The 288,358-nt window shown below is 40.0% G+C and overlaps 6 protein-coding genes across 16 annotated transcripts; 3 read left to right on the top strand and 3 right to left on the bottom strand.

Moving 5' to 3' along the window:
• Positions 1–43,116: 43,116 nt before the first annotated feature.
• Positions 43,117–61,382, bottom strand: C5H12orf75 (chromosome 5 C12orf75 homolog). Its single transcript, XM_074871896.1, has 7 exons — positions 61,355–61,382; positions 54,165–54,189; positions 48,137–48,299; positions 47,874–47,909; positions 46,638–46,717; positions 45,800–45,840; positions 43,117–44,406 (listed from the first exon to the last, which is right to left on the bottom strand). Exons 2-6 carry the CDS (start codon positions 54,166–54,168, stop codon positions 45,836–45,838), a joined length of 288 nt encoding a protein of 95 aa, XP_074727997.1. The 5' UTR covers positions 54,169–54,189; positions 61,355–61,382; the 3' UTR covers positions 43,117–44,406; positions 45,800–45,835.
• A 16,394-nt stretch (positions 61,383–77,776) lies between these two features.
• On the top strand, positions 77,777–117,363 carry APPL2 (adaptor protein, phosphotyrosine interacting with PH domain and leucine zipper 2). Of its 2 annotated transcripts, XM_074871906.1 has the most exons (21): positions 77,778–77,985; positions 82,989–83,087; positions 93,323–93,382; positions 93,872–93,943; positions 95,820–95,907; positions 98,007–98,048; positions 98,166–98,224; positions 99,179–99,325; positions 101,562–101,644; positions 107,976–108,134; positions 109,245–109,433; positions 109,739–109,781; positions 109,859–109,915; positions 110,028–110,116; positions 111,699–111,851; positions 111,973–112,025; positions 113,555–113,729; positions 114,406–114,442; positions 114,578–114,718; positions 115,419–115,466; positions 116,266–117,363. In XM_074871906.1, exons 1-21 carry the CDS (start codon positions 77,932–77,934, stop codon positions 116,392–116,394), a joined length of 1,977 nt encoding a protein of 658 aa, XP_074728007.1. In that variant the 5' UTR covers positions 77,778–77,931; the 3' UTR covers positions 116,395–117,363. The 2 variants fall into 2 exon arrangements, with proteins under 2 accessions (XP_074728008.1, XP_074728007.1); XM_074871907.1 differs by lacking the exon at positions 107,976–108,134 and having other exon boundaries at positions 77,777–77,985.
• A 490-nt stretch (positions 117,364–117,853) lies between these two features.
• Positions 117,854–160,279, bottom strand: WASHC4 (WASH complex subunit 4). 7 transcript variants are annotated; one of them, XM_074871899.1, is made up of 34 exons: positions 160,173–160,279; positions 156,065–156,204; positions 154,967–155,020; positions 154,774–154,839; positions 154,555–154,600; positions 152,032–152,099; positions 149,193–149,275; positions 148,091–148,133; positions 147,461–147,564; positions 146,768–146,888; positions 145,131–145,254; positions 144,904–145,031; positions 144,071–144,231; positions 141,661–141,787; positions 140,212–140,337; positions 138,830–138,937; positions 136,905–137,051; positions 136,724–136,803; positions 135,687–135,792; positions 134,747–134,863; positions 133,625–133,793; positions 133,331–133,485; positions 131,726–131,800; positions 130,822–130,926; positions 129,238–129,372; positions 128,421–128,529; positions 127,646–127,712; positions 126,860–126,946; positions 126,161–126,308; positions 124,731–124,827; positions 124,047–124,243; positions 122,949–123,048; positions 121,047–121,122; positions 117,854–120,356 (listed from the first exon to the last, which is right to left on the bottom strand). In XM_074871899.1, exons 1-33 carry the CDS (start codon positions 160,231–160,233, stop codon positions 121,055–121,057), a joined length of 3,522 nt encoding a protein of 1,173 aa, XP_074728000.1. In that variant the 5' UTR covers positions 160,234–160,279; the 3' UTR covers positions 117,854–120,356; positions 121,047–121,054. The 7 variants fall into 7 exon arrangements, with proteins under 7 accessions (XP_074728000.1, XP_074727999.1, XP_074727998.1 ...); XM_074871898.1 differs by having other exon boundaries at positions 117,854–120,299; XM_074871897.1 differs by having other exon boundaries at positions 117,854–121,122.
• A 10,540-nt stretch (positions 160,280–170,819) lies between these two features.
• Positions 170,820–206,373, top strand: ALDH1L2 (aldehyde dehydrogenase 1 family member L2). Of its 3 annotated transcripts, XM_074871891.1 has the most exons (24): positions 170,820–170,876; positions 170,923–171,003; positions 176,624–176,765; positions 178,953–179,187; positions 182,728–182,893; positions 183,732–183,833; positions 185,443–185,532; positions 186,621–186,755; positions 187,150–187,275; positions 188,683–188,774; positions 189,644–189,791; positions 190,514–190,633; positions 191,784–191,911; positions 195,772–195,922; positions 196,653–196,723; positions 196,827–196,932; positions 197,284–197,371; positions 198,136–198,229; positions 198,480–198,576; positions 200,049–200,147; positions 200,862–201,027; positions 202,288–202,393; positions 203,519–203,718; positions 205,612–206,373. In XM_074871891.1, the coding sequence occupies exons 1-24, from the start codon at positions 170,820–170,822 to the stop codon at positions 205,665–205,667; spliced, it is 2,856 nt and encodes a 951-aa protein (XP_074727992.1). In that variant the 3' UTR covers positions 205,668–206,373. The 3 variants fall into 3 exon arrangements, with proteins under 3 accessions (XP_074727992.1, XP_074727991.1, XP_074727990.1); XM_074871889.1 differs by having other exon boundaries at positions 170,857–171,003; XM_074871890.1 differs by having other exon boundaries at positions 170,851–171,003; positions 179,090–179,187; positions 203,519–206,373.
• NOPCHAP1 (NOP protein chaperone 1) lies at positions 205,571–213,011 on the bottom strand. 2 transcript variants are annotated; one of them, XM_074871895.1, is made up of 5 exons: positions 212,894–213,011; positions 211,532–211,618; positions 209,730–209,866; positions 208,016–208,109; positions 205,571–205,759 (listed from the first exon to the last, which is right to left on the bottom strand). In XM_074871895.1, the coding sequence occupies exons 1-5, from the start codon at positions 212,961–212,963 to the stop codon at positions 205,740–205,742; spliced, it is 408 nt and encodes a 135-aa protein (XP_074727996.1). In that variant the 5' UTR covers positions 212,964–213,011; the 3' UTR covers positions 205,571–205,739. The 2 variants fall into 2 exon arrangements, with proteins under 2 accessions (XP_074727996.1, XP_074727995.1); XM_074871894.1 differs by lacking the exon at positions 205,571–205,759 and having other exon boundaries at positions 207,450–208,109.
• A 2,561-nt stretch (positions 213,012–215,572) lies between these two features.
• On the top strand, positions 215,573–276,244 carry SLC41A2 (solute carrier family 41 member 2). The gene is made up of 11 exons (XM_074871893.1): positions 215,573–215,651; positions 223,439–224,175; positions 226,832–226,939; positions 232,926–232,997; positions 233,850–233,994; positions 237,245–237,391; positions 246,729–246,876; positions 247,446–247,525; positions 261,818–261,949; positions 262,919–263,067; positions 274,268–276,244. Exons 2-11 carry the CDS (start codon positions 223,621–223,623, stop codon positions 274,451–274,453), a joined length of 1,722 nt encoding a protein of 573 aa, XP_074727994.1. The 5' UTR covers positions 215,573–215,651; positions 223,439–223,620; the 3' UTR covers positions 274,454–276,244.
• Positions 276,245–288,358: the final 12,114 nt, after the last annotated feature.

The following is a 288,358-nucleotide window of genomic DNA, read 5'->3' as shown; positions in this document are numbered from 1 at the left end:
TTCTTGTTCTTTTAGTCTGGTGGGGGTTTGCTTTCTTTGGTATAACACTGTCTTCTCTGTGGTATGTTATGCCTGGCGAGGGTGTGAATGATGGAACTGAGGCTTGGAGCACCTTCTCTCTTCACAGTGGGGAGGCCGAGTTACTGCTAAAAGGAAAGCCTTTATTCATTTATTAATGTATTTTTGTCAGCTATAGCCAACCGCAACTTGTTTCCTTAGACACGTACATGTGGAAATACTCCATGTTCTGAATATGCTTTCACATAACGTGTATGTAACCCTGCGCAAGTGCTAATAACCCAACTAGGAACCGGCTCCTACTTGCAGAAGGTCTCTTTAGAAGGCCATTTGCTGGCGTATGCTTTAATGTAATTTTCCCATTTGCCAAGGGTGTTAAATAGAAAACGAATGTGTTGTAGCACGGAAAAGCTCAAGCTTTGATTTTTATGGTCCATAAGGCAGCGGATGGATTTGAGAGAGCAAATTGGTTTCAGCCAATTTCTCCTTTGACTTCAGACAGCTTCCTTCCTTCTCAGTCCTTGTGTGTTAATATTGCAGATAATTAGTGAAGTTTTTTGATACCATAGCATTTATTGTCAGGGTTGGGGTCAGGTGTCAGGTCAAATGTCAGGGGTCAAACATTAAAGATCACAGATCAGGTAAAAGGATGGGCATAAGCATCAAAGCTAATGGATTGAAGTGAAAGGTTTTGCTCAAAAACAATGGCAAGTGTCATGAGTCAGGGTCAAATGTCGCTGTCCCAGAGAAAATCAAAGGGCAGGAGTTAGGGTCAAAGGTTGCTCTTTGGAGTCAAAGGACAAATGTTATGTGTTGGGGTCAAAGTTTGCTAATTGGTGTCAAAAATCATTGAGTCAGGTGTCAAAGATCATGGTTTAGGTTCAAAAAACCAAAGGTCAGGGATAAAGCTTATGATACATGGTCAAAGATTTACTTGTATCAAAGATGGTCAAAGACCATGTATTGGTCCAAAGTCAGGGGCTGGGGTCAAGTGTCAATGTGAATGGGCCAAAGGTCACTGGTTGGTTCAGAGTTTAGAAGATACAAGTCACGTGAAAGGATGGAGTTGGGTTGGGGTCACAATCTAGCTGGATCTTGGAGTCAAACGTCTTCAGCTGGGGTCAAAAGGAAAATGGTAACTGATAAGGGTTAAAGGTCACAGTTCGAGGTCAACAGCCATGTGTCAGGTTTAAGGTCAGAGCTCAGTGTCAAGAGTCAAAGGTCACAGGTCAGGGTCAGGTGTCAGGAGCCATGAATCAAGGCCTGGGGTCAGAGGTTGAGGATGAGATTTAGGCATCTGGTGTTAAATGTCACAGGTTGGGGTCAAAGTTCACAGGCCAGGAGCAAAGATCAGGGTCAGAGATCACAAATCAGGGCCACAGGTCATGGATCAGGGTCAAGGGTCAGGGTCAGTTGTCAGGGGTCAGGGTCAGAGGTCAGGGGTGAGAGTGGGGTTATGCCTTTGGGCAAGAGTTTAAAGACAAATTCTAATGGGTTTTCTGCTTGCCAAAACAGCGATCATTTTGTCCAAAGCTAGGTGATCCTAGCAAGATGCTTTCTACTCTGACCAAAAATGTTGTGTTATCAGAAGGTTAGATTCTCAAGTATCGTAAGCCAGCAAGGCTTTGCTGATATCACCAGGAGTTTGATTTACTCCAGGTGAGAATTTGGAGTAACAGCTGGGGGCTGGAAAATTTGGGGGCCTTTCAGGTTGAATGGGAGGAGTCTATTTGATGATCAGACATCCATTTCATTCGCTATCTGCTGGATTAAACAATCCAAAGAGAGTCTATTAGCCAGGAGTCTGACAGGAAGAGGTGGATGGATGAAAAGTCAACCAGAGATGGAGAGTAAGAAGGGTTTTGCTCATTGGGATTTCCAAAGAAAGATTTAAAAAGAAACGTGTCTTGGGAAACTGCTCAGTAGAAAGTTAAATACCTAGTGAACTACACCTGAGAGACATCTGCCACAGAGATGTAAAAGGTTGTAAACAAAAAGTGAGGGAAAGAGATTAGGCCTAGAGATTCATCCCAATTTCCATTTAAGCCAATGGAAAGACTCACATCAGCTTCACTGAGAGATGGCAAGAGCCCAAAGTGTTTAAACATGGCCAAGGGCTCTCAGCGGACAACCTTGGCTTTGGGACTGACTTCTTTGGCACGTCACTAACATCCCTCCTTTGGGATAGCCCTACCATGGTGCAGAGATCTCTTCTGCTGCACACACAGCGTGGGAGATCTGTTTCTTCCTCTCTCCCTCCGTGAACATGACCTTGTACTTTATGAGCACACGAGCGTTAGGGGCTCTGTTGTCACTGCAGTGAACATTTGTCCCTTGACTGCTCCTTTCTTATTCTCTTGACCTTTTACAGAGGGAGTTCCAGCTCCCTCCTGCCCCTTCACAGCAAGACTCTACAGCATTACAGGCTGATGATGGGAACACTTTGGTGGTCACTATCTTAGGAGGCCAAATTCACTGCCTGTTTCTGAAACGCTGCTGTAGCCAGTTTTAGAACCACACTTTTTTATCCCCCTTATTCACTCCATTCCCCAGTGATTAATCAAAAGGGACTCAGTCTTTCTCTTTGCCTGTGCCATAGCTCCAGACAAATGACTTGGAAAGTTCCATCCATCCGCACTTGGAAATAGTGGAAATTGCCACTTTTGAAAGGGGTTAATGAAATCTCAAACAGAGAGTCCAGCAGAACACTTGAAACTTGTGCCAAATCCTTGCAGGACGGCTGAAACACTAGCTGTCCCAGGGAAGCATTTTTACTGAATCTCTTCACGTCAAATAAAACACACCTCTGGGTAAGCTTGTGTTTCAGTATTTTTAATAAGAGAAGATATTATACCCCTGCTGAGGAAATAAGGATTTAGCGTTTTGGAACAGACTGCCAGAAAAAGGGGGGAGGCATTAATAGAATCCTCTTCAGGACAAAATGGGGAAAACTTCATCAGAGTGAGAATTCTGGCAAATCTGGAAAAAGGAACATCAGTCAGTAGCTTGGGTGGTAGGAGTAGCAATCTTAGCTTAGCAAATTCCCATGGGATTTGCCTGGAATGAAAAAATTAGACAAACATATTTAACTGGGCCTGAGAGATGGGGTTTTTTTTCCTGACTTGGTCATCCAGTTTCTCAAATGATTCTTGTCACCTTAACCAAAAACAGAGGAGAAGGGAGCGCCAGGAAAGCAAGGGCTGTGTCTTGGGACCTTTACATACAGAAAAGCCTGAAAGCCTTACATCAGTCATCTTTTATTTGTCCTCCTGAGATCTTCTGGGGACTTCAAGTAGACTAATCGAACTGGCCTTATTCCCAAACCAAAGTGGAGTCCCTGAAAAGATCTTGGATAAATTTGGATGCATTAATTCTCCCATTTCTCTTCCAGCCATGCCTCCTTTACCTGCATTAGAGTCCTCCATTCATCTTAAGGGTAGACCTCCATTTTGTAACTGCTTTTGGAGTTCCCCAGGCTGCGAAATTTGAAAGTAGAAATTGTCTGGTTTCAGCAGAACAAAGGAGACTAAAGAGCTACTAGATCCAGACATGCTTCAGGTGGTGTCTGCATGGGATGAGGGGAAAGAAGAGAACTGTGTGCAGGAAGATGTGGAAGGGCTGATGATGTGGGTCTGCATTCCCCAATCAGGGTGGTAGGTGCCATTCTGAACAAAGGGCTAGGTGTGAAAAGGGGAAAGCCACCCCAGTCTGGGATGAGAGTATAGTGTATGCAGAGCTGCTGGAATATGCTTGCAGGTTAGATTGAAGCAGTGAACCTGGATGAAATGCTACAGACCACTTGGCATCCTAAAAGGCTTGCCTGAAGACCTTCAAGTGGTCACCAGTTTTGCCTTCTCCCCAAGCTATGGATCCACTGGATTCAAGACACAAATAAGCACCAGCTCCTCAAGCTCAAATGCTGCCCCATGGTGTCGTGGAGACACTCGCTCACCCTCTGTCCGCCCTGGGAAATGGGGGAGAGGAAATGGAGGGCTAAGCATGAAGGAAAGGAGACTCATAGTTTGAGATAAAAGCAATTTAATAATTGAAAACAAATAAGAATTATAATTAGTAATAATAGCTATAAATAGTAATAATAGAAAACGCAAACGAGTAATGCACAATGTGATTTCCCACCACACACGGACCGATGCCCAGCCAATTCCTGGCTAGCAATCCCAGAGAAGAGAGAATCCTGAAACCACAATCCTGGAAGTGAGAGTGAGCTTCCCAGTTAACCCTCATCTATATACTGAGCATGATGAGATATAATATAGAATATTCCATTGGCCGGTTTGGGTCTGTTGCTTTGGCTATGCTCCCTCGCAACTGCTTGTGTACCTACGTACTAACAGGACATGGGAAGTTGGAAAGTCCTTGATTTCTTAGCAACAATTAAAAAGATCAGTACATTATCGACATTCTTCTCATATCAAATCCCATACTGAATCCAAACCACAGCATGATTCTAGCTACTAAGAAAAAAAAAAAAAAGCTCTATCCAGGCCGAAACCAGGACACATGGGGTGTGCAAACACATTGTGCAAAGAGACGATTTGCCCAACTGGTTCAGAAGATCCACTCTCTGAAGCTGGGCCTCTGGTTCTGAATAAGCTGCACTTCAGCTTTAGGGACAAAATGATGGTTCTTCCAAGGAAAAAGTGCCACGGGCCAGCAAGCCTCCTGGAGCATTTGAGACAAGTCTTAGGCATTCTTGGGACTGTGCCTAAAAGCTCGTGGTTTTGCAAAGCCGTTGTAGGAGCCAGATACCACCAGAACATGGAAGTGCACTGGCTGTGGCCCTGTTCCTCCAGGAATTCCTCCTGGTCCAGCCACCGTGGCGTAGGCCCAGTGCCAGCGGGTCCCTGGGAAGATGAACTAGCTTCGCCATGCAGAGAGCCTGTAAAATAAGGCAAAAGCATTGCCAGCCATGTCAGTTCCTTAGCAAGAGATTTCAAGTATTTTCCAGTTCTTTCTACAGTTTTTCACAATTGGAAACATTACAAATCTCCCTTTCAAATGCATTTTTCATGACTGTGTGAAAAAAACCCCAACTAGTTAATGTGGTTTACATTTTTTTACAGTAATGAGCATAGTATTAAAGTATGCGTGTCTCAGAAGAGCATAGTGATCATCAGGCTTATTATTCAGAGACAGACAATAGCAATATTAATGAGGCTCAGACATCTGTCAAATTAATCTGTAGTTTAAAGTTCAGGCAACAAAGGCAGGATTTAGTTTTTCTAACTGTGATTTCCCATTTCTGTCAAAATCTGAGTGGCTGTGAGCTGCTGAAAAGAGATTAATTTATATTTTTCCAGAGTTTATAGAACCATAATGATGAGGAACTTAGAAAAGTTGATGTGGAGGGTCTTCCGAGAAGACTCTCCCTGATCTTGCCCCTTGGGCACCTGAAATCCAGAGCGGTTCAGACAACGTAATCTTACAGCGGACATGGGGGAAGCTGATTGCATGGGCATGCACTGGTGTGTAGAAAAACTCACGTGCATTCAGATTCAAGGCATATTGCCTGTTCCTCTCCCAGAAGCAGGGATTCACGCTTGCCATTGTATTCGGGCTGTCACTCTGTCGTCTTGTCAGAGCTCAGAGGGTTGTGAGGGGAGAAGAACAGCCTGGGACTCCTTGCAAAGTGTAGAGTTGAAGGCAAAATCTGACTGTTGAGGATGAAGCAGGGCATTAGCATACTGGGGTCTTTTCTTTTCTGCCTCACCCATTCTCCAGGGTTTTCTTCTCTTCACCAATTCTATGTCACTCTCCATTCTGCATGGGGGAGGGTAAAGTCCATATGGCTGTAGAGTTTAGGATGAGCATCTCCAGGGCCAAGAGAGACTTCTGCCATACACGGTAGCATGTCCAGAGCAGCCGGGGGCTGCTGCAGCTGAGGGGATGCTCCTCCGATCCCACAGCAGTCTTCTCACAACCGTCTGGTGAACAGGCTGCCTGTGCAGTAAATGTATGCACTAGTCCCGCCCCACTTGAGAATTTAGGACAGACGAGTTGGAAATATGTTGTGCACGTAGAGCAGGCCCCGTGCTTCACTTGGAAGATTTGGGGCTGCCATTTGTTTGCCGTTTCCTCGGCAGGGTCTGCCAGGTGTAGAGAGAAGCATGGGTCACGCATCCCTTCTGTGAGGTGAAAGTTAATGGTGGGTGGGTTACAGGCAGCATGCCTGGTGTAAACAGTGTCCTGCTTTACCCAGCAAACACTAAGCTAAAGCTGCATGAGGTAATCCCTGTTGGGTTTGGAAAGCTATCTCTTCTGTCTGGGTGAAAATAACTGCTTTTCCTGAACCTCAAGGTGTTTAGAAAGGATGACGCCATGAACAGGTTAATGGGCATCATGAAAGATAAGAAAGTGACAGAGAGCTTCTCTTTGTACAAAAGGTGCCTCCTCTCCAACTCTTCTCTCATCCAACACTGTGTACCTGCAACAGCCGAGTGCAGTAAGTTAAGGAGCCTTTCAAAGCTCTCCCATTGTTGAGAGAAAAGTTTCCACCAGAGTACCCACCTCCACTACCACCAGTGAAATGCTGTCAGTTGGAGCTCTGCGTCCTCTCAGTCTATTACAAGGATTTATGGGATTTCTGCTCTTTGATGGCTGCTTTCATTCTCTGCTTTCACTGCGTGATGTACGTAACCTAGCTTTTTCATTTGTCTCCGATAAAAGTAAGTGAAATAACAAAGAGGTTCAGATGCAACAAGTCACAAAATCCTTGACACATTTCTTCAACAGTTGCATCCTTCACGGAGTGAAGAGTGTGGTCACCATGAGCGCTGTGGAAGAGTCTATGCAGACAGTGCAGATGCTCACAGGTATCACAGGCTTGACACGCCTTTGAGATCAATCTGCGGCCTGGCTAGGCTTAGGGCTTGTGGTCATGAGAACAGAGAATAGGTTCCCCCAGCACTACGTGCAGTGCTCTCCCTCCAGAATGGGCTGTGGGCTGAGAAGGCAGTGAGGCTTCTTGGAAAAAGGCACTAATGTTGGTCAGGTGGTTCTACACACATCTTGTAGATTTTTCCATTGACATAATGCAGGGAAATGACTCCCCATCTTGAGGAACACCGTTGCTTGTACCCAAGCCCCGGGTCTGCAAGTTGACAGGGAGTCACGGCTGCTTGTGCACATGTGCGATGTTGGCTTCTGAATTCAGTGCAGGATGTTTGTTGTTTGGGTGTATTGCCACGAGAATCCCTCAGACCACTTGAGGCCCTGAGGGAGAGCGGAGATCGCCCACTGGGGCCAGTCAGGCTGTAGCTGTGCTTCACGAGTGCCTCTCGCTGTGCTGCACAAGACAAGCTGCTGGGAGTTTTCTATCACGTATACTTGTGTCAGAAGATACAGGCTTCTTGAAACAGGCTTTTTCACAGGGAAAACCAGGAAAAGCAAAGTTCTTGTGGGGCTCGGGAATGAGTTTTTACTGAAAAATCATTGACATGTTTTGCGTGGATAATTAACTGTTACCTCTTAAAGAAGCCAGATTAACCTGCTCCACAGCAAAACGATTTTGATAAGTTGTGTCATCCATTTGGAAGAGTCTCAGAGGATTTTAAACTGCTCTTTACTTTTGTTAATCTCTGCTAGCAATGCTCTTCATGTTGGCCATTTGGTTGCTGCTTACCTTCATGGGTGCATTCTTTTAAGTAATATTCAGACCTTTGCCAGGATTATTTGAATAGATAGAAGAAGTTGTGATCAAGTTTTTAAGGAACATTTGATTCTCACACTTAAGTCTTCTGTTGTTTACATCTGGAGTATCTTTGAATTGACTTTGAGGCAAGATCCATTCAATCTACTTACAGATGTGGTTTCACCTGTGAAGAACTTCTGTGAAATCAAGTTTGAAGTACTGCTCCTCGTTCTGGAGTTCAGGCTTCTGGAAGTAAAGATAGCCCTTCTACTTCTCCTGGTATAGGAGGGTGACTGTGATGGACAAGTTTGGGTAGAAATACTCTGAGAAGTTCAGGTCCTGTGTCAAGTGAATGTGTGGGATTATCTGATAGTCCTGGTAATGAGCATGTTACTCTGACAGGCATTATTTTAGTGTTGTAAGCTCAAAGTACTCTGAGATCCCCTACTGAACCTTATGTTGAGCAGCAGTAAGACAGCTGTCAGAAAGGGTTGCCTGCTAGCTGCCGTCATCGGCTCAACACTAGCCACCTAGAAGAGGAGATATCTGTGCTCCACTACTCATCAGATCATTTTATGGGCCTTTTGTGGGTTTTTCAATTTTGTTGTGCAAGTGAATGAATAATAAAAAGTTTTGTCTAGCATTCTCATCACAGAAGTTGGCAGCCAAGACCCCCTGGGCTGTAGTCCCTCATCTGTCACCGAGTGCATTTCTGCTTGAACAAGTCCCTCAGTTTCTTTGTGTTATGATTTCTCTTTCTGTACAGCTCTGTGCATACACTGACTGGTTTATTAGTCATCTCATATGCATGTTGCGAGGATTAGACTCATTTAGAGAAGAAATAGCTGAGAGGGAAAAATGCCTTCCTACTGCTGAACTTGATTAAAACTTTATTATTCTATAGATTTTGTACAATTAGGAATATAGTATTCAGAAATACATACATTCTTTCTTCTATCTTCCTAAATTCTACAGGGAACCCCTGGAACCATAAGTAGCCACTTTTCTTGCTGAGCTGAAGAAGCCAGTGCATTTTTTGAACATTTCTAAACATTTTTGAATACATTCTGTCCTGCTTACCTTTGCTTATCATGGGAATATAACGGAAAAGAGCCAAGCTCATTGCTTATAATGTGGCAGACAAAGTGGCTTAGCAACATCCATCATATCTGAGATGTCATGGCAGTCCGGTGAAGCTCCCACTGGCCGGAAAAAGGGTGAAGGACAACCCCCATTTTTAAAAAGGGAAAAAAGGAAGACCTGGGGAACTACAGGCCAGTCAGTCTCACCTCTGTGCCCAGCAAGGTCATTGAGCAGATCCTCCTGGAAACTATGCTAGGACACATGGAAAATAAGGAGGTGATTGGTGACAGACAACATGGCTTCACTAAGGGCGTATCATAAGTGAAGGTTTTGGTGGCCTTCTATGACAGGGTTACAGTGTTGGTGGATAAGGGAAGAGAAGTTGCCCAGAGAAGGCTAGGTTGGACCTCCGGGACAACCTGAGCTTGTGGAAGGTGTCCCCCCTGCCCAAGGCAGGGGGGTTGGAACTAGATGATCTTTATGGTCCCTTTCAATCTAAACCATCCTATGATTCTAGGATAAATCATCAACTGTTTGTAAGTATTCCTAAGCACACATAGTATTGCTGATGGTGGGTCAGATTCTGAAAGGAATTACAGTGCCTAAGGTGCTGACAACCACTTAGTGCAGGACAAATAACTACACTGACTGGACCCCTAACTTACCTCAGAAGTGGATGGCTAATCAATCAAAAACTGGTGAGGACACTGCTTGTTTTGATAACCAGACATAAGGATGTCCACACAGGAACTTCTATTCCTGCACTCCACGTTCAGCACTGGAGGAGTCCACCTTGTGTGTGCTAATTCCTCCAGCTTGTACCAAAAACATCCTCAGCAATATTTGAAGAACAGTTTAACCTAAGGCCAGCTGTGGTGACTCTCCGTGCAGCAACTGCCTCTTTTTCAGCCCTGCTCCTGCTTTGGCTCATCTAGTAACGTCTATGGAGTACAGTAAATAACTCCAGGCCACTAGAGCATACTCTATAGATAAGGAGTTGTGTAAAAAATTGTCAAGTTAGTTCCAAACTAATTCAAAATGACATAAAAACAATCTAATATTTATAGGAGCTGGAGGACTGTGATATTTGCAATCAGATACAGTATCACCAATTAAAAATATATTCATTTCCTTTCTTAGCTTTTAGGTGCTCTTCTACACTGAGATCATCTGCCCTATTTCATCATGATTTACTGAAGACAGACGCCTCCTTTACACCTCTCCCAGCTCTAGAAACAGTTAAAACGTAATCCTCCTGACAAGCCAAAAGAGATAAAGATATCTCCTAGCTTGCTGAGCTGTTGCCAGCAATCGGTAGCTTGCCTCGACTTGGCAGCCAATGCAATTGTTACGTTAACCTCCTTTTTAGCACATCCCCAGCTCCAGCTCTACCCCGCTAATGACATTAAAAGGTTGCATGTTTACTGTATTTTGCTTCACAGAAATTATTTTTCAAAACACACTTGTAAGCAAATTTCACAACCAGGGCTGGGGGATCCATCCCTTCCATTGATTCTGTGATTCATTTACAAATCCAGCGAAAGAAAGAGCCGGTAAGTTAGCAGAGTACCAAGGGATCATCTTTAGAGCAACCTTTAAAAGACTGCCTTAGAATTTAAATCCTAGCTGTTTCCGAAAATTTTACCACAGAATAGGAGTCGTGCCCTGGATTCAGAACTTCAGAAAGCAGCATCTGGGTTCACACAACTTTCCTCATTTACTTTAGTGTCTCTTGAAAAATGAACTACATAAGCCTACTTGTCAGTAGAGGCATTTTCAGGAAAATTCAGAACAGGACAGCAGTGTATCTGCTCAGGTCAGTCTCTTCTGACAGGAATATTGCGAGATGTCTCTGAAATAATAAGGGAGTTTTTCCCCAGACAGTCTCTGAGGGCCTTAATGTTACTGTGGTTGGCATTTACAAAGACTTGCTTTTTAAAACAGTGCCACAAGTTATTATATGCTCTCCCAGGGCTGTGGGCTGGACTGAGCTAAAAAAAGGACCTACGCTAGTGATAAGGCAGTGACTGCATGTGCCAGTGGCTTAACCTTGTCGTTGCAAATGATACAGTCTTTTGTAAACTATTTAAAAGCAGCTGTGGGTTGGATGCTTCTCTAAAGTACATGGCAGCATTAGTCTGAAACTCAGAAAAAGAAGGACTAATCTCTCTCCCTGATGTGAGGTTGGGACTGCAGTCAGTCACATTTACTAGGTGCCTTTGGATTTCACTGATGCAAATCAAGATAAGAAAAAATCCTCTTTGTTTTGTTTTTTTTTTAAACTTCAGCAGAAAGTTTATGTCTTATCGAAGTCGTGCCCAGGGGCATTGTTATAACGTGTGCGAACATGCAGCTACGCTAAAGCCCCTGGGCTGGGGTGAGTATTGGTGGCCACCTGCATAGGGTGTCCAGACCAGCCTCCCTCTCCTGCGGGTATTTTGTATCAGAGTTTTCCACACAAGCTCCTTATTCTGTTGCTAGACTGATTGGTTTTTCTCCTACGACAAATGTGATCCTCGAGTGGAAGAAGGAGAGCTTCAAGATAGTTCAGCTCTTCCTGTGGAGGAGGTTGTAGCCATCAAGCGTGTTCCCGTGGAGAGACAACTGGACACAGTCTGGCTTGGTGTCCTTGTCACATGGAGGAAACTACAAGACATTGGTGGTTTGCTGTTAGATTAATTCCCAGCACACAGCTAGCCAGAAAAAAAGTTAGCAGAAGACAGTGTAGGACCACTGGCAACATGGCAACATAGATCCAAACACAGGACCAAAGTGAATTTAACTGCAAGGTGGGATGTTTTCCCAAGTCCATTCTCACCCTACCAGTTGAAATCAGCCACACAGTAAGGAGGAGGAAATAGCCAACAAGTATCTGCAATATCTGTTTTCAATGTACCGGCTCTAAGTCAACGACTGGCAGCGGCCATTTCAGAGAGGTGTTTTCCTACCCAGTATGGAAAAATCATGCCTGCTGGAGAACTTTCTATCCACAGGTGCTTACGAAAATGCCCAGAATAAGTCAAGAAATAATTCTGATGCTCATTTCGGACAGAGAAGGTGTACTGCATTTTAAGCCCACTTTCTTTTGTCAGGTTACCTGACATCCATGTGGGAATCTTGCTTCAGACACAGCGGATGTATTCATTTGGAACACTATTTTACCAGTGTGCTACTTTAAATAAAGTACAGAGATGGCCCCTATATTCTGAAAGATTTAAATATTTTGGTGTTGTGGCAACAATGTTGGAGCCAAGATGATCCAAGGATATAAATAAGGAAATGTTTGTAGGAAGTGACATTAGTAATTGGTATAAGAAAAGCTACCACCTCTCTCTGGGAACCTTGCTCTGTTGCAAGGCTTTCACTTTTGAGTTGTTCCCATCTAGACATTTTGGGCATGATCTGTCCTCAAAAAGAAGTCTGTAGAGCAGTCAAGTGACACAGCCAGGAGACTGCACTAATTTCCCTCTGACCTAAGCCATATTGTCTTCCACACCACTCTCAAAGGATCATCTGTGACTAGCTTTTTTTTCTGCTGTCAGTCTGTACCAAGAGGTTTAGAAAGTTGCACTGAAGTGCCAAGAGCCCTAAGGAAAATACTCCCAATGAAAGCAGCTCTGCAGATATTTTAAATGTCAGGCACACAGATGTGACCAAATTTCAAGTATAACATGCTTTGTTTTCTCCATCCATGTTACTTCATTTTAGCGGAAATCGGTTTGTTTCTTTCCCCCTCCCAGGACATCCAAGCTACTGCTAGTTGGCATCTACATGCCGCCTAGCTCTGTGGTACAACGCAAGAGCTTTCTTTAAGAGACCAAGATCATAATTCATCTCAGAGAGTTACCTGAGTACAACAAATCATCAGCCAAACACACCAGAGGAATTGGACACACAGAGCTATGCTGTACGGGGAATTCCTTGTTACCTGCACCACTAAGGCAGATTCAAGGGACTTCATCATCTGGCCACTTGAGAATCTGAGGATCAAAGGGGAAGACAGACTTTCCCAAACACATCTTTTTGTCCTCCTTTGTCCATTAGCTGAAAAATAGCCAGGGATCACAGTGCTTATGGACTTGCAATGAGGTTTGTGGCCTCGTGCCACTAAGGGGCAGATCCACACAGAAAATGCTGTAGTGAATCTTGTTCCCGGTGAGTTTTGATACATCTCCCCCTGCCTGTGTCCTTCAGTAACCCTTGGACACTTCAAAACTTAACTGGATCGTGATCTCTTTGGTATCATCTATCTCGCTAATTGCTGTGATGAGGTGTCCTCAACCTCACTCCCTGCTGTGACCCCACAGTTGCTTATTTTCTGCCCGACCTCCTCAGAGGCGTCCCACAATCCTCCGGGCTGATTCCCACGGTGCTTCAAAGTAAACATGCAGGAATGGGTACAGTGATTTATAGAGTGCTGCTGTGATTGGAGGAGGACTATTGGCAAGTGACTCAGCAAGCCTGTTTCAGTGGCAGACCAGAGACAGTAAAAGGGAATATGTTTATGACCCTCGGGCAATGTGTCATGACCTGTACTTTAAGACCTCCTGGCTTAAAATATCGCTGGAATGTACAAGGTCTTAGGAGGTATGTTAAGAGATAGAAGATAGTAACATGCTTGCAACAAGAAAAGCAGACATTATCTCATGCTGGAAAACACACTGAGAAGAGAGAATACAATGCCTACATGCACTCTAACTATTTTTGCTTCTTGAACCTGTCTTCAGGTTCCCGTTGCCCTTGGTGAGCTTTGGATCAGCTTCTTAGAGAAGGAGGCAAATCACCAGACCTCAAGCAGAAAGAAAAGGGAATATTAGGACACAGTGGCATTCTTAGAAGTTCAGATACTGAAAAAATAATTTAAATTCTGTCGGTAGTGATTGTACTGATAGCAAACAAGGTGAGGCTTTTCAAGAATGGCAACCACAATTCCTTATTTGTCTCTGCCTACCTGAACTTGGGCATTGTCCATGTCTAGCTTTGAACTGTACAAGCCGGGTGAATTTCCTCTTGAGGGGACCCAATGGTTACAGAAAATATATGTCCACTTTGTGCTGAAAGTGAGGAGTGGAACATATCTTCACTGAACTCATGTGGAGGATTGGAATCTGCATGGTGCCTCTGTGTGACAAGTGTATATCCAAGCAGCATTTAGCCTAAGCACATTGAGAGAATCCTGTGGGGTCGAGCTTTGACATTAAGGAGTATGATGGATCTTTTTCCTCCTTTACCTTCTACATTCCTGTGTCTTTAAAATGGGGAATTCAAGGGGAGAACGATCAGGGACCCACAGATGATCACAATCTCCCTGTGCTGGCTAAAGGAAGCTTTGCTCTTGCAACCAGCTGCAGTGGCCTCGAGCTTGCTTGATGTTGTGTCATGGAGTCAAACCAACCTCTGGCAAAACCTATCATCAGTAGAACAACCAGGGTGAAGATACATATGCTGCAAAGATCCATCATGCAGAAGCCTATCTGATCAGTACCATGGCACTGTGCTATAAATGCTGTAACATTCAGTGAAAACACGCTGCAAAACACAGCTGTGAAGAATTGGAGATCTTTCCACCATCCAACTGCTTCTCAGATCCCCTGACTTGCATGCAGTTAGGGGGACTAATTTATACAAGACTTTTTGACAAGCCTTTGCTTCACTGGAGAGAAAGGGGAAGGGTAATAAATGAGTGTCCTTTTAACCTTAATGCTTACATAGTATTTAAAGCCTTTCCATCTAGAAGAGAAGTCCAGAATATCTCCGCCAGAGGGAAGATACTGTTCCTCATGGCAATGTCTATGTTTCGAAAGGTATTTTCCTTCCTTTTGAAGTGAAAACAACTCTACAGTATTTTTGCAAAACAAGAAAGTGTATCTTCTGTCAATGCTTTATAGCTGCTGGGAGTAGCATAGAATGTAGGATGTGCAACCTCCCATCACCGTGGGGTCTAAAGCAGACCAGAGCTCAACAGCACGTGGGACGAGGACTGGCACCACTTCCCAGGGAAGTGCTGGAGCCTGGTACCCATCAGCAAGGTGTGTTTTGTTTCCTTTACTTGGCCTGGAGAATCCTCCTAGCAAAACAGAATAGCATTTTAATGGAAAAAAACTTTGGTGAAAATATTTTGACAGTTCTGCAAAAGATCCTTTGAACTTCCAGAGACGGTATTATAATTACATTGATCCCAGTTTGTATTTTGGGGTCTATCCTTTCATATTAGCATCATAGTAATTTGCTAGAAATGGGACAAAAGTTCCTTGGACTGTGAAAGACTGAATTAATCTTCTCTCTCTTTACCTCTTGACAGACTGTAACATCCATATTCAGTTGTGAAGTGTTAAAATGCTTTTGTGATTTGTTTGTAATTTAATTTTTGTTTTGCAATTCTTTTGTTGTAAATTATCTTCTGGCTCACAGAATTTGCATGCCAGCCATAGTTCTCTAGGCATGGCTAATAAGCCACCTCCAAAGAGTCATGAGAAAATCTGTGGAAATAAATGGGAGAAATGTACTCTGAATAACCAATTAAATTAACATTGATTAGACAGATTATATGATTATATTTTTTTTTTACAAGGGTCTTCTCTGCATAGTTTAGTGAGGATTTCTCTAGCATGTTTTAGTGCTTTTTGTATTTTCCATAGCACATAATTTTCCAGCCTCTTGCAAATTTAACAAAAATTGGATTTTAATACATATATGAATATATGGAAATTGAACTGAAGTAAGAATGCACAAATTAATTAAATTAAGGTTTCCACAGTCATGAAGAAAAGCTCTGATTAGAGTCTGTTCATGGAGATTAATTTAGAGTCACTCTTTCTTTAAACAGAGCATCTGCATTTGGAGTATACCCTAATTTGAAGCTCACGGAGACTGAGGAACAATTTCATTCACAAACATGGAGTTTGAAGCCTCCACAGTCTCTATTTTCCTATTCTCTACTACTCTTATGCTGGAGTTTCACACTGTGAAATTGCCATCTCTAGTGCCTCTAAAACAGTGTTGACTGAGTAAATTCCTTTAGCAAGTGGCAAGGTGCTCCAAATCCCTGCACAGATCAATTGTTAGTAGGCACAAATTCTGATTAGCTCTGCTCATCTTTCCAGACAGTTGAGCTTGGATCTTTTTATGCTCCATTCTGTCCAGCTGCTCACTGGTCATTTGTTTCAATGGTTACCTCTTCTGTTACTTTATTAAAGACTGTCCCTCTAGCTGAAGACTAGCCAATAGGTTCTTGCTTCCTACCATACACTTTCTCCCTCTGCTGGGGAAAAGATCCTGCAGTCTGAAAGAAAAGACAGGTTATCCTACCATAACCAGTCTCTGGTTTTTGACCTGATAGGAACAACCCATGCTGACCACACCGAAATCTGGTTTAAATTCATTTAGGTTGTTTTGAGAAAGGCCAAGGGACATGGCCATTTCTGATGCTACAGGAGACAGAGGAAATGACAAGAACGCCAAGGATGCAGTCTCTCCTCACATGCCTGATTGACGGGTCTATTTTATGCATTTCATACACTGTACAAACATGGTAGAAGACCTGGGACTTATTCTTGCACAGAAAAAGAATTATGAACACCATACTATTGGTGTAGATTTTAAAAGGCACAACTGGGACCCTATTAGCTTTACTAGATTTTCTTTATCTTTACTTGAATGTTCAGTAATTAAGTCTTAAAAATAGAGTGCAGAACAAACACAATCAAAAATGCTGATTCGAGTCAATCAAGTAGATGTCTAAGTCCATGGCAACTTCATTAGCTTGTTTTGACTGGAGAAAAACAGTGGGAAAACATTCTACTTTTTTTAGAAACCACATAGTGTGATTCTACTTCAAAACAATGTTTCATTGCTAAATTAACCATAATTTGACAAATGAATGTAAAAGAACCAAAAATGAAGAAAAAAATCCAAGTTTTTCTTGACCCATGGTAAGATTTTTTTAATCTGCTTTTTGGTTCAGGAAATGAAATAGTGTTCACCCCAGAACTCCACTCAAGCCTCCTCTGGCTGGGATACTTTGCAAGTCTTCATTATGCATTGTGGGAGAATGAATCATTGAGCATTTTGAGCTTTTACAGCCTGGATGGCTGCATAAGTCCCCACCAGGAATGACTCCATATGTCCCACCAAGGGGAGAGGCCACCCTCAACAGGATGTTCCGAACATCTCTTGTCCTACTTCATTCTGATCAATAGACATAGCAGAAATTGAACACTCCTGTGGCCCTCTGTCAATAACAACAACTAAGAATTCCCCAACCGCATAGAGGTTTGGAAACATCATATATATGTGAGGAAAACAGTCACTGAAACTGTAGTGGCACACTTGATGCTTCACCATAGGACTTATAGCTGAGCCTTTAAAGAAATGCCATCACATACCCATAAATGGAAGTGATCAGACAGAGCTAAAGCTCAAACATTTCCCAGCCCTGAACTTGTTGGTATTCTGATACACACTGCTCAAGCTGATCTCACAGCAACTTTCACCTGCAAGCACAGTGTATTTTTTGATCAATTCCTTTTCTTACTAGCCCTTACTAATCGCAGGTAAAAGCTGTGCTGTCCTTCTCAAAATTGGGTTGAGCGAAAGAGCATGTAAAAGGGGGTATTAATACTAGAAATATCTTCTAACATTAATTTAAAAAGTTGTTGCACCAAACAGACTTGCAAATGAACATCAGTAGTAATTACAGTTGCATGAAATAACAGGTAGCCAAGTAAAGAACAGCAGGCTGACACAATTGGATGTATTCACTGGTGGAGGGGAACAAGAATCCTGGGACGCATCCATCTGCGATAGCTTTGCTGCACATATCTTGAGCAGTTTGGCCACCCTTTAGCTACCCTAAGACTGCACTGCTATTTACATGAAGTCTTCTGGGCATGTCATTGGTCTTTTACTCAACATATTTAATAATTATACAATAGGATGAAAGACAGTTTTCTTATGAATCCCTTAGCAAGAGTACAATTTTCTTTCCTATGTAGACCGACTTGAAGTTAATAATTGCTCAAAAAATGCTGTGGTATTAAAAAACTTCACTAATTATCTGCAATATTAACACACAAGGACTGAGAAGGAAGGAAGCTGTCTGAAGTCAAAGGAGAAATTGGCTGAAACCAATTTGCTCTCTCAAATCCATCCGCTGCCTTATGGACCATAAAAATCAAAGCTTGAGCTTTTCCGTGCTACAACACATTCGTTTTCTATTTAACACCCTTGGCAAATGGGAAAATTACATTAAAGCATACGCCAGCAAATGGCCTTCTAAAGAGACCTTCTGCAAGTAGGAGCCGGTTCCTAGTTGGGTTATTAGCACTTGCGCAGGGTTACATACACGTTATGTGAAAGCATATTCAGAACATGGAGTATTTCCACATGTACGTGTCTAAGGAAACAAGTTGCGGTTGGCTATAGCTGACAAAAATACATTAATAAATGAATAAAGGCTTTCCTTTTAGCAGTAACTCGGCCTCCCCACTGTGAAGAGAGAAGGTGCTCCAAGCCTCAGTTCCATCATTCACACCCTCGCCAGGCATAACATACCACAGAGAAGACAGTGTTATACCAAAGAAAGCAAACCCCCACCAGACTAAAAGAACAAGAACAAAACCCCCGCTGCAGCTCACGCTTGTTTAGCCATAAGAGGAATCGTGAACTTTTGGCTTCAGATTCACAAGGTCACTGGACCCAGCACAGAGCTGCCTGTCACTGGGAAAGTTTTTAATGTTTTTAAGTTTACCAGCAAAAGATCTGCCACAGCAATCCCAGTTCCAGGCCCTGTCCCAGCTGCCTGTGGATGGGTGGCGTGGCACTGCACGGGGAAGTCAGGGACAGGTGAGGAAGATGGCCCGTGGTTGTGCCTCGCTGCAGCGCCTGGTTGCAGACGTGTGGGCAGTGCCCCATGCCCAGCTGCTCACCGCAAGAGCCAGCTGTGTAAGAGCACACCATCCCAGAGCCCACAAAGCAGCTGGTGATCTACCACTAGAATGGAGATACGTTCACTCACCTGCTGACAGAGAGTTGCAGCCACCAAAGCATTTCCCTTTCCACGGGATAGAAATTCCTTTCTGGATAGATTCTAAAGACCAACCACCAAACCCTGCCCCGGTGAAGTCAACAAGAGCTTTGCCATGAGCCTACAAGGTACGGGGTTCAGTCCTACAAGGGCTCTTCCCAAATCAGTTTGGAAAGTTTCCAGAGTAGTCCTTGAAAAAGAAGAAGAAGGGGAGGGGGCTTAAGGCCAATGCACCGCATTTATTTCCGGGCACTGGTTGCGATAACGTTAGCAAATACTTCTCTGCCCACTCCACCATTTTAAAGTTGGTTCTGCAAGGTGGTAAACAAGCAGGCCGTAGACCAACAGGACCCTTAAACATTAGCTCAGCTTTAAGGATACAAGTAAATCCCCTTGCATGCTCAATGTTGTGCTTCCCTGAACTAGAGCCAAAGTGCTCCGTCCCTTGCCAGCTCTTAAGGTTAGCATCAGACAAGCCTTTCCTGGTAATGCGAAATAAAGCCCTTCACACAAGTATGCAAATAGTTGCACCAACTATATATATTATCTCATTCTTCTACAGAGACATGAATGGGTCAGTTCAGGAGATTCTGTTTCAAGCTCCTTCTCTTTTATGCCTGCGCTTTATGACTTTGATCCAAGCCCTTCACTGCACAGAGAAGACAGGCATTCAAAATGAACAGCATTGAGGATTCATTACCCCTCGTAATAGTATTAACCCTGTAGCTATAGCATATTGGCTTTAACATGATCCCCATTGTGTTCTCCGGCTGGCATTTTCTCTGACATGTTTTGGTTTTCAGCCCTCCGTCAATTCTCTCATCCAACTGGAATAGCTTCCCTCATCCAACTGCAATACATGCCAAAATGACTTTGAAAACACTGCTCAGGTTCCGTATAATAAAGCAAACCACAGGAATGGTCTATTAACATTAAAATTACAGAATCATTGAAACACATTAAAGATAAACATGCCATCAGTGTGAGTCGAGCAAGCAGACCACTGCAACATCACTCTTTAATAGCCCGAGTGCGTACATCACATATAAACCTTTGATTACGTACACCATACAACGTGCCATACTATATTCCTGATTCAGTGCGGATCCCTTTTTTCACTTCTCCTTTATCCCTGAGGATACACGGCACATTCCAACAAGACAAAGCAATTCAAACCTCTATCCCCAGGCTAAAAGAAGAACCAATAGCTCTCTGTCTACTTCAATCTACCAAAACAGGAGAGTATTTCATTAATCCTCCAAGCTGGCACCACTGTGATTTCACCAATTAACCAGCCATTTCTTTTATTTTATAGGATTTCAGTCTCTGACTCAAGCAACCTTTCTAAACACATTTAATTCTTTGAGATCAAAGCCAAAATTCCATCGTTTTATAGGTTTCTAAGAGTGTCCAACAGCAATTGACAACGATCCAGTTGCTGATATTCCCCAGTGACTTTGAAGAATTACGTTGCCAGGTTCCTGTGTTCTTGACTGCCATCCAAGTGTCACGGCCAATACCACTAAAACTCAGAAATTCGAGTGCTCAAAAGCTGATGAACACACCCGCTACCTCCGTGTCCTCAAACTGTTGATGTGCCTACAGATCCAAAATAGGCTTGAGGGATCTATCTCAAGAGTATTTCTGTCCATGGGATCAAGATCTCTCTGCCCTGAGAAACAGCTTTTGTCTGTACCTCAGACGTCTCATGATATGTCCGGGAAGCTGGGCGAAGACACCGCAAAAAGGTCGATGCACCAGCTTGGAAGTTCAGGGGAAGAATCATAGCAGGCCTCAGATTCCATGACAAAGGGGATGCTATAAGTTTCATACAAGGTGCTTCTCAGGCAATGCCAGAGAAATTAGCTGGGAAGCAGCTTGTACAGGTCGTATGGATACAGAGCGAGATCTGCTGACATCAGTAACAACCTTTCCGGCTGTTACAGTGCAGTTTTGAATCACACCCGTGATGAAAGGGGAAACCATGCATGAAGGGGAGGGATGTTTTGGAGAAGATTATTTTTTGGCCATCAGCAGAGGTACTCTCAGATTTTGGTGTATTTCCTTCTGTTCCTCAGACCAGGCCATTCCTACGCTGCTGGCAGTCTGAGAAGAATTTCCCCTTGTTACATCAGATTTAGCATAGCTAACAGCAGATGTCACTTTTCCACATCAGGAGCAGCTGCAGTTTCTGCAGGGGAGTTGCAAATACTTGGTATTTGGCTACACGTTTTGCAATGTTTTGCATATTCAACACATCTGAAGATTTGGGCGGGGGAGCATCATCATACAAAGGTCAGCCTTACCCAGAAGAAAAAGTGACACTGATAATTGGAGCCTCTACAAGGTTTACCTAAACTTGTCTCAGTCCCCTCGGATCAACTCAGGCTCACTTGCTCGGAGACAGTTTGGCCTGTATTTCATCTGCAAAGGCCGCACTGCCAAAGCTGTCGAGAGTTCTGCCACAAAAAGAATGACATCCTTCAAGAGCCTTCTTGTTCTTGCTCTCTCTGTCCCCCTCGAAGAAATTAACTCCTTGACACAAATCTTTTTGTATCGGTGATACTATATATACTGTATGGCTGTGCCAGGCAGGGCACATGAGACAGAAGGGGATTTCCTTTCTCCTTTCCACAGTGGATAGCTTTTCAAAGCAAATGGGGGCATTCCCCAGAAAAGTCACACCTCTTACTCTTCTTTTAAAATGTATTAATAATTCCTTTTGAATAATTCAAATAATAATCATTCTTCAATTTGAACAACTCGTTTTATTTTTATGGATAAGTATGCAGAACAGCTAGCTAGATGATGAAGCCCTTTTTCTGTGCACAGCTTTAGTCCAAGTTTCACCAGTTCCACAGGATTTGCTCTGCACTTTGTCATCTGAGGGGACTGACGTGAGTCAGACAAACCAGACTTTCTTCTTCCTTTCTTGGAAAATGTTTATGGACAGGCAGCTCTGTCTTCTGACGGGAGAGACAGCTAGCAAGTAGATGTCATATAGACTATGGGGATAAGGAACCTTTTTTTCCAACGTAGAGATGTTTCAAGACTCATGGGGATGAGTGACTGCTGTCATCCACAACCCTGCAATTCCAGCACACACAGCTTTCCACATAGCTTTGCAGTGAAATCAAATACCGTCCGCTATTTGCAGCGAGACCGTAAGCACATGGGGTTGTTTGCCACTTAATCTGCTTTCCAGAAAGCCTTCCACAGAAGCATTAGCGCTAGAAGGAAACCTCTCTGCAGTTCTTTATTCCACACAACAGCCTGGTTACCCGTATTAAACCCAGACCAAACCTTACAGATGAGTATCTCCAATGATGGTGACGTCACCACCTTACTCAGCAGGCTGTCCCCGTGTCCAATGTTGGGTTTGGGGTTTTTTTTAAGTTATGCAATCACAGAAACATGCATGCACAAAGACACGTGTACAAGCCACCTTTCTCGTGCTCCAGCCAGGGCACTGCTTTCACCACATCTTACTGAAATGTAAAAATAAATGCAGGCAATTCATCAATCCAAGCTCCTGGAGGACAGCATTTCCAAAAATCTATACGCTAGTTAGCTTTGGGTTTAATGCTGGAGATGTCTATTAAAAGCATATGAGTGACAAACACTTCCTCTGTTAATGATGCCTTTGAAAGGGCAGCGGGCAGTTCGGACAGGTCCAGCTGACTTCCAGGTTGCTCATTCCTAGAAGATGAATCCAATGGAGTAAGAAAACACTGCTTTAGAAGCACAGCTAAACTCACAGTGCCTACAGCAGGAAAAAAGGAAGACAGGCAGGTATGTAGAGGCAGCAGTAGTAATTGAGCCACACTTTCCAGGACATGCATGATTCCAAAAGCAGATCTAGCCTACCCCTTTTGAAGCTGAATCCCTTGAAACACTTCAAAGCCCTCATGGAGAGCAACCTTCAATGCCGGCTGGCCAAGCTGCTCTGTCTCTATTGTTTCCCAAACCCAGCAAATCTCTGAGCTCATGCAGTGAAGCGTGCAGGAGCTGACTGAGTACCAAGCTACCTGAAAAGGGAGGAAAGCAGTGTGTGCATCACCTAACTTTCACCACTCAGCTCCGTGCTTAGCAAACCGGCTGCCACTTGCCCCTGCAGTAAGACAGGTTGCTCCGAGAGACTGATCCGGCAGCGGAGTCATTCAGGAGCTTCAGCTCTCCCTCTCTAGGGAGCCCTTTGCCCCTAACGTTCTAAGAGCCCAGAGGGATTAGCTTGCTCACTTCATGCTTAAAGGCAGGCAGTGTGTGCTTTTCTCTTACCAGCCCCAGGATCCACGGTCAACTGAAGGGTTGTAAAATTAGCATTATATTGATCCAGTCTTACTCTTTTTTCATAACTTTCCTTTACATATACATATATATATATTTACAGACACGTATGTCTTGCGTCCGGCTTCTTGTCAATAGGGGAAAACTCCTAGCTCTCTTTACCTCAAATCTACTGGTCTTAATTATGAAAGCCTTTATTATTTTTACTGCTGCCTTCTGCATTCTCTCACAGTTTGTCAGCTTTGCTTTCATAACATTTGTGGTTGCTGATGACCAGCATCACAGTAACAGCTGCTGGCAGTTTCTTTCCAGAAAGACTGGTCCAGAGGTCGGAACACGTTGAATGTACTGACACGTATCTGCTTGCCCGATGCCCAGCTTCAGGAAAGCCAAAGGTGTTGTGGACACATTGCCACAGCTACGTGGACCAACTGTTAAAAGACCAGTGCCATGTATGTGACAGTCTTTTGGGAAGCCTGCCAGTCTGACAGACTGAGGGGACCCATTTCAGAACAAACAACTAAGGGAAGACGTAGATGGGAATTAAAGGCTTTGAAGTAAAACCCATGCAGCAACCAATAGGTCACCCACCAGGTTTGTGAGCTATTTCACCTCTCAGTCCTTGACAGCAAGGGGACATACGTACATGCTCTAAGAATTCCTTAAGTCCTGGGAACCTGAAGACACAGGAGGAGCCTCAAAGTCAGATGAATACCACAGCTTTGAGAAAGAGGTAATGAATCCAAACATGGGTTAGATAAAGAAATCCTACAGTTACATTCCAGGTAGAGCTGAAAAGCTCTTGCGTGAAAACCCTTACGTTCTTGCCTGGAAAACGTGAAGAAAATTTGAAAGAGAAATGATCCCTTTATTGTGGCTATGGTGTTTCTAATATTCAGACAGGGAAATATTCAAATGGGAAGGTGGTGCCTGATTAGCTGAGCCACATCTTCAGGATGTATAGAAATAGAAGTATGCCTTCTCTGGGTCCCAACTCAGGTGTCTATCCATATCCCCAAACCTGTGATCCCTGAACAACACAGAAGAAAAACGGAGCCTCAGCGCTCTTTGCCTTCCTTTTGAGGCACCACATAGCCCTGATGTGCCTCTCCAGGAACCCGGGAGCATTAGCAAAGGTACCAGCAAGAATTAGCAAATCAACCGCTAGCGAGGTAAAGAGGAGAATCTGTAAGGATGAAAGAGGCAATTGGTGAGTTATGTGGCTGCAGACAAGAGTTCTGGGGAGGTATGCAGGTGTGGTTTTATTCTAGCCCTCTCTTCCTCCCCCTTCCTTCCAATTCTGGAAACCTCAGGCTACAGAAGAAAAATTTTGGCTTCTACTGGACTGCCTGCAATGCCAAACTTAGCAAGGGGAACAACAATGACTTTGTGATGCAGAGTGGTCCCTTTGGCTCCAGAACTTAAGGCAGAAAGCAACAGAGGTGTCCTCGGTAATTCCATGCCAAACTGGGCCTACAACGCTGTCTTCGTGGAACAGACATCTCTGTGCCATGCTGCTCAGCACAGCGGACCTGGGATTAACTTGTGCAGACCTGACCCAGAGGACTCAGCATTGCACTCCCTAGCTCTGGTGGTAGCTCACACCAGAGCAGCTGAAACAGTTCTGCTCCTGGGATGTAGCATACAAACTCTCAGGATGCCTCTGTCATTGTGCAGGTGGTTCAGAATAAGCAAGATATTTTCAGAGGTATGATGGGACTCTTCCTCCTGTGCTGTACGGGTCTCAAACAGTAAAATACTGGGGGTGACATTTCAGAGCACTGCTGTCTTGTCACAATGGACAAGCAAAGGTAGCAAGATTCCTAAGCCTTGAATATTGCTTAGGTATATGCATATGGCTAAGCCATTCACACGGTTACATTAATTGGAACCCAAATTCAAACACCTCTGGGGACCCATTAACATTTAACTTGTGTCAGAGCACAAAGAGCTGTGATGTTCTCTCTGTGGCATCAAATTAGGCCCATTAATTAGTCCCTGTTAAGACACAATCCCCGGGTGCCATTAGCACCTTTCTACTGACAATTTATTCACAGCAAAGGTTCACTCGTTCTAATTGCTCAGGTCATCTTTTTCAGAAACCTAACAGTTGCTTTTGGACAGAAACAGTAGTACAAAACCACAAGTGAATGACATAAGAAAATATACCATTGGCACAGATCGTGGAGTGTGATCAAAGGTCACGGAAGTCAATGAAACCACTGCAATTGTCTTCCATGGGCTTTGGATCAGGCTCCTGAAAAACAAGATTTTGCTACAGTTTCAGCCTTTTGGAGACTTTGCTCAGCTATTTCATGTCCACTCTAACTGAACGTTCATAGAGAGCAATTCTCCATCCCTTTCTTGCATGGAACAGCTCGGTCCCATTAATCTCACGAGCAAGTGCTCTTTCATACACAGGCTACATACCAAAGTCAGCAGTGTCTAAACAACAGTCCAGGAGGAGGGAAGAAGTAATTTCTAATACAGACACTTCCCCCTAAAGCTACAGCCAGTTAGACCACATTGGTGCCAGTATTTCATACTTTGTTGTCATCTGCATCTCACTCTTTATTCCAGCTCTTCTAGAACTGCTCCCTTCGCTTCAATTCCTTACAGGTGCCTGCAAGAACAAAGGGAGGAAGCGTGACCCTGACTTTTCCTTATTACGTTTCAGAACGTTTTACCCTTCAGAGATTAAATACTGAGAGCTCTGCCTACTAAGAGATCACGGTGGCAACACCCTCCCACGTACGGAGGAGAAGGAAGGTTTCTCAGATGTTCCTCTGGCTCAGTAGCACAGCAGCCTCAAAAACAGTTGGCTCTACAAGACAGAGAAGCAATGTCAGACTCAGCACAACTTTGCTGCCTTCTCCAAAGTAGCAGTTCATTTCATGAGCGCTGAATCTGGTCTGCAGATTGTAAAACGCTGCAGTAGCTTAATCTACAAAAGTCATGGTGAAGACCAGTCCGACTCAGAAAATAGGCAGCCAATGTAATAAGAATGATTGCACCTCCACAAACACAAGAGAATTATTCCACCCCCCCACCCCCTCCCAACCCCAAATAAGATGACGATGATTCAGAAAAAGGCTGGGCCTATTAATCAAGCCTTAATTTAATATCAGCAAAATTACATCACTCACTGGCATACTACTGAATTAATTTCCCAAGGTTTTATGCTACATGCTCTTTCATGACCCTGAATCTCTCCCATCCGGCATACTGCAGATTTTTAAAGACCTCTTCATAAAAGTACAACATATACTTGATGATTGAAAGACAGTGGGAGCACTTTCTTTACTGAAAGAATAGCACAACACTAGGCAGCAGCCAAGGAGCTCTTCAAAAGCCAAGATTTTATTCAAAGTTGTTATTGAAATTCAGGGTGGTCCTCCTTTACCAAATTTTTGGCATTTTTAGCTCCAGTCTCGTGGGCTCACAATATTCCGCAGATCAACACCAACACAGGAATGGCTATGCAAAGTCACACTGCTGCTTCAGCATCCCATCTCTGAAGGAGACGAGGACCACCTGCTTTCAGGAAATGGCATACAGCTTCTAGTGACTTGGCTTTATTTTAAGTGCATTTAGCACAAGTTTCAAACTAATTTAGAAGCCTACTTGTCAGTGACCCCGGAGAAGAGCACGCCAAAGCAGAACCGCTAAAGCCAGCACGGCTGAGGCTGAAGACCGTCCGTTTCCATCTGCAGCAGCTCCATCTCTCAGAAGCGTGGGCAACATCAGACTCCATCACCTCAAGGCTGGGGCTGGGCAACTTGTTCCACGGCAGCAGGGACCACAGCAGAGGGCAAAGGAACAGTGGAATGCAAAGTCAGGGGGACTGGAAGGAGCGAGGGCAAGGTCTGCTGCTGTGAAGGACCACCCGTCTCCTGGCCAAGCAGCGCTGCTCTACAGTCCCTTCCACCTCTGCCTTAGCATCAGGCTCAACTCTCCAGGAGTTTGGAATTAGCAAGTGAGGCCACAGGGCAACTTTTGCTCTTGGCAACTACCTTGCCTATCCATCAAGCTGAGCTGGGTTCTGCCACAAGCTGAAAGCCTCTCTCTCAGAGCTCAAACTTGGCACTCGTTCCTGAATTTTAGTGTAAAGCCCACATACCCATATAAAACTACATACCTATTTCACCAAAGGCAAACCAAGCCTGAGGTAGCTTGGATAATTTTGGATAAAGCTTCTTAAAATAATGATTGTTACTTTTTTTACTCACCTGCCATTTCACACCTTATCTTGCTCTTCAAGCAGTTATGATTAGCCTCTAGAATATTAGCCTGCCTTGTTTACCCAAGATTGCTTCCAAGTTTCACATTGAGCAAGAGCAATGTTGCCAAGGGCTTCAGCCAAACCTCGTGAAATCCATAAAAAAACCCCCTGCATCAGTTTTAATGGGCTTTGCAACAGGTCTCAGCTGTTTCAAGAGTAGAAGTGCTCCGTTCCTACAGTCACAGCATTGGCAGAAGGAGGACAGCAAGTTGGCCAAATGGCAGGAAGATGTAGGGACGTAGCCCGGGGTACGACCAGTGGATCTCAGCAGGAATTCCTAATTCCAGTGGTTAAAACTGAGCTACTGCTCTAGTGTACAGCCTGTCAGCAGAGGAATTAGCACTGTCATGACACCGGAGCTATTATCTCAATGAGATTTTAAAGAGTGGAGTAGCTTACATGGTACAGGCTCAGTCACTAAGCGCAAAACCTTTGTTATTTCCCTCAAGACTGTTGTAGAACAAACACATTTGATTTCCACATTTCTTTACTGGAGGGGAAAAAAAACAGCACCTTTTAAGCCTTAGAACCGGGTCTTTGGTGATCGTATCATAGGCTAGCAGAGGGGAAAGACCTATTTAATCCTTCTTCCCTGTTGTCCCTCTGAGGCTGTAGTAGAAGCCTACATTAGACAGTAGACATCTATGTGGGAGACAGCCATTACTAACGTCCCAGTCAGAAGAATAACTCCAAGCAGGTTTTTCTTCTTCTTAGAAAGTAAAAACCCATGGTAGCACAAACTCAGAGGAGACGTGGCATCCCCTGAACTACTCTGATCCCCAGAGAAACCAGCCGCTCCCGTGCACAGCAAATGCAGGCCCAGTTCACCTCACACTGTACTCAAGTAACTCAGGCATCATCCCGGCCATCACAACAGGACTGCCTGCGTGTGAAGCGAGTCTGAGAGTGTCCACACTTCAACAAATGGGAAATCACATTCTCCTCCCAGTCTTGGCCTTTAATGGGGCTTACCCCATTTCACCCACTCTTCCTCAAAAAAAGGACTGCTGGGTAACGTTGCCTAATGGTATCCATCCTGCATAGGTATACCCAATCAAAGGTATCTAAACATCCTCCAACATCACTGGGCAGCACAGCTAACGTCTGTTATTCTCCCTTTGTCTCAGCCCAGCAGGAGAACAGAGTCCATGGCATTTACCTCTGGCAGGGTTGTTTGTGTTGCACTTCTAGGTTTCTTGATGCATTGAAAAAAACACTCTTTAAGCCAAGCCCTGCACAGCATGACACTGAGGGAGTGATGTGAGTGAGTCACTGCAACTCTTTAAAGTGCCCTGGAAGGCAAAGCACTCAGTATGCATAAATCACTCCTAAGAGCAACTGGATTAAAGCCTGTGACTGGCAGTGCAGGATCCCAAAATGTATCTGAAATGCTTGGGAAGGCTTCGCAGTGACACAGCTCTCCCTGTACTGAAACACGGATGTTGAAGCCCGTTGAAGCTCTGTAAACCTGGTCATCCATTCCCTGCTACAGCTTTAACATAGACCACGACAAAGGATAGACTTTGCACTTACTCTGTGCTGATGCAGAGAGAATCATCTTCTGGAATTCTTTTTTCACTACTATGAACGTATCACCCCAAATATTTATGTTCATTCTTTTACTGTTTTGGAGTGTGGAATTCTCCTGCTGGCATATTTATTTTTCCTAAGACCATTAAATATATACAGAAAACCAGACTGAAATAACCCAGCTTCTTTGAGAGATTAGATGTCAGAGGTGATGGGAAGTGTCAGAAGGAAGAACGCTCCTTGGGCTACCAAGGAGAGCTGAGAGGGTCAGAGAGCCAAGGCTGACATTATTTTCTCTTCAAGATGCCATTTCAAACCTAGCCCAAATGAAGAATGAGCCTTAAGAAAGCGTCCATGAGAAATGAACTGGCCATGTATGTTAGCCAATAGCAGGGAGGTGTCTACAGCACCAAGCACACAACAGTTTACATTGATTTCTAACCTCTCGTATCTTCCAGCAGGCAAAAATTGGTCTGCTGCAAAAACACCGCGCTCATGAGCACATCTGGTTTTCTTGGTGCCCTGCTACCTTGTCGTGGGCCTGATTAATGAACCCTCCGGTTCTGGCATGCCAGGACATTTCCCAAGAAATGGCTACTACAAGGTAAGATGGAGCAACAAAACTTCTAGCTGCCATCCAGAACACTACAGCCGAACGCATCACTTGGTTGTACCAAGGACTGCAGAGCCCAGAAATGAAAGTTCCAACTTGCAGTAGCACCAGTTCCTAAGAGTGCTCAGGTCCACGCACAAGAAGAGGACAACATTATTTTATGCCTTCCCCATTGGCAGAAGGTTCACATTTCAACACGTATAATTGGCGGAGAGATTTCAGGCGGAAAAAAACAGGGAAACATCAGCAGAGATGCCCCAACAAGCCACTGGGGGACATGTGGTGCAGACACCAGCAGGACACAGGTGGGCCAGAAACAACACCCTGCTAGGGAGCCACGCAGGGCTGCCACAGGAGTGAGGATGAGCTGGGCATCAAGGGTGGCCCTATGCAGGCTGGTCCCTCACTGAGGGGTGCAGCCCCAAAGGGCTGAACGTGGGACGCAGGGCTGGTAAGAGGGTCCTTTGATGGCACCACAAGGGCAAGCCAGTACCAGGGGGCCCCGCCAGTAGCAGAGAGGGCCAGAGCCAGGGCTGCAACGTGGCACCAAGGGGGTCCAGCCAAGAGACAGGGCTGGAGACAGTCCCACCAACAAGCCAGTGCAGAAGCAGGCTGGGGCCCTGGGCTGGCCTGCAAGAGGCTCCCAAGCCCATGGTGTGGGTGGGGGGCCCAGGTCAAATCAGTCGGCGCCATTAAGACCCACTAGTGCCCTCAGGGGCCCCCTCAGGTCTTTTTGGTTGTTGCTTCTGACTACAGTGGGTAACTGGGCTCCAATGCCTGTCTCACCAACGGGCCATGCAGCAGGAACGCAGTTATACAGCCCTTCGGGCTGCCCACCCTCCGACAGTAGTGGGGCTGCTTCCAAGGGACCGGTCCTGCCCTAGGAGACAGTTCTTGCCTTGCTCTCTGCAGCAAAAAATCAACTCTGCCTGACATTTCAGCCCCTGGAGGAGAGGGAAACAGAGGCTGTAAAGGAAACATTGACTGCACACTGAACATACTTCACTGGCCCCTTGGGAAAAGTAACTTTGCCAGTTCACAGCATGGGGGATCAGCAGCTGACTTAAATCAGGTCCAGTTCAGACTCAGCCCTGACTAACCACATGGTCTCAAAGACTTTTGCTGGCCAGCCTTTGAAATAGAGCTCCCTTTTTTTGGGTTACCTGCATGAGGAGCCTTCATTGGAGACAGCCGATGATGCTAAGAGCAGCGGCCCAGACCCCGGCTGGGCTCAGTTACATTTGTAGGTGACCTGCACCTCTGACGGTCAGGCCAAAGTGCCTCGCATTAGGTGTTTTTCCTCCCCCAGCAGCCCCAGTGCCCCTTGAGCAAAGCAGCCCTGCAGAGCTGCAAGCACCAGGCAGCCAGGAACGCGAAGGCACCACTGACTGCTGGAGCAACGCTGCTCTCTGGTGGGGAACCAACGCTGTGCATGCGGCTGCCCTTGCAGCTTCGGCTGCATTTTCATAATCCCCTTTTCTATGTTTACCAAGCAAAGTAATGCTTGTGTTTAAGAGGCAGCCGGACACAGAGCAGTCATGTAAACACACATACAGGTACAATCGCCTTCCAACCATTGCATGCTCAGCAGGAGAGATCAGAAGCAGTTTTCGTGTAGAAATACTCACCCTTTAACATAGCTCCAATGTGCTCCTGGTTTGCCTCCCTTACATACACACACAGAGGAGACAAACGGTCCAGCCCTCCTTTCTTGCCCCAAGGGCTTTATTCACTTGTTTGCAGAGTCTTCATCCCCTCTTGGCTCCCCTCACAAGCAGGACCAGGTCTCTAAGTTCCTCCCAGCTGGATTTCTGCTCCACCTGGACAGCCTTTGGGCCACCTCCTCCAACAGCTCCCACCACCTATTTGGTTTTCAACCTTTTAGCACTTAAGTAGTGTCCTCAGGCAAGGCAGGGGCACCTAGACCTTTCTCACTCTGCTGCTCATCAGCCCTGAGCATCTACAATGGTCTTCAGGGGGCTCAACTTCACAGGTGCCCACCATTACTTGCTGTCAGTTATGTGGTAACAGTTGGATCTGGCCGCTGAATAAGATGTTTCCCTTTCAAGCACCTCAGGCCTTTCATGGTTTCTATACATCCTAGAAAAAGTATTCTGTTTTCCCCCAATTGCTGGTTTCAGGACATACCCCTGGAGATCTGAGTGTTTCCCATTTTTCTCAGCCATTCCCTGGATGAGGTACCGCACAGGCCAAGCCCAGGAGAAGGTAAGATTTCCATGTCTTCATGGAAAGAGTCTTGTGACTCTTGCTCTTACTCTCACTTCTGCTTTCACTGCACAGGAAACCTGCCTGCAGCCAGTCCCTGTGCAGTGAAGGGTTTTGCAGCACAAAGCCCCCACGTCCCTGTGTCTGGTTCCCTTTCCCTGGCCAGAAAGCCACTTTGTCACTGTATCCTCCGTCAAGCTGTCAGCCCTTAAATAAATCCCCTGCTCCATACACCTGAAATGTGTCCCCTGTAGAAAAAGAGTCCAGGATTTTGCTGATAATGGTCGATGTCAAAGGAAGAAGTTGCAGAGCCTGCATATATCCTGAGGTAACTGCTGCTTTAACTGTTTTTTTCTGCAGTGCCTGTCCCACACCCCTTCCCTGGCATCTGCACCTAACACCCTGCTACTGGTCTCTGGTCCCCTTTTACAAACTCAGATGACCACAGCATGCCCCTGATTGATTTTCCCATTTCTCCTCACAGGCCTTGAATTCAGCCACATACCTTTGAAACACTTGATGTTCTCTGGTGGTTTTTTGCCACATTTCTGCCTCCATGTGCTCTCTGCCTCCTCATGTGGTGCTTTTCTCCCACGTCACATCTTTCTAACTGGAGCTCCTCAGGAGAGGAGCAGTCAGGCTTTGTTCTCTTCAGTCTTCATGCTCGGTCACCTGCTGACCCAAACTCTCCAGTCTTTGGGGAATACCACAAGATCCTCCCCTTTAAAGTACCTTAGGAAAGGAAATCTTTTCAGGGAGTAATGGCATCACCAGGACTGGTCACCATGGGTGACTTCATGAAAACATCTTGGCTCCTACTGCTCAGCTGGTGTTCAGCAATCCATGGTCCCTCACTGGAGTCTGATGGGTCCCACAACACACTGTGGGAACGTGCTGGGATCTCTCCTATCTTTGTCACCTCTGTGAAATGACTTCTCCTGCCCAAGCCAGTTGCTGCAGGCAGTAGGGGAGTTAGGGCCCTGGAGAGAGGACTGCTCCCGGTGCGTGGGAAAAGACCAGCCCCACCATCTCATCAAACATCTTCAGGTCCCCCAGACAAGCAAGAGCTGGTGGCTCCCCTGCAGCAGTGCTACCTGCAATTTTATCAGCTGGTGGGTGTGAATGCAAGAAGAAAAACCTCTAATACTAAATTGAGGACCAAAGTGATCCTCAGCTGGACATAAGGGAAACACTGAAATACCTCTTACTTACCTCTACCATTGATCCTTTCCCTGGTCACAGAGGAGAGTAAACAAGGCTTTTGCCCAAATATAACCTTTTTTTTTCTGAACAGAAGTTGGTCACAAAATTCACATATTTTCTTGGGCAAAACAAGGTTAAATATAGATTTTTGTGACACTGGAGTTCTTTTCTCAGACTAGACTTCTGCAGAGCTGTCCGGTCTGTCCAAAGAGTTTGGGAGCAGTGACAAGTTTAACATATTGCCCTTAGAGGTAGGAGACACTCATAGGCTCAGGCACAGATATCACTGAGTACATCTAATATGGGAAAAGTGACACTCTCAAGCAAGATAAAAAATAGCTGTTTACTCAGTCAGATAACAGGGTGTGAAGAATTCACTCCAGGTCTTTGCAATGTTTGTATTTTTGCTAAAAGCCATAGAGAAAACACACAAACATGCTGCCAGGGTTTTCTGTACAGGTGCACTGGCAGCTGTTCAACCTGGAAAGCGGGCACCGTTGGAATTAATGCTGTCAAATGAAAAGAAACACAGACACAGACACACACACCCCCCCCAAGCCAAAAAAGTGTTGTCCACAACTCAGCGCTCCTGCACATGCAGAGCTGCGGGTCAGCTTGCACCATTTGCTGTGCCTGCTGCTCCAACCCCAATGGAGCTGTGAACGTATTGGGAGAAATCACAAGAGGATCCACACTGTTGCATTTGAGCAGAGAATGAAATCAGGGATTATTTGTTTTTCTTACTTAAAAAAAAAAATAACCTCATTTTCAAGCTATTACTGGAAACAGTAACAGGTTCTGAGGCTTTTAAAGAGAAAAAAAGACAGAACAAAAAGCTGGTTTGCTAACATGAGTAATGTTTTTCGGCATTTGTAATGAAGTTAAGCTACTCATTGTTTCTCCATCTAGAAAAGAGTAATTTCCACTGAAGAAGTGCAGGGAACCGCATTTCAACAAACAGCAATTCATCAACATCACTAACACTCTCTAGCTTTTCTGCTCACCTCCAAACCCCCCTCCTTTGCCTTCCTTTATCATACACATCAGAGGTGCTAAATCCTTGTTCTCCAGCTGATGTAAAACACATCGGGGCTGCGTTTCTCAGGCAGAGAAACTTCTGTGAGGTGGCAGAAAGGAGGGAGAGGGCAGCGAGGGAGATCCAGTCCCGTGCTAGACTGCCTGCTGGCAATGTGAGGGCTCCTCACCGCATCACCCAGCCTCAATGGTGGTCCCAAGAGCCTCAGAAACATTCTCACCACTACAAATTCCTCTCGGCTTTCCCTGGAGAAGGAGTACCGAGACATCATTAGAACAAAAGGCCTTTGCTTGAGCATTCAAGTCTAAAAACTGTTTTTGAAGGATTCCACCTAAGTGATTCAGCCAAGACTAACAAGCCTGTGGCATAAGGAAGGCTGGAGTTTCTGATTCCCAGATCCTCATGTCTATTTTTAGCTCTGAAATCAGATAAACAATAAAAATCAAAACCAACCAGACAAACACAGAACCTGCTGAAAAATAGCAGTTGTGGACTTTTGGCTTTCTTCCACAGGTAGCTAGCTTTAGGTAATAATAACAACAGCAAGAATAAAATTAAAAGTAACAGAGACAATAAATGATTGATTAACTGTTTTTACAGATTTGTCATCTGGGTGGTTAGGAAAACTTTACATTTTCACATCACGTTCCTGAAGAGTGACTGTCCACCTGAAGGCAGGTGCTGGGCTTTCTTTTCAGATGCCTCTTATACCTTGATGTACCTACACTAGTTTTCATGCAGCAGTAACGGTACCAGCCTGCTTGTTCTTTTTAAGTTTATTGTAACCCATTCAGCAGCATGATGAAAACTTGTGAGTTCCCAGTAAATTACAGTAAAGGCAAAACAAAATAATTTGAGATTCATCAAGCTGAAGACTTGACATTTTTATTCCGAATTTTAGACGGCAACTGATAGTCCTTAGCAGTTGTTGCCCTTGGTAAAAAGACCATTTTTGGGTAACCAGGAACCAGCTTTCAGTAGTTCAGAAATAAGAGGAAGAGAGAAAAAAATTACATTTTTATTGTTGAACTTGCACAGCAGTACAGGAAAGCATATTTCTGGGCCACAAATTGGCCCAAAGCAATGATAAACAATGATAAAATTAACAAAGAAATATTTGCACAATTTCAAGGGAAAATATACTTTTCCATACATATCTAATTAGGTTAGTCTATTTTAGCATGTATCCTGGGGAAAAAAAATTTGATCACATTGTCAAAAATGTGTCATAATACAAATGTATCAAGAAGCTTCATTTTGGCGTTCTTTAATTTTTAAATGTTTGATTATTTTAGGGTTTTGAGCATGAGAGAGTGAATCTTTTGATCTTATTTATAGTTTAGTAGTGCCCAAAGTGCATTGGAGGTCATAAAAACACAGCAAGATGCAAACATTTATTTTAAGCTAGCTTGCTTTTAAGACTTTACAGAGCACCCAGAAATGACTGGTTGCCTTTTTTCATTGCAGAAGAATAGTAGCATCTGTAGAGAGGCTAGAACAGAACTATAATGAATCACATTGAAACTGGACAACAGCATGGATTTCATTATAGAAAAGACCTCAAAGACATATTTTTACGGCTTAGAGGATGATCTGAAGTAGCCCAGAAACAATGTTTTTATAGACTCTATTAACTTTCAGACTTGACCTAAAAGGTCCATGAAAAGCAAAGTTATTTAAAATAATTTGATTTTTAAGTTATGTCCATATACTATAACTTTTGTCACAGGCAGCAGCAAAGTGACAAGTAGCAATGTTAGCACTGTCACTGCTAAATATTTCGTAAAATGAGATAACTCCTCATTTTAACACTAGCACTTGAGTCCATCTATTAAAACTAAACCGTAAAGAGGAAAAATAAATAACCACAAGCTTTGAAGTGACTGATTAATTAATTTGGGCAATTTCCTGGAAATCAGGATAACGGTCAGAGTAACTTTTTTCAAAATTTGAAATGTGTTTTGAAAAAAGGAAAATTTTTAACTACTGAAATAATATGTATAGATACTATGAAATCAAAACTTAAGACATTTGCAGCTTTTAAGGAGCAACTGATTGAATGTTACAGAAATGAGAGCAGCAGAATTGTATCAAGGCTCCTTACAAAGGATTCCTTACGCATTTTTAGAGTTTTTTAATCAGCCTTTGGGATACTCTCTCTTCAGAACATCTTTTCTCTTAAGCTCTGCCAGAGGGTTCAGGCTTCAGAGAACTGGCATTGCCATCTGGGTCTGTAGGATTCTTTCCCATGACAGACATTTGAAGAAAACGATTGCCAGCAATATCAAGAAATTTGCTCTCTCCGATCAAAGCTGTTTCTCGAGGCCGGGCATGGTTTGCTGACCTACTTTGGACAAGGATTTATTCCGACATCCCAGGCTACAGCCTGCCCCCTCTGAGGCTGCTGGGAGAGCCTGACGTGCAGTTGCCAATGGGACAGTGATTAATTTGATTGTCACCAGCACAGCTCTGAACATAAGGCTTGTTCAGGAGGCACATAAAAGGAAACTCAGTGCAGTCACTTGGGTTTTGCTGCTAAGAGAGCGAGGGAAGGAGAAAAACAAATCCCAGCACTATTTAAGTCTTCAGCCAGCCAAAGACAAGGCCAGCTTCTCCAGCACAGCAGTGTTATTTGTACTGGTCTGCTGTCACTGGGTGGCTACGGCATGGTACAACTGGCCTGGGGAGGATCACTGATCGTATATGGTTGGTCGCTCAGTGGGTGCGAAGCCACCATACCTCACCCAAAGCACCAAAAAGTCAGTGGGATCAACAGAGGGAGTATGTCATAGAGGTGCCCTTCTGCTCCACCAGTCAAGCATCTGGTTCTTCAAACCACTTTGACTGGTAGACCCTTACACTGGTAGACACCATGAAGGTGCACTGCAGAACCATGTGGCAAACCAGCAGGCTGCAAAGTGGGAGTTTTCAGATTATGAGCTACGCTCTGTGCACGTCAGCCCCACCCCATGGCCTAGGCAAGAAAACCTATGGGTCAAATGGTCAGCCACTGCCAACTGGAAGTATTTTCCTTTACTATCTACAGAGGTGTGCGGGTGAAATTATTACAAGACAGCAACTACTTTGAGGCAACTGCAATGACAGTGCAAAGGATACCGCTATAATTTGTAATGTCTAATACAGGCATTTATGACATTGAATCACAGGACCTGATTCCTTACTATCTCGCTCCTTTCGTTATCTTTTCAAGCTGCTCCAAAGAGACTGTGTAATGTTGCAAAATCATCTCTTCAACTAATTTACCAGTAATATTTACTCTTGTTTTGCACATCACTGCTCAAACTGGCATGTGATGGAGACACTTTAACATCATTTTGTGTCTTCCAACTTCATAGCACAAAGCTGCTTGACCACAGACATACCTGAAGGAGGTGTCATGCAGGAGGTAAGATGAGGTTTCAGGACCCTACACTGAGGAATAGAAGACTCCTATAACCATGCCAGTCCAGATCCCAAAATGATACATTCACCTGTGCAGTAAATGCTCCTCCTAGAGAACAATCAGGCAACATTATACATGTTTCAACTGAAGCTGAAAAAAACAGCTGAGTAGAAAGCATTCTGGATAAAGTGTTCTTCAGTGGCAACTATTTGGAGTGCTCACCTGAGCAAAGGTGTGAGCCTAGCCCTTTTGGGTAAAACCTCGCCTGTGGCAGAGTTTTATGCCAGAGGGTGTATTCGAGATAAAATTGGGAAATAGTACAAGAAGTTTTGACAATTATAATGAAGTACACATTCTTATAACAAATATAGAAGAAATATTTTTGCCAGGGATTATTTCGGCCAACAGGAAGAAAAGAAAGAATAATACCACATTTAAATAAAAATACCTGAAAGGAGGAAACATGAAACCTAGTCTAATCTAGTCTAATTTGTTAAAGATTGGGATTAATTTCAAGTCTATGGACATATATGTCCCCATGATAGAGCTAGTCAATATCACTTATCTTTTTTCCTGTACCTCTGAATAAGAATTGCCTGCAATTGTTTGCAGGTAAGGAGAGGTTGATTGTTTACCTTACAGGTTCAGATGAGAATTTGTCTTCCTCTTGGAATTCAAAGGGGAAAATATAATGCTGCTTTTGGCAAATTACTATCAGAAATCAAAAATTATTTTCCAAGTAGTGATTTTTAGGGTTCTTTTCATTGGAAATCTTGGGTTTCTCAAGAAGCAACTGTTACACAAGCAGTGATGTCTTGAACAAAGACACTTTAACAGTGCTGTGCAAATTCTGCAGCCATTATTCATTCTGTTAAAAAGAATTTGGAATTTATAGAAGCTACATCTCCCCTGGCTGGCACAGTTTCCTTATTACAAATTAATCCCCTGCCAAAAATGGTTTGTTTTTATCTCATGATCCAAAGCAGTTCCTTTGATAGAACAGTAAAAGAATCTAATCATTTATTTATTAAAGTAACCCAGAATTTGGAAGAGGAAAGAGGCAACTGGTTTCTTGTGAGACTTCAAAGATGAAGTACATTGTTATAATAACCAGATACTTGGAGTTTGCTCAAGTTGATACTATTTATACATCAAGATCTAATTAAAGCTTTTAATTTTAAAGAAAATTTATTGGCTGATTTCCCAAAAGCATGGAAGGCTCCTATGGACAATCCAGGTAGTGGGAATCTTTCCAAGTTTTTTCTTTACAGCAATATCGTTTTGGGAATGCAAACCTAGCTGTGGGAAAATATTCACAAGTCAAAGTTACGGTCAGTGTCCAGTAATATATAACCATAAATATGATATTAGATATAGGCTGAAAGGTGTGCATTACCTCCCTGATTTTATTTATTTATGCATGTGGTGTTATGTTTGTGTTCTGCCAAGTAGAGTTTGGTAGTGATGCAATGTGGACTCTGTCCAAAGTGTGAATACCTCCCTAACTCCAATAAACAGTCTTATATTTTCCTGCAGTCTGGCATCCCCCACAAACCAGCTATTGAATATGACCTGCCTCCAATTAACATGTCACTCTGAATCACAGCCTCACAGTAAGAATCCAGTGAGCTCAGCTTTCATGGAGCTGAAGCCATCCTGCAGACAACACCAAGATTTGGCCAACATAAAAAGTGGGCAATGAAGAGTAAGGGTGGAATTCAGCATTTCACATTACTGCCATCTCCAATAACATAGAAATCAAAGACCGTAAACAAAACTCCGTAGTGGACTGCTGAGTACCGATAAGGGTGCTGTGATCCAAACTAGTTAGTTGCACAGGGATCCATTAGTTATGAGAAATGTAAAATAGATGGCATAAGTAAATCAAAACCATGGTTCTGACTCTACTCTGTTTTTCAGATTAAGCTCTTGCTTCCTTTTCACATGTTCTATAATCTTTCCTTGTACGATGCCTGTTAATCATTTTTACATCTTGTATATTTTCTCAGTCTACTAAATTGTTTTTCAAGCATGATGCAAACTTCCAAAGTAATTAGAAGTTTCAGTATGCATAGAGAGACATAAACAAAGGGAACACCAACAGAAATTCTGAAAGAGAAGGCAGGATATTTACATGTCCTGGTAATACCCGAAAGGACATATAAGGTTCATGGGCTCATTACGCTGGGCATTAAGCAAATAAAAATGAGATGTTCCCCAAAATGTTTGCAATCTCAGACATCTGAGGGTTGGAATGAACCGATAAGCCAATCCCCATTTCTCTTCAGTCTTAAAACGATTTGGCAGTGGTCTACTTTTTGCTCTATTTCAAGAGATTAGAATCACAGAGAAATGGATCAGATACTTAACTAAACTATTTCCTGTTTTACGTCATTTTCAGTTCCTAACCTTGTTCTGCATCTGTCTTTACTGCATAATATTATAATCTTCATTCTCCTACGTATGTCCTCTTTTCTGGCACATGAAGTCCCTTTCATCCAGGCTCCATCCCATGGTATCTTTCTAATTCTTTCCTCAGTACAATTAAACTAATGAGAGTTTCACAGCACTTCATGGAATGATCTGTTTCACAAGCAGGGTCCTATCTTCAGCTATAGGTATTTTAACAATGACCAGGTAAGTGCCTACTACAGAGAAGTTCCCACAACGTGAGTGACAGCCATTCTAAGCACCCACAAGCAAGTTTCTGCTGTCTGGGAAATACTCCTATGTTTGAAAACCCTAGGGTTACAGTAAAAAATGTCACATCATGTAAAATTAAATTACTCCTATTACGATAAACCTAAGTTCTGTGCATGTTTGTTGTTAAAACAAAGGTTGAATTATTTAGCCCAGCCTCAAAAGATTTCCTGCAATACTGGCACACCATTGCTCCACGGAAAGTTCACGTGGTCTTTTTCTAAATACATTGCAAAACAAAAATACTCCACAAAACATCCTCCTCCAGCATGTTCTCCACAAAGCCAATTCAACTGAAGTGTTCAAATTGCTGTCAATAGAAAGCAATGACAATGTACTGCAAAACTCCAAGGAACTATAACAAGGTAAGAGCTTCTTTTAGTGGGCACACGCAACTGAGGAACTGTAGTAGCAGTCTGTAATAATTGTCACTTCTGATCACCATGGGAACCAAACAGAGGTCTACTTTTCAGAAAACAGATCAGCAGTGACTCACCGACTGCTTGGGAAGCATGATTATTGAGAATCACTAGACTTGTGTGGGTGACAGGGAACAATATGCTAGTGATGTTTCAACCATAGTCCGATACAGCAGAGACTCCTCTGCTAGACATGCAGGATGAATCCAAGCAAATTAGTACTTTGTCTTTGTGTTCATTAGAGACAAATTTCACCTTTATGTTTTTCTGCAGCTTCAGTCTCGTGTGGACTCTTTGCTATGAGAGGATTTCACTTCTAGTGAATGAAGTCCTAACTAAGCTTACACCAGGCTTTACCACATCTTCTGCAACCCTCTTAGTGACAGATTTAACCCTTGAGCAACACAGAAGTTTAAGGCTATGTCACATACTCTGAACTACACTGTGATGTGGATGACACACACGAAATTTCCCAGGGAGGTGGTGGAGTCCCCATCCCTCCCCATCCCTCCCCAGGGAGGTGTTTAAGAGTAGGGTTGACATAGCACTGAGGGATAGGGTGTAGCTGGGATCTGTCAGTGCTAGGTTAACGGTTGGACTGGATGATCTTCAAGGTCCTTTCCAACCTAGATGATTCTGTGATTCTGTGAAATGAGCAGTATCTCTGTCAGGACTACCCAGATACTGAGAAGTCGGGTCCTTACAACTAAGCTACAGGTTCTGCATTAAGAAGAAAGCAAAATAAATGCACTGTCTCATCAGTGTCATTCAAAGGAGCAGCTGACTTCGAGGTGAAATAGTTTGTACTACTAAACCAAAACTTGCAATCCAACAAGATATTTGCATTGTTTTTCAGCTAATCACAAACTGTAGTTTCAATCCTATGCTTTGGTACTCCAGAATTTTTCAAGATTCAATTGTCTGACTTACATGAATTCAAGCATAATATTTCTGGGCTGTCAAAGAATCTCAAATCAGAAAGCCTGAATCCGCTGTCTTTGCTAAATTGTTTTCACTGGTTCCTCAGCTCTGGCTGGAGAAATGAGTGACAACTGCAGAGGAAATGGTATTACAGCCCCAACATTTAAATGTGTCTTCTTTGCAAATGTAATTCAAGATGTTTTGACAAAACCAAAGTGTATTGCTTAATAATAACTCTGCCATTCAATGGCTACTTGTGTTCTGTTCTCAAGTCTCACATTGAACCATCACTTGAGTGCCTAAATATCCTCCAAGGATGCCATCAAATGCACAGCTGGCAGCTGGCACATAGGGTTTCTTTTGTGTTCCTCCTCCTAACAGAAATATGCATAGATTGTAAGTTTTGAAATAGCAGATATACTCATCTCTCCATGAAATGTCATGTGCTTTTATTAACAAAGGCTTAAGAAATGCTGTTCACCATAGAGGAATTTTGATGAGCAGAAAATCAGTTCCCTAAGTGGAATTCGCCCAAAACAGAATACAGTGTCCTGTCACCAGTTTCTAGATCTGTGGGTCCTTGGAAAACAAAAGACAAGTCTGCAAATCTAAGACAAGGGCATGTTCCTAGCTCTTCAGTTTGACAGGTACAGGACCACATGGCATAAATGAATGTATATCTCTTGCAGAGGCTCCAGTCCATGATACTGAAACATTTGTCAGTTGATCAGTAAGCTTTTGAGGTGAAAAGATGCAGAGGAACAAAAATATTAAGAAACCACCATACCTCCCACACATTCAGAGGATGAATCATTAAGAGGCCAATTCTGCAAAGTGCTCCACACTTCTCTGCAGGTCTGCCCAAGAAAAATTAAGCAATGACGTAAAACAAGAAAAGCACCCTTTGCAACTGTCCCACCACCAACTGCTAAGAGCTATTCATTAAAGATCACCTCTTTCTTTCCTCAGCCCACACATGGGGGTTTGGATGTCAGTAGCAGAAGTAATGTTCGAATTTAGCCCTGTCCACCTTTCTGATGATTCTTCCCAGCAACTTAAAGGATAGAAGTGGACAAATAACTGGGGAGATTACTGTCATCTGTTGTTGGCTTTTCAAGCCATAGGATGACTGGTGTTTTTTCTGCTTTGGGAGAGGCAATCGTGTTCAGGTCAGGCACGGGCCTAATTGCTGCATACTAAATAAACTTGTGCTGTGCAGACCATTTAGACCATTTGTGGAACATGTGATGTGGAAACTACACCCTTATGCTATGGTAAGCAGGTGGGAAGCAAACCTGCATGTTTATTACTCAGTGCTGTTGGAGTTCTTATCAGCTTGACTTGCAAGAACAAGACTATGCAGATGTAATCTACAGACATTCATTCATACTGAGATATTTCAACACCACCTCTTAATCTTCAAGCTTATTTCATCTCAGTTCAAGGTTGAAGGGGTCAAGAAAGAGATGCATATTTGTCTTCAGGAGCTGGAAGCCTGAAACTGTTGATAACCCAAGTAGCAGATTTCTAGAGAATAGCAGTAAATAATGTCACAAATACTTCAAAAGAGGACACGAAAGGAATATTTTAAAATACTTTTTTTACAGGCCTCACACCAAATAAACTACCACTTATTTTAAAGCCAGAGCTGCAAGTTACTGGAAATCATAGTCAATGGTTGTTCATTGGTCTTAATAGAGATCAGTGAAACAGGCAGGAATTTCATGGTTTACAATGTTTTACTTCATGTCCAAGTTTTCTGTGTTGCTTTTTTCTTTTAATTTTAAAAGTGGTCATTATTCTACAGTAATACATTAATATGATGTGGGTTGGGGGTTTTTTGTTTATTTGTTTAAAATGTATGGCATGTTGTGTCCTATTAAAAAGAGTTTGACTAAAGAATTATGCAAAAGGCTTTAATAATTTAAATACTTGTTCAGCCATATGGAAACATACAATCTGTTTTATGTTCTGTGGGAAACCTACAGTTGCTATAAACTAAATGAATTTTAAAACCTCGCATACGTTATTTAATACAACAATTTGTTAAAGTAATAGCACTCATTCTGTTACAATTTGCCCTATTGGAGATGCTTAGAGATGAGTCAGGGATAAAAAACTCTAATAGTGATCAAAAATCCTCTATAGTTCAGGAGGATACAGCACTGGAGTTTAGTCCTGCCATCTCTAAAAATACTATCACTTCATCGTTACACAAGGAAATGTCATTATAATATTACACAGAATGGAAGACATAACATAATAGTTTGGTTCATTAGTATTTTTTCCATGTAATGCTTTATAAAAGAAATAGAGCTGAAGAAAATAAAAACAGACATGTAATTATTACGATGAAGTACATTGTTCTTATTTAAATAAATTTCCTTGAGCAATATCTTCTTAAAAGGTGAAAATTAAACACTATTATTTGTCTCACTGTATAAAAGTGACAGTAGTAATTATAAAGAACCTGATGGTCTTATGCTTATTTCATCCTAAGTTTTCACAGCAAAAATATTAAAATTCGCAATATTACCAAAAAGATGCAAACCTGTCAAATATATTACTCTGAAGTAAATTAACAATTAATTTATAAGAACCTACCATAAGAACTATTAAGTGGACAGTAGTAATGGTTTTCTATATAAAATCTATCAAAAATTGTTGGAGAAAATATACGAAGCATAGCTGATAGCTGATGAAATCTGCAATATGGCCACACAGAAATAAGTTGCAGATCATCAAAATTAGCTCTTGTGCAGAAACATCCACAACGAGTTCATTAATTTCATTTTTCACTGGAGAACAGCAGGAGGTTTCCATAATGCAACCATCATAGGAAACTGATTCAACGCTGTACTTTAAGCTTTACCCGTAGTTGGAACTTGCAACAGTTTAGATTTTTTGGTGCTCTGGTCTCTCTTGCTCCCCAGAAGGCTACGTAAATATAAAAATCTTCAGCACAAAGACAGCTCTCTCTAAAGCACTGGCAACTGGTCTTAGTAGAAGACTGTTTGAAAAAAGAAAGGAACAGAGAGGTTTAGCTAAACTGGTAAAGAAATATTGGTAAAGTAACACAGTAACACTCTATACATAAATCAGAGAACTAGGTTGTCATTAGAAGCCGAGAGATTTGTAGTCTATGTCCTGCAGACACACATGCACGTATACTCATGGAGCTGAGAGGATCCTTCGCAGGTTTAAAGGTGCTCATCTTGGCCTGAGTCAGCAGCCAAGCCCTGATCTTGCACCAATGAAGAAGGCAAAGTGCACTTTCCACTATTCTGAATCACAAAATATGTCTCAGGCATTTAACTAAAGCACCTAGACAGGGACCTAATTAACCCAGGCTCTATTCATCAAAACGAATGGAAAGCCGCAATCTAAAGGTGCTTCAGTCTTGCCCAGGTCAAGGGTGACAGTGTTCCTAGCTTAGACATCTCAGACAGGTTACTAAATTTAGGTGTGATGACCAACTGAAGGTCTCCCTGTGTATGAGAGCTCCTAGCACAGTCCATGAGGCTTTAACCATTCACATGATTAAAGACAATCAGTGTATGTCTTTATATACTCCGGCATATACTACCATATATACTAGGCATGCGTTCAGCACCAGGGCCAGCCATAAATGTTTCTGGCTCTTCACCAAAATTAAGAAAGGGTTCTGCTTCCTATGGAAATTGTTGGCAGCTTTATAACTTCCCCCTCCCCACTGGCTAGACATCAAAAGAGTTCCCTTTCGAAATTTGTCAATGTTTATTTTGTTCAAATTCTGAATGGAAACTTAGCTTGTTTTACTTTTTCTTCAGACATGAACTTGTAAAGGACTTTTTTTTAGTTAGTTAGTTCAAACTCTAAAGTCAGGAATACAGCCTATAAATTTTCACTGCCCTGTTCTGGCCAGTGGAGAACAAAGCCCCCACAGATTCACCCATAGCGAGAGGAAAGCTCCAGTAGGTTACTTAGTGGGTGCCTCACTATGATCCTCAATGTCCTCCCCAAAATGGAGATGTTTTCTAACTGCAAACTACTCGTTCCTGGGAAAAGCTTTGTCTCTATAGAGGCTGGTCTACACACTGCTGGTGTGCCTCACCTCTCATGGGAGGTCCTAGTACCACTGAAGGATTAGCTGTGGTGTGGTTGAAGGTGAATACAAGGACATTTGATTATTCCCAAATGGAGTAATACAGAGCTTCCTTGCTTCTCACTTCTCACCAAGAAGGTGACTTTCTAATTTATGTCTGCACCACTGAGAACTGGCTCCTGGTCCAGCAGGAGAAGCAGCTGAAGAATTAACTGGGCAATGCCCAGACCACCCAAGAGCAGCATAGGGAGCACTGCCACCTTGTTTCTGTTCAACGAATACATGCCAAGCACATAACATTAATTAAGGCATACTGTACCTCCAGCTGTTTCCATCTTGATGTGTTTATTTCCTTCTAATCTTAATTAAAAAACAAAAGATAAAGACGGTTAAAACATTGTAACATCACTAATTTAGAACACCGTTTAAAAAAAACATGCAATAAAGATACTACTGTTCCAAATCCAGCTATTATTTTGGTTAATAGTATTATTTTTTCTTTGTTTTTTTTGTTTTGCAGCAAATTTTGGAAGCACCAGCTACTGACTAAACTCTGTGGTGTACATATGTGACAGCAGCATTTTGTTGTGTTAAATCTAAACAATATTACATGATTTCATCATTATATGTTTACGACTTGTCTATTAAGTACCTATAAACCTAATGCTTTTTCCCACTGTTCGAAAATATCACATGGAAAAGAAACAGTTTCCACTGAGTTTCATATAAGAACAGAAATAAACCTGAAAGCAAGCACTTACTAACTGTTATTACTGGAATTCACCACAATGCAAGTAAACACCTTCAAAACTAAAAATAGCACTGAGGCTCTGCAAGTGCATCTATCACAGTCTCTTAGTCCTAACAGGGTTTTGTTTTCTTTGAATTCACAGAGCACTCAGAGCATGGAGAAGCTGTTCAGAAGACAATGTACCACACTGTCAGCATCTGCTCTAGGATCCTTCTGCAAAAGTGTGTTAAAATTTAAATAAATGGGAACAATCACTTTAACAATTATAAATAGCCCCACTGCCTTAAGAGTCTCCAAGGCTAGCCAGTCTGTCTGAAATAATAATTGATTTTTAAAGGAAATACATCTTACTAGATAAAATTAAACTGAGAAAGAAGGAGGAGTGCAATACACAACTTTCCAATACCTTTCGGTGCAGCTTTTGTCTGACTGGAAACCATGGCAGCCGCATCCGACGGCAGGCCAACATACACACCACCATAGTTCCTGGTATAAAGAAACAATTAAAGAGACATCAGAGCTTTATTGTGACACTTCTCCCTATAACGTTGACATCATGCAGCAGCATTACAAAGACCACGGATGGTCAGAGAGGAGGGCACCTCTGCATGAGCATCCACAGAGACCCCTCATTTCCTGGGGCTATGGGAAAAGTGCGTATTAAGTGCCACATGCTTGCTAATACGGTGCCAGGCAAAAAAACCTTAAGGCTAGCTGTTGCTCTTGAGTGGGATACAAGCCTGTGAAAGGAGCTATTTTTCACTCAAATTCTTAATATTTTTCATTAAATCCCAACTCTCTTGTGACAATAAACCCCACCTGCTCAGCTTCTTCTAGACACAGAATATATCCAACTGAGGACAGAGCCAACCTGATAGCAATGTTTGACACTGGGACCACTGAAGCATCTCACTTCAAACAATGCACACCAATTAAACAGCACTTTGACCTCTCCCCATTAATAAATAGGACCTGTATCCTCCTGCTTAGGGCCACACTTGGAGAAAACTTAGCAGGAAGGAGCATGAGAATGTTATGTACTTCCATAGTCCAATTCTCTCCCCTTCATGGCCTTGCAAAGCATAATTTCTGGCTCCAAGGCCTGTATGAAAAGCAGAGACTGATGCAAGGAGGTGAAAAACTGGGTCCTTAAGAGCCTCTGCCATGCCTAGAGCTACTTGCAGACTCCCATTATGCTGCTCTACTCCGTTAGGTTCCAAATTAATCACACCTCCTCCAGCCCCCAGGGCTCTAGGTTGACTTCTGATTTGTTTGATGATAGAGTCATACTTCCTTTGACTTCCATCCCAGCAGAGATCTCCCACAAGTGCTAATACCATCTCCTGTGGCGGGGCTGGTGTGAAGGCAGAGGTCACTGGCCCTTATTGAGCACATCACCTACAGCTGTGAGATAATGTGCTCTTCTTGCTGCAAAGTTCCCCCCATCCCCAACTCACTAACAGGATGGGGGGGACTCATCAATACTGGGCTCTGTGTGAGATGTCCTCTCTTCTGCTTTTTCCTTTTTCTCTGCTTTGGTGGTGTTGGTGGGAATTAGGAAGATGGAAGGAAGGATGTACATCTGGCAGCAGAAATCACTGCAGCCTACTGCAAACAAAGCCAGCCCCGGCAGAGCACCTACCTCCTTTTGTCATCATCTGATACGGATTCTTCTGCTCTGTAACATCAAAAGATACAAAGCACATTAGCAGATTGTTTCTTTCAGATGCTCCATGACCATCTGGGTAGATTCAGGAGCAAGGGAAGAAGGGGATTATTACTAATCCCAGTTTAATTCAGGTCATCCACAATTCAATAAAGTACTTACACAGGCACAAAAAGAGTGACAATTTTCCAATCTAATATACAGAAGAAAGAAAAGGATTGAGAACAGATGCAGCTTACTTTTCATGAACGCCACCAGCGATTCCTGAAAGTAGATTTGTGAGCTGAAACTGGTAAACTAAGACATTTCCTGAGTGAGTCCTCACACCGCTCCACACATAACAGGAACAAGACTGGGCTGCTATTCCACCAGAAGAGTACTGGAAGGGACTGGGTGTCCATGCTGGCATGAGAATGACAATGAAGAAAGATAAACCTTCACAGCAGCTGTGCCAAAAGATGTTAGAGCCTCTCCATAAAATGAGGTACTGCAATTCCTGAAGTCAGAGTCGTTTGCAAACCAAGTAACTGTTACTAATCCTTTATAAATGGGCAATTGCTTCTCTTTTACCTTTAGGGTAAAAATCACAGGTCAGCCTGTAAATCGATAGAGAGTCACTGCTGTTTGACTCCCCCCACTGAAATACTGTCCAGTGTAGCTGAACTGGAGCAGGGGGGATATCAGCATCAATGTGAAGGCAAATTTAGTATGGAAAAGATAAAGATTTTATTCTTGCTCCCTGAGGGTATAGTGCTGCGCTGTAGTCTCAGTCTGTGCCCCAGTGCCAGTCTTCACACAAATTACTCACCCACCTTTGATTAAGTATTTGGACTTTGAGTTCTGCTTGCATGGCTGGGTATGGATCAGGGCAGCAGCTGCATTTTAGCTTGGTCTGCCACCTACCAACCTAGCAATAAAAATAGAGGCAAGATAGCTTGAGTGCTGTTAAATCCAAACATCATTCACTCCTTCCCTACAGCTGGGGGCAGCTGTGACAACTGCCCAAGAAGGAGTCCTGGAGCGCAGCTGCCCAGGGAGCCATGAGATATGGCCACAGCGGTGCCCTGGGAAGGCTACAAACAGCAAAGGGGGCTCTGCTGTGGAAATGCTCACGCACAGGCTGTTTACCCAGATATCCTCACCTGAATATTCCCATTGAAGGACCAATTGCCTGGACTATGGGGGCAATGCAGAGATACTCCCCACCATGAGCTGAGCCATGAATTTCTGATCTGCTACCCAGGCAATAAAACTGAGAGCTGGCCTTTATCCAGTGTTAGGGCTAAATCCATACTGTAGCCTTGAAAGGCATTTCTGAATCATGATCTTGAACAATAATACATGACATTTCTTACTGTAATTTTTTTATTATAAAAGGTAGATGTGCCTACTGTTTAACTGTCAGGGCTGTATGCCATCACTGACCCCTGAAGTCAATGGGATTTTGGCCTGAAGTGCAGAGAGCTTGTAGGAAGATGCAGCCTTAAATGCAAGAAAATGCCCCTTAAAGATCAGTCAGCACTCTCCTGGAAGGGTAGCAAATGCTTAAAAATACTGCTACAAGTGGGAAATTATCTTACACTTATCTTCTTTCTAAGTGGCAGAACATTACCAACTATCCTTTCTGTGTCACTACAGTGAATTAGGGTACACAGGTCCTTTTAATAGTAGAGGTTTGGGATAAATCTAAGTATGCTGCAGTTTTGCTAAATGACATTCATGCAGGGCATAGCACTGAGGGGGGTGAGCCTCCTCGTCTGCTGTCTTTGCCTATGTCTTACCACTCAGGAGAGTCTGAGCAATAAACTCCTCATTCTCTGGCCCTCCTGCCACTCCTCCCTGGAGGAGCTAGTGCTATTTCAGAAAACATTTCCCATCTCCTCTGACCCCATGTAGCCTAAGCCACCTTGCAGTCTTCACACATGCAGACAAAAATTCAGAGGCAATTTCCCTTGAAGACTGTGAAGCTGCTCTGTCCTAGTGTGGGCCAATTCCAGTTGAAGAAAGTGGAAAGCCTGTGTAATACATCAGTGGGTAGAAATGAGGACTGTATTTTTAGCAAAAAAAAAAAAAAAAAGACAACACTTTAAGAAAGGGACTTTGGGTGCCAAAAGATCAGTTGGTTCAACAGAAATGATTGCTTGTGAATGTGTCACAGGATTGATTTTCTCATACAATTGGAAACATTTTCTATAATCCAGATTAACCATTATCCAGAGAAAAGAATCCTTTAAAAGCACTGGCACTCTAAAATGAAGTTGTAAGAATAATAATCAATATTGTCCAACAGGAAATTAATGTCAATGTTTGAAAAAAAAGAGACTCTACTAGGCAACAGGGCTATTTTCTTCTGTTCTAGAAATGTTTTGTAATGGGGCATCACTGGACCATTACTGTCATTCACCAAAACAAATTATCTAGGCCTATGATTAAGTAGACTAGGTTTTTTTTAAACATTTTGCTTTCTTCCTTCCCTCTTAATAGCTACAAATCGAAGTCTAATTTTGCAATACCTTTTCCCCTAAATGCACAACAGCAAATATGATCTGGGATTGTACAGACCACAGCTCTTGGACTGGGTGATGACTGGGTGCAGTCTATTGTAGTCCTGCTAGGAAAGAGAAAGTAAGCAGAGGCAGGAGGAAAGTGGAAAAGTGAGAGGGAGAAGAAAGAAAAATTCTGGTCATGGCACTTAAGAAAGAAGCTATTTTCCATCCCTTTCTGAGGACTCCTTTCTAAGCAGAATGGGGAGGAATGATGTTACAGTTTATGCATTACACATATTCACACACTGCTGCCTTCACACACTGTAGCTTAAGGCCCCATTTTGAAAGGTGCCCACTAATTACGTATGTTCAAATGTCCAGGTGTCAGCTGTACTGCTTCTCTGCCCAGGCCGGGTGAACACGAGTGGCTCTGGGGAGCAGACTCAACCATGTGGAAATGAGAATGGAAAGAAGCTCCTTTGGTTTCAGCAGTGATCCATCCCATTGCCACATTTCCCAGACTCAGAGAGGGTATGGGGATACAGGAGTCCAGCACATCCTTTCTCTCTCCCTCTCTACTTCCAATGTGTCTCTAGCTTCTTGTCTGGTCAGGGATGAAGGAAGAACCTAACATAAAAAAATATCTTTAAATATCTGTATTTACAGAGTCCTCCAGGAAGAGCAAGCTAGGATAAGCTTTTCTGCACCAGGAATAGATGGCAAAAGGAACTTAGCAGTTCGATGTACTTTGTACTGATCTGCTGCTGTGTCACTGCATCTTCCCCCAGATGCTGTTGACATCTCCTCCAGAGGAACTGAGAGCATGTTTTTCAGCAGGTAGCACAGGTGAAGTCCTGTAGCCAGTAGGTGGATTTAACAGCAAATCCACATAACAGCATTCTATCTTGAGCTAGAAAAAATGTTTCTTTTGGTAAGGATTTGTCTATCCCAAGAGGTTTCCTGTCACCCTCCTAAGTCTGAAAAATATACTTGGTTCAATTGTCAGTTTTTACATCAATCAGTCCCATGTCCATTTGATGGTAAAAGAAGCTGTCATTTTTCACATAATATTTTAAATATCAAATGACAGGCATTCACATTAATTCATTCCATCCACATTTTTCTTACCTCAGCTTTTAGGACTCTGTTCGTGCTGAGCATTATACAGACTCTTTCTAGCCATGCTCAGTAGTCCCAGAAGAAATGATTCACTAAACTTTGCACAAGTGACAGACTACTTCTCCTCAGTTTCTCAGCATTTCTTGGGAACAGGGGCCTGTCATTTGTATTTGAAGGATTTCTTCCCAATATTTTGAAACAGGCTTGAATTGCTGTGTCCTTTCCTTATTACTGTTACTAATCTTCCTCTGAATTTAGCCACATTCTGAATATCACAGGCACTGCATTATTTTCTAGAATATACTTAACCCCTCCTATACCTAAGCTTTTCCAGTTAGCAGTGACATACCTCTCTTCATTAGTGGGGCAGGTGTGTTGGCTAAGTCTGGCCAACAGATTCACCGTTGATTTGAGGGTTGGAATACACAGGGAGAGATCACGTTCCCAGACCATACGACCTTCTTGTCACCACGTGGCCCTCAATCTCACAGCACTTTGCGTAGGAAGATCATATCATCATCCCTATCTTACTGGTGGAGAAACTCAAGGCCCAGAGGGCAAAGTAACTTCCCGCAGTCACCCCAAGAGGCTCAGAGCAGGATCCAGCCCTCCCTCCTTTCACTCAGTTGCTCACTCCAGGAGACGCTGGTGCCTTGGCAATGAGTTGCAGTCAAGAAATGAGAAATCTCTTGAGTTAGAATGACCAGATTCTGTATTGAAAAGTATGCTGTCAGTAAGGACACACCTGAATGCTTTTCTGGACCAGAACCAATATGACTGAAATTTGACAAAAAAAAAAAAAAAAAAGTGGGTTTTTTAAAGAGAATTTTTTAATCTTTAGCTGATAGAAGTGAGAAGGTATAAAATAAAAGCTTGTGTGGATCTATAATGTCAGTTAATATAAATCTTCTTTGTTCATTTCCATGAAACTAGAATAGTTTTTCTGGTATTTTACTTCCTTTGTAAAAATCTGCTGTAAAATATTAGGATGACTGATTTAGGACTTTTCAGGTCATCACTGCCATTCCTCATTAACAGATCTAGATCTGCATTTCTAATGTCTGACGAGAAGGCTCAAGCACGCTATTACTCACATAGGTTGTTCGGCTGGCTCCACTATACTTACCTGAATGAGTAATGGTTCCAGGATTGACCCTTTCACTTTCTTGAAGTCTGCACTAGTAATTAGTTTTTTCTAAGTTATCCCGATACTTTTTTGAAACATGACAGATGATCTAACACTAATAAGTAGGATGTTCCCAGTCCTCCTACAAATGCTTATACACACACAAATGCAGTTCTACATATACCCGTACCTTTAAGCATAGAAATGTGCCTACTAAATTCATAATTTAGCAGTGCTTGCAATTTTGAAATTTAAAACTACTGAAGAGCAAAAAGAGAGATGCAGTTCTAAATCAGACACTTAAATTATCTAAATTGAACAACAGAAAAAGGCCCTAATACAAACTAAAACCAGTGGTTTTGTATATATAGAAGTGCTGAGGGCATGGATGCTGTAGGCTGCATCAAGAAGAGGTTTCTCATAAACTTGCCTTCTGTAATTTATTTATGTCTGACACTGCAAACCCAGAAGACAGACTACATGGGTAACACAGATCTCAAGAGTATCTGTGACAACAGCATTCATCTGCCAAGTGAGACCTGTTGTTAGCTCTGAGCTGTGCTCTGTAATAGCAAGGACAAGCCTGTTGTTAAGCTCTTCTCTCCACTTGTTTATCTGACTTGACAGCCCTCATTTCTACAGCAGGATTCCTCCATCTAATTAGAGTAGTTATTCTAAATGAAGTAAATAAAACTGAAGAATGTTCCTATTGCATAACATTAAAATCCTCAGTCTCAAACTCTAGTGGCAAATACCAATAATATAGAATAGAAGAAAAGACCTCAGGAGGACTTCTTTAATGCTTCCTTTGACAGGAAAATAAATTTATGGCTGAATAAAGCTGTTCCTGCACACTTCTGCATCAGCAAATGAAAGATGGGCTGAGAAATGCTAATCTTTTGCTGGTGCTTTTCTGAAAACCAGAAGTTGGCAAGAGGCAGCAGGACAATAGAGGTTCAGACCTTACAGATTTAGAGAAAAACAGGATGGGTAGGGCTGCCCTCTGCTACTCAGTGTCAAATATAAGGGAAAGAGGAACAGATAGATACTATCTTCAATGCGGAGAACATCTAGAGAAGGTGGGTACTCTGAAAAGGAAGTCTGAATGGGTTACCAGGTCTCCCGCAAAGAGGAGAAATTTGCCTCAGTGACTCTTTACATCTCTCACAGGCCTTGGTGGAAATTTATGTGGTCGCTTCATACAATGACATGGCCTTTCGACAAAGGTGTACTGGTATGAGACAGGGAAGTGTAGTCTGAAGTAACATGACCACCTCTGGGAAACAACTCTTTCAACAGAAGCAGAGAAAAGACATTTTTGTTAGAGAAATAATGAGTGAAGGAATCTGTAGAAAAGTAAACAAGACATGAAGTTGTTTTGTGGATATGGAAGCTGTCACTAAAGACAATAAAAATCTGGTGGTGATTATATGTTAGGAGCCAGATGAATCATGTATGACTAAATCTAGTATAAGGCTAGTAGGACTGAAGATAAGTCCAGGCTTACGTATTTGAAAGAGTAGAGTAAGTACTTACACATCTTTAGTAGTCCCTGTGGCACCTAGAATGAAAAAAAGTGCATGTTTACAAGATAATGGTATAATCCTCTAAACCAACTGATAGTACATTTTTCTGCCTTTTCTGTCCTAAACAACACAGAAATTGCAACAGGAATGTTCTATTGTCAGTGAACAGGTTTCTCATAATTGTCTAGCTTATCCTTAATGATTATCTATATTATCCCTTAAGTCTATCATGCTTAGATTTAGGCTAGATTCTCAGTGGGTGAAAATTATTCTGCTGTGGACCAATGCCCAGGTGCAGTCACTCAGGATGAGAGCAACATAAGATAAAATTCATCTTTCTGAATTTTATATGCTTCACTTTGCTCAGTCTTCTGGTGGCTTTGTCTGTTACAAAGTCACTCCAACTAACCAAGAAGTTACTCCTGAACGCCTGTTTATTTTGCTGTTTGATTCAGTTGTAGATTTGACACTACATGTGTAAAATGCTGCTCCATTCTTCCTGCCACATAAACAAAGTTTTATAAAACAACTAGACAGAACTAATATAAATGTTGGGACACAATCCATCCAAAGTCCCAGACATCCAAAGAGATCGACCACCCCTTAATTCATCTTGCTATTTAACAAAAAGCAAAAAGACAAAAACTACCACCTGGCTGCGTGATCTCAGTGATTGATTTTTTTTTGGTGACTCAGATGCTTCTTGCGGGGAGAGGAACATTCACTCAAGTACAAGCTCTTTCCTGTTCCTCCCAAGTTATTAATGCCATGTTGCTATTGCTGGTATATCATTCAGCTGAGTAACCAGCAAATTATCCCTTCTATTAATTATACAAGCTAGGGTACACATTAGAAAACCTTTCACTTCTTTTCCTCTTCCTCTCAGTACTTAGCTGGAAGAGGTTATCTGAGCTCACTCTGAAGAAACTACAGTTGTCAATCCAAAAGATTTTATGGGTTTGGAGGTAGGTTGGGATTTTTTCCAGTCATGGCACTTCATTTCTTGAAAAACTTTATTTCTGCTGCTGAAAAATATCCATAAATAGCAAGTATCTTTTGTCTCACTCTGATGTGTAAGAATATGCCTTCCGCATCCTTATTTTAAACAGAGAGAGGAAGAAACAGTCCTGCAAGGCCTTCCAGCACTGTCCACCTGAATGGATGGCTCAGATGGCAGGAAACACCTCACTTTACAGCTAACTCTTGAACATAACATCACTCCCAATTCCAATGAATTGGCTATCCCTCCTTTCCCCAGCAACAACGTAGACTAGACTGTACACATTTCTTTTGTTACTACTGCTTCCAGAGTCAGCAAAATCTCAGTACAGCTATGTGTATCATCAGAAACTCTTAATTAAGCTGGAGGGAGTACCTCTATGCACAATAAGCTCAGGTCCTCACTATAAAACTTAATTCTGCCAGGCAGCTTTCTAAGACTTTTTGGCTTTATAGGCACATCTACATAGTACTACATATAAATCCTCCAAATTAATTGTGTCCAGGCGGAAGGTTGGCATTGCAGTGCTGCATACAAGCTCGATCTTGGCTGATGTAGGGAGATGTTTTCTGCTACCAAGGCGAGATCATCCAGAGTCAGCTCAGCTACACAACTTCAGGGCAACACCGTGCACATCTAGACAGAGCCTAGGCATCAGCAACACCTCAGACAACACGTTTTCAAAAGCCTAGCTCCACTGCTGCAGCTAGCAGGATTTTTTTTTTTCTCAGAGAAACTATTCCTGTGATATGCCTGTTCTGCACCAGAACCATAACATTCTCATTTTTTCAACCTAAACTCACTGCAAACAAACTCAGTTTCTCCAAAAAGAGATGAGAGGTCCTTTGTGAGGCCTTTGCCGAGCCTTTTCTGAGTTTGAGCTGAGGTCTCAGCGCTTTGGATCCTTGTTTGAAAAACTAATGCCTTCCTTGCAGCAAGTATACCAAAAGTAAAAAGCATTTAACACACAAACTGAAAGCTTAGCTGAGTGAGAACTATGTGCCTACAGTACGATTACATTTCCCAGTGGAGATGATACTCAAATTCCAGTCAATCACCAGGCACACTTCAATGCCACGTCCATGTTCAATGCTGAACCTGCCTTCAATGCATTACAGTACACATACATTCACACTTGGGGACAGGAGCAGTCTCTCAGACCCATCAGCTTGGCCTTCATGTAGCGCTATACAGCTATGGACCTGTGTTTGTGAACGCAGATGTGCCACTAGCATTCACACCTGGCAACACTTGTTTCCTTTGAATATTAGAGGGGGCGTCACTGCTGAAAAATTATTGCAGCATTTTGAAATGCACTTCACACAAAAACATGGAGAACTATGATAAAAACAAATTCACTTTTCAAGAGGCAATTTTTACTATTTCTAATAAATAAATACATATAATAAACAAACTGTTTACTACTGTTTTTATAAACACAAAGAACCGGTTATCCTCACTTCCGCTGATGGGATTCCATTGATTTCAGTGGTGTTATTTCTCATTTTCACTAGCAAAAGTGAAACAAGAGTTTGGTCCAAATTTACCTGAATACCACTAAAGTACCTGAATGTAGCTCTGAAAGTATTTCCAGTTCACAGTTTTCTTCCTGGAAGAGTTCTGAGCATGCAAGTGAACATCCCTTCAGGTAGGTGGCCCGTAAGTATCTCTATGTAACAACTCATAAGGTTTTCTTCCTTAGGCAGCCTGAACACTCTTTATACATAGATTTTATTTCTCAAGGAACCCAATAATATCTCAGTTTGTACAGACGTGTTTGTTTTTAAAGTCCAATCCATTCACCCTCACCCCTGTTACTTCACTGACATATTTCTCTAACTCCTCCATGTTTAGTGAGCGACACATTATTTTATAACTGCTCAAGTTCCTCCTGCCAGAAGTTCAGCCAAAGAATCTTATTTACCACCAATTTACAAACAGTGCATAGCTGTTCCAGAGCAGCAAGGCTTAGTGCTCTGGTAGCCATGATGTTTTAGATATGTGACTTGAGAAAAGCATCACACATTGCAAAGTTTGTCCATTTTTTCCCACTGTATCAGCTTGGCCTAAAAAAAGGCAGCACTTGACCTTACAAACCTTGTCTCAATAGGTTCATGTTGATTTGGTTTTCCAAATTCTGCCTAACCTCAGCAAGAGGCCGAGGGGAAGACAGGAAGCTGTATCTACAAAAAATAGGCAGTACTGAATTGTCCTGAACGGCCTCTCTGCTCACACCACCTACATAGTAGGACCATGGCTGCATTTTGGCATTTTCCAGCTGCAGGAGGAGAAGGAAGAGTACAGCCTGCAGAATAAACGAGGCCCACTCAGCCATACATCGCTCTGAGCCCGAGTGATTACAGAAGAAAAACGTTCTGTCTAGAGTAGTGGAGCTGTGATCTCTCAGAAAAAACCACAGCCTTTTAACAGCCACAAATGAAGGAGGACAAGAACATATTCCAAAGTATCTTCCATTCAGTGAGAGGGGGGTTTGCACTTTCAAAACAACAGCAGCTTGTTACTGACAAGCCTGCAGGATTTCAGTAAATGCAGGACAAACGCAAAAGATGGTTGAAAGAAATTGACAGCCACAGACAATATTCCTCTGTGCTGAGAAATGCATAATGAGTGAATGTGGAAGACAAAAACTTCAGAAAAACATAAAAAGGATGAGAGGCAACCACTTACATGCATAAAAACATGGATTCAAAAAATGCCAGTATCTGACTTCAGAGCAGATTATGAAACATTTTCCCACTAATTTTTAATGAACAACTTCCTACAATATTTTCTTGCAAATACTTCAAATTGTTACAAAAAGCAAATAAAAACATAAAAATTACACACACACGCATGCAACAGATTACAAATGAGTTTTCTATTGTAGGCTCCTTTCTGATTTTGCTCCAAAAGACAGCAATAAGGAACCAAGTCCTAACATCAATGAATTTATTCTATTTATACCCCAGTGTAACTGAGGACAGAATTATATCAGTTTACTTCAAATTGATTACTTCAACTCATCAGTGGCAGTTCTGTACATAGACGTGACCTGATTAAACATTAATTTTAAAAATTAGTTGGATTTTAAATAGAATGGCAGAATGGTTTCCTGGGCATTCCACCAAACTTGAAGTTAATAAATCTGTTTAAACTTGATGTGAGAGTTCTTAATCATAATTTGTTTGTATTTGAAATTCTCCACAGACTAACAGCTTCTCTGTATATTTAAATTAAGGCTAGACTGCCAGCCTCCACTGAGTACCATAATTTAAGGTGCTGTCATTGCTACTACAATTGATACAGCAAGGAAGAGGCAGTTAAAAACTGTTAGTGAAGCAAGACTAGAATGAAGGGAAATGCCTTAACTTGGAAAAAAAAGTAAATTAATGTTTAAGGACATATTTTTAAAAGCCCAAAACAGAAGAGCTATTTTGGAGCTTCTAAAACACCAGGAAATAACATGGAAGAAGGATACGTAGAGTGAGGTAACAAAACATCAGGAAAATAGCAATTTGTTAATAAAACTGTCTGTGGGTAATGGGAAATTTAAAAAATCAGTATAAACCATAGTTAACAAAATAGCTAGGTGATTTAAGAAGGATGTGTATAGATCAGTTTACCATCAGTTTTGCCATTTCTCAACTGAGGAGCCTTTTGCCAGTGTCTGATGCTCTGGAAGGAAAATTTAAGCTCTGTGAGTTACGCTGGTGTTCTGGAGTACTGCACCACAGACAGAAATGTTATTCTAGATCATGTCTATTAGTTTAGATCTCACAGACCATAGAGCTGATCGCTCCTCTGATGTCATTCTAGCCGTGCAACAGAAGATAATATCATTAGCTGAACTATCATTACATATACGTCTGCTAAGGAAAAATTGAGTTAGGCTACAATAGAAATTTTACCAGAGTAAGAAAATGGGGTCTAGCATAACATGTCTGATGTATTCTGTGAAGTATGCTACAATATTATCCTTAGTCATATAATATGACAGAGAGTGTTACAGGTTAATTATACATTATGTACCTCTAGCTTTGACACTACTGACTGTAGAATAGTCATAACTTTAGAACTAATGATGTAGTCATGCTGTGCAAGCCACAAGATTAATTTGTTTTTACACAGTATTCACGTCTTTCAGGAAAATACTCAGAGTTACACTTTCCTTAAGAGCTCTAGAATTCCAATTAAAAATGGTACATCTTCTCCTTCCCCTACATAAAATAATTTTATTTTTATTAGACACACTTTGCAAGGTATGCTAAATGGAAAAAAATAAATAGTAGACACCTGACTTCTTACTCTTATTAACACTTGTTGATTATTATAATACCATAGACTGCATAGTTATTCCTGACTGACAGTGGTGAAAGTGAGAAGAGAACTGGACCTTTCAAAGCTGTATTTGCTTTGGAAAGGTCTATCAGGGCAACAGTAATTATTCCATTTTATTAACTATATGTTTTACATGGCATTGTTTTTTACTGCACTAAGCCATTGGAGATCTGCGGACTATTCTAGAGAGTATGCAAAAGGCTGCCACAAAATGCAAGTTCAAATGTGTTATGAATAACAGTACAGGTAAGTTAAACTACTGAAGGGGCTGCACCTTCAGTAAAAATAATTTATGAATCTACAACCTAAAACCTGTTGAAATTAGCTGCCTTTATTGCAACAGTGGACACATTTATTTAAACAAATAAACTTTTAGTTCAACATAATTCACTAAATACTACCGCCGTCAGAGTTAGTCTGTCTGACATTTACCCGTTTGTGTCCTGGCACAAGTTCCACAGGGTGGCCAGATCAACATTAAACGAGAAGCTACAACAATGGGACTAATAGTCAACTCAAAATTTTCCTCTGAATTTCTCTGATACTTGCTCTAGTGCTTTTAGCCAGCAAACAGAAATGGGATGTGATCAAGCATCACTCCAGCAGTATGAAGCTACATTGGTCATAAACTGAAACAACTTGCAGTCACAGCAATGGAGGAATCAACTAATGGGAGAGAATTAATGTGTGCAAACGGGACAGCTCTAATGAGTGATGGAAGTTCAAGCAAATTCATACCGTGCATTCTTTATGGATGAGGGAGGCCTCTGATAGATAATACATGATACCTAAAACCTAATTTATAATCATTTAGCAGAAATCAGGTAAGCAATAATGGCAGAAAAGCCTCCCCTTCCCCTAGGGGTGAGAAGTGCAGGGCTTAGTGCGTAAACCATCAACACACCACACAAACATAGACACATACATACAACTTGGAGAAGGCATCATCATTCACACTCAGAGATGCCCAGTTCTTCAAACTGGGACTAACACCACCTGAGGCACCACTTCAGCTCTGCATAAAGTAAGTCAAAATGGTAAGAGATGGAGACCCAGTAATTCTAACTTGTCTGGCCGCTGTTTTGCTGTGTATTTCCAAGAGGTTACGAAGCTAACAAGTGCATCTGAAAGACTTAATACAGGTACTGAAACAGGTGGCAATGTTTGCCCAGTGCAGTTAGGATTAAAAATGATTGTGAAATGCTGCTATTTATAATTATATGGTGAAACTCCACTTTTCAATTTCCATATATATTTCAGGGGGCTGGGGGAAAGATGAGCACATCAGCACCATCTTCCCAGACCTTACCTCTTTTGAAAATAGCAATGAGCAAATAAGGCAGCCCGCTGGACACACCAGCCAGTGGCACACATTAACATGCAAGAAGCCTCAATCCTCCAACTTCTCCGGCAAGCATTGGAGAAGAAGTGGCACAAATTCATTTCAGAAGTGGCATTCGTGGCCTTATAGGGAAGCAAAGAGGATGGAGCTTACACCCCCGGCGGGATCCTTTCGTCCAGCTCCCGGCCTGGGCTCACCCTGCCTAGGACAGCTACTGTCGGAGGTGGTGACCCTAAGGACAACCCAGGCACCATAAAGCCTCCGGTGCCCACCCCACCCCCCCGGCGGACCACATCACCCCCTCTCCCCTGGGCAAGAGATTCAGCCTCGGGGACCAGAGATGCTCCTGCCGGAGCGCGGGCAGCGATTCCCGCCCGTTGGACGGGCATCCCCCAAACCGGGGTGGGGGGATGCAGCCCCCCCCGGGGGGGTGGTGGGGGTGCCCCCCGCCGCCCCCCGGCAAGGCTGCCCGCGGGGATGCTCACCCGCCGCCGGGCCCCGCTCAGCGCCGCCGCCCTACCTCGCCCTCCCGTGCCGCCGGCCGTGGAGTTGCCGCAGCCCATGGGCGCTGCCCGGCCCGGCCGTGCGGAGCGGAGCGGAACGGAGAAGCGACGGGAGGCAGCCGGCAGCAGGCGGAGCCGGGTGGGAGATAAAGCCGCGGGGACCCCTCCTCCTCCTCTTCCTCCTCCTCCTCTCCCCACCCATCGCCTGGGAAACCGCCGGCCCCCAGCGCCGCCGCCCGGCACCACCCCGGCACCTCACCGCACCCCCGGCCTGGCCCCGAGGAAAGGCACCCCCCACCTTCCCAGGATTTCCCTTGGGCCCCCCCTGGGCTGGAGCCGTTAAGCCGGGGATAAGGCTCCACGCAGGCTTAAACCCGCAGGACCCCCCAGGCTCCCCGCAGCGAGCTCGGAGCTTCCCCGGGGAGCCAAGACGCCCCTTCGCCTCCCGAGTTTCAGGGCAGCTTTGGGACACCCCTCATTCACCGCGGGGGAAACCGGGGTAACCACAGGTCCAGGCTGCGAACCCCACCTCTGCTATCAATAACATCCAGTTCGCTGTTTTAAGCAAATATTTGCTGGTTGCTTTCAGTATTTCTCTTCTCATAGAAACATGATGGTGAAACTGAAGACCCACGGGTTGGTAAGAGCTACAGATTTGCTTTTCCCAATTAATATCAACAGCACTGAGAAATGGGCAAGATGAGTGTACAAAGTCTACAAGCAATCTTGTTTTATTCAAAATTTGTATCATTCCCCAAGAAGAATTTGGCTTATTTTCTGCTAACCCAAACCTTTCTTGCACAGAGAGAAGTAAAATACTTCCAAACCTTGATGGTTTACTCTTGCTCAGTCCTCTCAAATGAACAGGGAGCTGAAACCCATTGGATACAGCCAGATGCAACCACAAAAACTCTAGCTAGAGACATATTACTGCTACTAAAAGTGTTTAAGGGGTCAGAAAGATGTTTTAGGGGTGTCATATAAACACCGGTATGAGCACCGCGTATGCATATGACTGATAACTGTCTTTATTACAAAAGGACCAGATACAAAATGCTGCTGCCTGATCTTTCAGTCTATTCAGAGAAGGGAAAGAAATATATCACAGTTCTCTTACAGACTTCCCAAAAAGCACATATTAAAAATAAGCAGCTCCATAAGCAACTGAGTCAGTAATGCCCAGTCTCCTATGGATTTCTGCCCCAGGGGGGCACACCTGCATGGGCTGGCTGACCAGCCGTGAGCACACCTTGGAGCAGGGTGGGCATTTGTAGGATCTGCCTCCTCTGGCTGGCCACCTACTTTCATGACATTTGTAGAGAGTCAGTATTTTCAGGGTCTTTGCCTATACCTTCCTGGCAAATTGCCTGAACCCGAACAATCAGCTCAGATTTAATAAGGCAGGGCTAACAGGCACATGTGCATAGCCACACAACTCCTTCACCACCAGCAGCCCCCAACACCAGACAGGCAGCACGATTATGTGCATTTTGCTTCAGAAAAACAATCTCACAAAGGTTCACAGCCACCTCTTTTTGATGGCCAATTTTCTGAGAAATTGAATATATAAAAATAAATCCTCAGGCTGAGCTTTCAAGTGCCAAGCATCAGCCCAAAGTGAATTTTTAACAGCAGAGTTAAGAAGGAAGAAGGGGTGCTCTGAAAGCAAGGCTAAAAGACATACTGCTTAAGATCCCGTATGGTTTTCTAATACAAAACCAAACAAAAAATCCCAGCAACCCACACTGGCCATAGGCTTGCCATACTGTGGAATAATCTATGAACATGGCTTTAATATATCATTTACCTGGAAGGAAGCAGTTGTGGTGAGCACAGAAACCACGCCATCTCCTCACATATTAGAAGAGGCAGCTGAGATGCAAAAATCCCCTGGAGATGCCTTCACACCAAGCCATTGCCCTGGCCACAAGGAGAAGATATGAGACTGGTTCAGAAAGCTGCGGTAGTATTAAGGATGACAGAAGGATGCTGTAACTTCCTTCTAAGTGCTCTCACTCCTCTTACAAGTTCAGTGTATCCTACACAAGCTGACTGCCCTGTGTGCACTGAGTTCAGTAAGGCAAGAAACTTCCAGCACACCCAGTCAAAACTGGAGCTAGTAGCGGTTCCAGGGGACTTAGGACAAGTATTCCTCTATATACTGTCTGGGACTGTAATGAGTCAGCCCCTCCTAAACCTTTTAAAAGAACAGCCCCAAGGCAAACTTTCTTTCTTGGCAGCTATATTGTAGGTGCCTCCTATTTTAAATGAGAAGACACACTTTAGTTTCAACTTTACCTGTGTTCTACACAACTGAGCATTTCACTTTATTACTGAAAGAAAATAACTGGTGGCAAAATACAGTTGCATAAGCAAGTTAATTAAACTAATACATTACATTAAAGGAACGGAGCAGTGTGTTCCCTACATCGGCAAACTCAATGTCTGCCATCACGCACCCTGTGTACTCCATCTCCTTTGAGAAAGATTGGGAGAGGTATGGATGTGAGCTTCTGTAAGTATTTCAGAAGGTGTAGTGAGAAAGGACTTTGTTATTCTTTCCCTAAATCAACCTAAAATTTACCCAGCTGGGAAAACAGGTTGGTTAACAGGATTATCCAAATCTGAAATTCCAGTGATTTTCTCTTTTTGGACATTTTTGCTAGTCTGAGTGTTTGAAATCCAAACAATCTGTCTGTCAAGATGATATGCAGGTCTATGGAGAAGGATTTTTAAATCCCATAGTTACTTCTTAGTATTAGGAAACAGCCCTTACTTGCACAAGACTGTATACTTTCCCAAATTCTTTTTTATCTAAGTATCCATATAGAAACCTTATTCACCCATGATTTTTTCTAACAAAACACTTGCTTTCAAAGGCTTGTGTCTCAGCTCATGCACGTATAGAAAAAATATAGTGCTAATTACCATCTTCGGGTATTTTCTTTTGAAGAGATGTTCTCAAAACCACAAGTGTCCTGAAAAAACTGTCAGTTCTTCATCAGTAGTTAGAATCCTGAGATTAATTTTTTCCTAATCAAATTTACAACAGGAATTCAATTTAGTCAAAACTTTCCCATTTTAAGAGTTGCACTACAAATGCGTTGCCAGGGTTAAATAACACAACCACTTTGTTCATGGTGGATTCTCAACTCCAGTGTGTTCAAGTTCAAATTCCTGTGTTTTCCAGCTACTGTGTATTATGCTTCTCCCTGGACAGTTTTACAGTTTTGCTACAGCATTGCTGTTTTATAGCTAGCAACCTCGGCTAGCAGTTTTCACTGACTTGTTCAAATATCATGGTGCTGCATAGATGGTGGTTGTGATCACTTAGCCACCAAAAGGTCAGACAGTTACACCCCAGTTTCCCAATAAACCTGCAAGGATGATTCTGCTTGAAAAATGCAGTAGTCCAAGCCCCAATCTACCACAAACAAAAGCACTCTTGCGTCAACTGGGGTTGTTTGCTTTTACAAGTCAGTAAACAAAGACCAGTGCATCAAGATATTCAAGTATTTTCATGGATATAAAGAGGTGGAAAAAAAATCAAGAACTTATTAGTAAAAGCTATCATGATTCCACAACCATCAAAGGTGCCCACTACGTGGCAGTGGGAAATGCTTCAGAATTTTATATCCAGAGAAGATCTCTACCTTGCTGTGAATATTTTCAGAAAACCCACTGCATTCTTAACAAAAAGGGTTAACAAATTTGAGTTGGGGAACAGAAGCCAAATGACAATTATAACAAAACCCAGAGGCCACCAAGAAGAAGAAAACCTAGAATCCCCCATGTTTCTACAGTATTTCTTACTAATGCCTATATTGTGATAGCACTTAATGATTACACTAGTCTGACCCCAACTGCGCAAGGTACCATCTAGACATATAATAAATTTCCATCTTTGCCGACAGTCAGAAAGACAAGAAATAGCTGATGGGTGAGATAACAGAGAAGCCAAAGTAGGAAGCAGTGGGATAGGATTATTATTTGAAAAACAGGATGTGCGCAACAAGAACATAAAAAAAGCTGCATCAGGTCAAAGCAAAGATCCACCTTGCTCAGGATTCTACCTCACCATTTGCAGACCATAATCTGCCTGAGACAAACATGGTTGCTATATATTTAGCAACCCTTAACACATTTCTCTTCTATGAACCTGTCCCACCCACCCCTGGACTCACATAAGCCCCTGGCACCCAAAGCATCCTGTGTTCCACTTCTCAGCCACCTGTGATTTGAAGAACCTTCTTTTGTTTGCTTTGAGCCTGGCAACTTCAGCTGTTGACAGTTTGTTCCTTGTCTCCGGATAAACACTGAAGAATCAATTTCCCACTTCATGTCATTCATGATTTTTGTTCTTCATAGTAGAATAAACACCAAAGAATCAAAGAATCAATATGCCATATCCCCTAATCTTTAGTTAGCAGCAGTGATGGTAAATTGTCATTTCTGGGCAGGTGCATCAATAGGTAGTTAAAATACTTTGAAAGAGATTGTGAAAGGATTAAAAAAAAACCATTGTACAGACTAAATTCTGCTAGTAATACCAATCTTATGGAAGCAGCCAAACTGCTTTGCCCATGATAGATTTATGGTAATCCATGCAGTATGTCCCCCCTGACAGTCTGTGTTAGCAGTGAGAAAACGTGGTTAAAGAGCTTTCTATACCATCCCCCTCTCTTCCTTTTTCTGGCTGCCTGCGAGCCCCACGCTCGCTGTGGGAGCTTCTCAGCACCGACCCCACACTCCTCTGAGCCCTGAGCTGTTCTTACCTCACCTGGAGCCCACCGCCATAGTGAGCAGCCCACAGATGGGCCAGCTACCAGCTAGCCTTAAATAATCCACATGACATTATTTATCACAGCAACACAGCAAAGAACAGAATTAAAGTCCAAGAACTTAAGAAGAAAAGCAATTTGTTTTTCTCCTTGCAGTGATAGTGGAAAATTTGACTTGAGTGTTTCTTTTAAATCAAAATGATGACTCCTATTTAAAAAACAAAACTCAGTAGAACATGTTGGTTTATAATGGTCCATGGCAGCTGACTTAAAAGAATGTAATTTAAACTCCTTAGTTTAAAGAAAAAAGACTATTTGCCAAGACCAAGGGGTTTTTTCTTCCTAAGGCAAGAAGATTTTCATTCATCTGTCTGTTCCTGCTCTCATGGAAGTAGCAAATAAAATTCTTATTATTGGGCCAAATCAGACATGGATAGGGACAAAATCAATGACATCCATGAAACTGCAGCATCCCCTAAAACACCTGGCGAAAAATTAACAAGGAACACACTGGTCAGCCAGGGAGAAATGCAAGCGTATCACTAAGTAGAGGGCCAATAAGCTCCAAAGAAATGTGAATATTCTGTTAGTGGATATGCCAGCTTTACAAAAAATCCCCCCCCCCCCAAATCTCTGACAGAATAAATAGTAATTAACTTTGCAATAATTCTTTCTGAATGTGATTATTGTGCACAGTCATGAAATCCCCTTTGTTTTTAAAAGCTAACAGTCCAGGGCATATGATTCGTAGCTGATTCACAAGGTAGAAATAGAGTTCAGGAGAAAAACTTTCAAAGGTAAATTCAGGGGGAGAAATAAGTTATAATTCAACACTACTATGTTCACATCAACGTCACATCTCTTCCTAAAAATGGCTAGATTTTAGCACACAGATCTGCACAGAACTTTTGAAGAATTTGCTCCTAGCTCAGCTATTACCCACTCCCTGCAAAATTTTCTTTCAGAGCCATAAGGATGATCCACTTTTGGGCCATGTAACCAAACGTTCTCAGAGTTCAGGGAACCCCTGTCTGAGTGAGGATCACTATATCAACCTCAAAGCTGATTTAGAAGGTATATCTTATCAGTCTCCTTAAACAGCTGCATTCATATCAATGGCAGTCAAATATCTGCAGCACATTCAGCCCTAGGAGAGTGAATTCCCATCCTTCAAGAGATGGTTACATTTGAGACATCAGAGTCCTCCCTGGGAAAGGCAGAGGAAAACAAGAAAACCTTCCTGGAGATCTTTACCCAAATGCAAATTCTGATCTTCCACATCTTAATTCTTCAGAATCAGTTAGGTAACTACCTTTCCTTTTCCCTTTCCAGATACAAATAGAGGATCCCAGTGACTTTTAATTAATAAAATTCTAAATTCATGGGCACATTTTCCTTAATTCCCCTCCCCATTTGAAAAAGATGCTTGGCTTAGTGTTCTTGCATTTGCTGCTACAATCCAAGGTAGGTGCCCTTGAAAACAATAAATAAACAAATGTTTATATTGTACATTGAGAAACAGTTTGGAATCCTTTCTGTACCCAAAAGGTTGATATTTACGCTGTATTAGATCCTTCTATTAGAGGTCTTATAAAAATACAGGAGAGTCATAACAGTTCTTCCTATCTCTGAGGTCACTCAACCTTCATTTTACTATCACTGATAACAGTCTCCTGAAGCTCTATTCCAGAGGAGAAAAGCATCTTACTCTCTTCTTTTAATATTTTATGCAGACAAAGTAATCTCTTTCCCCTGTCTCTCACTACATAAATTCATTTTCAAGATGCAGCTAAATCAGCTTTTACAAAGAAGGCATCACAAAAATGAAAAGATACAAAAATGGCAAAATGCTAGAGAAAGAACCGTTACACAGAGATGTCACTGAGATGTCAGTGCAGCAGTGCATCCCTCTGAAACGAAGCTTATGTTTATGCTTTATGTCAGGTATATACTTAATCCCACTGATGTGTACTTAACACACACTTGCACCATTTGATAAACCTAAACTAGTACTCAAGTAGTGTAAAAGAACCTGATCTAGATGCCTGAGAGAAAACACTCCTTGACCCAAAACTCTATACAAGAAAAGGCACGTGTCTCAGGAGATGGCCCTCTGCACAATATACCGGCCTGACTTACGGAGTCCCACACTTTCAAAGAGAGGCCCATCTGCACCCAAGGCTCTTATTTGCTCAGTATCATGGGAAGATGGTATCCCTGCTTTATTTTCTTTTCATTTTCATGCACTTTTTCAGATGTAAATTCTTCCTCTGTTGTTGATATAGATTTCCATTACAGTTTTCCACACAGAGTAATTGCTTTTGCCTTATATTGGTAATGAAGCCAAATAGCAGAGTCACTGCCTTGTTTTTGTATGCAGTGTGCCTGCAGATTGTAGAAACAGGAGATACATCCTCATGATGAATAACGTCTTTATCAAATCTGCATATTTATCTACTCTGCTTAATTAACACCTTATCATTTGAAACCTTAAGTAGGCTAAGATTTTTACAGTGGCTATATATAATTTACACTGGGTGGGACTTTCATGACTTGCATGTGCCATTTTATTGAAAAAATGGAATTCTGCTTCAGCAAATACCAGCCAGGTTAAAAAAGACAAAAAGTCTATGATGTCCATCAAATCAGCACCTCTTTATCTAAATATGCATTTAATACAAGAGGATGCTAATCATTCTGATTAATTGAAACTTCTGTCATATTAGGTAAACGGTAAACAGAACTTGTTCATACAATTAACAACATGGAAGCAGTGTGTGTTAGCTTAATCAAAAGACACCCACATATGCCAAATTATATTATTTTGCATTGACTGACAAATAGCAAAAGTACGTTTTTAACACTGAATTTTAATCAGAATCTGATTTTTGACAGATAAAATACTAGTAATTTTTAAGTGCCTAGAGAAGGTTTTTGTATACATAATTTGAAATATTTGTAAGAGCAGAATATTTATACACATGAAATAAACTGCAAGCAATCATAAATATGTGTAAGTATGTGTAGTCACACGATTCTCATAGGAGGTATCCTTTTAGTACCTATATAAAAGGTGACGATCTCCTCTCACTTATATTAAAGATGAAGCAATTCACCCTTGTTGTAACACAGAATCAGCTTCTGGATCCACAAGTAGAGGCCAAGGGTATAGAGAAACGCAGAAACAGATGGAGTTTGGGCATCTCTGCATTAAACAATTTATCTGATTTCATTCATTCCAGGTTTAACAAAATAATGGAGGCAATGCAGCAAAACCCCAAACCAGCTGTTGCTCAATATATCCCTGGAATTACTCCCTGAACACTAGTATTTTGTTTACTAGCATATGCATCTGTAAATGTGTCCAAAAATCATGACTTGGGGCTCTTAAAATGCATGGCATTGCATAAAAATGATGAACTTAGCTTAAAATAATTGCTGTGGAGATTTACTTCTTTGATTTCTGATTAGTGAGCATTTAGGTTTTGAAAACTTGCTTTTTCCTCTACAATGATAAGGACTAGTCCTTTTCCAGCAAAACCAAAATCTCTCTTATACGGAGAAGCACATGTCGCTCGGGGAAGCGCTGATGGGGAGCTGACAGTCCAGTAGCTGTCACAGCAAACCTGCCCCAGAAGGCTGAGACAAGGTGCCAGCAGCACCGATCCAAATGTACAACAGTGTAAACGAGAAGAGATCTGGACTCAAAGCTAACAATAACCAGAGCACTTATCTGAAACCAAGCCACTCTTTCTTTAGTTTTCAAAGTACTGAACGTTGCTCCTTTTGGCAATGCTACGACGCAGTGTAAATCAAATGTAACAAAACCTCTGAAGTATGGTATACACGAGCACTTCTGTTCAGGCAAGGGCTGAAGAACTCCAGAGACTTTTCTTTTGTCATAGATTTCTTTCAAAGCAATTTAGTTTAAATGCTGACGAGAACATTTTCTATGGCATTATTAATTATGTTCTCCCAGTCACGGATATGCATTGCTGTTCTGCTTGGGGCTTTTTTCTTTTTGCTATTTTATACAGGTTTGGTTTGAGAGGGTGAAAACCTAATCAGGAACCATTGGTCCCCTCGAAGAAAAACTCATGTATATTATTAGGTCCTATTGACTCTGTCTGTTGTACATGTTGTCTGCATGGTTCATGGTTTTCACAGACAGCTGCTTGCTGACCTATGATCTTGTCAGCACTTATGTTTACATAGTATTTAAAGATAATGACTGTATGTGACCCTTGAACTAAATGTTCTGTTTTTAAAAAGTGAAAGAAAAACAAGGATAAGCAATGTGTTACCATAAATGAATTTGAAAGAACTGAAAAACTATTTACAGATCCAGCCAACATTTATATGTCTGATTAATCTCCAAGAATTTGACAGGCTAAACCCCAGTTTCTGTGTTTGCAGGACTGGAGCCAGGTAGTCAAGTGCACAGGTAATATACGGCATCAATACGGGGTTACAGAACACCTGCCTGCATCACAAATCACACGGTGGAAAACAAAAGGGCAGGGCAGCAGCTCTGCTGCAAGGCAAACTCTGCAGTTGATGTGAGGGGCTCAAACAGTCACATAAGGTGGGCAGTTCACAGCCGGCAGGCTGCCTGGTGGGATAATTCATCTCGCTTGTACCTTGCTCATGGTGGCCTTTATCCTAGAAAAACTCCACGAGCGCACTGAGAGAGGTCTGCCGACTGGAAGGATTATTTTGCTAACAGCAGCAGTCTGGCACTGCTGCCAGCCTTCTAGGGGTCATGCTCTGCAGCTTTTCTAGGGGCCATGCTCTTAACCGTGTCAGTAAGACCAACACATCTCTGACATCATACTCTTAAGAGCTACAACACTATGAAAGGTAATAACAATATGTGGCTTGCAACCTCTACCATAATCTTTCAAATCTGTTCCCCTTGTACTCCTAACTGGCCCCCACAAAAGCAAGCCACCAGCGTGCAGGGGTGACGATCCTGCCACCAGCAGCAATGCTGGATGGAGCGTCTCAGTTCACATGCTGTGCAATTCTGGCTGGCTGGCAAGCCCTGCATTAGCAACAGTAGGTCCAGTCATATGACAGGAAAGGGTTTCCAGTATTTGGCTTTCTCCAGACAGCAGGAGAACTTTTAAGTGGCTGTCACAGGAAGAAAAATTGGAAACGTCTGATCTTGCAAAACTGGAAGCATCTGAGGACTGTGGATCAACACAGCTTGGTGAGATGGTTCCTGCTGAGCTAGATTGGGAGTATCTGAACCTTTTGCCTGGGCAGCAGTGCAGCAGCATATCTTCCTGGTATGCCAGCACTTGCTTGTGTACTTGTGTTCATGACGCTGCCTTGGCAGCCTGCCTGGAAGAGTCACTCCCCCTCAGAAAACGGATTGTGATAGAAGTGCCCATTCGGGCACTGCCTAGAGTTTCCTTATTGCTTTCTGTATCATACTCTGGGTTTTCTGCTGTTTCTCTACAAACACAAAATGACACCCTGTTGCACCCCCACGTCCTGTTCTGGCTTTGCCTCGGGCAGCGCAGGCTCTGCACAAGGGGAAAGCAACCAGGAGGGCTGTCTGGGGCCTCTGTAGTCTGCAGTGGCTTCAGTTATGGACCAGGACCCCCTTGTGCCACACTATGTACACAGAACAAAAAGAGCCCAAACAGCAAGCAGGAAGGCCAAAAGGGATATAATAATGCTAGTAGAGTTTTGTGGACTTCTAATAGGCCTTAGGATATGTTCTGCTATATATAAGTGTTAAAACTTTATTGTGCCTAAGCAGCCATAGAAAGATGCCAAGGGAAGGTGAATCAAAGAGAGTGATCAGCGTTAAGACAACATGAACTCAGAAGGAAACACGAGAGTGCAGGGCCTGGTTGGTTCAGGTGTTATCATGATTAAAAAATCAGGCTAAAAGCTGGCTTTAGACACAGTGACAACATGAAGTGCATTTGCTTCTGATACTTGTATTAACTTATTTTTGAAACTATAAAAGAAAGGCTCTGAGTCAGCGTTCCCTCTGACACTAAACTGACAGTCCTACCTGCAGATCCAACCTGCATTTGCATTCTGCATTGGTATTCTGACCTTTGGTGACCTTTATACCTAAAAGGTTACTTATTAGCATTTCATAAAACAATTATATGCCAGGTATTACATGTCTCTTATTTTAATCTACAGAATCATACCACATGCGCCTTTTTTTGACAAAGCACTTGTATTATTCTTTCTGTCACTTGTTGGATTTCACAGTAAGATTTTTCACTATACCTCAGATACCCCCAAATTCCACTGGACCATCATCTGAAATAGAAGTGTCTGCTACATTAGGAAGCAACATACACTACAAAAAACACAGCTAAAAGGAGAAAGGGGCCTATATCTTAGCATTTGCCCAAGCACTGAAAAAACTGTGGACAAAAGGTAATAATATCAGCTTAAAATATTTCAGTACTTCTCCCCACCAATGAACAACCCATTCTCTACTTGCTCCCGTTCCTTGCAAAGCAAATGCAAACTGTTAAATCAGGTGCCCTTCAACCAGCAGGCTCCCAAACAAAGAGTCGTGCCAATACCACCGGAGGCCACACACCGCAGGGCAGAGCCAGGCGTGGAGGAAGCACCTCTAGCTGGTACTGTCATCAGAGGCTCTGGCTTCTGAAACCATATTCTTATCCTGGATCTGGATGGAGACTGCTGCGGTACTTGGTTACATGAGGGAACTTAATTGTCCTTAAATTACATGAAATTAAAGACGGCAGTTATACCCGTCACCTTCAAAGAGATTTTAATTCGATCCATCCCACTAGCCAGTACATCTGTATATATCCATTTTGGCATATTACTAATGTGTTTAATGGAAATAAACAAAGCCATGTGTTTTACGTTAAAACAAAGAGCATGAGATCTTGGTTACATGGCAATAAATAATTTCAATGGAATTTTATTTCAGCCTGGTATTATTTTGTGGGTCATACACAAAATCACAAGATACTCCTCTATGGGTCCAAGAGTTGTCCTGTACATTAGATGCTCTATTACTAATTTAACCAGTAATTTATTCAGATACTATTAAAAATTGTTTTGGGATGCTTCTGCTAGTGAGAATAGTGAGAATCTTTTTCAAATCTTTCACTTGTAAAGAATTCATTTGAAGTAATTTATTGCTACTATCATTTAATATACCCCCCATATTTATGCAGGACAGCTGCACAACTTAGGGTAATTTACTACACCTCAGAAAGTCATCTGTAGTTCAAAGATTTCTTTGTTACTGAGCTCGAAGAATATTAGACACTGTGTTAAATGCATAAATAGACTCAGCTGACTTAGCAAACATGTGACTAGCACACTATTGCTCAGAAATTTCTTGTAAAGTATAAGGTATGAAGCCAAAAAGGAAGTGTAACGCAATATGTTCTTTAAAGTTATAATGGAACATCTGAGAAAGAAAACACAATGCAATATGACTTACTCTGTAACTAGTCTAACCAGAAAAAATAATTATAGTCAGCTCTCCATTAATACTGGGTGGATTATCAAATTTGGAAATAAATTATGCTAAGGATGCACAACAGCTGCCTTGTTTCCAAAGAGGCCAATTAAAGCTGGCAGGGCTTATTAACTCACGCACAGCACTATCCATGTTCAGCACTGCTGCTTCCAGCCCCGAGCTGGCACTGGGCAGTCAGGTGGGAAAGCACTTGGGCAAACCTGGAAGCACGGCACTGAGACCCTCCAGTCCTGCGGAAGCACAGTCCCCAGCTGCCGCCTCACACTGTGGTCCCTCCTGTCACATCAGCAAAGGCAGTCTGGGGAGGACTATACGTGACTGGCTGGTTACCAAGGGATATTCCTGACCAGCCTCAAATAGGAACAAGACTATCACACGTACAACCCCAAATTCAAGTTTGAAGATGTACTAATTTCTGCAAAACTGCAGTAGGACCAGCAGATTTTACATCACTTTGCCAAGAGATTCATATAGCAGACAAATCTTGAGCTTACAGAACAATCCAAACTTTCTCCTTATTTCCTTTAAAATTGTTCATTCTCTCAACTATGAGATTTTGGGGCTACATTCAGGCTTTTGCTGGAAGGAGACACTATCTTTTCTTAGAAACAGTACAATTAGTTCACGTAATGAATTAACTTTATACTCAACGCTCAATTATTTATTGATTTTATTTGATACTATTAATTCTTATTAGTTTTATAAGCAGTATGTATCAATTTCATTTTGGTCATTCCAGGGTTTTTACCTTAAGTTTCCACATTCTAAGAGGCATTTATCCTAACATAATCATCTGTAGGTTACAGAATATGCACATAAAAATTAATTGGACTGCTTACTGGAAGTGTTCTTCAGCTCAGCTCCTACCGCCGTGACAGGTTTTTTGAACATTCAGATGACTGATTCCAGGTACTGTGTCTGCTGTTTCCCTATTCTCTTTCTGTACGTACAATGTTCCCATTAAATTTGACTTTGAAAAATAGCTGTCAGAGTGCTTTTCACTAGCAAGACTTTTTGTAGCAACCGAGTATTGCATTCAATACCTGGGTTTAGAAGACAGAAGCTGAACTGTTGTTAGTCCGCTGTTAGCACTGCCCAGTGCAGCGAGCAGCTCTGGGACCACACAATGAGGTAAATGTCATGCCACTTCTCTTTCAGACATAAAATACTGTGTACCTCCAGTACCAGATGCAGCACAGGTACCGCAGAGTGCCCCAGAAATGCCACCTGGAGCTGGACTGGCCAGGCCTGGCAGCCCAGCCCTGCAGCACTGGTGCCATGCACGGAAACCCGCGACACCCAGAGACAGCTGCTTCTTGTGTCAAAGGCTTAGACACCCCCTACCCAAAGGTCCACTTATACACAAAGGTACCTAATTCTTTTATAATATCATTACTGTTGTCTAAATAAATTCTTAAAGTGTTTGGTGGTAGTACTATGGGTTATTTTAATTATTTTAGAAAAATTATTTGGAGTTACCAAGACTGAAGAATAATTCTTGAGACCTAATAAAACTAGGTGACTGGGAAATTAATTGCAATTATCAGTAATACAAGGAAAAGATTAATTTCAATTATTAGTAGGCAAGATTTTTAATTTTTTTTTAAAAATTCAAAACCACCTGGACTGTATTAGGAAAGTTAGATAAAAATGGTTTTGATCACTATAAATAAGCAATTCACCAAGTTTATAGCTAAGGAATGATGCAAAAAAGAATGACACATAGTAAAAGGGTCACCCTTCAGTAGTTACTGGAGTGCTTTTTGTTTTATTTAAATAAAACTAGTAGAACCTGTTCTGGCTATCCTCAATTTTGTAATGACAACAGGCTTCCACACTTGAACCTTAGACTAAACAAAGCCATCAAGAGGAGTAAGATAAGACCTTAAAGGTTGTAGCTCCTGGGAAGGAAGACAATGTGAAATAAAACCACAAACCATGCCGATGTTTTCTTGAAGGACATACTTCCGCCCAATGGGGAAGAGCCGTTGCTGAACTATTTCAAGACTTAGAGGGGGAAAGTAAGTTGTAACAGAAGTATTTGGGGAATATTAAAAAATGCCCTGAAGCTACTTTAACAGATACAGAAAATCTGATTAAAGCATGGTCTTCTCTTCCTCAGTGCATTTCAAATAATGTTTTCAAAGTATCTGAAGAAAGAAAAATAAGACTAATACACCCTGACAAAATCGGCTCAGAAGCGGTCATGGATTCTTAAGTCTAATGCCTTCATATTCTGTAGGCAAAAAAAATTTCTCTGACCTCTTTCTACCATTCTAACATTCTCTGAAACAACATTATTATGATAAAGCCGTATCTATTTTTGTTTTCTCATTATCTAAATATATACTGTCATACTCAGTATTTTTGGTATTAGCCAGTGATTTTTATTATGGCTCAGTGTCTTTATTCAGGCAAGAAAAGTGGACTGAACGTGAGAACTCTGTTCTTACTCAAGGGTTTGGAACAGGGAGTCCAGCTTCAGGACCAGTGGAGCAGAGTCATACAAAGGCTGGCTTGGCACATTGGGTTAAAGGTTCTGTCACAAGCTTCAGAAGCAATACCAATCAATGTCAGACCCACAGAAATACCTTAGCCAAAATTACAGGGTTCAATGATCATTTCTCATACATAATTAAAGCAAACAATCATCCAGCTGATCTGCAAAACTTTCCTACGACCACCTACTTGTGTACAGTCTTTTAATCAGCAAAAAATCTGAAAAAAAAAAATCTGTATTAGCAATCACCTTTCTTGCCATATAAAATGTTCACTAGTGTTAAAGAAGGACAGAAGTGGAAAAATCCACTGGGATTTAGATGCAAAAAGGAGACACTTACCATAATGGCAAAGCAGGCCAATGCAAATGTTTGGAGTTCTTTTACAACTCAAGCTGGATTTTTTTAAAATATTGCTTCTTTTAAAAGACAGCAGCAACATGAGTTATCTGAAGACTGTAAAATTTCTTTGAAGATGATAACATCTTGTAATTTTACAGCCAGTATTTTTGTTTGCATATTCTGTTTAATTGGCAGGATTCTTCCTAAACTCTTCAGAAATGTTTTTTTCTTAAACGGGATTCTGGTTTTGAGTGTCTCCACTTTTGTCTTAAGCCACACTGGAACAACAAAAGCTACATTTGACAAGCACAGAGCAACTGATCTGCGGATCAGTAACTCAGGGCTTTTAGAGAAACTGAGGCATCCAAAAGCAGTGGCCACCCTTCAAAAACGTGAACTGAATGAAACACCCATGGATCAAGCAAGACTCTGCTTACTTTGAAAACATTAGCTTTGTTCAACTAAGCATCTGAATTAGTGTCCAAATGCTGACATTATCCACCGCAATTAAGACAGCAGTGAGATGGTCATAAAAACATGGCTTTGTACTTGAAGGATCAGTAACTGAGAACGCCTCCCTTCTAACCCCGCAAGTGCAGGGACCTGGCTGAGGGGGACTGACCTGCCTGGCGCACTCTGCGGCCCCACAGTTTTGCTTGCAGAGTTGTCCATAAACGAGAATGAACGCAGATGCCACAAACGAAGGCAGCTCGTAAGCAGGCCCATCTCAGCCAGTGGCTGCACTGGTCCTAGGAAATGGGCAACCCTGGGGTGCTTTTCTGAGCCACCCGGGGCCCAGTAGCCTGGCTGACCCTGCTGGCAGCCCCCAGCCCTGCGCTGAGGAGAGCCGCGACGCCCCGAGGGGCACCGTAAAGGGCTCACCCACGGCTGGAGGTTCTCAAGGCCCACAAGCCTCGCTGGAGGATGCGATCTTCCCCTCATTTCCATCATCACACCCCGCACCCTCACAGCCAGGGAGATCTCCCTCTGCTGAGGGGGGAACCACCGCCCTGCTGCATCCCGCTTCCCGCCACCCTCCTGTCCAGGGAACGAGGCCACGAGCAGGGCTGCGAGAGGCCTTTCCAGCCCCTGCTGCCCGCGGCTGGGGAGGAGGGGAAGGGGCGCCCTCCATCTGGGGCCTCCCTCCCCCCGGGCGAGGCCGCCGCGGCGCCGGCCAGGCCCGAGGAGTTAATGGCGGCAGGAAGCCACCCCCCGCCTGCCGTGCTCCCTCCTGCCGCCGGCCCTCCCCGTGACTCGCTTCCTCCGGCGGACGGGAACTGGGAGGAGTGAGCGGCCCCGGGCTGCCGCCCCCACCCCGCCAGCGGAGCCAGCCAGCCGCCGTCCCCGCTGCCCGCGGAGAACCGCGGCCGCCCCCGCGGGGAGGGACGCCGCCGAGCCCCGCCACCGGGGCGTGCCAGCGGGCGTCCGCCGCGCACCCAGCTCCCAGCGCCCAGCCGCGCCGCAGCGCCAACATGCCGGCCGTCGACAAACTCCTCCTGGAAGAGGCTTTGCAGGACAGCCCGCAGGTAGCGGCCCGCTGCCAGCGGCGAAACCGGGGCCGGGGCAGAGCCCCGCCGGTGTGGCGCACCTGAGCTGGCGGTGCCGGCCGGGGCGGTGCGGGGTTGGCGGCTCGGGAGGCCCGGGGAGCCGCCGTCCCGCGGCGGGGAGAGGGGTGTCAGCAGGCGGTGTAGGAGAGCGGGGCGGCAGGGGTGGGTCAGGGGGACTTCGCCCGTCGGAGCCGTCGGGGAGCCGGGGTGCTGTGGTGCAGGTAAACGGCACCCGGGTGGCGTCGGGGGAAGGCTTTGGTCTCCTCCTGGGTAAGCTGTCGGGGAAAAACAGGCCGTGTCAGCTCCTGGGGGCCTCCGGGGACGAGGGCGGCACCCTAGTGCGGAGGGGCAGGGTGTGAGGGGGCCGGGGCACAGCGCCCTTCCTCCTCACCTCCCTCAGAGAAACCCCTCCTTTGGCTTTTCCCTCACGCTGTCCTGTCCTGGTGTGCGCTCGCTGGGTGTGAGGCTTGCCCTGAAGAGGTGAGGTGTGTTGGGAAAGGATGGGTGGGCATGACTTGGTGCCCTGGCTTCCCCCGAGGTCCCCGAGGGAAAGGGAGACTTCAGCTCTGTGAGTCACCTGGCCCTGGTGACAAAAGTGGGCTGCAGGAATGTCACAACCAGCATGCCTGCTTCTCCCCACAAGCGGTGAAGGGTCCCAGGGGCGGTAGTGCAGATACAGAGACTTCCCGTGAGGATAGATGAGGTGAGGTGAATCCCACCGAAGATGACCTCCCTCTGAAGGAGTCTGAGAAACGAGGACAGAAGGTTGCTGCCCTTCCCTTCCCAACTGCAGGCAGGGGAGGACATTTCTCCTCTCACCCCTCTGCAAAGTCTTCTGTTGGCTCCTAGGTGCACAGAAGATACATAAATTCTCAGAGGGGCTGGTCCTTAAGAGTGCCCAGAGTAGCACCCTGTGCCCCGTTGTTGGGAGCCATGATGCGACACAGCTGCAGAAGTGACCCTTGAGGACTGTGGAAACCCCACAGTGAAGAACACATCATGTCATGACATTCTCAGGGGGCGGAGAGGTATGAGGCCTTGAGAGGTGGGAAAGGAGAGGGGAAAGCGGAAAGTTTAGATGGAAGAGAGAAATAAAGGGAAAGGGAAAGAGTGGAAGTTTCACAGAGGGGTGAGTAGGGAAGGCGCACTTGAGGACAAAGTGAGGTCCAGACAGAGATACAAAAGTAATTGGTGAAGCAGGAAAAGAAGGAGGGAGGGCAGGGTGGATCAGCATGGATCCTGCTCCCTGTGCAGGGAGCCCTGTGTTGTAATCCTAACTCATCTGCTGATGGATCAGGAGGAGGAGGAATGAATAGGTAAGCTGTGGAGCAGATTGCTGATAGGTGTTACGGAGTCTGTCATGAGATGTATTGAAGGAAAGATTGGACTTGCACCTGTCAGGACTTAATGAGTCTTGGGGCTCATCTGGATCAACTCTTCTTAACCTGTTTTTCTGTGATTCTATGAAATCCCGTCCTAGTAAGAATGATTTTCATCATCTGTTTGATATGGCATACATGGAATCTCCAGTTTGGAGATCAGAGGTTTTCAAAACTCAACTGGAAAAAGTGTGGAGTAACCTGATGTAATGTCAGGGTAAGTCCTGCTTTGAGCAGGGGTTTGGACAAGGTGACCTGCTGAGTTCTTTGAGAGTCTGAACTGTTCTGTGTTCCACATTTTACCAAAATGTGCTAGATCTATTATGAGCAGTTATTAACATTTTTAGTATTAACCTCCCTACTGCATTCTGGAGCTGAACAACTTGACACGCAGGGATAGGTGAACTCATTCCCCTTTTCAGTCAACACTTCCTTCAATGATTAAAAATGTAACACTGACTGAAAGCAGTTGAACAATGCACTGAATTGCATTTGGAGGTCTTCATCTTTCTTCTGACCTGAAATGAAGGCTGTTAACATCTCCTTTGCAATTACTGGAAATACCAGGCTGTGCATAAACCAGAGTATTTGCAGGATGTTTTGGCTTGATTTGGTCATTGCTTTTTGTTCAAGTCCTAAAATTTTGGGAGGGAGAGGCATTGTTTAATTTCTGTAATGGCCCAGTGTTGCTAAAATCTATTTTTTCACGTAAGAAAATGGGGGTGGGAGCATAAGGGGTTGGGGTGTTTAAGTCTTTTATATTTTTATTACTTTTTTCTTGGGGAGAGCTTTAGATTCACAGCACAACAGAGTCCCCCTGTAAGCTGGGTGCTACAAAATCAAAGCAAAAAGGCAGTCTCTGTTCCACAGAACTTACAGTGTAGCAACTTATGGGATCATTTACTTTGGAAAGTGACATGATTCTCCTCTGCCCTGTGCAGTCACTTGCAGCAAAGCAAAGGGATGGTAAAATGGGGACATAACCTCACTTTGTATGAACTGTGTGAAGTATGTAAATTATGTGCAAGACTGACAAGAATTAGGCCAAAGTTATTTCTTCATCAGTTTTCTGAAACTTGATTTCTCTCTCTCCAGCAATATAGTACTTTTGTCTTGATTTGTCTCCAAACATTGGCTGAAAAAGGCCATAAAAAGTGTCTTAATTTTGAAGTGTTTGGCCATAAAATAGGAGATAAATTTACGTAAGCAGTCATGCTAAAACCAAGGGAAATACTTGGATGAAAGAAGAAATTTCTTTCCTATGTTTCCAGAATCTGAGATAATGGTGCTATTAATGAGGATTCCTACATGTTAGCTTAATATTTGGATTACTGCTTTATTTCAGCAGCATTAGCTGCTATTCCAGAATTTTTCAAAACAGTAACAGCAAAAATATACACATGCTGATATTTTGTTGCAATAATTTAAAATGGTGTTCTTAAATATAAAAGTTTCTAAGAAACTTCCAAACTTTTTGAATCATTTATTGTTTTTATTATTTTTGAACAGTGTCCTAATAACTGAGGACAAGACTTTCAGAAATTATTTCCCAGAGCTGTTCTACCTCAACCTGTATTTAGACATCTGAAAAACTGAACCTGCAAAAATTCAGTGAGATTTAGGAATGTAGCTGACATTCCTGTGTTTGGAAGCCTTTTCCAGCATGCAGAAATGTGTGATTTGTAGCACACTTCCAGCAATTTCTTTAACTTTTTAGTCTTGGTTTCAGATTTGTCTTGATAAACATTGTGTCATGTTTTATAATTTTTGCCTTCCCGAGATTTATTTTTTAACCATCTTCATACCCTGTGAATTTCATGTGCTGTTGTAACACTGAACAAGGAAGATGAACACTGTATAGATAGAAGATAGTTTGTTGACATTAGTTTTGCTTGTTTTAATGCACTGTTGAAGATAAAACACTTAAAACCAGATGTTTTTTGAATATGTTTTCAGTTCCTGTAATAATAGCTTAGTGTGGAAAACTCTCAAAATCATGCCACTGTCCTTGTAGGGAAGTTCTGTAGAAAGGTCCTTTATAAGTTTGGGTTCTTGATATCCGTTTCACTGACTTGGCCTTCTCTCCATTCTTTGGTTTTTATGTTCTCTTTGTTTGAAAACAGTACTTTGTATTACATATCTCCTTACATGCTAAGATCTCAAAACTGGTTTCCCATCTCTAAGGTAGGAAGTATTGTAGCAGCTTGGCACGTTAGCAGACTGAAATGTTGAGAGCTTTAGAGTTACTCAAAGTATGGAAGTTCCCGTGCAACGTCTAGAACAGAACCCAAAGACTGACTCCCAAGTCATGTACTTTTACCGCTAAGCAACAATAATTTTTGGCTTAGATACATCACAGCAGAGATGAAATGATAGTTAATCTTAGGCCAGGATTCTTGAAGGATGCTGATTTTGTGTTTTTCAGGACAAGCATAAAGTATGGGCAGAGAGTTTTGCAGAGAAGAATAAATGCCTTGGGGAAGTACATGTGCCTTCTGTTAAAATAGTGAAGCAACTTAAAACTATCTTAAATCTTTGAAATAAATTTCCCAGATTTGAACCTGGGTACTTCAGGTACATTAGAGATTCCTGTAATAGGAGGATAGATAAAGCACTTGCTCAGTTACAGGACTGACATGATTATGAAAGTACTGGTGTTTATGCATGCCCCTAACATAGGCAGATGAAACTAATTAACGTCGTGGAAGTTAGATGTACAGATGGAAAGACATTGCCAGTTAGCATCAAATAGTTTGGATTTACCAAAGTTAAGACTAAGGATGGATCATGAGTTTGTTAAAGGGGCAGCCTTCCCTCTTTCATTGTTGTCATGATCTAGCAAATTCTGGAGCTCGGCATTATTCCAAGATATCTTTGTTTCCCATCTCAGGAGCTGTGTGAGCAACATAATTCCTGATGATTCCACCAAAGCAAATCAAGGGAATTTATGTCTTTAAGATAACACAAGTCATTATGCCCTTTTTCCCCCCTGTTTACTGACAAGGATGAGCTACCAGAATGGAGAAGGTACAGGGTATCTCTGAGTGGGTGTATACTTCTGTGCCTGTTGTTGTAGATGAACACTCAGTTGTTTGGTCTGATTACGTCAGCTAGCTTTGGCAGTGGCCCTTTAAGAGTTGCTCAAGACAGTTGAGAGTGAATAATACTCTAAATTATCTCGTGGACAGGGGTGTTTTTAATGCAGTCTGACATTAGAGAAGTAAAGTGAGCAAGCAGTGGTGTTTGACCCAGAGTCTAACGTGGTTTGGATTACTGTAGTCAGCAGGCAGATATTCAGGATTTTTTACATTCCTGATTGTGTTGGAAGGAATGTCTGTTAGTTAGAGCAAGAGACTGGGAGTCAGGATTTGGCCATAGCATTTTATCACTTTGCTTCCTTATGCCTCAGTTTACCTATCCATAACAGAAGGACTAATTTCTACGTGTTTTGAGGTTCTGAGTAAACAGAATCATGCAAAGGTAAAGGCTTATCATTTCTCATTGATTTGTATTTTTTGCTACCATCTATTTACAGTCATTGATGATTCTTTTTCATATTTTCACTCGGGACTAAAACCATTTGCTTTTTTTCTTTTATTGAAGACTCGATCTTTGCTCAGTGTATTTGAAGAAGATGCAGGAACCCTTACTGAATATACAAACCAGTTGCTTCAGGCAATGCAACGAGTCTATGGTGCTCAGGTAATTTTTCATTTGTGTTTCTTTTGTTCGATGTGGAGTAGAAGATAAATTGCTATGATGATGCTGTTATTTACATGAAAGTTGCCAAGTACCTGCACCTCTTGTGGTTTAAGAGGAGTCGTGGGTGTTTTCCATCTGATATCAAGGCCCCTTCCTGCCTTGATATTCAAGAGTCATATGCATGAAAAAAATCTTACCTGCTTTGTCTGTCTCCGAACAATTCATGAAAGAAAAATTGTAGTATGTCCTTACCTTATGGTACATTGGAAGGCCAGCCTTGACAAAATTACTTGCCTAAGTGTAGACACAATACACAGATAGGTATTCGCACTGACTTCAGGCATGTAACTTAGATGCTGTGACTCACCATTTAGAAGGAACTGTTTATGTGCATTGATTACAGAGAGAATGTACACTTTGAGTCATACTGAAGCTGAGTACCTAAAGTAGTCAGGGTGAAAACCATGGGAGCAGGAGCAAAAAAAAACCCCTCTTTCTAAAGTACTTACATGACCTAGATGACTAAATCTCTTTGAAAGTGAAACTTGCAAGGGAAATCATACCCAGTGCTTTGGAAAATACTGTAAATCTGAGTGATTGTCAGTGAAGCTAGGATTCCCATGTGCATAAAACTAGGTATTTAAAAATACCATGTCCAGATCTCTAAAGACACACACAGTATCTCATGGAACTTTTGCAAGTATTTATGTAGGTTAGATACCCGATGTCCTTAGAAACAATGGGTTTTCTATTGTTAAACCAGTAGATCAGAGGACACGGAGAGATGAGGACAGTGCAGGTATTTTGAATTTACTGGAAGACTGAGTGCCTGATTCTTACATTATCAGGAATCAGTTCAGCTATAAAACTACTGCAAGTGCATGTCCATTTGGTGGGATTGGTCTTTTAGGTGACTGATAGTGTGGCTTGGAAGAGCCGTCTGCCCGGGACCTAGCTACTTACACCTGGAAGATCCAGCTTTGGAGAGCTTTGAAGTCTTCATGTCCTGGGCCCTGTGCAAATGCAGAGCAATCAGAGGCTTACAGCACAGCTTAGATACTTAGAAAACAATACAGCACATTGCCAGGGGCTGGAGAGGTGCCTTGAAGTCAGCACTGAAAGTCAACGATGGGTGTTTTGGTAGAGTCACTGAGCTTTAACGGTAGCAAGAGCGTGGGCATGTTGGATGGTAGAAATCTGAGACCAAAGAGCAGGTACGATTGAAATGGATGAAAGAAGGAAATCAGAGAATAAATGTGGTTTGATTATGAAGTGTCCAGCTTGTGAACTACATGTCCCTTTTCCCTGCTGATGCCTTTTTAGGATGGCATTTTAGGAAGCGGTGGCCTGTTATTCATGAAAAAATGCTTTGTCTGCTTTTGTTTGCCTCTTCCTTTCCATCTCAGCTTTTAGCCTTCTCCATTTCTGTTGCCCCACAGTTATGACATTTCCTCTTTCTTCTCACTGTCTCAGCGCATTTACCCATCTGTACTTTGCAGTAGTACTGAGTCTACTTCATTTTCCCCTCACTTCTTGGCCACTTTCTTCCTGCACACTTCCTGCTTTAGTTTGATTTAAATACTTGGTCACCTGTGAATACTGGATGTGTTCCTTGAAATACCTCATCCGAGTTTGATGCTATTTTGGGATGGGAAGTGCACAGCAGTTGTTTAAAGTCAAGCTTTGTAAGGATTTGGAGGAGGGCACCCTACACTAGCCAACTGATTTAGGAAAATTCGGGTTTAGTGACCAGTGTTAGGGACTTCACCAAGGACACTGGCTCAACATTTCATGTTCTTAATACTGCTGCTTCTGCTATTTGATTCCTACCAAATCACTGTCTGTTGTGACTTCAGTTTGGGTTTGTGTTCTCAGAATCCAGTAGGGGCAAAAAAGTGACACTGCAGTAACAAGAAAGCATAAGTAGATCATATTAATTATGTAAGTGGAAAAGAAAATTGAAACTTCTTGTGGTTTTTTTTCCTATATATGTTTTAAAAACTCTTGATATTTTTGCTTGAGACCTAAAAGAATACATTAAAACTGGGGCAACAATCTGTTGGGTTTTTTTTAAATAAAAAATAATGGAAATACTTAAATCAGCCATATATGGCATAATTCCCAAGAGAATGGTGGTGTTTGTAGGCTAACATTGATTTCTGACTAATTTTACCGAGCCTTGCAAATATCAATATATGCTTGTCAGGAGCCCTTTCTGAATATTTCAGAGGAAGACACACTTTCTGACTGAATTCACCCTCAATTTTTGAGAGGCACATGACTTATTACAAAATTATATGATTGCAGTTGCAGTAGAAAAAGAAGTGTAATGCTGAATTGTCCACTAAACATAAATGGACAGTTAAGAAGAATCTATGTGTAATATTTCTTTGCTGCCTAATCACAACTTGAGAGGAAATAGACTTTAGCTCATGTGTTGTTAGGAGACACGTTGTCTGGGCCTCAACAGTGGCATATTAGGAAGTGCTAGCAATCCTTTTCATTTTGAGAGGGGACGAGATTTAGTAAAGTTGAGAGTATTGAGAAGCCAGGTTCTGAATTTGCCTTTCTGTTTTCCTGACTTAAATTTTGTCTTTGCCAAAGTCATTGTCATCCCCTGCTCTAATTTCCTTATCTATAAACTAAGAATTACAGTTACTGACCTACTTTGAAGCAATGACGATAAAAATGGCTGGAATCACAGTTCTGACAGTCAGACAAAACAGCAGTGGGTTGTACCAGTGCACAGTGTTTAAAAATCAGGGTTTATGCCCCCTCAAAACGGGGCAGTTTAAAAAAACCTTGATTCTTTCTAACTACATTCTGAACTTTAAAATTTTCCACGTCTCAACCATATTTTCAAGATTTTCTGGAGCAGTTTACTAGAAGTTTGGTGTTTCTTGTGATGAAAACTCAGATTTTCATGTAATTCAAACCACTGTAGCTTATGATCAAATAACAATAGTTGATGGTTCTGAATGGATGCAGTGCAGAGTCTCAGGGGAGTAGCAATTAGTACCAACTGCATGCTGTTAATTATCCATGTGGATATATGCATATATTTGTCCCAAAACACGGCTTTGTGTGCAGAGCAGCAATAAGTTTGTAAATTGACAGCTCAAGCTGCTCTAAACACTTGGATCAGTGCCTTTGAAAGAAATGTGAGAAAGAAAAATATTTGCCCAGAGCTTTTAAAAACACTTAGGAAAGTAGGAATCTTTTTGAACGTTCATTCCACACACACCCCCCCACCCCCCCCCGTTTTTTTAAGCTGCAGATTTCTGCTAGGTGCTGGGAACCTAACTTTTCAGACTTGCATATATTCAAGCAGGACTTAATTTTGCATGCCTTTAACTTTTCTAGTGACAGTAGGGCAATTGGTGGAGTGGGTGCATTCATTGGGATGGGCTTCAGTAAACGATGTAGATGGGACCTTTGAAATGACTTGAAACTGCTTCTATCCCAAGAGTGGAAGGAGGGATCTGCAGCATCCTGTCACAGGGTGTAGCAGTGGATACTGTCGAGGCCTCTGGAGCCACTTGGTGCGGAAGGGCCGCTAACACCAGGCTGCAGCTGGTGATGATGCATTGCTAGCAGATTGCCTTTGAGTGCAAGACCCTCAGATCCTCCTGTGCAGGATCAGGATGATGCTCTCATCTTTTCGGGTGCCCACCCCAGACGTGATGGCGTAGTGACTCTGTTTCACACATGGAGTCTTTTGGTGAAAAAGAGACTGATGCTACAAGGCAGATGCAGTGTATGATGCTGTGATTAAGGAGAAGTCACAGAAACCCGAATGTATGAACTGTACTCAAGAAGTGAGGTTTGGTTGATATGGCAAGCCCATGTATGTAAATATAGTGAAGCATTTTTATATGCATCAAATAAACCACATCCGTGTGAGTACATATTGCACTTCCTGCTGTAGTTCTCCCATCTGTGCTCTGGTACCCTGAAGTAGTTATCAGGTTAGTGATCTTACAGAGGAAATCTTCTTTACAGAGTTTATTCCTGTAGTTCTTCCTCCTTGCAAGCAAGCCCTGATGCTGCATCTGGCATTACTGCTGTCTGGTTCCTGTGAATGTTGTGTTCATCATTCTGGACATTTTATTACCTGAGCAATATATAATGCAGCCAGCAGGGACTGTTAGAAAATTTCATTTTCTTAAGCTGCATGCTGAGGCTCTTGCAATGGTGTCTGAGCAAAGTGCACCCAGGTTACATTCCTGACTTTCCACTGCCATAGTAAATTATTTTCAGAGCTTTACTATCACCTCCAGTTCTTCATCTTACTATAGAAACGGCTCAGCTGTGTTCATCACTTGAAACTAAATGCCATTTAGAAACTCAGGAGACTGTTGTGTCTGTACTGATTATTAGAAGAATAAATAGTTAGGCAGGTTAGAGGAAAGTAAGATGCAATATTTTGTCATTGGAAAGAGGTTTCATCTCATTATTCCTGACAAATCTGACTAGATACTAAGAGCAGTGATGGCAGAAGAGGAATAAAAAGAAACCCATGTTGCCTTTATCAGTATATCCAGAGAGAGAACAGCATGGGAACTGTGAAGTATAATTCTGTTCAGTCTCTGTGTCTCTGAGCAGTTGTCTTGTGACACCAGAGTCACACAGGCAAAGCAGCAACAACTTCTGGGGCTTACTGCGTTTTTATGTGAAGACTCTTAGGGAAACTCCTGACAATTCATGACACCCCATGTCTGCGTTTTTCAACAGTGTTGCTTGTTTCATCTTCTGTATATTGACTTCGCTAGGCTATAACTCAGTAGATAGGTGTCAAGCTCTCTAGGGCATGCATGGATTTTTGTATTTTTTTTCATAGCTAACCCTGAGTGTTCAGAATTCTTGAATTAGTTCTTGCTAAACTAACAAGTAAGCACTGATACAGTTTTTATTTTAATTGCTTTCTTTTCATGTCTGAGGCAACAATTGTGTTGTATTTTCAAATGAGAATACTTTTTTTCCCAAAATCTTTTGAAACATTAAAGTTTAAGTTAGCGTTTTGTAAACTTTCAGTTCAACATAGAGGAGGTTCAATAGAATGTTAGGTTGGACAAACACATGAAATAAATTACAGTTGTCAGCACTGACTTTTGTGAAATACTGTATATAGTTCCATATTCATGGTAAGTGTGCATCATATACCTCTGCACTTCCTGAGGCATATTTACCATATGTTGCTAACAGAGGTAAGCAGAGCATTATCACATGAGAACTAATGTATTTACAAAGCCATGGGAGTTGGTTTTAGTACTGCCTATGAAGTTGGAGTTGTCACCATGCCTGGAAGCAAGTTAACATTGCACTAAGCAGGATCTGGAGATTTGAGTACTACAAGGAGGCATAAACGTATGGATGCCCTGCTGAGAGTAATTGTTTCACAAGAAATTGGAAAGATTCTTTCCCTACTGAACTGGCCGTCCTACTGTAGCTGCTTTTGCTGTTTAACAGCAGAGTTTTGACTAGTGTCTTCTATTTCTTGAAGCTATTAGATGAACCGTTCACATTTATGAGGAGTGGATGCCATGCTGTGAATCAGCAGCAGGGCAAGCCATATGTTAGCCTGATCTTGTAAAGTGCTGGGTAGCCGGAGCACCCTGGTGAGGCTTAGCTTCTCTTACCCTTGGGCTCATGTTTCCAAGCTATTTAACATGCAAACCTAAGCCTGTAAGACTGTAACATTTACTAGATTGCTGGAGAACTCTATTTTGTAGGAAGATGACATGCACATACAGACAGAGCTGCATAAAACTGTTGTATCAAGACCCAGTTCTTTCTGTGTTGTGCCTGGTTTTGAAGGTAAATGTGTTCCCTAGTTCTGAAAAGATGAGAAGGCTGCAACTGCCTCATGGACCTCCTCCTTCAACCACCTACCTGTTGTTTTTTTTCCTCATTTATGAGGCATTAAGCTTTCCCAGATGTAGGCCAAATTTTATTATGTGTCATTCTGCACATACAGGGTGCATGGATAAATACCTTTATCAGTATCTTGCTTGTTTACATGAAGAAGCCTTTGGCAGTTCAGTGTGCTGGTTACTTGCAGAGTTTTAAAAATGCCAGCTTTAGCTGGAGTAGGAAAGTAGCTTTGCAGAATGCTTCATTATATTGGGATTGGAATTGGACATGCTGGAATAGCTCTCTGTCTTTAGAAGTTAATTTATAGCTCAACTTAATCCTTTACATGCCCTCAAATCTGGAGTCTGTTAGATGACTATAGAAATGTCTTCTGACTTCAGTGTATTAGCCCTCAAGAGTTTATTTTGGAAAAATTCAAAAAGAGACCCTAAAAAGGGATGGACTGCATCACTAGTAAATGGTTAACGGCATGGGATTTTATTACAAACGGGTTACAGAAAAATCATACTCTCTTCTGATGATATGAACAGCTTGGTGAGTAAAGGTGATAATGAAGAAGGTGGAATCAACCCAGAAAAATCACATGCTTTTGCTCTGGCACTAGATTGAAAATAACAGTTGGACATTTTCTTGCTGACTGACTTGAAGGCAGGGTGAGATACTGAAATAACTTGAGAATTAAACAATGTTTTTTAATCTGTTGTTTTTTTCATTTCTGGTAGATTAATGCTAGATTCAAGACACAGCTTCCATTACCTTATCTATTTGAACTGGTGTTAGTGAACTTTTTAATAGGGCTAGCATGCCCTAGCATGCCAGCCAAGGTTAAAAAGAAAAAGGTCAGCACATGTGTAATCATAACTGATTGCTTGATACCTATTTTCATACAGTCCTTTCTTCTTTCCTTCTAGTATACTTTTTTTACATTAGTGCTACATTGATGTTTTCTTTGCTAAGTAAAATCATCTAATGAAAATGAATGTATTTTCAAGCCCCAGTACTGCTTAATTTTGCCCTCATTTAGAATACTAGGATTTCTGTTCAGGATTACTGAGTTTCTGCCTGATACATCATCTCATTAATAGTTCTCCCACTCCAGAAATGCTTGATGAATTTTGAAATGTCAGGTAATGTGGAAGAGATGTGATCAGGCAGTCAGGATTGTGTAGTAGCTTTTCTTTTGCTGTGGTATACTGAATTTCAGTCACTTCAGGATAAAAGAAGTGAATGTTGCTGTATTTCATGGGAAAATGTCTTGGAAATAGATTAAAACCTGTTAAAATAATTTGCCTGGATTTAGTGGATTTGCCAATTGAAGCAATGCAAATAACTTTTAAGTCTTGAGACTGATTAGTATCGGGGGAGGGGGAAGAGAAGGCTGGTTAGGAAGAAATGGGAGGAGGATTAAACCAAATTTTCCCAGATCAGTGTGTTTAGCAATGAAGTATTACCACTAGGTCATCAGAGCACTTTGCCTGCTTCCTGTTCTTTAAGCAGTGTTGCTGTGTTTCAGTTTGCTAGCTTAATTTGGTTTGTTTACAGCTGTTTGGGGGGGGTGGTGTTTGGTTGTTGGGTTGGGTTTTTTTTTCCCTAGTGATACGATGAATGATTTTGTACCTCTCATGGGAACAAAGTCTGGCAGAGGTTGGGAGGGAGGATGAAGGGCCCAGGGTTAACTTTTCCACGTACGCAGGGGTTGAGTAACAAGTTTGTTTGTGGTGTTCTGACATAAAGAACCAAGCCTATATATGAAAAATATGACCTGCTGGCATCAATGGGATATCAGTGATGTGTGGAGCTGTTGTCCCAAAATCCCAAAGTAAATTTTATGTCAGGCCCTTCCATCAATTTGTTCTGTACTTGGAGTACATGATGTGCCATGAATGTCTGCTTGGGATCTGTATGTGACTGTTGTCACTTGATCATATACTTGATATGATGTTAATTTACAGACCTTTGAGACCCGCAGGGTTTATGTATTCTCCCATTACCCTGTCACATACTAGAGACTGCTCCCAGGGAGTGGTGATCACTGGAAGATGCTTCTCTTCCACACACCTCTTTGCATTGCCCATTCTCAAACTGTCCCACACAGATGAGTAATGATGCTCTTTGTTCCTCTTTGGATATTGGGTGAGGAAATTGAGGATCTGTAGTCTTTAAAAACCAAACTGTTAGACTTTGAGGATGGCTGACAAAGGGATGGGACGCCTTTGGTGTCAGCCCGTTATTCTGAAGCTTCTTGTAGTGTTTGCAAGTTAAAGCCAGAAGCTTTTATTTTCCAAATTCAGAACAGACCACACAGTTGCAGACTTTGAAGGAATAAGTGAAATGAAACAAAAAGAGAAAAAAGAGGCATGTTTCTAACACTCAGTTTATTTCAAAAGATTTCTCTCACCCTGACCCAACTGTACAACTGACAGATGGCATCACAGTTGCTGTGTGAGGACTTAAGTCTTCTTGCAGTTCTTACTCAGCTTACTCAGCTCTATCTTTGAGGTTGTGTTTATGAAAAAGATCCTACCTCTGCTTCTTTTTGTAATCTTAAATTCATCTTTGGACTCCACCCACATGCATACAAACAAACGAACAAACCCTTTTAATGTCATCAGTCCACATAGAAGGAGTCTCATCCTTCCTGTCATCAAGTCATTGCTTTCTAGCTCTCACTTTGAAGGTGGCAAAGTCTCTTGGGTGTTCTTACAGCCTGGGAGCAGATAGTTAAGGCTCGTTCCTATCCTTCCCTGAGCCATTAGCAAGGTTTGTTAGTTTGTTATAAAGCATGACATCCTTTTGCATCGTCAACTGGCTTGGGAAATACTTAAATACCAAGTGTCTGTGTAAAGCTTTTTCATATTAAAAAATATGCAGTCTGCATAACCAACCTGCAAATCATACATGAATCCTTGGCATTATTACTGTACGAAACTGTAGTGTTCATTACTAATTGGTGCGAGACCAGAAACAAGAATAATCCGTCACTGTGAGGTGGGAATAGTCATGGGGTGTACATGATTTGAGTTTGGACCCAGATTAACTCAGTTCAGAGCCCTTGTTTGTGCCTTGGAAGGCCTCTGCTCTCCCACCTCCAGCCACCAGTGAGTATTATCACCATAGTGTTTTAAGTTGTTCAGAATTAGTTCACCCATCTTTTTCTGCCACGTGTTCACATACAGCTGCTGTTACCTAGGCTGTGGCTACGTCTCTTTGTTCTTTCTGATTTGGGCATACTTAAGACTCTGACTAAGTGTTTGGGCTTTGCTGTTCATACTAACTCTCCTTCCTGGTGTGCCAGGGTGGTGCAAAAGCACCAGGCTGTAATGCACTATGTCAGAGGTGGCATCAGGCCAAAGTCAAGGGTGTTTCAGAATCTCTGGCCCAGATAGTTAACTGTGCCGTGGTCTGCGTGCTCAGGATGACAAGGGAGAACAAGAGAGCACACAGGCTCTGTCCCAGTTTTAATGGTTTCCTGTACCAGCCCCAGCATAAAGGCTGCTGTTAAAGCAGTTCAGAGATTGCTCTGAGTTTTACAAACTCTCTATGGTCTAATGTATCTGGAGAGAGGAATAGATTATTTTGTTTTAAGTTAAATGAAAAATGATTGGTGTTCTGCATTACTGAGGAGGAGAAGGATCTGACAGGGGTTCAAACAGATCCCAGTTCTCCCCCTTCCCTTTTTTCTTTCATTCCAGTTTTAAGTCAGTTAACAAATCAGGAACAGAGGATTTGATACACTAATGTTAGGAATACACTGAGTAAAGATTGACATATCCAAATGCTTGTCTGTTTTTTTCCAGCTGCCAAGCAAAATTGTACAGTCTCCCTACAAGTCTTGCTTTGTGTAAGCACGTCTTAAGGATGCGTGTACTTTCACTGGCCAGTTTAACCATGAGAATACAGAATTATGTGCTGTTTTGTACTCCTATATCAACTTAAAGTGCTATAATTACATCAGTACATTCCCTGAGCGTGAATGCATTATATAAAGGCACATCTACTGGTTCTCTTTATTGCTCTAGATTTTAGGGAAAGATGATTAACCAGTATGAAACATTCTCATGCTCATATGACAGCTGTCATGTTTGAGGTGGTTCTGGTTTTGTTGGGGGGGGGGGAACCAAACTAAACCCCAAATCCTACCTCTCTTCAGGATAGTTATACAAAGTGTGTGTTGATTACGTCTGAAGTGTACCTGTTGTTACTGCTTCTCTATGCAGGTATTTTGAGACTGGTTGCTTACATATGACTGAATATTTGTATAAGTACTTGCAGATTCAGTCAAGAAGCTGGTAACAAGTAGTAGTAACAGCAGAGCTAAAGACCTTTCATTATTTCTATTAACATATCTCTTTTGCTTGTAGAATGAAATGTGTCTTGCCACACAACAGCTTTCGAAGCAGCTCCTTGCCTATGAAAAGCAGGTATGTTCAACATATGCCTTTGATTTCTCTTCAGCCTCAGCACTTGCGAAGAAGTCTGTGTAAATAGTGCGGTTTCTAGAAGTGCTTAGGGCATTGGCTTTACTTGAGTTCATGTGAAGGCTGTTGTAAAATTCCCCAGCATGTTCAAGGGAGTTAGGTCACTTCTGAGAATCTTAAAAAAAAAAAAAAAAAAGAAGTGCAAAACATGAGTTAATAAATTTATGAAGATGCAGAACAGATTGTTCCTATTGTATGACTATGATTTTAAAATGAGTATAATAAGCGTTAATTATGTTGTTCAAAATCCATTCATTTAAAACAAGAGGACCAGGGTAAGAGAGTATGTATTAATGAGTTACTGTTTTTCCATTTAGTTTTATCGTTTATTGTATTTTGTAGGAGTATTTGTTACCTTCGTAGTGAAACACATGTTGTATTTTATACTTGCCTTTATTGATTTACGGACCAAATGTGTGTTTCTATTTTCAGCATTTTGCCTTAGGTAAAGGAGATGAAGAAGTGATATCCACCCTTCATTACTTTTCAAAAGTTGTGGATGAGGTAATTTGAATTGCCAATAGTCTATTTTTACAATATAGCATATTGGTGGTTTTTCTTTTGATTCTAAGCCTTTCCACTGAAGGCTAGATTGTACCTGGGTTTCATAGAATCATTTAATTGAAGGAAAAGAAGTATAATATCACTGTTTCATAATGGTTGGAGCTGTTTCTGTGGCGCTGTCCTCAGAGCAAAGCTGAACTTCCTAAATAGGGGAATTAGAAAAGAGATTGTAACAGGGCGTTTCATCTAGGGCCATTTTTAATTAAATTCCATTTTAAAATGGCATTTACATTTGTAAGCTTTAAACACTGCAGAATGAGCCAAAACCTGCCAGGGATGGATACAGGGCCACTCTGAATTAGTAAAGTTGCAGGTTAGTTGCTGTGAGATCACACAGAATCCAGAGATGTCTGGAGGAGGCTGCAGAAATGCCTGCTGGAGGCAGGTTAGGTACTACAGCTGTGTGCACTGAACACTTCTACTCTCTGTAGGTTGTTGCTGAGTACTCAGCGCCTTTCTAAATGCTCTTGTTAGATCTGTCCATATAATATTTCAATATAATCTTAGTATCTAGATCCTTATTAATTATCATTTGTCACATTTTTCTCTTTCTGTTGGCATCAGGGCTGTGCCATCAGAAAAGTGGTGTTGCTCTTGTTAGTCTACTTCTAATTTCCGTTAAGAAGGCAAAAGGCTGTATTAGGTAAACTGTCTGGGAGAGAAGAGGAGATAGGAGGGTTGTGGGGCAAAAAATAAGTTAAGATTTTTAGAACCCATAACAATGTAGTGAAAGGAATCCCAAAGGTTAACTTTTCCCTTAGGCTTCTCCCACTGCACGTCTGCTCTCAGGGGATACTTGAAAGGAGCATTTATTGTCACAAGTCATGTACTTGTCTGCGTAAACTACGAATAAATTAAAACAGGAACTTTCTCCTTCCCAGGTACAAGAGAACCATCCCATTTGGGAGCAGAAAGTTTAAAGCCTCTCTGTTCAGTTCTGTCAGTCGCGTTTTTCCTCGCAAGAACTTGTTCCGTTCCTCAGTCTCCTTTTCTGTGTGCTAGCTACCCTCTGTACCTGTTTCTCAGTTGTCTGTTCTACAGACATTGAATTGTCCTGATTTAGTTTTGTATTGTCTAGTGGGAAATACTGATTTCATCCTCACCTGTGTAACCCTGCCTAGAGGCCTCCAGGATACCGTGAGCAAGTGGGCAGGGTATCATGTCAGTGTGTGGTGCACTCCTAGTTTGCAGTATCAGGTGCCTGAGCAGTGTGATTGATAGTTGTCCTACCTGAACTCATCTAATACTCTTAGCATGCCACTGCTGACATGGGAGACTTGCCTTCATCCTAAACAGCATCACACAAGTGCTTTAAAATACATCTCGATGTGCTGAATTTTAGAGAAATACAAAAACAGGAACAGGAAACTGCTCTGAAGGTAAAATACTTGAATGGGACCTTTCATTGTGTTTGCCCCCTGTTGTGATTGTGTCCCGAGTAACCCTCATCAATGTAGAGAGATTCTAGTCATGATGGTGGGGTTGTAAGCCTGTGGTGTAGAGACTAAGAAAACCTGGTTAATAAAGGCTAATTACAGATTAAATCCTATTGGGTTAAGCATTAACATTAATCATCAAGTGAATTGCCCTAATACAGTATGTGGATCCTTGGAAAACACCAGGCAGGAATCAAGCATTTAGGGGAAAATCCCCATCTGTCTCAGATACCGTAAGAAATACATTTTAAGCACTGAAGTACATAATATTCTATTTTTGTCTGCTGGCTGATGTGCTTCTTCAGCAGCTGTAGAGTGCTGTTATTTTTATTTTTTTATTTACACTGTGTCTTAGGGAATTCCTCTGTTCTCTGTTTCAGCTCAATATTCTTCATTCTGAACTGGCAAAACAGCTTGCAGATACAATGGTTCTCCCAATAATACAATTTCGGGAAAAGGATCTCACGGGTAAATTTTATTTTAAGTTTCCTCATGTGTTCCTTCTTGCTTATTTCATAATAAACTGAGACATAATGTCATATACTAATATGTTCTTTGATGATTCACAGAAAAGTTTTTTGTGGTTTAGGGTTTTTTTTCTGCTACAGAACTTCATTGACAGGTGCATGCTTTTACTCAGACTCAAATAGTGCATGTTCACTATGTAACATTTTATGCACCATATGGTGCATGTTTGAAAATACACAGCTTTGTTCTTTGTTGGGTCACTCTGCTTTTACACTAGTGTAATTTTACTGAAATCATTGATGTGATAATGATCTCAAGAAGGAAAATTCAGCAGTGAATCTGGCTTGAAAACAGCATTTATCCCACTTCAGAAGTTTGGGTTTGTTTGAAAAGCACAAACAAGAATGTTTTTTTAACTTCAGAGCATAGTATATTCCCTCCCTTTTAACAAATCAGGCCGCTTTGAGTCCTTGCCATCCAAGGGTAGTTTCAAGTAGCCTGATTGCACAACCTTGGAAATGCATTACTTAAACAGCAGAGTAATAATGCAAACGTTTGGTGTAATTTCAAAAGAAAGAAGTTCATATTCAAGGTCAAGGACACTAACCTTCTCATGCAACAGAAACACGAGTTTTTACTGCAGTGTTTTCATATTTTTTTTTAAAAAAAATGCTTCTCAACTCATTAAGTTCAGTCCTGTTTACTTTTTAAAGACATCATTTTGATGGGAGACAAAACAACTACAGCAGAATAGTGACTAGTTTCTTACAGCATCTCATTTGAAATTGTGAAGACATCAGTGGATGTCTTGTTTATAAAATATTGTCAATATAAAGCAGTATTTGGATGGTAAGATCTTGATTCTGTTCCCAACTCTTTAATGTGGCTTCACTGATCCAGTGATTCTGCTCCCACCTTTATGGATTCTGCCCCCTGGTTCGTAAAAAAAAGACATTAAAAGGAAGTGCAAGTGAAGCCTGCAACCAAAGCCTCAGCTGCTTCATGACAGAAAATTAAAGTTTCTTCAGCTTCCCTGGATGTCAAAATCTTTTTGGTTCTATCCATCCACCACAACCTCCATTTTTCTCTGACACGATCTGTAGAACAGCATTTTTAGTAGAGGCTTGACCATATTGAGGTTTCAGCATAGGATTAAACGAGGAAGATTCACTGTGTTCTTGTTTTTACTTTTGATCTTGTTATGTGTATGTATGTATGTACTGTAGAAACCTCTAGGTACAAGTTAGTGACACCTGGGAATAATTTCTGTCTTTCTGCATTAGAGTCACGAGGAAGTGTTCTAGGGAGAAAAAGGTGTCATAAAGCTGGTTAATGTGTAGGTTGTTACAGATAATCGGAGACCATGATGACATCGTACAATTTCCCCTTATTCCTTTCACACTTGTAGAATGTCCGTTCTAGTGAATATGCTTTCTCTGTAGATTTTTGAGAAGGGATTTGCCAGTTGCAGCATATATTGGTATGGACACTGAGAGTAGCTTGTGCCCAACACTTCTGAAAGTTGAGTCACCTGTTTACTTTCTCTTCCTTCTACCTGCATCAGAAATTCATGGCCAGTGTTTGTCATGTAAGCATCATAGCCAGCACTCAGATGTGCTAGATACATACTTCTTTTCATAGAGCAACTTAGCAAAAAATGTTCCAAGTTGATGAAGATTCATGTACAGGAAAGGGGCTTAGTTTGTCTGTCTCTGGGACTTAGATTTCTCAGTATCACATAACCATTGTCAGGAAGTTGTTCACAACTGGTGTTCTTTTATGATAGTGGTGGGCCTTTTGTCATAATAAGCGTACTGAAATGGAGCTTCTTTGGGTAAATTCCACTGGCAGATAAGGAATCTTTTTCATAGTGACAACTTGCTCAATCAGGTAAACTCACTTGACTCTTAATTTGCTGTCTGCCTGTTCATTTCTCTAGCAGCTGATCTGGTTTATCATTTTCAAGACAAGCACAACTTACACATCTGTGCTTTGAAAGGATTGGAGTGACTTAGGCATTAAATGTGCCATAAATGGTCTCTGCTGAGCAAAGTGTTTACAGCTGTTTTTACTTTGAATATTTTATTTCTCTTTTCCAGAAGTAAGCACCTTGAAGGATCTTTTTGGCCTTGCTAGCAATGGTATGTTTCCCTGGTTTGTTTATTTCTAATGGTGTGCACCTGTTACATCACAGAAGACATTTTTAATCTATGCAGACACACATCACATTTCTAAAAAAAAATATTCCTTGTCTACAGAACATGACGTGTCCATGGCAAAGTATAGCAGGTTACCGAAAAGGAAAGAAAATGAAAAGGTAACGAACGTGAAAGGGAAAAGGAAAAGTTTTCATCAGCTCTTCTGTCTGCATCATTGTTCACTTATGAACTTTGGAGAGTTCATCAGTTAAATTCACAGTAGCTTTAACAGTACTTGTGATTTCGTTTCCAAGCAGACACAAAGCTTTTAGACATCAATTCATCAAAGTTACACCTGTTTTCTCCAAGTGATCAAGTATTGTGCTGAACTAGAGCCCTTCAGATCCAGGGGAGCTCTTCAGACAGAGGCAATACAAATGGCTATAAATAGATTTGTATAGGCCTACTGTTGTACAGCTGGTGTGATGATGCTGTATCACTCGGTACAATTCATTGTGAACTGTCATGAAGCCTTGTGTCTGCTGTTTATAAAGCATTTCATTTTTTCGCATCTATCTTCCTGCTAAATGTCTCTGTATGGATTGTCATTCCACTTACGGTACACGTAACTCTGTTGGTGGAATTGTTTTACATTTCTTCTTCTTTGCCCACTGGATCACTATTCCAAAATATATCCCTGTATGCCAAAAAGTGTGTGATTGGCCCTATCCTAAGAGTGCATCAGTTCTACAGGATGGTCCTTTAAAAGACATGTGTTACAGAACAGAATGTGATGTAGCATATTATGAATTACTCATTCTGCGCTTGCAGGCTTGTGTTGTCATCTCAGCTGCAAATAAATTTCTTGCACTGAGATCAGATCCAGAATTTTAGTTGTGGTAGTTACATAGTTTATAGTCACAGGGGCTTCCCAAACGCTGAAGTATCTTGCCAGAGTAGGGCTGGAAGTACTTGCTTTGTGTTTTGGATTTGCTTTCTTAGTTTCTCATCTTTCATTTTAATGTGGAGAAGTTCTGTAATGAGAGTTGTTTAAAGATAACTTGAAAATGATCAATAAATATATCCATATTCACAGTAACACTTTGTCAACCTCTTTATCATTTTTTATTCAGCTTAAGGCAGAAGTGGCAAAAGAAGTGGCAAATGCAAGAAGAAAGCAGCACCTTTCATCTCTGCAATATTACTGTGCCCTGAATGCTCTGCAGTACAGGAAGAGGGTGGCAATGATGGAACCTATGCTAGGATATACACGAGGACAGGTATGGACAGTAAAGCGTCTGTTATCACTAAGACATGTCCCTGGGAAAATTAAAACGTTGTAGCTCTGGTTTGGGTTTTTTTGAGAACTGACAAATGATAACGGGGTGGGTGAAAAAATTTTATTCACCTTGCCTAGATTCTAACAACTGATTTTGATTGTGGTAGATAGTTGAATGTCTAGTTATTCAGGAAAGACACCAATGAAAAAAAATTCCAGTACACTTTTATGCAAAATCAGCCTGGGGTTAATTTTTTCAGGGCTACGCTATGAGTGCAGCAGCATTTACTTCCACTGTTTACTCTGTCTGCACAAGCTCTCCTATGTAGCAGTTCCCTTCCTGGCACATAATGTTCAGCATACTGATGAGGAGGGTACACGGTAGGGAACAGAGCATGCACTGGAGAACTGGAAAGATGGAACAGTAGAGTGGATTGAGCATAAGGCTGGCAAATCCTCTTTCTAATCTTTATTCTGCCAGCAATTTGATAGAGCATTTCTCAAGCTTGTAAAATGCGGTAGTAATACTGATAATCTGACTCTCCAGGATGTCAGGAGGATCAACAAACTAGTATTTTCACAGCACTTGATTCTCATTACCGCCCATTTTAAGGGTCTGTTGTGCTTCGACATGAAAGAAAGTATTGGGAAAATAAGAATTCAGCTGTGAAAACAGGAAAAGTGGATACAGTGCTCTGTTTGAGATTATAGTGTGCATCATCATCTCCGTTGTCCTGTGTCTTTTGCAGATCATGTGGCCCATATAAAATAGGTAGTAAATGAGAATTCAGACACTTTCCCCACCATGGGAGTTCACGCTGCTTCTCTGCTGTAATTATACTAAGTGAAAGAAAGGCATTGGTTTCCTTCACTGGAAGCCAAACAGAACTTTCTTTCCCTGTATTTTACCTGCAAAACTGCCATATCTCAGTGCTTTATACAGGAATGTCTTAGGTTGTCATTGGAATGACTAAGTAGTCAGAAGCCGTATTGATGCTTAAATACTGTGAGCCGCCCTTCAGCCCAAGTATATGTTTTCTTTATTAATTACTCAAAACATGTGTCTCATATTTCACATTCCCAATGAATAAGCAGGCCATAAGGAATTTTTGGAAGAAGCAGTGCCTAATACAGGTTTTCTTTGACTGAAAACTGACATCAGCATCTAAGTTAGGTGTGTCTGTCTATCATCAGTGGAATTTAGAGCTCTTCCCTCCTGAAGCAGGCTTCTGACACAGAATAGGTGAATCATTCTTTAAGAGAGCGTGCTTTCTCTCCTTTGTCTGTAAAGGGAGTCTGTGGTCAAGAACATGGTTGCAGAAATCCGAGTTACAGGTAAGAGGAATTCCACATCTCAAGGTTATGGAAGACGAGTGGAATCACAAGTAAAATTGGATGAAATAGCTAATAAATAGCTTAACAGCCAAGAATCTGCTTTTACATCTCTTTCCAAAGTGATTTTATTTTTTCACTGATTTTTTTTTTTAAAAAAAATAAATAAATTGCACACACATGCTAGCCATGTCAGTGTTTCACACAGTTGCCAGAGGGTCCTAACCATGACTCTGCCCCACAGCTGGTAATCCAGGGTAAAGTCTACACTGAGTGCTTTGCTGCTGTTGCATGCCTGCTGAACCATACCAGCTAAGTGAATTCATCTTCTGTCACAAAATGTGTGCTTTGGCCTTAGTAGCTTTTTTAGCTCCTTCAGTAGAACAAAATCCATGGTAAATCTGTAGTTGCTATAACTGATTGCTCTGGAAGCTTCTGCTAGCGCAACTACCCTGCGTCTCTTTCCTGGCTGACTTTGCCATAGCAGTTTAAAAAATTCCACGTTGGAGATGGTAGTCCAGGTTGGGCTACTAACTCTGATGGACAATTTATGGCCCATTTCTTTTGCATGCAGTGGCTTGTAACACCACTAAACCCAGTTCTGCACCATGCTAGTATGGGAGGAGGCAACCTGTTACCTTATTTCAGTCATTTAACAAGTTGATTGGAAGCATACCTGTCAGCAGGCAATAGCTTATGTGTGTGTAAAAGGGTGTGTGAATGGGTGGAAAGTTGCAGAATTGAGAAATACAAAGAAAGGCAACACAGGTGTTTTAACCATGTACTTGATCATCAGCCCTCAGCATCAGTCACAATGGGGTCACTGTTAACATAATCCCCACAATCTGTTAGTTGTCTGCCAAAGCCAGAATAACTTCCAGTGTCTCTTTTTTTGTATTTTTCAGATTAACTTCTTTAAGAAGGGAGCAGAGATGTTTTCCAAAAGAATGGACAGATTTTTGTCATCTGTTTCAGACATGGTTCAAAGGTAATGCAATACTTTTGTTTCCTTTTGTCATTCCATTGAATTCTGAGCAGTACCACTCTAACCTTCAGCACGTAACAAGAGAGTGCCTCTGCTTCTTTCTTACGAGATTCCTTCCATGCTTGCATTACATTGTTGGGCATATCTTGTTGAAGCAGCAGGTGGAAAAGAGATATGTTTGTACATGTAAAGGAAAACACTGTCAGTGCACTTCAGAAAGTATTTTTGCAGTGTAGATAGAAACTATGTACTGTGAAGTGTTCACATGCTTTCTGACATCCCCATGTCTCTTCATGGACACAAAAGCACGGAATTTGGGCTTGAAATGGGTTAACAGAATTAATATAATAAAGCTAAAGTGCATTCTGAATTAGAGGTATTCATACTTGCTGGGTCTCCTGTAATAATACTGTAACAATAATCCATTAAGCTCTCAAAGAAGGATTTAGGGCCTATAGTGTTTGATGTTGCAGCTACACAAGGTAAACGAAACTCCTCGCCCTAGAGAACATACTCATTGCATCCAGTATAGGCTGTATCTGTCCACTGAGTTCAACCTGCTTTGGCTAAGTCAATAACCTGCCTCACTTCTGTACTCCTGATTTTGTGATTATTTCTTCTTACACCCTCCCCCCAACCCTGTACTCTACTTGTGGTGAAGATTGACGTTTTCTTTATAATTAAGTCCCTGTAAATGTAAACTTTACATTTAAAATGCAATCATGTTAGAGAGAACATTAATCATTTATTTAAAATCAGCTGGAACACTAGACTGAGTCCTTCACATTATTGCTTCATACCTTTCATATCGGACTATAGCCAAATCATTACTTATTCTGACTCTGGTGGCATTTTAAATAATGCATACTTGTTAATTTGAGAATAGTGCTGTAAGTAATTGCCCTGTGTAGTAGATTCTTTCACTAAATGATTCTTTGCTTCCTGTACCTTCATACTTATCTTTTCACACTCACTTCTGAAATAAATCCTTCTACAGTCTACACAGCATTTGTACAGACTGGAGGACAGGTTTTAAACTCCCTTGAAATAGTGCCCTTTAGCAAGGCTCGAGCATCTTGTTTGTGTTTTAGAGGCACAGTGAGGATCCTGCCACTGGATCCTCACCATAGAATAAACCCTTGTTTTCCAAAGTCTGATGGATTTGCATTCTGGATAGTACACAAATGGAAGCAAATACAGGCTGCTCGGTTGTTTTGCTGAGTCTTGGTTTTTGTGTTTTAAGTCTGTCACAGAGCAAAGCTTGAAAGTGCAACTCAGATGTAACTAGTACAAGTGTGTGACGTCTTTGGAAAAACCAAAAGAGAAGCTTGCAAAATTCTGAATGACACTGTGCAGCTTAGCAATTACTGACACAGGACATGGTTTCATGACTTAAGATTATACAGCCACTGAAAACTGTGCTGGCCACTCCTTTCCTTCTTTAGTGCTGGGGATCACAAGGCCTCAGTGAGTCAGATCTGCTTGCTAATCAAACTAAAAGCTTTTTATTTGTCAGATTTGTTTTCTGGGAACAACAATCCAATGAGACCCATTGTGCAGCTACAGAATTTCTGCGGTGATGTAGTCTTGCATCTATTTAAGCTGATTGTGAAACCGAGTCTTCGTATTTAAAAGTATTTTCATTTATATAGTGAATATTCCTAACTGTTAAAACACATAAGGCAGATCACTAAAATATTCTCAGTAACCAGTTGGTCTAATTGCCACAAATGCGTATAACTTCAGAATTGTCAGCTTTCTCTCCTTTCTACCTTGGAGATAGGAGAAACATGACTTAGGAAGAGGAATGCAGTCTCAGAACCATGAAGATGCCGGGGCAGTTTTCTTGGAAGCAATTTGTGGTGCAACAAAAATGACTATTAAAAAGATTCATTGAAGTAGCACTTATGTAAAAAATGACAGCACTGTTCCATTTTATTTCAAAATGGAATTTAAATAATTCTTATTCTGACATTTAATGATAATGTTGAAAGGTATTAGCTTGCAAAATATGATCTAATTTAATTCAGATCTGATGATATTACTCAGCCTTTATAACTCAGCCTCTCACATGACTTGGCTAGGTAGTAAGCTGCACACAGCTGGTCTCATTTTGGAGGTGGTGTGAGAGCTTAGGAAATCTCAGCTTTCTAAAGATGTGGAAAAGCTGGAAATAAGCTAACGTGAAACAGACTAACGCTGTGATGCAAGAGTGACTCTCCATCTGACTGGTCAGATACTGCTTAGTGCTGACTTAAATGCAGCGCTGTGTCTCCAGATTACATCAACAGTTACAGGATATCACCAGCTTCTGCAAAAGAATGGGGAGGAGAACAGGAGAAGAATCACATGTACTTGTCTTGTACTTTTCCACAGGCTTTTTGCCACTGTCAGGGGCAGGACAGTGTACTACGTAGATCTCTGCTCCTGCTGTGTACAGCCTGTGTTATGTGCTCATGTTCTTCAAAAGGTTTAACCACGTGTGCAGGAAGTAGGGAGAAAATCTCTTATTGCATAGGTGCAAGTATTAATGACTTTCTAAGGTATGCAACGACAAGTATTCTTATGTTCCCACCCCATGAGTTTTCCTAGTGGCCTGGATACAGTTAATAACTCCTCATGTTTGGAAAAGTTAATAAAGAAATCAAATATTTGCTAGTATTCTTTCTCTGAAAGTCAAAGAACAGCTGCTACAGTAGGGACCTCGAGAGGTCATCTAGTCCACTCTCCTGCTGAAAGCAGGGTCAGTTAGAGGAGAATGCTCCACACTGTGTCCAGTCAGATTTAGAGCATCTCAGTTTGTCTGTCTGTCTCTCACACATGGCACATACAGTATCTGGTTACAGCTTGTGTCCACTGTCTCCCATCCTATCACTGTGCATCTCCAAGAAGGATCTAGCTCCATCTGCTGTATACCCTCCCGTCAGGTAGTTAAACTAGCAGTAAGATCCCCGCCTTAGCCTTAACCTTCAGTCTGGAAAACAGTTCTCACAGCTGCTTCTCATTTCACGTGTTCTGCCCCCCTAGCCATCTTGGTGGCTCTTCACTTGACTTTGTTTCTGTCTTTTGTGTGCTGGGTCACCAAAACTAGACACGGTACTCCTGTTGGAGTCTCACAAGTGCTGAGCAGATGGGAATAATTACTTCCTTTGACCCACTGCTATACTCTTGCTCATGCAGCCCAGGATGTGACTACTTTTTTTGTCACAAAGGCATGGTGCTGGCTCATGTTCAGTGTGTCCTCTAGGACCCCCAGGTCCTTTGCTGAAAGTTGCTTTCTATCCAGAAGCCTCCCATCCTTTAGAGTTGCACAGGGTTATTCCATCCCAGGCAGGACTTTGTATCTGTCTTTGCTAATTTCATGAATCTGTCCATTTCTGCAGCATGTCAAGGTCCCTCTGAACAGCAGTCCTCCACTCTACCATATCTGTCAATCGGTTTTCCCAAATTTGTGTCATCTGCTCCTATGGGTTGTCCAGCTCTTATTAAAGACTGTAAACCTGTAAACCTCAGTATTGACCCATGAGGAACATGACTAATAGCTGGGTACCAGCTGGACTTTGTCTCACTGATTACAACCCTTTGAGCTCAGTAGTCCCTCCCTGTTTTCTACGCATCTTGTAGTCTCATCTTGTAGTCAACTTCTCCAGTTTGTATTTCACCAATTTGGCTATAAGGATACTATGGGACTATGTGAAAGGTCTTGCTGAAGTCAAGTAAAGAGCAGCCACGGCTCTTCTCCTGTCCACCAAGCTAGTCATTGCATCACAGAAGGCAATCAGGATGGTCAGGCATGATTTGTCCTTGGTAAATCTGTGCTGGCTGTTCCCAGTTGCCACCTTCTTGTCCTTTGTGTGTTTGGAAATGCCTGGAGAATGTGCTCTGTAACTTTCCCAGGGGCTGAGGTATGTCTGACTGGCTTGTAGTTCCCCAGACTGTTTTTCTTGCCTGTGTCAAAGGCAGGTGTGACACTTGCCTTTTTTTCAGTCAGTTTGCCCAGCCTGCACCAAGGATGTTTTCTGAATCACACCAAAGTGGAAGACATTATTATGAACAAAAATTAAAGCTAAAATGAGACTTGAGCTATAGATTTTATTACTGTATTGTTCTGAATTCATGGAAAACTTGCTGTTGAAAATCCGTGACCAGTTAATAGGTGGTCTGATGGCAGGAATTAGTCAAGGTTCTGTGAAAGCCAAGAGATACTATAGTAAAGCCTACTTTGAACTGTGCTCCTATACTAGGGCAACATCTGTATATGTTCAGCAGTGTAAATTCATACAAGCATTGCTTTTAGAAGCTATCTCTCTCAAAAAATAAACTTTACTCTCAACACTTAAGCATTTCTCGTCTGCTCATTTCAGTCTTACAAAACAATCTCATAATTCTGGTTGTTATCTCTATACTGTTTGAGGAAAGAAGACTACATTTAGTACAAATTGTGGAAAAGCAAGCATAGCTACTGTATGAGACATATTGAGAGTAACATCTTCAAGCTGGACTTTCAAAATAAAGAGCAAAGGGAAATCCTGGCTGTCCTTTAGCTGCCAGCCTGCAAAAGATAACCATATTTTCCTTAAACCATTGCTAATACCTTCAGAGCATATGCATCTGGTCTCTTTAGGCTCAGATGACATTTTCTGGGAGTAGTTCCCTATTGTATGCCTCTTCCTTCCAGTCTTTCCTAACTACACTGATTTATCTCATCCTTAGAGAAAGCCTTGGACATGTAGTCTTACATTGTATTTCATATAAAGTCTATTACAAAAATAAAATTTATCTTTGCACTACTCTCCAATATAATCCATCGTACTTGAGATGGCAGTCCAGTGAAGTTCCTGCGGACTGGAAAAGGGGAAATATAACCCCATTTTTAAAAAGGGAAATAAAAAGAGGACCCAGGGAACTTCAGTCAGTCTCACCTCTGTGCCCAGCAAGATCATGGAGCAGATCCTCCTGGAAACTGTGCTAGGACACATGGAAAATAAGGAGGTGATTGGTGACAGCCAACATGGCTTCACTAAGGGCAGATTGTGCCTGACAAATTTGGTGGCCTTCTATGTCAGTGTTACAGCATTGGTGGATAAGGGAAGCGCAACTGACGTCACCTATGTGGACTTGTGCAAAGCTTTTGACACTGTCCCGCATGACATCCTTGTCTCTAAATTGGAGAGAATTGGATTTGATGGATGGACCACTCGGTGGATAAGGAATTGGCTGGATGGTCGCACTCAGAGTTGCGGTCAGTGGCTCAATGTCCAAGTGGAGGGGGGTGATGAGAGGCATTCCTCAGAGGTTGGTGTTGCGACCGGCGCTGTTTAACATCTTTGTTGGAGACATGGACAGTGGGATCGAGTGCACCCTCGGCAAGTTTGCTGATGACACCAAGCTGTGTGGTGCAGTCGACATGCTGGAGGGAAGGGATGGGCCATCCAGAGGGACCTGGACAGGCTGGAGAGGTGGGACCGTGCAAACTCAAGGCCAAGTGCAAGGTCCTGCACATGGGTCGGGGCAATCCCAAGCACAAATACAGGCTGGGTGATGAGTGGATTGAGAGCAGCCCTGTGGAGAAGGATTTGGGCATAGTAGTGGTTGGAAAACTGACTGTGAGCCATCAATGTGCGCTCACAGGCCAGAAAGCCAACTGTGTCCTGGGCTGCATCAAGAGCAGTGTGACCAGCAGGGTGAGGGAGGGGATGCTCCCCCTCTACTCCATTCTCGTGAGACCCCACCTACAGTGCTGTGTCCAGTTCTGGGGCCCTCAACATCAGAAGGACATGGACCTGCTCAAGCCGGTCCAGAGGAGGCCACAAAGACGATCAGGGGGCTGGAGCACCTCCCTTATGGGGACAGGCTGAGAGAGTTGGGGGTTGTTCAGCCTGGAGAAGAGAAGGCTCCAGGGAGACCTTAGAGCGGCCTTCCAGTACTTGAAGGGGGCTACAGGAAAGCTGGGGAGGGACTCTTTATCAGGGAGTGTAGGGATAGGACAAGAGGTAACAATTTAAAACTGAAAGAAGGTAGATTTAGATTAGTTACAAGGAAGAAATTATTTACTATGAGGGTGGTGAGACACTGGCACAGGTTGCCCAGAGAAGCTGTGGCTGCCCCCTCCCTGGCAGTGTTCAAGGCCAGGTTGGAAGGGGCTTTGAGCAACCTGGGCTAGTGGAAGATGTCCCTGCCCTGGAACTAGATGATCTTTAAGGTCTCTTCCAACCCAACCCATTCTGTGATAATCTCAGCTGGTATTTTTGTTCATTTTGGCTTACAGATGTTAGCTATATCCTGATATAAATTGACTAATGATGGCTTTGGGTTTCTTCTTCCCTTTTTCCAGCATACAGGGAGAGCTGGATGCTGAAACTGAAAAAATGAGGGTATCCCAGCAGGACTTAATTGCAGTTAATGAATCTGTTTACACCCCAGATTCTGATGTAACTTCACCTGCTATCAATAGAAATCTCATCCAGAAGGCTGGCTACCTTAATCTTAGAAAGTAAGAAGAGTGTTGCTACTTGCTGGTTTGTTTAGCCGCTGACTAGTTGCTACATTTTCTTTTTTTTTTTAGGTCATAAAGACTCCTCAGGTAATGACATTTGAGGCTCCTGAATCACTGTGGTAGCTGTACTCCTCAGCTGCTAAGTATCTCTGTCATCTTTGAAAATGTGTTTTAGAAGCTTAAACCAAATTAGAGCCATTTGAGACTGTTTTCCTGGAAACAGAAGTTTACTTATGGTTGAAATCACCTACAGGGATGATTTCCTGCATTCAAGTGGCTAAAAATTAGAAACTGATGGAGCTGGGTTCATATTGTTCCCAGTTCTTAGGGCTAATGAAAACATAGTGTTTACAAAAATAAACAGCTATATTTTGTAGTTAATACATGTTTTCATAAATGATCTCCTTTACGTTGATAAAAGCTTTATGGACAGTGAAAGTGCATAACTTTGAATGTGTACCATACATAGAGTTACCTCTGCAGATTTTCCAAATAAAATCTTCCATCAGCTTCTGCAGGAGGTATGTATATTGGTGGCATATAGTAATCCTGTTTATGTGATTGATTAAATATCAGTTTATTTCTATTTGACGAGTAATTTTTTTTTTGTGTGAGTGGACATTTATTAATTTCTTGTAGCATTCTAAGACCTGGATTACAATATAATAGGACTCCATAGCTAGGGAGAAGATGGACTCTGAGATACTGCTTGCAGAAGACCTTTTTTTTTTAATAATGATTCTTTGTGCTGAAATGGCTCATGCTGCTCTTCAGCTTGAAAATACCTTTTTTTTTTTTTTTAATGCTGCTTAATAGTATTTCATGTCAGTTACTCAATACCAATAATTCTTTTATTCTGTAACTAGGAGATACTGCAGAGAATGTTTTTTAACTTGGGATGTTTGAAATTAGTTTAATTCTTCATTAAGGATTAGTTTCTGCTAGGAATAGGTGCTGGTTTTACTTCTTAACAGAGACTCATATTTAAAAAAATTCCAGGGTTGAACATGAAGTTCAGATTAGCATCAGGATATGTTTGCAGTTTCATATATATTTGGAGTAATTTCTAAATAGTAATGAGTCTTTATTACTGTATCTTTTCTTCAGTAAAACAGGTCTGGTGACTACAACTTGGGAAAGACTGTATTTCTTCACTCAAGGTGGCAACTTGATGTGTCAGCCAAGGGGAGCAGTAGCTGGAGGATTGATTCAGGACCTGGACAACTGTTCTGTTATGGCCGTAGACTGCGAAGACAGAAGATACTGCTTTCAGATCACTACTCCTACAGGCAAAGCGTATGAGACAGGTTTTATTTGAGGACAGACAGTCACACCTACCCTTTCAGATGCTGTTTCATGTAAAACATGCTTGCTCTAGTAGTAAGCCTTTCTGAGTTTCCAGAAGGATGTTTCCAAATTAAAAGCATGTTCCTTCCCATCCTCCCCCACAACTGCCTGAACAGCACATGCAGCATCTTTTAGCTGTGGCTTATTCATGACTTTTGTTCCTTTGACAAAGCTTGGTAATGTTACTGTAAGACTTGGAGTCAAACACTCCTGGTGTCCACTGTTAGCATTGATACACTATGTTTATATTTTAGGGGTATAACCCTTCAAGCAGAAAGCAAGAAAGAGTACGAGGAGGTAAAAATATTTTCTTAATGCTATTATTCTTGTATTCAAGTGAGCTTGAAGAGTTCAGTTTCGTTTTTCCCTTCCAGTGGATATCTGCCATCAACAACATCTCCAGACAGATCTATCTCACTGACAATCCAGAGGTGGGAGCTTGTTTCCATCTTTCAGTCCATTCTTTCCAACTTGCTTTCCCATTGTTCTTTACGTGGCAACATAAAGTGTGTGTAACAGAGCTGTTCGGTCTTGTTTTCACAGGCAGCTGCAATCAAGTTAAATCAGACAGCCCTACAAGCAGTGACTCCCATTACCAGTTTTGGGAAAAAACACGAAGTTCACCACCCCAGGTAACACTCTTACTTGCATGGACTAGAGACTTGTGTGCTCAGTCACGATCTTTTTACAGGGCAGCAGTCACCCGGGAGAAAGCCCTGTCTAGGCCCTGGCTTTACAAAACTGTGTGTTCCAGCAAATCCCTCTACTTCTGATGTTTCCTACTGAAAGCCATAAGAGATGCCAAGTGTTGAGGGTAATGCTTATTGCTCCACACCACAGCTTTGAAGCTCCTTGCAGTTGACCATTGGGATTTTGCTGTTTCTTCAGAAACAAACACAATGCTTTCTTGTAAGTGCTTTGCTGTAAGGGAATGACTTGTAATGTGGATAATAGAGCAGAGTCCCTAGTATACATTGAAGTAAGTATGTTCTTGCATATTACCTCAAGCGGTGCCTGTCAGTCTGTCACAGGAATATGCCTTACACTGCTGTCAGAATAATTACTGTTGTTCTCTTGTGCTCATTCAGGTCAATCAGTGAAGCTCCCCTCTTTCAAAAATTCTTAATAATATTCTGGAATATGCTTATATTCAAAATATATATTTTATGTATCATTTCTTCGTGTCCACATGATCCTAGCATTTTACCCAGTGGGAATTCTTCAGACTTCATCATCAGAGTTGGCTTTCAAGCCCAGTACTGGACTGAAATCCTGCTTTCAGAAGCAGTGTGATGAATAAAATAGGGCAAGTTTGTGTCACACTGACTTCAGCATGAACGAGACTTCTCTGCAAATTTTGTCAGAGAATTGTAAATTCTTACTTAGATACTTACTTCTAGAAATTCAAACCTTTTCCAGATCCTCTGCCTCTCAGCCCAGGGCCTTTACTATGATCTATGATTCCCTTTATTATGATTGCTTACAGATTCCAAAGATTCCCTATACCATGGGGAATGCCAGTCAATTTCTTCCTAATTTTAGTCACAATACAGGTGTTTCACTTTGACTACAGAAATATATTTCATTGACAGCTAATCTCCCAAGTCACTTCTACATCTGTATGCAACAAGAAAACTTTCTAGAAATAGAAGGATGCTGCTAGTAAACCCAGTGTACCATAGGTAGTGATGTGTATAGTTACAACTTCTGTAGCTGTGGGAAACAGCATTTCATTCTCTTTGAGAAAAGGTGCAGGAAGAAATCTGACCCAGTGTATAACACTTCTTAACCATCACATTGTAACAAGCCTGTGGCCAAGTAAGATCTAAAAAAGATGTCAGGATTGTCATTGACACATGTGGACACAAGTCCAGGTCTCTGCTGTTTGCACTGGTAATGCGGCTCTAAATACGGCCATGAGAGGGCAGCGAGACAAACAACAACCTGTTGCTGAAAGTCTGCCCACACTCAGAGCTGATCTGCGTTCAGGTTTAATATACCAGCATTTACTTTTTTCTAAATATTTTTAGGTATAAAAAAAGAAAACAGAGATTTGATTAGAGTTCTCAGTAAAAAGTAAATAGGAAAATACTCATATATATGTATAGTGGTTCAATCCTGATTTGGAATTTTGAATAATCTTGTCTCCCTTCCAGAGCAGAGATAGAGTGTCATTGATTGATTGAGACTTTTTTTTTTCCATTTTCACTTTAGCCAGAATGTAAAGAATACGGAAAATGATAAAATAATTCCCAGTGAATCAGCTGGCATTCAAGACTCTGCACAACTCATTGCTCCTGGAACACCGATTCAATTTGATATTGTACTGCCTGCCACAGAATTCTTGGACCAGAACAGAGGTGGCAGGTATGGCCAGAGACAGCAATCAATCACTTGAACAGTGATTTTAGGAGAGAAAATTAAGTATTGCAACATGGGTGTGTGGTGACCAGAATCTGTAATTAGAGTTTTTATTCTTATTTCGTAGGCGTGCAAACCCATTTGGGGAATCTGAAGACAGCAGCAAAGATGAGGTGGAAGGTCAGTGCTTCATTTTTCTAGACAAAATTAAGTCATGATTTTAGGCCTAATCCAGCTGTCAGCTCTCCCGTGTCTCTTAATGAAAACACCAGACACAGTGGAGCAGTGGTAGCAGATCCATAGTACAGTTGAAGGTAGTTACCTTTCAGAAGCCAGTCTTTTAAACATCGTTACCTGTGAAAACAAACACCTTTTTCCTTAACAGTCCAAGCTGTATTCCAGGTTAGGTTTATTTCAAATGTTTAAACACAAAAAGATGTGGTTTGCTTGGTTTTTTTGTCTTTCATTCTTTTCCTTTTTACTTTTTTTAAAGTAGCTGTTGACTTCTTTAGGGTTTGATGGGACTGTACTATAATTCTGCTCAAGTTTGAGGCTTCTTAGTAGCCATTTCTTACCCCTGTGAACTCTGAAATCCACCATCTAAATCTTACAGAGGCCCAGCATGTAGCTAGCAGCAGCAACACGTCTCTCTCAGCAACGGGAGAGTTTCTCCCTGCTGCCCCCTTTCCCTCTCGCAGTGACGTGCCAGTAAAGGTCAGCACTTCTGACTTGCCTCTTCCAGCATGTGCCGGGTTCAGACCCTGGCTGTTCTCCTCTTTCTGTGCCAGTTACAGCTGCTGTCTGGAACCAGCAGCCCCTCTCAGAAAACTACTCACAGAACCAAAGCAGAACCTCCTGACCCACGTGCCCTCCCTTGCGTGCGCTGTCCCACGGCGAGGTGGGATGGTCACAGGCCGCCCGACAGCGGCATAGCTGGGACAAGCGGGTGCCTCCAGCAGCAGCAGCCGCACCCGGCTCCGCCACGGCTCTCCCAGAGCGTGGTGCTTGGTGACTGCCCAGCGGCTCGGACCGCACCAGTGGATCAGCGTAAGCTCAGCTCAGGCTGATGCTTAACAACCTTTCTGGGGTCTTGTGCAATGCAGACGCAGCTGTTGTGCCCTTTGAATGGCCACATTTAGCAGGAGTCATCCCGCTTTACCTTGCTCACCACCAACCATAAAGGGAGCCTGGTCAAATGATGGCTTTGTCATGTGTAAATAGGAGCCTTATGGTGACAGTCAGTGAGCAAGGAAAACCTCATTGGAACCAGCTGAATGGAAGGTCAGAAGGACATAGAAGAAAGCGAGGAATGTACAAGGTTTAAAGATAAGAGTTAATTTGATGGAAGCCAAGGCTTGTGCACAATCATAAATTTATCACAGTTTATGTACACCTAATAACAAAGTAGGCAAGTGAATTTTACTAGCTAATCAGATAAGGCCTGAAGGCCCAGTTACACTTTCAGAGTTTCCAAGCAAATGTGATTGTTCTTGGTTTTTTTTTCCCCTACTCACTGCCAGTTCAAAGCACTGTTTAAAACTGGGTCAGAGCACTGCCTGGCTCACAGCAGGAAGTCACCACTCACAGCAGTCACCACCCACAGGTTTACTGTTGAATTTCCAAAGTGAAAATACAAGTTTCATTGATAACTTCAGCTACTGGAAAATTGAAGTAGCACAGTGAAGGAAGTCATGCCTTTTATCTTCCAGATTCCCTCTTGCAGCAGATGTTCGTAGTTCGGTTTTTAGGATCTATGGCTGTTCAGTCAGATAACACCAGCGAGGTGATTTACGAAGCTATGAGACAAGTGTTAGCTGCTCGTGCCATTCACAACATATTCCGTATGACTGAATCCCATCTCATGGTCACCAGCAAGAACTTGAGGTACTGTAAAACCTTCAACTTGTCAACATTCTGTTCTCTTCATACAGCTTGTGATTTGTTAAGTATTTTTGGTTTTGTTTTTCAAGAAATAAACCCTTTGAGGGAGCAAGATCCTGAGATTCACTTAGTAAAAATATCTCTTTTCTTACTCTGTAGTATCTAGAAACCATCCTCCTGACTACGTTGTAAGGACATCCTACCAAAATTTAGGGGATGCAGCGGGGCTGTAAGGCCCTGCAAAGATACAGAAAAAGATGGAAAAAAAAAAGCATTGGAAGATTCTTTCCTTACATGTAGCAACAGCAAGAGAGCCATCACTGTCCTGTTGTCAGTGTTGTCCCTGTAGAATGTGTTGATACACGACATTCACTTTACCTGGAGTGTGTTTATGTCCACATGCATATTAGTGTATCAGCCCGCACGCTGGGGGTCCTTTGTGAATTAGTGATTCCAAAAAACACCCCGACCTGTACGTGTCAGGCAGCTGGGAGTCAGGGTCCAGAGGTGAACCTTGCCATCGACCGGCTTGAAATCACAGATGAACCATTTGATTCTGTGCATGTTTCCTCATCTGTAAAACTGCTGTAGTGATTGCCTTACTATTATAAAGCACCTTGAAATTACAAAGAATCACTCTAAAATCCTTTTTTTTTTTTTTTCCTACACATAATTGCAGGTTAATAGATCCTCAAACCCAAGTTACACGAACAAGTGTAAGTAACTTTTATTTTGAATTTGGTTTTCTACCACAGCATTAAATACTCAGTGACACGAACTTGAGCTCTTGACCAAGCTAACCAAATGCTGGGTAAAAAAAAAAAAAAAAATTCTTTATTATACTTTTCCAGTTTGAACTTGCCACTGTGACACAGTTTGCTGCTCATCGGGATAACAGGCGGCTGATTGGCTTTGTGGTCCATCTCAGTGAGGCTCTGGGAGAAGAATCCATGAGCGCGTATGTTTTTGAGAGCAACACGGAAGGGGAGAAGGTTTGCATAACATTTAATAGTTTATTTAGAAAACAGGTCTTAGGCTTCTTGGCTTAGACATCATGGAAATAGTGCGATAGAAGCAAGCGCAGCTCTATTTCTTGCCAGGAAAATATGCCTTAACGTGCAAACCTTTGATGGCTCGTGTCTAAAAAGGAGCAGATTTATAGGTAACGCAGCAGCATGTACAGCAAGGAGGAAAGGATGTGATTGCTAATACCAGCATTAAGAGCAAGGGGAATGTGTTTTGTCTAGCATCAGCACTAACAAAACTGAACCTCGGCTGTGTTGACATGTATGTCTATAAAGCTTTCAAAGACAAGACAGCCGTACTGGGGTACCACCACCGGGGGCTTGCTGCCTATGATAATAACACAATTAGAAATAGGGAATGTGCTGGAGAATTTTTGTATTAAAAAACAGTAACGCCCTTACATGCACTGGAAGAGATCCCCCAGATTTGAAAATAAAGTTTGGTAAATAAAACTGAGATGAGTACAAAGATTTACCAGGCTAAGTGAGCTCTGAAGCAGAACCAAAGATAGTTTCATTTGTATGTAGTTAGCATAGTGAACTGGTATTGCACCTCTGCTTTTAGACCAGTATTTAAGACTTAGGTTTGCATTGACACTTCTGTGTTTTAGTCCCAGTTAAGGAACAAAAACCATACAAAAACTGAACTTTACATATTTTTTTTTAGATTTGCTATGCCATTAGCTTGGGAAAAGAAATCATTGAGGCACAGAAGGTAAGTTTGTTTCATTCCCTATGTCTGTGTTGTGATATGTCATATTCTGCTTTTGGTTGCACCATCCAGGTACCTCTGGTGTGCCTGAGAAGAAGGAACTGCTCATCCTCCTAATGACAAAGTTTTAGGACATTATTTAACACAGTCCCTGTTAAATAAACTCAGTTTAACTTTGCAACAGCTTGATTTGAGATAACATTTGCCATCCTAAATCAAATTCGGAACTATACAAATCCAGTTGTTCACGTTTGAAAGGAAGCTGTGAGCAAAGTTTTCAAAAAAACCCCAAACCAACTCTTTGGGATGAAGCGTAAATCATACACATTGCTGTTTCACTTCCAGAAACTCATACTCCTTCCTCCCTTAGGAGCAGCAAAGTTACTCAGCCCCTTGTAGATAAATTTTATCTATATAAAGATGTGACACTAATACATTCATATTTGCTGTATATTTTTGCTGCTGAGATTGTGGAACAATTGGGGGAATGAACTTTTAGTCACAGGTAATAAGCACAGGTATAATAAATTATTTATTTAGTTATTTTTTCCCCCTGTTTTCAGTAATTATATCAATGCCAGCTAAGAACAGCAAAACAAAGGCTCAAAATTAATGACTTTTTTTTTTCTTATAGAGCCAAGGGGTGTTTTTACTGACCCAAAAGGGATTATTTATGTTTCAAACCTTAAGACTAAGGGTTGTCATAAAAATAGTTGGAAAACCTTAACAAGAAGTACTGGGAAAAGTGTGTGCTTCTCAAAGATTGCTGCAGCCTGCTGCACGCTCTTTTGTTTTTCTTCAGGACCCAGAAGCATTAGCTCAGCTAATGAAGTCTGTGCCATTAACAAATGATGGAAAGTTCATGCTTCTGAATGATCAGGCAGAAGAGGATGGAACCATACATGAAGAAGGGGAGGAGTCAGAAGCATAAAAGACTCTTGTCATTTCCTGCAGCCGGTGTGGAAGCAGGAAAAGGAGGGAATCTTTTTGCAAGAATCTCTGGTTTTCAGTCATCTGCGTACACACGAGGCCAGGTTCTGTCTTCCTGCTGGAGGGAGCGTGGCGTCTCCTCTGGATTTACAATGAAACAGCTGGACTTGGCCCTTGAGGCTTTTTGCATTTGTGAATGTGTGGTGTACAGGCGTGTCGGGGACGCTGACAATCCTGGGGAATGTCTCAGCATTGGCCCCTTGCGGCTGGCAGCTGGGACAGCACAGCTGTCACCCACAAAGGGTTAATGTCACTTCAGATTTACATGGGAGCAGCTGCCAGTTCACTGAAATTAGTGCAAGCTGTCAGCTCCTTTAACAAAGATCAGGCCTCAAATTTCCTTCCATAGTCAGTTTTCATAGTTTGCATGATTATGTGCATCTGAATGAAGGTTAAAAATGCACTATTTACTTTATTTTCAGATGAAGTTATTTTTAGTCTAGTTTAAGTGTAACAAGATTTATCTTTTGTGCTAGCCTATTTACAAAACAATTTGTTAAACACTAAATTTTTCCTATTAATATAATCTATTTTTATATTGCATCTAGAATAAGCTTACAAAACAAATCTAAGTGCCTACTCTTTCCTTCATGGGGACCGCACTCACACATTCTGTAATTAAATAATGGACATAATGTACCTCCTTGATTCATTATCCTAAATACCACTGACATGCAAACAGCAGAAGAGTCAACAAATGTGGCATGTTAGTTGTGTGCAGTTTTTCTGTGGGTAGGTTTCTTAAAAGTTAAGTTGCCAGACATGATAGTTGTAGGACAAATAAGTACTTTTATAATAAGAATTCTTTGTATTTTTAACATTACAGTCACGTGCAACAGCTGAGTCTACCAGCAGTCTTTGGTTTTAAGAAACTGAGCAATAAAATGCTAGATTGTAAGTCCACAATGTATTGACTAGTCTCATAGTACCTTCTTGAAATAAGACACTAGATAGATTTGGCTAATAAGTTTAGATTCTTTCCCCTCCAGTTTAACCTGAAAACATGAGAAACTGTATTTTGCAAGAACAAACAAAAATAAACAGCAGTTATTGGGGGGTGGGAGCGGTGTAATCTGTGGCATAGTTTGTATTAATCAAGATAAAGGTAAGTGGAACAAACAGCTGAAATTCCTTGAACTTAATTCAACTCTTCTCAATCACTTACTAGGAAACTACATTTTCTGTAAGCAGAATCTGTGCTACAGCATCTGAAAGATCAGTTTTCCAGTGTCTGACATTGAATAAATTCAATTAGCTGGTTATTGAATGTTTAAAAAAAAAAAAACATGGAAGAAAACTGTTAGTAACTGACACAAAAAATTCTTCATAAATAAAAGTTGAAGCTGTCTTATTAAAAAAATTAACACCTGCTGAACTGATGTTACTGAAGACACTAAGAATGAGGTTCTCAAAATCGCATTTATTAACACAGTTTTATGTACATAATGTTGTCTACTCACAAACCAAAGAGACTGAGGTAACAAAATACCCTTTTGTACAATGAGTGAGGAAACATTAAGTGTTACATTTGGTCCTTTGTACCTGAGAAGCTGAAGACAGCTGTTGTTGACGGACATCAGATGAAAACTCAAAATTTACTTCTGATTACAGACCACATTAGGACCTCCACAATCTACGCTGCAGCACCGGCCGTTCACTTCCCAGTGACGCAGACACCAGGTGGGTGCTGCTGCTGGGGCCGTCGCTTATCCCCAGGCAGAGCAAACACCTTTTGAGCTGTTTGTTAGGCAGGGGCTGTGCTCTGCTGTCCCTGAGCACCGCGGTGCTGCAAGGGGGAAGGGCAAGGCAGCCCCTGGCTTCTGGCAGCGTAGGGGAAGGCAGCTGCAAGAGCTGCTCCTGCCTGTACAGGCAACAGCCTTGGCACAAGACTGGACACACGAGGGCAGGGGGGGCAGCTGCCTTCTCAGGGAGGAGAGTGCCCTGCAGCCTGTTCTGCCCCTGCCTTGAGAAAAACCCTAGAGATCTGTTCTGTGTCCCTGCAGCAAACTCATCATCCTCACTTTCCTTTCATCACCTCAGGGAATTTTGAGTGAGCACATTCAGTTTAGTTTGGGGGATTTTTTTGTTTTAGCTCCATCATTTCATCTCCGGACAACCAGTTAGGGTCCATTTTGTTCCTATAATTAGAACAGGAGGGCAAAAGCCATAAAGAGAGTAGTAGCACCACAGCAAGAATTTTGCACCTCTTCCAGATCCTTGCAGGGGAGAAAGGATTTAATGCAACTCTCACTGACACAGAGGGGTGTGTGACATCCAAATCCAGGACCCACCTTGTGTTTCAGATGAGAAAAGCTTTCTGCATGTATATGCTGCTACATGACAAAAAGAAAGAAATCTAAACTACAATCCAGTATTAGCAAGAATAGCTCTTATCACTGTACATATTTGTATGCATTTATATATTTTTGCCACATATAGTATACATTCAGGTCTCCCAGATTAAACAGGGTTCTATAAAAATAGGCTTACATCTTTCCTGTAGAATTTCCATCACCAGAATGGCATGAATTTGTTAACCACCATGCATTAAGAAAATGCACAGTTAAGATTTATGTTCAACTGCAAAGTATTACCTATCTGAGATAGTGTCTTTCCAAAAAAATAGAAGGGAAAATACAAGTCAAGATTTTATTAGAGCACGGGTAATGTCTTGACTGTACGTAGCTACCTAGCAACTCCATCCCAGGGGACATGAACACCACCTACACATGATTCTGCAGTTGCTGTGGAAGAAGAAAATGCAGTACTTGGCCACTCCAAGCCAAGAACTTACGTGACTTCAGATGAGAGGGGAATATGGAAATATGTACACTGCAATTGCAACAGTATGGAAAGGAGCAGCAAGAATGCTGATCTCAGCAGCGCTACCGAGCCTTCAGTGCGGGCACAATTTGGTCAAAAAAGAAAATGTACACAAATTACAAAAAAATACCTGTATCAAAATAAAAAAGCGAAAATACAAATCAAGCAATGCAGCATTCTTTAGGGCAGTCTCTGCAGTTATAATGAATTAAAAATAAAAACTTGAATGAGTTCAGCTGATTTAAAGTCCATGAAGCTTCTGTGTCATGTTTTCAGAACCAATGAAAGGACTTTCACATCCGTCTGGTCCTTCCAGTTGCAACAAACATTTGTCCTAGCTTTCTGAATGTTGAAGTGACTGGCAGGAAAGGGAGAATCACAAGTACGTCATGAATTGTGGCTTAAGCAGTGACCCAGAGGTGGATGGAACAATTTGAACCATTAAAACATCACCTTTTTTGTAATCGGATGAAAGAAGCTGGCAAGTATGGTCTACAAATAGTTAAGAGTGCCACCCCAAAAAGTAATTCTCAGTTGGACTGACTAGAGTGATTTCTTCTAGTTAGCAAGACCTAGAAGTGTTTTATGTTCTGGGAGATTAAAGCACAACTGTATCTTTTATTAAAAGTGGTGTTTACTTTTAAGCTAAGTCTAGCTACTGACTGAAGTTAGCAATCTGAGTAACTCTTGCACAACCTAGAACCTCTACTTGCAGGCATTACAGATGTTATATTTATACAGAGTTCTCACAGTGTTCAGCAGCTTCTGAAGCCTGCAGTGCAATTATTGTTAATCAGGCATGTAAGACTGTATGAACAACACAGACGGTACAACAGACCTACAAAGGCTAGGAAATACAGAATTGAGGCTGAAACTTGCAATTAGGCACAACAAATTCATGAACTGTAAGATCACTTAATAGTTACAGACACCCATCACACAGTGTCTGGTCATAAAAGGAAGAGCTGATTGTGGTTCTGTCTTGGCTCTGGATTTCCTTACTTCTGTGGATGCAAATCAGACCTTCGGTATGAAATGAGAAGTAATTTATTATGTCAACTTTTCTGGTGTGCCCATTCTCTGATATGGGGGAAAAAGCAGTAGGGGAAAATAAATGCCTGACAGGATCCCAAGTTCCCACAATGCAAATACTATCTATAGTAATAATAAGGGTTTGTGGAATAAAACATTAATAAGGATTTCCATTTTGTGTGATAGCTTTAACATACACTGTTACACCTACAGTGTAATCTGTGACTGCATTAAATACAGCAGGACTGCATAGAAACATGTCTGAATTACTTCTTGGACAAGAGAGAAACACAGTATCTTGATTTTTTTTTTTTCCTGGTTGAAGAGATGCACCAGTTCAAATTGTAGACCAGTGGCCTATGAGTTGGTTTTTCTGTTGTTGTTTGGTTTTTTAAATGCTATGTTAGAGATGCAAGAATGCATCTAAAAATTAGTAAGATTTTTTTTTAATCTGCACATTTGTACTTTAAAATAACTACCTCCAAGGTCAGCATTTTATGTAATTACTCTCAATCTAAAGAAGGTGCTGCAAATAATGTAAACTCCTGAAAAATAGGAGTTTCTACAGGAAATATACACAAACACAGACCTAGCCTCACTGGATGCTAGTATACTACTGTACATTTTCTCTTGGGTTTAACAGAGCAAGTAAATCAAATCTAGAGCTTTTACCCCTACAGAGTGTTACTGATAACAACAAGAACATGAATTATTTGAGTAAGTAATCATCGCCCATACCAGCCACATCATTTCACAACAGGATCGGCAGGTGTAGAGTTGGAAAGATCTCCGTTGTTTGCTTTAACAGATTCTTCTACAAAAATAAAAAAAATAAATATATGCATCATGTTTAAGATTTTATTCAAGGCAGTAAAAACAAAGCCTTAGCATATATATAATGCTGATGTCATAACACACTTGATACAGTATACCATAGTCTGCACATGCAAACTGATCTTGCAGCCCTAGGGTCCCGGCCCTACGAAGAAATCTGTATTTGGGGCGAAAGGTTTCTTCAACCAGTAGAACTTGTGTAAAGCTTACATACACACGCGCAAACATTTTGCGGAGTTCAAGTATTACTGTAGATGGCAAAGATATATTACCATGTTTAAAATTTTTCACCCTGGTATGCATTTCAAGCTTTTCTCACCACAAAACATGTTTTTCAGGGAACTGAACACAACAGTGAGTATTTAACCTAAAATATAATTAAGTAACTGATGTTCTACAGAAAGCTCTCCTAAAGAGCCAGGGTAGTATGTCTATTTCTTACTCATCACAATACTTGTAGTTGGGTTTTGGTTTGGGGGTGGGGTTTTTTGTTTGGTTGGGGGGGGGGGGAGGGGGGCGGCGCACGTGTCTGGAGGGTTTTTGGGTGTTTTGAGTTGAACAATTATTTGAGAAACTTCACTGAATATGATCAAATATAAGTTTACACTAAAAGACTTCTTTCTTTGCAAATTCCAGAGAAGCTGTGGCTGCCCCCTCCCTGGCAGTGTTCAAGGCCAGGTTGGACGGGGCTTTGAGCAACCTGGTCTAGTGGAAGGTGTCCCTGCCCATGGCAGGGGGTTGGGACTAGATGATCTCTAAGGTCCCTTCCAACCCAAACCATTCTATGATTCCATAAAGAGAACTCATAATGGAGTTCACATAATAATACAGATTTTTCAACATTTAATTAGGTACACATACTTTTTTTTGTGAAGGAGCCTCTTAATTCAGATGACTACTGTTGAAATTTGTACCCATATGTACATATTTTATATATGTTTTTTACACTTGTTTTCCTAGTGCAGAAGAAAACTAATCTTTGGCTCCAGTGACTGTAATCTCACAGGCCACTTGTGCCTGTCAGAACTACAGTGGAAAACTATTTACCAATTCCCTTTTTAATATACTACTACCTGCGTTTTTAAGTAACTTGTGACTGAAGTGTACTTTTATATCTTAATCCTTGGGAGCATTCTCACTTCTTTGAACAGAATTTTCCCATACTCAAGAGAATCTTCCAGAATTCATGAGGGAGAATATATAAACACAGAATATAAAATGCAAAATACCCATGTTACCTAGTCAAGAGACCATACCACAAATTGAGATCTAACCCTTTTAATATCATTCAGTGGTAGACCAAAGCATATCATAAACACCTGGAAGTCACCTATGGTATCTGCATCACCTGCCTACATAAGTTGAAAAACAGCTGGTAAACAACAGGTGAAAAACACCCATTTATTTCACACCAGCAAAGGTTGTGCAGAAAAGGCTGTCATTGTCCAAACTGGTAATTGACAGGGTAAGTATGGTGCTGAAGTTACTGAATTTAGTATTACTGCAAGTATGCAGTTCTCCCTGCCTCAGATTTTTTTGGCTTTTTTTTGGTGATATTAGCTTTTTTTTGATCCCCCTCCCCTCAGAAGCTCAGCTTGAAATTCACCCATTCCAAAGAAGGCCTCTGTCAGCTGTTCTTGACTCCCCAGTCACCCTTGACCCCATAAAACTCTTTCTGGAATACTGAATCAACCCACTGGCAAGAAAGCAGCTATGGAAAAAAAGAAGAAAAGTACCTTTCCCATTTGTGTGCCCCCATTTGGCACACTCATGAGCCAAAATGTTCCACGTATAGCATTCACTCACCTTCTTTTTCTTTCTTTTCCTGGTTTTCTTCTGCTGCAGTTTTATCTGCTCTGAAAAAAATTCTTGCACTACTTAGTGAGAAATAAAGGAGTTCAAATTCCTAAGGGAAAAGATACAGAAGATGAGTGTCAGAGTATCACAAGAATGAATTTGTAGACATATATAAATGGGATTTTTCAGAAGCATCTAAGGCAACTAGATTTCAGTATCTAAATCACTTTCGAAAAATCTTCCTCCATTCATACCTTGTTTACATGTATTTTACAAAGCAAGTATCAGCCAAAAGCTTGAAAGAGTAATTTAAGCAAAGCAGCATCAGTGCAATAAATCTGTCATTGTAATATACTGAGGCTTAAGATGAGGTTTGTAGCAGCAGTGAGAATTTGGAGCAACTTGCCCATGGAAAAAAACGTGCAAGCCTATAATTTAAATGACCACAAGCTTGATCAGTTTCTGAACAAGGTTCAGTGATGTGGGTTTTTTTAATACAAGAGGACCAAATACAGTGAGTGCACACCCGTGGGAGTCATGAGGACATACAGGGCTTTATCTATTTCAACAACAAATGTGCTTTTACAGAATGTAATCATGGGCTACTTTTAAATAGCCAACTACAGGTTTGTCCCACAGCCTCCTCAAATCAAGAGCAGAGAAAGCATTTATACCACCGATGAAAGCTGAACTGCTATGCCTCAAAATTCAAATGCATCTTTCCTCTATTTGACAGCTAGTGCACCATTCAACTTAGCAGCTCAGATTAACACCCAAGCAACTCTGAGGGATCAGTGTTATGTGAAATCTTTGTTACAAGAAATTTAACCAGAAAGTTATTGTCTCCTATCTAAGCATTTAGGTTTTAGTTGCATTAGATGTCAAACCCCATGGGACAACCACCAGAACAGGTTCCTGACTCACTCAAATATTACAAACATGACATCTCCTTCGGATCACACACCTCAAGTCTTAATACTGTATTTGCATTGTTGCTGTAGACAATGCTCTATGTTTTTTGCTCTTGATAAGCTCCATCAGCAAACAGACACCTGAATTTTGATGGTTAAGTGCAGAACTCAATACAGGACAGATAACACGCTATACCTGTAAACAAACTTCCAGTCGCTTGTGGGTAAGGTTCATAGTTTGTAGTAGCTTTTCATCTTGATTAGTGGACTGCACATTCTGTTGCTTAGCTACTGCTCTTATTTCCTTCATGTACTTCTCTCTGACAGACTGGAACCAGTGTAGAGAATCAAACTCCTGGTACTGATCCAAAAGCTTCAGAATGTAAGCCACACCTATAGTCATTAACAAACCACGCACCAAAGTCAACATGTAATTTGTAAAACATTTTGTGAATCTCTTTAAGTGGATCAGCCTAGGTTGATAATTTCCACACAATTAAAATTTAAAATGCAATTAATTTACAATTAAATCTAACAGGAAAAAAAAATCTTAATAAAGTATAAGCTTCAATTTTTGAAAACCTTGTAATTTACCCAAAGACTCGCATACCTTTTCATCTGCTGAGATCTGCAAGCTTTGAAAGAAATTGGGGAGCACCAACATACGACAAAACTGTCTGCTCCCATACTCAGCTATTCTATGCTTAGGAGATTCTGAACAAATAACAGCCCTTAAATCCACTGTGCTAAAGCCACGAAAACCCAAATTTAAATTATGGAATTTTTAACTATGGGAACATACGAAACATAAACAAAATTTTTCTTGCAAATATCCATTACATTGGCTTACCCAAAGGCTAGTCAGTGTGCTGAAACTTACCCATTGCAAACCCATCATCAGTGAAAGCTGCTCCACTTTTGTTCTTCTTATTCAATTTCTCCTTGCAACTGATTGAATGCTCTACAAAATTGAGCGTCTGAAAGAATGAAAAGCTGTCTCGGAATCATCAAGAGAGACTCACAAATTTTAAAAGGTATTCACATGCATGCTCTTAGCTATGAATATAATTTCATGCCCAAAACTATGATAATTGTGTCTCCCATCATTTGGCATTTTTGTATGAAAACTTGTCCTTTTTTTAGATTTTTGGGGAAGAAAGCAAGTTAAGCTTTGGAAAACACTTGCATATGCATGACTAAAAAACCAAAGGCACACCATCTTTGCCATTCTTGTCAGACCCTTGTTACTTCAGATTCTCTTGGTGATTACTAAAGATAAACATGTAAACAAGTAAAGGATAATTAAAATAGCCCAGGTTCCTGGAAAGCTTAAAGATATTAGTGATTTAAAGCTACAGTGTGTTATTTCACTCTATTTAGAAAATTGTAAAAAGATTTCAATAGTGATACATTTAAAATTATTGAACAGTAGATGCAGGTAGTAAAATCAAGTGATGAGTATGTGTCTGTATGCAATAACTACTCCAGACATGCAAATGTGTGTACAGTAACAAATTCTGGAAGACCTATGACACACTCAAATTTAACTACAGTGAAATGCCTTTTTAAAACTCAAATGGATGGTATATTCCTGAAACTGTATTTATCAGAAAAAAAACCAACTTCCACAAATGGGAAGAAAAAAGAACAAGAGTATTTACTTTCCTTCACTTCTATAACCATGCCATACCTGTCCTCTCACAGTCTTCAGTTTATGGCTCATGGGCACTCCAAAATTAGTTTCTAAAATGTGTTGTTATACATGGATCTGTTTGGATGATTTAGGCCTTCAAACTGAACTGCTTCCAAATGCCCAGAATGCTGCACTCAAGTGTGCATCACCTCAGTTCCACCGGACTCTTTATAAACAAATCTCATTAGCAAAAGCAAGTCCAACTGCAATAGAGAGGGCTCCAATTGTACTGCATTAGAACGTGACATTAAAAGATCCTAAAGATTCCTAGTGTGATGCGGAAGAGCACACACATGAGAGCACTAAAGAACATGGTTTTAAATTCCCTTCATCCTTGCTGTTCCAATTCCTCCTTTTTCATCTTGGCTTCTCCAAATTCGATTCAAATAGAAGTTTTTTAAAGTTTCCTTTTGAGTGCTAGTACAATAATTGATGTAAATAAAGGAAAACATGGCTTTGGAGAACTATCAACAAAGCCACACTCAGAACAATCCCACTCAATCAGGGAAAACATTAGAATATGCTAGTCAACAGCCTAATACAAAATAATTAAAAACAAAGCTGATCTAGTACATTTTTTTAAAATAAGGACTGGTACACACAATGCAAATACTAACCAGTGGGGGAACAATTATATAGAAATTCCGCAAATGCATATTCTTTGGACTGCGGAATTCAGGAGCAAACACATCCACAAGCATTTTGAAGTACTCTGTTCCTTCTGCAAAATTACGCGTGAGGTCACTGAGGACAGAGTCCAGCTGCCTGCAAAGGATAAGCAATGTGTTACCTGATTTCTGCTAGAAGTTTCTTAGTTTACTCACTCCTTAGGGTAACAACCCTTCCTTCACCCTTTGACTACACCCAAAATCCAGTATTCAGATCAGTGTCCAAGATTACACCCTACCTCTATAGCCACCTTGAATCATGTTTCTCAATTTAATTTTTTTAAAAAAGGTCTACGAATAGAATACTTGCGTTTTTTTTTTTTTTTTTTTTCCCCCCTAAGGCCCTGAACATTCTACAAGTAGATGTCAGTCACGTGGTGAGGAAAGATTGTTAGCCTTTAAGTCACAAGGATTTTACAAAGAAACCAGGTTCTAACAGTCTATTAGTACAGATGCCACTTTGCATTTTTAAAGCAACTGTTACTATTTTCTCTGCTTTGAAGAGCAGCAAATATTTTTGCATCAAGTCAGTTAAACTTTTAACACACACACACACACACGCAACTAATAGCTGCATTTATAACTTCAAAATTACAATTCTCTCATCCCATCCCTGCACCAGACCTCAAAAGCACAATGTTAGGGTACCTTGCTGCTTTTTGTGTTTCTTCTGAGAGTCCTTCTTCTTTCACCAGCTCTTCAAAGTTAACGATATCTTCCAGATCAGGAACAAACCTGAAAACTTACTGTTTGTTAGGACTATGCTCAACTGTCTATGTTCACTAAAGCATCTACCATAATTTAGTTAAATTAGTGTTCTGGGCTCAAAGTAGTTATTTGAAGTTGTATCATATGTGCCATTCCATTCTCATCCAGGCACTATTAAATTCACTTCTAAAAACACACAACATTATTTGTAGTTCTGATTTCACCAGGCTACCACTTCCTCTCTCTAGCACTTGCTGCACTTGATAACTGTAAGTTTACTATTATTTGCAAGAAAACCATTTCTTTGTATGTAAAAGTCCCTATGTTTTTAATGACGTTATATAAACACAATCATCTAATACAGAAAGAAGCCTCAAAGAAATGTTTTTTGTTCCTCAAGCCTTGCACTACTTTTCCTTAATGCACCTTCAAAGCGATTAACAACAGGAATTACTGACTTAAGGACTAATGACTTACATGTACATTCTATTAACTCTTTTGCAGTGCTTTTCCATAGAATTTGTTTGATTTTTAGTGGTTTATGGCAATGATTGTACAGTTCTGAATTCCAGCACTAGTGTTGATAATTCCACTTCAATGAAGGCACAAAAATTGACCATTTCAAAATTTATGGAGGATGGGTAAGAATCTAGGGTATATCAGCATGAATATGGAGCAAAGGAATGAGAAGGAGCAAACAGAAAACAAAAATATTTGTGGAAGTACCTAATTGCACTACTACAGCAGTGAAGTCCACCAGATCTTATCATTCGTACGTAACCCATAGCATTGCCTTTAAAAATAAGAGAAAAAAAAAAGGAAGTAATGTATAGTTAAATACACACACACACTCTTCATAACTCCTATAAGCTCCAAAATGTAAATTAAAGCTGCTGTATAGTTCTGGCAAAGAAACTGTTCTGAAAGCCAAGTTAAAAAAGTTACATTGAACCCCAGTATCAAAAGTCTACGTAAAGAAATAAACCACAAGTGCATCATCCAGCAAGTCTGTGTTCACTTTCACAATAGCGTAAGGGCCAAACAGTACAAACTCTTTCCACTGGACACACTAAACACTTGCAGGTTCAGGTCAGCCCTGCACACGTAGAGCACCAATGGCTGAAAATACCATTGCAGTGTCATGCATCACTCAAAGTTACTTCAGCTGGATATATGGCCATTTTCTGAAATACATGAACTTACGAATACTATTATTTACTGGGAAATACACTCACTCAGTTCCATAACAAAGAAAAGAAGAACTTCAAAGGGAACAGGCATCTATGCAAGCTGTGGCTATATTTAGATTAAAGACATGCAAGGGCCATTTCTGTGTAATTAGACAAGAGTATGTATTTCACATGGGATACAAGTGAAGTACTTTCCACCTGACTGGAGTTAAATCTAGTTTTAGCTTGAGCTAAAAGTTCAATTAACTAGATGATGAAGATATCTTCCATTTAATAACATTTATAACATTGTCTTAGATAGCATTTCATACCAATTTGACTTATGAGTTGTCTGAACTGGTCAAGATAGCTCTGGCCATCCGGGGTTATTCCAAGTTTTCTGATGCCGCGGTTGAATTTATCTGCTCTTTCAAAGGGATACTAGAAAAATATTTTAGAAGAAAAAAAACACCAACTTTTTTTCCATCATGTTAATACAATTCTATTTGCAATGTATTCCTATCTCACATCTACAGCTTCATTTTTTTAATAAATTATACACATGCCTGTCTGTATTAGCCAAATGACTTTTGTGGACTAGTAACTTCTGCAAGCTGAGAAGTGAAATAGAAGTGTTACTTTGAACAAGTATTTCTAAAAGAAACAAGCACTTGATGTACAAAGAAGCTGGCAGTCTCTTTTACTAAAGACATTGCCTCTCATGTTTTTTCAGCATGGAAAAACCAGACCCTAGTCCCCAAATCTTGACATACTAGAACAAGTCCTACATGTTCACATCATTTTGGATGCAATTTGAATAATCTTATTATTCAAAACTGACAATAGCTGTTAAGCATGATTTGGACCAGAAGTTTAGAGCTTCCAACAGACTATGACTCCATCAAATCCCTGTTTTCAGGTCACTGAGAGAATGACTTTAGCCAACCTCACATTTACAGTCACAATGAAACAAAGCCATCCTGAATACAAACATCTGTAACACTGCATTTTGCTAGGACAAAAGCTGTCACTTTGTCTGGAGATACACATTTAAATAATAGAAATGTTATGGTTCAGTGCACCTTTAGTCACATGAAAACAGCACTTCTTTTAGCCAAGTTACTCTCAATCCTTCAAAAATTACTATACCTTATGATCATTTTGATCCTTGACTTCCCTGAAGAATCTGATGTCTTTGATAAGTCTGGATTTTATATGTTCATCATACATGAACTGGCTAAAAATATAAAACTTTTTCCTCAAAAACTGGTAAGTGAAGTTTACCTAGAAGAAAAAAGAAGTCAAATCAAGAAAGTTAGCAAAGTAACAAGCCTATCTAGCAAGCTGTTTCGAGTAAATTCCCAAGTACTGGAACCTTCTTCTACTCAGTTTACTTCAATTTGTTATTCTCAACTTACCTTTTTAATTTCACTGATTTAAAAGAAGGAGGAAAACCCTTCTCCTGGAAGGCCTGCTCTCTTCCAGGAATGGCAGAGGGACCAAGGGACAAATTCGCTATTTCAGTTCCATGACCTGTCCTACACAGCCCTTAGTTTATGTCCGGAATATCCTGTAACTGTCCTTTTGAAGCAATACAAACATTTCAAGTTGAAGAGGACAGAGAAGGTCAACTTCCTCAGCCAAGCTGTGGAATCTGCATAACCTCCCGACATACCTTTTCACTTCCTTAAGGTTTTCTAACATACTTTCCCATAAGGCAGAAGCACACTTCCACCCTACACATCTCAATTACTTCTCATGTCTGCATAAATAACTTTACTCACAATCAGAAGTAAATAAACCTACATCACCAGAAAATAATGTAACAGCATTTTCTGAGTAACTCTCAGAATAATGCAAGAGAAGTTATTTCCAATAGCACAGGAAATCATGAAAACCTTTTATTTCTAATCTTTTCCACTTCTAAAGTAATGACTTGAGAGCAATTCAATATTTCAGCAAGTTCCTTTTTTTTTTGATAGGGCCAGAAGAATGGGAAAAAGAAAACAGCAAAGAAGTAGAAAGTTGGACAGCAGATTGGAAAGCACCAACCTGAAAATACCTTTGGCAGTGTATCCAAGCTTAAGAACCACAATGATAAAATCCTGCTGCAGTAGGCATGCCACAGAGTGCCCTTATCTATCTTACAAAGAGGTAAATGCCTTCACTACAGACATCATTAAAAGCATTGCAGTAAGAAGTCACAGGCTTCCAATAAATGATCAGAGATCCGTAGCTTTTATTTCACACACTGAAAAACTGATGTTTAAGCTTAATGATTACAAGAGGAACTTAAAATTAACATTGCATTTCTTCAAGATTTGATGCAGAAAAGGTATCTGTCTACTAAGTGTCAATACAGAGAAACAGAGCATCCTAATTTATGCAGGCAGCTCAGAAATCAAAGTATTTTACTATGCTAGTTCCATAAGTATTATTTATCTTTACTGAAATTTAGAGTCCCACCAGTACATCTATCTCTTTGATGTGTTTTTAGATCTCTTCAATAACTTTTATGTAACAACTGGAAGTGGTATAACTCCCAAGAGATTGTGTTATTGATTTGTGTCATGTCCAAGAACTGATTTGTTTTATTAATACACACAGGACATTATTATTGCATTATTAAAACTGCACAACCAAATAAATCATTAGGAGATGCAAGAGTTTGGAGGCTTTTGTGAACTATTAAGAAAAGAAAAAAATCCAACAACAGTGCAAAAAGATACTCACTGTTGTGTTCATGATTCCTGTTCCATGAGTTCGAATTGAATTAGCAATGTGTCGGATGTTGATAGTGTTCAAGTGTTTGTTATTACTTGTTCTTTCAATGAAGATCTGGGAGGCAGGGGGGGAAAAAATAAAGTTATTCACCCAAAACTGATTCTGTGATAAATTATCATTCTAGGTAGCTCATATCCTATTTATAAGAGCAGCTAATAACTGGTGATTAGGGAAAGAACCACGAAAAAGTTTATTGTATGCATGCTGTATTCTCTGGTAGGTGATTTAACAATTCCAAGGCAGATGTTGCACCCAAACTCTCATACTTATTGAGACTATATCCTACACTAATTGGTCTAAACTTTCTTTGGCACCTGTTTGTACTTTTGGCCCCACTATATACCATGGCAATGAGTTCCACTACTGAATTATTGGCTATGAGAAAAAAAAAAGTACTTCCTTTTCTTTAAGGAAGCTGCTCGTTTTTATAGTGAGCCCCTCATTCTCACATTGTGAGATACCACAAAGGGTTGTTCCCTGTACATGTTCTTCATGTCATTCACTGCATCTCTCTAATAACCCATTTTCAGATACCCTTTTTTCAAGCTGAAAAATCACGTACTTGGTATGTCCTTATACAGCAGCCAATTATCCTTGCTGCCTTCTCCTAGCTTCACTGGAATATCTGACACGGAGTGATCCTACTGGCACACTATACTCAAAATATGCTTAGAGAACATTCTCTGAGACTTATCTACAGCATCCCCAAAGATGTTTTTCTAGACCAGCGATGGCCACTTTACAGCTTGTTATTGACTACATTCATCTTGGGTTTTTCTTACATTCTACTCTGCATTTCTCAATCCCTTCAAATGAGAGACTAATCCAGGCAATCGTATGGGATATACCTTACCTGATTATTCAGGTTGTAGAGGTAGCGGGATACAAAGACATGAATATTTCTCATGATTTCCAAAACATCCAGACCCTGAAACAATATTATCTATTGAAAATTATAATGATAAAAATTCTCAAGAACTACTGACATGCCTAACCACTAAGGTGTGTAAACACTATTTCTGTAGTTACTTGAAAGCATTTCAGAAAGCAGTGTTTTTACTTCGCAGAATTGAAAAAATCTCTTAATTTTTATTCAGTGTCAGATAATGCTTAGCGGAGAAAAAAAGAAGCTCAGTTCATACTTTAACATTTTCACTTCTGCCTGTTTTTTTCCAAACATCCCCTGAAAGTAAGGAATCCTCCAGTCTATTCTGGAAGCCCCAATTAAAAGAAAATGAAATTGAGATTTGTCTGTTCTCAGATTCCAGAAAAATAGAATCTTGCCTTAAAGATTTCTATAGGCGCATAGATTTCTAGAGACATAAGCAACTAGCTACTTTTTGATATTGTTTTACCCAACCTGTCTAGAAGACTGAAGTTTTGTATTTACAATGTAAGTTTTACAATTATTTTGTTGAAGGAGTCACTTTAGTATCACTGTGCATAGAGAGAATGCTATATAATCTATACACTCTATTTCCAGTTGTGCCAAGGATTTTATCAGGATTTGGCGGGGACGGGGGGGTGGAGTGTGAGGCATCTTTGTAAAGCTCATACAAGAATGAAATGTTGTGAAACCAATGTTGTGAAATTATTTAATTCTTTATAACAATGTGATGGCCAAATATTGCCAATAGAAAGCCAAAGCCAGAAACAGAAACTAATCCACAGCACTTCTATACCAAGAAGCAGCTAGAGTTCTTAGCTCTATGCCCTCTTTCAACTTAGGAAGACACCGCTATCATGAAAGAGGCTGTATTTTCTAAAAGCTTTCACCAACGTATTAATCCAAATGAGGGAACGAAGCTAACTGCCAGAAGTAACCAAGATACTCAAACTCTTGCAGGAAAGTCTTCAGAAATATGGAAGTGGTATTTCTTTTGCACCAACCCTGTAACAGTGGATGCCTTCACCATTAACCTGATGAAACTACAACTTTATATGTAACCATGTTTAGCAGTTTCTAGGAGGCTGAGTCACTCCCCTATTAAGCTGAGCACAAATGTCCCAAAGTCCTTGATGTGCAGTCTATGAAATAGTTTCTCTTGATGATCACTAAGCAGAACCTGCTGAGAAGCAAGCAATAAACCAAGGAAAAGACACAACATTCAAAGGTCATTCCAGACTTGTGACAGTTGTATTCCAGTTGTATTGCTTGCCAAATTGCTGATACTGAATTTTCAAGAAAATGTTCTCTGACTTGGTATACCCAATTTAATTTTATCAAATCTATGTTAAAAAATGAATTATACAAGTCCAACATGAAGTTATCTGATCTCAGTGTTATCTCCAAAGGTAAAGATCCCATCTCATATGTCAACCAGAAATTAAAGGTCACTTTTTCCAAACAGTTCTCTAATCTTGGGCACCTTCATTTTAACGACTCAGTCCTTTGAATAGCTAGCTGGTATGACAGTGTAACGGAACAAATTATATTCATATTCTGTGGGCACTGTACCTGTTCCAGAGTCTGGCTGGGAAGATGTGCTTCAGTCATACATAAACCATAGCGCTGAGTTGCTAGGTTTCTCATTTCACTGTAGGTGGCCCAGTCATGAAGAGCTACAGTCGTTAAGTTGTAGAAGGTCTTGTCCAAATAGTGAGTTACATAAGCTGCAAACACACAGAAGCATGAAGTAAAATACTATTACCTATTCAGTTAGGAAAGCGTGGAAAGAAGTAAAAAGATACACTAAGCCAAAGTGTAACAGAAATGAAAGTAATGGAATCAAGAAAGTGTGTAACTCCTCACCTTTTATGTCAATGAATCGATTGAAAAAACGTATTGGGTTCAAAAAGAAGAAGTGAGCTAGATCCTTCATACCAACTCTGAAGGGGTTTCTGTCATCCAGCTTTAGGTGTGTATGAACTGATAAGCGCAGGTCCTTTTCTATCTCTTTACATAATTTGTCCATCAAGTGCTATTCAGGGAAGTTAAAAAAAGTCATGTTCAGTGCCCACTTACAATGCTCTGTCAGCAGAACTAACATCTCTCTCCAGAGATACATAAAAGACTGATTAAACTAGCGAAGACAGCTTTGCTTTGGCAGGGCCACACAAGTCAAAGTGAATCAATACTTGGGAACCAGATGGATATTTACATGTTCTTGTTCTAGAACACAATAGCAAGAAAAAGCTACAACGATCAGAAAAGGTAAAGGTTTAGCTACCTAATGCTATTCTGTACATGATTAAAACTTCCATGTAGGAGTTTAACACAATTTAAACTTAAGTATTCTCACTTCTCATCTTAAAGGGAACTAGGCTTGGGGCTACCTAACTAGATAATAAGAAGACCTAACTCAGTGAGGAAGAGTCTTGCAATAAGCAATTTGGGCTGATTACCTGCAGAATATGTAATGTATGCTTTTGAACTAGTCAAACAAAAAGAGTCGTTCAAAAGGTAAAACCTAGGACTTGGGAAATCTGAATTCACATTTTCTCTCTGTCAAACATCCTTTGTAATTCTACACAATAACTCACTAAAGAGGCCACCTACATTTACAGAGCCTTCACTACTAAGAGCCGTGCATACATACTAAGAACAGTAGTACCTATTTTAGGCATTCATACAAGCAAAAGCTACTCTGACAAAAAGCACTCCTCTGTTTGCATAGTCAAATCTGTAACTGAGGTTTTGCCAACTTACGTAATTCAGAGTGCAGTATTTTCATGTTCCCAGCCAACACAGATACCATTAACAAGAGGTCTTAAATAACCCAAATCATCAGTGAACACTTTCTTATTTATTAAAATACTTCATGTCAATTTCAAAGGTCTCTCTGCTATTTTTATAGATCATATCAGGTTTGGTACAATAGATGCTGGCCTATAAAATATTCCAAGTATAGTATTGCCTTTAATTGCCATTCACCTCATTGAGCACTTCCATGATTTCTTTGTCATAGCATTCCAGAAGCACCTCGTAAGATTCCAAGTGTCTTGCATGCATCATAGCAGGTACGCAGTCCCGTAGTGCACTAAACATATACTGAAAAAAGAAACTCTTATGCTTAACCAACAGATTGACAGACATGTCAACAGCATCTCAAATAGTGTTCAAATCTAACAGACAAAAATCAAAATCGCTCGTCTTTCCTTCATTAGAAATAGACTTCATAAACTCTAGTGAAGTTTCCTGTCCTTAATGTGTTCATCAGAAGTATTTAGTTGCTACTGATCCATTTACTGGAAGGTCATAATTATGAGCTGTTTCATCTGAAATTATTTGCACTATATTCGTTTTAGTACTGTAACTGACCATGGCATGCACAATACTGGAACAGATGATTGATTTTAACAGAATTAGCATGCCAAAGCATGATTCACTTCTGCAGCAAATACTTGATACTTCAAAGAGAGGTGGAGAGATGGGGGATGGAAAAAGCTACAGGACAACTATCCCACACAGCATCACTGAACACAGTGACACGTGCTTTAGAAATACACAGCCAAAATGTGAAACAAAGGCTTTTAATGTTCTGGTCTAGCAAAAGGTGTTTGTTTCAAATTAGAATGAATGAAGAGAGGACTGAAGAGACAGACACAGAGACCCAGAGTTAACAGCAGCAACCTGAGATTTTTAGAGCAATCTAACAGATACACTTTGATTAGATTTAGAACAAAGATTGCTTTTATATCCTCCGGACTGAGAAGAAATTTCTGCCTCAGTAGTAATTCTTGCCCAGGTTTCACTTTTTTTTCCCCCCCCAGAGCTCTTTCTTTAAGGATTTCAAGTCCAGGCTTTATCCTCTCCTCTGAACCCCTCCCACTACAGTGGCTTGTTAAACTAAGTTGCTAACATTATTACTTACGTGCAGTCTAGCAGAATCAACTGCATTTTCATACACATCATCTAAATAGATTGGAAAGACTGCTCGATGCCAGTATAAGAAACAACAGTCACATTGTGCTCGAACTCTAGAATAAAAGATTACTTGTTAGACACAGAATTGGAAGAAGCCATTCTTCTAACACAGTGATATTTATTTTAGTGTGTTTAAACTAAAGACAACTGCTTTTCAAGCCTAAATTTTACATGGTTATTTTAATGTTCCATATGCATTGTCCTTCAAAAGACAGTTCTTCATTAAATAATTTTTTTTTCTTGTTTTCCACTAGGCTATTTATAAAGAAAAGGTACCTGCTTTAGAAAAAAGGTTTACTCAGTCTCTGAAAGAATTAAACCTTACATTACAGCAAAATCCTAAATAACTATTTTCTTATTGTATGCAACTAGTAGTCTGGAAGTCAAACATATATTCTAAGTTTCTCCTCTAAGTCAAAAAAGAGAAACAGGCCTCTCCTAATACAACCTTTGTACACCACTTATCCCAGGAATTTATCCCAGGAGTCATCCACTGAAGGTGTTTGTCTCCCTCCATAAAGTATGCGTGGAACCCAGATATTCACCTGGCTTTCAGATGGCCAAGATTAAGTAACTTGAGTGTCCACTGAAACTACAGCAGCAGTAAAACATGGTGTCACATGTGAACTAACAGTCTGATCTCCCAAACAGGCTGGTATTAATTCATAACTTTTGGGTTTGGGTTAAGTGGAAGACTTTAGCTTAACATAAAGCCTAGTCATCTAAGAAAGTGACAGAGTTTCTAAACAATCATAGAAGTGGATTACCTAATTGGCAACAGTTAGGTAAAATATGAGTTGCTCAAAGACCAGCGAGCTTCAGGCTTAGCTATGGAATTCTTTCTGTTCATCCCTGGTCTACATACATGCAGAAATCACCACCAGCAGCCAGCTACCAGATTTCTGCAATTTGCATAGTGAAGATGCAGCTCCCCCCGCAGTGACACTACACTGCCTTTTATATATATCACATGCCACTGCTTACCGCTCCGTAAGTTCACTGATCAAGTCTAGCTTTTTCAGAACTAACTGAAGGGGAACAAGTTCTTCATCTTTAAAAGTTTTCTGTGCAAATAAAAAAAAAAAAAGGAAAAAAGACAAGATTAGATTTCTTTGTAAGATACTACACCAAACAAGTAAAGGTCTGGAACAATCATGGCACTTACCATCTGTGTTCCCACACTTAGTGCGAGGGAAACAATTAACCGCCTCTGTCTTGTACTTGGCCCATTGAGGGTGTTCTCAGCCAGCACCAGAGCAGAGAGGACATCCAGGCGTTGCTCACTGTACTTTTTATCAGAAATGACTCTTTTCTTGATGACAGAAAGACACAAAAATTCAGAGAAGAGTTACCTAAGTCCAAAAGCAGTACCTTATCTCTTCTTTCCAAAGCTTATGGACTTGCCATAAATTGAGTATTTCTGCAAATAAATTATGTTTTGTGAACAGAGATAACCGGATCCAAATTCACTTCCTCTGTCAATTCAGTGGCATTACCTATCTATACACTTGGAATACGTGCAGTTCATCATGAACATGGGTCAGGTTATACAGTATATAAATACTGCGCAAGCTGCATGTGACTGCATGCCAGTTTTAGATCTAAGGTACATCTAATTTAAAAACTTTAAATTATTTTTTAATCCCTATTGATAACAAAATCCAGTTTACAGCTCAACAGCCAGAAGATGTATAAACATGGTAATAATGATACCTTGCAATTTTCTACAAATTCTAATTTATCAGAAAGACTAAGTGCAAACACATTTGCACAAACAAATGAAGGGAACAAGTCTTCTGGCTAAGAAGTTGAAGTCACAGACATATTTGTGAGTAGCAGCGTTACTAGAAGAGGTACAGTTTCATGAAAAAGTTAAAGAAAATCTCTTCTGATTCTAAGAAATTATGTTCAACATGAAGCTCTTAACCCTACATGCTAAAGCTATGTTAGGTATATGCCTTAGATCTTACACCACTTAGAAAAAAAATGGAGCAGAAAATATTAATACTAATTAACCCTTCTATTTACCAGCATTTGCCTTTTACATGTTCTCTGATTAGTCGAAACATCAACAATTGTTCACAGATGTGTTCTCTTTGATATCCCTCCATATGGAAGTCTCAGCATATTTCCATGCATTTAGAAATAATTTGTAATGTAATTCAGATATAATTTGAAAAGGTTATGAAAGTTATCTAAATATGTGAACTGTTTGTTTGAAGATACAGTTTTTTCTTAGTAGCTTGGAACTTCTCAGCTTATGCTATTCCTGACACATATATACAGACCTCTCTCCCTCTCAGTTTTTTAGAAGTTTATTTTTTTTCCTTACACTAGAAGATATGGATATGTCAGATACATAAATTGAGATTACAGCCAAATAAAAGGAAAATTTAAATAACTGCACTGATATCAACAGCATATGTCCTTTGTAATTCTGCTACTGAATGTGATGAAAGAATAAAACAATCAGTAATACATCAGAACAGGTATACCAAAACCTTGTTTTCCCATTGGCCTTGATTTCAGAAATTCAAGATTTGATAAGAAAAATCTGTAGTAAACTAATCTTGTTTATAGAAAAATATAATATGCAGGTATTACAGTGTCTCACCATCAAAAGCCCCACAGCAAAACAGTGAATTTATGTCTACATTAGACTCCTGTAAGCCATCATATATTAACCATTGCTGTTTTGCCAAGCGGACAAAGATTTAAATAAATAACAGCCCATTTGCTTAGACCTGCAACAGATTGTTTTATGAATGTGCATCAGAAAAGAGGTCAGGAAAAGAGAGGTGAGTTTGTGAAAATCACTAGAAATAAAAACTGAAAAGAACACAAGAGGAACATGACAAGAGCTGCAGCAATTAAGAGGAAGAGAGGAACCATTCTTGGTCAAAACCAGATAGCCATCTATGCTGTACAGCCTCTAGGGCAAAGTTCTGACCTACTGGAAAGCTTATATATCTGTTGATTATGATAGAGCACCATGCTACAGATCTTGCAAAAATAAGAAAAATAGATTTAAAATCAAGATTTTTAAGCACTTGGATAGGAAGATTAATTATTAGAACTTGAATTACATACCTTGGCTACAGAAATAGAGTGAAGAGCCTGATACTGCAGATGCTGAGCGATGTGCGTCACAGAATCTGCCACAACCATACTTCTTCGGTAAAACATGTGTTCTATTGCCTAAAGTCAATCCCAAAACACAACAGTTCATGTAGTTACCGAAACTGTTGCCTTTAGAATTTGGCTTTATGCTGGCTGACTCATCCACACTGCAAACACAGACTTTTTCCACTTTGTAATGTACTGTTAGTAGCAGTTGCAATTAACCCTTAGAAACTGAGAAAAATCAAACCATTCAGGAGCATTAAAAAGTTTCAGAACTGATGTAAGTTTTGATGGGTTTGTTTTGTTTTTTAAATAATCTAGTTCTGTTCACCATTGCTTTCTGAAGTTATCTCAGAGTATCTTTCTTTTGGAAAAAATAGCAGGAGAAGCAAGAAGTCCTGCACCTGGGGAGGAACAATCCCATACACCACTATATACTGGGAGTTATCCAGCTGGAAAACAGCTTGGCAGAAAAGGACCTGGGGGTCCTGGCGGGCACCAAGTTGAACATAAGCCAGCACGTGCCCTTGCCACAAAGAAGGGTAACAGTCTCCTGGGCATCCAGACAAAGTATTGCTGGCAGGTTGAAGGAGGTGATCCCTCCCCTCTACTCAGCACTGGTAAAACCACACCTGGAGTGCTGGGTCCAGTTCTGGGATCATCAGTACAGAAGATATGTGAACATACTAGAGAGAGTCCAGCCAAGGGCCATGAATATAATTAAGGGATGGGAATATCTCATATATGAGGCTCAGAGAGCCAGGACTGTTCAGCCAGGAGAAGAGAAGGCTTGTGGGGGAATCTTATCAGTGTATATACATACCTGAAGGGAGGATACAAGGGATACAAAGCCAGACTCTTTTCAGAGGTGCCCAGTGACAAGATAAGAGGCAATGGGCACAAACTGAAACACAGGAGGTTCCCTCTGCACATCAAGAAACACTTTCTTACTCCAAGGGTAACTGAGCACTAGCACAGGCTAGTTGCCCAGGGAGGCTGTGAAGTCTCCATCCTTGGAGATATTCAAAAGCCATCTGGACACAGTCCTGCACAACCAGCTCTAGGCAGCCCTGCTTGAGCAGGGGGAAGTTGGACCTGACAGCCTCCAGAGGTCCCTGCCAACCTCAATCATTCTGTGGCACTAAAGAAGTTGGTTCAAAGTTACATAAAAATTGGTTCTAGCCTCCCAAATCTGTTCTCTAACCAAATCCAGCCTTGAACAAGAAGTCATCCATGCAAAAACATTTCCCATCTCAGGGGTTTTTGGGGTTTTTTTTACTATGTGAAGTTTGATCAATGCTCTCTGTAGAGGCCTACGTGAACTAAACAATTTTCATCCAGTGACCTACCTTCAGAAGTTCCACAAGTCGGCATAGCGCTTTCACCGAGGTTTTGGTCATAGGTTTTTGCATTGACATGTAGAGATTCATTGTAGTTTTAATGATGGTGCTAAGACTGTATGCATAAAGAAAACCCTAAAAATAAAATGAGTATGGGGGGGTGGGGGGAAAGAAGAATATTTTCACAACATATCAATCAAGTGAGTTGTTTTCTTTCATACATGATAGACAGCTAATTTTTGCCTCTTCACATTACAGAACCTACCACTTCACTTAACAAGAAAGCCTGGGATCCCAAAGCTGAATGAGAGTCTTTTATTAGGCAGACATTATGAAACTGCCTACGAGTCATTAGATCACCCGATCATTACCCTCTTCTAAAGCCATTCAAATTAAATACAGGTCAGTGAATTAATCAATCACATAGCCTCAAAGGTCGAATAATTTCAAACCTACTGTAAACCAACCCACCAAACAACTCCCATCCCCCCAAAAGCCAGCCTATAACAAAAACGAACTTCCAGATTCCATGGAATAAATACAGACAGCATTTATACAATTCTACACTTTCTGAATACAACTGTCCATCCCACAATAAAAAGCAATCATTTCTAAATCAGTGTATGCTAAGTTTTTAAATACAATGTCGATTACATACAGCATGACAAAAAGGTTATTCAACTTATTTCAAAGGAAAAGTAGTAACAATAAAAAGAGAGACTAAGAAAAGACAGCAAGTGGTGTAGGAAACTCAATTCACTACAGACCAAAATTTTAAGTCCACTGCAAAGAATTCAAATATAAAAACCACAGATCCTAGTACATGTACGTCTTTAGATATGGAAGATTCAGGATTGTGCTTCCATCACACACCTATTCTCATCAGATTTCTGTCAGGCAGATAGATACATATAAAAACTAGCAAAAGATAAATTCAGAAATAAGATGCATCTTACATTAAGACTACATGCTGTTAGTAGGCCAAAAGAAAACCAGCTGCCTCGGAACGTAGTAAGATTCTTGCAAAGTACCATCACTAGGCAAAGCACAATGAAACACAAAACCTTTACTGGAAGTATGTACTGTGCTAAATAAAACTAAATTAGACACTGGTTCAGTCCAACTTATGCACCTCATGACTGACTCAAAAGGAAAAAAAACCCAAAAGCTTTACTACAGAGGAAATGAAGTTTTCTTGATTTCCTAAGTCAAGAGAAAGATTCAAAATTTTAGCCACTGAATATTTAATCAGATTCACTTTCCCCACATGCCTTATGGAAAAACCTTTTACAGATTTACTTAAAAGAGTATCCACTGGGCATTTCAAGCTTTAGAAGAATTCCCACATTGTAAAATAACACAGCAATGGTCACAGAACTTCTGTTATTTCTTTTTTATGTTCAACAACTTGCACCAAAACATGACTTTGCTGCATCACCACATTAAAAGACTGCACACCTGGATGAAGACATTGCAGCGGTTCGAAAGATCTTCAGCAAACTTATCCACACGTTGCTCCTTTGTCAAGATCGATTCCATTTTTGTCATCCATGAGCTCACAAAAACATAATATGACTGCATATCTCTGGAGAAGGAAACCAAGAATGCTGCTCACTTCAAATAAGAAGACTATGACAGTTTTCTTTTCTCTTTCCAAAGCTTAAAATCTAGCAAGGGAAATATGTTAAATCTTCAGTTCCCAAAATAGTAACTCTCTATTCCCAAAAGTATCAGAACCTCATACTCATTTACATTTTTTTTCTCTACAGGTAAGGATTAGTTAGTCTGCCAATTATATCTGTACAAGCATACCCCAAAGAGTCAAAATCATCTATCTTTCAGCAGAACAAGTGTCCCTCTTAGCAGTACATATACTGCACTTGTTTAAATTAAAAAAGTAAAACTGCTAGAAAATGCTTTTAAACACTAGACAAAAAAGTCCTACACTGATGTTAATTTTTTTCCCCTCCAAGTTTGGATTTTTGTTATATAGATACACACAGAACTTGTCATTACATCAATGCCAGACTGAACTGCTCTTCAATAACATACTTCTCCAGAAGTTGAACTGCTTGGATTACACTAGTTGTAATTAATTGTTTAAATGGAGTTCACTTTCAAAACTTGCTGGTTTTTCCATGCTACAGAATTGTGACACTGCAATACTATTTACTGTAGCAGTTATAGCAGGAATGTATTCAGGTCATTGATTACAACATCAAAAATTATACTTTAAAGACTACTCATATTTAAGGCAACAGTCCAATTATCAAAGGCAGTGCAAGAATTTGTAAAAGAGCAAGAAAGAGTTACTGGCAGAATTCAAATCAGCAGATGGATTTTCTTACAATATTTATTACAATATCCTCAGAATTGCGCGTCCAAAGAAGGACAACAAAGCTGGTAAAGGGTCTAGAGCACAAGTCCTATGAGGAGCAGCTGAGGGCACTGGGGTTGTTTAGTCTGGAGAAAAGGAGGCTCAGGGGAGACCTCATCGCCCTCTACAACTACCTGAAAGAAGGCTGTAGCGAGGTGGGTGCGGGTCTCTTCTCCCAAGTAACAAGCCATAGAACAAGAGGAAACGGCCTCAAGTTGTGCCATGGGAAGTTTAGATTGGATATTAGGAAAAATTTCTCACAGAAAGGGTTATCAAGCATTGGATCAGGCTGCCCAGGTAAGTGGGTGAGTCACCATCCCTGGAAGTATTTAAAAGACATGTAGATGTGGCACTTAGGGACATGGTTTAGTGATGGGTTTGGCAGTGTTAGGTTGGAAAAGATAACTTTAAGAGTCCAACCATAAACCTAAATGATTCTATGAAATGTCAGTGAATACCCAGATATTTTTTAAACCTTTTCTTAATCTTAAGAGCTGCAAGACATGACTTGTACCACTGCCCAAGACCAAAAACAAAGCAGCAGTGCAATTATGCTCCATCCAGGAATTAAAGCCCATGAAAGAATTCAGTCAGAGCTCTTGAATCTTCCTGTGGATGTAGGACGCAGACCAGGAAGAGGTGGATGGAAACAGAAACAGGGCAGTAGTGAAAATAATCTGCCAGAGGATGATGTAGGCATGGAGTTGCTTTCCTCCTCTCCAAGCCAGTTCTGCCAGCTTGCATACAGGGCTGGAAAACAACCTGCAAAATCCTACTTCTACTCCACAGACCCCATTTTCTATCTCCTTGGTTTGGTCTGCAACATAAACAGAAATCTTAGCCCTGTTATCTCGCTATGCAGTGCGGCACATACAATTCATAAGACTGACAACTACAAAAAATTCCAACTCATCTTTAAACATATTCTAGAAAGAACCTGGAGAAGGAAGTGACCTGCAAACTACATGCAGAGCAGAAAACAAGAGAAGCCTTTCCAGATACAGATAATTTCAAGGACCATTAAACAAGCAATTGGAACAGTCATAAAGAAACAAACACTTGCAGAGAAAGTATCATCACCAAGCAGAGGAAAAAAAAACTCCCCTACAAGCCTACTAGCAACTTACCTCCATAAACACACAGAAAGCAGAGAGCCCTAACAGAAAACAAAGCAGCTCAGGTTACTAGACACTAGTTTAAGAAAGCAGGAAGTTGAAAGCATGGAAATAGAAATAACTGAAACAATCAAATACTTAGAACTGCCAGGAACACTTATTCTGGTGACATAATACACTCTTCTGAAATCATGACATGAAAAAAAGCTTAGTTTTGACCCACACTTTTTCAGCAACACTAACACACACATATTGCTGTAGTGCAGTGGAAAAGTTGATTTAACATCACCGAGCAACAGTACACTGAATGAAGAAACACACATGTTTATAAGCTATATGCCAAACAGCATCATGAAGCAGTATTTAGGAAGCATACTTGGTAAGTGACTGTGCCTTCTGCTGTAGAAAGTTCTCCCTTTGCATTTTAACTGCATGAATACTTTTCTTGTCCAGAAGTTTGGCAGCAGCCGGTATCTTGTGAATCAGGAAGTTGTCAGCAAACCAGATAATGTTAGCAGTTAATGTGATGGCTGGTACCTGGGGGGGAGAAAAAAAAGTGGGAAAATACTACAAAGTGGCAATAAACATAAGTGACTACAACAAACACTATGCCACCATGCATGCTTCTTATGCCTCTTTTGAACCATAACATACAATTCAGTTTATTTCTGCCTTTATGTTAAAAGAGGTTTCTCCTCTAGAAGGCCACTAAGAACACTATAGACAAAGTTATCATCACTGTCCTTGATTCTCAATAAGTATTAGAGAATTTAATAATTTCTTAATACCACTTGATATGAAAAAGCCCCAAGCACCTTTAGGCTTAGATGTCTTTCAAAATACATGTTTATAGCCAAGGTCAAAATCCACAGCATTTATTCTGTCCCACAATACTCGTAACTCAAACAATTTTTTGTCCTTACTGTCACATTAATCTTGAGAAGAAGCATATTAATGGTAATTTCAAGTTATTTTACCTTGCTGCTAAGTGAGCGCACAGGCTTTAGACCATCTTTAAGAGAAAATGGGAGGGGGTGGAATTATAAAAAGTAGAAAAATCTTAATTCTACTTTCTGACTTGGTTTGGGAAATCGCGACCTTTCTTCTCCCAAGTCCATGCTATACTATGCAACTAAGAAAATTATCTACTTCATTACTAAAAATTTTTTTCACCTCTTAATTACTGACAAAAAAAATAAAAGCATTCACCTTTTTACAGACATCCAACAATGACTTGTAAAATTTCTTGTCTATGGTCCGAAAAATCTGAAAATGCAGTACAAAGAGGCCACAGATGCCCACATATTTATCTCTCTGGTCAATTTCTGAAGGTTCACCTGCAGAAATACACCTTTTTTGAAGTGTACTCCCAGATACACAATACAAACCATTTTAGAAACAGTAAAGCTGGCAAGACAATCGTGAGCTTGCATTACCAAGTTTGGCTTCAACATTTGCAAAAGCCGTGCGAAGAGTATGAGCAAATTCTTCAGCAAATGTGCTGTTCTTCGACACTGACACTCCACCATTTACAGAATCAAATTGTTGCTCTATACAGGCCTGAGCAAAAAGGAAAAGAAGAAAGCATAATGATAATGCCAGGAATTTTGGACCTTAAAATAATACTGATTTTTCAACAGAAGAATACTACAGGAGCACACTGATTTAAGATTAATCCGAAGTTAGTCTTAAACTTCACAACATACATATTTTTAACTATGCTTAATTATTTAATATAATAACAGAAAACATTAAAAACCTCTCTCATACCTAACATTCAAAAAAACAGTTTATTTACTTCACATTTCTGTTAAGGGGCATTTTTAAGGAAACCCCTTGATGTGCTAGTGATAGGAAGCTAGATGCTTATTTGCATTACTACATTATAATACGTTACAAAGTATCCATTAACAATATTATCACACAAGTTTGCTTGCAGGCTGTGGTTCATGAACTTGTAGCATAAAACCCCACACCACTGGTGGCAGTTTACAAAAATTACCAAAATCCACACAATAATAAAAAAATAAACACACACTTCAGATTTTCTAAAAGGTATTACATAAGTCTTTAATGGAATTGTATTTAAGAATATTTTTCATGTATTTTTGTTAGGAAGAGGTGATTGCAGGACAGGAAGGAAGACTTTCTGAATGAATACCAGACAAATCCTACTGATGTCTCAAACATATAATGAAGTGTCTGTACTAATGCAAAACTAGAGAAATATAAGATGAAAAATGGATAGCTGGTAGCAGTGTCCTTCAAAGAATAAGCCAAATTGGGCTTAATTATTCATCTACAATTTCCCTTTGTAGGTTTCTACACAGCAAAACCTTCTTCCCTGTGTCACTTAAGATGTAACAGTAAGAACTGAACAACAGTCCTGTTCAATTGACTTTGCTGTGACCAGATTCAGCAACGCTATCCTCTGCCCACTATGCCACAACATCTGATTTCAGGGTCTCAAATACACACTTTCCTAAAAAAAGATGGCTTCTCGTATGAATACATTTACATTAGCTGTATTGAAAAAGGAATAATCCTTCTCATCCGCCTGTACACTTGCATGTTTCAGGGGTATACACCACTCAAGTGGTACCTAATGACAGCTCCCTGTCCTGTATGCTAGGAATGAGACAAAGTATATAACAAGAGGTCACACTTATTTTGAAGATTACTGAGGAGACTTTAACTTGCAGCTAAAATAAAGTGGATCTATGCTATGTAAGCCTGCCCACTATCAAAATTTCTAGTGAAAAACAGATTCCCTGTTAATACATAGTCCTAATGCTAAGTTGTTTAAGTGTTTCTTTAATTCTGCAAAGCAGTAAGCATTAAGTGCTACCATTCAAAGTCTGGCACAGTTCTAGCACATGAGAAGAGCTAAGAAACGATCTTACAATAGAGCCTCTTTATTTTTTTCTCCCCCATGCACAGATGCAAGAACCAAATTCACACATCACTGTATCCAGAACAAAACAAAATAAAAACAAACAAAGCCATTCTAAAAAGAGTGTCGCCTTAATGTAATAGTTTCCCCTATCATACTGGGGAACATTAATTTCATTACCTGAAATATCATTCCATCAAGTAACTGGCATTCCAGTTTTAACAGCAGCTTTTCAAATGGCTTCAGTTTATCTTCTTGAATCCCAAACTTAGAAGGGTTGTGATGGACAGATTTTAGCAGCCTGTAAGGAGGAGATGTGGAACATACAGTTTTATCATATCCTGTACTATTTTGATAATAGATTTTAATTGCCCACATCCGTGCCCAGCAGCAACTCCAGAATTAAAAACAACAAAACCCACTAGGTCTGTATAAGCCATTTGCATTTGAATAACTCCCCTTTTTTAGGTTTTCAACAAAACAGTTATTGTTCCACTCATTTAACTACCTTTATAATTGCTGACTCTTCAGCTTTTACTTAAGATAGCATTCTTACTTATGCCCATCCCCGTGATCAATATGGATAGGGATAGTTTTAGATCAGTTCTGTACAAAATTAGATTTCTTATTGAATATATTCTAAGCCCCACCAACTATTACTTAAGCTGCTTACCGTGTATTGCAAGTGCCACATTCAGCACTTTAAAAACTTACTGGTGTTGTTAGAAGTACACAGTGAGAACTTAGCCTTGCTCTTCACTGAGATTTCTGGAAAATTCTCAGGGCTACCAAAATCCATGTTCCCACAGTGACTTTCTTAGAACAAAGACACATGCATGTGTCAGAGTATTTTTCACACCTTCAGAGACACACCTCTTATACATGGTCCAGTGATCTTTCAGAGTGGCATGATTATCAATTATTTCATCCAGAGTGATTAAGACTGTGAGCAACTCTCCCAGATGCTCGTACATTGCCTGTTTTTAAAAAAAAAGTACTATAGTTATTGAAAACTTTATTGTAGTCATGCATGGTATATAAACTTTCAGTTCCTTTCAATACATTGAAATACATTTCAATACAGCCAACAACACATCAGCTAGAGAGTTAAATCAGAGATGTCTTCATTTGGTAGCTTAAAGGCTTAGTATTTTTTGTAGTGACACAAGGAACATTAGTTTGCATGCAGGCACCTCTAAGTTCACTGATGTATTTCAACATTAAGGGTTGAATTTTTAAAATACTCTGCATACAGAAGCACATATTGCACACAATAAGGGAGCATGCAAACACTTTTCAGCTAAGAAAGCTAGAATATGAAAAACATGGCGATACCAGTCCTTTCCACTGGTCAGAAAAAGCCAATTAACAAATTAAAACCTTTAAAGAAGATTCCAGATTGAAAGTTGTACTTGCAACTCACTTTCTTGCTGCTTTTCTCAGGATTAATGATCAAAACATACATATATTAACATAAGCAAACAGGTTCCAAATCATTCCCACCTGAAAATGAACTCCAGATGTCTCTATAATTTTAGGTGCATTCCTGTAAATAAAATAAATATTTTAATGCCTTTTTAATCCTTAGAACAGAGCATATTTATCAATTCTGTACGATGGTGTGTTCTTTGTTTCTTCATTAACATAGTAACTTCAGAAAACAAAAGAACCTCAAAATCTGATTAAAAGTATACACTATGTGAAATCTGTGTGCTATGATCAAATTTAATACTGCATTTTTTAAATGTACAGCATGTGACTGGTTCAAACCACTGACTGTATTCAGTGCAGGTGTGTATTGGCAATTCCCAATTCAGTTATGAAACCAGCAAGTAGTCTTGATACATCCAGCCTTGTGGCCCAAAAGTACAAAAATCACTTCACATATTGAACGTGGCTTGATTCAAGCTACACATCCAGCCTTGTTCATTCAGCACCATACAGAAAGCCTATCTTGTGCTGTAGTGCGAGGCAAAAATGAAAACAACAAATAAAATGATGAAGAATGATGCTATCCCACCTGGGTTGGGGGAGGCAGAAGTAATCACAAGCCCTGCGGTTACATTCATAGCTAAACCCAACAATTCTATCCAGATTTAAACTCTCTTCATAGTTTTCAGAGGAGCTAAATCCCACGGCCCTTACTAAGCTCAACTTCAGGGGTTAAAACCATGGTTGTTCTGAGGAATATATACCAAGACTTACATATTTAAAACAGACTGTGGAAGTCAACTGATTTTTAACCTTCTGAAGCTACTGGTATCCACTGTATCAGTCAGAGGGAATCCCTCTCTCAAACAAAACAAGGATGAAAGAGTAATAATATCTTTTAATCATAAAGACTAAATGCCTCTGAAACATCAATTCTATCAAAAAATGACCAAAAAATAAGATTTTTGCATCTCATTATATAAAAGCACCACCTTTTCTAAAAATAAAACAAATCCACTTCTGTAACAGCTTATGAAGCCCAGACTTGCATAGCAAAGCACTCTCCGTATCTCTAGACAACAATATTCCAAAAGTGACCATGTCTTAAGACATTCAAATTTTCTACATTTGTTTAACTACATAAAAACAACATAGCATTTTAGGGAATAATTACTTGTTGCTGGTATAGAGAACAGCCAGCTGATGCACTACATTCACCACCACTTCATAACATCGGGTAACAAAGCAAGACAGCTCCTGAAATACAAGAAAATAAAACGCATATATATGTACAGACCCTCATACACAAGTTGTCATTACATCCAAAACACTGAACATAAACCACTGAACTTGCAGCACAAGCTCCAGCTACATCTCTAATCCAGTGGATAGACCTACAGCAGGGTGGAAAACATCCTACTAAGAGCTCTGAAAAAGGATCTGCGACTAAGCTAAGAAGCTACTGAACATAAGCTTCCAATACAACTTGGACTATTTATACTATTGGTTCAATTTATTACAGACAGTAAGAAGTGACTTGACAACAATGTCCAAGTACTTCCAGAGAGAATATCCCTGATAGCAAAGGCTGTGCCTTTCCCCACTAGATCCAAGAGTCACACTCTGGGAGCTGGCGACGGCTGAAGTCAAATTAGCAATTAACACAGAAGTCTGGACCTACTGTAAGAGTGCTAAAGCACAGAATACCACTTTCAAAAAAATCAGGCAATGTCCTTGAGAGGCATGCTTGACTACAACAGAACTTGAGCTCAGTTACATAGTACAAAATGAGGAAGAACAGATCAACTTTGACCACGTAAAGGACTATCTTAATTTCTACAATGGATTTTAACAAGGCGTTCCTTGAGCAACAGGATAAACAAATCTTGAGTCTCCCTTAACGGCAATGATATTTGCTCATTAATTCACCCTATAATCCCATCAAGGAAAAGTCAGCATGTGAGGAGTCTAGCCAGTCAGCACACAGATGGCTTCATAGCAGACAGCCCACACCAGCTAACCAGCTAGCCTGCCATTCCTGCCAGGAGACTGGCTAACAGCTGAATTCTGTCTTCCCCTCCATCAAAAAATAGATCTTATTTGGGCTTCTGCCTTCTATTAGTCACCAATTTTTGCAAAACATAAAAGTGTCATTACTTCTTATACTTTTATTGCTCTAACAAATGCAGCTGAAACAAGTCAACAGATTGAAGAGGAATGGTTTAACAGACAATTGAGATCGTTTCCTGGGGAAGGGGCACCAGCTGCCATTTTAAAACTTCCAGGAAATAGTCCAATTTAACAGCACATGCATATTAGCTGCTACATAATACAGACAAGATTATAATTTTAGAGTTCTTCAAATACACTGTCTTCTGCAAGATCAAGAGTACCTAACTAGTGTTTCACAGCATTATTTTGATAATTTTAAAAAAAAAAAGAACGTTTTTGATATAGTAAATTTGAGGCTATTACATCTAGTTAATCAAGAAATCCTGAACTCAGAAGAGCCGATAAACCAATACATGGACATTAGCTCTACGAAAGCAACATTTCACCTCTTTTGTCATTTTCATTCCTTTTTCACACCACCTTTGGGGATACACTTCTAGCATTAACCAGAGCAGCATTCCCCAGTCTAAGGATATAGACTACTACTGAGTGGATTTAGGGGAACACAACAGTTGAAAAGGAACAAACTCAGTAAGAAAAATGTTTGCCTCATAGCTTTACCCAAAGCAATACACACCTGTTAGCACAGTAACCCTCCCTTTGGGGCAACATCCTGCATCTCCCTTCTTTCCAAAGTTGCTCAACAATCAGCAAGCCATCGTAGCTTACATACAAAGTGGGCTCACAAGCAATACTGCTATATTTTTGTGTAGTGTTTGCCTCACATACACATCAGCACATAAATAAACAATCTTGTTCTGCAGAGTGGGTTTGCAATGCACTCTGGCAGGGAAAAAAAAAGGTTTGAAAGACACAAGCATATGGTAGCACCATTTCAGAACCACTAAAACGTCTCAAAAATCTGCTCAGAAAGAAACAGAGGACAAACGATGAAATTCACAAAGCTGATCGGATGAAAAGTTTAAAAATTGAGGGAAAAAAACCCCAAACCAAGATATCCTAATAACTAACTGCACTTGAGCATGGTAAAAGCTTGAGAAACAACTTCCTATAGCATTCAACATGTGACTCAGTAAATGACTACTGTCATGCTACTATACAGCAAGAACAGGAATTATAACCTTTGTTAAACTAGAATTTGTTTGAACATCCTGGAAGCTTCTGTATATTCTCTACTTCAACAAAGATATTTCATTACAAGCAATATTGCATTAAAATAGAAACGTTTTTGGGAACAGGACAGTCACTTATACTATACTAAAGACAAAACACTTCCACAGTAGACTGAAATCCAAGAGCACAGGAAATCCTCAGAAGAAACACAGATCCTGTTTTCATGCAAAGGACCCTGATAACAACCAAACTGTGTAAGAAATTAGTGTTCTTCCCTGAAAGTCTGAGTGCAGCACAAGTAATTTCTTCCAGGTACATGGAAATTAATTTTGCTCTCTTCTATCAGCTAAAAAAAGATGTATAAACAATTAATTCATTCCCAATGTTCAATGAAAACTGAAACCTACTAATCAAAACCATAAAAATATGTATCTAACTTTACCATCAAATGAAACAACCTCGATTTACCTTCTCTTGCCAAAATTTTCTTCAGTAAATTCTAATTTCTTTGCGCAATGATTACACAAATTGTAATTTCATCTTTCGCTAGACTTCCAGAGTTTTAGACTAGTATAAAAAAACCAAATCAGTGTGTGATCTGTCAGCTGGTTGTGACACGTCTGCAGGCAAAACATAGTAATATATCAAATGACTACAGTGCCTTTCAGCAAGATGCAAGCAGGATACTGCAGACTGTTAAATCCACTTTGCAAGTAAAATTAAGATTATAATTGCTGTCAAAAAAAAAAAATCAAAACACACTCTACCTGCAAGAAAGAAACAAATCTTCCCATCTGTATTTGGCAATCTCCCTCCACCATGCTGGAATCTGTGGCTTAAAAGACAAACATTTGTCACCACTTTCAAAAGCCTGTTTTATACCTGTTAAATTAACATTGAAGCTTGCCCTCCAAGACATTTGTTTGCCATACATGCAGAACTCACTACTATAAGCATACTGATTGACCATTGAAAACTTTTAATTTGGCTTTCCTAAGATGGGCTTATTTATTTTTGAAGTTTTTCTCATTAAAAATTACATTGTTTATAAGTTAGACACAAAGCAGGGAAAAAAGTCTCCATCACCTGAAAGAAAATAAAGAATATGAAATGTAATTCTTTAAAGGCATATATATTCTGCAACTTCATACAAAAGTTTCCATTTTTTTAAGTTTGTATGAAAACACTAGGTATTTATATTGCAAGGAACATTCACTGGTAATTATTTACTGAAAGAATATACTACATCATTAACCAGAAGGAAAAGCTGTGTACCATACAATTTCCTCAAGAATTTGATTTTTTTTTTCCCCTACATATCATCCTGCACAACAGAACTGGCTCATCACCATAGTTTCAAAGAATTACTTGTGTAACAAAGTACACTAACAGGATACTATGAAATACAGTAATTCCATCACCAGCGCCAAATTGTTCCAGTCAGCTGGAGCAGCTGTAATACCCCCTGACAAAATAGAGTCTTTTTAATGTGTTGACAGATTAATGCTCTAGACTTGAGATTTTTCTATAGGGCCACTCCGAGCAAAAATGGCTTACAATTGCAAGTTTACCTACATAAAAATTGCAGGCCTTATGGCTTCATAAAATATGTTCTTTCAGAGCATTCACCAGAGACTAAAGGAGTCTTCATACTTCTGTAAGACGGAGCTCTGGGACAAGATTCTAAATATTGCATGCTTCCCCTTTACACATTTTATGTCACCTTTACTCTTGTTGAGTGCATGTCCAAAAAAACCCTATCCAACTAACTAAAGTTAGAGTAGCCCTAGCCACTGCAAGGACAAGATAAAAAAAAAAAGTGTTTCTTATACAGAAGAAAAAGGCCAGCAGAGTATTTGTTTAAATTTCAACCATCCTCAAGTCAGTAACTTTGCCAGCTGTTCTAAGTAAGCAAGCTTGCTGTTATCAAAGCAGATGCTACAAGGAGGGATATGGAAGTGCAGAACATAAATTTCTGCATTCCTACCTATACACACAGAAGGCTGACCTCTCAGTTCCTGCCATTCTCAAGCACTCCCTGCAGACACATGAGGGACAAACTGCTGCTGCAATATGTTAGTCTGCAACAGTCTGACATTTTTCATGCTAGAGACATGGAGAAGTTTTCAGGGATCCCCTAGTATTGTTTTGGCAGCATATCACTTTCTCTTAAGATATTTAAAACCATGTCTGATAAGAAGTGAGAATCTGCTAAGAAAAAAAAAAAAAAGAAAAAACACCAACCCACACTTTTTCACATTCCTTAACTGAACCACAACAGTCAACTAATACAGCACTTAAAAGAATGATAAAGTCGCCAGCTCGAAGACTGCACATTCCCCAATACTTCTGTCACAGTCAAGGCTCTTGAAAAACTTTTTAAAAGTCCTTGTATAAGACTACTATGAAAAGGCCTTCCCTTTCTCTCAAATTTCTGAAACAGAAAACAAAAGTAGGTGGTATGTCTCTAAATCAACTCATTAATATATTCAGTCCTCAGGACCAAGATGTGTGCTTATTCCCAGACTAGCATCCTTTAAGTGGAAGCTTAAGACCAATCCTTCGGAGGAGTTACCAGTTTAACTCCAAGACAAAAAGCAGCTTTCACTTAAAACTGCTCATGATTTGTCAACTGAATTGACTTACAATCACTTATGTCCCTGTGTTATGCCATGGTCTAAACAGTCGTGTGAGTACTAGTACCTGCACTTGAAGGACAGGTGACATTAACACACTGCAGCTTCTCTTGGAACAAATGATTGCAGAAGTAAAGTAGACAGGACTTGATACAAGTTATTTTTTAATGGTTTTATTACAATCAAATTACAGATTTAACATTTTACTACAACCAATGTAAAATCTAGTCCCAATAGGCTGTAAGTTGGTTTAGGCTGTATTTACTGTGAAAAATAGGTTTTCAACACCATACTTTGAAAAACAGCACCTACAGTATATAAGCTGTACGTTAAACATACAATACAACATCAACAGCCCATGCTCCCTACTTGCCATGTAAATAAGGCTGCAACAAAACTTCCTGTTAATATAACACTTACTGCAAGTAATGGGGCTTTACAGGTAAATCTTGTTGTTAACTTGAGCTAACTCAGGACAGTTACAAGACACTAACATATATCCCTATAACCTCAGAGTCCATTAGTTGGTATTCATTGGTCAAAGATACAGACAATGCATGTATCTGTATTATAAAGTTACACTTATTGTGGCACTTAATATAACCTGAAGCAATAACAAAACTACAAACTTTTACAGTAAAGGGAGCTACTTACCTCCTTCTCCATAAAACAAGAGGCCATTATAAAATTTAGTTTCTGCCTAACAACAAAAGCAGAAATTTGTTTTTTAATAAATAGGATATATGTAATCATACTACAAAAATTATTTAGACATCATATCTTGTTTCTTTACTGCTAAAGAATAAATCTATATATCAGCTTGCCAATCTGCAAACATTTTCACACATAGTAATAAAAGACAGCCAAATTTACCTCATATTTTAACTTCTTGATTTCACAGCAAAGAGCAGCATACACAGTTATTACTTTGTTTAGAACCTAGACTCAAAGGGGGGGGAAAAAAACCACAAAGATTACAAATAGATTCACATTTAGACGGCTTAGTTTTAGCTAGAATAACTCTATTTCTTAAAAAAAAAATTTTTTTTAAGCATACAGCACTTACCTTGTTTTCTGTCTTTATGAGCTCCAGTAAGGAGGACTGTTCGTATGGCAAAAGCTAAAATAAAGGAAAAAAAAAAAAACAACAACGAACAACTTTAGAAAATATTGTTAAAAAACCACATTTACCCAACTAGGTATTCCCTCCCTGCAGTTTAATCTCAAGTAGGGTCAGTAATAAGAGAACAATAATTGCACATTACTGGCAACCTACGCTGCAGGAAACCTCAGCTCTTCACATTTACATGGAAACATCTTTCCTTTCACTCTAAGCAGAAAAGCAAATAACTAGGTATACTATATAGCATTTACAACAAGTTACTTACGAAACTTGGAAAGCAAAAAGCATGGTTATTATGGAGTATGTAGAAAAAACAGCTCAGGAAACCTAAAACATGAATTAAGAATCCCAAATGCAGGAAACAGAATGCATAATGTATATCTGTATGCTGGCACTGACATTTTGTACGGAAGTCAGCCATGATATTGACTAGTTCATATACATCCAGCGCTGTGGTGGCCCTACAGATAATTTACTCAAATTATTCAGACAGAGGATGACTGAGAGTGCACCTTCAGCACAGACAAGTTCCATACAGTAACAAAAGTGCTTTTAAACGATGTCTGCAAATTCAGTGAAGAGAAAAAAATAATTCTCCACAGAGGACAGAGAACTTATGATCAAGGAAATAGCCACCTCTGGAGGACAGAAAATACCATGGCCATTAAGTCAAAACACAACTACAAACACACACAGTTTGCTCTGCCTTCATACAACTATTAGTGAGCTCTTCTGGCACCTCAACCCCCCAGATAAAAACACCAACACCCACAGGGAAGAAGTTTGCTGAAATTAGCCTTCCCAACACATGAAGAACTACAGATTTATTTAAATTCCACTAACATCCAGAAGACTGGAAAGGAATAATATATCTTCTCTTATGATATGCACCAATTTATTAATTACTTGATAATTAAAATAGCATTGAATAGGTTTCTCAAGCACAGAAGTCAACATTTTAAGAGCACAAATGCATCAAGCTTTTACTTCTCAGGGAAGGAGGAAAATAACAGTTGCAATGCATATTAAATATATGAAGACCTTTAATGCAATGGGATCAAGACTGAAGTCCCAAACATCTCCAATAGAGTCATCCAAAGCATCTTCAATTCTCTTCAGCTGAGATGTATATTCCTCAAGAAATTTTCCGTAATTCTTCAACTGCACTTCAGCATGAATTTCTGAGAATTGATAACATTTGTACAGTTTTACAGACTGTTCAGTAAACTGCAATATCAAAAATTCTATTAAAAATTTCATCTGTAGCTATTTAGCTTTAGTACTGCATTCCTTATTTTGCTGCAGCATTTTTCCTTAATACAACTGCATTTTTAATACAAAGTTCTTATTTGTGTAAAAACAATCCTACAACTGAGTATCATTTAAATACTACTTAAAGAATATCAAACACCTAAGCAGTTTGCAGAAAATTATTTTTTAAGTTAAGATCTTAGTTTGAACATATATGTTAACAAACTTAACCACATCAAGATGCTGAGCAAAGAAATGACTGCAGAAATCGTAACACAACAGGTGATTCTACCCATCAGCTGAACCAGTACATATGCAATTCTATTAGAACTTTGAGGCAATGTGTCTAATAATTTCTGCCTGAGTTGTATTAGTAGCAATCCTCTCTCCCTGATACCTCTCAGTATGTTATCTGAGCATTACATGGGTAGTTTATGGCCTTTAATCATTCCCCCCACTTGCAAATTCACATCTTCAAGCAGAACTTTTCTTCTGCTTAGCACCTGGTCATTCAAATGCACAGCTGCCCTGCTACTGTTAGGGTCAAGTAGGTTCAAAAGGCAACACTCAGCTGATCAAACACCAAGAGTGATATTAATTAGCAAAGTAAGACTAAAGACAATTGGTCCACAAAAGTTTCATTCACTCTATCCTGATCTTTTTTCTTTCCACAGTAAGACACTTCCCCCTTCTCCCCCCTCAAATTATATAGAATTACTTAGTTGCATAATCTGACCTACAGTGAATGATTACAGCTCAAGGCTTCTATGCATAGTAAGGAAGTACAGTCCTTTTTCATATGAAGACTAAAGTGTCTTCCCCATAATTAGATAACAAATCTTATAGCTTGTGATCTTCTGCTATTTGTTGAAAACAGGATTATCTAAGAAAGTCAGAGAATGCAAGGCAGCTGAACAACTGAACTTTACTAAACAAGAATTCAACTCTCACGTAGCTTTATACGTGCCCTTTTCACATTTCAGCAAGTAGGCTGCTCTAGAAAGCCATTCTGCATATTTCTGCATCTTCTGCATCTCTTACTCGTCCACATTGCCAATAACTGAGCTGAATGGTAGCTGATGGCTACTTCAGTGGGAGAGCACTGCTGAATCAATTATCACTTAGATTTTTTTTTTGGAGAAAGTATTTGGCTGAGACACTGCACTCAGCATAAGGTGAAGAATGAATAAGGACAAATTAATAAGGAAAAGATGAGAAGTACTATGCACAGGAAGGTTGAGACCGAGAAGGAGAAATGACTGCAGCAAAGTCCTTAACTAATTCTAAACTACCACTTTGAAGCCAGCAGCAATGCCAACCATAAGGGCACGTGGACTGCAAAGCCTAATCCAAGAAGTACAGTAAACTCTCCCACACTAAGTTCTGCTTTAGTGCCACTGGCTTCTACCTGTACCTGCAGCCTAGACAGCACACAGGCACTGTCAAAATACGGTGACAGAATTTCATGTAAATGGATAAGAAGCAAGTGAACAAAAAACTCTCCATCAGCCGTGTGCACTCCAGACACTGATGTGCAGCCCTGGCGTTGCACCATTGTATTATTCTATTCCATCAAATTCATCTCATCTTTCAGGTTCCTTTCAGTGCATCTTCTGGAAGCTCTGCTGCAGAAAACCAGCGATAAGATGCAGAGCCCTGAAAAATGAAGTTTAACTAGGTACCATGTCAGCTTTTTTACTGCTTTACTGATAGAAAATTTGGAGTATGGAGACAGTATTATAGAGGTATGCTGCAGTATTCCCCCCAACCCCATCTCCTCCCTTCACACAAAAGGCAAATGAAGAGCAGAGCAACTGACTGAGATACTGGAGCTTTATAGGAAGAACAGAAAAAGCTTCCAAGTCATACAAGAGTAGGAAATTGGCACTGCTGTTCAAATCAATTCACTATGAAACAGGCAACATCTCTCAAACAAAATCTCGCACCAGTGTTCTGCTAGAGACCCACAAACTATCACCTTCCCAGCAGTCAAATGATGTTGTTTAACAATGCTATAGCTCAACATAACTGATATTAAATATTTCCAAATACTTAACTATTGATAGCCATCAATTTGCCACCCTGTATTGGTCATATAGAAAAGACAGGGGTGAATAATTTCTCACTATTTTAGAGAGACAAGAGAGTGAAAGCTATTAACTAGCCAGAGATTGGCAGGGTTGAATTGATAATAAATGACTTGGAGATGGGGGAAGCTTTTTAAGATGCAGAAAAATTTTCCTAAATAAACTGGCTTACATGGAAAAAGAAATCACAGAAAGCAGGTATCTTCTTTTTCTTCAGAGCAGCACATACACTTCATAAGGTATAATCTGCTTACAATAAAGTTTGATTTAGTTTCTCCTCAGGTGATGAAATGAAGGCATTACAATTGGAATAATGTGAGAGATCTATTCAGCAGTACAGATCCCCCAACTTTTTCCATAAAATCAGCAGTATCAATATGCAGTGGACTTATTGTCACAGCAGGATTTGCAAGTGTTATGTCCATAAATATCTAGGACAGAGATGCAATAAATCAGACTGACTTAGTATCTTGTGTCCTCCATTGCGAACATCGTAATTGCTAAGGGTTAGTGACATAGGTATAAAGTGAAAGCAGACAACAACAGCAAAAAATGTTTTACAAGTCACAGAATTTTTCTTTGGCTTTTCTGTAGGAGAATGTTGTGTGTTGTTCTCAACAGAAGATCAGCCTGTCCACTGTCAAGATGGTGGTAACGAAGCATATTATGTCATGTAAAGTTCTTGTAGCTGCACTTAATGACATGGTCAAACTAGTGGAGATCTGGCATTTTAAGTAAAAGCTATGTTTTCCATTCCACAGCTAGAGAACTGGTAAAAACCTCAGCTCAGGACAGCTTCAGTTTCCACTGAAATCCAGATTAAATGAATATGGGATAAACAGTTTCATCCCTGGGGATAACATTGTATGTGAAACAGTTGGTCCATGAGTGACATATTTTCACAGCAACACCTGGTGTAATTAATTTGGCACAGTCCAATTTACAGTGTGTATTACAGTGTGACAACCATGTATGTTCCCTGTTTAGAAAGTAGGTCACCTCCACAGGCTGAGAAAAACGTGGATTTTGACAGGCACACAAACCCACTGTCAAAGACTTAAGCATCACAAGGTCTTATTTAATTATTTTTTAAAGATGAAACTGCAAGTGACCACCCAACTCCACGCCAGAAAACCTTTTTCAACGGAAGCTGCACACAACTAATTTCGATATGACTTCTCTGACTAACCGAGGAAGCAACTGCAAAAATTTGTGAGCTACGAAATAGGATCGGGAAGGAAACAAACACCATCACCACGACAAGCATCTCCTCCTCCTGCCCAGTTCGTGCAAGAAAAGAAAGTCACGCAAGCCTGTCTGCCCCCTCCCTGCCACACCGGGGGCACTGGAGACGACTCCCCAGAGGGGGTAAAGGATGAAGGGTTGGAAAAGCCGCTCTCCCACCCCAAACAACCTCCGACAAGGGAGAGAATGGTGGGAGGAAAAAAGGTCACCGCGACAGGCCACCCCCGCAGGCCTGACCGGAGGAGGAGCAGCACCCAGCTGGCGGCAGGGGGAAGGGGCACGGCGAGCGCCCGGCTCCCAGCACAGGGCAGGGTCCGTGAGGGAAGCTGGGGAGGGTGACCCCGCTCGGCTTCCACAGCTGCTTCCTCCTGCCCCCTCCCTTCCTCCCTGCCGCTCCCAGCGCGGGGGGGGGGGTGCAGCGCCGTGAGGGGCCAAGAGGGGTCCGGGCGGGGACCAAGGTCTCCTCAGCCCGCGCCTCCCCCCCCCCGCCACCCCGTGGCGGTTCAAGCCGCAGCCCCGCTGGCCGAGCGCCGGCCCCTCCCGCCCCGCCCTCCGCGGGCGCTCACTCTGCGAGCCGTCGTCGAGGCGGTCGAACTCCCAGTCCGGGGAGATGGTCTCCAGCGCCATCGCCAGCGCCCGGCAGCAGCTCCCCCCCCCTGCCCTGACTCAGGCGCACGAGACTTCCTGCCCCGCTCCCGTGCGGCACTCTGGGAAATGGAGGCGGGAGGGGGGGGGCGCGGACTCCGCGAGCAGGAGGCGGGGCGGGAGGCCCTTTGCACACCGCCCCGCCCCGCCCCGCCCCGCCCCGCCCCTGAGCCGCTCCCGCCCGCGGGCACCCTCACGGGAGCGGGTCGGGCAGCGGCGCCTCAGAGGTGCGGTGGGGCAGGGGAGTCCTCGCTCCCCGCTCCTTACTCTGACTGCCCTGCGCCTTTGAGCTGATGGTTTGGGTGAGGCAGGGCCTGTCTCCGACATGCGGGGGCTTTGGGAGCTTTTCTGATGTCCAGGGCCCCAAGCCCCAGCCCGAGTTCCTCGCACCGATTCCACACCTCTGTCACGTTGCGGAGAAGAGGGAAAACTCTGACGGGTACAGTCGATAAAGTGTCACCCCCCCAGCACTTCCCCTTTCTGATGCTGGAGGACGGGAGCGGTGGGAGGAACTATCCCAGCCCTTGGGGAGGGTCTGGAGCTCGGAAACAGCTGCGCGGGGTGACTGCTGCAGGAGTGTCACCTAATCGTCTCACTGTCATTTGTTGCCACATAGAACCGTGAGGTACTTACCTGCATGCGGTCAGTCACTGTTTGTTGGGTTTTTTTGTTTTTCAGAGCCCTAGTGAGTGTAGTATTAGAATAAAAATAGAAGTACTTTGGATAGCAAGAGAAGTAGCCGTTCAGGGCCATTAACAATGGCCACAGCAATTACATTACCGCAGGAGAATCTGTAGCATCAGCAGAAAAGGAAATGGCTTCAAAGGCAGTGTCACCAGGAGCATCAGCAATTTCAGTGAGGAAAGAGCAACAAAAATAGCAACTCCGATGAGAGATGTATCAGTAAGTGCCTGATCAGCCATAAAAGCTGACTCTCTAATGCAGCAGGTCTGAAAATAGCACCTACTATAATTCTTTTCTGATTAAAAGGAATCAATCCTTTGGAATGTATTGATTTAAAAAGCTTCTAGGGAAGAAAGATCTGGTTGGCAGATTTATTGTTGATGAGTTTTTACCTATTTAAAATGCATGCTAAGAATCCAACCCGGGTCTGGGAAAGAAGAGATCAAATTTAGTTTTGTGTGAAATGACATAAACAATTCTTGGAATTACAGTTGTTTTTTATACGGGAGAGAAATCTGCTTTGCCAAATGTTGTCAAATGATCATAATGTAAATATGTCTCCTCCACTCACTGGCTTCTGTGCAAACTAAAGATTTTCATATTGGGGTTTTTAAGTCCCTAGAAGTTTAATTGTGCAGGACACTGACAGCTGGCAGTGAGCACAAGTGTCTGTGACGAGATTAAAAGTATCACACAAAGTGAAACCACAATTTATGCTAGACTTTAAGGACTGCATTCTGTCTACAGCCATGCAGATGCAGCTTTCACTGAACTCAGCGGAGCTACTATACATTTATTCAAAGCCAAGGTATGTCTTCCAGTTTTGAAAAGCAAAACAAAACAATAGAAAACTTCTCTACAAACTGTATATACTTTCTTTGAAACAAATACTATTTCTTCCAGTTATGGAAGACTGCACATAAACAGAGGCTTTCAAGACTGCTTAAAAAGTAGTCACCAGGCTTTTTGTTATCTGTCTCAGAAAAATGTGTCATAGAATCATAGAATACCACATATTCAGGGATCATCTGATCCAACCTTTCTTGGCAAAAGCACAGTCTAGACCAGATGGCCCAGCACCCTGTCCAGCTGAGTCTTAAAAGTCTCCAATGTTGGGGAATCCACCACTTCCCTGGGGAGATTATTCCAGTGGCTGATTGTTCTCACTGTGAAAAATTTTTCTTTTGCATCCAATCAGAATCTCCCCAGGGGGAACTTGTACACAGTAGCCGTCATCTTTTCCATGTGACTTCTTGCAAAAAGGGAGTCTCCATCTTTGTAGCCACTCATTAAATACTGGAACATGGTGATAAGGTCTCCCCTAAGCTTTCTCTTCTCAAGGCTGAACAAACCAAATTCTCTCAGCCTTTCCTCATGTGCCAGACTTCCCAGTCCCTTGATCATCTTTGTGGTCCTTCTCTGGACCCTCTCCAGCCTGCCCACATCTTTTTTGTATAATGGGGACCAAAACTGAACGTGGTATTCCAGGTGTGGCCTGACAAGCGCTGGGTAGAGTGGAGTAAGGACTTCTTTATCTCTGCTGGTGATGCACTTGTTGATGCAACCCAGCATCCCACTGGCTTTCTTTGCAGCAGCACACTGCTCACTCATATTGAGCTTGTGTCCACCAGGACCCCCAGGTCCCTTTCCACAGAGCTGCTCCCCAGCCAGGTAGATCCCAGCCTGTGCTGCACTCCTGGAGTACGTTTTCCCAGGTACAGACCTTACACTTGTCCTTGTTGAGCTTTATAAGGTTCTTGTCAGTCCAGTCTTCCAGCCTATCCAGGTCTTCCCGCAGGGTGGTTCTCCCTTCCGAAGTGTCCACCTCCCAACTCGGTTTGGTATCGTCAGCAAACTTCATCAGGGAACACTTGATCCAGTCACCCAGATCACTTATGCAGATATTAAATAGCATTGGGCTCAATATCCATCCCTGGAGGACCACACTTGTGACAGGTTGCTAGTTTGAAAAAGAGCTACTTACCAGCACCCTCTGGGTGTGGCCTGTCAGACACTTCCCCACCCACCACACAGACCACTTGTCTAGACCGTAACATATCCGTTTCTCTAGGAGGCTGTGGGGAACTGTATGGAAAGCCTTGGAGAAATCCATGTAGACAATGTCGACCGCTCACCCCACATCAACCAAGCATGTTACTTTGTCACAGAAGGTGATCAGGTTTGTCAAGCATGATTTGCCCTTGGTGAATATGGGCTGGCTTTTCCCAGTCACATGCTTCATCTGACTTGTGATAGCCCCCAGGAGGATTCGTTCCATAACTTTCCCAGGGATTGAAGTAAAACAGATGGGCCTGTAATATCCTGTATCCTCCTTTAAGCCCTTCTTGTAGATGGGGGTGACATTAGCCTTCCTCCAGTCTTCTGGGATGTCCCTCAATCTCCACGACTTCTCAAAGATTATGGAGAGCGGCCTCGCAATAACATCAGCCAGCTCTGTTAACACCCTCGGGTGGATAACGTCAGGGCCCATCAATTTGCAGGGGTCAAGCTCCTGTAATAGTTCGTATGCCAGCTCTTCCTTCACTGACAGTGGGTCTGTGTTTGCATTGACTTGGATTTTTGTTCCCAAGGCCTGGGGCCCAACAGTGCTGGTAAAGACAGAGGTGAAGAAAGTGTTGAAAAGCCAGAGGTGAAGAAAGTGTTGAGAACCTCTGCCTCTTCAGCACTGTTGGTGACTAACTCACCTCTCCCGTTTAACAGCAGGCCAATATTTTTATTCTGTTTCTGCTTGTTGTTTAGGTACCTGAAGAACCCTTTCTTGTAGTTTTTGACATGTCTGGACAGTTTCAATTTGAGCTAGGCTTTTGCTTTTCTAACTGCATCTCTGCATGCCCTGGCAATGGCCTTGTAGTTCTCCATGCGTATTTGTCCTCTTTTCCATCTCTGGTACATTTCTCTTTTGGTTCCGAGCAGACTCAGAAGCTCGCAGTTAAGCCAAGGGGGTCTCTGGCTCCGCCTACTTCCCTTACCTTTAAAGGCAATGAACTGTTTTTGTGCTTCCAGGAGAGCATTCCCGAAAAACTCCCAGCACTTGCCAGCTCCTTGGAAGCTTTCTCCATGGAAGCTTGGAAGCTATTCTCCCTGGAAGCTTCCCACGGAGCCCCTCCCAACTGAGCTCTGAGCAAGCTGAAGTTTGCTCTTGTAAAATCTAAAACCTTTGTTTCAGTTCTAACTTTCAGTGTCCTTGAATTCTGCAGGATGATACAAGAGAGAAACTTGTAGAACTGGCACTTGGTAGGACCCTCCCTTCCCCACATCTGAACTGAATTTGTAAAGAGCAAAATACTGTAGGGTTGGTTACTGCAAGGTTGTGAGCTTGTCAAAACCACATGCAAGGTAACCCAACTGGTTGGTCTATACAATGGCCACGCCAAAGAGTCCACCACTGTGATCCCCACAGAATAAACTGATGTAACCCTTATTTTGAGTATGGAAAAAGAAAATTATATTTTAAAGAAATGTATTTAAATAGTGCATTTTTAAAAAAGGAGCAGGAGGCTCCATAGCTGAAAAACTCACGATTAGACAAGTAAGCACACCAGTTACATTTTATGCTGCGGTTCATGATGCAGTTAAATGACTTACTATTGGGTTTTCCTTTGGCTCACTAGGTGGCAGTGGTTTATTGCTTACACTGAAGTTATTTAGGTCAATTCTAGATGCTGCTAGAATTTCTGTTTCCTCTGAAAATCTGATTTAGACTTTATCGCGAAGCTGACTGTTTTAGTGACAGCAAGTCTAGCTCAACTTTGAATGAGAAGTTTTCTGTGCGGTCTTATCAGTGAATGGCTTTATGCTCTTTCCTCATGTGAAAATATTGACATTTTATAAGCACCATTTCTGAAAGCTGGGTGACACTTCTGGCTTCCATTTGTACCAGAAAGCTTTTATTTGGTACAAGCTTATACGAAGTTGCTAAGATTGCTCAAATATCTCTTAGTATCTTCAGATAATAGAGTAGTCAGAAAAATCTTTAGACTTTGTTTAATACAGTGATTTTTGGTAAACTGAATATTACTGAACACAGGCAGAGTTGAGAAAGCAAAAATTTCTTTTGACCATAACAAAATTATCTTGAAAGTAAAACTTCGTATTGGACTTTCACATGAACTGAGTGAAATGTGAATATAAATATGTTCCAACTGAAATTACTTGTTACACTTGAGTACTAGAAAGGGTAGGTGAGAGAATAAAGTCCAAAATACACTAGAATTAATATGATACTATGACCTTTTTATTTATGGAGTGAATCATCTAGGTATCTATGGATTCATAAATCAACAGGGGCTTGATTCCATAAGATGTTAAGAATCTTTTTCCATTTGAAATTACCCCAGTTGGAAATATCATTCAACAGTGGACAATACAGTTACCTGCTATTTTTAAACAGTATGTTTATGATGTTTGAAAGCTTATTGAAAACTTTAACTTAACATTCAAACAGGAACAATTTTATGAAAAAAAACCTGGCGAAAAGCATCCAGGGCAAAAATTGCTTCTCATGTGTACAGTCAATGCTCCATTAAGATTGATAGAATTGTAGTTACTTATAGGAGAAAGAATTTGGCTTGCTGGATCTGCAGGAAACCAACTGCTGTACATTCCTTGTCTGTGGAACATTTAATGCTCAGCTCTCTGAATATTTTAAATAAAATAAAGTTCTTGCTCAGAGTCTTTGTGGCAGGATTCCCAGAAAGGATTTACTATCTGAGATTTGCTTTTTGCAACTCTGTTCCACAAAGATAATGCCAACTTTTGCAGACATAGTTTCTATTCTACTGTATGGAATTTGAGACTTCCATTTATGCATGTAAGGCATCTGCACGTGATAATTCTTTCTACTGGTTAAATTGGTAAAATAATGCCCTTTCCTCATCAAATACATGCCTCCTTTTTGTTACTCTGGAAAAAATGAAACATCAAGCACAAGGTTTTAGATGGCAGAAAATCCATATCAGTAGGTTGTGAAAGCCTTACTATCATGTGGGTGTCTGGCCTGAAATGAAGTTAAGACCCAGTGAAAAAGAAAAAGAAAATCAAGTTTTAAATATAAATGTTGCAGAGATAAAACAAGAAATAACTTTGCCATGAAATCTTGCTTCAGCAAGTGGAAAAACATGAAAAGTTTCTGTTGTATAAAATTTAAGTTGAAACTTGTCGTGCAATTAACGTAGTTAGGGAATAACCAGTACAAAGCCCTACTTCATTTTTTTAAATTACTCAACCTTTAAAACTGGGTGAACTCTAAAGTACTCCTGAGCAATTTGAGTCTGAACTATGACCAAATCTTTATTCATCATGAAAAGCCCCATCAAGGCTGATTTCCAACAACAAAAAGCCTATGCAGAGCTAATTTAGTTGATTACTGAATCCCAGGGCATGATTTTCAAAAGAAAGCAAATCCTGGAAGATTCTGAGCAGTTTCCCAAGCACATCAGTATGTGCACGTACTCGGCGTCCTGTGGAACACAACCCTCCCTAATGATCTTGCCAAGTCTTGATGATATCTTCAAAGACACTGAGTAACTTCTGCTTCACAGAAATCAACAAGGATTTATAATGTTCAGCTGGATTAGGTCTTACATTTGTTCTGTACATTTCTGCACAGACAAACACGTTTTGCTTTGTGAGCATGCGATTGAACAAGCATGTTTAGCTCCTGAATAGTTTTTGTATACATATCCCCCTATCTGTTTTTGCGGCTTGCATCTCTGGAAAATTAGGGAATAGGACAGGGGAAGCCCATGCTGGAAATCTTACTGTGGATAATTGTGGTTTTTTTCAAAGCTAAACGTTGGCTTTAAGAAACAAAGACCAGAACTGGAAGAAAAAAAAACAAGAAAACTTAATGTATAAAATGGGCTCCAAACCAATTGCATAAATTCACACTGATACCACTGGAGTGGAAGATTTCTCCCCAGATTAACAAGAAAATTTGATAATTGCAAGGTACTTTTCTGACTGGGATACAGAAATCAGTGGGGAATACTTTGTGTCACTTTTCCCAAACAACACAAAGCCCAGAGAAGTTCATTGTAGCCATTATAGTATTTAACACTGATGTTGGAGTTCACTATGTCACACAAGACCTATTGCTCATTCTCAGACAGACAGGTCAGCCTCATCATTTTCTGGATGACAAAAATCCTACGATCTGAATTGTCTGTTTATGTTCACACTGATCCTTGAAATTCTAAATAGCCAATTTGTTAAGTGGTTGTCAAAGCCCATGCATATGAGTTCAACACTGATCGTAAGGAAGAAGGTGATGGTATGCAGATTCCATCCTTGCATGTGATTTATCACACCCTTATCTCTGTTCATCTCCCTGCCTCTCGTTACTATGAAATCTAAAGTAAATCCCACATCTTATTCCCCAGTTCTTCTTTATACTGTGATTCTGCTGACAACGGACACCTTCTCTTGTGATTTTTCCCTCTTGTGACCTAACATTTTAGTAGCTTGTGAAGTAAATGGAGATATATTATTGTCTCAATAGGTTTGGAGTTGTGTTTTGGAGATGAAGGTATGCCAACTAATTAAACCCTTGGTGCTTTGCACGTGCATTGTATTGTCTGTGTTGTGTGTGTATAACGAATAGAGCCAGAAGTCATTACAAATTGCTTACCTAGAAAAAACAGGTATTTTGCCGTAAGCCTGTGCGTCAATGGTTAAATGCCAAGTATGTGGTGTTCTAGTTGGAGAGGATTTGGGATCATGAACCAGGATTTGGAGTTTCATGAACTTCAGCAATGCTTGAATCCAGTTCCAAAGTTTGCAGTATAGGACCATTTTGATGACAGCTTTTATAGTAGAAGTTGTTTGCACTCTATTGTACGGAACTTGCACAACTTCCGACAAGTCATAGGAAGACTATACATACACTGAGTTCTCCTACTGCCTGAGGTAGTGAAATAGTTCCTGTAGTAAGGACTAGATGTCTATAATTTTTATTTGAGCAGGTAGTGGTTTTGGTCAGTTGCATGACTGTCTTGTGCATGTGTGTATATAGTCCCTGTATTGCTACAACATGACCTATCAAACTGTGTAATTATTAATCTTTCTAAAAGAAATTAATAATTCTAAAAGATGAACAACAGACATTTCAGACCAACAGTGCTTATAGTAGTTAAATGATGCATTTTAGTCCAACAAAATTGTGTTTTAATGTTTTTATGATACAATTTAAAGAGGGAATATTTAAAAGAAGCACTTTTAATGATGAAATTTGGTAGATTTTATGTGAGATAATTAGAAGATATGATGCCACATACCCATAGAAGCAGCCAGTAACAACAGAATATATACTATTTTTAAAATAAGCCACAAAGCAAAATCTTTTAGCTTTCTTAATAAAAATCTGGAATTAGTACACAACATTCTTTTTAAACCCATAGTACTACAGATACTAGAGAAGGAACCAGTTGTATAACATATTGTTCCCCCTTGTTAATGGGACTCTTTGATGGATTCTACAAGTTTAGTTTTTAATGTCTCAGAGCAAAGAAACTCACTAATTCCCTCAGTTGACTATTCCATAATCTAGTCAATCACCACATACTCCAAAAGATGTCATCATGAGTAGAATATTTGACAAAGTGCGCCAAGTACTCCTTGTCATAGTTTGAGCCCAGAGGGCAACTGAGCACCATGCAGCTGCTCACTCACCCCTTCCCCTTAAGGAATGGGAAGGACAAAAATGAATCAAAATGCTCAGGAATCGAGAGAAGGACAGAGAGGGGTTGCTCACCTATTATGGTCACAGGTAAAAGACAGACTCATTCGGAGAAGAAAACAAGAACATCACTTTATTTCAAACACTAACAAAACCAACACTTAACAGACAGAATGGGACAGTGAGAAGTGTTACTGTATCTTAAAAACATCTCTCTCCACCTCTCCTTTCTTCCTGGCTCAGCTTTGTTCCCAATATTTCTACCTCCTCCCCCAGTGATGCAGGGGCAGGGCATGGGAGTGCAGTCAGTCGGATGCTTCTTCCTGCAAAGGTGGGGGAATCACTCTTCTGCATTCTTCCCCTGCTCCACGTGGAGTCCCTCTCACGGCAGACAGTCCTCCACAAACTTTCTTGCCGTGAGTCCTCCCCACAGGATGCATTCTTCTGGAGATGCTCTGGCGTGGGTCACCTCCACGTGCTGCAAGTCCTCCCAGCACCGAACTACAACAGCGGGGGCTGCTTCTTCCCACGGAGTCCTGGGGGTTCTCCACAGGCCACAGGCGAATCTCGGCTCCTCCAGTGACCTCCATGGGTGGCAGGGGGGTGGCCCTGACATCTCACCATGGGATACAGGGGGGCTCTCTGCTCCAGTACACCTCCCACCCTTCCTCCTCCTTCCTTTCACTGACCTCGGTGTTCACAGAGGTGTCCTTCTTATAACTCATCCTCAAAGTCACCACCCCCTCTCAAGTTTCCCTTCTTAAACATGTTATTGCAGAGGAGCAGCCACCATCGCTAACTGGCTCGGCCTTGGCCAGAGGTGGGTCTGACTTGGAGCCAGGGGAATTTTTGAGAAGCTTCTCACAGGGGTCACTGCTGTAGCCCCCCTCCCCTGCTACCAAAAACCCCTCCACACACACAAACCCAGCACACTCCCCTAGGTTTTTCACCCCATATAGGGGAGATTATAGGAACCGTCTAGTGATTTTCTGTTGAATTTTCATTGCAAAAGTAAAGTCCAGTGGTTTATTTTAATTTAAAAGTTTTTGTTATAAATTCTGTTGATTCCACTTGATGTCACCTGCACTTATGGGACTGCCAGGAGCCTTGAATGAATGACAGGGTATAGTTTTGTCTTGTGTTGCTTCTGACCTCTCTGATGTGGTTCACAGCTCAGCCATACAATGACCAACTTCTCCGGTTTTCCTTCCTTGTTCTCTTGACAGGAACAGGGTGCATTTCCGCCTTTTACCCACCCTTGTCCTTTAAGATTAAGTGTTGCTGGGGCTTAAACCTGACCCAGTTTTCAATGATGCTTATATTCTGCCATGCTATCTACTTTTGCGTTTGCTATTCATACCCCTCTTGGGGTCATTTTCATTTGCCTTCTGTTTCTTTTAGCACTTTGAATTTGTATTTTCAAAATCCTCTCTGCACCTCTGACAAGATTTGTTGTGATTTTAGAAAAGTATTGAAGTTGAAACGTTTCTGTTAATAGACGACCTCAAATGCTCACAGATTTAATTATTAAGTAGGATGAGCCGCTTCAGAAATACCTGGCGATGTTGGTGAAACAGATTTCCATAAAGTCATGAATGTTTTTTAACCTCGTTACCGGCATTTTTGGCATGCAATGACCTAAAAATTAATGCCGGTAATCTCCGTGGTCTTTTGACTGTCGCAGCAGATTAACACCAACCCCTTGCCGACAGCCTCGGCAGAGGGAACAAAGCTGGAGATACCGGCTCCACCGCCTCCGAGGCTGTGAGCGGGCAGGGGCTGCAGTGCCCCCGCGGCAGGGGAGGGGTGGGCCACTGCACGCCCCTCGGCCCGCAAAATGCCGCCCAGGTGGCCGTGGCTCGCGTCCTCGTGGGCCGGGAGCCCCGCACCCCCGTCCCCGCCAGTCCCGGGCGCCGCGGGCAGCAGCGGAGAGGTCGCAGACCCGCCTCCGGGGGCTGCGCCCGGCTGGGGGGAGCTTGCCTGGCTCCCCGCCCCCTCCCCGGGGCTGCGCGGCCCCTGCCACCCCCGCCGCTCCCCCGCCGCCGGGGCCGGTCGCGCCGGGCGGCCGCCAAGGGGGCGGGGGCTGCGGCGGCGGCGGGAGCGGGAGCGGCAGGTGCGGGGCTTCCCCCCTCCGCCCGCCGCGCCGGTCCCCGCGGGCCCGGGCGGGGGCGCGCCGCCGCGGCCGCGGATGCATGAGCTGGCGGGGCGCCAGCGGCATCGGCGCGGGTTGCATCAGACGAGGCGGGCCGCCGCGGCCGCGGAGCCCGCTCGGTCTTCGCCGGGCGGCCGAGGGAGCCGGGGGCCCGGCGGCGCTCCGCAAGATGCTGCGGACAGGCCCCCGGCTGCTGCGGGCGATCAGCACGACGGCCGCGGTGAGTAGTGTGGGGCGGGCAGCGGGGGCCGTGCCCAGGAGCGAGCGGCGGGGGCTGCTCCTCGGCGTGCCGCCCCCGTCGGAGGGCGAGCAGGGGCCGAGCAAGGAGGGGAAAGTGGCGGGAGGAGGCATTTTTCGGGATGTGATGCGTATTGTCTCTGCCGACGTTTTAGGAAAGCGCGTACGGGCACGGGAAGGTCAGGCGGGCTCCGGAGAGGGCTTGGCTTGGGTGCAGAAGCAGCATCTCGCCCGGCTGGGCTGCGGGCGGCATCGCAGCCATCATCTGGGCGCTGCATCTTGCAGGGACGTGCCTGGAAGCTGCAGGGAACAGGCACTAGCGATGCTGTGATAATACCCAGTAATCGTGGGTCGAGAACAATGTGAGTGTGGCTGTTCTCTGCCTCCCTCACGCTGGATTTGCCCTGTGAGAAGCTGAAGGTTGCCTTCTCACTTAGGAGGGACCGTGCCCGTTCCCAGTGCCGGAGAGAAGCCCCATGCTTTGGCCTAGGAAGGCTGTTTAGTTTGTGACCTTCTGACCACCAGTTCCTAGCTCTGGGATGGTGGGTTGCTCAGGGTTAAAGTTGGTGGCCTAAATTCCTCTGCACCCCTCTGGTTTAAGTTTTTTACAGCTCTTCACATTTGTTCCAAGCCATTTTTTTATGTCCTGTTAAATATATATAGACTGCGGAACTCCTGCAAGTAGCTGCTCCCTGAAAGCCTTGCCCAATCCAAATTGTCCAGATGTGTAGGTCTGGCAAGCTGAATGAGGCTGGGAGAAAATTTTTTCTTTCCTAAAGCCTTTGTTTCATGTTTGAATGCTCAGTTTAGTGTGAGGACAGCAGTCCTCCAAAGGTATCTACATGGAAGGCATTAGAATAAAGAGATTTAACACAAGCTCTTTGGAAATGCAATCAGCAGTGCCAAAAAATGAGAATGAATGACTGGTGAGAACGCATGCCTGTAGATGTGTAGATGGCAGAGGAGGCTCTACGATAGGTTTCTATTTGGAGGCACTGGAATTTAGCACATGTAGGGGGATTCTCGATAGAAATAAAGTTGCAGTACTGCTTTTCAAAGGAGGCGTAGTTCTACATTCATTTAAAAAAAGATGTAACATAAAATATTTACTAGCTCCACTAAATTCTTATACAAAAGAAATAAAATATTGTAATCTTTTTGACAGTAAGCTTCATAACCAGAGTAGCAGTTACTAAATGTTAGCCTTCAGGAAACTGATAACCAATTCAATGTTAGACACACACAAAAGAGGCAGTAAAAGAAAATTATTTTTATCTATGAAATAACTATTGTCCTATGGATAGGTTTTGTAACATTAGACTCTTCTGAGAGAAGAAAATGTAGCTCTTGGACTTGTCTTCCATTTTTAGGAACTAGAACTTGACAGGATAGTTACCAGCATTTGTCAGGCTGCTTCTCTGTGCAGTGTTTCGTCCTATTTATTAGTTTTATATTTGGTTAGGTGTTTTGGAGGAAAAAAAGAACCAGAGTGGAAGCAAACATTAAAATACTGTATATCTTTTGATGATCCATTGTAAAATAAATTCCAGTATGGTATAAATAGGTTAAAGAAAAATTAAAAGTTCAGACAATTAAAACAACAGAATTACAATAGAGTGGGCACCAACTTTCTAAATTCTTATCTTTTGGTAGCACTGTCATGACGTTATTATCCTATGATTAGTCATAAAAGAAAGGCCAGATTTCTCTAAGCCACCTGAATTGCATTGTTTGCCACAACTAGGAGTTGGGTAATCTTAAAAAAGTACAGCAAAAAACTCACTCTGATACTACATGACCATTAACTTTCCCATGCATCTGCTAATGAATATTGTAAGTCCGTAGTCAGCCAGGCAACTGCAAAGGAAATCTAGTATAACCTCTTAACATCACTGACAGAAACAATAAAAAGTTTATTCTTTGTAAATTTTTGTATATGTTAGTGATAATGATCCAGTATCCATCTAGCACATTATTCAACAGCAAGATTGTCTTGGTGTTCTTTAATGAGCTTCCTTTCTACAGCTTCTTGACAAATGCTAGTGATGGTACTCTGGCCAAAATGGGCCATTTCTGTAAGAAAGAAAACACCTAACTGCTTTTCATTTCTGTGTAATCTTACAGAACTCTCCATGTTAATTGGGTGTTATGTCCACATTAAGTTCTTCTAAAAGGATTTCCCATTTTCACACCTCTAATTTATCTGAGGTAAAAATGCTTGAGGAGCATTTCCAAAAGAAGGTACAGGGTGGTTGTAGGATCTCGTGCAGTTGCTCAGCTGTAATTTTTCAAATAAAACAAAAACTAAAGGACTGAATTTGTGGTCTGATCATGCAAGCCCCTCCACATATGGGATTTCTTTTCCTTTTTTTTACTCGGTAGAAATCCCATGCATGGCTGACTTGTGGGTTTGGCCCCTGCTTTCTACCGATGGCAGTGCATCAGTTAATGCGCTGCAAACAAATTGCCACGTCTAAGCCAGATGTTAATAGAAATCAAGCAACACACATGTACCATTCACTGGAGAAGTAACTCAAGAATTACTGGTCATAGCACAGTTACCAGATCCATCTTGCAATTGAAATCAATCCCCATCGGAGTAACTTTCTGTAAGTGTGAGACAGCAGAGCTGATTTGTTGCCAGGCTAATATTTTTGTGCACTACAATGAAGAAATGTGACTTGGCCAGTCTGCAATCTTCTCATTTTTGCCAGTTTTATTTTTTTGTTCGTTTGGGAACTGTGTGCTCTGTTCGCTTCTCACCATTTGTTGACTCAGTTCCACAGCTAGCACAAATTAAGCACGTGTAGCTTTGTTGAAACTATGTTGATTTACAGCGGCTCATGATTTGAAACTGGAACTGGTATGCAGTTCCATGTAATATGAGAATCAGATTTATTCACAGGAAAACATGAACTGAAAGTTAAGTTTAGGAGTAGAGGATATGTTATTAACACTTTGTGAATAAGTGGAGAAAAAGTAGCTCTTAAAGTGGTGATAAATATGGACTTAAAATTACAGGAAGATTGGCCAAGTATCAGAGAACCAAAAGAGTACAGCAGTGGGTACTTTAAAAAGGAGGTCGGTTAGATTTATAAAAGCAATCATATGACATGATTGCTTGTGACGACAGAGAACTAGATTTGTTAGCTAAGAAGATCCCTTCCAGTCTTGTGTTCTTGCTGAGAGATCTTAACAAAATCACAGAAGTAGAATAAGTAACTCTCATCTGGACTATCTTTAATGTTTCTTCAATGTAGTATTTGGGCTACCACTGTAAATTAGCACAGTACATAAATCAGAGTATTTTATACCATGCCAAACATGTTCAGTGATCCAGCAGGTTAATCTTTCTCCAATTTGCCTGCTATAGTTAAAATAATTAGGAAAATCTGATGATTAGGAAAATCTGATGATTACTTTTTATAACGCAGTAACATTTCTGCTATAAAAGCAAAGATATCAGTCATAAAGCATTGGTAATGAGATCAACCTGTATCCGTTGGGCCTTGCTAGATAAGGATTGCAAGGATAAGTTGTGCTCATTGTAATTCAGAACAGGGTCTTGTCTTTATTAAGAACAAAATAGTGAACATATTTTAGGCATTACTGCCAGCAGTGCAGCATTGTTAGTAATCTTATCATCACCAGTCTCACAGATGTTTTTTAAGAGCCAACTATAGCAATCTGATTTTGCAAGAGCCTGAGTCATGTCCACCTTTGCATCTTACTACTTGTTACTACTGCAGTTTTGCTCTAGTGCTGACTAATGCTGTAATACAGGGACAGTTTTACTATGCAGTTTCATTTTGAGGGAAAATATTGTCTCTGGACAAATAGTTATTGCCTATTGTTTTATATAAAAAATAAAAAGCACACTTCAATATTCTTGTAATGGAACGTACCAATTCATAACTCCCTTTTCTAAGGTCAGCTGCACAACTAAAATGTAACTTGAAAACAGCAAAATACATCTATAATATTTCAGCTGTGAAATGAATCGCAATTAAATGGATTGTGGTTTTGAGTACCCTGTTTTTCAGGACATTTCCATTTGTCATAGAGTTTGTCATATGATTTGATGGGCAGTCCAGACCATTTGGTATCCAATCAATAACCCACTTAGTCAAGATATCCTCATGTCGCAGCACTGTAAGAAAGGGAAAAGAGGAGGGAGGAGAAAAACATACAGGTGCCAACATACAGAACAAATGCTGGTGGTTAAGATATTAAATCAGTGCTTTAATTCCTCTTTATCATTCTGAGCTTATGTCATCTAATGGATCAGTCATAAAAAATGGAAGTCAAAGTCCAGTTGGGAAAGATGAAGTTAAGAATAAAGGCAGGGAGTATGTGGGTTTGTTTTCTACCTTTCATTCGGGCCTCCTAAGAGGAGGGATTTTTATGGTTTGAGTCTAGGAATAGTTTCTACCAGATTCAGATTTAAGAAAGGTATGTTTTCTGTCTACTGTGTGTGGACCTTCCCTTCATAACCAGGTCTGCTAGTCCATTTGTTTTTTAAAGGTTTCCAGCAGGAGATGAAAAATGCAAAGGCATTGCTTATAGGATCAGTTCCATCCTTCTGCCAGTGCTTGCATGCTCATTCCTGCTCCCCTGCTGGACCTGCGTTAGGACTCATGGCAGTGCAATGAACTAGAACAGTGAGTAGATCCAGTTAAGAATAAGCTGCAGGTCAGTGCTTCCCTACCTCAGTACCCTAATCCAGTTCATGCAGCTACAGGAACACCAGTTCTGGGGTAAAGGAGGTTTAAAGATGAGGGACTGGAAGTAAGGTGGAAGAGGAACACGGCTGTCCCCTAAACCTAAAGGGGCTCTGAAGGAATTGGTAATTTTCTCAGGCTGCAAGCACTTGAATAATGTAGCAGTACGTGATATCCTGATATCATAGTAGTGTTGTGATTCTAACTATCCTAAAAATAAAAAGTTGGGGCAGTTATTCACACCTACTCAGTCTGAAGAAGCTTAAAAATTCATGTCCAGTGTACTGAGATGTAAATGCAGAAGGCAGTGGAAGTCCAGCAAGGGAACCTCACATTTAACAGTATTTCCTTGCAGGAGGATGAAATGGATGATCATTACTTTTAACTTGGCAGGAACAATACAAGCTTTTCTTCTTTAGCATATACATATTAACCACAAATAATATGCCCCCATCTTAATTATAGGTATTTAGAGGACATGTTCCAGGCACCTAAATTATGCCTAGAAAAAGTGGTTTATGTACCTGTTTCAAAAAATGTATTTTCATATCTTATTGTATTAGTTCTGACTATGAATAAGATCATGGAGCCTGTTATGCCTCTTGTAACAAGCAGTGGATCTGTCTAATGAAGATTCTGGTAAAGCCATATAAACATCAGTATCAGATGATACTTTTATGTTGAGTCATCTCTCTGAATTGTACATTGCCTGACATTAATCTCAAAAAATTGATTATTATTCCTTCAAAGTTAATTGGGGTGGAAAGACTATTGCATTTTAAATCAAAATGAATATGATCAAGAAAGAGCAAGAGAGAAATGTAAGGAACAACGTATATTCTTTGCATCCTAGAACATGGTTTGTTTTAATTTTTTTACCAGGCTTATCAACATAAACTAAAGCTAGCCCTTATAGGTCAAAGTATTTTTGGACAAGAAGTTTATAACAAGCTGAGAAAAGAGGGACATAAAGTTGTGGGAGTATTCACAGTGCCTGACAAGAATGGACAAGCTGATCCTTTGGGTAAGTGTAACCTTAATCCAAATGTTAAAATTACAGGCATACATAACAATCTTGCCTTTTCGTGAGAAGGTAGTATCTATATGGGAATGACTTGCATATATTGCCTTTATTACAATGGATTCAGCACAACAAGTAGGTTTTAACAAACACAAGTCCCAGAACCGGTTTAACCTTGTCAATTAGTATTTAAAAGTTGTTTCTAACCATACAGGGCCATACATTAAGATATTTGAAAAATAAATTAATCTGGGTACCTTATTTGAATGTACATCCTAGAGGTAATCATGCTGAACTAGATCTGTATCTCAAAGCAAATAGCTGCTGAGCCTGTACTCAAGCACAAATGTCTGTCACCTGTTTCACTGCGCTGTCTGGGACACGCAAGGCATGGAGCCAAGACTGTTTATCCCTGGCTTTCTGCCCTTTCTGACAAGCTTGCATGCGGCAGTGTACCTGCAGAGCCTATTTCTCTTCCACCTGGACTATGGAAAACCCACTGAAAAAGTTAGAGGAGGCTTTGCTCTCCCTCTTTCTATTGTCAAGATGCATAAGGATTTTCTAGACTACCTAAAGAAAGAGTCGTTGCCTGACCGGTATTCAGAATTGTACTCGTAGAACAAAACCCAGTGTGACAAAGCAGATACTTTGGAATCATCTGAATTGTAACTTTTTTTTTCTTTTTTCAGTGGCACAAAAATAGTGAGTTAATATGATTAACAAATAGAAGTGCCAGAATGGAATGTACCTTTATGGATAATCTGAAATTAAAACTGCATTCCATGAGCTGTCTCAAGTATTTTTTTTTCTTGTCAGGGCCTGACATGTTTTTACAGAACTCTTATGAGGGAAGAATCAAACATAAATTTTGCTTACCTGGATTATGTCACTCCCAAACTAGCACATAGTTCTTAAGTTTATTACATTCTGTAACTTTACCTTATTAAAAGATTTAATCACACTTTGGAAGAATTAGAGGAGGCAACTATTAGTTTAGAAAAAGACAATTCAACTATTCAGCTCTGGAAGCATACCATAATACTTGGTGACATTATATAAATTATCATTGTACAGTTATTACACTAGCAGATGTAACTAAGTAAATATTCCACTGATTTCAATCATATTTTTAACTAAACCATGGAATTAGTTTATTGCTCTCCTAATGAAAAAAAAGATAAATTACTAGATACTTTGTTGCTTTTTACTTCCCATGCAAAGAGCTTAAGTCTAAAGTGAAATTTGCTAATGTTTCTGTATCCTCAGACAGCTACAATTTGTGTTTCTAAAGGCAATTGCAGTACACACTAACTTCCATGAAATGGTATTTAAGTATTTACTTAAGACCTAAGTTAATAGCCTAAAAATGCTTTAGGTCAAAGACCCAATTTCAGAACTGAAAAAGAGAAAGAAAAGTACAAAAATGTATTTAGAAATATAAAATAAATTAAGTGAATTTTCCATACTTCTCCCTGCTTTCCCTTTTCTTCCTATTACACATACAACTCAACAGATGTAGAGTTTGACTCTACTATCCTGCTCTCTGTGATGAGTTATTATGTGGTTGCACAGTAGAATTTATTTAACACCTAAAAGTTCTCTCTGCAGTTAGTGCAGTTGTTTTTTCTCACCTTTGAGCCTAATTTTGGGTGTAGCTGTGTGTCTCACAGATAAACAAAAACATATCCAGAAAGCATCAGTAAACAGAATTTTGAAGACATTACTGAAGGCCATTAGCATCTGTAACTATTTGCACCACACAGCAAAATGCTGCTGACATGAGTAGTTGTACATAGTCATATTCATACACAAATTGCTGAAGTGGAAAATTAAGTTCTGCTACACCAAACCAGTAAGTGTAATGACCAGACAAGAAATGAAGTGTCAGTGTTAAATAGTCAAGAGCATTCATCATTCTCTTCTGCTTTTAGTGGTACTTATTAGCCAAGTCATGAGAGTAAACTTAAAGTTGAGAATGACATAAGCTGTAGGTATGAGAATCAAAGACAAAATTAATAAAATATATTCAAGCACAAAGGTTTTTAAACAGCATATGGAACAGTACAAAGGGCACTCTGTAAACATATGCTTGATGGTCTGCTTGAGTTGTCATGCAATATCTCTCTGATTTCAGTTTGAATTTTTAACACAAAATGTGAATTAAAAAGGAATGTTGTTCTTGCCCCTCAGCACTGGCAGCAGAGAAGGATGGCACTCCTGTTTTTAAGTTCCCCAGATGGAGAGCTAAAGGCAAACCTATCCAGGAAGTAGTTGCAGCCTACAAATCAGTCGGAGCAGAGCTAAATGTCCTTCCATTCTGTACACAGTTCATCCCCATGGATGTTATTGACTGCCCGAAACATGGTTCAATTATTTATCATCCATCCATTCTACCACGCCACCGAGGAGCTTCTGCAATCAACTGGTGAGTTTTGTGCATCAATACTGTGTGTATGTCACCTTAGGATGTTGGTCTGTATCCGTTACTCATGTAAGTGCTGGCACAGTTCTGTTGACTTGCAACTGCTCTGAAGGAACTTCTCTGAAGCAGCTGAGTATTTGGTTCATGAATTGAACTTCATACCTAAGATTCATTATGATTTCCAGTGCAAGTGCAGCTGTTATTCTGGGATGATCAGCGATGTGATCTGTACATTCATATACTTTACTCACATAGGCAAGTCAACAGTTAGCAGTTTTCATAGGCAGGACACTGTCCTCATAGCTCACCCCCCACAAACACTAGATAACTATCACAACAGGGCTTGATGCAGAGCCCAAGATTTCACAGAAGGAAAGGGAGAAGAGAGAAGGGATTCCACGAGAATAAAACCTTATCTTGCTGTCCTCCTGAGCAATGCACAAGGCTAGATTCAAAATGTTACTGTGAAAGAACTACACTGCAGTAATGACCACAGTAGACTCAGATCTAGCATTCTTATGACAACAGAAATGCTATGATCACAATGTTTAAATTCAATAAGAAATTGTCTAAATATGAAGAAACAATTTAAAAATAATTTTACAAGCAGCATGGTGATTATCTAAAGACGCAGTGTTGTAGATTCAAAGCAAAAGTATATTTCGTTTTGTTTTGTTATTTTTAATACTTAATGGAAAAAATGCTGAGCTGAAGTACTTAGAGAAGTAAAAGAGACTATTAGAGATATAAGGAAATCCTTCAAAAAGTGGCATTTGTGTCCAAGTGAGTAAAATAAAAAAGAGCATAAACTCTGGCAAACCAGGTGAAAAATGGGAGTAAGGCAGTCCAGAAAATAAATAAAGAACCAACTTTTAAAGGCATAAAATTAAATAATAACAGTTTTCCCAAATGCATTAAAGGTGGGAGCTATGTGGGGTGATACAGGTGTTTGATTTAAAAGAGGGGCTTATCAAAGAGAACACCATAGTAGGAAATCTGCATAGGTATTCAGGGTGGAGGAGCTTAAGATGTTACTGCCATACAGCCCTTCTTTGTGTTGAATAAGTCAGAACAATCTCTTGAGCTGATCTGTGAGTAGAAGAGATTTTAGATAAACTGATGAATGAATAAGAATCTCTTCTCGGGACCAGGGGACTTTCAGGCAATTGTTCTGCAGGTTTGGGACAGACAGCCTGCAGTGTTTTTGTTCCTTCGGATTGCATCGGTGCGGGAGACTGGAAAACAGCAAGAGCAATACCAGTTTAAAAAGGGCTGAAAGGGAAAGCCAGGAAATATTAGACCAATCACTCTGATTTCAATCTGTAATAAAGACTACAGTTTCTACACAAATGGGTAAATGTGATAATGTGAAAGTGAGATTAAGAGAATGGGACGTCAAATTCAAAGTAAAAAACACAAGGTTATGCACATAATGGGAAAAAAACCTGGCTGTATGTAAGCAGTAACAAAATTTAAGTTAATTTTTGTTACTCAGAAAAGAGACCATGGAAGTATCTTAAATACTGTCTGCATCTCAGAACATGGAGGAACTAGAAATGCTTCAGAAAAGGCTAAGAAAGATAGTCAAAGGTATAGAACAGCTTCCACATGGTGGGAGACAAATCTAGCAGTCTTCAGACTGGAGGAGGGGTCATTGGGAAGTAAATATGTTAGCAGTGTATTAAGCCATGAAAGACACAGGAAGGTAAATAAGGAAAGATTGCTCATTCTTCATCAAGAGTTAGGGTACAGCCAGCAAAGAGATCAGGTTGTAGGATTTGGCTAAATAAAGGAGGTACTTTCACTCCATGCAGTCTGTTACTAAAATGTTGAACTCCACATCTAGAGAGCTCTAGAAGGATGCTTTCATGGAGGAAAAGTTCATGAAGATCTAATCCACAGGAAGAGGTAGATACAAACGCTCTTTCAGGAAGTTCCTGAGGTGAAGAGTTTCCAGAAACAGGAATGTATCCTAATGGTGTATCACTGAGTCTTGCTCTATTTTGCATATTCCTTCTGTAAGCATCTGCTGCTTCCCTTCTCAGGTAAAGGCCCTTGGCCTAAGACCTTTAAACTAAGCTAGAATTTGGCCTTGGTTGACCATTCTCGTGTTTCACCCTCACACCCCTTGCTCTCGTCACAAATTCTTTCATGTGCTGTGGCTACAGTCCTGGTGCTGATAAGAGTCTTTCCCCCCACAGTGTGACTGAGAAAGCCTGTGGGAATTAGGCATGGCTAAAGGGGCACCAGGCACAAACAAGGGCCCTGGGCCTCTGAGGGTTCCTCACTCCAGCCTTTACAGCCTCTCCCAGCTGCTGCCGCTGTCTGTGGGGAGAGCTGGTGGACAGTGGAGGGAGCACACAGTAGTTATCATCCTGTCACCTACTCAGCATCAGGGACATTTGCCCATGATACCTTCTTCTCCTCCAGTGCCACACTGAGGACATCCACTTCTCACCAGGGTGCTTTTTTGGAAATTTTAACATAATGTAAAACAGAAGAAATGCTGCTTAAATGTGTGAAAAATCTGGTATAGGCTAGCCAAACTGCCGTAAGCTTTCGATTTTGTTATACCTGCCAACTTCCCCAGCTGTCTTTGGAGTTTGTCCCTTGTTCTGCACGAATGTGTGCTTTACTCCTCTTAATAATGTAGTTTTCAGGGCTTACAATTAATAATGAATTTTCATGTGTATAAGCCAGATCTCAGATGACCCTGTTACAACATGGACTGCCAAGGGAATGCTTACATGAGATATGTCTTACTGAAAATTGTGTTGGTGTTTGCATGCAGACAAATGGCTAAAAGCATGCAGGAAAGGTGTATCCATCCATTTCTGGCCGCTCGCTTAAACACGCTTCTGTTTGATTTTCCATCATTCTGAGGCACATGCGGCTCCAAAGGAGAACTGAAAAATCTAAGTGACTGAAGTTCCCTTCAGATTCAGAGGCAGATCCTGAGCTGATATAAATCAACATCTAGTAAGCAGCTCTATGTTCATGCACAGCAGCTGAGAATCTGGCTGGATACAAATTACCGTAACAACTTTTCCTTAAACAGTTGCATATCTATCATTTTCCACTCCAATTTTAGCTCATTTTCAGCTGTGCAACAACTGTACTTCCCTTGCCAACCTACAGATAAGTTGTGAAGCTTAGCTAATTACAGTAAACAACCATGAATTATTAAGATCAGATGCTGTCTAGATGCTTCCTTCTTTCAAATTATTTCATAACTTTTGCACATCTTTTGCTCTGTGTGTCTTACCGCTAATAGTACTTCTAAAATGATTATCACAATGAACTGTGTGATAGACACCTTGGATTCAGTTGCAGCATTCCTTATGTCACTTTTTGGAAACCATACATCAACAGTATCAAAATTGTGGGTTTCTGACTTTGAAATGAGCAATGAAACTAGTATTAAAGATGGTTAGGATTTTCTTTTCTATCTACCTGAAGTAAATGAGTGTGTAACAGGTGGGTTGATATCCCTGACTACTTTCATACTGTCTGTATTTACTGTAAGGCTTTTTTTGTGTCCAGGACTTTAATTCAAGGAGATAAGAAAGCAGGATTTACTATTTTTTGGGCTGATGATGGTTTGGACACCGGACCAATCCTTCTGCAGCGAGAATGTGATGTTGGCCAAAATGATACTGTGGATGATCTGTATAACCGGTTTCTCTTCCCAGAAGGAATAAAGGCTATGGTATGTTTAGCTGTACTAAATATCAACATTTTAAGAGGAAAAGAAAAGCATCTGCTGGAGTTTGAAAGTAAAAGAGATATAGACAAGATGCATGCGTTTGGAAAGACAAAGGTTGTGGTGCTCAGCCAAATCCTAGACTTCAGTGGAGCTGTGCTGCTTCACGACAGCTGAGGAGGTGGTCTCAGAATATTTGTTGCTCGCAGCGGGCAGAGCATATCCTGTTTTCACAGAAGAAAAGAAGTTGAATTTGTCTGGAATGTGGCTCTTTCCACAGATTTCTTGTATATTTTTACAAGGTGAAATTTTTAAAGGCTCGGAGAGAACAGAAAGTTAGGGGTGACGTTGGAAAAAAAAAAGGGGTTGTGATGGTTTAAGTTCAGAGCCTTGGTGGATTGGCTTTGGCTATTGTATCCTTGTCCTTTTCTGTATTGTTTTAAAATGAAGAAAAGAAAATGCATAAAAAATACTCAGCATGGATTTTTAGAGAAATTTTTTCTCCGTTTAAATGCAGAGAAATAACTGTCAGCAGAAAGAAAAAGTTGAATGCAATCATACAGAGCCACATTCTGGTCCTGCAGAATTTAGGCAGCTGCTATATGTCAGGTGACTAGGTACTCCCATCAAATTTCTGAGGCTATATCTTTTGTCAAAGAAGTTTAAGCATATACGTATGTTAATCAATGCAGCATTAGTTTGCTAGATTTAGTTTGCTAAATCCTAGGTTTTAAGAATAAACCAGTTCCCCTCATGGCATGAAGTCTTTTGCTGTCATTCACAAGTATGACTGAGGAAAAAAGGCAAACTAAGCTAACATTAAATCTGTTAATTTTTCACTTAGGTGGAAGCTGTACATCTAATTGCTGATGGTAAGGCCCCTCGTATACCTCAGCCTAAGGAAGGGGCAACATATGAAGGGATCCAGAAAAAGGAAAATGCAGAGGTAGTGTTAAATAACACTGTGTTTTGTGCATATCACTAGAAAAGTTGGTATTAACTCAGATTACAATAGTAGTGATGTGAAGTTAAAATGACTTTTAACTCAGTTGTTTCCCCACCTTTTATTCCTGGGATAACTCCAAGGATGCATATAATGGAACCCCAGGTTAAGTTCCTATTCCCTTTCAGCAGTTACATATATTTAGAAACTTGGCATCCTACTTGAGATCATCTACACAAAGCTAGATGGCAGCTGCACCTTCAGTGGTTTCTTAATATGTTACCATACTTTTTAAATACAGCATTGAATGAAGATCACTCTTCGTTTACCAACAGTCCATACTAAATTCTCTACCAGAAATAGATTTGATGTTAGGAAAAGCAAGTCTTGGCACCAGAAAAAAAAAAAAAAAAAAAAAGGTCGTGTAAACAAACAACAGATAAAAAATTTATTTAAACAACCATATAAGAATTATTTTTTATAAGCACTCACACTGCATTAGCTGAATCTTCTTTGTGGTTGGGAAAGCCACCATGAAATTATAGTGAATGTTGCCTGTAATACCTTCTTTTTCTTTTCTAGACCAGTGCAAAAGTTTAAAAAAAAAAAGGTAAAAATTATTCCAACAGTTTCAGTCTGTTGTCCATGGTGAATGTAGTCCTTCCAACATGAAATATTGTAGATGATGCTTTTTATTATATTTCAATTCCTGATTTACCTTAGAAACAAATAGCTTTGCATAAGGATATTTTTATTCATCCATTTAATATAATGTATGAGGAGCTTCCTCGTAGTGAACTAGCTTAATCTCCCTGCTGGAAACTATTCTCATCGGTTTATAACTTGCTTCTAAATATCCTTTGTGCTTAAACTAAGTAGGATGCTGAGTACCTGAGGTTTGTTACTTAATAGCTGTTCTGATACTTTCTTTAATTAATTTTGTACATATACTCACCATAGGGCAAAGATAAAGGAATACATTTTCACTGGTGTTACATATTAAATATACATGACATTCTTAAAACATTATTTCCTTTTTCCTCAAAGTTTTCCAGGAATTGCAGTTGTAGTAGGGATTCCATTTATGAAACCATTTATAATGGGTTAGTAAATTATTAGAAAGTATTTTAATAAAAGTTTGTAGATTTATTAAAGAACTTAGTATCCAAGCAATAAATACATCATTTTCATCAGAAGGTGATACCCCAGGCATACACTTATTTATATTTATACTAGAAATTATACTATATACTATAAATTATATACTGTTTATTAAATTTGTTAATCATAATGTTAATTATTTATGAATGAATACCTAGTAGCAAGAGTTCTATTTTCATTACATTAGTGTGAGAAGGAGAATCTATGAAGAATATAGACCGCACAGAACACAGAAGTGCTAAGAGCTTCTTTGATCCCATTTGATAGGTCTTTGATGATGAGACATCTGGAGATCACTGATCTCCCTTTATTAGATCAGACCCTTTCTGTGTCTTAAATGAATGGTTGAAAGAGAAGGAGGGAGGATTTGTAATTCTTATATAGGAAAACATTACTAACTTGATTTATACCTAAACAGAGAAGAATTAACTGGCATGTCTTGATTTCCCAGATCTCCTGGAACCAACCTGCAGCAGCTTTGCACAATTGGATTCGAGGGCATGATAAAGTGCCTGGAGCATGGGCAACAATAGATGGCCAGGTATGCTCTGAAAATCAGAAGAATATTCTTCTTTTCTATACCCCCTTTTTGACCTTTTTTTTATTATAAAACTAAAGGTGTCTGCATACAGGTGAATACAAGTGGGAGTTACATTGGAATAGCTCTCACTGGATGACTATATGTTTTGTGTATATCTAGAACAAGCACCTAAACAAATGTACGGAACACAGTAGTTAAGATTTTTTTTTTTAATGATACATCCATTTGATTCAAAGAAAGATAAGAGCAATATCTGAAAAAAAAATTGGGCATGGTACAAAGCAATAAGCAAGAAGGGTAGAACCAGACTGTGACAGTCATTTTGGGAAGCAGGCATGCATTACAGTATAATGCAACCCATGCTGTACAGTGGCATCATCACAGTATTAACAGCAAAATGAAACACTGTGAACTACTGAAATAACAAAGACAGTTTTATTTTAAAGAGATTTGGGCCTAGATCATTTGCAGAAATAAATTTATCTCATTTTATCCAAAACCAACTACTTTATTTCAGTGTATTAAAAGTACTATACATTTGATCCACGTTGTACTTCCATAAAATATTTTAAAAATCACATTATCTTTCCCGGCTGTGATGTCCAGATTTTCTTACTTAACTGTTAGCCATCTGTCGGTAGGCTGCTCCAAAAGCCTGGTTCTGCCCTAATGTCCAGGAACTGTTGCTGATTTGAGAGTCCAGAAAGCCCAGAAAGAACAGAAGAGCCCAGGAGAGAGGCAATGTTCAGCATTACCAGCCTGGGAGCAGAGCCGGACGCCACCAGTCACAGTCAGGCTTCTGCCAGTCTCTCACTTTGGACATGCACTGACAAAAGCTGCTTCCCTTTCTGCACTAGTTCCAGCATGCACATTGTTACAGCTAAGCAGCTTTGCAGGTTTAGGCAGCTTGCAAAGTTTTACATATCTTGGGTTGTAAAGATACATAAATAATGCTGTAACATGTTTTCCGTGTGTAGGTACTTGTATTTTATTTCTATTATATTAAATCTTCAAAATGGTATAATTTCATTATTAGAATTTTAGAGCATGTTTAGAATCTGTGCACTTTTAATTCCATTTATTTTTAGGTGGTTACGTTTTACGGGTCATCATTACTCGATGCTTCAGTGCCTGCTGGACAAGAGCTGGCAATAAAAGGTGCTTCAAGACCTGGACTTGTAACCAAGAATGGTCTAGTCGTTTTTGGTAATGATGGGAAGATGGTAAGTGCTCACCCTGGCAAACATGAGCATGGATGGAATAACTTTAGCAAGAACTGCAAGTGTGGAATTGCCAGGCTATACAAATCTAGCTGCTAATGACAGACAGCTAATACGCTTGGAGTTTATCAATCCTCTACTGTCCTATAGAGAAGACGTTCATGTTTTGCTTCTCACTCAAGCCATATTGATTTCCAATATGGATTAAAATGTACTAATACTGGGAAAGACTCTGAAAAACAGGTAGGAGTGACTTGTGTTAAATTACCTGCATCACAGCAGCTTTCCTGCAAGCCACTTATTTTACTATTTCAATAACCATATTAATGCCTAAAAACTCTTCAAATGAGGATGTTACCGCCCAGATAATTTAAAATCATATCCTCTCATTGTTCAGGTACTAGTGAGAAATCTGCAGTTTGAGGATGGAAAAATGATCCCTGCATCTAAATACTTCTCTGCTGATGAAACAACTGCCCTGGAACTTACAGAAGAGGAGAAAAAGATGGCAGAAGATATTAGGGTAATTCAGTAAACTGCTTTAGCAGGATATTACTTCAGACAAAAGCATTACATACTTCTCATTATAGGCATATCTTTTATTTGCAAATTAAATGCAAATTGTTTTTTGATAAAATGTACTCAAGGGGTATGGGGTTGACTCTTTAGTTATTGACATTAATTCAGCTGAAATTGGGAATTCATTAGAGTACTTACACATCACTTTAGAAAGTTTTCTTCCAGATACAAGTGATACAAAGACAGTGATTGCAGGGTCAGTTATGGTAAATATCTATGAACGATGAAGGTGGGAGTGAGGAAAAACAAATGGACTGTCACCTCACAACAGTGAGGTTTTCAACACTGAGCAGACTTGAATGCTGTGGTGTTACTCACTAGGATGTGCTCAGAGTGATTCTGTTGGACAAGCTCCGGAGAGTCTTAGAACAGCAGTCTGAAAAAGAAAAGCAGCAGTTTTCTCATTGTACCTGTGTGTGCTGTCTCTCTTCTGCCACAACCACACACAAGGGGCTGGCAGGCAGAGGGAGGCAATGGGGCAGCTGGAGCAGAAAGCTCTCATAGCCAGAGAGGCACTTTGCTGCCCTCTCATGTAATCCAACCCTCTGTAGAGCATGTCAGGGGCTTAGCTGAAAGCCACATTTGTCATTAAAGTTTTGTGCCAGAGCAAGTGTATCACAGATGTCTTCCTTCTGCTAATTCTGCTACAGGGTCAGTAATTTTTGGCACAGGTCAGGCAGCTTGATGCACTAATATTTTAAACTGCTGCTTCCAGATTACCTTGAACCTTCTTGCCAGCAGCCTAAAAGTTGCCTGGAGCTACTGACCGACTGAGACAATAGCAAAAAGAAATATAAACTCTTCAGTTCATGACACTACCTGCTAACTGTGAAACCTAATTATAAATAATTGAAATATTACTTTACCAGTTATTTCACTATTCATGTTAGCAGAAACCTCCATCTCATGCATGTAGCTTAAATTACTTCTCAGCTCTGCCCAGATGCCAGAAATGCCATGAATCCAGTCAGAAAGAGCTCCAGGCTGTCCTTGCCTCTGATGATGATGTGTTCCATAATGCAATGGAAAGTTATTATTTGGAGGATAAAGCTCTTAAAAAAATGGGCCTGAAAATTATTAGCATTGTATCATTCAGGTTTCTTGACTGAATAGGTGAAATTATTGTGGACAAAATAATAGCTTTGGATAAGCTAATTATGCTGAAGAATTTATTGGCTAACATCAGGTCTCTAGACAGTTTGAAACCCTCTTAAAATAATTTTCTGTTCTAGAATCCTTTGAAATAATGCATGTTGTAGGCACAGACACCATAGAAAATATGGTCTGATAAATACTTTTTGCAATTAGAGGATTATTCATTATTACTTTCATTATTTTTATGTATTACTAGGCAATTTGGAAGGGAATTTTGAGCAATGTTTCTGTAATTGAGGATTCCACAGACTTCTTCAAATCTGGAGCATCCTCTATGCATGTTGTCAGGTAAAAAAAATTCAAAATAACAAAATTTTGAAGCCAAAGTTAATGGAAACAAAGTTGTCATGGTGCTTTTAAATCAGGGTTGATCAAGTAATGTTAAAAAAAAAAATCCCCTTATAATTTTCAATACTCTAAATATTCCCTTTCCAACATTTGAAAATGTGGCATGGTTCCGCTCCCAAAATTAGGAGATATTGTCGTAATCCTGCTCTTTCTATTAAAGTAAAATTCCCCTTAACTTCAGGAACATCAGCCACATGGGGGAGCATCGTGATGCTCACACGCGTCTGTGTGTGATGACAGGTATCTCAAGACCAAGGGGCTGATTGGGAAGCTGAGCAAAGAACTCCCCAGAGAGAAGGAGAAGCCTTTCACAGAAAGAACTGAGCCTATGCTTACAAGTGTGCTGAGTTCATGCTGTGTTGGGTCACCTCAGTTACCTTCTTTTTGCAACTCAGATATCCCAGGCCATAATATAAGACCAGCATTTCAGGTGGTGTTTTTAACAAACTGATTATTGTCCTTATTACTTAACAGTCTCATAGAGCTCTGAACGTCCTCCATGTATTGGTTAGAGTAGTCCCATATACTGTTTTGTCAATCAAAATATGCTATTTGTCATGTATTTCCAAAAGTTTACCTGAAAGTATTCCAGAACTGACATCTTCTTTTCCATAACACTCCCAGTTAAACCAACAGATTTCAGAAGAATGCAAAACTTCTGTGCCATTGTTGTCAGAAAAACACACATGCATATTCACATGCATCCAAACTGGTGCCCAGTTTTGACCCTTTTCGACCTTCTAATGATTCAATTACCTGAATAATTCTTTCCTTTGTAATTAAACTTATTCTTACTTCAAAATCTTCAGAATGCTAGAAGAGATCAAACAGAAATATAGTGGACTTCAACTACAGAATGAAGATGTATATATGGCCACTAAGTTTGCAGACTTTATTCAAATGGCTGTCAGAAAATTCAGAGGAGAGGACAAAGAAGAAGAGTTAGTCATTGATTACGTAAGACCTTTTATTTTGCCTTTATTGCTATTCTGTCTTGTTATTTTGGGGAAGGGTAGACAACGCATCTTATTAGACTGCTTGATACAGTAGCAAAAGCAAACAACTATTTGGTCATACAAACTCTTCTTTGTGACTTTTTTATATATTTGCATTTTGGAATGGAAGTTTATATGTAATGTCACTTACACTGTATTAGAAACCAGGACATCAAGAAAATGCGGTCGAGTAGATCACACATGGATTCCTACCTCTCTTGCACTCTCCTGCCGGTATACTTCAGTCAGAATGGTTCTAGAGCTTCTGCTTTCCTGAGGCAAACAGTGCTAGATTTTTCCCCTAAGAGTCTGTTTGAAAACTTTGTGTGAAAGAAGGACTGAATGTTTTTCAAGTCATTAAGCAAGTCAGGATTTCTTGAATTTGGGAATTATGCATTTCATTGAAGTCCACTAGGACCAGCCTTAACCAGGGTTTAGTATTGGTTTAACATAGAGATCCAATAATAAAAAATACAGCAATCTGCTTAACTATCTCAGAGTACAGTCACTGGTGTTCAGGGAGAATATGATTTCCATTTAATTTTACTCTTTTGTCCACTTCTAACAGCCATATATACATTGTAAAATGTGGCTGGATGTTGGCTGTGGTTGTCAAAAGCTTGTTAAGCTACATTAAAATCTTAGTTATTAAAACGTAAATTAATTTGTTTATTTCTCTCTTAGATTTCAAAAAATGTGAACAACATGACTGTGAATATGCCATACCAGTGTTTCATAAATGGACACTTTATAAATGCTGATGATGGAAAAACATATGACACTATAAATCCAGCAGATGGATCAGTGAGTAATTTCTAAACGTGATCAATACCAGTTTATTTCTATTTCTTTGCCTATTAAAAAATCTAAACCACTAACTGAATATTGCCAATTTCAAAACCATACAGTACACATTAAACAACCCCTAGAAATAATTTGAAATTTTAATTTGCTTCTCAGTCTGTATATTTTACAGTTTTTGCATTTCAGTCAAGCTGCACAGTAAAAATAACCTACTTCCACTTCAACTAGTACGTCAATTTCCATACCCAGCCATATGCTTTACCTTGATTTCATTCTTGTCTAGCTTTGCAAACAAAAATTGCTATAGTTTAATAGCTAAAGAAGTATTTATTTTAGGATATTGTATATATTTTGTGGCAGTCATCAACTTCAGTTTTTAATTTAATTTTTTCACAAATTTGATGTCTTAGTACAGGTGTAACTTTAAAATGTCCCTTTAAACTCCCAGTGAGAAAAATGGCCCTTCAACAGCAAAATATATGCAGTTGCACTTTGGTTCTGAACTACTGAATCTTGGTTGAGCAACTCATAACCATGAATTATAAATAAGTGTAGCGATTCTGATGTCCATCTAATTGCCATTAATTTTAGAGTAAATAAATTCTGCTGAAATCAATACCACAAATTTCACTGTCATCAGAAGTGAGACTCTGGTACTTTTCTTGAAACTCATTATGGAATTGAATAAAAGTCATAACAATTTTTTGTGTGTTTATAGAACACAATCATCATAAAATACTATGTGTATGTGGTGCCTTACGGTAACAGAAGCTCCATTTCTAAGAAATGGAACACGCAGGAGACATTTTAACATGTTTGGATATTAGATCATAATGTTACATACAAAGACTTCCAACTTTTGTAATATCGCATTGATTTTACATCTGGAAAGAGAGTGAAATCAAGTAGGACAATGCACCTTGATGTGAAGAAGAAGATAGATCTAGGAATCAGAGTCCCTGCAGTGTCCCCCAAATTCTATCACCTCAGTTGTTTCTGAACATTTTGCAGCAACACTCACCCATGCCAACTGCTGGGGTTGAGGATATTAAGTATTTGCTTATACCCAGTCAAGAAGTTTAGGAGGAAGGAATAACACTCTGCATACTGGCATTTTGGTTTGAGCTAACAGAATGCTACATTTGGACAGATAATCGCCAGTGTATCTTCTGCTTCACTGGCTGATGTTGACAAGGCAGTGGCAGCAGCAAAGGAGGCATTTGAAAACGGTGAATGGGGAAGAATGAATGCAAGGGAAAGAGGGCGACTCATGTACAGGTATGTGAAAGGCAGCTTGTGTTTGTTTTGTTTTCTTAACTCTACCTCTGTTTTCTTAAATCTTCCTCTGAAGAATTATTGCATACATTTTCTGAATTTAATGGATGTTCATAATCCCACTGTCAGAGGAACTAGACTAGCCATTTTTCATCCTCTAATTTACTTCAGTGTACCGTCCTCGGGTCTTAGCTGGCTAACCTTTCTTGTGACAGACAAAAATCTTGTGGTTTCTCACTGCATAATTTTAAAATTATGAATGGAAACAATGAATTTTAGGAAAATGTCTTTTAAATACTCAATGGCATCCTTTAATCTATATGCTTATTGTTGCAAGGATTGAAAACTTCCTTGTAAAGTCTGTATAAATGAGGCTAAGTTTTAGAGGCAGAGTCTACCTGGGTTAGGTAGGCAGATACTTTTGACCTTGCTAAGCCTGCCTGCATCTGCCCTCCATATAGTAAACATACAGCCACATTGCCACTAATTTTGAAATACACTGTAACTGATGCTAGGTTTTCCAGGATCATATCCCAGCATACTTCTCACCTGGCTCCATTCTAGGAGATGCAATATGGTCTGTTGTAGAAGAACTGTCCTGTGTAGAAATACCCTAAACTGAATCCCACATTTATCTGAGTCTCGTCCAGCTCAGTATTTCTTATTTGTATTTGTTTCACTGTGTCAACCCTAGATAATGCCTGGTTCTTTTTTTGGCTGTGTTGTTACTGTTTCAGAAGATAAACAGAGGTTATGCTGAGTGAATGGTATTTTAGTGGTGGTTTCTGATCCCTGAAGGGCAAGAGGTGGTCTTGGAAGGATGATGCTGCTAGCTATGTATTGTGAGGGCGGTACTGGAGACACCTAATAAAAGCCCAATTACTATGGACTCTCCATATGCAGCGTGATGCTTCTGGTGCCTTACAGCAAGCACAGGGAGAACACTGTCTTGCAGACTTGGGATGACAAGAAGCTGCAGAGCTTCCCCATAAAGAGAGCCTCTTTTGTGGAGGTAGATGAAGAGTTTTTGCTACTTTTTCTTTTCCAGGACATAAAAATGAGTGAGTAGAGATGAGTAAAGAAGCAGATTGCTACTCCTGATTGCCACACGTCCACATTTAGCTAATGTGATGATGGAAAATCATCAGCCCAGAGAATGAGATGTACTAGGCAAATTCTGTTCCTATTCAGTAGGTGGAGAGCTTAGACTGTGTTTGACATAGCAGCTGACTTTAAAGAAGTTAGGATCTTGAATAGAATTGAAACTTCCTGCACTGAAGAACTCATGAAGGAGTAGGTCCTGTGTATCAGACACCTGCCTTCTGCAGGGTGTAGTCTGCAGGCTCATCAACATTACTATTGGATGTCCTGGCCATGTCAGTTGTTCCTAGGAGACTGCATATGTATCTATAGGGAAGAGAAGGAAGATTTTTTTACCTTCAAAAAAAAAAATCTTCAATAGTGTGCCCATAACTGCTGCTATATTAAGCCTGTATTGTGCTGTGCCAGGAGGCTATCCCTGGACACCAGGATAGATGGCAGAAGAAGGATCAGGTACACAGTGAGCAGCTGCAGGGTGGTAGCACGCTATGTATTTGGATGACAAGACAGTCTGGCAGTTTGGTTGGGTGCAAGGGTGGGTCACTGCCCTTTTATTGTTGCACACTGCTCTCTGCATAACTTCCATGAGGATTTAGAAACTGAAGATCTAGCTGATTCAAAGGTTTGGCATATGCAACTAGAAGATGATTCTGTCCTCATAAAGCTAGGCTTAGACAGTAAGGAGTAGGGAATCCATTGCATGTCTGTACTCTGACAGTTAAGGAAGAGGAGCATGGGGAAATGTAATGCTGCACCTGGGAAACATGGTTCTCTGTCCTCTGTAGTGTATGCAGCAGATCATTTGTTATCACATTAATATAGCTGTAATTTCTACTTTGTTGAATGCCTTGGATGTAAATTCCCCTCCCCTCTTTTACCATATCCACATGGACCAAGTAGATGTAATTAGAAATAAAAAAGTATTAAAAAAAGCCACGTTTTACAAGACATGGCAGGCATCTTAGCAAAAGAGAATGAAAGCAAAGCTGAAAATTCTGCTTGTCTCGTCAAGTGTGTGATGAGGTCTTTAAATAAGGCCTGCAGGACTGTAAAAAAGTTGACTAATCATCACAACAGAAAAAGGGCAAGTCAGAACTCATATTAAAATTAAATAAAATCGATCACTTAAATTTTTCAGAAGTGTGCACAAATTCAAAGCATGGACAAACAGGTTTAATTTGTATTAGGAACATAGAGTGCTTGAGAGCTCAAGTTAACTCTGCCCTAAGGAGAAACTTTTAAGGTCTAAGAACTACTGCTTTGTGTTTTACACTTGAAATATTTGCAAGCTTAATTATGTTAAGCATATGGAAAATGTAACTCCCCTACAGTGCATGGATTATTCCTGGATTATACTCTTATCTACTTAGGCTAGTGGCTCTCTAGGATAGCTATACCAGAGTGTTCATATTGCAAACCATTCCCAGTATGAATGAAGTATCTGGTCCACCTGAATTTGAACAAGGCTCCTTTTTCTCTGGTCTCTGTTCAAACTAGAGTTTTTGAGTGCTGAACCAGAGGGAAGGTTTGTAGGGAGGTTTGTACCATTAAAACCCCTAGCTCTGCTGCTTTGTCTTAGGAATCATTAATAGAAGATATTAGGCATGCATTAAACAGAACTTTCTCCTTTGTCCCTGCCATGCCACATCCATTCTTTTACACACTACTGCTGATGCCCTGTCCTGTAGCTGGGTTTCCAAGATACAGCTAAAACAAGTATTAAAGAGCATTTTTCCACATCTCTGCAAATGCTTTAAATGGGGAGAATTTACACAGCGGGAAAGTAGGTTTCACACCCAGTTTTGAATACTCTTTACGGAATGTAAAATGCACTTAGTTAAGCTCTTAAAATCACATGGGAGCATTGATTACAAGTCTGAGCACCAAAATACAGACAGAAGCTTAAGAAAGACGTTGATGCATCTGTTTCACTGTCATGTGAGAGATCTAAGACCTGAATGTAAAAATTCATTCATGCAAACAGACCTTTCTGCCTGAGCAGGGGACCCCTGAAATTACCTACACATATAGGTATGTGTCTGGGCAGATGCATTTTTGAGACACTCTGATAGCTACTCCTAACTCAGCAGTATTTACCACAGTCTTACACCTCATTGTGTTGCTTCATAAATCTAACAGATGGAGAACTTGAGGCCCAAGGACACCGTGGGCCAGATTGTCAAATGTAGCAAGGCACATAAAATTCAATTTGCATTATGGGTTAGGAGCTTGTCTTTGGACATCTGGGTGCCTTTGAAGCATCTAACACTTAAGTATTTTAGTCCAAGTTCAGACAATACAAAACTGCGTTATGAAGCTAGGTTTCCAAAATCTTAAGCTAGGACTCTGAATACTTCTTGATACTTTTGATTACTTTACAATTCTTATGTTATTGTGTACTTGCTTTCAACTTACTGGTCTGATTTTCTATAATTGGCTCCTTGTAGCATGACAGAAAAAGAGTACAAATTTTTCAATTATCTTTTTATTTACAAAACTATAGTTGAACAATCAGTTAAGTTTTCACTGTTCATGTCTTCATCCAGTGTCTAGTACAATCAGTGTGAAGACATTTGCAGACTTTTAACAGGCAGTTGTTCAAGCTCTTACTGATCTTAATGAGCAGTGGCTCCAGTGCTCCACCTCCAAATTCAGTAGGAATGCAATTTTAATTACTGTTCTTTGCCATACCAAGTATTTTAGGCTGTCAATGGTTAGATGTCACTTTTTTTTGATGTGGATTTGTAATGTTTCTATTAAAGACTTGCAGACCTGATGGAAGAACATCAAGAAGAGTTAGCAACAATAGAGTCTATTGACTCAGGAGCTGTCTACACTTTAGCTTTGAAGACCCATGTTGGAATGTCTGTGCAAACATTCAGATACTTTGCTGGATGGTGTGACAAAATTCAGGCAAGTGAATACGTAAAGGAAATAATCAATGGCAGTGCTTCTCTACACCTTTTTTTTTTTTTTTTTTTTTCCCTGACAGTACCAAAAAGCAGTGTTGGCAAAAGTAATCAAGGAATCAAAAAATAAAACAAAATTAGATTTTTACCTAAAATGTGTCTCCCTGGCAATACAAAAGGACAGTCTGCTTCTGGTTGGAGAATATGGATTTGGAATGTGACTCTAAATATCTAAGAAATCAGTTGAGGTGTCATAGTGTACATGCATGCTTAGTCAGCTCTTGATTATTCATGGAGTAGAATGTCATTGTGGTCATGATGTGGGTAAGTACAGATACTCATGGGCTATGTTGCGTTCTGACCAAGGCCTGGTGAGTTTGCTTGATGACACAGCACGTGGCACAGGTTCAACAGCATTTCCTCAAATATCTTTAAGATCCACAATTAAGAATATCGTCCAGCTTTTTTTTTGTCCATCAGACCCTCTCTTTATGTTCTTCCATACTTCTGTTATCTATGCTTTTATTTCATCCAACTGAAAATCAGGACTTGACTACAGTATCCATAGTAGCAAATCATACAGTAGAATTATCTTTGTCCCTTTCTCTGATGCAAAAATGCTTCTGGTTTTGAAGCCCACTCTGTGGCTTTCCAAAACATACTTATATGGCAAATATATTTGTAATAAAAATGAAGAACATTAGATGAAGATTTGTCCCTCCTCTGTCTTTTAGGGTGCTACAATTCCAATTAACCAGGCCCGGCCAAACCATAATCTAACATTCACCAAGAAAGAGCCAATAGGGTAAGTATCACTATTTTCTTCTTAGTGACAGCCTTGACATACAGAAAAGCTATTCAAAAGTTGCCATAAAAAATAATCTTCCCCTGTTTTTCCCTGCCTTAAGTGTCTGTGCAATTGTTATCCCCTGGAATTACCCACTGATGATGCTTGCATGGAAGAGTGCAGCATGCTTGGCTGCAGGCAACACACTCGTACTCAAGCCAGCTCAGGTAAAAACAAAAAGGAATGTAGAGATGGCTAAGTCCTCCACTATTTCTTCAAGCAAAATAATTCAGGCAATCTAGCTGGTTTCACCCACAGGTTGACCGCTCATATGTTTTAAAGTGCATGTATAATAATACAAATTGCTATGATGATACAAGGTTCCGATTGTCTTCAATTCTGCTCTGATGCTACTCTAATTTTCGAGAATGAATTCTTTTCCACAAGAAGCCATCACTTTTAATTTGTCAATACTGTGAGAAGATTAATATTGTATCAAAATTAAGATGTATGGAATGTAAAAGACATCATTACACATTTAATTAACTAGGAGACCTAATCTAAATGTTTCTACTTAGGTCACACCTCTGACTTCCTTGAAGTTCGCAGAACTCTCAGCTAAAGCTGGATTTCCTAAGGGCGTTATAAATATTCTGCCTGGTTCAGGTAAAATTTCAACTAATAATTTTTCTGAGAAGAGTAGGTCATGCATTTTACCTGCATTTTACCTTTTTGAAGACCTACTACATAAATGCGTGTATCTTCACAGGTAGTAGGGTTGCATCTATGTCATACAGCACTTTCACATGTTTCCAGAACAGAATTGGAAAAATCTGTATGTCACCTGGCTCTAGCTAGTGGTAAGAGCTGTCAGCCTACACCCTTTACAAGATCACACAAATAGCATCAACAGTTTGAAAAAGAACGTATTACAGAGAAACATATTTCACTTGATTGTAAAACTTCATTTTTTCTCCTAATCTTGTCATCACTTGGAATGTGATAAATGTGATAAATGTGACTGTGAGACCTAGACCAAGCTGGTAAGATGTGTATTGGTCACTGTAGGTCATGGCCTACACCATGTTACCTGGTGTCACCATTTTCCTCTTTCCTCTGAGGAAGAAAAATGACATTAACTATATGGGGTAGTCTCTGTTACAAACTAGATTATTCCACCCGTGGTGGAGTATTAGGAAGGACATTCCCTAGTCCAGACGGATGGGGGAATTTGGAGACACTAATGTGATCCAAGTTAACTAATGTGAGATTTTTCATAGTCATATGAATAAAGCTGTAAATATAAATAAGGATGTGATATTGTACTCAACTGGCGTATTGTTAGCTCTTTCTGTGTTACAGTGCTGCTGCTGGTGTAGTAAAAATTGCCTTTGTACTGTCCAGTTAAGCTGTTTTCCTCATCCTTATAGGTGGCTTAGTGGGACAGCACCTGTCTGAACATCCAGATGTTCGCAAAGTTGGATTCACTGGTTCAACACCAACTGGTAAACAGATCATGAAGAGGTACTTTTAGCAAAAGATTCATAAATAAACACTGCTTAATCCAGTTCTGAAGTATCTTATTAGCCATATCGTGCATGTAGCAGTAATAGAAAAGCATAGCTGTATATGGTTGTTTACATTTATGTAGAATTCTACTAAATCATTATTGGAAAATAGAGGTTTATACATTTTCACTAGATATAATTCAAAGGAAATAATGAAATAAGTTATTTAAAAGTTGTTTTTATATGATTATTTCTGGTTTTTACAGTGCAGCCACTAATCTGAAGAAAGTTTCTCTCGAACTTGGTGGTAAATCACCATTGATCATTTTCAATGACTGTGAACTTGACAGAGCTGTAAAAATGGTAATGTTACTTCTAAGTAAAATATATTTAAACCCTTTGTGATACATCCTCACAGTACTGCAATATTCCTCTTGACTTGCCAAAAACTGCAGTGGGGAGCCCTTGCATGAAAAAATCATACAGTCTGTTAGAAAACAGACTCTTTTTTCTACAGGGTGTTTCTTTATGCCAGCACAATTAAACTGTTCATGCTGCACCAAAAAGGCAGGGATCAGTACTATGAGAAATATAATTAGAAAATACAACAAAACAAAGAAATATAGCTGGAAAGTATTTTCATTAGCCAAGTTAACATATTAAAATTGATCTGTCAAAATCTGATACTCAAAAAAAAGGTGCTTAAAAAATTGAAGCCTGAAAATGAGTTAAAATATACATTGAGCTCCCTATTGCCATACAGTTCTTCTTAATTCACCATCAATCATCACAATCCACTTTCCCAACCAGCCATAGTGTGTTTAAAGTTCACAAATAAGATGTGCAAATGAGAAATTCAGTTGATTTAGGGAGCTTATTTCCTGCTCAGGTAATCTGATTCATCAAAATGACAAAAGAAGCAAACAAAGGTCTTCCACGCTGTACTTACCCAACTAATTCTGTGAATTCTCTAAGCCAGCATAAGCAGGTACTGCTACCAGGAAGAAACTGTAACATGCTTTCCCCATTTTTGGTGTGTCTTTTGGCAGGACAAGAGTCTGAGTGACTGCATAGTGAAGTATCTGTGGAAAATAGTAAAAGATGAAACTTTGCAGTCAGCACACTGCTTGACCCCACCACTCTTCTCAGCTGTAGAAGTGAGAGGGTGACACAGAGGTTGGCCTGAGCTATACCTGGCATTGAAGGCTCTAAATGATTGCAAAACAATACTTTTTTGCCACACACTTAACACTAGCACATGATCCTGGTCATACCTACTAACGTCAGGACCCTAGGCCTTGTCAGCTGCCAGAAAATTACTTTTTAGAAATTTTATTTGTCCTGCTCTCCCTTCTCCCACCTCCCTACCCCCTGGAAAAGTAATAGTAGGTATTAGTTCTTGATAAATAAGAAGGAACAAACTGCATGGGGTCTGAATCCACACTCTTGAAGTAAGAGGTTCTCTGCAGATTAGTGAAAAGTAATTTTCACCCAGTTACATGCAACTTGCAACATAAGCAGTATTGCTCAGTGGATTAGCACAGTTTTATAATCACTGGCCATGCTGCCAGCCCTCTTCTCTGTGATGCTGCAGCAGGTGTTTCTGTGGAACGCTGACGGAAACGGAAAGACCAGTTCATCCTGACCCATTTGTCTCCATGGGCATATGTTTGCCAGTTACAAGATTAGTCTGCTTGTTGCATTGATGATGTCCCTTTACATAAAGCATTACGCTGTGAGGCTCACAAACACAGAATGCAACCCAAGGGAACAGAATGAAAGGGAGACTGAACAAAAGGATGCATATAAATATTAATGTCTTTTTTCCTGTTCAGGGTATGGGAGCAGTATATTTCAACAAAGGAGAAAACTGCATTGCAGCTGGCAGACTGTTTGTGGAAGAATCCATCCATGATGAATTTGTTAGAAAAGTGGTAAGATATTCAAGGACTAAAGTGTAAGCAGATACTTTACTATGGCACAAAGATCCAATAGTTTTATAGACATTTGCGTTTCTTCTTATTTTCAGTTGTTTAGTTTCTCATTATTGCTAATGATAGGCAATGCTGCTCCCCAGGAACCTCTTACAGGGTTAAAAGGAAGGCACTGAAGGGAGATATTTTCATCAGCAGTGCACACAAAAGTGACACTGAAACAGATGTTGTACCTGGTACCAGATATTGGATTAGGAAAATAAGATTTAAAAAATTACTGAACTTAGGTCAATGTGATTGAAGGCTGCTGTGAAGTTTAAAAAATGGCATATTGGAAGCATAGCTAGAATAACACAAAGGTGTTAAAATCCAGTAGTCACCACACTGTACTACTGGAGAATTCATTTATTTAGATCAAGAACAGGAAATCACTGTCATAACTCATTTCCCACTGGTAAAAGCTAACATTTTACATGCCTATCTTAATAGCAGAAGAGAATGAATACATGAAAACAGAATCAAAAACTTTCAGAAGTAACCAAACTTTATCAAGCATAAGACAAAGCCTTATTTTAGAAAGGGAGGAGCATTCTACCTTCTAAGAATCCAGCACTTTCTTAGAGCCTAACTAAAAATGAAGCATCCTGAATCACTGGTCACTTTAACAACTACTTGCTACATTACGTAACTTCATTTTAATTGGGTAACCCATAGGTGGAAGAAATAAAAAAGATGAAAATCGGTGACCCACTTGATAGATCTACAGATCACGGTCCGCAAAATCACAAGGCACATTTGGAAAAGTTGCTGCAATATTGTGAAACTGGAGTAAAAGAAGGAGCCACTCTAGTGTATGGAGGAAGACAAGTACGTAGACCAGGTAAAATACTGTTCAGAGGTGTTTGGAACTTTTACACTTTAAACAAAAGCCATCATGATTGTCTCTGCTGCATTATGTGAAGTAGCAATATCATGAGAACAGTACCAGGTAAGCCCAAGATACCGCTTGAGGCTTTCAAGTCTCCTATTAAGAGAAGCTGTGCAACTGAACCGTAACATACAAAATTGAATCAGAATCTAGTCTGTATGGGAATCTTTTGCTCATTTATTTCTGTTGTTTGTGAGGCATTAAGGCTTTTTTTTGCAACACCCTTGAACTGTCGAGAACCGTAAGTATAATTATATCTATTTAGATCACACTAACACTAAAGCCAACTGAGGAAACTACTAGGAGAGTTTGCATAAGGTGTTATTATCAAAAGCCTGTTTTGCTATATAGACAATATGTATGCTAAGTTTAGTGGGCAGGCATGAAAGCAACATTTTCTCATGGACATCTGTTCTTTATCAATAATGAAGGAGAAACATTTGCATCAGTTTCAAAACATAATGATTACATCCCTAAATAAAATGAAAGTGGAGATTCATAACCATTCAAAATCAGTGTAACAAGACTAAATGGGAAACCTTATGGAAGGGGGTGGCATTTATGCAAAATCTCTGAGGTTGATTTTACCCACTCAAACTGGAACACACTCACTCACTAAGGTGTAGGTTTCTAGGATCACTTGTATGTAACACCAGGACAGTTCTTGACTGGCAACAATGAGCTAGCATTTGGACAGGTGTTTCCACCCTTCACAAATGAACAGTCATGAGGTGGTCCTTCGCCTCAGAATTTTCATTACTTCAGCATCCATAAATCTTAGGCAAAGTTTCTGCCTATAGTATGTTATTCCTTGTTTGGAATATACAGATCTTTATGGCCACGGTCTATCTTCTTGTTGGGTAACAAGAAAAACAGTGGCCTCTGCAACATGCTGTAACCTTATCTTTCTGCTGTCAGAGTGCAGGGTCTTCCCCTGAGGAGTCACGTGGGCTGTGGCATGCAGCCCTTCTGGTCTGGCAGGGAACAGCACATGTTGTTGCTCTGATCAATACAGGCCATTCTTTTAACCTTTCTTCCACTGTTTCTATGGTGCTTACACACATGCATCTCCATTCATGCTTCATTAATATCAATCTTGGTATTTTCTGTTTCAAGTCTCAACGTATCAAAGTATGGAAAAGAGATGGCGCGGACAATACAAACCATGAAGCATTTTCACCATGCTTAAATGATGCTCTATCCTCTGTTTAGGTTTCTTCATGGAACCCACTGTTTTCACAGATGTTGAAGACCATATGTATATTGCCCAGGAAGAGTCCTTTGGTCCTGTGATGGTGATATCTAAATTTAAAAATGGGTATGTTCTCCGGTTACTGTTAGGAACCTTCTCATTTTTAGTATAAGTGTAGAAATGACAGCGTACATAGTATGATTTTGTTAAATCTTGTAAGACCAGTCTGAATCCCTAGATCCTCTTCCAGCTAAATTCTGAGAAAATACCCGTCTTAGTAAGGGGTATCCTGCTCTGTGTTGACATAGAACTAATGGTATTAGTAGTGTGTGACAGGATAGAATGCAACCATAAGTGCCAGTTCTTAATTAAGACTTAGTATTCAGTGAAATGTTTTTGCTAAAGTTGATGTGGTAATTGCAACAGCTTGATCAAATTACAAAATGTGTATTTTTTCCAGTGGAATCACTTATTTTTCTTTGTCACAAAAGACCACATAGCGTTGTTGTGCATTGTGTAACACTGGCACATTACTGTTTCAAATGAAAATGCCTCTGTATATTTTGTAGACTGCCAGTTTTAATAGCTTTCATTCCAAATCATAAGAATTATTTTACACACAGATAAGATTAAAACCCTGTGTAGAAACTTCATATAACTATTTCCACCAGGTTTCATTTTCTGCAGTTTGATAACACAGTTAAGAACCAGCCACATAGATAACCTTTCACATCTATATGTATGGTGATAAGGGACTGTATTGAGTTTTAAATTTTTATGGATTTTTGAAGCTATATGGAGATAAGATGTAAATAGAAAATAGCACTCTGGACATGGCCTGAAAAGTTGTGACTTGATAGAGGCCTGAATTTCAATATTTATTCTCCATTAACTTGTAAAGCAGGCCAAAACTTTAGCAAACTGATTCATAATCTGCTGCCAAGCTCTGCTTTACAAGTGTTTTGTATTGCTCTAATCCCCAAGTTGTACTGTAACTTTTCACATTTCTTGGTGTAGATCTTAACCACTGAAATGTAAGGTTACAAGTTTTACAAGTTAGAATCAAGGGTATGAATTTCCATAAATCTGTCAGGTTGACACACAGATTAGTCTTTAACAAGTTATCTTTAAAAAAGCTAACTGGAGAAGAAAGAGCATGGAAAAAGGTGCTTCAATGACATTGCAGGTGGAAGGTTGCTAACACTCGTTTATTTTACCTAGTTGTAATTGAGTAATTTCTTTCCCCTCTAGAGATGTCGATGGAGTGCTGCGACGGGCAAATACCACAGAATATGGCTTGGCTTCAGGAGTTTTCACTAAAGACATAAGTAAAGCTCTCTACATCAGCGAAAAGCTAGAAGCCGGAACAGTTTTTATTAACACATACAACAAAACTGATGTGGCAGCACCATTTGGTGGATTTAAGCAGTCTGGCTTTGGAAAAGATTTAGGTAAGTTATTCTCTCCCTCCCTCATTTCTCATCTGACAGTCCAAATCAATGAAGAAACAACCTTACCTGTGGTACAGTGTGTCTAGTAAAACAGGAGCTATGGATGCATTTCCTGCATAGAATCATAGAATGTTTTAGGTTGGAAGGGACCTTAGAGATCATCTAGTTCCAGCCCCCCCCCCCCCGCCATGGGCAGGGACACCTTCCACTAGACCAGGTTGCTCAAAGTCCCGTCCAACCTGGCCTTGAACACTGCCAGGGAGGGGGCAGCCAGAGCTTCTCTGGGCAGCCTGTGCCAGTGTCTCACCACCCTCACAGCAAAGCATTTCTTCCTTATATCTAATCTAAATCTACCCTCTTTCAGCTTAAAACTGTCACCCCTTGTCCTATCACTACACTCCCTGATCAAGAGTCCCTCCCCACCTTTCCTGTAGCCCCTTTAAGTACTGAAGGAGGCTATAAGGTCTCCCTGGAGCCTTCTCTTCTCCAGGCTGAACAACCCCAACTCTCTCAGCCTGTCCTCACAGGGGAGGTGCTCCAGCCCCTGATCATCTTCATGGCCTCCTCTGGACTCGCTCAAGTAGGTCTGTGTCCTTCTGATTTTGGGGGCCCCAGAGCTGGACACAGCACTGCAGGTGGGGTCTCACAAGAGCAAGAATCTCCTCCCTCGCCCTGCTGGCCACACTTCCCTTGATGCAGCCCAGGACACAGTTGGCTTTCTGGGCTGTGAGCGCACATTGCTGGCTCATAGTCGGTTTTCCATCCACTAATACCCCCAAGTCCTTCTCCGCAGGGCTGCTTTCAATCCACTCATCACCCAGCCTGTATTTGTGCTGGGGATTTGCCCTGACCCATGTGCAGGACCTTGCACTTGGCCTTGTTGAACTCCATAAGGTTTGCACAGTCCCACCTCTCCAGCCTGTCCAGGTCCCTCTGGATGGCACATCCCTTCCCTCCAGCCTGTCGACTGCACCACACAGCATCTCCTACATTCCTCCAATTACAGCCATCTAGTTCCTCTCCCATCCCTACAATATTACCGCCTCAATACCTCCAGTTGAGCCCTTCCTGTACATTTACTAAACAGTGCTACAGCACGCGGAATATTCCTCTCCAACTCTTCTCAGAGCAAAGTACAGCTTGTCCAGAGCTGCATACAGGCTGCAAAATGCTGTCAAGCAGCAAAGGTATCGATCAAAATCTTCTTTCCTTTCCCTCAGAAAGAATGCTAACTTAGGTTTCTCCTCTAAACTCGTAAGGGCATGGGAAGCTTTTTTTTGCCTTAAAATGTCATCAAAATTTGCTGATAGTCACAGAGAAACAGGTATTAAAAAAATCTTTTCTTTTCAAAACCAGTTTTAAAAATGAAGTCTAGTCTGTCAAAGAAACTTTACAAGCCTGGACGGATCAAGCCTTGCGGCAAAGAAAAATGAAAGAAAAAAAATTTTCAGTGACACAACAGATTTTTGCCTTTAGAATCTCTAGCAAGTATCAGACATTTCCTGAAACCAAAATGAGTAATAGTATCAGGAAAAAAAGATTACCAATTTTTACACAGCTCCTTTACCTAGGAACTTTAACACAGACAAACCAAAGTTCATGAATTCAACTATGAGCCCCCTCTGGCCATCTAGAGGCTGCTGCTGCTTCAGTCCCACCCAGGTGGCTGTTAAATTCCAGCTCCTTTTTCTTTCCACATCTGTTGGGTTTGGCCTCTTCTTGTCAAACCTGTCCTGTAAATCTCAGCGGGAGGGTAAATTAGTTTCCATTGTTCCTTAAGGACTCAAATATTGGCTAAAGCATTTTAAATTTTTTCTTAATAATAGTTACAGTCTCTGACAACATTCTCTCATTTAGCTGCTACTCTAACTGGTGAATATTGTGCTTGTACAGGTGAAGAAGCTCTTCATGAATATCTCAGAACCAAGGCTATCACTGTGGAATATTAAAGTAACAGCTTCACTTGGAAAGTAAACTTTTGGCAGAGTTTGAATCGTAGCGACTCCATGAAGCACTTCATGTCATGCCCAGGATATGCTGTCTGCAATGCAAAAAAAACAAACAGAAAAAATCCCCACCCATTCCATGGATAAGTTTCTATAAATCAGGTCCAAATCTTAGTCTGACAGATAAAAGCATCTGGAAATTAACCCGAGTTATTTAAATTATGCAGCAGCAGCAGTTGTTAGCACAATCCCCCCCCTCCAAAACAAGAACATGGTTTATTTTTTTAATTACAACTGAAGAGTTCTCACATGCCTACTTCTTATTTGTGTGAACATACTATTTACATGATCATTTAAAATCCTTAGTCATTAGGCTTCTCTTAAAGTTGAACTAAAATATACTGATTATGCCATTTCTGCTGTAAACCAGAGTTCAAGTTTTACGGTAGCAATTAAACATTCTGCTCTGGTGATTCTTCAGCAGTACAGAAAACCTTTGTGCCATAAGAAGTAAATCAATGCAAGAAAGTGCACTTACTATGATCTTTGTATAGTACATACAGAGTTCAACATTGGTGTTAAACTATGCATATCAAGCTAAAGTTACTGAAAATATTTTCTATCTTTTGTTGATATGGAATGTGTGATCTGCCTGCAGTTTGAAAGGTGGTTACGTTAACGGATTAAAATCACTTTTTGTGTCTGTGCACATGGACTGTTATTACTGTTTTATACAGCACAATTATTACTTTGTATTTCGTATTTTTTTTTAAATCTATGGGAAAATATCCTGTAAAATGACTGAGCTAAGATGTTGGCTTTCAAACTTTCTTCAGTTTGAAGGAAATTTTCCATATATTGAGACCTTATCTAAGAAACTAAGCCTACTAAGACTGCTTGCTCTTCTTAAGAGAGTGCACTCCACCCAAAGCTTAATCTGATCTGTGGGCTGCCATTAAAAGTAGCAGTCCCATTCTTTGACTCCTATCCTTCCCCTTTGCTAAAATGTTTTATAGTTTAATCAGTTAATCCCAGTAAATCATGCCCCTATTCTATTTTTAAGCAGCAGCATTGTGGAAAAAAAGACCAGAATCCTTGTTATTTCTTATCACAAATATTACAGAAACCAGTATTAAAACTATGGCTTTAAGTATGGGATTCAAAATAAATTCTGTAAATAATTGCAGGTTTCAAGTCATGATGTTAAGTTTAATATTTGAGCAAACACAATATAGAAAATTTTACTTTAATGGTATAGAAAATACAAAGTTCCTTTAAGAAAGAAATTATAACATCCAGGAGCATGACGGATACTTCTGAAATGCAAACCGATCTATGAGGTAAATACAACAGCCCAAATCATTGTATTCGACCAATCTGAGGTAAGTATGAATGAGACAGTTTCACTGGTTTTGGTTTCACAACTGTTTCAAGCAAATACAGGCCAGCTGAAAATTCACCTTTTTATTCTTTTGGCAGTGACAATTGTTAACTAAATGGAGAGGACAGAAATGTGGCAGGGAAAGTGGGAGATAAGAAGTGCCACTTTAAAGCCCTTTAAGTCCTGAGGGTATCTGTACTACAGCCACAAATGTTCCAGATATGAGCTAGTAACCTATCCGTAAGGACAGGGAGCTCAGTGCAGGCATAAAGGGGAAGGAATCCTTTGCTGAACTCTCAAGTCATGCCTGTCCTTACCTACGCTAAGTCACCTTGAAATGACCTCGGCCACTGCTTTAGTGTTCAACAGTTATTGCCACAAACACAATGTAGACGGATCTCTAATGTGCTTTGAGATAATCTTTAATATTGAAGACATTGTACATAACACTTCACAGGACATGGAATATAAAAAACCAAAGCTTTTTTCCTAGTTAATTCTTTCCTGCCCTTGAAGCAAAAACTTCTTCCAGCACACTATAAAAATCTTTTTTCAACAAAGCAACAGAATAAGAATTTTAACTACTCCAAGTGCCCCAAATTCTAGCTGCTTTCTTAGTCTAACCTACTACGAAGCTCACTTCCACGTTGTTTGATGAATAAAACCGTACTTAATTCTTCAGAAATCCAGCCTGCCTTGGCCATGAGTGGATCCTGAATTCTCCACCATGTAAACTATAGCATTTCACATGATCCTGAGAGATGCTACACTGGGAAACAAGGTATTTTTAAGGGCCAAGTCTTCAAATTAAGAAAACACAATTTGGGTTTGTTGTTGGCTTGTTTTAGTTGTTTTTTTTTTTAAAGTAAAATAAAATGGATTTACTCATTTACTTTGCTGTCCAAAATTTCTATTTTGCCCTTTTCCCCCTTTTGTTTAGGAAACTTAATGTTGTCTATAGTCACTTCACCAGTTATATGGTCATCTTCAGATTCCGAGTCATCTTCTGAAGTTAGTATCTCTTCATCTGTATCAGAATCACTCAGTTCAACTATAGCCACATTCTGGAAAAAAAAGTCCTTAGTTAACACATTATACATCACTATAGCCCTTCTATCATTTGAGTAAAACATAAAGCAAACACACGAAACGGCCTACTACCATGAGAAAACCACTGTTAGAAAGACTTTTGCGTTCTCCTAGGATTATGACAAATATCATGAACAAATTCTTAAATATTTAAATTGTAATTTATATTGCCCTACAACAAATATAAGGCCATTTTTATATCATTATCAGAGAGAGAAATGAGTTGATAGCTGAACTTAGGTAGTCTAAATAACATATTTAAACTATGAGCAGAAGGCATCAAAACTAATTTTCAGTAAAGAATTCAAATGAAACCATGTAGTATATAAGGGGTCATGACATATACATACACACATTTGTATATCTTTATTAATACAGTTTATATCTTATAACCTAGCAGTGTTCATGGCATTACAACTACTGCAAAATAGCAAGTATTTAAACCACCATGACATTTTTTGAAGTAAAAGTGATCGTATATTTCCATATGCAAGAGCCACGATTTTTGAGGTTTATCTCTCTGAAAATACCTGTCTTAAACTGATAATTCTCACCTCAAAAACTTCTTGCATGCAGTAAAGCAAAATACAGGAATTTTAATGCAAATGAATTTCTTCAGTGATTTGCAAATAGCATTAAGCTATTAATCACTAGGTCTCCTGGCTTGTTTATTATAAAGCCAAGACACTTGTTGGACACTGTCACATGAAAAATCTTTTTAAAATCCCATCCAAGTTACCCACTCCACTTCAGCATATTAAAACAAACTATTTTCATGATCCACTTCGTTTTCTCACTATTCATTCGGAATTCTTCAGCATATACCAGCACTGGACAACCTAGTGCGTGTAGGCTGGATACAATCTACAGGAACTCTGAACCCAGCCAGTGGCCAATAAATGTTCTGACAGCTCACACACCAAACCTCGGGCTGCCTTATTTCTGCCTTTCACCTGTGGGTCTGCAGGCCAGAAGGCACTTGTCTGGGACGTGCACATATCACATCACCTTCATATTACAATTTTCTTACACAAGCATGTAGCTGCAGCACTTCGGTTAAAAACGGAAAGAAAATATTGATGTGAATGTGAATCAATAGAGAAATAGCAGCCATAAAGGATCACAACAACATTAACAACTTTTCTAAACCCTAGACCCATAGCCAGTCCTAAAAATACCTACAAAGCACAGCTGAAAGCCAGTTACTACTCTTACACTAAAGCTTTCTGTTATGCCTTACTATTATATGGCATATTGTAACGTGTGCCTTACATTGTGCAGTTTCTAAATCAAATCACCCACAAGACATTTACAGTTTGTCACTTACTTTTGATTCAGAGTTGCTGATTCAAAAGTATGTCTTATTCTGGCCTTAAACTACTTCATCCTCAGTGATTAAATTCTGCAAGTATGAAAACCACGTTGTAAATTTTAACCAAATAAGCATTTTTATTACAACTGTTTTGAATTTGTAGATCGCTAAGATGGTAAAGACATAGCCTTATCTATCAAATTAGCTCATTCTAAGATCAGAGAATTATTTTAATCACACCTAAATTTACTTTACAAAATAAGAAAATATAGCAGGCATTTACCATTTCTATAACTTTTTCTGTTGTACTGTCTAGATTTTCAATATCAAACTGATGAGCTGGTGCTGTTACCATTTTTCTTCTTAGCTCATCATTTGCATGGGCCATCTGTGGTAAAAAGCTCTGTACTCGGTCCAAAACTGAAAAAGAAATAATTATCACATGTATATACACAAACAGATGCACGTTAGTTTATACATTTATACCTCAGAAATCTGAGCATTTAAACAGATTCCATTTCAACTGTAATTTCCAGCTACCATATTTAAGTGTGTTGGTAGGAGGATTTATTACAGAATTCAATTTCCCAACACATAAACAGCAAAAATATCTCAAATCTATTAGCATGTGGTGCAAGAAGTCACTTCAAACAATTCCATTCGGATTCTTAAAACAAAATGCGACTACTTTACAGAAAACTTGCTTGTAAATTCCATGGTTTTAAATATGTATCGAGTCCCATCTTGAGAAACTTTCACATTGGTATTATCTTCAATGGAAATGTAATGATGTCCTCCTTTCTTCCCTATTGTAGACTGAAGGTCTCAAAGAAGATGGAAAAATCAGGTGTAGCAGAGATGCCACAGGTGTCATGCTACACTAGAAAAAGTTCACCATAACTATCAAAAGGGGCTCTGCAATTAAGATGGTGGGAGAGAGACCGATGCTCTAGGCTGAGTATAAAGCACTTATCCTCTACAGAAATGTCCCTCTAAGCTCAGTGGGACTTCCCAACAAATTTAAGATAATCAGTGTCACTAGGAGAATCACACCCATTTCCCTTCCATGGAGGAAGGGAACATCTTCACGTGCCTCCAGAGTTTCTTCAAATAATCTTTGCCCCACACATGCAGGTGAGCCAATCACTAGTGTTCATTCTCCATGAAGTAAGAGGTACTATTCTGAGTGAGTTCCTCAGAAGTCTAACAGGTATAACCTACCTTTGAAACGCTGTCATCTTGTGGAGACTTTTATCCAAGAAAGAACTCGATATAACAAATTGGTTTTTCTGTTACTTTCTAAATCTCAGCTCAATCACAAAATAAAAACACAATAATGTAACAAGAGTCCATTTTAAATTAAATGCTTTTATACACCGAATATTTTATACTCAGAAATTACTTCTGAGACGAGATAAGAAGCCCAGATCAGCAAAAAAGCAACAACTCTATACTGGAAAAGAACAGTCTGAGACTGAAGAACTCTGGTATGTTTTCATGAGGAGAAAAACTCCTGAAGATACACTACTTTGAAAGAATAACAATTTTTACACTATGTCTTCTTATGCATGGAGTTACGCTGAAGAGAAAGCCATCTATGTGTAGCTTTGACTAAGAAAGAAGGAACATAGCTCAATTAAAGGAAAAAAGTTTTCTTAATGCATTCAAATTAATTTGTTATGAATGAATGGTTAGATGATCTGGCTTAATAATTTTGCCAGCACATTTATTAAAGTTCTGAAAGCAATCTACATAACTTGCATCAATTTGAAAGTATCTGAATAAATGAAGACCGAAGGTACAACCCAGTGAATTCACTGTATGCAGAGAGCACGAGTACTTCTGCAAGGAGAGCCAAGTCCCTAAAACTTACAGCTGTAACGCCTAGCATGGCAAAATTTAGCTCTGCAGAAGCAGCAGTCACATGATTAACCTGCAGGATGTGCAACTGAAACGAAGGACCTAGCACGAGTAGAAACAGAACACAAGAGTCTCCTCCTCCTTTACCAATGCAAAGAAAGCAAAAGTTATGTCAAAGATGTTACCTACTACATGACACTGTTCCAATAACAAAGTCCTACTTACCATTACTCCTGGGCATCCTAACTGTCTGTAAAGTTGTGGCCGCCTTGCTGCTACATTTTGAACTAATCAACAAAGTTTCTTCCAGCCCTGGAAACAAACAAGTATTTGAATGTTTACCTGTGGCAACCAAAAATGCCACATTTTAACCACGAGGCTCTCTTCTGGCTGCTACTTTTCCATCTTTCCACAACAAGGCTAAACATGAGGATTCAACTGTCTCTGCCTCCAGAAATTCCACACTGCTTTCCAGAAAATACTGTTTTGTGATGTCAGTTTGGGGTGGTTATCGCCGTATTTCTGTACGTAGCAGGCAGTTAATGTCTAAACTTGCTAGCACAAGTGGCTGTGAAAGGAGACAGATCAGCAGGTTCAACATAGAATTAGGCAAATTCAGGGCAGCAGTCAGGATCAGATATTAAAAGGACTGAGCAGGAATTTACCCCCTAACATCCCTGCCCCTACAATCGCACACCCCGGGCCATTACAAGACTGTGGAGCACACAGTGCTTAAACTAACAAGTTCTCTGTAGTTATCATCTGCTGTGGCAGCTGTTGCAAGAAAGACTGCTGGGCTATACGGACCACTGTGGGTCGCTTCTTACAGGCTCCCACTGTTTTTAAAGTCTTTTGTCAAAGATTTATTCAGTGACAGGTATCAAGGCAGAGAGAAACTTCCTGCAATAAAACTCGCGATGTTTTGCTGTGGGAACAGCTAACGCGTGCTAGTTACACTGATTTACATCCCTCCCTTCAATGAAAGCCGCACCCGGTGCTGCTAATGACCTACGTAAGTATTTTCAAGAGTAGCATCGTAAAATCCAGATGATGTAGGGAAACTTCATTAATTAGACAACTTCGTTATTATGACCACCGACACAGCTGTCAGCCCTTTACCATTAACTAAAACGGAGCTTTATTTCTTTTTCACATATTTTGATCCTCATAGGAATGTTGTTACCGCTCTCGATACTAATTTAGCGTTCGCTTTCGGTTTTTCCTCCCTGTACTTCCTTCGCACTGCCCAGGAAACGGCACCTCTTCAAAACACGCGAGACGCAATAAATAACAAGCGGAGTACTAGCAGCCAGGCGGCCTGAAGAGCCCCCTCCCTTAGGCAGCCCGCCGGCGGGCGAGGCCGGGGACTCACCACTAGCCAGGCCAAACCCCTCGCTCCCCGGCTCGCCCCTCCTCAACCTCCCGGCCGGGGATGGGGGGGAGGACGGGCTAAGCCCCGCAGCGCCGGTCCCGGCGGCTGGTCGGGAGGCCCAGCTCAGCCTGGAGAGCGGCGCCGCACCTCTGGGCCGCAGGAGTCCCCCCGCCGCCACCCCCCGGCCCTGCTCCCCCCGCGGAAGTGCCGCTCACCCCCTCGGCGCCCCACGGCCAGCAGCTCCCGAGAGGCGGCCGGGCCCGCCGCTCCGCCATCCCCCGCCATGCGCCGACCGAAGCGGAAGCGGCTTCGAGAGCGGCCCTCGCCCCGACGCGGCGCCCCCTGGAGGGCGGGAGGACCAGGCCCGCCCCGCGGGGTGAGGGGCTCCCCGGGCGCTACCGCCGCTCCTTGCGCCAGGTGACCGGCACAAACGCCTACACTCTGTAAATCTGGGGTTAATCATGCAGAAAGGAAAACAATTCACGTCACAAAGGGGGAAAAAAAAAAAAAAAAGGTTTGAATCTTTATTAAACACTTTGGCATTAAAAGTCCATCCCATCACTTGGAGGGGAAACGAGAGTATGGAACTAAGCTGCAAGCAGATAACGGTACTTGAGTGTCTGCCAGCAGCTGCTCTTCTATGAAAACTTTCCCATTTTCACTGTCAGAATTTGACAAATGCACCTAAAATTAAATTGCAGACCCTGAGGGAATTTTAATTCTCTTTTGGAAAAGAAGCTTATACAATCGTCAAGTCCAATAGCAGACCAACCTGCTATTCAAGATTTCTTCTGCAGTTTCTGTCCCTGTTTATAATCTAGACAACGTGAAAACTGTAAAAAGAGAACTGAATGGTTCATAAGAGATGAGACAGGAAGTTCATGCCAAAAATGAGAAAAAGTAGTAACCAGGTAAGTGGTGTTTATCTGCCCTCATTGCAAAAAACACAAGAAAAAAAAGCAAACAACCATATCCTAGTATCTTAGATTTAACAAATACAAAGGAGCAAGAAGCAAACCTTTCTGCGAGGCCTCAAGCAAGGGACTGCGCTGCTGTTTTCCTGAGAGGGACCAGCCCAAGCTGGCCCAAGCCCAAGCCCAGCTCTGTCACTTTCCCAGGCCACCTGCAGCACCAGGAGCATTCCACTGAACTTGCTACCTGGTTTTCACCTTTCTACCCAAATGTGCTTCAGAATTTCCAATTCCCAGAAAAATCCTATTGCTAGCTTTGATGACTGAAAAATCTCAAGGACTGAGGTTTTTTGCCTTGGGCCACAAAAAGTGAGTCTTTCTGCAATTGCACACAGCCCGAAATAACAGAGCGTGAAGCTCAAATAATATATTTCATCCATGGGTGTTACGTGATTTCGGTGGAGGGAGGGGTGGAATACGTCAAGAAACCTGTAATAGGGAGCAATGAAATGATTGCCCAAGATCACCAGACGAGCAATTAGAAAAAGCCAGAAATAGCACCCTCAGGTGCTACTCCCAAACCTCAGGTTTATAGTCTCACCTGTTGGCAAGAGGCAGATGTGATCTTTATCTGGCTGCAAGGTGGCCCAACCACGTATCCACACTGCGTAACGTGAGCACACACGAGGCACAGATATATATGGTTGCTACTAGGGTAAGGGAAGAACAGCATCCATAGCCCAAATTCCCAATAAATTCAGGCTTGAGACAGCATTCACCACTGAATTAATATGTCTGAGGTTTGAGCTGCTTCATTCACTTAATCCAGTATCGACTGAGAGTTCAAGCTGACGCTGTATATTTCACTATTGTAGTGCAGATTGTTTTGGCCCCGGTCCTGCAAATATTGTGCTTAAGTTTCTGTTTTTCCAGACGTACCCACAGCAGCTAGCACCAGTTTACAGCAGACACTTGGTGACTTGCCCATGCTGTCTTTTGTTCTGTCCACAGAAAGGAAAAGAGATGCTGTAGACTTGGCTGCTGTCACCATCATTAAATCACAGTTCTCTTTTCTTCCTCTTTCTTCCCTTTCCACTTAAGGCATCCTCACTTCTTTGAAGTGTTGAGCAACAATTCAGGAATAATACTAGTAACGATAATAACTGTACAAATTTAGCTGGCTTGACTATTTTAATGCATTAATATAAACTGCGGCTCAAAACAAGAGTTTTGAGGACTAACAGGGCCCAGCAAGGCCTCGACTCCGATTTAGTCTGACCCGGGCAGCTGATGTCCCGGGCGTTACTCGCAGACTCTGTGAGCACTCGGTGTGGCGTGCAGGGTATACAGACGAGCTGGGCAAGGACATGAATATTCCAACTGACCCAAATACTTAAAAAATGGGATTCCTGCGGAAGCTATTTTTAGCCCAGTGGCAGGAAAGAACAAGAATGTCCTAGTAGCTGACATTCTGGAGTCAGCACAAAACGGTGACTCTTGTGCTACGTCGCCAAGAAAGCGGCTGCCAGCATCGCCACCGCCGGGCAGGGGAGAGCCCCCGCGGCCAGCCCCGCTCCCCGGGAGCCTTTTGTTTCGCCCAGGCTGCGGAGCACCCGCCGGGCCCGCGCGGAGGTAGCGAGGCAGGGGCGCAGCTTCGCCCCGGGCCGCCTCCAAGCCCGGGGCTGCCCGAGGGGGAAGCCCGCGGGTCCCCTCAGCGCAAGGCGGCGGGGTGACGGGCGGCCGGGCTGTGAGGGAGCGGTCGCGGGCCCGGCCCTTCCCGCCCCGTCCCGTCCTCTCCCCTCAGCGGCGCGGGGCGAAGGTTGGCGGCGGCTCGGCCCCTCCCCCGCCCGCCGCCGGGTCAGGGCGGCCGGTGCCGGCGGCGGCTGCTGCGCATCACGGGCCACATCATCGCGGGGGCCGCCCGCCCTCCCGCCGCTTCCGCGCCTGCTCAGTGGCAGCGCCGCTCACCTAGCTCGGAGCTGTCACCGCCGCCGGGCTGGTCCCTCCCCGCCGCAGGGATGGAGCGGGACCCCGGGCCGCTGCCGGCATCGCCCTGGCCCAGGTGAGGAAAAGGCACGGCCCGAGGGGGCGGCGGGAGCGGGGCGGGGGGGTGGCGCTAGCGAGGGTCGAGGGTCCGGGTCGGGCCGGCGACCTGCCGCCCCGGGGGGAGGAGGGAGGCGGCGGGCGGGAAAGTTTCCTCACGCGTGGCGGAGCTGCCCGGCGCCGCCCTGCGCCCCCCGGCAGCACTGCGCCTGCCCCACCCCGAGCGCCGGGGGCTGCCCGCGGGCTGTGGGGCAGGCGGGGCCGCCCGCCCGTCCTCCTCCTCCTCCCACGCGTGGCTTCCCCCGCGTGGGGTAAAGGCTCAGCTCCCTCCCGTCCTCTGGGCACCGAGGCGGCCGCCCGCCCTCGCAGCCGCCCCCGGCGCCGGGACAGGCTCGGCTCCTCGGCGGCCCGCCCGGGTGTCCTGCGCCCGGCCCGAGGATGCCGAAGGGCGTGAGGCCGCCGGCACCCTGCGCTCCTCCAACCCCCGCAGCTCCTCTCGTCACGGGCGCGTAATCCTGCCCTGCTCCAGGTAGTCTGGACAACGAGCCTTTTCTTCGGTTTCTCTGTGCCTGCACAAGACCTCCCCGGCGTTTCCAGTGGCCCTTTATGCCCTGGCACTCTACATCTGGATGCACTTGCATTTCTGTTCCCACCTTTGCAGCTATAAAAACATGCCAGAATCTGCCACCACAGATGCAGTTGCCAGACAAGCATGGAACCTGTACCCGAACAGAAAACCTACAGGCTTCCATGATCTTTTTGTTGTTGTTGTTTACAAGCGTTGTAATTAACATGTGATGGTACACTTATGCTCTTTCCATAGTTTTCTGCCACAACATATGAGCTTTTTGTGAGTTACTCTACTTTCTATTTTGTCGTCAATCAAGTTCAAGTTGTAACTGTGTCTCTTTCTTTAATTTCAGTGAACAATTTCCTTTCCCCTCCCCTCTGCTGTCCAGGATGCAGTTGTATGTCTTCACTCACCTTTAATCCTAAATTAACAGACCACACTACATTAGCCAGGCTCTGAGAAACACAACATATAAAACTAAATAATTGTTTAGTCTTAGTGTCAGGAACAAAACATAAATACCTGAAAAAAATCTGCTCATATGTCTTTTCTAGGTAGTCCTAGCAGGCTTTAGTAGACATCCTAAGATGACCAGTTCAGTAATGCTGGTAAAAAGATAAGAGCAGGTAGGAAGACCTGTTTTGGCAGCATTCCTTCCATATACTGCCTTAAAGAGATTGAGAAACTAGAGCCACAGACACTACAGTATGACTGGTAGACACTTCAGAAGGAAAAATAACAGTGTATCATTTTCTTTTCAAATACCTTAGGATATTATCTGCAAAAAACAATGTGAAGTCTGTATCCTAGTGCTTGAGTTAATAAGCAATTCATCCCTCCTTGGTGATGACAGTAGAAACCTGTAATCGGGATCCCAAATAGTACAGTTAGGACTCATCCTGGTGACCTATTGGTTACTTAATCTAGAGGACTGAACTACCTCTTATATTTCAAACTTTCCCACCTGCTTTTGATGGGCTGGATGTGATTTTCCTGGTATTTTTCCTGTTGGTATTCCATTTGGGTGATTTTACAACCTGACCACAGTTCACAGCCTTGCTACCTCATTTCTGGCTCTGTTTTGGTATCTTCTAATTGAGTTGCCTTAAAAGAGCAGAGGCAAACCAAATATTTTTCCCACAGCTGCTTTTCTCTTCCTTGGGGCCAAAATCAAAAGCTACCATTTTCAGGAAGTGGAATGCAGCAGTCTCAAACTTGTCTGAAAACTGAGCCTGAGGCTGGCAGCTCTTTCAGTGTCTTATATTCAAGAAGGCATCTGGAGGTTCTTTAATCTGTTTTTTCCCCTCATTTTTTCTTTTGCTCTTGAGTTAACTTACAACTGCCATACAATAAACACCATGTTAACCAGTTTACTGCACAATATTTAAGAAATGCTATGTAACGTAATGCCCATATATCTGCCTTGCATGCAACATTTGTTAATTTTCAGCATGTTTTCCAGTTAACATTAAGTATCTAGTATAAATAATCTTAGTCCAGCATACCACCTTGTGTTCCGGATTCTACAAAATGGTTAGTGATAATACAGTCTGTTTGTTTACTCTCTATAATGCTGAGGTGATATGATGTAGCTTTCACTTTCTACTGATATGTCCACTACAGCAATGTAAATGATTAGCCACAGCTGTGATAAGGATGTCAGTGTGGTACTGCTGGGAACTTGTACGTGTACAGGACACAACAGTGGAGAAGAGGCCATGCAGATCCCTGTATCACCTGTGTAAATCTTATTCTGAACTTAAAGAAGGTGCCCGAAACCTCACATTTCAAACTTTAGAGAATCTCAGAATTGTTGAGGTCAGAAGGGATCTCGGGAAATTTTCTGTTCAGCCACCTCTGCTCAACGTAGGGTCAAGTAGAGCAGCTTGTTAGGGCCATGTCCAGTTGGGTTTCAAATATTGCCAAGGGTGGAGGCTCCATAACCTGTCTGGACCAGTGTTCATCCACCCTCATGTCAAAAAAAAAAATGTTCTTATGTTTAAATGGAATTTCCTGTGTTTCAGTTTGTGCCTACTACCTCTCATCCTTTCGTTGAAAAGAGTCTGGCTTCATGTTTGAAGACAGAAAAAGCGTCTTTGAAGCCAGAAAAGAATCCAGCTTCATCTTTGCTTATTATGGCAAAATACTAAAGCTCAGTATTTCATTAATGTTTCATATTACTTTCCTGAATCCCTTTCCAAGTCTTGTTCTTGTACTGAGAGGTGTTTCTCAGACAAGCGTGTTTAAGCTATTGTATTTTATTGTGGACTACCTAGAAGTGCAATGTAGAGAATTATTATTGCTTTAAAAGATTACGTGTAAAAAAAATGTTTGCAGCTTTTAGGAAAAATGGGGTTTGACTGTGGTGTGATTAGCTTTGGATCCTGTGAGAGCCCTCAGTATTATTTAGATAGGTGTTGTCTTTTGGTTTTGTTAGCCAAATTCTGAAAGAAAGCAGAAAATTAATTTTCCTAGGCCTACATTTTGATAAATATTTGGTTTAGCCTGTCATAATGTTGACTCTACAGAAGTTTCATACTCAATTCACCATCCTTCCCCCTTTCCCTTGTTTTGAAGGTTCTTAAAAAAACATGGTGATTTAATTACTAATTGTTTTTGTGCTTTAAATAAATTACCAGCAGTCTAATCACTATATGATCAAATTTAGCTGTAGAATCTGGTCGCTTAATCCTGCTAGTGCTATATGTTCTTTAAACCCTGGGAAAGTATAGAAGCAGCATCCCTTTCCCATGCTTTTCAGAACTGAATCATGGGTGTGTCTGAAGCAATGCTGGCAATTTGTTTGGGTAATAATGAAGAGCGTTCTTGCTGCTTCTTCCTGAACAGTTTCATTTTCTTTGTCAATTCATCTTTCTCAGATGAATCAAGACCAATGAAGCCAATCAAAGGTGAAGGATAGAAAAATGTGATAATGATCAGGTGTTCAGTTTTATAGCTGAGGTATCTGAGATTTTTCTAAAGCAGCTATCCGTTTCCAAAACTCGGCATCTCTTTCAGCTCATGGTCCTGTCTATTTTCCACAGCACCTGCTTCTGCCAGTTCATTTTCCGCATTGTATATACTGTCTCTGGGTGTATTTTTTAAATTGCTGCATGCATCAATTGCATTAATTCTTATGGGTAAAATTATTTTTTTATCTGTTGGATTGCTAAGTGTCTCGCTTTTCAGGAACACATCCTCAGCAAAGAGCAGGGTATGGCTGTATTTCCTATTTTTGTATGTTTGTGTATGTTTGCAGGACTGAGAGATTTGAATAATACACAGTAATTGTTATGTGGTATAAAATGTATAAAGGAAAGAAGAAACTATGAAAAGTAGGTACTTGGGAATCAATAAAGAAATGAAAATTATTATATTCATAGTCTGGGCATAGCTCATTATTCTGCTCGTAGGGACAAAGACAAGGTGTCCTTTCATTTCATATATAACATGTCAGGTATGATAAATTTGAGGCTGCTGCCTGGCTTCTCAAAGGATCTTTGTCCCTCTCTTTTCCTTTTTTTTCGTACTTCACCTTTCTCTGTAACCTTCTGATTATATGGCAAGAAACCAGATTCACTGTTCTCCTTTTCCTACAGAAACTGGGGGTGGGATTTTTGAGATTTTTACCTCCTTTTCTTCATAGGAGTTACTCGAGTAGAGCTTGCTTCTTTAGCTGGTCATACCTTTTCTAGACAGCACAATAAAATTGGCATTGTTCTTGTCAATAATAAAGCTTCTTAAGAAGTTCTTGTCCCTGAGATCATACTATTCCTTAGATGGTTTGCTGCATTTTGTAGGTACAACCCTCCCCAGAAGTACAGCAGTATTAGCATCCTGTAACTCAGGATAAAATTACTGCATCAGATGACATTTGGAAAATTATCTTTGTTGGAACAGGTTTTTTAGAAATGAATAGTTATATTCAGAAGGCTTCATAGTTCTCTCTGTATGCTCTGAGGAAGTAATTACTTTCCACTGTATAGTATATTTTTCAGTTTGCTTTCTTAAATTCTCATTTTTCAGCATTTATCATTGGCTCTCTTTTTGTCATTCCAAGTCTTTTTGGTAGGAAAAACATAAATGACTGTCATCCAAACTGCTTTGTACTATTTCAACTGTTAGCTGGCCATGTCAGCCTCTTCTTTCCTTTGTAACTTGCTAGTTGACCAAATAATTTTTCTGTTCCTCTCTTTTTTTCTTTTAAGTGCCATTTCTATTTTCTAACACTTTCTCATATTAAATGAAACCACAATCTTCCCAAAATATTTGTTTCTTAAAAAAAAAAAAAAAAAGAAAGATAGTAAAAACTTAAAAGGAGAAAAATCCATATGTTAGAAAGATATGGATAATTAACCCAAATATTTTTGGCCAGAGTTCCAGACCAGTGAGTAATTTCGGTGAGTCACTGATTTACCACTCTGGTGATGTGACTGGAGGACATATTGGAGAACCCACAATGAGATCCAGACTCTGCCTTGTTAAAGCTATTGGAAAATTTTCTCAATTTATCTCCCCATGAGTGAAATAAAATCCTTCATTTGTTACTCCTCCCCTCTCCTCAAAAAAAATACTACCATCTCCAAAAAAGCCCAGTGGGGTTGGTGTGGGTCTCAGTACATGCCTTTCATCATGGACACTTTTACATCTTAATTCTACACCCCATTCTTGAATTCTGTCATAAAGTTTCTCCAGTCTAGATGTTTCTGGTGACCAGCTGAAACTCAGCTGGCTAAAGTGATCCAGAGCTTTTCCCTCTGCAAGCTTCCCAAGTAGTGTGCCACTTCCCATCACCATAAATCGGTTGGCAACCTTCAGCACCCTAGGCTCTACCCTTTCTGAAATTTTAATTTTCCTCAACTTCCATAAACTTCTCTTCTATTCCTCTAAATCCTTCTATAAAGCTCTTTGCTGTTGTCAGATAAGTTGATAATAGTTAGGTTGATAGTTTAATGATACATCTGCTTCTGAATGTCTTTTTTTATGCACCATTTCTTTTTTTTTTTTTTTTACATAGATAAAGCCACCTTTGGGCCAGGAAGAAACAAAATTGCCTCTTCTTGTTTTGTCTTTCTGCAGCACTTAACAGAGCACCATTTTGGCCTGTGGTTAGGGCTTCTCCGGGATAGCAGCAAAAGTTGTTTTGTTATTTCTAATTAAAGTGTGTGGAAACCAGAATTGAGGCCTAGGAGTTTTTATGCACTTATGCTAAAAGGTTCAGTGTGGCGCAATCTGCTCCAGCGCGGCGCAAGATATTGCGGGAATCTTCGTTAATTAAATTCCTCTGTTGGTCTTGTGGAAAAAAGATTCCTTTTTCTTGCAAAACTTGACTTCTTTCTAAATCAAGTGATGAACTCCATTGTAATTTTTTAATATTAATTTCTTGGTCAGAGCTACCTTGGGTAAAGCGATCGGTAGAGGGAAAACCTTCAAGCTGCATGTGAGTCATCTCACCAAACAAGTAGTTCTGGGAGCAGCAGGACTTTTGAAGTTCACTTGCTGTGGCCATAGGAATGAATTATCCTAACTAATGTTTGGAGATACCTTAGAGCAAGGGCACAAATTTGGATCTCTTACAAGGCTGTTAGTTACTAAAAGCTTTGACATCTCTAATCTCTGTCAAATCTGAAATTGCTCCAGAAATATTGGATGACTTAAAAACATTGAAATGGATGGAGGGCAGTATAGGTAACATAAATGATATGATCTTAAGAGCCCAATTTTCTTAGGAAACATAGATTAAAAATCCTCCAACCCTCAACTATTTTTATTTCCTGCAGTCTGTAAAAATATGTTTTCACAGGTTTGCACAGATATAGTGTCTTGAGCTTGTGGAATTGTGTTATCCCACATCATGCTGGTGTAGTCTGCGTGACCTTTGTTTCTTTATCCCAATCGTTTACTTGTATTCATGGAGTCTAGTAATAAATACCAAAGTCAACAAAGCTTCAAGTCAAATTAAGACTGTTCTTTTAATAAATTACCTTAACTATTATCACAACATGAAAATTGAAGAAGAGGAAGGTAAAGTGGCTTCTGATGGAGGAAGTGTCAAATGACTTGAGACTGCCAATATATCATTCTTTAATTTTCTACTATGATGGAAATTTTAAAAGTAGAAACAAATGCACATCAAATCACATTAAACATAAAAAACTGTATTTGCATGATTTGCAGAAAGCAAAACATGCTGACCACATCTAGTGTAAATATTGATCAAATAATTATACTTTTGTGGTTACTAGACATCAGAATAACCTGTCTTTCAGGAAATATCTGCAACCTTGCACCCATGCAAAAATAAATGAAAATAAGGCTTTTAATACCTTTATTTTAATTATCCTAACTTCTAACATTTTTTCTAGTTTTAATTAAATTTTAATATGCCATATTTATGAATACAGTAATACAGGTTTATTTTTATACTAGACTAACTTAGACTATTTTAGAATAATTGGTCTGAATTAAATTACTATCTTCTTTCCTTGATATTGTAGTATTTTATGAAAAAGTGTCTGGTTTTATTATGTATATAGTAGCTCTTTATATTTAACATAATTTGTATGTTTTCTTCAGAGAAAAATCAGTTACTGTGATTTTAAATTAGCATGCTTTTCAATTGTACATATCAATATTGGTTTGTCATCTTTTTATGGGGGTGGAGGGCAGGGACTGTCAACACATAGGGCCTTTGCCACCTAGAATATTGTTTTGGGCTTACCACCTCTGATCATTTTTTTTGAAAGTTGGAGGGTTTTTTTCCTTATTTTTTGTAGGCCCTTGCCATTAACATAGGGTGGGAGGAACAACAGTGGCCCCATAGTGTATCCTGTGGGTTCCATTTGTCCATACCCTTGCACCTCACAGAAATACTTTTCTCTGGGGACCTACTGCTTTCACGGCCACTGGAAATCTAGGGCTACACACAGTATCTGCCTGGGCTTCAAGAAGGCACAAGCTAGGCCCTCATCAATTCACTTACAGTCCACATTGCTGCCTCTTTCTTTCACTGGAAAGTTCACCAGTTTGTGAAACTTCCTCACCCACCAGCTTTCCCTTTTTACGTTCAAATTTCTTTCAACTTTGCCAGTTAAATGTTGGAGGAGATTGACATTTCTGCAAATACTTGCTTTGGAAAGATACAGGCTGATCTGAAAATTTAAACCAGTATCTCATGTCTTCTGTAGAGTTAAAGTATTTTAAAGCTTGAATATATACCTTTTACTTTTTTGCAGATCCAGTCTTGCTTATGGAATTGTTGAAGATCTGAGATCAATGAAAAAACATTTTTGCATGCAAAAAAGGATCATTTTGGTTTATCTGTTTTAAAATCAAGTGTGGCACTTAATGACTGATCTACAAGATTCACTGACATCTGAAGAACAAAGTGCTTTTCAACCTGTACTTCTGTAGCACTATGACTAACTGTAAAGGCAGATCTACCATCTCCAAAACAAATAGCAAAGTTCATGACAGAGAAGGTTTTGTAAACTGGACCATAAATCTTAATACAATTCAGTCCGATAAATTTTTGAGACTGCTTTTGAGTATGGTTCCTGTCGTTTACCAAATAAATCAGGATGAAAGACACAAAAAAATGAATGGTGTCTGGCAAGATGGATTACAACCAGCAGGACACAGTTTTAATGTTAGGTCTGAACAACACACAGAGTACCATCACTTCTCAGAACCAAGTTTTCATGGTAGTAGTGGACACAGCCCATCTAGCTGTAGCCCTAAATATGATGATTTTACCAGTTATAATTACTGTGATGGAATGGACACTTCAGAAACAGATGCCATGTTGCAGGAAGACAACCTATCTAGTGACAGTAATGAAGATATCATCGTGGAAGGAAGTAGAAAACAACCCAAAGAATCTAGTAGTATTATGGCATTACAGATACTTGTACCTTTTCTGCTAGCAGGATTTGGAACTGTTTCTGCTGGCATGGTTTTGGATATTGTACAGGTTGGTATTTGCTTTGGAAGGTTTTTTTATTTAACAGGTAGTCTGTGAGATTTATAATTCTAATGAGTGACACAGTAGATGATTATGATACTGCGTAATTAGGTCTGTGTATGGTTCTGCTTCTATCAACTGCTTTTCCCCAAACCTCGTCTTAAACTGTTCCAGTATTTAATTTGGAGTCATTCAAGTCTTGGTTAAGTGTCGCTTAGCCACAGTGAGCTGGTGAATAAAACTGCTCCCTTCTGCTTTAACTAAGCATAGAAATATAGTAATGGTTCAAAATTCTGTTGACGGTAACAAATGTATACATAGTCAAGTGGGAGTTGTAATTAACTGTGATGCCACAATACATAGGAGTTTAAAAAGATTAGAAGAATGTATTGCATTATCTCATCTCCTTGTGTGCTTTAAGTCTATGCAGTTTCTGAAATACTGTGTAGACATGGTCCATGATAATGCATATGGTATATGAAAATGTGTATTACATTCATATGTTATATGAAATTCATATGAAGTGATTTAGAACTTTTTTGAATATTCAGGTATATGTAAGTGACTTTTTATATAACATTAAGTATACCGAACATGTGGAATTACAAACATCAGTGGTGTGAACAGGGCCGCAAAGTCATGTCCACCTTGAAATATAATTGTAATAGGTCCAGAGAAGCCAGATTATCTTGGTTTGTGGTAGCAGATCTAACTGATAGTTATTCAGGGCTAAGATAAAATAGGATTTTCTCTCAATTTTAAGACTGAAGTTTAATAATATTTTTAAAACCTGTTTTGGAGTATTATATCACTAAGACCCTACTTATACAAAACATTTTTAGATCTGTTTTCTAGTTTAACACAGTTGTGGATGTCAGCAACATTTCAGTGGAGCTAAAAGTAACAGTTGCCTATGAAATAATTCTTTGTGCAGTGATATTTGGAAAAAATTTCAGAGACGATTACATTTAAGAAAGGTTTATTGAACTAGCTTATTTTCTTGCCTTCTCTTTGCATTTTGAAGGCTGTATTTACTTTTATTTCCTACTTAATTTGCTTTTCAAAAACCAGAAATTTCGTATAAATACAAACCTCATAGATTCTCTCTTCCTGTATGAGGAAATTCACAAAAAAATATTTTAAAATATTAAATAACCACAATATTAAAACTGAAAGACAGTAGAGAAATTCATCTATGTTTTTCTTTTGTTTCATTCAGCTTTAGGGTTTTCTTTAGCCACACTTCAGGAGTTTACAAAGTTACTTTAAAGAGGGGTAAGAGTGACTATCTTTGTCACTCAAAATCTTGAGAAGGTAAAGAAGCTTGGACTTCAATCAATTGCAATGAAAAGACACTTTTTTACGTCAGAAAAAAAGGAAAATAAAAATTTACTGCTTCCTTGCATTGTTTTACACCAATCATGTGCTTTGTTCATTTACATCTTGCCAATTTACTCTTTGTACAGATGCTTTGTTTGTACTCTCTTAATATATGATTGACTGCATGATACAGCGTAACGATCAGCCAGAAGAGGCAGTTGTGCCCACTACCGGCTTCCAACCAAATGTTTCACCTTGTCTTCCTTCCCTTAAGGGAATGTGTTTGTAAAGCTGGTTTTTGAGCTGGACTGAGATATATCTTGATTTTTCCTTGTGTATTACTTTAATCTTTATTGGTTTCCCAGTCCAGCTCACCATGCATGAGAGATGTGACAGAAAGGCAAAAATAAATAGTGTCAGTATGACCTTTTTTCACCTTAAACTAAGCATTAGGCTGTGATGTCAGTAAACTAGAATTTTGAAATGTGACAGAACATGTTTTGAAAATTTGAAGACAACAAAGCATTCTAAGCTTGTTTTTTACAAACCGTTTCATGGCTTGTACAGACATATGTAACTTTGCATGTAGATAATTCTCAGATCTTCTTTAAATTTGGGAATTGAATCCTTTTATTTTAATTAAAGTAATAATTTAAATGATTACAAATCCCTGAATACAAAGACAATTTACAGTTTTGTTAGTTTAGTTAAATTTGGTAAATGATTACAAATTAAATACATGGATTGACAGACATAAAAAGTAGCACAGCATTTCAGTGCTGAGAAATCAGCGCACAAAAAATTACAGGAGAGTTAAGTTACTTTTTAAAATCTGGGTTTTAGAAAAGTGTACTCTTCTAAGTTTCACACTTAGAAGTAAAAGAACAAAGATAAGCTTTTTTCACTTACAGGCTCTGTTCATTTGGCAACTAATTCCTTGCTGTTTTTATGTGAGGTTTATACACAGCTGGAAGGGAAAGATAAAAACATTACTGTAAATTAAGAGCAGAATTCAAAAGCAGTTGTAGTACCTGGTACTATTTTAAAGTCATGAAAAAAAAAGACTTCAGATTAATGACATCTTTTTTTTTAACTAGGTTTGTTTTAAGGCCAAGTTTTGTATCTCTTCTGGTATTCTCATCTTTGAAGCAGTAATATGCAGTCATAAATCTATTTTATCTAGATAGATAACAGTTCTGGCTTTAGGCTTTGAGGTCTAATATAAAAAGATAGATTTTTTTTTTTTTTAAGAGGATTAAGTTATGGGTTACAGAATTTTTTGAGTACTTTGTGGGTTTAAAGAGAATTTTTCAATTGAATATTTCCCACTGTATCCTTTATATAGCACTGGGATGTGTTCAAGAATGTTACTGAAGTTTTTATCTTGGTTCCTGCACTTCTTGGGCTCAAAGGGAATTTGGAAATGACGTTGGCATCCCGGCTATCAACTGCTGTAAGTCACTTTCTCTTCCCCTTTGCTCTTCAGTATATGTTGTAAGCATTTCAAAAGGGAAACAAATCTTTGGAACACCAGTGGTTTATGTTTATGACTTAATTTGGTGGTTAGAGGGGCTCTTTAAATCTACTATTAAATTGGAAAAATTAAAAAAGCAACCCTCTTCTAATCTCCACACATCAAAATTTTACTTCTTTGTTCTCTTCTGAGTCATCATTCAGAACAGATAAAGTAGATTTTTGAGATTTACATCTATATTCTGTAAGGTTGACAGATCTCTTTGACCCTGAGGGGGTTTGAATGGGCTAACAAAATGTGTATGTTTTGAACACAGTTTTCTAAAGACCACCAAAATAAAGCATTGCTAACATTGCTATTCCAGACCTTTGTTGATCAAACTGTAAGAAACTCTTTTGTAGCTTTCCGGGTGAATAATTGTATTCCTCTTTTGTTGTGTTTTTTTTGGAGGGGGTCTGCTTATTTTTCATGTGTGTCAACAGTGTAACATGGCATAACGAAGTTTTTTCTACGTCTTCATGCTTACATGTTGGTCATAGTTCTTTTCTACATCTCAGGGGATGTTCCATCCCTTCATTTTTCTAGCCTGAGCAAGCCAGATTACCTTACCATATATATATCTTTTGTGTGTGCGTAAATAACTGTATGAACAGAATGTTCTAATAACATGGCAAAACTATTTCTGGTACCTAAACTGCGGATCTCTGTAAGACACTGCCTAACACAGTGTCTCCTTTGTAAGATAATTTTTCCTATCTCCAGTAAGGCCCCCACTCTCTGCCTGTTCCTGCTTGAATGAATCTTTCTAGAAAATGTTTGGTCAAAGGTGTATATAACTCCAGATGAGACCTTACTGTGGCTTGGTAGAATAGCACTTCCTTATTTCTCTTGAAAATTGCTTTTGAAACTTTCTAGGTTTGTATGTACGTATTTTCCCAGCAGTGTCAGATTTAGACCCCAGAGTCACTTTGTGATCAGTGACTGTGTCCTAGTATTTCTCCTTTTGTGTTATTTGCAGCTGTCACTCCCATCTTCTGGCAGAAATATTATTAGTCTGTAAGTGCATGACCTCGCATTTCTACTGAGTATTTTAATCTGTTTTCATTGCTGTAATCCTCAAGGTCATTCAGTTTTTGTACACTATTACAATGCTTTGTATTGACAAGGTCTCCCAGTTTTCTGTCATTAATAAATTTCATTGCCACATTATATTGAGTTGTTGCCCAAATGCACACCATGATGGACGTAGCCTTAGCAGTCCTATGAAGGTTTACTTGTGTCATGTCGATTACAGAAATTGATTACTTTTGCCCTGTATCCATTCTTTCATACGTAAGAATTGACGTGTTCTGTTGTATCTTTATCAATGGCAGGCTTAGCTAGTCAAGTCTTGGTTTCTGTTTGATTTTAATGCCTTACTTATCTGAGTATTCTTACTGTTTCTTAGCACTATTTTGTGTTTAAACCTTACTGTCTTTCTTCCAGGCATGAATACTTTTGTCTTTTACCTTTTTTTTTGTGTTGACCTGTTACTTAATTTGTTCCTGACTGGTACAGTTCATGGCCTGAGAATTGAATGCTTGTATTGCCTAGTGAAAAATACACAAAGTCCAAGATCTACCAGTGCCTTACTAAAGGCTTAAAAAAACCTGGTCAGAATCAGCTCCATCACTTCTGCTCCAGTTAATGGGATCTTTAATTCTTTGTCTCAGTTGAGGTTATGACCTTTGCCAGATCACGACTCTAGAACTTCTTCTCTGGGCTAATCAGTGGCTGATTTCCCCATCCTTGGCAATGTCATCTCATTTGCAAACCTCATAGCTCTTAGGGGACATTTGGAAAAAAGGTCATGCAGACCCTTTTTCTGCACTGGAAATCCTGACCTCAGTTCATATTACCCATCAACTGTTACCAGAAGTCAAGGAACCGATCCCCCTCTCACACACACAGAAAAAGGATACTGGAGTTTCCACAACACTAGCTGCATGTTCAGTGGTAAACTAAAGTTGGCATCATGAGGTTCAAGCCACTTCCTCTCAGTCCAAAAAGGCATTCTTAAGAGAATCCCACTAACTCTGTGATGACATAATCTGTAGATGTCTTGAATGTGAATTTTCAGAGCTAATTTGACCATTTGAAGCCCAAGCTCCTACCAAGTCCCAAGCTCAAACAGTCCATTCTGAGACGGCTTAGTTTGAGGAGTGTTACCAGTGCCACTTACCAATTAAGTCTCACCAAGACATAAATCAGCTGATCCTTCAGAGGTTTTTACTCAACCATGCCATGAAGGCTTTCTTTCACCCCAGTACCAGAAATTATCATATGTCTGTCTTGGCCAAATCAGGTTCTCCAGCAATGTTCAAACCCTTCTACTGTGAAGGTTAATTAACTGGCTAAGAAGAGGTCAGTGAAGTGTACATTCTTCAGACAGCGCTATGTGGTGTGGGGGAGTTCCAATTTCTTTGGCATTGCCCAAAGTCACGGTCATAGCACTACTGGCACCGAGCTACTTCCCAGCTTTGCATCAACAGACTTGTGGCGTTTTTTTTGATATTTGTTTGTTTTCTAATGCCTCTAATTTCTTCGTATGACCTATTTTCGTCAAGAATCATGACAGACCCTGGACTGAGTTACACAGGTGGTTGAAATACTTTCTGGGACATCTTTAGTCGTACTGTAAGTTCATTGGACATCCTTCACAGGGAGGAGGTAGAGGCTTGTCATGGTTTGGTGAAGGTTCTCTCTTTTGCCACTGGTGGTTCTAATTTGTTCTAGCTGGTGAAGAGCTCATCAGTAGATGTTGTAGAGTGTGTGTGTGTATGTGCATGTGCACAACACAGTGGAGGTTTAACAGACCAAAATAAGAACTGTATAGGTAATTCATTATCAAGATAATGCTAACAAGATTATATTTAGTTTTTATATGTCAAAAACCAGAAAAAAAAAAAAGCGCCTTTTTCTTGCAAGGAACTTTCCAACTTTTTCTTATGTGTCTTTTTTCGCACTTAACAATCAGTTGCAATGTGCACAGGTGTGCGAGCTGGTAGATAGCAGCCACATCCCCCATAGTGCTACTGCAAAGGCAAACAAATACACAAGAACTCTGTAATGTTTCTAATCGTTAGTTAAAAACCAAAAAAAAAGAAGCAAAAAACTATGGAAACCTGTTACATGTTACCTATAACTTCTTACAGGTGACAGCCTGGGTTTAGTTGCCAGATACGAGTTTGAACTCCAGGACAGTTACCTTGATTGCTCTGCTTCTCCCAGGTTTTAAAAACAGGTGCTGTGTCATATTGTATCATTGCTTACTGGAGAGTTTAATCAAAAAGCTTACTACTAGACCTGCAATTTACGTGCCAGTTCTCTCAGACCTCTATAAAAGAGGTTATTCTGACCTTTGCATTCCTCACATTGATTTCATTGACCCCTACTCTCTTTAACCATCCAATCTTAGGTCTTGTCATTCTTGTCCTAGGTGAAAACAGGACTATATTAATTCAGAGCATAACTAAACAGTTACTTGGAGTCAGTTATATGATTAATCTTCCCTTCTCTGACCTAAATTTGCACTAGCTGGCTCCCACCACATACTGTCTTTACAGTAAATGCAAGACTATGCCCCTGTGAATAGTTTTACCTTTTGAGGAGGAAATTTCTGTCATGAGTTCAGCACTGGAGCTAATTCATACCCTTCTTGCTCAGTCTGCTTATAATTGCATCTGAATTTGTAGATATGTCTATGCCTTTGGGGCTGTAAACTAATTATCTTTACTTCATTGTAATTATGTAGTCAGCCAAAAAGTAATGTCTTGTTAGCAAGTTTCTGTTATCCATAATACATCTGGTTTCAAGTGTTGTCTGATCGACTTCGTTCATCTTGTTACCCAAATTCCTACTTTGGCTGCTTCTTACTGGTCATTCACAACTTCCCATCCACTTTAGAATCAGTCATTTCATTAAATCGGTCTCAAGACTGTGTTTTTAATCTACCTCAGGGCATAGCTCGTACTTTTTTTGGTGTTAGTGTTAATGTAAGCCCTTCTCCCTCCACCCACTTGCTGTGCTGGCATAACTGTGTGAGGTGTAGTTAGGTCAACTGCCCATTCAAGCACAATATTTATATTGTGTGTTTTGTATTCTTCACCTTTGTTCTGTAGTTTGGGTCACTCTCATTGTCTTGGTTCACACTGTTACCTATTCTCCCTATTCCTTTTTTGATTTTTAAGAGGAAGTAAAATAAAAAACAAAAACCCACCACCAAAACACCATTCATCCAGTCATCCCTATAAACTTATCCAGACTCTTGTTTTGACTGTGTGTTACCAGGGTTAGACATTAGCAATATGACTATACAAACCTTTTGTTTAGGTCATTCTGTTACACAGTGTCACAGAAAACTTGATCATACTTTATGGAAACCTGCAGCTGAAAAGAGTGGTCCTGCTCTTTTTCTCCGTTCCAAACCCCAAGAGCGTTTGTGCATGGTTACATGGTTGCATGTGGTGGATCAGATAATTTTGTAGAAGATAACCATTTTTCTCCCTGGAAAAAAGTGTTTTCCATCAAACCAGCAAGCAAATTTATGTTGTCGTGAACTCACTTATGGAGTTGGTAGATCTGGTTCAAGAAAGAAAACTTGAATGTGTAGCTGATAGTAGGGGAGAGAAGAACTATGCCATTTGGCAGCAGCTCACTTCTAGGCTGGATTAAGCATTTTGCAAGATTACTGTTTTAACAGAGATTTTTCGATAATTTTCCAAAACTTCTTCAAAGGAGGAAAAGAGTGAAGCTCTCCATAGCCTGCCATTTTGTTCATTTAGCATATATATCTAAGAAGGATGCAAAGGAGATTCTTGTCTGCACTTCCTTAAATATTGCTGTCATATTTAAAATTAATGCATGTATTTGTGGAACTCTGTACTTTGAACACTGTATAATATTTATAGCGTAGATTGAGATCAAGTTAACATTTCTTTTAATACTTTGTTCCTTGCAAGTCACTACCATCACAAAATAGAAAAGAAATGGAAGTAAAACCAATTGGAAAGACATTACCAAAAGATGAAAAATACATACATTAAGACTTTCTGTGTTTTGAGAAGTATGTTATCTTATAAATTAGTATTCTATGGGAAAAAACACTAAAAGTTATGCTCAACAAGTAAAAAATTGTTCAGTTTTCTCAAAAAGGAACCTATTTTAAACATAGTCATACTGCAGTGGTATGTACTGTTCTTCAGATCTTGTCGTCTAACTCAAAAAAATAAGTAAAATTAGGAAATACGTTATAAAAGAGTATGTACTTTTTCATTTCTTAGAATAATTTATTTGCTGTCTTTCCAGCTACTGCCTTAGGACTGGACTTAGATCATTTACAGCATCATAAGTCTCTAGCTGTATTGTATAAATGAAAAGTTAGAATACTGAGCAATATTAGATGTGTTTTCTGATCTTCCATAAGCACTTGCATTTTCTCTATGCAGGTAGTTCCATTGCAATCAACACCCTTGCATGGGAGTGTGTGTGTCCACACACACATGTATTCACACATTTTTCTATTGGCTCATAGAATTTAAGGACCATAGAAACAAGTTCAGTGTAAAATGACTGAACGCTGACAAGTTTCCCTTCCAGCCGCTGATCTAATCACTGGTGGTGCTTGGACATTCCTGGAACGTAAGGTGACTGGTACACCTCGCACAGTAAGCGAATGTTAAACAAGTTACTATGAAAACTGCATCAAGTTTAGCTACTTTTGGATAGATACTCTTAAGTGCCATTTAAAATCAACAGTGATCAGTGATGCTTGACTTGGAAAAAGTACAGCTTTGTTTTAACTTGCTTTCCTGATGTCTCTTTTTTGCATGAGTTTAATTATTTGTGGGTTTCTGCCTTGTTAGTGCAATTTCAAGTAATACATTTTTAAACCCAAATGTCTGAAATTCTTTTATAATTTTGACAGGTAAATATTGGAAAAATGGATTCTCCCATTGAGAAATGGAACCTAATAATTGGCAATTTGGCCTTAAAACAGGTAAATATAGTGGATTTATTTGATTAACTCTTATAAGTGAGTGAAGTTATTGAAAAAGTCCATCACTAACATTGGTAAGTATGGAGGTGGACGGTGTTAATGGGAAACTAGCTCTACTACACTGGCTTATACCCAACACAGAATGTTCACGTGACAATTTTTTTTGAACAGTGTAGTTCTCTAAAACAACATGAGCTTCTATTTATCAGAAGAAGAGGTAAAGTATTCTTTGTGACTATACCAAGGATATTTCCTTTTTAATTTTTCTGAGACAGGATCTGAGGATGATTAGAGAAAAATTTCAGATTTGGCAAAACCTTTTAAATTTGACCCCTCAAATGTTTTCAGTACTGTATTTGCATTGGATTCAATGTTTAAAGAAAGTATGTGATACAGCTTTTGGATAATAAACAATATTTTAAATAGCTGGGTCATCTGAGGAAAGGAGTGCTTGTTCTCCAAAGCAACTATTTCTTAAGATTAAGAACTATTTCATGTTCACATGTTATAATACAACATGCTCAAAAAATAGGTGAAATGTTTATGCTGTGACTTCACTGATTTAAGTGGCTTAGGAGCCTCTTTAGTTTCTGATAAATCCTCAACTCTTTTCCCTGATTTTACTTTTGTTATTCTTGAGTCTCTGAAATGCTGGTAAAGCATTTTCTGCTGGCACAAGTTTTTTCTTCTTGATCATTCAAGGTTATCATTATCTCTACAAAATGGATGAGGCTCCCTTTACACCTTGCAAATAAATGTAGATAGGAAGAAAGAATAACAGAAAATTATTCTGCAGTCCTCTTAAGTCTATCAATTATTTTAAGAATTGTTCACCTTCTTTTTCTTTTCCAGGTTCAGGCAACAGTAGTTGGTTTTCTGGCAGCTGTGGCAGCAGTTATTTTGGGCTGGATTCCAGAGGGCAAATACCGCTTTGATCATTCAGTCCTTCTGTGTTCTAGCAGCGTAGCAACTGCCTTCATAGCTTCTCTTTTACAAGGTAAAAGGAATATATCTGTTACTTTTTACGGTTATTTAGTTTTCTGTGGATGCTGAATGCATATTATGTTGCTATTCCTTTAAAGTTCAAATCCAGTAAGATATAATACATCTGAAACACAGCTGAGGATACGATACCCTTTTGCAGTTTCCATATAAGCCTGTATATTGCATTCCTCTCCTGTCATATTCTTTGAAAAGGTTTTGATTTGTATGACCTCCTGAGCATATCTAAACCAAAAAGTATGGGTTTAGATTTTACCTAATACAATGGAGAACTTTTTCCCCTGCTTTCTACATTCATTAATGTACAAAATATATTCTTAATGCTAAACAGGTAAAACTTATTTGTAATTAAACTCAAGTGAGCCCAGATATTAGCTCAGCTGAATTCAAAGTTCCTTGTTGTTATATGTTAGTTTGTGTGCTGCTTTGTATCCGAAGTGAACAAATTGGCTTGTTATGTGAAGGGTTTGAGCCAAGTTCAAGTCCCCCTCTACAAACAGTGCTAATGTTTGTCTGAAGCCATATGGCATGATGAATTTAATCTTCTCTTCCCAATTGTCAGGAAACATTTAACTGTAAAAGGTGGTAGTTAATGGACATGAGGCGGGGGGGAAAGTACCTCTACTTGTGACACATTCTTAATGAAAATACATGGTCAGTAGTCTTAACAATAGTAAGTCAAGTAAAATGTTTAACTTCTTGTTTTTATTAATTTGATATGCTTACTTATGTGAAAATTACAAAATTGTTAAAAGTTTTACATGGAATTAAGAGCACACACTTTTTTAGCGACTACAAAGCCATTGAGTTTGATCATGCGTAGAATTAAGAGCAGTGAGAGAACTGGGGAACATGAGTGCATTTTTTTCACTTCTCATGTATAATTTGGACATGAAGAGAAACTTCTGTTGTTACCTGGTGATGGGCCAGCACAGGAAATTATTTCCTAAGCTTCATCCTCATACACATGAAATGTGTGCTTTTGAAATATTGTGATCCTACAGGATCATTTCATAGACCTGTCAGTCTGACCTCGGTGCCAGGGAAGGTCATGGAGCAGGTCATCTCGAATGCCATTAGAAGTCATATAACGGACAACCAGGGGATCAGGCCTAGTCAACATGGGTTTTTGAAAGGCAGGTCCTGCCTGACAAACCTGATCTCCTTCTATGACAAGATGACCCAACTATTGGACAAGGGAACATTTGTCAATATTATCTACCTGGATTTTCAAAAAGCATTCGACACAGTTCCCCACAGGATTGTCATAGAAAAACTGGCTGTTCATGGCCTGGGTGAGTGAATGGTCTGCTGAGTCAAGCACTAGCTGGTTGGACAGGGACTGTGGTGGTCAATGGATCTAAATCCAGCTGGCAGCTGGTCACAAGTGGTGTTCCTCAGGGCTCGGTGTTGGGACCATTTCTGTTCAACATCTTTATTGATGATCTTGATAAGGACATAGAGTATATTATCAGTAACTTCACAGATGACACCAAGTTAAGCAGGAGTGTTGATCTGCATGAAGATAGGGAGGCACTACAGAGGGACTTGGATAGGTTGGATTGGTGGGCCAACGTTAACGGGATGAGCTTCAACAAGGCCAAGTGTCAGGTCCTGCACTTGGGCCACAACAACCCCATGCATCGCTACAGGCTTGGGGAGGTGTGACTGGAGAGCTGTCTGGAAGAGAAGGATCTGGGGGTTCTAATTGACAAGCAACTGAACATGAAACAGCAGTGTGCCCAGGTGGCCAAGAAAGCCAACGGCATCCTGGCTTGTATTAGAAATAGTGTGACCAGCAGAAGTAGGGAGGTGATAGTCCCCCTGTACTCTGCACTGGTGAGGCCACACCTGGAGTATTGTGTCCAGTTTTGGGCACCTCAATACGAGAGAGATATCGAGGCGCTGTAGCAAGTGCAGAGGAGGGCAACGAAGCTGGTGAAGGGCCTGGAGAACAAATCCTGTGAGGAGAGATTGAGGGAGCTGGGACTGTTCAGTTTGAGGAAGAGAAGGCTGAGGGGAGACCTCATCACTCTCTACAGCTACCTGAAAGGACATTGCAGAGAGATTGGTGCTGGTCTCTTCTCACAGGTGATTAGTGACAGAACAAGGGGGAACGGCTTTAAACTCCAACAGGGGAGGTTCACACTGGACATTAGGGAAAAATTTTTCACAGAAAGAGTGGTCAGACAAGTGGAATAGGCTGCCCAGGGAGGGGGTGGAGTCACCATCCCTGGGTGTGTTTAAGGGTCATTTGGATGAGATGTTGGGGGATGTGGTGTAGGGGAGAACTTAGTAGAGTAGGGCTGGTGGTTGGACTCGATGATCCCAAGGGTCTTTTCCAACCTGAATGATTCTATGATTCTATGATTCCGATTCTTTCTTTTGAGAGTTTCATGGAGTGTAACTCTTTAAGGGGCTTCTCTGAAAGCTTTACTCCTAATGTAGCCTACAATACATAATATTGCTAAAACACATGAAAATTATAATACCAATTTTTCAAAAATCCTTTAAAGTAACATAAAAGATAGCATACAGAGTTGAAGCTCATATATGTATTATATGGTGAGAGGGAAGTCACTCAGGTTATGCCAGAGAAGACTCTTAATAACAGTGTGAATCTTATTTTTAGTAGCCACTTGCATTCTGCAGGGAAATGCTTCTTAAAAAAATTAGTGTTGCTGTTTATAGAAAAAAAATTAAACATCCCTAATTTAAAATTTTTTAACTGTGTAGCAAGTAACATTTTTATATGCTGTGTTGTTTTTAATTTATGATATAGCTTCTTGACATTTGGTACTAAGTCCATGACTGGAAATCTTGCACAATATCAGATGTCAAAGTATTTAATCTTATGTTGTTTCCAGCCTCATGTAATTTAAATTTCAGTCAGTGAAAGTTGCTAAGGTGTAGAACTAATACACTGCATATTTTTTTTCTTCAGGAAATGGCTGATTTACAATTTCAGTAGTGCTAATTCTAATCATAAGCAAAATAGTTCATTATACAGATGGATCTTGATTTTTTTTGTGTGTATTCACTATATTTTTTTTAATATATAACCTCATTTTTAAAAATAGCTAAGCTTCAAAATACAGACATTAGTCAGGTGGGAAGAATAATCATCCTGGGACAAAAGCACTGACTTCTTATTTATTAAGTTTGAAATGGCCATTATCTTGGAATTTTCTGTGGACTTACAACAGTAGTTACGGTTACTGTACTGTCTTCTTTGTTGAATCTAGGAATAATAATGGTTGGAGTTATCGTTGGATCAAAGAAGACTGGTATTAATCCTGACAACGTTGCCACTCCTATAGCAGCAAGTTTTGGAGATCTTATCACTCTTGCTATACTAGCATGGATAAGTCAGGGTCTTTATACTTGCCTTGGTAAGTATGTTTCTACGTGTGCTTGTCTCCTAGGAACCTCTTTTGGGTTAGGAGGGCGGGGAGAAGGCAGGGAGGGAGAGGTTCAGAAAACCTTTTAGTTTGACTGACTTTTTGTCAACATTTATACTGTTGAATGATAAGTCTTGGGTTGGAACATTATGCCATGATCTTTTTTTTTTTTCTTTTTTTTTCTCTTTTTAAGATGATAGAAGTTACTAATCACAATCTTGGCACAATCTACTAATATCTGAAAGACTCTCACAGTATCACAGTCAGTCTGGATGTGAACTAGAAAATAGTTGCTGAATTTACTCTGCTTTCTTGGAGGAGAGTGAAGCCGTCTTCATCCAAGTTTTCTTGAATGCCCACCCCTAAATCAAATATTTGTTTCCCAGAGCCCCTTTGAATTGTTCTCCCCTTGCACTGAGGGGAAGGAGTTGAATTGGCTGTCTTGATAAGCTGCTGGGAGAGGAGTGCTCTGAGAATTATTTTTTTTTTTGTTAGGGTGTGGTTTTAGTATATCTTGAGCTGCAGCTATGCTCAGAAATCAAAATAAAAATAATTAAAGTAATTTGAGTAACAATAGCAAGCCAACAACAAGTATGTATTTGAAGAAGTGAAGCCTAATTTTAGATTTGTGCTTTGTGATTGCTATGACTTTAAAATGAGTTATGCAAAGACTACTGTGAGTTTCCTTCTGATTCCTTCCAAGTGCTTTCCAGCTCCCATTGCAATACCTTCTTGTTTCCTCACCTCCACTACTCCAGCTTCCAATACCAGTTTCCTCAGCAATTTCTTATCTCTTGTTTCCCTCACAGTGTGACACTTTCTTGTGTCCCTCCTGTTCCCTCTGCCTGTGCTTGATTTTACCAGCATTTCCTTCTGCTTTTCAGTAAAAGAAGTAACCCCTTCCAGCTTCTCCAAATAATGGCCCCGCTCTCTTTTGTTTTGTTTTGTTTTATAAATTTGGTGACTATATTTCAAACATAAATCTGATAATTTAGCTGTAGCTTTCTTTGGAACAGCAGTTCTGCCATGAAAGATGAAAAAATGTATAGCCACTCTGAATAGCTAAGCAGCAAAGGAGAGGCCTTCCTCGACTACTGACTACAGAGGGCAATGGTCTAATCCTACTTCAGGCATGAATTCCGTCTGGCTTCTTGATGACGGTTTTTTATATTTACTTACTTTCCCACTAATAGCTATGAACAGGTGAATTACACATAAACAGCTGCAAACTAGTTTCCTTATGAATGACTTTTTTTTTTTCAGTCTGCAATTTTTCTCTTCTATTAGTTATTTGCATGTTTCTGTAGTCTCTTTGAAACTGTTTTTCTGATTTCTAGGACCTGTACTGTCTAAATCCTACTCTTAAAGGAGCAGACGACTAAAGAAGGTTCATCATCACAATGTCTGCTAAAAATGAATATGCCAGTAGTTATTATTATTAGAAGCATGCTTATATAATAGCTGATGTAATGAAATGCTTGATTTTCACAAAGGAAATGTGAGCTCGGAAAATGAGAATGAGGAACTCAAAAATCAGTCTTTTTCTTACTGTTTCTTCATCTCTCCCATGAAGAAACAAAAAGTGCAAAAACATTTTCTCACAGGAGAAGAATGTTCAAAATAATATTTAAAATTAAATTATTGCTGCAACCAACTCCTTCCATAGAAACTACTTAAAGTATATTCTGTTTTAAAAGACATAACTGTATACAATTATAGTATAGTATACCACAGGTCAAATTTTTTGTTGTCCATAATTGTTTTGCCAGACATATTGATAACACCACATATATTCTTTATATCAATGCTCATTGTTCAAGACTTTTTGTGTGAAAACTTGAGCTGTTCTCTGTAACTATTACAACATCAGTCAGAAAAGGTATCTCAAACTACCTTGGTGTGACTTGCCATTTTGTTTCTTAGTTTTGAACTGATGATTTTATATTTTCAGTATTGGACTTTTCATATTTAGAAAGTCTTGATGTGATGTCAGCTTAAATATATGTGTCCAGTACAGTAATTTTTTATATTTTCTATATTTTTGTTAAAAGGTATTGTATATTTCATAACTATATTTAAATACTTTATATTCTAATAACTCATTTCTCAAATACTTAATTTAAATACTTCTTTTAAGGACGTTTATAGACTTATAGTGAAAAGAAAATTGATAAAGATTTTTTGAACCTCTCTTCTTTTTTTTCTCCTGATGAGAAAAACAGAGAGGAAGCCACTATGCTCATGAAATTTAGTGTCTAGCTAATGCTAGGGCTGGGATAATAATTAGAATTTAGCTCATTGGAGACTGCTTATCTAGATTTATTGCTATGCCCAAGAATCTCACTAGACTGGAACATTGGATTATTCTGCTTAAAATAGGTTTCAGGTTCCAACAATTGGTATGTTTGATTGGAATTCAGTTCACAGTCATTGTTTATGCTTGTCAGTGATGTGCCAGGGAAGTTGGTACACCAGCTAGATGGAAAGGAGTTAGCTAGGACTATTGGCACATACTACCTATCTGGGTAGCTGTGGAGTTGGAAGAGGTTGCCAGATTTAGGTTAACACAGATTAGATTTCGGGGCTACAATTATGATTAAAATTTATTCTAGTCAGGACTGTGTCTGCTTTAAAATAATTAAACCTAGACTTCAGGCTTTAAATATTAAGTAATAAGTATTTCAAATGAAGTTTCTTAGAAACTTATGCTCTATAGGTCAAACTTCATTTTGTTTTTTTAAATTTTGCTTTGTAAACTACATTGTAATGAATATGCCATTGATTTTCATTTGTTTCCTAAATCTTTACCCTACAAATATTAGTTTCTTATTTATTTGCATTGTAATGTTCTCTATATAATTGCCTAAGTCGAACCCATATGACTCAGACAGAAAATCATTAATACTGAGTTTTACTGTTTTTGAACAGCTTCCTCTACTCTCCCATATTTTTTTTTTTTTTCAATTGTGGCCACAGGCAAAACTTAGTTACTTATGCTGGTATTTTAACGGTAGCTGGATTTGTCATTTGTAAATAAACAACATATATTATTTTGTGACTATACCTAGTATTGCTTCCTATGCTTTATCTACATTACAGATAGTATGTTTCTTTTTTTTAAAGAAGTAACTAATTATTACTAACATTTCAGTTTCTCCTAAAACATGCTTTTTTTTTCTTGTTTGGTCTTTTTAAGATTAAAAAAAAAACCCACTCAACCCTACAAACAAGATGGAAAAAGAAACTTGGACTTCTTTCTTCCTTTCACACATTTCCAGAAATTTACATCTTTAGTTACAGATGGCCTAATATATTTCAAAGGAATTAAAAAAATAAGTGGGGCCAGTTTGAACTGATCCTTTGCTACTTCTACAGCTGTCATGGCCATTCACATTTTAGTCAGCTACTGCGGTTGAAAAGCAGATCCCACACCTGTAGGGGGAAGGATTAGTGCACTCAAATATGCTTCCAAGACTTACTCCCAATTTTCTTTCTATATGGGCTTCCGGAAATACTTCTCTTTTGGTGATATATGTAATTATCTAGTTATTGCTAAAACAGCTGCTTCTGCTCTCTATATTTTTTTCAGTGTCTTTGTATTTCTTTCTCTTAAGAAACAGAGTCTTTCTAAAATAAGAACATACCACAAAGCCCTTGGAAATGTGTGGTTTCCAAGATGCATGTATTTGAACTATGAAATAATAACAAGGAATAAAAGTGTGGAGCAGCTTCAGCTCAGGAGAGAGTGTATATAAAGTGTGAATGTCAGGTAAAAGGCATTCAGAAAATGATTAGACAACAGGTTAAAAAAAAGTTAAAGCAACTTTTTACACAATACATGATTGTGATATGGAACTTACTGCCATGATGTATTAAGAGGACCAAAGTGCTTTTAGAAAACTATTTGGGTAAATTAATCAGAGAAGAATCCATTGAGGAGTACTGAACAGACAGAGGCAGACAGAAACTTGAGTGATGAAATCCCTGAGGCAAACAGCCGCAGAAGTTGGCAGAGAACACTGAAAGAAGCATCACTGTAAACTTGTCATTTTCTTTTCCTCTTTGCACAAGACTGAACTGTTGACCATAGTCAGACACAGGATACTGGACTAGGTGAGACTTTTGGCCTCGCCCAGCACAGATGTTCTTATGTTCCTTCTGTTGTTTCCCTGCTTTCTCAATGCTGGAGAAACAAGCCCAATGGGAATGGTATAAAGAAACCCACAGTTTATGGGCTAGTAATGAAGCAGGTGGGATTCACCTCTGAACTGTATTCTGAATTAACTATTTTCCCCTATGTTTTATTAGCTTAACTACTCAAATGTACTGAAACAAAGTCTAAGTTTCTGGCTGCTTTCTGCAGGGGAATAGTTGTTTTCAGATAACAAGACTGGAGGGAGGAAATTATTTATGTACAAGCTTTCTGCTTTCCTGTAATGGAGCTGTAACACCTGTGCTCAGCCTTTGGTATGAGAGGATGCTTCATGACATACCTAGAAGAGGCAGGGGAAAGGACCGTAGCATTCTAACCTAGGCTAGGGCCAAATCAAACATCTTGTTTGGCCACCGTCATATATAGAATTTCTTAAAAGTTCATCTGAGTGCTTTAAAAATGATGGCAAAACTATCAAACACGGGGATTTAAATAGTAAAAGGTTAACAGTTCTGTCTGTCTTAACAACTCCCTAAAAAGAGCTGTGTCTGTGAATCGTTGGTAGATAGCTGGGGAGAGCACTAGAGGGCTCCCCGGGACCGTCGCTGGGACTTGGCTCCGGTTCCTGGACCAGAACACGGGGAATGCTCTGGAATAGGAAGATCCAGTATATTAAATGCGGAGGTCCGTGTTGCTTGTCATTTGTCAGTAATGATATGAAGATTTTGTTTAAAGCTTTCCTTTTTTTCTCACAGAACATAGCTTAAATATATGTGTTTATCTCTCGTGCATGTTGGATCCGGGTTGAGAAGACAAATTGTGTGATTCACATTACTATTTTAAAGTTCTTACCAGTTACTTTGAAGTAGTATTTTTCCAATTCACCTCTAATTCTTACTACAGGTTTCATTGTTTTCAGTGGCACTGCACTGAACGGTATGTCATGGTAGATACCCTGCACAAGGAGTAAACCATTAAGCATCTGAGTTCTCCAAACCAGAAGACTGATTTATATCACTGTTTACTGAAGGGATGAGGGCTTAAAGTAAATGAAGATCAGTAAGGACTTGGCTGAGAACCTTGTGTCTTTCCTCTAACCTCCTTCCCTTTTAAATTTAGGGTCATAGTCAGAAGTTCATTGAAGAGTTGTGTGCTTTTAGGAGTTATCTTCCACTGTGGGATGAGACAAATTCTATAGCAGAGTCAGGTTGAGCGAGATTCCTTTTACCATGTAAGCTACCTGCTATAAATCTATCAAAAACAGAGTGAAGTGAGCCCTAAAAGAGGAGTCATTTATTCCCTCTTCCCATTCTCCAGCTATTGCAGAACACATTTTCTTCTTCTGTGAATTAAATATGAAGAGGAAGATGGCCCACACTTCCTTAAAAGATGCATCTCAAAGTTGACATCTTTTTAGATTCTTATAGTAAGGTGTTCTACAAGTAGAGTCTCTCATAGCTAAAAAATAAAAGGTCCTGCACTCCTTTCCCAAGAGTTAGAGTGTAGCTGAGTAGTTTCGCTGGTCATGTAGGTGACTGGAGTCTACCATTGCTCACTTGTGACAGATTCTGTAATATAAACTATTAATTGCTTCTATAGTTCTGTTTTAAATTCAGCTTAATAGACAGTACAATTTGAAGTTCTGGTAGGGAGCAACTGCCTTGCCTTAATTTTTGCATCATCTTTGCCTTAAAAAACCTGGGCAGGGTGAATTTCAGTTGTCTGGTCTAAAACTTGTAAACAGATTTATATACCTGATTTCCTCTTTGTTTAGTGGCATGGGGATGGTTGGTGGCCTATTTATGTGTTTATTTATCATTCCCTCTAGCACTTCAGAATAGAGAATCTCAGTAAAGTGCTAGTATATTGTCTTAGCAGAAGGTTTTTTTAAAAAAGGATCTAAGCTCTGACTGTGTCCTGTCCTTGGAGATCCCCCCACTCCTGAGAACCACTCCTGGCTTGCTTTCTTTTCAAGAAGAAACTTTTGATAGTATTGCAACAATGGGGTAGCTTTTATAATCCATTTTATGTCCAATCCCATAAAAAGGACTAAAAAGTCTAAAGGACTCAGGTATAAAACCTATATTGTAAGTTTTCTCTGTACTTTTCTCATGGTAAAATTAAGACATTTATAACTACTAAAATGTTGAACAATAAGGCCAAAAAAATTAACTCCTCTCACTTGCTGTTGGCTAAGGGGAATAAAGGTAAGCCATTGCTGAGTAGTGTTGAAAGTCCTACGTTAGTGTGTAAAAACAAACAAACAAAAAAACAAAAAAAAACCAGCAACAAAACAGACAAAAAAGCCAACCAAGCAAAAAACCACCCAGTGGTTGTATTTTGTTTCATGTCATTGTCATGATCATTATGCATTTTAGTTTTATTGCTATAAAACACATATTCAGCCTCTTGAAAGTTCATCTAATTTTTGCTTTGTTTGCTGTAAAAATGACAGCTTGTGTCATTTTATAGATGCGTATTTCTTTTTTTCCTGTTGCTGCTGTTAACTAACTTAAAATATGCTGAATTCAACTCGTGAAAGGTTTGATAATCAGCCATGGGTTAATCATGTTTTCTAAGATTTGTAAAGCTGCCCTTGCTTCTGGCTTCTTGCTGACTTCTGAAATGGTCCTGTTGCACTGCAGATATAAATTATATTTCTTTTGGTTATAATTCATGAATCATTATACACTAGTGAGACTGTCTTCTCATATTTTCTTTTTTCTTTTTTTTTTTTTTAAACTTCTTACAAAACATTTCTGTGGCAGGATGACATGTGTATGTATATTTTATATTTTACACAGTTGTTATCTGTTTAGAAGTTACCTATTAAATAATTCTTGGTTAGTATTCATTGTTCACTTGCTGAACTGATTTCAGTTTTATCAGTCTTTTTTTTTTTTTTTTTCCCTCCAGAAGAAAAGAATTATATGATATACTTTTCTTATTAGTGTTCTTTGTAATTCTTGGACTAGCTCTCCAAGCTTGGAGACTGGTGCAGATAGTTAAATAGTCTCCCTTTTTTCATGAACACATTCTAATGAGTTATTTCATTGTTAGTGGGATTAAAAAAGAAATGATTGTAAAAGTCATACTTTTTTGAACTTTAATTTCCTTTCTTGTACAGTGGGCTAACTGTTGATGTACAAGTGAAAAAATTTTAAAAATTAGCGATTAATTAGGGTAATGCTCATCATTGCATCTGTATTTTGCTCTTCAATGTTTGTCTGCAACAGAGGATCTTTGCTGACCAGCAGATTTTACCTTTTAATAAAATTGGCAGCCTGTCCAAAGATGTGGCAAAGACTTGAAACTTATTTTGTGCACTTGTTTTACTAAATATACTACATTAGAGTTATTCTTTCATTCTGACCTTTAAATCAGTTACTGGGTGCCTGGTACATGCTTGCTAATGCCTCACCTTGGTTCCACATGAGAGGAACAGATGGAGAAAAAAAGTAGCAGGGATACAGTATGATGTATGTCTTGGGGGGAGGAAAAAAAAGGAAAAGAAAGAGGGGAAAAGGAGAGAAGTTTCAAAATTTTAAACAAATAGACATAGAATGAATGCTGACTTTCCATGTGATGAATTTTAGTGCACACAGGGATTTTTCTTCATTGTAAGTGGAGGGAAGGACGCGTTCACCTGGGCAGGAAATAGTTCAAAAACTTTATATCCATACATTTTTGTCTTTTTTATTGTTTGATAATACAAAACTATAATCATCAAATAAAGAAATCTTGTTCTGTGTGTACTCTTTTGAGTAAGAGCTCTTTACATTGGGCCTACCTCTTAGCTCACAGAAAGAGGAGAAAGAAGGAAAAAAGGCACCACAAAGGAAGAAGGAGATAATATATTGTAGTTAGATAAGGAAAGGAAAAAAATTACTTCTCTTTTGGGCTTTGTCTCGTTCTCATTCTAACAGCTTTCTACTTTTAGCTTACCCAGTGAAATGTATCTCACTATCTTTTCTGCTGGCTCTGCTGCAGAGGTTGTTACCGGTCAATGCAGAAGGATAGTAACTTCTAAAAGCTCTACAGCAATTCTTCCAGGAGTAATTTTAGCTCCACCAAGATAACATCAAAGTAGTAATTGCTTGAATTTGCAGCCTTTGTAATAAGCCATAATATATGGGTGAGAATACGTTTTTATATACTAAATATATTCTTCTTTCATAAAGTGTTTGTGTGTTCTACACTAACTACTTCAACCTGTTAATTTAAAATACATGTTGTATTAAGATTTGTCCAAATTCTGAAACTTTAGACAAACTGTATTTAACATTAAATACATGACCACATTTCTCATAGAACTAAATATATGTAAAAGTGGAATGTTTGCATAATTTATATATGTATTTACCATTATAATACATTTTCCATCATTTACTTCACTGTTGAATTAGGAAGTATTGGATCACTGTAATAGCTTCTGTGTGGATGGGATTATAAAACCAAGTAATCTGAAAAAATAGTGTTCTTTCTGTGCAGGCAGCTGCTTGCCTTATAAACTCGGCTTTATGATGGTACTCGTGGGTGTTTGCAGTTGTGTTCCTAAGAAATTTAATGCAATTCTGATGGATAGGTGCAAGCAGCAGAATTGTGGCTGTGAATTTTCAGACTCAGACTGGTTATAAAACAACTGAACTACTGTATAAATGTTGCAATATTACACATTGTGCCTGCATCATTTTAGATATGCTATTTCTGAGAAGATTACCATATTATCTGTGCTTTGGAAAGAAGGGGGTGTACATATGCTATGAATTTGTGTATAGACAAAATGCATTTTCAATATATTAAGTTTCTCTTTTTTGGAGATATGTTACAAAATAATGTTTTATATTCCACATCCTTATTCATCATAAATATTCATCATCCTTATTTCATCACGAAGCATCATACAAATATCCTCTTCAAAATTCCTTCTTTGTACAGATAGTTCTGTCTTTGAGAAGATGGGAGACAGTGATCACAGATGGCAGATGTTAACCATATTGTTTAGTGCTGTAGTTGAAACTTTAGGTACAGTAGTGAGAAAGACTATTAAAATTCCTCAACTGCATGATGTAGATTATATTTTAGAGTTCTAAATAAGGAAAAACCTATCAGAATGTCTTGAAAGTAAAACAGGTTGTGTTGTTTGGTTTGTTTTTTTTTTTACTATTATTTTAGAGACATATTACTATGTATCTCCTTTGGTTGGTGCCTTTTTCTTGGCTCTAACTCCGATGGGGATTGTCATAGCTGCCAAACACCCAGCTACCAGAACTGTTCTCCATTCAGGATGGGAGCCTGTTATAACTGCCATGGTTATAAGCAGGTAAGTCTATTTATCTTGCTTCGTCTTGACAGACATAGTGTGTCTCTGTATATCTTCTTTAACACCTGATTGTACTTAAAAGAAACATTTAAGGAGCTTCTAGAATGTAGAGTGTGAATAAACTTTAATATTCCCAAATGAGGAAGTTACAAAGTTAAGTCACAGGTGGGAACAAGTGGGGGAGCCAGCAGTAGCCTGTGGCGATGCCTGAGCAGAAGTGTGCTGTGTCAAATGAAGGAAGTGGTGAGCTATTCATCTCCTGCAGTTTCCAACTAAGATTATGCACTGATCAAAGAGATTATTTAATCCAATGAAAGTTATGAATCTTAAAAGTGGAGTGATTGGCAGAAATTCTATGGTCTTTGTTATCCAAGAAGCCTATTTTAATATATGAATAACTATAGCGATGTTAGTCTGTAGCTGAGAACAAGGTAATGAATCAGGGAGAAAGATGAACTGATAAGAAACTTGTGGCTTGAAGATGTCTAAACCAGATTGCTAAAAAAGTTTTAAAATACTAGTTAATGAACCTTCTCGCCTTATTCTAAATATTGTACTTTGTTTTTCAGTATTGGTGGCCTTATTCTGGACACAACTGTATCTGATCCTAACTTAGTTGGAATTGTTGTTTATACCCCAGTAATTAATGGTAAGACTCTGACAGGATTATGTGCTACTACATATCAATTGATATATCTTGGTTTGAGAAAAGTCTATTACAATACATTTCTGTTATGTCAATTAGTATCTGGTATATTAATTTCAAGTTTTGATTTTGATGTCAACAGTTATTTAGTTGAACACCTAAGGAGTGCTTCCTGATCTTGCTTGCTACAACCATTAAAACATGATAGAGAATGTGAGAAACAGGAACGTAAATTAGGCATTAAGAAACTTAAACTGTAAATATTGAAGTAGTATAGTCAAATATTAAATTATTGAATGTTATACTGAAACGGTTATAGCTGAGGAAAATGTAGAGAAAATTTTATTTCAAAGGATTTTCTTATGACCATCCAAGGACAAATTTTCAAAACAGTAATTTACTATTTACATGTAATGTACATAGGTATAAGAACTAACAGGGATGCTACAGGCAAGTAAATAGATTTCTCAAGAAAAATGTGTGTTACTTCCCATGCTTGATACGCACTTTCCAGGTGTGTAAGAATGTATTTGTGAAAATTTGGTCCTTAATTTAAGTATTCTATCTTTTAACAATAACAAGGCAAATTTTGTAAGAACAGTTAATATCTTATTAGGCTGATGCAGTTTGAAAATGCTTTTTTTTTCCCTACAGTATCACAGGGTTGATATATATTTAGTTTGCAGTAATTATAGTCACCAGATCTGTTCCCACTGCCTAGCTGTTCTTTTCCCCTTTTGTGTTTCTCCATTTCATTTCTTACATTATTTTGCACTTCTATGTATTTGTTGATTTTTAAACCATTTCTCCAGTTACCAAGATGATTCTGACTTCTAATTTTCGGCTTACAAAGTGCTTTTGTAACTTGGCATTTTCAAATTTCATATGGGTATATTCCATTTTGTTTTCTAAGCTATCAGTTAAATGAATTGTGACCACTTGTTTTCCACCTTGATAATAAAATGTTTAGATGGACACTGAGTTTAGTTTTGAACAACGTTGCCCTGATATAATTAATTTTCCAGCGGCTGCTAATGGAAATGTAGCATGGGATAGCACCAAAACATTTTGATAAGCTTTACTACAGTTGAGAGTTAGTATTTCCATTGTTGTGACCATTAGGCAAGCTGTTCAGTTAAAGGAAGAAATTGTATTGTTTTGACAGAAGCACGTTATTGGCAAATTCATGTTAGCTCTTGTTTTACAGCTTTCATATCTTCTAGATGCTTATAAATTGTCTTTTTAATCATTTGTTTTAATACTTAAGTAGGAATATAAATTTCACTGACATACAGATGCCCTCGATCATCCTTTTTGGCCCTTTTACAAGATATATTTTCATTTTCTCCATTACAGCCCTCTGGTATTCTCCAACCTCCAAGATAATCAGTTAGCAAAAATGATGACTGATAATTCATGCATTGTTCATCTAACTCTCTAAGGATGCACTAAATTTAACTTACCCTCAGGCCTTAATTCATATCAGTTTGTGATCAGATGTCACCATTTTTATGAAAGCAGTAGACAAAAGGAACTGAGTGTTTCAATATTCTGTAGAGCTTGTTCTTCTTTCCCATTAAGGTCCTATATTTTCTTTCTTCTTACTTTTAATATGAAGTATTTCTGTGTTGCCACTTGTGTTCCTTGCTAACTGTAAATTAATTTTTGCACTTCAGCCTTTATGCTTCCTTGCCTGTGCCTTGCCTTTATATTACTTCGAAAATGCAAGTACTTTCATCTACCTTTTGTGTGCTACCATTTTGATTTCCAGATACCTAAAGAACAGGGCAGAATGTTGATCTTTAACTTTTTTCTGCTTTACATCTGTAACTTTTCTCATAATAGTCTTTTTTGCTAACCCCCTGGATTTGCTTCCCAAGTGAAGAGGACTGTTTTTTCTTTTTAGGCAGGTGTACCCAAACCAGTACTCTTGCCAGTGTTCCTGCTTTTCTAAATGATATCCCTTAATTACAAAAGCCAACAACTGTCTGGTGACTGTTTCTTACAATTTCCCCGCAGGCTTCTATTTCTGCTCCAGCACAGTACCAGAATACTTCTGGATTTTCTCTATAGACTCAGTTATACTCTATAGACTCACTTATTCTAGGCTTGCTACCTACAATGGATACAGGTCTCATGGATATGTGCCTTTCTCAAGGCCTCATGCTCCTACCAGATGTTGCAATGATGATGGTCTTTTACCCTGTAGCAGTTATGGACTGCTCTTGTATGTGGAATTATGCATCCTATTCGAGGTGAATTTCCTTCATAAAAAATGTCTCTGAATCCTGGATTTCCTGCGTGTTTACATTTTACCTTTTTAACATTTTTAGTTAATGATTGGACTTAAGCAAATAATTTTAATTGCTAAGAATGACAGCTTACTATAAACATGCCCCTAGAGAAAAGGGTAAATGTTCCAGTTTTTTTCTTATTTTCTTTCATAAGTTTATCAGCAGAATTAAGGCAATGTGCATACATTCTTTTGAACTATCTTTAGAGAAAAAGAACTAGCCAAAAGCTATACAAAGCTATACATAGCCCTGGATGATTAGCTGACAGGCCAAAAGATCCCTGAAGGATTAGGCAGGTGGAAGAGAGGGAAAGCTGGGACTATTGGAACAGACAGGGAGAGAAAGAGGCCTTCAAGAAGGCAAGGACAGCAAGAGGCATGCTTGCAGCTGCGACAGTCCCATAGTGGTCTTGTGGTGATGATTCCTGTGCTGATTTTACCACCTGCATTCAAAATACTGTTTTTTCATAACAAGTTTTGTATTTCTAGACTGTTCTTAGTCCTTGTCATCTGCACCCTGGACTGTAATGCCCGAGAATGTTATTTTCCAAGCCATACCAGGTGCCTTAGTCCGTTGTTCATCTGGACTTTTCATGTTTAGTTCCTTTTCTGGTTATGCATAAAGCAGTCTTTTCCCAGCTCTCAAAGTTTAAACTTCTTCAGTGACTAGTAATGGACCATTGGGGAGTTGTTTATAGTCCTGTGTCTGTATCTTCAGGATCTTTGCTATTATCCCAAACTTAAACTCTACATTGTAAGAAGCAGCAGCTCATACTAAATTCACAACAAGCCTTATAGGCCGAGACTAGAGTCTTGCAACAGTAATGCATGGTAAAGTTAGCCTAAGGGCCGTGGCCTGTTACTACCAATAGCAATAATGCTTTTGCAGCGCCACTGGGCAACAGCAGAGAACTAAGGATTTCTGGTTTTCCCTCATCTGCAAAAGAGCAGAAGGGAGTAATGCGTAAGTGGTGTGTGTGTGTGCTAACCCCCTCAACCCTCAGAATTCTAAGGATAGAGGCATTTCTACTGGAAAACATAGAGAAAATATGTTCTGTGTAGAGGATGCAGAGTGGGCCCATTTTATGCTACACCTCCTGGAAAAGGAAATTGTAGGTAGGTGATTTTTTTGGTTGCTGTTAGATTAGCCTCTCCTGGGTTTCATAATTCTACTGGCACCTTTTGATATTGCTGGTCAGTATAGCGTAGTAAACTAGGGCTTAGGAAATCTTTCAGTTAAAAAGCACATCTGTTGACACTCATTTACTGACATAAAAGCTGTGCTAGACCACTTAACAGATGGCTTTTTAAATATTGCTGTTGCAGAAAACTTTCTCTACCAGTGCTTTCCTGGCCTTGGAATTCTCATTGTAAGCTTAAGTAGTGAAAGGAGCTGAGGGCTTTCCTCTCAGAATGCTTTTCAGATACCTTTTCCTTTCTCTTACCTTAACATTTATTGCTCCTATGACACAGAAAACCTGAAAGAAACCAGGGAAACCTGAAAGAAATATTGTAACCTATTGGGATTATGTCCAGCCAAAATTTGAGGACATTGTAAATTTGTCCAGGATTTCAAGCTGTCACTTTTTTTCAGTGCCAGTCGCCATATCTCAAAATCCTGAACAGTATGCACTGCAGAGCTGCCAGGTGTTAGGCTTCCTGTGTGCTCCATTAAGTAGCTTTCAACCTGATCCTGTCTAGATGGTTTGCATATTCTTAGATGTGAGACAAGTTATTTTCATCACATATGTTACAGTGTAGAGCCATAGATCTTTTGGTTTAAGAAATATTGGTCTGGAATTTGAGCAACCTCAAAGGTTCCTACTCCTATTAACAATAACTGCAACTATTTGCCAAGAATATTAAAATAGTTCTTAAGCAGCCAGGCATTTATAGTCAGCTTTACTGCTGGTGGCCAGAAGTATTTCACAACCACTTTTCCATTTTTCCCATTAAACACATTTCTGGAGATGAATAATTATTTTTAATTCTATGATTGGTTGGGTTAAATTGTAACTCTGCTTTTTAAAAATAAATAAATCGTTTTGTGGTTTCAACCATTGTGGTACTTACAGACTACTTGAGATTTAGATGTCTGCATTTGATGTACTGAAGTTCTGAATAAAATAACTAAGCCCAAGCGTGGCTGTGCTTCAGCCTAGATACTCAAGTTGATCTTTATGTTTTCTAATGGATGAGATGGTTAAAACTTGCAAATCCTCTTACAGAATCACGGTGTGTTGAATTTGGCTCAGGAATTGCGATTTGCAAGATTTGCAAGTAACAGAGTTCCTTTTGTGCAGACAACAGATAATGCCTTTAGCAATTATATGCTTCTGAATATGCAACAGAAATGAACTAAGGTGCAGTTACCAGATAGAGCCACTTTTCCCTCCATTTTCATTGATGCTTAGAAAAAACATTGTGAGATATCTTCTAAGTATTTGCATTTCAGGAGTTACTGTATAATATTACCAACATGTTGGTAGACTTTACCCCGTTTTTATGCATCTTGTAGAATGGAGGTTCTGCAAATTAATTCTTCAAACAACCTGAAAATCAGAAATGCTTTGAAGGCTTTATGTAGAAAAACTTGTTTTTGCAGATGGTTTGAAGCAATACTCTTTAAGGGTAACATAAAGCTGTTGTAGTATTTCCTACTCTTTGGCTGTACATATTGTAAGATTATTTGATATCTGGAGGGAATAAATGTAGATCAAGGAATATGAGAAACCCCTTTGAGAAAATATAATACAAAACTTACTGAATGTCTGTTGTCTGGGAGATGAAAGTTAAGCTTACTTAGTATATTCCCCAAACCATACCTTTTTTTATCTATTAGTAGGAAAAAGCGAATGACAAACTTTAAGGTTTTTCAGAGAGCATTCACTGTAAATTGTGTGCTTTGGAGAACACGGAAAGAAAATATCCAGAAACCATTCCTCTTCAAAAAAGAAAATGCATTTTTTAATAACTTTATCTATTTTAATATCTTATAGCATAGTTGTACTCTCAGCTTTAACACAACAGAGAAGTGCTTTCATTAGAAGATAACCGTTGTCTCAGACACTTGAGCATCTGCAATGTGTCTCTGTAAATTACAAGGGAAAGCATTAGTATACCTGTATGGTAGTAGAGCAATCTGGCTGGGTAGCAAATTAATTTTTCTACATCCTGAATTAGAATGAGTGTGATAGTCTCAGAAGGTACCTATACTGTATGAGAACTTTATAATTCAGTCTTTATTTTCACATGAAAAAGGCAGAGGGTTTCAATTCTGGGTATTTAATTCTGATGCATTATTGAGTGATAGTTTTACTATTTCTTAGTTGCTAACCTGTACATGTAAATCTGCATATTTCATGCTGTTAGAGATATGTGTTCTTTCTTTTATGCCTTGTAAAATTTTTACAAGATTCTTGTAATTATTAGTTTTCATGTCAAAATTATATCCAGAATTTTTTCAGTTTTTGACAATCATGGAACAATTTTTAATTAGGCATAAGAAAGAAATAATTTATAAGCCAAATGATACATAAACTACTCCATTTTAAAATGTAATAGTTTGCATCTATAATGTTGACTCAAAGGCTTCTCTTAAAAACCATCCCTAGAGGAAAAGCTAATAATTTCCAACTGTTTCGACCCAAACATTTTTAAGTATTAAAAGAAATGTGACAAAGTACAGAGGAAGATAGAAAAAATATGGATAAAAAAACAACATACAAAAATACCTAGTTAAGGTAGGCTTCTATTCCAAGTACTTCACTTGCATAAAACATGATTTTTTTGAAGTTAGTGATAGAGAAGTCAGGGCAAAAACTGATCTTGAATTTTCTGAAAGATAATCCGATTATTCAGAAATTTAGAGATTTTGGTCACTATTGTAACTGAGATTATTTTCCTTCCTTTTCATTTCATTTTTGTAATACAAATGATATCAAAGAGCAAGTTGCTGTTGAACTCCAGAAAGACTAATTGGCTCAACTGACTATTTTGAACTATTTTGTACTCAGGAGTGCACAAAAGTGAGAATGTTCTTGCCTTCCTTCTCTTGATAGATTTACAGGAAAAATCAGTTTGGGAATTGTGTTGGCCTAATTCTTTCCTTATGTGGTTATTAATTGATTTTTGTCCCATTGCACAAGCTATATTGTAGATGCTTGGGAACAACATGGTATTCTGCCACTGGTTAATCTCTCCCCATAGAACAGGATTACTAAAAATCTTTAACCTCAATGAACTGATACACATATGGTTTGCCATTCCTACACAATTATTTGTGCGCCTTGCCATGCAACTGCTCTTTATAGTCTTGTGAACAGTTATGGCACTGGTCATTAAAGCTGAGTATGTGGGCTTTATCTTGTGGTCTCAGTGCTTTCATAGGAGGCATTTTCTGCAGGAACCTTTCTTTATATATATTATATATATTTAAGAAAAAGGAAAAAGGAAGAATGAGATGGGGACCTACAGGAGAGGAAGTAACTTTATAATTAAGTAGTTGAATACTGCTTTGGAAAATTGCTCCCATCTATTATACAGTTCTCCCCTGGTGTTAAACAAGTACCTTAAACCAGATTTTTTATTAATTAGTAATAGCTTAATTCTTCTCTTTTTCTGGATTCCTTGATTAGAGATTCTGCATCTGACCCACAGAAATACTAAACATTTATTGATACAAATGAAATAATTGAGAAGTCTGCTTTAAATACTAAAACATTTGGGGAAAAAAATTACTTAAATACTTTACATTGGATATTCAAAACTGAAAAATGCTCTTTGCAGAGAGTACAAAAATATCACTTCACAGGTATGTGTTAAAAAATGCATTAATGTTTGTAAAGTACTCAGATTTATAGCAACAAGCACCACTGAAAAGCAGAAAGGAAACTAGTAAGTCTCTCTTCAGTCCAAGCTTTGAATAGTGCACATTAAATAAGACTATGAGGTATCCGTTATATGCTAAGGATAAAGAAAATTATCAAAGTGATGTTTAGTTAGGCAATATTTTTTGACATTGAATTAGAGGTCTGAGAGGAAGAATAATAGCCGTATTATTTGACTGCATCATAATTTATACCAATTTTACCCATGGAACATTTATGGGTAGGTTATAGGGCTGCATTTAATGTGAACTTTGCCTGCGAAACACCTTGATTCCAGGTGTCTGGCCTTTTGCAAATAAACTAAAACCCTGAGCAAGGGGCTTCCCACAGTGTCTGAAAGACCATGAGTACCTTGGAAAATCACAGGAAGATAAGTACCTTGTCTGCTCAAGATTAAAAATTTAGAGTTCTTTTCTAAGGTTAGGTGGATACATCTGTTCTTCAAAAACAATAAATAAGTAGTGCTTGCTCTGCTCATTTGAAACATAGCTGAAATAGAATTGGGAGGAAGAAGTGGCTTTATTTTTTATAAAATCACAGAATCATTTAGGTTGGAAGAGATCTTTTGAGATCTAGTCCAACCCCCTGCTAGAGCAGGGTCCACCAGAACAGGTTGTCCAGTAGTGTGTCCAGTGGGGTTTTGAGTATTTCCACAGATGGAGACTCCACAGTCTCTCTGGGCAGCCTGTTCCAGTGTTTGACCACCCTCACTGTAAAAAAAAGTGGGATTTTTTGTATTCAGATGGAATACCTTGTGTTTCAGTTTTTTCTCATTGTCTCTTGTCCTGTCAGTGGGTACTGCTGAGAAGAGCCTGGTTCCCTTGTCTTCATCCCTCCCCTCAGGTATTTATGTACATTGATAAGATCTTCCTGAGCCTTCTCTTCTCCAGGCTGAACAATCACAGCACTTGGCCTCTTCTCATATCAAAGATGCTACAGTCCCTGTGGCCCTGTGTTGGACTCGCTCCAGTAAGTCCATTTATTGTACCGGGGAGCTCAGAAATGGACATGGTACTCCAGATGTGGCCTCACCAGTGCAGAGTACAGAGGAAGCATCACCCCTCTTGGCCTGCTGGTGACGCTTTTCCTAATGTAGCCCAGGATGCTGTTGGCATTCTTTGCCATGAGGTGGGTTGCAGGGTCATGGTAAACTTCTTGTCCTCCAGGAACCCTGGGTCCTTCTCTGCAGAGCTGCTTTCCAGATGGCTGACTCCCAGCCTGTACTGGTGCATGGGGTTATTCCTACCCAGATGCAGGACTTTTGCGTTTCCTCTTGTTGAACTTCATGAGATTCCTCTCAACCCAATTCTCCAGCCTGTTCAGCTCCCTCTGAGTGGCAGTACAACCCTCTGGTTTATCAGCCACTCATCCCAGTTTTCCCTGGAAGATGATACGCTGTTTATCAAAACAGATCTGAGGAAAAGAAGGCCGGTGTGTTACCCAGCACGATGGATGGTCTCAGATTAGTCTACATCCACCCATCCAGCTTCCCTTTAACTTCTATTTTTTTCACCTGTAGCAAGGGTTATGAGACACAGATTTGCTATTATTCTTTAAGCTGCATTGATGTAAAGTACTTCTAATGTGGTTTTCAGAGTAGCATAGTTCTATTAATAGAATCACTCTCATAGGCCTGTTCGCAAATACATGATATGGTTTTTGGCTCTACTTTGAGTATGGTTTTGTTAGACAAAAATGAACTGTGATAACAATTGTCAGAAGTATCTTAGCCCTTAACTGACTCAATGAAATGATGAGGTTTTCAGTTTTCTTTTAACATTGTAAGTCAGCATGACATCCTTCACACTTCAGCAGACAATGTCTCTTCTGCTTATTGACAAAGTAGCACTCTCATATTGCAGTTAACACATCTGCTGTTCTGAGAGGAATGCTGTAACAGTTGCAGGACTTTACTTTTGAAAGAAACTGTTTTCTTCAGTGGTGGTTGTTCTCATGAGAATGAAAAGAAGCTAACAAAGTTAGTCTTTATTATAAAGTATCTGCTATGATGACTGCAATACTGTTTTCCAGGAAAAACTTTTCTGACTTAACTGTTCATGGAAACGGCACTCATATACATCTATAGAGATTTTCATGTGAGCAGCTACTGAGCCCATGACCATTTTATGCATTCAGAAGATGCTGAGAAGCTATCAATTTTGTGTATTGACGTCTTGTCAGCCTACGTGGTTTTATCTGTTTTCTGCTTGTTGCAGAGATCTGATTAATCAGATACTGCCAAGATAACTTCATAGGCACAGTAACTGCTGTTACAAAACAAACTTGAGTATCTCTGTACATACTGAATACTTTTAGTCTGGAGAAGAGGAGGCTGAGGGGAGACCTCATCGCCCTCTACAACTACCTGAAAGTAGGTTGCAGACAGCTGGGGATGAGCCTCTTTAATCAAGTAATAAGTGATAGGACAAGAGGGAATGGCCTCAAGTTGCGCCAGGGAAGGTTTAGACTGGATATTAGGAAGCATTTCTTTACAGAACGGGTTGTTAGTCGTTGGAATGGGCTGCCCAGGGAGGTGGTGGAGTCCCCATCCCTGGAGGTGTTCAAGAGGCGGGTTGACATAGCGCTGAGGGATATGGTGTAGTTGGGATCTGTCAGTGCTAGGTTAACGGTTGGACTAGATGATCTTCAAGGTCCCTTCCAACCTAGATGATTCTGTGATTCTGTGAAGTGATTCATTCAAAGTAAGCAAAGCTTTGTACAAGTCATTCTGTGACTAGCTGAATAATGAAACCTGATTCCACGCTGATTTGTATCCTGAATTTTTAGAGCACCAGATAGCCCTTTCAACCCCCAGTGTTTCCTGTGGCCTCGTGTCCCCGTAATACCCACTGCTCGTATCATTCTCTCCATTCTCCCTCTGCTTTCCACAACATCATCGTTCCTCTTCTGTGTCACTGAACTACTGGCTGAGCAAGAGGCATCATGCCTAGCTCCAAGCTAAGTCCTGACTGGCCAGCTGGCATGCTTATGCTGGTATTACTGCCTTTGTCTCACTGAGTGCATGGGTTTGAATCTTTCTCTTTATTTACCTAGCCACTGTTTCCTTCTTGTTAGCTTGTTTAAGGTAACAAAAGGTAACAAGAGGTAGTTAGTATGTCTAGCCTTGTGTCAGATGTGGTTGAAATTGGCCCAAAGGTTCAAAAATAATTAGAAGGAAGAATTGGTAGATGAATGGACAGAACTAAAAGACAGTGTGACTGCTGCTGTCCATCAGCATACATTGTCAACTGATTGAGACTGAGCAGGATATATGGGTTCTAGAAGCTTTTTACACTTCAGTACACCTGCCTGTCTTCTATGAGTTGACAAAATATACCACTGATATTAGATTGCTGAGACTCAGACCAAATTAAATTTAAAATAATTTTGCTTAACATATGAATGTTGCATTTCCAGTTAGCTAAAATAGATTGTATATGTTAAACTTAGCTGTAATTAAAATAGAAAAGAGAATGTTACACCTCTTGAAATCACACTCCACACTGGCTGTTTTGGCTAGCATGTCAGCTTCCTTTGCAGAGCAGATATTACCTCCTTTTACCTGTGTCCCATGGCTGGTCAGTTTGTTTTAGAATCACTTTTAATACATTTCAATCATTTTTCTTGTTATCTACATGCACAATAGGGCTTGGGGCATACTTTCTCTAAACAATGGTTATAAAAGTAAGAAGAGTTTTGATTAATAGCTATCCATCAAAGCATTGACAAACCAATCTTATACCTTCTTTCATAGACTTGTCCATATCTCTGTTGTCCACAGTTTTTTTTTTAATCAGCATTTCAAATGGGCAAATTTCCATTTTCCTTCGTTCTTTTCTCTCACTCAGTTTCCCTTGTTATTAATTAAGGAAAGAGGTCCAGATCATCTATCATATTTCTGATTGTCTGAGTTTGTTGAAGCAGATAATTATCAGTCACAAGAGGAAATTGCATACATCCTAGGAAGTACTTGAAATCTAGGGGTATTGTGCCAATGTGGTTTACAGTTGCGTTGCTACAAACCTCAAAACATACCTTGAAAAACAGCCCGATTTACTTTGATCTTTTATTTCTTCTCATAGTGCTATAAGAGATATGGATAGTCAGAGAAGAGTTTACTGATTTTTTCTTTTAATATTGTTTTGAATCTATCAGTTATTGCAGTTGTTAGCCTGCTTGTAATTACCCAGATTACTTTTATCCCCTCTTTTTTTAAGCAGAAACTGTTTCATATTTTCTAGTCATATGGCACCATACCCAGCTTTGTAGCTCTATTAAGAAGCAGTTTTACATAACAGCTTTTTTGTAATTCAGTCACAGAAATGATCTGATCCCCATCCAAATGTAGTGATGTGTTCCTTAATTTTATTTCTGCCTCCCTTTCCATACCTTATTCTCATTAGCCAGAAGTCTCAAACTTATTGTTCTCAATCAAAGGACAGACTTTGGACCCTACATAGATTGGTTTTAATCTGTTTAAATCTGTTTAAAGCTGTTTGTAGTTTCGATAAATCCCTTATTTTACGTCTCCTTCTATAGTTCATCGGAAAAAAGCTGCTGTTATTTTAATTTTCTTTTCAAACACTGACTCAATCTTTTGGTAGTTCATATTTTATCCCTGTATCTCCTGACTGGGAAGATGCAGGTAAGTTTGATTAACAGTCTTTTCTGCCAACTCCATAATTTTTTTCTAATACCTCATTTCCTGATTTGTATTTGAAGCTTTTTGCTTAGGAGTCCTACTTCCTTGTTAGGTTCAGTCATTAGCTGTCTTTAAGCAGTGGTGAGGCAGTAAATCTTTGACTTCTCAGTGTTAGATCTTTGTCCTAACCACTCCATAGTCACCAAAAGGATGTGGCACATAGTGTCTTCTGGTGACCACAGATATTTGTTCTGCAACTAAACAAAGCCCTAAGCATCAGGTAAACAAATCAATTCAACAGCAATAAACAAGGGCTTGCTTCTTCTGAAGTGGGGACAAGATCTGCATTACTTCTGCCTAATCATATCTTCTCAGAGCAACCAATTGCCATGTAAAACATCTGGGGGAGGGGGGGAAGCATGTGCTTGATATGCAAGTAGACAACTCTAGAGTATAATAATGGGAAAAATTTATGCTAGTGCCACTGCATTCTGTAATATAGATATAATAAGTTTATTTAGATTTCTATTCATTTAAGTAAAAATTCATAGAACATAGAACAGCCCAGGTTGGAAGGAACCTCAAAAGATCATCTGGTCCAACCTTTTGTGAGAAAAGGAGCCTAGATGAGATTGTCTATCACCCTGTCCAGTCACATCTTGAAAACCTCCAGTGAAGGGGATTCCACCATGTCCCTAAGGTGGTTGTTCCAGTGAATGATTGTTCTCACTGTAAACAATTTCTTTCTTATATTGAGATGAAAGCTTTTCTGGTGCAACTTGTACCCATTGTCCCTTGTCGTCTCCATGTGGCTCCTTGTGAAAAGAGAGCCATCGTCCTCTTTGTGGCCACCCTTTAAGTACTAGAAAACTGTAACGAGGTCTCCCCTGAGCCTTCTCTTCTCCAGGGAGAAAAGACCTAACTCATTCAGTCTTTCATTATAGAGCAGGTTCTCCAGCCCTTTGATCATCTTCATGGCCCTCCTTTCAACCTTCTCCAGTCTGTCCACATCCTTTTTGTATTGTGGGGACCAGAACTGGACACTGTACTCCTAGTGCAGTCTGACAAGTTCCGAGTAGAGTGGGACGATCACATCTCTATGTCTGCTAGTAATGCCCCTGATTTGCCTTCATTGCTGCAGTGGTGTACTGCTAATGCACGTTCATCTCATCCACAAGGATCCGCAAGTCCCTTTCAGCAAGGTGCTCCCCAGCCACACAGATCTGAGCCTGTACTGGGCTCTTTGGGTATGTTGTCCCAGGTGCCAGACTTTGCACTTGTCTCTGTTAAACTTCAGACTCTTCCAGCCTGTCCAGGTCTCTCTGTAAGATGGCTCTCCCTTCTGATGTGTCCATCTCACTACTCAGTTTAGTGTCATCAGCAAACTTGGTGAGGGTACTTTCAATCCCACCATCCACATTTATGAAGATGTTGAGAACAGTGTGGGGCCCAGTATCAATCCCTGGAGACCCCACTTGTGACAGGCTACCAGCCTCCTCTAAAAGCCATTGATCACCACCCTCTGAGTGCAACACGCTAGCCAATTTCCTACCCATCTTGCAGACTACCCATTCAGTCTGTAATTTGCCAGTTTGTCTAGGAGGAAGCTGTGGGAAACTGCCAAATGCTTTGCTGAAGGATGGGGGTGACATTTGCCCTCTTCCAGTCATCAGGGATATCCCCTGGTCTCCACAACTTTTCAAAGAATGTAGACAGTGGCCTTGTAACACTTCTCTTCGCATGCTAGAGCAGTTTGTTTCATAGATATTGTTTCAAAGAAATCTTTTTTCTAATGGGAAGTATAGCAGTTGTCACAGAGAAAATAGAATTTCCACCACTACCATTCTTATAAAAACCAGTTATTCAGACACTTGTCTTGTTCTTTCAACCTGAATTATGAATGGCAGAAGATTAATCCTACTGTGTGGCAAAGGGGAATGGATAGATTAGCTCTTGAAGTCTTTTCCAGTGCTATGATTCTGTGTGTGAAATCTGCACTTACGCTTGTGGTAGTGAGTTCATCTGCTTTGCGTTATTTATACTTGCCGGCACTACTGACCTAGGAAGGTAATCCAGCAGTGACACAGCTATGTAGTACTTCTGTTGTTCCAAGAGGGATTTCCAAAGAAGGGGGAGCAATAAAAGGGACCTTCACCTATGAGAAAGTATCACATTTAACCTTCTGGAGGAATCTTTTTCACTTGTCATGAATTAAAACTGATCTCCATGTATTCCAAATATATTCCAAATATCCAGTGATACACCAAATTGTAGCCCAAGTTTTTTGACTTATTTTAATGGTTGGTGTTAGCCTGCATATAACTAATATACATTTTAAGGATGTTTCTCTTTTTGACTTTTGCATGTAGGGTACTGGTAAAATAAAGGAAGTTGTTAAATTTGCAAAAATATTGCCTACTAGAGGAAAAAAATAGTTGAAAATTTACCACTTGTTCCCTTTTGTATTTCAGGTATTGGTGGTAATCTAGTAGCTATTCAAGCTAGCAGAATTTCTACCTACCTCCATTTACATAGCATTCCTGGAGAGCTGCCAGAAGAAGCCAAGGGTTGCTATTATCCATGCAGAACCTATTATGGTACAGGTACATATTACTCAGTTAATTGTTAAAACTACTGTCTCGTGTCTCCTCGTTTTCCCCCTGTATGCCAGACTGTACCACCAGTGAGAAATGGCAACAAACTGAACTTGTTGTATGCAGCTCAAAGGCAGCAGAGGCTTGGTGGTTTCCTTTGCCCGTGAGAATCGCAAGGCACTCCCTGCAGGAGGTGATGCGTGGAGAGGAGCACAGAGAAAGGTGTAACCTTGGCAAGGGTTGAAGACAGGGACCGATGAGGCAGGATGCTGTGATACCCACTCAGAAGGATTCCAACCTTCGTCTTTCTTTCGCTTGTTTATCTGCTTCTAACCTTTGTCATTTAACTCCAGAAGTTCAAACCAATTTGTTGTTAGGACCAAACTTTATATCTAATATTATTACTAAGCCAAGTCCTTGCTTTCCATTTCCTATTTGCCATTTTCTTTCTAGATTCTTGCTTCACAGCTTATTCCTCCCTTGTATTGCTCCCATTCCTAATAATGTAGTAACTGTGGTGAAAGGTGGTGTGTCAATAGCATGTATTACGTTTTCATGTTTATGAAACGAATTGGAACAGATGAGAAATGGTAAATGTGGGATTACTTTTTAGAAATATAAACTATTTTTAAGGATATCTTGAATATGGTGTCCAAAACATCCTCTTTCCTAGGAAGGCTTTAGGAGATCACTGCAGCTCCAAAAAAGTAGATGATATTACATGAGTACAGAATGAAATTAAGACAGTTTTCACCCTCTCCTGGAAGGGCCCTGCTTAACTTTTCTGGCAGACAATAGAGGTGGCTTTTTCCCCCACCTGTGAAAAGCCTCAAGAAGTCTTTTAGTGGAAAATAATGCCTGCTGTTCCACAACAGTCAATGCTGTGGAATTCTAAAACTGCTTTTTATATTAAAATTAATAAAAATGTGATATAGTAATCGAAGAGCTTAACTGAATTTTGGATTTTTTTCATTGTAGGAGTAAATAACAAATCAGCCCAAGTTCTGCTTCTTTTGGTGATTCCCGGACACTTGATTTTCTTGTACACTATCCACTTAATGAAAAGCGGCCACACTTCCTTAACTCCTATCTTTATAGCAGTATATTTGTTTGCAGCTCTGCTACAGGTAAGAACAAGTACAACTTGAAAATGCTTGTATAAGATCAAGTTCTTAAAGAAAATCAGGTTTTATCTGATTTCTGAAATCTCATGAATAATACAAGAAGTTATGGGTTAATACAGGTTTGGGGCACAGTTTTAGAGTAATTATTTATCTCCACGTGTATACAGCTTACACAGGTGTATCTGTATTGTGAGTGCTTTTCAGAAGACACTTGACTGCATTATTTCCCAGTCATGCATCCTGGACCTTCTCTTTCACGTGTTTCTTGAAACAATTACATCTAACCCCCCCCATCATTTTCATCAACTAGAGGGGTGGTGGAGAGAGGGGAAAGTGGCATTTGTAAATAATGAATACATCAAGGAAAACTCTCAAATAAATCTCCTAAAGTGGTTCACATTACTGCTTTAGTTAACATAGTCAAATATGCAGTAGATGGAATGTTATGGCTTGTTTGGTGCATTCTTAATATTTATTAAACTTGAAATTAGTCTGACAGTGATCACTGTACAAGAAATTGTAATTGCATTAATTGTCAAACATTGTTACATTGTTTTGGCTGGTCTTACCTAGTGGCCTGTTCACACCCAGCAAGGGCAGTTTTTGAAAGATGCCTTTTGAAATAGCAGTGTCTTAAGGTGAAATAATTTCTCTTAGAGAAATCAGTAATAGAAAATGAAATTTTTTTATTAAATCCACAGCCAATTTTTAGCTAAAACCTGTCTGAATTAATTATAATGTTTCATTGAACTTTAAAACCAAAAACTGATGGCTCATGTCACACAATAAATATACAGTTGAAATATCCGTAAGTTAAATATACATACTGCTTCTAAAAATGTGACCAATTCAGTTTTAAAATACAAACAACATTATCAGTCAATCCTTAATAAAAATAACGATTTTTAATGTTCTGGGTTGTCTTTCTGTGTTTATCACATTAATTTCAACAAAGATCGGTCTTGAAAGCTGTTACTATTTTAATTTCATAAAAGAATTCTGTACTTTTTTGGTAGAATATAACTGGTAATGTTCCAACCTTTGCAAGTGAGAATGTCATACTAAAAGTTATAAATTACTTCTCATTTTCCTCTTACATAATATTCCTAGTTTCCAGCCTTATCACTTGCTTTAGAATGTGTTTTCTTGAGGAAATGATGCTGTTCCTTCACTTTGTCTGTTCAGTCTGTCTGACTGTCCTTGCTAATAACATTTGAATCCTTTGGCCCATTTCAGTCACATTTTTCTAAGTCTCAGCTCTCTCAGTGCTACTAAGTTCCTATAAGCTTAACAAGAACAGGTTGGGGAAAGGGTCCATGTTAATGCCTCTGCTGAAGGTAAGACCGCAGTGTGATTTCAGCCATTATTAGACTTCAGTGATTGCACATGGGACTCAACCTGCATTCATAAATCCATATGAAATCCATACATTGCTCATGGAACTGCAACTCTAATATGTTTAGGGATACAAACCTTTTCTTCAGCAGCAAAGGATAGGGTAAGATGTGAGAAATGCAGTTTAGCTGAAAACCAAGTTAAGGCATTAGGGCAGGATGTTCAGATCACACAGTAATTGAGATCCAGCATCAGCACATATACGTGTGTAAAGTGGTAAAGTTGATTTTTATAAATTCAAGGCCTGATTAGTTTTCCAGTCATGCATCTCCTTTGCAGTCCATAAGGCCACACCTGTTTTTTCTTGATTTTTCACCTATAAAGCAGACACAGCATTTTTTTTTTCTTTTTTCCCCACTCCCTTTTATAGATGATTTTTTCTTCTTTATCTTCTGCCTTTAGCCGTAACAGGCAGCCTGAGATGTATTTACTTTGAAACTGAGTAACAGTATCGCACGCTATAACTTCTCATGGGTCTTGACAGATTTGGAACCTCATGTTTTTTAACACCTTCTGAAAATCCTTAATAGATTCTTTTCCCCATTTTAATTATTCTGGTATTTTTCTAGTAGTGATTATTGTAGTTTTACATACCTCTAATTAGAGAAGATTTAAAATTTTCAGACAGGTGATTCTTGCTTTAACCCTTAAATCTTGAACACATTTTATTTACCTGTCGGTTTGAAGCACTTCCTTACTGCAGTTGTGTGCTTTTAGATTTCTCCTTTCTCAAGAAAAACACTTAAATATTTGTACTCATTCCTCTTCCTTTTTTTCAGTGACATCATCTATGCACCTGGATATAGTAAAGAACAATTTTCAAGCTGCCATTTCTTTTGGCATAAGCCAACATCTACTGATCTCATTTTTCCAGAACTTTTTTATACTTTTGTCCTCCCAATGAAAGCTTTTCCAGTTCTGCTGTAAAACTGAAAAACCTGCTAATTACTGTCATTTCAATTATCAACACAACAAATCCGTTGACAGTCTTTTGAGCAGTGAGAGATCTGCATTCTAGGCCTTTTTTGTAAAATATTGGACTTTGCATTTATTTTCACTTTGCATGGAAGGTGCATGAAAAAGGATGTCAAAAATTGCAAGCCTGCTTGCAGGCTATATCTTTTCTTTTTTGTGGGGGGTAAATTATAATTTAATGAAACATGGTGATTACCAAAGAGAAGAGTTAATTATGGTTAGTCCTGTGTTTGAGGAGGTTAGATGTCACTGCTTTGCCTTTTCCAATTCCTTACTTATACGGAACTGGGGGGCAGAAAGGGTAGCTGAATAATGGTTGTGGCAGTATATCACCTATTTACGTTTTTTCCACTGTGTTAAAAAATTAATGCTAAATTAAAAAACAACAACAGCAACAAAGTGAATTTGCTGTCTTTAAAATTCAAGTGACTATTGTAAGATGTTCAATTTTTTAATGGCATATTTTACAGTGGACTGAAATAGATTGTCAATTAACCTCAAGATCTGTCTATTATCTCTGATTGTCCAGCTCTGTGTTTGTTTAAAATGGGGAGGAAGGGGTTAGGGAAATGACAAAAGTAGAACTGGAATGTTATGGTAAGCTGAAAAAAATCAAGAAAATGTTAATACAAAAACTTTAATTATGACTTTAATATTTTTCTCTTCCTCTGTCAGTTTATGCTATTCCACATTATCTCTACAGTAAATTTGTAACATATATGAATTCTATTTGGCATTTTAACAACAGTTTTGCAGATTGCCTGGAAACTTCAGTATTCTTCTCCAGGTGATAAAATAGAATTTATTTGCATTGCAAGCTCTATACAGTATTACAGAAGTTCCAATCAGATTGTTAAATTCATTTTCATCCACTTCTGATACTTCCATTGTTTGATTTTTGTTTTTTCACCATCCATCCATGTCTACCAGCTTCTTTCTTTTCTTCTCCCTACCTTTTCTTAGATATTCTCTCCCCAGCATGTCATTTAATTGAAATATTTATGGGAAATAAGTAATTAATATGGCATGATGTACATTAGCAGTAGTATGATTTAGTTATTATTGACCAAAAATATAAATAAATAAAACAATTTAATGTGTAATGTGTAATAAAACAAAGTCTGATTTCTCTGAATTTGTAGTTGTTTCTAAAAATCATTAAATTTAAGATATTTTAAACAATATGAGTAGACAGTATTATGATCTGCATTCTCTCTGATTCTCTGTGAACAAAACAGTTCTGGGTTTCTAGATTTAAGAAAACCCAGCAACTTTTATTTTATGTTATTTTAATTCTCCTACCTTTATTAGTACAGTTGTTTCTGTTCTCTGATTAAATACATATTCTCAAAATGTTCATCAATTACATTTATAAATTGGTTCTGTTGAAATCCAAGGCTATACTCCCTTTAGCTTTAGTGGGACTAGGATTTCACAATTATGTTTTCATAAAGGTAGGGAAAACTGCACATTATTTGTATTAGTCTGCATTCAGCTAGAACTTCTAGGCTTGAGTTCAAAAGGTCTGAATTGGCTCTGTAGTGAAGAGTCCATTCTGTGTTTATGAATGGCAGCAACAGCGGAAAATAAAAAAAAATTATTATGAGGAAGGTATACTCTGTAAATATGTGGGGTACTTCACATACAGCGTACAGTATCTGGGCAAACCAGTGTGTGCTAATGAAAACCAGTATATTGATTTCAAATGTGTCTTGGATTTGGTGAGTGGCCTCTATTTAAGACGAATACTCTTCTCATGAAAATTTTATAAAAACAAGTCACACACAAGCACATACCAGTATGCTACATGCAGTTACAATCTGATGTTTGACCAAGATAGAGTACATTAATTGAAAACCAGTCCTCCTCTTATACCTCACAAAGGCACAATTATTTTTTATCTGTATGAGGCTATGCGCTGAGCAAAGTTTCATCCTCTGTCTTGTCAACCTGCAGTAGTATGAGAGCAGCACTGGAACTGCCAAAGCATCAGTCTGGGCACGTGGCTCTGAGCGTTCAGAGGTGGCCTCTGTTCTGCGTGTTGGCACTGAGCCAGTAAAACCCTCTAAGGAATTTTCACACCCCCTAACCAAATCTGAGCACACAGTTAAATTAAAGACTCGGGGGATAAACAAACAATAGGAGATTCCCAGAGCTATTACCAAGCAAATAAGTAATTCCAAAACGCAGTCCTCCTTATCCAATGAAGGTCAGATATCTACTGCTGTGTAGTAACTTTTGCAGTGCTTCAGGGCTGTTTGGGGCAATAGAAAACCAAGAATTCAGCAGTGCTTATAATGACTTCCTGCTCACATCAAAAATGTCTTGGATTTCTCACTAGTGTGAGGATTCTAATAATGGTATGAGCCGCCTCAATGTGGAAAAATAATTCATGTGATATACTGTACATTATGGAGAAATAAGGAGGGTTGTGTTTACAGAGCAAATATTGGTGCATTTTAAATGCTGCTTTTTCTAATAGGAAAGGTTACTTCTGAAATAGAGAGCATATAACTGCTAAAGAGACTACACGATTCAAGGAAATACGGAAACTTAGGTCCAAACCTGGACACTTCTGCATGTTCAGTGCTTTCTCATTGCAGCATGAGAAGCACACTTGTCAGATTTGTTGGGATCTGGATGTGGGTATCACCCACTCTTTCACTTCCAGGCATGTTGCTGTCTGTGGTAGAAGCCTGGTTCCTACCAAGTCATTAACAGGGATAAATGATTTTTGCCTCCAGAAAGCTGAACTCAAAGTGCTTATGTATGTGACATGACACATTGAGTTGTGCTACAGCTAGTGCTACAGCTAGTGAGTGTACCTGAGCACTTAGTGGTCTGGGTTGCACTCCTCATTCAGACAGCTGACAAACAGCCTGAAATTAGCACTGGCTTGGTGAAACCAGGGTGTCTGGCAAAGCTACAAGGAAATCAAGAAGACAGTCTGAGGAATTTGGATTCAAACCGTGGAATAAAAAAAAAGTTCCTTCCCACAAAATTACATCAATATAATCAAATTGATTTAGAAACACCTTCAGTTAAAATGATGTCCTCTCTTTTACTTAGATGAGGTTTTAGTCTTACATAAATGTATGCTAAGCTATCTTGGCACTTGGATACCGCCGTGTAGCTAATACCACTTAGCTACAACACAAACAGCAGCAGCAAGAAAGAACTTGCTGTTCAGTGGTTTCTTTGCAGCCAGACATTGAAGGAGATCTCTGTATGCTTGGAAGAAATAGTGACTTGTTTCCCCTGGACACGATACACACCAGATATGCTACCCGAGAAGACAGTGGAGAAAAATTTCTTTTGAAAAAAAACATGTAGACCCTAATCTGAGAGTTCACTGACTACAGAAATCTGGCTGTAGACAATGGAAATTGAGCAAGTTCAGTGAAGATGTGTTATAAGCACTTTACAGTTACTACTTACTTTCACATGAAGATGTCAAAAGCCATTTAAAATTTGAGAAATGTGATATATAATTTAAAAATAACTTAATATAACTTAATGAAAGGTCAAAACCACTAGAAGACCTAAACTATAAATCTGGGGAGAATAGTGTGAGAGTCAGGGCACTGTGGTCTTTAGAGATCCTTAATTGGGGGTTTCCACTCATAATTAAAAAAAAAAAATCCAAACACCTTTGAATTTCATAGATTTGTAAGAGTTCTTATGCAGTAATTACTAGATCTTGTCATAGTTACATTATAGGTGAATTTATAGTCAGTATAAGCTTGAGAGTAAAGGAGAATTAAAATACATTTCAAAAGAGGTTACCACAGTTTATTTGCACCTGTCTAAAGTAACAGAATTAAACTATTTTGTAATGCACCTTCACATGGAAACAATTAAAGGTGAATCAGCAGTACTAGCAACGTGCAGGATCCTGTCCAAAAACATGCTAAATAAACGGCTAAAAGCTCTTGGTTCTACATACTAAAGTTACAGTTGAATTTTGATAATGCCTGTGTGAAAAAGCATATGCAAATATATAACCTAAGCTTTCTCTTTCCTGTTTGGTGTTGGAATTCACTAATCACAGCAACTAACATATAAACTAATATAAACATGAAAGATTCAAATCTGCTTTACAAATATTATACATTTGAATGTCACACTTTTTATTACTGTGGATTTGATATGTATTCATTGATGAATTATGGTCATCCCCGATGAAAGAAACAATAGAAATATTACAGCATCCTGCAATGTATCAATTAGGCTATAGGAAACTTAGACAGCATCAAGAATGTTTGGAGGGAGATTTTTATTTTAAATAACAGAATTTCATTCTTTTCCAGTTTCAGAAATCATGAGGAATTAATTATATGAGAAAACTTAGATAGCGTTTAGGGGTCCTTACCACATGCAAACACCAAAAATATCTTTTCTTTAGCTAAACTTGTTATTTGTATCTAAAGACCTGCAAAGAATTAAAGTAAATTTTGTACCTGATAACAAAGGAAAAAACCTGCTTTGTAGTGTATAAGATTTGAGCTTCAAATAGTGAGGCTCACTCTTATTGAAGCATTCATATTCAATTTCATTTGCAGTCTGATATTCATAATTTGAATCAGAAAGTTCAGTATTGAGAATTACTCTATTTCTGTCCTTTGTTGTACAAAATGGTATGTGCACTTATACTCCTTGTTTTCAGATTCTTCATCATTAGGGTTTGATAAAGACTTCACTCTTGCTCTTTCCCTCCCTTACTCCCTCTCTCCCTCCCTCTCATTTTTATAGCTGTATTCTGCTGCTTCTGTCTTCTGAGGATCTTTTTTGACAGTGTGACTGATAAGTCTTTTTACAAATACACATTTATAAATAGAAAATATCAGTCATTATTGGGATACTTATTGCATATTTTGTTAGTGTAAAACTGATGATGTCTTTAGTTTCATTTTCCTCAATTTTGATTGTCATTTTTTCCAGAAGAATAATAACTTAGCCTGATCTTCCTTTTAAAATACCAAAAGATCTGGAATGTTGCCTGTATTTTTGCAATCCTTGCTCTGGGCTTTTTTTTTCTTGATCAGTGACAATAGAGTGTCTCCCTTTTCTTAGATCTTTTTACGTATACAGACATTTAGTTATTTTTTACCTTTCTTAAACCTCAGGGTTGTTTAATTCTTCAGTCTGGAAGAATTCCTAGGGCACTGTTTCATAATTTTACTGCTACTCATCTCTTTTTTGCAAAAAAACCACTTAATTGTTCTCTTCCTCTGTATATTAAATAATTTAAAAATACTAGCTCATGTCTTGAACAGTTCTGCATATATTTACAAGCTTTTCTTATCACTTTTCTACAGCATTTCATGCTAAACAGATAATTTTTGTAGTATCTTATTAGGCTTTTCTGTAATGTTGATCCCTTTATTTTTTCCTTCAAAACCAGCTGGTTTTCAATTTGAAGTATGAAGGCTTTCTTCTTCATAGCATGAGTGCAGCGTAGAAGTACACAGTATTTGTACTGCTGTGCCATCTGTGTGATTTTGCTGAAATAAGTATAGGTCACTGATAAATCCCAGAAAATATGAAGTGTTGTGCCACTTAAAGTAACAAGCCTTGTAATGTCTATTGTATGATTTTTCTCTTCTTTTTACCTCTGACAGATCTTTGTGAGTGACTTTTCTTATCCCTTTAGATTCAAGGACTGCCTTACTTTCAACCATCAGCAAACTCATAGTAGGGCTTTTGCTTTTTTTTTTTTTCCCCAATAACGGTTGATTGATGACTTTGATCGCTCCCTTTTAACATTGATAAGAAGGAAAATCTCATTAAAGATTTAAATCCCATTGATCTTGCAACACCAACTACCGTGGCCAAATACGTAGCCATTTCCAAAGATTGATCTGTATAATTCTTAAATGTTAATGAGTTTATAGCCATGCAAATGTATGATGATAGCATTACTCCTTCACCAAAATACAGGCTGGTGAACTTCAGTCTCATTCCGCAAGCAGTATGTCCCAATTGCCATCATATCCTAGAATCATAGAATCATAGAATGGTTTGGGTTGGAAGGGTCCTTAAAGATCATCTAGTTCCAGCCCCCCCCTGCCATGGGCAGAGACACCTTCCACTAGCCCAGGTTGCTCAAAGCCCCGTCCAACCTGGCCTTGAACACTGCCAGGGAGGGGGCAGCCACAATTCCTCTGGGCAACCTGTTCCAGTGCCTCACCACCCTCATAGTGAAGAATTTCTTCCTCATATCTAATCTAAATCTACTCTCTTTCAGTTGAAAACCCTTATCCCTTGTCCTATCCCTACACTCCCTGATAAAGAGTCCCTCCCCATCTTTCCAGTAGCCCCCTTCAAGTACTGGAAGGGCACTATAAGGTCTCCCCAGAGCCTTTTCTTCTCCACGCTGAACAACCCCAACTCTCTCAGCCTCACAGGGGAGATGTTCCAGCCCCCTGATCATCTTCATGTCCTTGTTCTGGACCCACTCGAGCAAGTCCATGTCCTTCTGATGTTGGGGGCCCCAGAGCTGGACACAGCACTGCAGGTGGGGTCTCACAAGAGTGGAGTAGAAGGGGAGCATCCCCTCCCTCGACCTGCTGGTCACACTGCTCTTGATGCAGCCCAGGATACGGTTGGCTTTCTGGGCTGCAAATGTACATTGCTGGGTCAAGTCAAACTTCTCATCAACCAACACCCCCAAGTCCTCCGCAGGGCTGCTCCCAATCCATTCCTCACCCAGCCTGTATTTGTGCTTGGGATTGTCCTGACCCATGTGCAAGACCTTGCACTTGGCCTTGAGTTTGCACGGTCCCACCTCTCCAGCCTGTCCAGGTCCCTCTGGATGGCCCATCCCTTCCCTCCAGCGTGTCGACCGCACCACACAGCTTGGTATTGTTGGCAAATTTGCTGAGGGTGCACTCGATCCCACTGTCCACGTCTCCAACAAAGATGTTAAATTTTATATGCTTTCATAAGCATCAGTTAATATAATATGCTATAACTTTTTTCCTATTGCTTAGAGAAGCCAAATTTGTTATAATTTATGTTATGTGTTAGGCACCTGTAAGTTGAGAAGGCTCACGAAACTTAATTTCCAAACTACCCATTTTTCACAATAGTCTAAGTCAGTTATTTTAGGGTGGAAAATATACAGACAAATTAAAGGTTTTCATGTCATGATTTTTAAATGCCAAAAGTGCATACTGTCATTTAAACTGGACTGTGTATACTATGTCTAATTGGTCATGTTATATAAATGCATTATAAATTATTCTTGGAACAAACGCTTTCATATTCTAATAGAACATGCATAACTGTTGTTGATATGGGGCACTGCAGAGTCTTCTGTGTACATCCTGTAGGAGATGTTAATGTACACTATCTCTTACAAACAGGCCTCTTTTTGTCTCTGTTAGAAGGAGCTGACTCAAAGAATCTGATAGTCTTCCAAAGAAAACATCTGTTTTAAATATATTTGTTTGGATTCCAGTCAGCACACCTAGGACTTGCATAATTAGCTTAGACTACAGAGTTCCCTTTTCAGATGATATGTTTATATAAATAAGCCATGCATTTTTCATTAAGCAAATACTTCTCCCTTTTTTTTTTAATTAGAAATTCAGGATTGTATTTTAACTTATACTTTTGCAAAGCAAAGATTAATTGAGAAACTTTTTCAACACTTATTCGATAATTTTTAATATGACATTCATTTTACTGTGTTTTGTATTGTAGAGAAGTGTCTTGCAACCATCCTATCAGTATTGCAGTAAATGAGTGCAGAAATTTATAAAGATTCTTTGATACCAGTAATTACTAAATAAAATATGAATTTTGTACCTTTTACTACTTTTGATACTGCATATTCTTATAAATGTACATAGTAGACTTTTTAAAAATTAATTCTGGTAGTAACTGTCTTAAGTTTACCCTTCCTAAAGATCTGATTAACTAAAAATGCATAAAATAAAGGGTTTATTTCATTTTAAGCAGGTCCTTAGAAGAGACAAGAAAAAATGGAAGCTCAGTTAGTGGTCCTTTCTCGTGCCATGCCACACCACATGATTCCACTGAACCAGAATCTCTTATCATACAGCTGTGCAACTTTAAAAGAATTCTTTTCTAAAACTGGATTAATGATGAGGCATACCTTTGGTATTAAGATCAAACCTCTCGAATGTTCAGACATTCACAGTTGGAAATGAAATCTATTACTTTGGCACAAATTCAGCCTGAAGTGACAATTTCATAATATATATTGCAGGTGTGCCTTATTACAGAAGGTCTGAAGCTGATATCTCATGCATAAAAGTAGCTTCTAGGCCATTTTTTGCAGTTCATACAGTCCAGATGAAACTGTTCTTAATCTGACCCGGTATTCTTTATATCACGTCTGATTTCAGCTCAGTTCTAGACCTGTGGAAACAAGAGTTATGCCTATGTTGACTGTTTTCATCTAAGACAACATCAGCTGGTTCTGAATGATCTCAAAGCCCCGCTTACGCTCTCTCTGTACAGAATGATGTCTTGTGTGAGAAGTGTGGTCACATGTTTTGTTGAAATTTTTGCTTTTTCTCCCCCTTTTCAGAAGTCCTCAATCATAAACTGAGTGAAGAATGCTATCAGTGATTCAATATGTTCTTTCTATCTGTGCATGTGATGGACTGAGAGAAGTTGGCTAAGTGTCCCTGTTTCTAGTTGTGGGGAGTGTTTCAAAAAACTATTTTTGGAAAATATTTTTCAAAAGCAGTTGTATACAGTCATGCTAAGTACTAAGGAGAGAATAATGTTGGCTGTTGACTTCCTTTCAATATAACTTAAGTGATAATAATACAGATTTTGTTTGTTTGATGTTCTGTAGGTGTTTACTCTGTTATGGATTGCTGACTGGATGGTGCACCACTTCTGGAAAAAAGGAAAAGATCCTGACAGTTTTTCTATCCCTTATCTTACTGCACTGGGAGATCTGCTTGGAACTGCCTTATTAGCTATAGGTTTTCATTTTCTGTGGCTCATAGGAGACAGAGATGGTGATGTTGGAGACTAATTATTGCAATGGATGCAATGACTTTTTCTGGAATATTGATAAGACCAATCATTCCACGCGAAGGTCCTCAAAGTGATTGTTCCACTTGGTATAAGTAAATCAAGTTGACACAGATATAAAACAGCCTTAATGATTTTAGTTTGGTTTGTTTTTTAAAAAATAGGGTGGAACTAGGAAGATACTTGAGACCTTTACTCTGAAACCAAGGTGGATTGCTGCTAGTTGAAAACATCTGAGTAGACACAATGAAGGGCAGATCAATCCTCTATCAAGTTTTAAATTTTTAAAAGATCTGATCTTTTAAAAGAACAGTTCCTTACCTGTACTGCAAACCAGAACAATCTAATTGCTCATTCACTGGTGATGAAGAAGAGGATAAGACCCAATCAGTGGCTTGCCTTGTCTTTCCCTCCTGGGAAAAAAGTGGGTATATATTTCATCTTACCACAGAAGGGGTTAGTAGACCTCAGATGAATTCAGTTTCATAGACTTTACCTGATTAGTTGATGATATGTTCTTTTCTTGAAATTTCAGTGCTGTAGCTCTCTGACCATTGCAGACTTGGTATCAATAATAACTGTTATGGTGATTTGAACCCTGATTGACTAAACATTTTGTCACTTTATTTTATGTATACTAATATGACCATCAGCTTTTATAAAATTAGACACCTGAAAAGCACTTTGTGCTAAAAAGAGTAACCTAATTATTTTGCTGTTGTGATTTATTAGAACAAGGGCATAGTAAAGTCAAATAATATGAGACTGACCTGATCAATGATAATGGATGAATGATTAAAACTCCTTGTGTTGGAAAGTATATTTTCATTTTGCAACTGAAAAGATGTTTAACTAACTGATATGAATGGTGTTGTGATGGCCAGTAGCCTGATTTTAATGAAGTATTTAGAGGTGTTGATTCCAATGTAAATACTAATCCCTGATGAAAACTTGGGGTACAAAAGATTATGTTTCTTTTTTAGGCACTTAGGAAGTTACATAAGCTGCTAAAATTCCAGAGCTATCTCTGTCATCCATTTCTACCATGGAAGTAATATGGTCAATAAGGAAAATGACTGCTTCTGAATGATTTTTCTTACTTGTATACCTCAATATTTTGAATAATACATTGATCATGAGGACTCTGGTTGCCACTTTGGAAAAATGTACTAATTGCTCTGTTTTAAATTCTGGTGGGAGTTCCTCACGGCATATGTTTTTAAAGACTATAGCATACATCCCAAATGCATAACTAAATAACAACTCATATTTTAAATGTTGTGATTGAAAGTTTTAAATTTTGAAAGTTAAATTAGACAACTAAATCCGTATATCAACATATGTTGTAATGCTGTAAACATTAGTCATGTGATTTATGCATATAAATCCTCCATTTTAATTTGATGGACCTACTCAGATCAATTAAATTATGTGGATAAGTGTTAATGGGACTTAATAGGTCTTATAGGTGTCGGTCACCTTAAACTCTGTGGAAGTTAAAAGCGTTTGCAATTCTGAAAATTAAACCAGCTATTCAGTGCCTACACATGGATTTAGATGCCTGACTTTTAGCTCCCTCATTTAAACACTTTTATTTAAGCTTTTTCTTACAGTTATGATACTATAGTTATTTGAATGAATCATATGTATTATGTCTTATTATGTGAGAGAAAGATGAAATCTTTCTAACTTCAGGTTCTCTGACTTTTCTTAGTTTGTATTAATGTTATTTAAAATAGTTTCTTGTATGTAGCATTGCGTGAAATACTCCAATTAAATTGTTTAAAATGGACTAGATGTAACTCATTTTTTAATTCTTTTTTTCAATAATGGTTTATTTTTGGTACAGATGTAGATGCAAATTTTTTTTATTCTGATAGAACTGCCATCTGAATCAACTAAGTGCCATTTCAAGCACTCTTCTCATTAGAGTTACTGGATTTTAAGGTCCTTTTTAAATGAATTACAAGATTCTTAAAGATTAAAATTTCTTCAGATACTTGTAATCTGTGCTTATCTGATGTGTGAGGGTGTTGTAATATTTAGTCCTGACAATATCCTTAGTGTGTTAAATATTTTCCCAGTAAATAAACAACAACTGTTGGTACAGTCTGCTGACAAATGGGTGAGTGTTTAGGTTGCGGAATCGGGGAAGAAATGTTAAACGGGACAAATTCAGTGAAATTTGAAAAAGAGAAATACATGGACAGACGGGAATAATCTGGGCATGGAAATAAGAAGTGATGGAGAAGTGTAATGGGAAAATTTGGTACTTCAAGAGGGGGAAAGTTCATTGCATGGTTGAGAGAGCAAAATCCATATCGTGGGAAAGAAGAAGGTGCAAACTTTCACACAGCATTCATTATGAGAGGCAGGAGCAAACAGAAGGAAGTTATTTGGAGAAAAGAATAAAAAGGCACAGCCAAACTTGTTTTTCAGGAAGGGAAGAAAAATATAACTGGTGTTGAAAGGAGTTGGGGAAGAGGTGGAAAAAAAGATACTTTGGGGAATGGTGGAAGTGAGAAAAAGAATGCTTTTAGTAAGATGTGGTTAAAGAGGAGTTTGAGTGGGGAAAGAAGTACAACATTGATAAAGCAGAGAAAACCTTGACATCTGGAAGAGCAAGGAATAAATAATCTATGATGTGGAAAGGGATTTGATTCCTATGTGGAAGGGGCATTTTAAAAAAAATTAAATTTTTTTAACTCTGCTACCTGGTGTTACAAAGGTAAAAAGCTCTTACCACCAAGTTTCAGGGAGAATATTATTCCAGCCATGAGGATAATATGGGAGAAGGCAGGAAAGAGTACTTGGATACCAGAGAAAGCCATCATCCACTCAAAGCTGTGCTCCCTAAACCAATTTTAAATCTAATCAAGTCAACCTCGCCACAGTATTCCACTGACTTGATTTTTTTTAAACACATCCCAGTAATAGTCAATTACTTCACTGTATGTGTGGGTGAGAAATGTTACCACAAATTCTATTAGAGACAAATTGTGTGCTTTTATGTACTGCTCAAAGCATACAATTGAAAGGGACATCCTGAGATATTATTCTGTCTCTTGTTATCAAAGCAGCCATATTTTATAAACTTGCAGATAAAATGACCACTCTTCATATAAAAATTCATTAAGTGTTTCCCTCCCCTCCACCTGCTAGAAGATTCTTTCAAACCTTCCTTTACAATTTCTAGTCTGATTAAGGCTATGGCTGATTCACATCTATTTGTTTTTGTATTGGCATGTAGCATTTTTCTTTATCTGACTCTTGCTCACATTGGTTTGTTCACCTCATTTAAGCTGCAGGTCATCTTAAAGCTCCTCCTGCAACTTCTTGTACCATTTTCATTCTGCTGATGAGCTAGAGTAGGCAGAAGCTCTTTGCCTGTATGAGTTACCATCTGTAGCCTGAGTAACTGTTGGAGTGTTCTGGTTTGGTCATTCTTACTGTCTACTCTTTTTTTCTCTACTTCAGAAATATCTCTAGGGTAAATAGAAGTAGGGGCAGATTATTTGAAATGTGTATCATTTGCCATTCTGAAGGATTTGGTCACCATCTCAACTGTTCTATGAGCATGCATGAAAGTGAACAATATAATTTGTTAAACTACAACTAAATGCAACTTTAAAATTTGGAGTCAGAAGCATTTCATACCACAGGTGCTTTATTTTCTTTTTCTGTGTAATGCTTTGAAATGATCTTTGCATTCTAGTGAGTTACTGAATGATTCTGGCTTATTTTTAGAGTGATTCTATAGCCAAGATAGTTCCACAGCTTTATTATGCTGTTTGATATAGGGGAGGATTCTTCTTTTAACATAGTTAGATCATTATTTTGGGTTTTATAGCATCACTGTACATCTTGCCTTAATCTGTGATGTTTAAATTTGCAATATCCTCTTCCACTTCCATGTTTAATATATTAATTTCACTGGGGCTTTTAGAATGCTGATGAGAAACTGGCAAGCAGCAAATTAATTTCACTTCTTTTTACAATTTGCCAACTAAATTAGACTTTTCTCATACAAAGATTAAAACAGCATGAGGATTAAGGCTTTATAAATGCAGAATAGTTTGCAGAATCAGGACTCAAAATAAGACCTATCATCTTTTTAATGGATTTGCTATTTCACTTCAATTCTGAGCATCATGAAAAGCTCTCTTAAGTCCAAGAATAACCGAGAACACACATTGGGAAACAGTAGTATAAGCACTTTGTGAAATGAAGCGTTTGAAATTCCTTATTATTATTATAATGGTAAAATTGCTATTGCAAAGGAGGTAGTCTCTTTAGAGGTGCAGAAAATGGCAATAGAATATGGTAATTGAATTATAACCTGCTTTAAAAAGAGTAAGACGATGTTCGAGAACAGTGCCAAAGGTACCGGAAGCAATGTGAAGTCTCTTAGTAGGATTTTTCTTTCATTTTTGCCTAGGTTTTCTGTGATACAATACATCGGTTTAATTGTGTTCTCTAACCCATTCCTAATCAAGTCAGTTTGTTGTTCCGTTATCTTCTGGATTATCATTTTCCCATACATACTCAAAGTTAAAAAAAATCAGCTGTCTGTATATAAAGTGGGGAGGACGAACTAGTAAAGAGGTGTGTTTTGTCATTAAAGCCTCATTTTGTTATAAAGGAAAGTCATTCTGTTAAATCCAATGAAAATTTGATCATCATGCATGCTGTGCATGAATACTCTAGGGAATCTAGTATTAACAAAACATGAATAATTAATGACTAAAGCTAAGAACCAACATGTTTAGTAAATATACAAGATTGCCATATTCTGGGTGGGTACCCAAGAGCAGCAGTGTACCCCTTAGTCATTCACCATTGACAGGGCTGGATGGGCTTTTCTTTCTCTGCAGCTAAAAATTTAATTTGATTTCAAGTCCTGCTAGTTGTTTATTTAATATGCAGGATAGTTCATCGCATGCTCTATTTATGCTTTTATTTCTCAGTTCAAACTATACTTGAAATTTGCTTCTTCCTTTACTTAGCATTCTTCAACTTGCTCTTTTGGGAGATTGTTTCCTCTTCGAGTTGCTAAAAGTCTTGAGAGGTCAAGGAAGTGCTTTCCTTGAATAATTTTAAATCTGCTTTTTGCAAGTGAAATAGGGTCCTGAATGAATTATATGGTAGACATTTTTGGGAACAATCGACTGCTGAATAGTTCCTTGAGATTTAATATCTAAGTTCTCAGATTTCCATTCTAAGTTTTACTATAAACAGGATCTAAAAAGGATTTTGTGTGTTTACTATTTTTTTCTGTCGTGTCCTGGTTTTGATTAATGAAGTTGTTGCCATGTCATATCTACAGTAAATAACATTTTAATAAATTTGACATTCTAAACGGTTTTCCAAAAATTATGAGCATTAATATTTGTTTTATACTTGGGAAGCAATCATCCACTACTTTCCTATGAATCCTCATACTATGATTAGCTTTAGATCATCTAAAGCCCTTTTTTTCCTGTTTGTTTTTTAAGCAGGTGTTTTTCCCTGTGCAGACACAACCAATTATTTTATTCTCTTATAGTATCCAAGATTCTGGAGTAACATTAGAACACGCTTCATCACAATTGCTTTGAAGAAGGAACCAATTTTTACACACGAATATTTAGACATGTCTGATTAATTCTAGTTCTAGGGAGATGGATGGTAGCTTTCACTTAAAATAGAAGAGTATCTATGGAGTTTGGAGCATTTCCAGAGTAGAAGTTAGCTCGTTAAGCTTGACCACATTAGGTAACTGAGATCAGCTCAGGTACCACGATCATCTGAATTTGTGGACAAAAGTGTAGATGATTCAGAGATGTAAGTGAGCTCTATGTTTATCTAATACATGAAGATTGACTGGTGACTCCTGTTTCATTCTTCTCATCCTAATGCTTTGAGATTGCCATTGCTGTTTCTTTAGAGCCAATCCATTAAGGCCACTAAGTACCACAGTAGTGTAAGTCTATCGCATATGTATGGGAACTGTGGTCCCCCACTGTAACAGAAGACATTAAAGCCTTTGAAAAAAATCTTTGCAAAACCTGCATGTCATTTGCGCAAAATGAAAGATCCTAAAATGCTGCAAATTCAGATACAAAAAGACATGCTCATTCCGCGGTTTCATTTCCAGCTGGCCTTTGCTCTATTCCCACATTAGAAAGCTGATTCATTTCTTTAAAGACTTTTTAAAAGCACTGCAAGGTTACCATGCCAAAGAGCATGAAACCCGGCTCTGTTAGATACCATGTCTAGTTCTGTGGTCTGTGCATGAGACTGACATGAGCTATGACTACGTCCCCCCCTTAGAGAGAACTAAATCCCTTGCTTTGAGCAAAGCCTGACTATATAGTCTTGGCATTAAACAGAATATGGCAGTATATAGGACTGGCACTGTGCTGAATATGCAGTACTGGCTCTGCGGGGTTCTTTACCTCAGACAGCTCTGTAGCTGGAAGAGCCGTCAGCAAGACACCCACCGTGTTGCTGGTACATAGTAAGACTTGGCTGAAAACTGGGTAAGAAAAACTGTCCAAGCAACAGTTCCTCTAATCCATCCAAAGGTGAGCTACCCCGCTTTCCTCCATGGGCCTTCGCTCTGCCCCATGCAAGGTGTCGCAACCATCTGCTTAGGTTCTTCACCTTGTTGACTTCATATAGGATGGGAACTTGCAGATACATCTGCAATCCATGTTCTCCATATTTTCATGTTTTACTAGAGACGCAGGAAGATGCAGAAATGTCCAACAGTTCAAAGGAAGTCCAGTTCTGCTGTTTGCTACAAAAATTGCGTTTTAAACATTTATTAAGACCTGTAAATATTTTAAAGTCCTTCTGACTTGAGATTATTGCATTACATAAATGTTTAATAGATACAGAAGCTGCACTTAAAACGCTGATTAATGCATACATACCTCTGGAATATGTATGGTTTTCAGACTGGCACTAAGAGAAACAAACCTGAACAATTTTAGCACTCATTACAAGAAGCAGAGAAATGTCCTGTTACTACAGGAAGCCTCTCACAGCATGTATTCATGAGACAAAACTAATGACTGTTCACCTTTCTGACTGTTGATCCTCATTCAACTCTAACAACATTGCATGAGGTTTTCTGGCATTTTATGGAACGGAGATGTTAAACAAGCTCATTCTTAGTTATGTGATTTGTTTCAGAGCCACAGCATACCTGCAGATACCCTGCCACCTCGACCATGTCGTGGGTGTGTGTATCCCTCACGTGTTCATGGTCAAGTGTCCTGCTAGATAAGGACCAAGTCTTGTAATCCATTTAGTCCTGTTGATACCGATATAGAAAGCTCCTGCCACACATAAGAGAAGGAGATTATTTTTTTCCATTTCTCCTGCTTTTAGAAGGGTATGGCTTACAGGTCTGTGTACTAGGTGAGATCCATGCATCCTCTGTATGCTCTGAGTGCAGCCATCTCCTGTTCGCAGGCAGCCTCTGAAAGCTTCTAGGTTATCTGGAGTCCCTTTTTCCAACAGGAACCCTCAGAATCAGGATTAGGAGGGCTTCAGTGTCAAGTGCAGCTGTAGGAGGTTGGTAACTAACCCAGTTTGCTCATGGAGTTAGGAGGGGTTCTGTGTGCTCGTCTCTCAGGGCTGCGGGGGGGGGTGCCAATGGCCATAGAGCAGACCCAATTTTCTTATAGCACTGACACCACTTTAATTCCTCTTGTGAAATAGTTGATATGGCCTGGAATCCTTAGTCAACAACCCACAACAAATTTAGTTGTTTTCATACAAAATTTTCAACTTCAGGCCAAAAAATACAAGGAGCTATGTTTGCTCTGTATGGCAGACTGATGGTCACTCGATAGAAATGAACCACCGTGAGTGACAGGGGAGTAGGATGCCCAGGTTTATGATGCTTCTTTGCTGTCTGACAGCCTCTGAAAAGAGGGGGAAGCATGTGGCAGGGCAGGATGTGGCTGTATTCAGTTCATGTTTATCATGACATATATCCAGATCACATCAGCAAGATCTCTGATGCAGAAGGAATACATTAGCTATCACCATCATCCCTCCAGCTAATTATCCTGAGGCTTTTTATTTGATCAAAGGAAAAATGTGAGCATGCTATTTCACTCGGAAGCAAGAGCACACCTGGTTGAATACATCTACTGAAATGTCCTGCTAGAGGGAAAGCTAACATCTGTCTCCAGCTGGGAATCTCTTCATACCTCAAAAGCTTGCTTTGCATTTGAGATAAAAAGGAGGAGGTAACAGTAACACCCATCAAACGACTGTGACAGCACCCATGAGGAAAAGGCTGACTGCAGTCTTATCCTGGTTTAAGGTGTGAAGGACACACCATTCCTAAGGGCTTTAGATGGAGCCTCTGCCATTCAAAACCAAGTACAAAATTACTTAAACCTGAAACCAGTTAATTATTTCAGAAGTGTTCACCTGAATGCTTTCCATCTGACATCTTTACACTCGTGAAAAATAAGACTGAAATCCAGACACAGCAAATGAAGTGTGTGACTCCTTGCTTCGGAACAGGGATGGAGCCTATGTACTCTCCTCTTGCTGCATTTCCCAGCATGGAAATACTCATTAAGTGTGAGTCATTTATAGTTTTTAATCAGCTTCCAGTAGCCCTGGCAAAGATTTGCCAGGTAACCTGAAACATACTACAATAAGCAAAGAAAGATTACTCACCTCACCGTGTTCTCAAACACTTTAATTCTCAGTATCTCACAAGGAAACTCCCCGAACTGAGACTTTCCATCTTAAATTTCCTCCCACCTTGCACTGCTTTTCTGTAGTTATAAGACTTACTTTCTCATCTGAATTGCACTCAGTTGTGCCTCCTCCTAATCCTTGCACCATTGACTTCAAGGTTTCTTTTCATAAAAAAATAATTGCGGATTTAATTTTTGAAATTTTCCTAAGTGAAAAAGGAGGCTTTAAAAGCATCTGCTGTAGGAATGATACATATTGCACATAAAATCGCATTGCACACACAGCAGTAACATTTTTATGATAAAATAGCAAAGTACATTGTAAAATTAATACAAAATAGCTGAATTGTTATGTCCTTCCATATAACTGAAGGCAAATTTCTTAATAAATCACATATAGCTATAATTCCAGGAGGGAAAATATTTTGTTTTTCTTGAATGGGTGTCTCAGCATTTACCTGGATACCTCTGCAAACAGCACTTGCCTCTCCATATCGTGGCCACTTGCTCTGATTTGACCTTTTTTCCTACATCCATGTTTTTCAAGTTCAAAAAATGGTAAAAAACATATATGTAGATTGATTGCATTAATGGAGAAATCAATCACTTTAAAAAAAACCCCAAAACCCAACACCTCTACTTCAGACATAAAACTAAACCTGTTTTAACTAGAATAGTTACCTGCTAAGATGAGTCTGACTAAATTGAGCCTAAGAAAGGCTTAGGCAATGCCCAAACCCTGTCTTTGCAGAAGCTTTTACAGGAAACTGGGGCCTGTTGTGGGTTGCAGGTTTTGACTTGATGTAGGGCTGCAAATACCTGCTGACAGGATGGACACATCTTGCTAGCTAAAAAGTCATGAACTGCCACAGTAAAATTCTAGTTTTTAGAATAAGCTGAAGCATAATGGTTTTACTGTTATTATTCACCTGAATGTTATCCTGACAGCTTTATGTATTGGTGAAAAAATAGAAACAAGGGTATAAACTTTGGATTGATTTTTCTCTTACTGGGGAAAACAGCTTTGCTGGTTGTTTGTTTTTTAATTAAAAACTCTGACTGAAATGGGATTTTCAAACCCACATAACTTTACTTGAAATGCTGTCTCTCGTTTTCCAACACATCTGTTGCATAGTGATAGGATGTATACTACTAATCACCTGATAACTCAGGTCTGTATTTACTCAAAAAATAGGGACAGAGAAATCAGTTTCAATGTCAAAGTCAGTAACATTCTTAAAATATTGGCAAAATATATATTTAACAATGTATAAGTGAATGACAGTATTTTCTATTTTTTTCCTTCATGAATAAGTCACTGTTTTGAGTCCTAAGTGCCTCTGACTTGGCCAGCAGACATTTATTGACAGTGAGTCATAGTCCGGAGGCTTGAGCACTCCAGTAGAGTGACATTTCAAGTAACAGGGAAAAAAGGTCTGCTGGTCATCATGTGAACAGGGAAAATAGTTGATTTTTTCTCTTTTAACACAGAGTTCTTAAAAACTGATTTGCATGCAACCTGGGGAGGTAGCTTTTGGATATGTTGTCCTTTAGCGCACCAAAGAACAAAACCAGACTCAAATTTTTCAAAATTTTAAACCTTTGGCAAAGTTTTAAGTGCAACTGGAAAAGCAAGATATTTTTCTGTGGCATCAGGATTCTTGTACGTGATGATGAGTGACACAGCTAGCGAGAAAAGCATGTCACTGCTGGTTGGGAAGCATCTGCTCTAGTTTCCACTCTGCTGCTGGATGCATCTGATTATTTTTTTCTCTCTTCTTTCCAGTTCCCCAGATTTTTAAAATTTTTTTGTAATTATGGTAGAATGAAACGTATTTTCATCCAAACAAATGTTGGGAAGTGTTGGCAGAGCTCATGCCTGCACAGAGAGCACATTATGACCACAGGAACAGGCTTTCTTCGAACTTTGCATCATCTCCACTGGACTTACTTGCATGATCTTATCACTTGCTTGGGCGAGAGGACACGTCAGCCGTGCAGGATCCTGCCACTTTGTCGCACCCCCAGCTCCATGCTCATCTCCCCAGCACCTGGGGACACAGCCCTGTTACCGCCAGCTCTCCTGTCCTACAGCAGCAGCTGTACTGGGGGGGCAACCGCAGGACAGAAGCTGTATGCTGGGTACCAATGGGAAGGGATTTTGTAAATTTGTAATTATTTAATGAAAAAATTCAGGCTTGCTGAAAAGACAAATCCTCATGCTTCCTTCCACTGGAGCAAATTCAATTCTGTCAGTCTCTGTGGCAGTATCAAGGATCAGGCTCTTCTCCACTGTCTTACAAGCAATGAAGGAAATCACCCAAAAGCTGTGCACCCAAGAGCTGTGCAGAGAGGACGTTTCTTACCCCAAAAATGGAAGTTTCCATTTTTGTGTGCATGTGATTTCAATCTTCTAAAGACCCCAGCTCACCCCCTCCGTGGCTGAGCTCTGGAGCTGCTGTGAGGAACTGAAGGAGTTAATGCCTCAGACATTCATCAACGCGGAAAGCCTCAAGGACAAACTGCGGCCTTTGTGGTTAGTCTAAGGAATGAATTATCTGCCTTGGGAAGCGCAGAGTGTATCCAAGGGTGCACAGCTCCGCTCCCTTGCTGTTGTGTAGCCAAATTCCCTAGATAAGCCTCAAAGGAAGGAGACATAGACTGAGTAAAACCTTAAGGGTTAACGCCTACACTTTAATTTACAACTATAGCCTTGAAGAAGAGCTAAAAGATTGATATGAGAGAAAACAACTGACACCAGATGGAGCTAATGACTGGATAATTGCCTAAGAAACAAAAACTGAGAAAAAAGGTAAAGGTGGTAGGGGGGGATCCCGACCACCGACTCAGTTGGACAAAAGGGTTAATGCACCCCATTCCCCTCAACACACATGCAGAATGCATGTCGGGGTGATCCGAATTCTTTAACTCCTTCTTTTTCTTTTTTTCTTTCTTTTCTTTTCTTTTCTTTTCTTTTCTTTTCTTTTCTTTTCTTTTCTTTTCTTTTCTTTTCTTTTCTTTTCTTTTCTTTTCTTTTCTTTTCTTTTCTTTTCTTTTCTTTTCTTTTTCTTTTCTTTTCTTTTCTTTTCCTTTTCTTTTCTTCTTTTCTTTTCTCCTCCTTTCCTTTCCTTTCCTTTCCTTTCCTTTCCTTTCCTTTCCTTTCCTTTCCTTTCCTTTCCTTTCCTTTCCTTTCCTTTCCTTTCCTTTCCTTTCCTTTCCTTTCCTTTCCTTTCCTTTCCTTTCCTTTCCTTTCCTTTCCTTTCCTTTCCTTTCCTTTCCTTCCCTTCCCTTCCCTTCCCTTCCCTTCCCTTCCCTCCCCTCCCCTCCCCTCCCCTCCCCTCCCCTCCCCTCCCCTCCCCTCCCCTCCCCTCCCCTCCCCTCCCCTCCCCTCCCCTCCCCTCCCCTCGCCTGCCTCCCCTCCCCTCGCCTGCCTCGCCTTCCCTCGCCTGCCTCGCCTTCCCTCGCCTTCCCTCGCCTTCCCTCGCCTTCCCTCGCCTCCCCTCCCCTTCCCCTTCCCCTTCCCCTTCCCCTTCCCCTTCCCCTTCCCCTTCCCCTTCCCCTTCCCCTTCCCCTTCCCCTTCCCCTTCCCCTTCCCCTTCCCCTTCTTATAGATTTATCAATAACAGACCACATCACTTCTTATCCTTTTCCAAGTTTAAGTTGTTTCTACCACAAGTACAACGTTTTAACCAGTCGTTTGGTGTCATTTCACCTTAATTTAACCCAAGGGGATCATGAAACCTTTACTACTCCCTGGGCTCCTAGTCCAGGTCGCAACAGCTACTGGTCTATGTCGTGTCTGTCCCCCCTCGCCCCTCCCATGCCTGGGCTCAGTCCCCTGGCATGCACTACCCCACCTGCCCCCACACAGTCAGAGGACTTCTCCTGGAACCTTGTTTCTGTGAGGTGCCACAGCTCATCTTTGTGAATGCAGACGTTACTGAAGCTGACAGACTCTCTCAGGGCGGTGTACTGGCCTGCTTTGACCCACGTACTGTGGGAGCAGGATTGCATCACTAGAAGGGTGCGTAATCTGTGCCCTGCCAAGCTGCAGAGGGAGGGCAGAGCAATCAGCACAGTGGCTGGAGCCGGGCTAATCGCTCACTTAGATCGAGCCCTTCTCAAGGCCTTCTTAATTGTCTCCCTCTCTGACTGAGATTGCAGAGGAAACAAATCACCAATGTTTTGAAATGTGAAGATTGTTGTCTTAATACCTCACAGCCGGGCTGTGATTTGAGGAAGCTATGCTGCAGTTCTGCTTATTCATTAGGGAGTGCAGCGTGGTGGGGTGTTGGAGGTGGGAACAAGCTTAGGCTCTAAAGATAGCCAGTGCCCCACCATGTGCTATGACACCTACTCAGCAGATTTCTTATTTTCTGTTTTCTCTGCTCTCGCTGTGAATAATGTTTGCCTTGTGAGGAGTGGGGCTGGCAGAGTAAATGGCCTGTCTGCCACTGGCAGTGCTGCACCCAGAATATGGCATCCAGCTTTGGGGTCCTCCCCAGTTCAAGAGTAATATTAAGCTGCTGGAAAGGTAACAGAGATGGGATACCAAGATGTTCATCAACCTAAAACATATCACTTACAAGAAGATGTTGAGGACTGGCCTTATTTAGTCTGGTGATGGCATGGATAGCTAGGAATCTAGTAGCAGTCTACAACTACTTGAAGGGGACTTGGAAAGAAAGTGAATTCCAACTCTTCTTCCAGCAGTGATAGATGATGGACACACGTTAAAGTTAAAGTGTCTCAAAGTGGACACTAGGAAAAAAAATCTCTGATGGGTGGGTAGTACAGCACTGGAACAGGTTGCCCAGAGAGGCTCTGAGCCCTCCATCCCCTGAGGTATTGAAGCTTTGGCTGGTCAAAACCATGGCTGACGCAGTCTTGGTGACCTTCAACAGCAGGGCAGCCCAGCTGACCTCCAGGGTCCCTTCCAACAACACAGTCATGATGGTGAGCAGTTACTGCCTAAATGTATGCTTTTCCTAAGTGTAATTTATGATGCTGATTTCCTCACCAAGTTTGTCTTCAAAACCCAGTTGGAAGTTTCTGCTTTTGGGTTAGATGTGGCCTCACTGGAAATCATGGATGAGACCACGCAGGTTTGGGGACTGCTGGAAATGTTTAACTCAAAGCCACTGTTAGTGAATTCACAAGAAGGTGGGCAAGCACATGGCCTAAAGCTCATCAGA

This window comes from Strix uralensis, chromosome 5 (assembly GCF_047716275.1).
Source record: "Strix uralensis isolate ZFMK-TIS-50842 chromosome 5, bStrUra1, whole genome shotgun sequence".
In the NCBI taxonomy this organism is placed as follows: Eukaryota; Metazoa; Chordata; class Aves; order Strigiformes; family Strigidae; genus Strix; species Strix uralensis.
This window is presented reverse-complemented; position numbering and strand designations above follow the sequence as displayed.

Excerpts from the sequence above, each read along its gene's own strand:
- APPL2 (XM_074871906.1), top strand. The coding sequence starts at position 77,932 with ATGCCGGCCGTCGACAAACTCCTCCTGGAAGAGGCTTTGCAGGACAGC. Across the intron at positions 109,916-110,027 it reads ATCTCACTGACAATCCAGAG|GCAGCTGCAATCAAGTTAAA; the intron begins GTGGGAGCTTGT and ends TTGTTTTCACAG. Across the intron at positions 111,852-111,972 it reads GACCAGAACAGAGGTGGCAG|GCGTGCAAACCCATTTGGGG; the intron begins GTATGGCCAGAG and ends CTTATTTCGTAG.
- NOPCHAP1 (XM_074871894.1), bottom strand. The coding sequence starts at position 212,963 with ATGGCGGGGGATGGCGGAGCGGCGGGCCCGGCCGCCTCTCGGGAGCTG. Across the intron at positions 209,867-211,531 it reads TAGGATGCCCAGGAGTAATG|TTTTGGACCGAGTACAGAGC; the intron begins GTAAGTAGGACT and ends TTTCTTTTTCAG. Across the intron at positions 208,110-209,729 it reads CAGAAAAAGTTATAGAAATG|AATGTGGCTATAGTTGAACT; the intron begins GTAAATGCCTGC and ends TTTTTTTTCCAG.
- C5H12orf75 (XM_074871896.1), bottom strand. Across the intron at positions 47,910-48,136 it reads GCTGGTGGCGTTCATGAAAA|AGCAGAAGAATCCGTATCAG; the intron begins GTAAGCTGCATC and ends TTGATGTTACAG. Across the intron at positions 46,718-47,873 it reads TCAGATGATGACAAAAGGAG|GAACTATGGTGGTGTGTATG; the intron begins GTAGGTGCTCTG and ends TCTTTATACCAG.
- SLC41A2 (XM_074871893.1), top strand. The coding sequence starts at position 223,621 with ATGACTAACTGTAAAGGCAGATCTACCATCTCCAAAACAAATAGCAAA. Across the intron at positions 224,176-226,831 it reads TGGTTTTGGATATTGTACAG|CACTGGGATGTGTTCAAGAA; the intron begins GTTGGTATTTGC and ends TCCTTTATATAG. Across the intron at positions 226,940-232,925 it reads CATCCCGGCTATCAACTGCT|GTAAATATTGGAAAAATGGA; the intron begins GTAAGTCACTTT and ends TAATTTTGACAG.
- WASHC4 (XM_074871897.1), bottom strand. The coding sequence starts at position 160,233 with ATGGCGCTGGAGACCATCTCCCCGGACTGGGAGTTCGACCGCCTCGAC. Across the intron at positions 155,021-156,064 it reads TTGATCCCATTGCATTAAAG|CTTTTGCCATACGAACAGTC; the intron begins GTCTTCATATAT and ends CCTTTATTTTAG. Across the intron at positions 146,889-147,460 it reads CACTGGACCATGTATAAGAG|GCTGCTAAAATCTGTCCATC; the intron begins GTGTGTCTCTGA and ends TCCTCCTTACAG.
- ALDH1L2 (XM_074871891.1), top strand. The coding sequence starts at position 170,820 with ATGCATGAGCTGGCGGGGCGCCAGCGGCATCGGCGCGGGTTGCATCAG. Across the intron at positions 188,775-189,643 it reads TCCTCTATGCATGTTGTCAG|AATGCTAGAAGAGATCAAAC; the intron begins GTAAAAAAAATT and ends CAAAATCTTCAG. Across the intron at positions 191,912-195,771 it reads AGAGGGCGACTCATGTACAG|ACTTGCAGACCTGATGGAAG; the intron begins GTATGTGAAAGG and ends TTTCTATTAAAG.